This window comes from Copadichromis virginalis, linkage group LG13 (genome assembly GCF_057382275.1).
Source record: "Copadichromis virginalis isolate Kocher_CV1m ecotype Utaka linkage group LG13, C_Virginalis_male_GT1.1, whole genome shotgun sequence".
NCBI classification, from domain to species: domain Eukaryota; kingdom Metazoa; phylum Chordata; class Actinopteri; order Cichliformes; family Cichlidae; genus Copadichromis; species Copadichromis virginalis.
In genome coordinates, this window is record NC_140630.1 from 3,436,361 (window position 1) to 3,654,993 (window position 218,633).

The window sequence follows — 218,633 nt, forward strand, 5'->3', positions numbered from 1 at the left end:
TAAAATGTTACCCAACACCACGGGGCACATTACTATGCTGACTTTTAAAAATACATGAATCCACCTTGGAGGTGAATAAACCTGCAGTTCCTCTAATGTCCAGCAGAGGCTCCAGCAGTGAACCTGATTAGCCAAATCAGGGCTCGACTGTCTGCTATCTGCCTGCTGTAGGCTTCACCTTAATCACAGTGTTGGAGCTTTGGAGCATTTTTGTTTGTCTGACAAACAATATGTCTGCGTGATCTAGACTGTATCCAGCAACATCCGGTAGCACAAAACCGTCTTTTATTATTATTATTTTATTCTGTTTCCAGTTTCTTTTAGATTCAGTTAGATTCCAGATTTTTCTTTTCAGTTTAGGATTGATTGAAAATGTTTAGTTTGAGTTAATTAGTAATGATTAAGTCATGATTATTATTCTATAAAGGGCTTTGTTAGGAGTAAGGTTTAAAAGAAATCAGAATAGGTATTAAAATGCATACAGAAAACTGACTCAGACGTTCAAAATCTAATGAAAAAAACATAATAAAGTCTGACTGTGTCGATCAAACTGACAAAAACCAAAAACATTTCCTCTGTTTTACTTTGTTTCGTCACAAAATTCTTCCAAAAACTACTTTTTTAGTTTTATTTCAGTCAAATAAAATGTTCTATGTTCAATTCAAATTCAAATTCAAATTTGCAGCGAAATGCTTACACAACTGCTCGTGACCTAAAGAAAAAAAAAGGCTATGAATAAGGTAAATATGAAAATTAAAAAGGGTAAATTTAACTAGGAAAGAATAAAATAAAATATAAAAATTAAAGTTGAAAATAAAATAACTGTACAACAAAATACACAATACACAAATACACAGTATAGAAATATATAAGAATGTATGAAGAAATATAAATATATATACACAATAACAGCAGCTGTACAAGTATTAAATGGAAATGAAGAAATATAATGTCCAGTGTCCACATTTGTGTCTTGTGCAGTGCGAATATGCTTAAAGTGATTTAGTGATGAAGTGATTCGATTAGATGACCACGCATCTAATCGAATTAGTGTAAACAAAGTCCAGAAAGTCCAGTGTGTGTGTAAGAACTGTATGTGTGGGTCAGTACTGTGTGGTGGTGTGATTGAGAGACCGTATCGCCTGCGGGAAGAAGCTCCTCCTCAGTCTCTCTGTGTTGGTCTTCAGGGAGCGGAATCGCTTTCCTGACCTCAACAGAGAGAACAGTCTGTTGTTGGGATGGCTGAGGTCCTTCACGATCTTCCTGGCCTTGGTCCAGCACCGCCTGCTGTAGATTGAGTGCAGGTCAGGGAGCTCGGAGCGGATGGTGCGCTCAGCTGACCGCACAACCCTCTGTAGAGCTCGTCTGTCCTGCATGGTGCTGTTCCCGAACCAGGTTGAGATGAGTGAACATTAGCATATTAACTTTGCCTACACACACACACACACACACACACACACACACACACACACACACACACACACACACACACACGTTCAAGGGCACAAAATTACACAGACACTGAAGTAACAGCATATTTCACATATGTGAAACATGCTGTCACACACCTGCTGCCATAAAACTGTTTCACTCACACACACACACACACACACACACACACACACACACACACACACACACACACACACAGTGTCCTATGGATCTCTCATATAGAACATTCTCACTCTTTGTTCCAGTCCAAATAAATCCTTCACACACAAACACACAGAAATACACATGAAGCAGCGATTCAGAGCATGATGTCATCTTTCTATTTCAGAAAACCACCTGTGGTGAAGTCACCCTCCCACCACACACACACACACACACACACACACACACACACACACACACACACACACACACGTTAATATATAATATATATTTTCACAGAGAATCATCAGGAATCTTTTCAGCGCCGCACTGATACACTGATCGGCTGTAATGTCGTCTGACATTTGCTGGGCTCGTATTTACATTCAGTAAGTTATTTTTTAGTGGGTTTTTTTTTTTTACTTCAACTGGAGTCATTTTGTTGTGTTATATTCAGGTTTGACTTCACGTTTTATAGAATGTTATTCAGTAATTTTATTGGTCTATTTTAATTAATTCATATTTCATTCAATTGTTTTTGCTTGAATAATTTTACTTCATGTCAGGAAAATTGTAAAAAGAATTTCATTTGTGAAGTCGCTTTATTCTGAACATGTAAAAAAAACCCACAACAACAACAACAACAAAAAAAAAAAAAAGTATTTAATTTCACAACTACTCATCATTTTCCTTCCTGTTTATGCCCTATCCTATTATAAGTCCTCCCTCACTGTTTAGTACATGTTTTATAACCTCAGTAACATAGACATATTTACAGATATTTATACAGCAGGTAAAATTAGTATCCAACACGTCATCAACTTTCTAATACAACATATTTATAAATGTGCTGCTGACATGAAATTCTCACCAGATGTTGATAAAGACTCATCCGATCTGCTCATGCAAAGAAATCAAACCATAGATGTCCATCAATTCAGTCATGTGTAATAATGAGAAATGACACGGGGGCAAAGTATTGAACACATGAAGAAAGGGAGGTAGCAGCATATCAGCTGGTTCAGTCCTAAAGCCTGCCTCCTCCTCACACTGCTTCAGGTCCTCACTCAGTCTGTTTCACTCCACAAACAGAGAAGCAAAATCAGTGAATTTTAGAATTTTTGATTTTAAGATTAAAACATTTATTTGATCTCTGACTGGAGAATTATGCACGTCTGTGTTTCTCGTTTTGGCTGCTATAATAGAGGAAATTTCAAATTACGACGATAAATAAACCATCTTAATAATTTCAAACATCTAATATATTTAATCACATATTGGCCATCAACTGCGTGTCATCGCTCCCACTCTCTCTGTCCCTTCCTGTCATTCAGCTGTCTGATAAAAAGTCAATAAATATTAATGTTAGGTTGAATGGTTTTAAGTTTCCTGCATAAGCATCATCACTGTTTGTTGCTGTTATTTCATTTCTGTGCATTGCTTATGGTGACATTCACACTCACAGAGACTATATCAGTGTAATGCAATGCAAATAAGTTTCTGTTTGCCATCTGTGCCCCACTTTATTTAAATCCTCTCTTTTTCCTCTCTGGATATCCTCTCACACCGACCTCAGCAATAAATGCTTCTTTGTGCTGCCAGTATTTCTCTCAATGATGATCTGAAAAAAGAATTTCACCACACAAAATCTGCTTTAAAAATAAGATAATTTGAGCAAAGTTAACTAAACTATTCATGCAGAATAATAAATGTGGATAATATTACACGGGTAAAGTGCTTGACATCCCCCCCCGGGCTGCTGGTCCAGTATCAAATCAGCAGGTTCACAGGCCAGGCTCATTTACATTTTGCAAGGACAGCTCCTTATTGAAGCTGCCACAAGGGCCTTTATTCATACTTTAAACCCGCGAAGAGAGAGCAGCTCCTTCACCCTTAAATCATCCTGAACCCGCTCCCATTAGGCTGCAGCAGAATACACAGAGACACTTTTGCATAATTTATGTTCAGCAGTCAGGACAGAGAGAAAGTCCTGACCAAAAAACAACTTAAATGACATTACAGCAGCTAAATAAATAGATCTGACACACAGCAATAATTTTACAAAGACTGAACGTGAACGATTGTTTCAATTCACAGTTGAGTCTGTTGTGTAACGTTTGGAGTCTTTTCTTCGGAGTAACAGGACAAAACAAAAACTCGGTACACCAGGAGGGCCGATCGCTCCTGAATGAGTGACAGCTTTTCTGTTTTGGTGCCCCTGCAGGCGGGCTAACATACTGTACATTACACTTTGTTCACAGAGTATTTGCTGACATAAAAGGCACCAACGCAAACTTCCAACTGCATCATTTATCATATCATTTATTCGTACCCTGTAAAACAGGGCCGTCAAACTTAAATGAGCTGTGGGCCACTGCTGGCACTGTCATCCCACTGAAGGGCCACCTTAGTGTTCAAGTAGTCCCCAAAAACCCAAACAAACAAGAAAACACCCACAAATATTTTAGAAAATGTTTTAGTCGTTTTGTTAGTTTTCAAATATTGTATAACAAGACAAAACTGCAAATTGTTAACTAACTGAAGCCTTTCATTGATCTAACAAAAAAACACACTGATCGTCTCTTGCTGCCTGGACACGCGGCAGCACGTCTGACATCCTTAAATTTGTATTTAACAAAATCAAAATGCCGACATCAGTGCTCACATTAGTGTTTGACTCTCTCACTCAGCTGTCACAGCCAATCCCTCCACATGTTTGTACTCTCTGCTCATATTTCTTTCACATTAAATCATTTTTTGATTTTTAAAGAACAAATCCTCCCTAATAAAAAAAAGTCTCTTCAAGAGCCAAACTGCATTATATGTCTTCACGTCAATATAGCAAGTAGGAGTGATGTAGGCCGCAAGTGGTCCCCGGGCCACGAGTTTGAGTGTAGTGCTGGCAAGAAATGAAGCTGAAACTAAAAATATCTGACAATCCCAGCTTTGATGTGGGCGTGCTGGGCTAAAGGTATGATTAGATTTACTCACACATCTGAGCATTTTGTCATTTTGACTTTCTTTCTCCATCAGGTCAGTGTGGTTTCCCAGGAGACGTGTTTAAATGTTATTGGATGTGCTGGTCTGTCGTTTTACTTTTGGTATTTTTTGCTTAGTTGTTGAGACTTTGTTGTCTTCTGTATGTGTGTGCAAACTTTTTTACATACACTGAGTTTGAACATCTTGCTCTGCTTCCAAAGCGATTACTAAAATGACAGGCTTTCTTAAATGAGTAATTCAGAAATGTAATGCATTATTTAGAAAAAGTAAAGATTTAACTGAAGTGTCCTCCAGAAGTGTTAGAAAAACCTTGAAGATGTCTAGAAACTAGTCAGATACCCAAACCACCTTAGGTAACTCCTTTTGATCTGGAGAAATGGATGGCAGTATGTGAGTTAAGGTGGAATCTAGACACCAGAGTTTAAAGGTCATTTCCACAGCAGTGAACTTCAGTCACTACTCACAGCTGGTGGTCAAATGTTACGACAGTAATTTATTGCAAAACCTAAAAGAAAAATCCACCTAAATGCTGCGAGAACATTTTGCCAAATGTCTGCTATCCACCAGTCTGCAGGTCACTGATGAAACCCACTGCATTGGCGTGGAGTTAAAATAGCAGGATGGACTTGCTGCAGTTATTCGCCTCACCAGTACTGCAGCTTGTCTTATATCCACTGGGTCACTCTCCCTTTACGATGTTGCAATCATCACTGAGAGGGTCTGCAGCCTGGTGCTTTGCCCACGTGATTCACTGTGAGGTCATTAATCATGGCAAATTACATTTAACCAATAAACTCCACAGCAGTCTCTCTTTTTTGGAACCAGTGTACCAAAGGAAAATTTATTACAATCAAAATAGTTTTAGACTGAATAACAATCGAACACTATTTTGGGGCATTCTGGCCATACTTTGCTCCTTGAGGCAATAAAGTGATAAAATAAGAACAAATCCTCAGTACAAAATAAGCGAGCAGTTAGAAGTGAGTCAGCAGAGTCAGCTCGTCTTACAGTTTTCACCGTGACGCCTGGAGTGAGCCATCAGCAGCACCCAGACACCATTTACCTACATGACTGGTAAACTGAGCAGGTGGACTTGAATGTTCTCTGATCTGAAGCCTTGTTGACAAACCACACACTGAGTAACTGGAATAAAACAGTTTTGCTAATAATATCTCAGTGTGCTCGTATGTGTATGAGCCATAAAGAGAGAAAGCTCCTCTGACATAAACCAGTCCCTCTTGCTTCTTCATGAAGAGACATGTTTGAAAAATTAATTTAAAGGTGTCATTTTCATCTTTGTCATCAAGTTAAAGTTCTTACTGGCTGCTTCATGCACTCTGCATCTGTCACACTCAGTGCTATCAGAGACACACATGGCAGGCTCACTCATACGCTGTACACACCCCTCCTAAAACCCTCACGCCCTGTAAATCTGAATGACTTTTAACCTGCAGCCCCCTGCAGTCACACAGTCACTACTTTGGCATCCTAATGGGTCACCAGTATATCAGCATGACATTCCCTGAAATGAGCCATCAGCACGAAGCCATGCGCTGAGTGGACAGCAATGCATGTCATCATCATTACTGCTAACACTCTTAGTATGTCCAACAAGCCCTCAGAGGTAATGAAGTGACCATTTATAAAAGAGTAATATGTAGCTGAGTAAATGACAGATATGATTTTATTAGTTGGAAGAGATAAAATGACTTCTTACGGTTTAAAAATGGTTAATGGTTTTAAACACAAGCAGCTTATTCAGGGTCCCGGTTGCCAAAAGCCTGACATGTGTGGAGGACGGTGCTCCAGAATTGGCTCGGCCATATTTGAGCTGCTTCTTTCGGTCATCTTGCAACTAAAGCTGGCCTGAGCACTTTTAAGTGAGGCAGATTTCTACATGCTGATCGGCTCAGGTCTGAGGTTAGGGTCCAGATTTGGTGCCACAGCACAGCTGAAGTCATGATGCTTGACTCATATTACTCCTGCTTTTTAAGCCTGGAATTTAACCTTGTGAGGTCCGAGTCAGCATTGGTATTGACCTTAATCCTAACTTATCAGAATATGAACATGAACTTCTCCAAGGTCCTGGAAATCAGGGGATAAAGAAAGTAGTTGTAACAGAAACACATGAAAAAATATTAACGTTGTTTTATGTATTTATTTAATTTCATTTTATTTTTTGCCAGTCTTCAGAATTAAGGGGCAGGGCTTCATAGCAGCAGCTGTGGCTCTCACTGATGATGACTGAGACCTCAGAGGGTTAAAAGCAGCCCCAAAAACTAGGGCAGAGGTGAAGATGTAGATAACCGGGTTGTCGACCTGTAATTAACCTGCAGGCAGCGTAAAGATAAACTTCTCTGTCTGAAAAGTGAAGCCCAGAAGCACAAGAAGTCATTTACCTGGATTCTCCTTATTATCCACCAAGGAGCGATAACTGCGATTTTGCATTTTAGAAAGCAGTATTTTGTAGGAAATGCTGTGTAAACATGCAACTGACCTGAAAAACAAAATCCAACCAAATAACGCTCAGAGCCCATTCTGCTGGAGGGTCTTCCTGTTCAAAGGGAGGTTTTCCTTCCCACTGTGGCCAAAGTGCTTTTAGGGAGTCATCTGATTGTTGGGTTTTCTTTCTTAAATCAATATAATGCATCTTGATTTGACTTCATATTGATTATATTGAGGTCCTATATAAATACAACTGAATTAAGTTGAATTCTAATCTGTTTATCAGCCACCATTAAACAACAACAGAACAAGGTCACATTAAGGAAGAAGGACCAAAGACTACTACAACTGTCACGATGTATATAGCACGACTCCAAAAATACACAACGATGTGCTCCACCACAAACTGTGTCAGATAAAGTCAGGATGTCTCCCACAATAAGGAAGCAGTATCAACAAATAACTGCACTGCTTCAGCAAAAACAACAAACAACTTTTCCACCTTAGTCGAGTCACTGTTCAAGAACCTTAATTAAAATCAGTGGAATCAAAGGTTGTATTGGCTGCTTTGTGCGGCAGCGACTGCAGCTGCGTGTCTCTACATGTGACTCAGAGGAGGCGACGAAAGGCAGAAGGTGGAGCTGCTGCTTTAAATATTTCAACACATACGTTTATGACCTAAACACACATACGCAACATGCCTTACAGATGTAATCACACACACTCTGCAAACTCATGCACACGTAACATACTGGAGACTTACTCTAAACTTTAAACCAAGCTTAACCTTAAATTAACTTCACCGTAACGCGTAACCTTATCTCAAACCTGATGAAACCAGTGACCACAAAACTTTAGGCAGAGTCATGCTGTTTGGAAAAGCCTTTGTTTTACGTAACAGATGAAATCTTTATTTAATCTCACACACTTTCATGTTAGAGCGCCCAGTTTGACACCACAAATCAATACGTTTGACCTCTGCTGGTCTCTAACTCATGTTTGTAAAACTTACTCAGTGAAAGTAGTGTAAGGGAGAGGTATCAAACATATGGCCCTGGGGCCAAAAGTGGCCCGCCAAATGGTCCACTCTGACCCACTGGATGGCTTTAGAAAGTGAACTGATTAACTACTTAAACAGTTCAATGAAACTTACTGCTGTTCATTTTGTGGTGATGCCTCATTTCACAGATGTGAACATGGATGGAAAATGAATCTCGACTGAGACCAGTTTGAATGATAAAGATGTTCAGCTGAGAAAAGAAAAACTCTATATTTGAATGTTTTGTACGTTTCCACTGTGATCTGTAAATTGTAATGCACAATGACAGAATATGTTGGGGAAAAGTGAAACATGTCTTTAAACTTATCTCAGGTTTGTAAATGGATCACTCGTTTAAGAAGGATTAACAGCTTCTGCTGTCTGAAAATTTTACCGGACTCGAGATTTCAACTTATAAAATCTTTGCTAAACACGAAAAACACTCTGCCTGTCACTGTTCGGTGTGTAGTGGGGATTTAACTCCCCAAATTTACGTTTGGTGGCATAAATGTGTTTGATCATGTTAAGGTAAGTGATGAAAACTCCTTTTATGTTCTGCAGGAAGAGAAAGGAGAATGCAGTTACAGCAGGTGTCGTGAGATATGTGGGTAAAGGAAACTGTTCCACTGTTGCACAGTGTGAACATGTACTCTGATGCACATGCAGACCCTCTCAGCAGGGCTCTGCCGGCTGCTGTTTCTCTAAGCAGCCTCGACGTCAGCTCCACGCTCGCTGCAGGACGTCCCGCACCATCTGCTGTTTGACTTGGCCCAATCTTTGACACGTGGAAATCTGTGCCGGTCACTGATACTGAATGGTGGGATGGTATCAGGGTGAGGTAATATGCTGCATCCATGACACCTGAGGCTGATATCACTGGGTCACATTTCTTTCACTTCCCAAAAGGTTGATTCTGCTTTTGGTGGGAGAAACGTTTCGTGACTTCTTTATTCTTTACTTGAAAAGGTACAGACCATCTCTGAATCGATTCTGAATCTGGATTCAGGGTTTTAGAGTTCAAAGCAGTAGTGGCACATTAATTTTTGGCACCTCTAATGGACAAATGTGGAAGAAAGTGTGGAATGCCAAGTGTCCAGTTAATGCTAAGCAAGCAGAATAAGGAAGAGAAGAGAAGAAGAGGCGGGCGAACATCGATAGTTTCGATACCAACGCTGGTATTGGTATCGAAATGGTTTTGGCCCAATATGATCGATACTTTCAGTATGCAGCCCGCTGCAATGTGTTCATTACATTTTTGGAAATGAAAAACAATGAAAAGTGTCACGTCTATTTAATTTATAGCCACTAACACATTCGAAAAACAGAGTCGGACTCAAAGTGCCTTAAAACTCGTTTTTGTGAAAAGGAAAAATGACCTTAGTGGTGATTTAGTGGTAAATAATGTTCACAACTCGCTAACTGATGATTCATCCTATAAATCATGACACACTGCTCTGCCCCTATATAAGGTACTTTAAACGTGTTGGTATTGACAATCTGACACTGTATTTACTTGGTATCAAAACATTTCTTGAACTGCATAGATACAGATAGTAAATTAGATGAACTGTAAACCTCGAAATGAAAAATGCAACAAAAATACTCCAACAGCAACAACAGTTCTGTGAATGAAATTAGCCGGTGAGTCGTGATCACAGGTGTCAGTTAGTGAAAATGCAGTTAATGAGGCACATCTTCAAACCCAGCTTTAAATATTGCATTTGTTTTGCTTTGCTCCGAAACATAATGGCACAAAACGTAAATCTGCACTAAAACAGGGGATGAGAAACAAACTCGGTTTAATGTCTGCAGTTGATATTGATCCTTAATGAGCTGAGAGCAATAAACTCCCCTCACCTCAATAAAAAATTATTTTGTTTACAGAAATGTTCACGTGTCTGTCACATCACCTGACCTGAGCGTTTCCAATCCATTTGCCAAACCGATGCAGTGAGTCCAAAGAAGCACAATATTTACCTCATTATTTCCTCACTGAAGCTGTGTGTGCTGCATCCTGCACAAATCAGCACCTGGAAGCCAGTGGAAAACCTCGAACAGGTAAAAGAACTCGATGAGATCCGCAGAGAGAGAAGAACAGCAGGTATAAATCTTTTGAACTGTTTTTATAATAAGCTGGCAACAAACATTATAGAAGTCCATATTTTCATGTCTACAGATACACCACAGGCCTCACCGTCCATTCACGTATGATCCGATATTAAAATACATACACAATAAAAAGGCGTTCTCCTTTGAGAATAACCGTGAAATAACAGCAAACAGGTAAATTCAAATATGTCAAATAATCTCATTTTGTCAGACACTGCCTGCTTTTCTCCATTAGCTGGACTTTGCTGGTTGTGCCTTGATGGATGGCAATACTGACCAACAACAGGATAATGACCACAATAATGACACACAAAGACTCACAGAGTCTGTGGCCATGCCTCATGCTTTGTGTTTTAGACTAAGCTGCTGGTTGGTTATATTGAGCCATTTAAATCACATAGGTCTGGAGACTAGTTGGCAACCCCTGACAATCTCTTGTTGCTAGAGAAAAATGTGTGTTCTAGCTGAGTAGTTAAGATCAGTCAGTGACCCCTTGTAACCACTGGTCACCAGTTAGCAAGTAAATGTGGGAGGTTGCTGGAAGCAGATAGCATTAATGTGGTCACAACGACCACGGCAGACCCGATGGATAAACATGCTTTTCAGCAATCTTCTATCAACACTCACACACAGCTGCAGCTAACACACTGCCAGCTCAACACAACAACAACATTGTTAACCAAATCTCCAAACTTAAGCAGGCGAGGCGTGATTGCAGATGCCGCGCAGGTGTGTCAATCGCACTGCAGCAGCATCGTCAACCATGCCCCGCTGCAGGGGTACTTAGTGCTGGACTAATAACCTCCGTGGTGTCCTGGTCACCTGTAGCTTGGGTGTTTGTCTGCAAACACTTGCTAACTGCTAACCTTGCTCCAGGCTTTGAAATGCTAGTCTTTGCTCTGTGTTCCTCCCCTCCCTGAGCCTGGTTCTGCCGCATGTTTCTTCCTGTTGAAAGGGAGTTTTTCCTTCCCACTGTCGCCAAGTGCTTGCTCAAAGATGGTTGTCTGTTTGTGGGAGTTTTCTCAGTTTTATTTTGTATTCTTTATGTTACAATATAAAATTCCTTGAAGCGACTAAGTAAATAAAACTGAATTGAACTGAATTCAAACTAGAAACGGATATTCTTCACCTTCAGAGTAAAAGTTGCAGTGTGCTGGTTATGGCACTACGACCTTCACTTTAAAAGTGATTGCTCATCATAAGCAGTTTGCATCGCACCTCTTCAAGTTTCACTGCAGCTCAGAGAGTAAATGGAAAGTGTTTGCACACAAATCTGCATCTTTCATGCAACCTATGGGCACGACAATCATTTAGTGACCAAAGCAGTATTGGAAGCCAGAGGTTGCCAGATGTTGCCAACTGGTCTCTAGGGCTGTGTGTCCGAGACACTTAAAAACTGCCCGTTTAGGTTCAGGCTTGACTTGATGGTGGTCCTAAACAGAAAGTTACTGGTCACTTTAAACATGATGCATCATCCTTTTTGAATCTCTTTGGTTAAAAAAAAATACATTAAACAAGAAAAGAATCAGCCTCAAAAGCACATTCATCAGTCACACAGAGGCTTTTCAGTCTCATACAGTACCTGGAGTGCACTCTGTGGAGAGTGCTTGAAGGATAATATATTCTTAATAAAAGCAAAGAGTTTGCTTTCCAAGGTTGAACCTTTGGTGTGGCTGTCAGTGAGTCTAACCAGAGCTGTAGGTATACGAGACTCATCACAGTCTCATTCCAGACGCTGTTTACCTTCAATATCACTGATGTCACTACGTTTTTGTGTCCAGCGCACTGGCAGCGGTCCAGAGCTGAAGGACTCAGAGAAGGATGTCTGCAGAAAGTAGGCTGAATTCAATCTGAGGTATAATTCTATTGCAGTATATCAGTAAGGTTATTCACAGGTGAAGACGAAACTGATGTAATCAGCCTGTTCCTCTCATCACCTTCACATGATATTGTGTTATTCAAAGACAGACTTTGGTGCCTTTTCATCCTCATGTAAAATGCAAGAATCAAAACCACTTTTTCCTTTGTGAAGCTCTTCTCGTTTACTCATTTATAGCCGTGTATCACTAACTATTAAATGTGTTCATCGAGAAGGCTCTAGAGAAAATCATGCAAATCAAAAGTCATTTCAGTATTCATGTGAGACTTTGGGAAGGCGTCAGACAACATACTATTCTCAAACCACTCTTTAATTCTTGCTTCACCTCCACAGTATCTGTCAGTGCTGCATGACAAACTATAAGTGAAGTGATGTCATGATGCTGTAAAAACCCCGAGTGTTAACAACGCCCTGCTCTGCGTCATTGTTACGACTCCCTTTCCATTTTTTCACCCAGCCTGTTTGTTTTCGCCTTGACAGCCTGTAATGAATCTAACAGAGGAAGGAACTGAAACTCATTTGTCCTCCCACAGCGGTTTCGCTGAATTAGAACACAGGTTGTTCTCAGAAACTCTCCTTTTTTACTCAGCGGGGGAAAAATATATTACTTTCTCGCTCTTTGATTATCACTCTCTCCACCTACACAGATAAAAGAACTCACAGAGGAAACAAGTTCACACAGCCACTGCACTGCAGAGGCAGTCGAGTGGCATGCTGGGAGATGTAGGATCTGATTTAAGAAGAAAGAATGAAAAACAATTAAGAATTTCAAGTTATTTGATCAATTTAAGACAAATCCATGTAATCCAAATCACAGCACATTGTCTAAAAATAAAGTTTAGATCATGATTTCCAACTGGCTTAAAAAAATTAAATGCAACTTAACAAAATACAGATTTGGACCTTTATTCACAGCTATGATCGCAGAACGTCCTCTGAAAGTTGAAGCTAAATCCTGGTAAAGAGTCATAATGACTGCTGGGAATACAGAGAAAGACTTTAGGAAGATTTCTCAGGCAGAGGAGCAAACTGTGGGCAGATGAAGCATCGAGTGCACTACACTACACTCTGCCACCTATTTTTCAATATTCACAGTTTGGCAAAACTATCAAGTTCATCTATTTAAGCTTGAGTGAATCCAGTCACTCACACTTGTGACCTGCCCACAGTGTGGTTCCCTTCATGCCTACAGTCAGCTGGGACTGGTTCCCTGCAGCCCTGACACGGAGAAGTGCCTGAGAAAACTGATGGACGACTGAATCGACTCATCAGTAAAATACGCCTGCAAACAAGCCAACTGAATGGACTCTTTAGTCATACTGATATTGTGATGCAGATCTACAGCATATGAAAAAACGGCTTAAAACTTGTTGGCAGCTTTAAGTTTATTTTGAGCTGCACACACAATCTGCCGAGATGTGTGGAAATGCAAAACACACACACTTTGTTCAAATGCAGCAGGATGGTTGTGAATACAGACACTCTGACTGCGACTATAAATGTACAGAGAGGTGATCGGGGCAGAGAGGAGACACCCGGGAGACACAGCTGAACTAAATCACAATGCAGGGAAGTAAAACTGAAACACAGCTTCACAGACTTCTCCGAAAGTTGATTCTGTTCATCTGTTCGTAGCGTTTTCAGTGGGAGAAACGTTTCATCATCATCCAGGTGAAGTCTTCAGTCTCAGCTGACTGCAGGTTTCCCCAATCTTATAAACAGTACATTTGCACAGTGACTCAAACCAGCCCACTGAAGGAACAGTGGGCTGGGAGGTCAGTTCCTCCCGTCATCATCCTGACGTGATCGTCATCGCCAAAGCTACGCTTCGTCCATGGATTGAGAAAACTTTCCATGTACCCCTGTTTGTCACCTTGCCTGGTCTTTTAGCTGACCTGCGTCATCAGTAAGTGGGGAAATTTGATTGTTTTCCTCTTGTTTTTATGCTTCTCTGGAATTGAGCACACAAAATTCCCTGGGTGGAGTGCCCACTCCGGGTCAGGGACAAGTTCCTGCCCCAAGTGGAGGACTTTAAGTATCTCAGGGTCTTGTTCACGAGTGATGGGAGAAGGGAGCGGGAGATCGACAGACAGATTGGTGCTGTGGCCGCAGTGATGCGGAAATGGGCTTCCTCTGAAGGTCGGCTGGCCTCTCCCTTACGGATAGGATGAGAAGTTCGGCCTTTCGGGAGAGGCTCAGAGTAGAGCCGCTGGCTCACCCCCTTGGCGCTTCCTGGGCGAGGTTTCCCACCGGGAGGAGGCTGGATGCATGGATGGATGGATGGATGGATGGATGAATGGAATTGAGCACACAAAACTTCCAGCATCATCCCCTGAGCCGATGCAGATTCATGACTGAACTTTCCTCCACCTTCTCCTTTAGCCCGCTCTAACCTTATTTTCTTCTGTTTGCTAGTTTGTGCTGGTTGCTGGCGGTTGTGTTTTCCATTTTCACAGCACACTTTCAGTCTTGACACTTTGTTTGAGCTGACAGCTCTCGTGCTGGGGCCACACCTCCAAGTGCAACAGCTCTTTAATGTCTGACAACATTTGCAGATTTACATTTGTGCAGGTATTCGTCTTAGAAATTGTTGTTCGTTAAATTGCTCAGTTGGTCTGTTTTTGCTTGCTCTTTTTCAGATGCTAGTTAACACCTCCTCCCCGCCTCTTTGGGAGCTTATAAGGAGGCTTCCTTCCAAGATGACGCTCTCTCCTTTTCATGGCACCGATATTTGTTTTCTTACTCTTTTCCAGCTTTGCTTGTTTTGCAGCTATCTCTAATTTACGGCACACGTTGGTTATAGGTTAGCAGCTAGTTTTCTTTTGTTATCCCTTTTTGTGCATCTGTCTTCTTTGTTGTGTCCTGAATAAACCGGGTGTAACAAGGCGTTTCCATAGGTGTTTTTTTCCTCAACACTGAGTAATTGAGCAGCCGATTTGATAATTTTAGCCGAGGACTGTGTACGATTCCTTTTTCTCGTATAAAATAGTTTCAAAGAACTCTTAATAATCCAAAGATGAACTCTAAGCTGATCATTGGCGACCTGGTGGATGCCCAGAGGTTAAGCACCTGTATTCTTTTCAGTGTTATTAGTATTTGTTAGATACCAAGCATTCGCAGGTTTATACATTCTGTGTCAGCTCAGGTTTTTAGAGTTTCAGCTCGAGTTTGTCCAGCGCAGGTTTTTCATCTGCTCACCATTAATGCTGTTGCCTCCGATTCATCTTTCCTCATAAAGCTGAGGTTGATTACAGTGTTGGTGGGTCAGCAGCATCAATGTGAGTCATAAAAACCACAGGGACCTCTGGCCTACATAACTCTGACCTGAAAAAACAACTGCAAGGGCAAAGAGAAACAGCTGGAAGGGCGTGTGTGAGTGTAACTGCCAGGGAAGAAGAAGAAGAAGCCCTGTTGATGATTTCAGACACATTCATAAGGATGCAGGCCCACTCTGTAACTCTCTGTTTAGATGTTTTCATGAGGCATGTCTGTGCAATCACACAGATTCCTCTTTCTGTATGATTACAAGTTCAAATGCAGTTCATCAAACTGACTGTTTAGTAAGCAGCACATGGTTCGCGTGACCCTGACTACTGCAGGGCGTGTGTGCTGCCAATGATGAGCAATCAAGAAAGCATTTATGGTGAGGAAAGTCCTTCTAGCAGCAAACCTTGTCGCTTGGCAGGTATTCACTGCCTCTATATAAATGAATGAAAACAACATTAAATTCTTCGACGTAAAAAGCAGTATGAGGAGAATCTGATAACATCATGTAACAAAATAAACATGAAATTAAATTTGAAAAACCCTTCCTCTTATTTCAAAATAAAAAATTAAATCACTTTAATTTAATGCTTTTTTAATGCTGTGAAAATATGGCATTTTTATTTTATTTTGAAATTGGATTGCCTTGGAGTTCTTTAAATATTTAAGCCCATATGTATCCCCTCCAACAAACACCTCAGACATAAGAGCTCCTTTGCAAAAACAATTCAAAACATAAATTCTGATTTTGAACTAAGAAGCATCACTTCCCCTGAAAGGAATCCTCCTGTGAATCTTTGCTGTAAAATTACATAAAATTCAGAGTTTTATTAGAGTAACTGTGTCTCTGCTCATCACTAAGTGACAACATGGAAGAAAAATTCCACTTACCTGCAAGTTTATGATGGAAATGAGTAGAGAGACATGCCTGTCACAACATGGCTACATCTATGAGTGAAAGCTGATATGTTTCCTGTTTCAGGTATTGATTATCTCTCCCACAGATTTCTATCCCTGTTTCTTTGCGTGTCGCGTCTTTCTCTTTTATTATTTCTCTGTCATTGAGTGAAAAGTCAGAATCTGTAGGCAAAAGTAAGACCACCAGGAGCTTTCTGATCTGTGTTTATAGTCGCGAGTAGTCCTAATTGTACTGGTCCGTCTCACATCTGATCAAGCCTTGGTTTAATGCAGGTACACAGTCTATGTGGAGACTGCAGATATGCCAAGAAGTAGTCAAAGCAAACATGTGGTGAGATTATCCAAACCACTGTATTTAAAGGTCACAAGCAAACACGGTAGGTGACTTAAGTCCTGCAATTCTTGTAAAGTAAAGTTTATTTATAAAGGACTTGATAAAGATCTAACAACAATTTAAAGACAATATTAAAAGAGAACGGAAAAAATAACAAAAGAACTAATAAAAGAACGTCTGATTAAACCGAAAGTCTTTAACGGTGAACCGATAGATTTGGAGCTCGTGAGCAAAGACAGCGAGCAGCAGTGTGTTTAACAAGAAGCTGAGATAAGTGTGAGAATTTTAAAATGAATTCTAAAATCGGAGCCAATGCAAAGAGAATAAAACTGGGGTGATGAATTTTGTTTTGCTTGGAGGCGTGACAGAGACCATTTATAATCTGGTAAAAAAGGGCGTTGCAACAATCTAGGCTTGACCATTTCTCTAGTTCAGAGGAGAAGATTAGCTCGCAATTTAGAAATGTGCCTTTTATTAAAAAAAATCACATATGATAGATTTAATGTGTAAAACCTTTAAGTCCACGGAAGAATCAAAGGTTCAAGGAAGAAGCTCCTTCTCTCCATTCAGGCTCTGCTGGGATGTTTGGTCACGTTCAGATCCTAATGCATTTAAACCCAAACAGCTCTCAGTGTCTTTTTAAGACTTTAAAGGGAATTATTGTGCACATTTCCAGCAGAATTTCATAATTTTATTCTTGGACTCCACTCGGGTAGTCCACTCATATTACAGCCAACTAACCAAGCAGTTTTAGTTTCTTATCCTTTAGCCAAATCTCTTTGATGTCATGAAGGTTCTTCATCAAACTGTCAGAAACAGTGGATGCTACACAAGTTATGAGTTATTTATCTCATTTTAACTTCTCCCACCTCTTTGTAATTGTTGGACAAAAACAATGTGAACTGTAATAATCTGACTGACCTCGGTGGTTATTTAGGTTTTGTCTCCAGGAAGTGCTTTTTGCTCTTCTCTGTAACACTGGCTTGGGTTTCAGTGTTGGGGCTAAGATGAGAACATAAGACTTCAGAGGGTTACTGCAGTCTGAAACCTGAACTTTTGGCTCATGCGATTCACTTCTACTTACAGTGATCTCATTTCAAATTTTCACCATGTTTGTTATGGACACCGGCCACTGAAACAGAATATACAGGACAGAAAAGCACTGTAGTTCCACTTTAAATATCCTTCTGAAACAAGCGACGGTGCAGCTGTCCGCCTTCCTGTCACACTCTCATCCTGTAGGATGATCTCAGTTTCTTCATATTTGAGCTTGTAGCTAACACCTGTCTGTTGAGTGTAAATAATTAAAATATTTTTCCACAGAACTCCACTTAAGTGAGGTTTAAATTACTATGTGGTATATTTTCATTACATTAGTACCACGATGTTCCTGCATTTCTGCATTTATAGAAATAAAATAACAATTGAGAGCAAAAGGAAACATTGATGCTCTGAAAGGAAAAAGACCTTTCAAACAGAGCGGCTGTGCAAGCCACTTTGAACCCTACCTGGATTTGTGCAAATAAAGCAATTAAAAGTAGCATATCTACAGTAGTTTTTGGCTAGTCCTTCTTGCAAATTGATATATTTAATCACATAAAGGAGATAAAAAATAAGGCTGATAGATGGTTTTTATATCCTGAAAATGGTTAATTTTAGCTTGTTGCTATGTGGTTGCTAAGCATGTAGAATTGCACTTCTTGAGATGTTTTTGTCCAGAAATTAAACAAATAAGACATCTTTCATAGACGTTCAGTTTAGTTTGCTGTTAGGTGGTTGCCAGGTAACCACATAGCATCATAATACCTCAGTCATTAACTGAAGTTTTGCAGTTGTGGTGAAATAAAAATTATACCACTCTTTTTTGAGGTGTTATAGGTTCATGACTGCTAAAAACAAGGCGATAGCTGGAAAATATCATAAGATTATAATACCTGACACATATGTGAACCTCCCAGGGCCCAGGATGTGCCAAGTTTGGCTGCTCAGCTCCTGATCATGTAGGAGGAATTTTGGTGTGTTATAGTAAGATAAATAAAGCAGCCTTACAGCTTTAAAAATAGTAGTTTCAGTTGAATTTAGATGTAAATCCAACTGCAGATCTGGCGTACTGTTAAACCAGCAGCAGTGTGGTGAAAGCAAATAGATCTTATTAAAAAAGGGCCATTGTTCATTTCCATATTAATGCTGTATTTTTAATCAGAGTGACAGAGCACCACCGCATGTGGGTAACAGAGTTGCAGGTTCCGAGGTCTGCTCGACTTCCTTGTCATGCTTGCAAATGAAAATGTGTTTGTGAAAAGCATTTGAGTCCAGAAATAAGCTGAGCACTCGCTGAATCTGTCACGGCCTGGGGGTTCAGCTGGTCGCTGATCAGCTGTCTCCCCCTCTTTTTCTCTAGTCCTCTCTCTCTCTCTCTTCTCCGCTTTCTCGCCAGGGCTGAACTCATTATGGGTTCACGCCCTTGGCCCACGCCCTCGGAGGAAGAAACACCTGTGCCTTATCAGTGTGGTATTTAAGAGGGGAAGCAACGGCTGTTCTTCGCTGGATCGTTGCGAAAATCGCATTCCCTGGACTGTTCCCCGGGTGTGCGAGTGGATTCGTGTCTGGATTGTGTGGAGTAAGACGAGCGTGTTCCCCTGGATTTTCCCCGGAGCCCTGCCCCCTTCACCTTTTGTACATAGCACTGCCTCGCACCCCCTTGTAAATAGCACTGCCTCATATCTGTGTATATACTCTCTCTTTGGACATTGTTCTACAATAAATTTCCTTGTGTGCATCATCCCCGGAGTCCAGCGCGTGAGTCCACCCCGTACGCCGTGACAGTAACGATCCAGCCACACCATGGACTCAGCGGACTCAGCCACCCAGCAGCCGGTCATCTCCACGGAGGCTATCTTGGACCGCCAAGAACAAATGTTACTGCACATTAATCAGCAGCTGACAGCGCTAACTCAAGCCATCGCTCAACAGATACCGCTGGTAAGCCCGCCCACTACATCTCCGCCCGTTGTTCCACGGTTACCGGCTCACGAGCCCTCTGTGCCCGGGACCTCCGCTCCTCCACCGCCGGCCCATGCGGAGCCTCCAGAGCGGTCGCTGCCCGTACCGGAACCATTCTCTGGTGAGTTCCGCAAGACTGCGGGTTTTTTAACGCAAGTGACATTACAGTTCAACCAGCTACGGCGGACTTATGAGACGGATGCAGCTAAGATTGCTTTTTTTGTTCAGTTGCTACGTGGTCAAGCATTAAATTGGGCGCAGGCTGTATTAAGAACGGATCCTGAAATAACCTATGCCGATTTTCTCGCTAAGTTTAAGAATGTCTTTGAGAGAGGCACCGGGGCCGAAGCAGCGGCTCACCGACTGCTTAATTTGAAGCAGGGAAGACGGAGCATGGCCGACTACTCGATTGAGTTTTGGACTCTGGCAGAGGAGACCGGGTGGGGGCAGTCGGCACTGATAAGTACTCTGCTGAATAACCTGTGTGACGAGCTAAAACGGGAGCTGGTTATGAGGGAATTACCTGTTACTCTTCCTGATGTTATGACCCTTTGTGTGAAGGTGGATGACAACATACGAGCGCGACGCGGCACTAGAGACTACAACTCCCAGAAGCCCCTAGGACGAGAGGAGACGGCTTCCGGCGGAGGTACGGCGAGTGGAATGGGAGGATGGGACCGGAACTATGAAGACGAGGGTGAGCAACCCATGCAGATGGGGCGCTCCCGATTAACGCCGGAAGAGCGACAACGGCGTTGGAGGGCTGGTGAGTGCTTCTACTGCGGCCGTAAAGGTCATATGGCCGTTTCCTGTCCATACCAGCCAAAAGACCGCGCCCGCCAGTAGAGGGGAGAGTACGGGTGGGCGAGGTTTCCTGTTCACCATCTCCCCCTCGCTTGATGCTTGCGGCTAAGCTAATGGTTCGTTCGGTTTCTCATCCACTCCACGCACTAATCGATTCAGGCGCAGAGCAGAATTTCATTGACGAGTCCCTTGCTCGGGAATTAAAATTAAACACTGAACCGCTGCCTCACTCACTCCAAGTTACCGCCCTCAGTGGGCAGCGTCTCCCGGATATCACCCATATTACGGAGCCAATATCGTTAACCCTCTCTGGCAACCATTCCGAGACGTTGCAGCTGTTTGTGTTTAAGGCTCCTCTTACACCGCTGGTCTTAGGATTCCCCTGGTTACTTCTACACAACCCGGTCCTGGATTGGCGGAGGGAAAGCATTCTGGGGTGGGGAGAGGAATGTCACATGTCTTGTCTAAAAGCTGCAACTCCACCCGCGAACCCTCTGAGTAACCCCCCACCATCTGAGCCGCCCGATCTCTCGTCTGTACCCTCAGTCTATCACGATCTTGAGCAAGTTTTTTGTAAAGATAGAGCACGTTCTCTTCCCCCTCACCGGCCGTACGACTGCGGAATCGATCTCCTCCCAGGCGCCCCACTGCCTACCAGCCGCTTATACAGTCTCTCTCAGCCTGAACGGGATAGCATGGAGACGTACATTAACAAGTCACTCGCCGCAGGTCTGATCCGCCCATCATCCTCCCCTGTTGCGGCCGGGTTCTTTTTTGTTGCTAAGAAGGACAAGAGCCTACGGCCTTGTATTGATTATCGAGGTCTCAATAATATCACCATCAAGAACAAATACCCACTACCACTGCTAACTTCAGCCTATGACCTGCTCCAAGGGGCCACAGTTTTTACTAAGCTAGATCTGCGTAGCGCGTACCATCTGGTTAGGATACGAGAGGGGGACGAATGGAAGACGGCTTTTAACACACACTTGGGCCATTTCGAATACCTCGTCATGCCGTTTGGTTTAACCAATGCCCCAGCCGTGTTCCAGGCCTTTGTCAACGACGTGCTTCGGGACTTTCTTAACCACTTTGTGTTCGTCTACCTCGACGACATACTCATCTTTTCACGCTCCGTCTCTGAACATGAACGCCATGTCCGGCTGGTTTTGCAACGTCTTCTCGAGAACCGTCTCTTTGTGAAGGGCGAGAAGTGTGAATTTCATGTGACCACTGTTTCATTTTTGGGCTACATCATTGAACAAGGTAACCTCAGGCCCGACCCGGCTAAGGTCCAGGCGGTCGTAGATTGGCCCGTCCCGACAGACCGTAAGCAACTCCAAAGTTTCCTGGGCTTTGCTAATTTCTACAGACGCTTCATCCGTGACTACAGTAGGCTGGCTCTCCAACTAACTCGTCTCACGTCTCCTAAGGTTCCCTTCTGCTGGGAGGAGTCAGCACGAAAGGCTTTCAATCTCCTGAAGGATCGGTTCACCTCCGCACCCATCCTGGTTCATCCTGACCTCGGCCTGCAGTTTGTTGTGGAGGTGGATGCCTCGGACACTGGGGTGGGGGCCATTCTATCCCAGGAACAGAAAGGCAAGCTCCATCCCTGTGCCTTCTACTCTCGCCGTCTCTCGTCTGCCGAACAAAATTATGACGTTGGGGACAGGGAACTGTTGGCTATTAAGCTCGCCCTAGAGGAATGGCGTCATTGGCTGGAGGGCGCTGCCCAGCCGTTTGTAGTTTGGACAGACCACAAGAATTTGGAATATATCCGGTCAGCCAAATGGCTTAATGCTCGCCAAGCTAGGTGGGCCCTGTTTTTCACAAGGTTTCAGTTTACCATAACCTACAGGCCGGGTTCCCGCAACACCAAACCCGACGCTCTTTCTCGGCAGTTCGCTGCCTCCAAGGAGACCGCTCGGGACTCTCCCATCATTCCCCCCTCGTGTGTCATTGGGGTCCTGACGTGGGAGGCTGAATCGGCCATTAGGGAGGCCCAACGAACAGAACCGGACCCAAGAACGGGTCCCCCTGGACTACTCTTTGTGCCCTCCGCTGTCCGGTCACAGGTGATACATTGGGCGCACACAGCAAAATTCGCCTGCCACCCGGGGACCCTCCGCACCGTTTCACTCCTTCGGCACTTCGCTTGGTGGCCCTCCCTCATCAAGGATGTCCGGGAGTACGTAGCGGCCTGTTCAGTCTGTGCTCGGAACAAATGTGTCAATCAACCCCCCTCTGGTCTCCTTCAGCCCTTGCCTACGCCTGGCCGCCCCTGGTCCCACATAGCTGTCGATTTCGTCACAGGCTTGCCACGTTCGTCAGGTAACTCTGTCATTTTGACTATCGTTGACCGTTTTTCTAAAGCGGCTCATTTTGTCGCCCTCTCCAAGCTTCCCACGGCCCTGGAAACCGCCCGGCTCCTGACAAAGCACGTCTTCCGTCTCCATGGCATTCCGGTGGACATAGTCTCGGACAGGGGTTTGTGCGGGTCCTTCTCCGCACGGCTGAGCGGAACAAGCGCCTGGCGGACCGCCGCAGGACCCCGGCGCCTGTTTATGCGCCCGGACAGGAAGTTTGGCTGTCGACCCGATTCGTTCCGCTGTGGGCGGAGTCTAGGAAACTGTCCCCTACCTTTATCGGTCCCTTTGTGATTGACTCTCTGGTGAACCCGGTGTCGGTCCGCCTTAAGCTGCCCCGGACCATGCGGATCCATAATGTCTTTCATGTCTCTCAGGTGAAGCCCTGTCTTTCCAGCCCTCTGTGCCCTCCTTCCGGGCCCCCTCCACCCGCCCGGGTCGTTGATGGCCTTCCGGCCTTCTCCGTCTCGCGCATCATGGATGTCAGGCGCAGGGGGCGTGGTTTGCAGTACCTGGTTGATTGGGAGGGCTATGGCATTGAGGAGCGGTCTTGGGTCCCGCGTGCGGCCCTCCTGGACGGGGACATGGTGCGGGCGTTCCATGCCGCTCATCCTGGGAGGCCTGGGGGTCGCCGGGTGGCTCCCGTTGGGGGGGGGGTACTGTCACGGCCTGGGGGTTCAGCTGGTCGCTGATCAGCTGTCTCCCCCTCTTTTTCTCTAGTCCTCTCTCTCTCTCTCTTCTCCGCTTTCTCGCCAGGGCTGAACTCATTATGGGTTCATGCCCTTGGCCCACGCCCTCGGAGGAAGAAACACCTGTGCCTTATCAGTGTGGTATTTAAGAGGGGAAGCAACGGCTGTTCTTCGCTGGATCGTTGCGAGAATCGCATTCCCTGGACTGTTCCCCGGGTGTGCGAGTGGATTCGTGTCTGGATTGTGTGGAGTAAGACGAGCGTGTTCCCCTGGATTTTCCCCGGAGCCCTGCCCCCTTCACCTTTTGTACATAGCACTGCCTCGCACCCCCTTGTAAATAGCACTGCCTCATATCTGTGTATATACTCTCTCTTTGGACATTGTTCTACAATAAATTTCCTTGTGTGCATCATCCCCGGAGTCCAGCGCGTGAGTCCACCCCGTACGCCGTGACAGAATCTCTCTGTCGGATCAACAAAGGTTAGTTTAAAAAGGCTTTCCAAATGAGAGGCGGAGCTAAACTTAAAGGGTCACTAGTTAACTCGGTGCTGATACTTGTGTTTGAGCAAAGACCTCTTAGTGATACCCGGTATCAGCTCCATATGAACCATATGTACACACACGCTGACCGTTCTTTAACCACAAGCTGAGATAGTGAAGCAGTCAAACCGCAGATTCAGACAAACACAGCCGCCAGCAGTAGAAAATCAACATTTATTCTACAGTTAGAGTTAGACAGGCAAAGAGGAGATATGGTCATACTTCATTTCTGATCCGAACAGCTCTTTTAGGCACAGGGACATACATTTAAAAATATCATATATTATAGCATATATTATTCTATGTAGCATAAAAGCTCTTTAACATAACAACGTAAGCACTTCATCATTGGCTGTACAAAAATACATTTAAATTTCTCTCTTTTTCTGCATATGGTTGGCGTGTGTATGTGTGTGTGTGTGCGTGTGTGTGTATGTGTAGTTTATTCTTGGAAATGCAGATGTTCTTAATGTCTTGCTTGCTTTGTATGGATGACTGTGTGTGTGTGTGTGTGTGTGTGTGTGTGTGTGTGTGTGTGTGTGTGTGTGTGTGTGGTCCTCTTCTTGCACTCGTGGTTCAGCCAAAGTCGATGCGTGGCCGGTACTCGAGTACCATGGGATATGTCTGAAGGAGACAGAAACAAGAGAAACTGTTTCAGAGAGACACGATCGATGGTTTGTTCTTTACACTGTAAACTTAAGCACACTTCAGAGGACGATGCACACTGCTGCTGCTGCTGAACGAACAGGAATCATCGGAGAAACGGCGCTGCGAGGAGCTGCTTTGTGCCGGTTCATCTAGTGAACGCACCTTTACAGAGCTTTGTAAAAGGTGCAGGAACAGCAGTCACAACAATAACACATACTTTCACACTTGTTACAGGAATTAAATAAGAGGTGGTTTGAAACGCACACATGCACACACACACACACACCGCCTCTGAATGTAATGCAGTTTCTATTAAACTGTCCCGGATCCACCTGGCTGTGCTCTGCAGCGATGGAGGAAGCCTGAAGCAGAAGAACATGGTTCAAATCCAGTGTGTACTTTTGTGTCTTTCATATCTGTCGCAGGAGCATCCATGGAATTTGTTCAGGTTTTAAAAACAACATCGGCGCTTTAGGAACAGCAGATTTTTCTGTGACTTAAAAAGTCAAAAATACAAAGTGACTGTTTTCAGCAAGGATGCAAACCTGCTTGGTCGAGGTGCCGAGCAAAGACGAAAAGAAAGAACATGATATCGTGAATCCTGCCCTCAGGTGCATCATGATGTTACAGGAGAACTCAAATATTCAAATATCTGCAAACTGATGAAAAAATACTGCCAGCTCGCAGAATTTGAAACTCCTAGGTGACTTCCTTCTCGGGTTATCACATTCACGAGATTTTCTGAAAACTTGACCTCTGACCCTGAGGTCGGCGTCACTGAGAGTATTTGTAGATGCACCAGTGGTATCAACTTGAAAATCAATTATCGCGCTCACAAAGTTGGGTCATCCCGCCTCCCGCCCCGAGCCTTTCAGGTCGAGGGGTAAAAATGATGAGCGTGCCCACCTGACAGGCGAACTTAAGACACTTTATATGAAAACTGTTGGCTCGTCCCAAAGACCCAGTTTTCATCGCCAGCAAAGATCCTCCAGAGAAATTGATGTGATGAAGAGAACTGATCGGCCCGTTAGAGGGAAAAAGTTGTCGTTCTGCAGCTCCTCAATACATCAACATTTTACTAGAACTCACAACACTGCAGCACCAGAGAGACAGGACTTCTATGCCACCGGCAAAATAAGCAGATTAGATCCAATAGGTTTTGTTCTCTATGTGCAAACGCATCAACGAGTAGCAATCTCTGCAGCTTTAATCCCAGCTGGCCTCAGGGAAGCTGACCTCTCAGCCTCTTTATGGGCTTCTGGTCCATGTGCTATCCCTCCATCACTGAGGTTAAATAAGAAAGTTGTCATTCCTGACAGATACATACATTCCTGCCTCTTTCAGATGATGTGAGCTACCCTTTTCATGAAACATTCAAAAAGGAAAAAGTGTTTGTGTCTGAGCAGCTGCAAAGCGAAGAGGGAGTCTCCTGATTCTGGAGTCTGTCTCCTATTTTTGGCAGCTCGAGGCTGCTGGTGCAGCAGAGTGCAGCTCCTGTCATCTCCCTCTGCATTTTGCTGTATCATGCCTCAAAAAAAAAATAAAAAAATAAAAAAGAACACTGAAGCCAATCTAACAGCTCTGTCAGTGTGCATCTGCATCTGCATCTCTGACACTCTTTCACTCAGCATTTCTGTCCCCATACAGTGCAATTACACTGCAGAAATACATACGCTGTGCTGAGTCTGCGAGGTTGTTCCAGCCCGGTCTCACAGCTAATCATGAAATCATCACAATATAAATCCATCAATCTACATGTTGATCGATAAATTGCTTTCAGACGGTTTCTCCAGTGAGAAGCTCCCACTTGATTTTCATACATTGTGCTTGAAGCTGATGGCATGTCTGAAGATTCCTAATATTTAACATATTTAACATAACATATTTACCAGAAAGCTGTAATAATTTCATGTTATCTTGTTGTAGATACTTGTGTCTGAATGCAACCAGAGTGAAAAACCAGACAATATCCAGGATCCACATCATGTGTGGATCAAAGATAAGACCTTGTTAACCCAAAGATGGATGCTTGAGACCGACACTGTTATTTATTCAGGACAAAGACTGTAAATGTAAAACTGGCACTCAGACCTGGGGTCAGTCAAAGCTGAGTTCCACCGTACCATCCTGAAGCGTGTGAAGGTCATTCAGTGGAAACACCTGCCCTGCTCATCAGATTTGCCCCCCTGAGACTGAAATTCTGCTCTCAGACACACTGGAGAAGCTATCACATCACAGATCACAAAGGTTCATTCTCAGAGCTGAACTTCCAGGAAACAAAGTGACAACTGCAGACCTTCAAATTAAGGTCAGCAAAACATTAGGCAATAATCATTTGCTTTGCTAAATATTATAATCTTATTGTAACCTGATTACTCACTGGCATAGACACCATGACAGAACTTAACTCTTTTCCATCAGGGATTTCCTAAACCAGCCCAACACCAACCTTAACTCTGACAGGACAAGCAGCGTCTCCACTGTCAGAGGCAGTGATCACCCTAAGCCAGGGGTGGCGAACTCCAGTCCTCGAGGGCCGGTGTCCTGAAACTTTCACACGTGTCCCTGCTGCAACACACCTGAATAAAATGAGTAGGTCATTACCGAGACTTGACTACATGCTGAGGTGGCAACCCCCAACGCTACTCAAGTAAATATAAGCAAATGTAAGTGTTTGGAAAAATGTACTTCTAAAAGTACTTTTATTGCACCATGTTGATTATCTCATGAGCTGCTGTAACATGAATCAAATGGCTGAACTGCCATTGAGCTACTTGCTAATGAGCTACTAATTGTATTCAGGTGTGTTGCAGCAGGTTTCAGGACTTCGAGGCCTGGAGTTTGAACCTGTACCTCAGGCCACGGGTGTCAAACATAAGGCCCAGGGCTGAAGACAAGCTGGCGAAGACTCCAACCTGCACCTCTGGATGGCTTCGGAAAATGTGAAAGATGACATAAATTTTGGACTTTTTACAGTATTTTTGCTTTCCTGCTAATACAGATCTTCCACATGGTCATTCTTACTACAACAGAGTAATAGATTTCTATTACTTTTTTATACATACACTACTTACAATTGAAGCCTAAAGAGTTATGCTGATAGATTTTACTACAGCAATATTTCTTTATCATGTAGAAAACCTGAGACATGCTGAGAAACTGTTCTTTTCCTTATATTCCAGTCCAACCCACATAAGATCAAAGTAGGCTGCATGTGGATGTAAAAGAAGTTTGGGCAATTAGGCAAAATAATCTTTAATAATCATTCTTTGTGGAAGATCTTTTATGGAGGAGGTGCAGTATGTAACAATAAGAACAGCAAGAAACAAAAGATAATTGTTTTATTGGGAGTATTTTGTTTTCATAATCTTTAAAATCATATTGATAATTGGAATCTGAATATTTGCCCAGTTGGAGCTGAAGTGGGAAACGACCCAGTTTCAATCTAGGATGGTTTTTGTTTTTTGGGTTCGTGAACTTCACGATTGCATCTAATGTGGCTTCAAATGGGATGAAACAAGTTTCTTTAAATAGTTTAGAAACTCTTTGATTTATAATGTGTCAGCCGACCACTCTGCAGACCTACATCCCAACATTAGGATCATGACACTCAAAGGAACTACACATGGTGAAACTCACATGTGCTGCCATCGAACTACAGTTGTTTCTGTGTTGCTCCTCACTGTACCACATGGACAGTGTATTAAATACTAAGTAATAATGCTGTGTCTATTTTTAGGACATTTTGGTCCGATGCCTTCTTGTAATTGAATATACCAGGAGATTTATTTCTGCACTACTGCCCAGTAGGGCACCTCTGCAGTTTTATTTTAGGTGTAAGAGACTTTTCCAAGAATAAATTAAGTTCTTATCTCTGCTGTTCCGGTACAGATGCCTCCTCTGATCCAAGGTCTAAGACATCACAGGTGCTAACCCTAATCCTATATTTTGGAGAAGGCCCAAGCTCACTCTTTTTTGTTAATAGCTTTTAATGTGTGTTTGTTAGAATGACTATTTTCTTTTCTCCAAGACTTTAGAGAACAATTTCATGAGAAAACAAGATGACATATCCTCTGATTGCTCAGAATCGGAGTTACGGTTAGTGCTGGGTCATCACCGTCACCTCAGAGGGTTAATATCGTCCCACAACAACACAAAGTTGAGGCAGTCAGATTTCTTTCTGCTGTAAACTTTCTTTAGAGTCCAAACGGTGGGGGCTGTGAATAAGCTCAGCTTTTTCTGGATGTGGAAAACATGCATGAAGATGTTTGAGGAATACGTTTTGAGTTTCACACTTGAGTTCCATCATTCGGCCCGAATGCTTCCCTGCTTCTGCACGCACGGTGCCAGCTCTCGAAATGTGCTTTAACAAGGTGAATTGATTGCAGGAGAGATGGAACGTCTGCGTTGCAGCTTTAGTCTGTGACTCTACCCGACCCCAGAAACACATTTTGCGTTTGCTATTTTAAAAAAACGGCAAACACTTTTCTAAATATCAGAGCCAAATTCCAGATCTGGAGCAGCTGTGTTTAGTCATCATGACTCAGAGACTGGACGTCTGTTGTTTGGACACTTTATGTGGACAGTTCTTCGCCATCACCATCTGCCTCTCCCCGTCTTCTACTGTTAAGACTTTGATCACATGACACAACACACTGATTTTTGATTCTTGGCCAATTGTACACCACAGATGAGTTTTGCATACTTTTAGGTGCAGTTTAACATATTTTTCCAACTTTAAGATTCTAAGATTGGTAAATATGCAAAGTGCTTTAGATTAGCATGGTGCTTTTCATGGATTTAAAATCCTTTAATAAAGCGCTCTAATTCCTTGTAGCGCGCTGTGGATAAAGATTAGCCGTTGATTAATAGTGTGTGACTTGGTGCCTTCATATAGTCCAATCTGACTCATTTAAACAGAAATGAACCAGAGTAAGCAGAGATTTTAGTGCTTAGCAACATAATTAAATACCATTCGTTAATAACAGACATCAGTGCGTGTACATTAAGAGTATTTTTCGTAAACGTTTTTCAGTCCTGTGTTAAAAGGCACAGGTCACCACGGTGGCAGTCAGAAAGCGGTTTCCTGACTTAATGACATCCCGGGAGGTTACAGATTGATTTTCCTTTGCTCCCGTGTGAGCGGATCCGTCCTGACCGGCCTCTAAATCGGAGGGAGAAAATGAAGCCGAGCTGCAGAGTTGTCAGAAGGATGAGACTGATGAATGGCTCGTATCTTTTTTTCTGTCCGACTTCTGCCTCCATTCCCGACTCTGGCGCTTTGTATCCATCTATCTCGCTCTCGCTGTCATCCCTCTCCTTAACCAGACAGGGTTCAAACAGGATTCAAAAATAATTTCTGGCTGTTTATCCTCATGACTCACCAGCGAGGGCATAAATAATTCTGACGGACAGACTTCTGTCTGTTGTTGTGGAGCATCGGGGCGGTGGGCGGAGGTGAGATAGAAAATGTGGCTCCTGATGTCATGTGAGAGGTTTTCCCTCAACATGTTTTCTTTTTACATTTGGCTTGAATGCTTTCAATTTCTGAGCGCTGACCTGGAGTCAGTGTGTATTCTGGGGATACTCCAAGTGTTTTATTTCACTGTGGAATATTTTGAGCTCCACGTCTAAATGTTTTCAAAGAGATTAAATAGTCTGATTAAACCACTGATTAAAGCTGAGCTAAAAAGGACAAAAAGTGATTTGATTTAAAAAAAAACATTTTAAGAAGGAAAAACGTTATTTGAACTAAACTACGATCAGTGACAACAACCTAACTGATAACTGACACGTAGCCTGGTTTTTCACAGTCCTTACTAGGATGGGATACTGCGACTGAGTCATCTGAGGCCCATGTTATGCTCTCCCTGGTCTGTTCCCTACAATATGTATTTATGGATGGTAAGTCTATGAGAATTTAAACTGTAGTGTCCTCTTCCTTTTTCCACAGTTGCTTTGCCTCTCGTTGCTCTGTTTGTGTGTTTGTTTTATCAATCTTTAAAGTATCTTGATGCACGCTCAATCATCCAGGTAAGTAAATCTCCAAAAGTTGATTCTGTTCATCTGGACGTAGCGTTTTGTGGGAGAAACGTTTCATCCAAGTGACTTCTTCAGTGTCAGCTGACTGCAGGTTTCCAACCTTAGAAACAGTACATTTGCATAATGACTGAAACCAGCCCGCTGAGGAAACAAAGGGCTGGGAGGTCAGTTCCTTAATCTTAATTATGCAAATTCTCATGACCATTGATCAACAACCACTGATCAATGGCCATGAGTCCCATTCACAGAGAGTTGGGGAATGGCTGCACAGCATTGTAAGATGGTGACAGATGTACCCTTAGGCCCCCTCCTCGATTCAGAGATGGTCTTCCCCTGGCATCATCTCATCATCACCGTGCCTTATATAAACTTTAACTCATTTCTCCATGTGCATGACTTCTGTCATGGACCAACCAGCCTGCCTCTTGTCTTCCAGTTCCTTCGGTCTCCCTGCTTTGGACTGGCTTTCCAGATCCATTAACTCTATCAAATCCACACTTGGTCCCACTGCATCTAGCACTTTTACTCAGGACTCATGGGACGGACGACATTCACTTAGCTCTTGCTGCTGAAACGTTGCGTGCAGGCGGACATTTTTAAAGGGTGACGACATTTTAACCAAGCGGTGATCTTTTTCTAATCCTTCCAAGTGATTTTACTGCCTAAACCTGAGTGGGTTTAGTAAGAAGGTGTGAAGGAAATAAAAAAAAGTTAATTGGAGACATAATTTACGCTGCTGGCAAAGTACTCGTGCCTCTACATCCAGACTGTATCACACCTTATGACACATAGACACAAATCAATAAATATGAAAGCAATAGAATGAAAAACGGTGTTCAGGTAAGTGAGGGAGAACTTCACGTCCATGAGCATGAACCTTTTCTTCTTTTGGCTGCTCCCTTTAGGTGCCTCATCAAGTATCGTGAGGATGAGTTATGAAACGAGTCCTGCCAAAGTACTCAAAACCACCTTTGTGGCAGTTCCTGTATCACCGAGGCCACATTTACTACACAGAGACTCACAGTGGAGACAGAGGGGAGACCACCAAGTGCTTTGTGATGACTGGTAAATAAGCACTGGAACAGGACTGACCGAAGAGATTAAGTATCCTCACTCTTATCTGTGGTTTCAAGATGTTTTCAGTAAAAGTTTACGTAACAGAAAAATCTTTTTTGTTCTACTTGCACTCTCCAAAGCAGCACTCTTTTAATGATTTGTTTAATTGTCCTAAATCCTGTAATAACCATGTGTTCATAATCTGTGCGGATAATTCGCCATATGGGAAAAAGGCCCAGATGGAAAAAGACGTGACCTGCAATTCTGACAATCTGTGCACAATAAAACAGTCTGTAACATTAGTAAAGAAGACGGATGTCCAATCAAGCTGGATTAATAGGTTCAAAAAAGCTGCGTTGCTGGAAAATAAAGCAGCAGAGACGCCATCTTCCTCAGGGTTGGCATGTGCTGAGTTTAGACTGGATCCGAATTCTGCTGGGACTCATTTAAAGTTGACTCAATGCAACTTTGGCCTGCGTAGCTTTCCGGTCACAGTGCGACACGATTATATAATGAGAAGGAAAAATAATTCTGTTTTCTTTTCCGTCCTCTCTGACTAGTCAGTGAAACAGATCCAAAAAAGACATTTTAGCTCAGCGGCAGGCGGACTTTGTAGAGGACATGATGACACTCAGCTGGAGCTGAAAAGCTACACGCTTAATAAGTTTGTCATTTCATACTGACTTCCTTCCTGCTGCCTTTCCTTCTCAGTTCCACCTGACCCGGTATCTGAAGCGTCTTGCTGTGCCAGCTGCCTGCACTCATTAGTTACCATCCAGAAATGGACGGGAGCTTTCAGAAGCAGTAGAAGTTCATGCAAATACTCACCCGTGCAAACAAATACACAGCCACTCATGCACAAGTCAGCACAATTACTGTAGATCAAAGGCAGACACACTGGCTCGCTGAACCGTCACAGGACTGATGACCCTGAAGCCCAAGGCTGAGAGTACAAGCACGTTTCAGAGTGACAAGTCCTGCTTTGTGTGTGTGTGTGTGTGTGTGTGTGTGTGTGTGTGTGTGTGTGTGTGTGTGTGTGTGTGTGTGTGTGTGTGTGTGTGTCAGTTAATGTACATCATGACATCGGCTTTTTTGGAAGCATTTTAAAGCATTCCTATTTTCAAACTAAATAGTCAAAAAAAATCAATAAAACAAAGGCCTTAAAATTTGATTTTTTACATTTCCTGTAACTTTGCTGAACATATTTATGTTAAGCCAGGTATAAAAATAAGATTTACTTTTGGAAATCACCATCTATTTCTGCTTCATGTTACTTAATACATGCACCTCTAACCATAACCTGTGGCAATAAGAATATACAGGACTGTGCAAAAGTTTCAGGCAAGTGTGAAAAATGCTGTAAACAAAGAAAGCTTTCAGAAATATAAGTGATTGTTTATTAACCCCAAATGTATTCTGCAGCAGGACAACGACCCCAAACACACAGCCAAAGTCATTAAGAACTATCTTCAGCGAGGAAGAAGAAGAACAAGACGTACAAGAAGTGATGGTACGGCCCCCACAGAGCCCTGATCTCAACATCATGGAGTGTGTCTGGGACTACATGAAGAGACAGAAGGATATGAAGAAGCCTACATCCACAGAAGATCTGTGCTTAGTGCTCTGAGATGTTTGGAACAACCTACAAGACGAGTTCCTTCAAAAACTGTGTGTGTGCCTAGAAGAAGGCAAAGGGTGGTCCCAGCAAGTATAGATTTGATTTAGATTTCTCGTTTGTTCTTTTACTGCATTTTGTTGATTGATGAAAATAAATGATTAACATGTTTTTCTCACTTGCCTAAAACTTTTGCACAGTATAAATTTTGTTTTTAATGAAATTCTTCTTCCACACATCAGAAACTTCTTTCCTTCATTTTTGTCTTTCTCCAAAACATCAGAGGTTTGGCCTCACAGAGCTAATCTGCCTTTTTCAGCAATATTCACCTGGGAACTATCGAAACCACAAATCAACTCTAATGCCTTTTAGTGGATCTAAACTGACACAAAGCTTTTCCTTTGACACTGCGCTGTTTACGTCTAATCAAATCAATCCAGCATTTATTAAATAAGTGAATTATGGCTTTTAGCCACATGTTAAATAAGCCAAATTTCAAAAAGCAGATAATGTTACCTGTGTTATCAACATTATACAAGTCGTGTTATTTTGCATATAAGAGCTGCATTTTGGTGAGCCCTAACCTTAGAGAGGTCTCTGACATCCTGGTGGTAAGAACGTGACCTAAAAACAACCCCACTGTCTCCTCTTGTAGATATAAAAAAGGCTGTGAAGAAGAAATATACCTTCTTATGCACAAAATAAATGTGGTGCACAGAATCTCTTTTATCATCAGTAATGCGTTTCCTGTTTTGACTGTCATTACTAAGCATCTGTTAAACATGCAGATATGACTGACTTCACTTTGCAAAGTGACCTTAACAAAAACCAAACAGGATGCAGAGTAACCCCGAGCCTCTAAGAGGAGATGGACGTGGTTCAAATTTAGCAAACAGAGATAAAGATGAAATGTCGAAATGTTACATGAGAGGCGAATCTTTTATTCAAACCGGGCGTCTCTTGAACATCAGTATTCTGTACCAACACCATAAATTTATGTTGCAAAAAGTCTCGAGTTTCCTTTTTCACAATCTGACACCTTCTCTGAACAGAAATGCTCCTTTGGAAAAGCATTTCACACTGAATATACAAGTCATTCAACCAGGACCGCATGCTTTCACTAAAGTGCATGAATGCATAAGATTCACAGACGCACGCGTGCACGCAAACATTTCCTGCAGCGATGCATCTACACACGAAGATGCAAACACTCACACATGAACAGGAAGTGAACGTGACAGCCTTACATTCTCTCCATGTAGCCTCCATCGGGTCATGTAGATGAACTCGAGAGTGTGATCTCTGCCCATGATCTCTCCGTTACACAGAACATCCAGCTGCAAACAAAAGAAGGAAAATACATAAGAAGGACGCTTTGACAAGTCCAAAACAAACACAAACAGCTTTTAACGAAGCGGTTACAGTCACAAAGTTTTGCCCAAGCTGCCTCCCAGACAGAGAAGGTGACAAACGAAAACAAAAGCTGAGCTCTCACTTCTACGAGAGATGAAAGGAGAGGGGAAGTTCACTGTGGTGGTGAGTGGGAGGCTTCTCTGAATATGTGAGTGTGTAAATGAGAGTGTGTGATACCACTTTTAGCTCGGCCTGCTCCAAATGTGGAAGCTAACAGTTTCTTAATCCTTTGCTAAAGCTGGCAGATGATAGCATAGCTTGCATGGAATATTAATGAGCATCTGGCTACGAACTGTTAACCTGGTCAGAGTTTGGCTTCATATTTGACCACATGCTGTTTCTCTGCCGTTTTAATGCAATCCACTAAATCTTCATTATGTTGAACTGAACTCTCCAGCATTTTGCACTTTATATGTAACACAGTACAGCTGTTGGTTAAACAATTCAGAGTTATGCTACCAAATACATGCATCATTTTCCTTTTTATACAATGGAATTTCAGCATGTTGCAACTTTAACTTTTGTGCCTGCACTGCATTTTTTAATGATATCCAACCGTATTTTTATACAGTACTGAATCACAACAACAGTCGCCTCAAGGCGCTTTTTATTTTAAGGTAGACCCTACAACAATACAGAGAAAACCTCAAAAATCAGGTGACCCCCTATGAGCAAGAGCTTTGGTGACAGTGGGAAGGAAAAACTCCCTTTTAACAGGAAGAAACCTCCAGCAGATCCTCGTCAGAGACAGTCAGCCTCTGACAGTCAGACTTCACACCCTGAATGTGTGACAACACCTGTACCGTCAGGTCCCACTAACTGTAGTAGAACTGTAGTAGTTCAGAACTAAAACAGATCTGTGATGTGGCTGGAAAGCACCGCATTTCAGCATTTCTTTGAATTACAGTGGGCTGAGAAGAAGACATCCATGACTCTATGCACCACAGATCCAAAGAGTGGACCCTAGTCTCTCAGAGGGAAGCCATTTTTGTGGTAACTCTTGTGTTTATGTGTACAAAGAAAAAATGAAAATGTGCGTGAAGACTGTTTGAGCAAAGTAATAATGTGAGGTACAGTTAGGACAGACATCTCCTAAAAGGTTCCCTTAGATAAAGAGGTCCCTACACTCTAGTCAGCCCTCCCAAAGTAGTGAAGAAAGTAACTTCATTACATTATGAAGTAAGTTTAATCCTGTAAATATTCAAAGTGGAGTGATTTTTGCAACTCTGGCCATAAAGAAAAAAAACCCCATGATTTCATTTATTTTTTTCCAGGAAGCCAAATTAAGCCTCTAAAAGTGTCAGTTTGCCACTGTAACGTTTCTTTGCTCTGTTTGAGATCTATGGTGAAAGCTCAGAAACTCAAGTGCAGGTGGTCAGAATGGGACTGAGCACTTGCAGGAGTGCTGAAGGTGCTCCAGAAGTGCACGGGGAGATGACCCTGAAGGGGAGACCAGTCAAACTCAAACTCAAGTATGATTTTTGCCTTTTATGGGCAGAGCTGCAGAGCTTTATGACCATCACTGCTCAACATCCAACAATCAAGCCCCACGAAGGTAATCCTACCGATCAACCGAAAACTTGAAAGATAACTCTGAGTTTGTGTGGTTAAGTAAAGAAAAACATGCCTTTGAATCATGACACACATATTTTAATGAATGAAAACAGGAGGACAGAGTGTGCTCCATACCTCGTAGGAACTCGGCAGCTTTAGTTTAAGACTGAGAAACTTCTTAATTGTTCCCACGGTGACTCTACTGGAGCAGCGGATGAACCTCTTCATCAAATCCTAATTGGATGAGAGAATAACTCTTACACACTGATTTAATGAGGCATAATTGCAGGTTTTTAAAGGAAAAGACATGAAAACACAATTACATCTTTACAGGGGATTATGCACCAAGCACCCGTGAAGTTTGGAAACATTACCAACACATACAGCAGCAAAGAAATGGAATACCCTTTTACATCATAGAGAGGACCAAAACAAGGTGATATTGTGTTTCAATGCCTGTACAAGTATTTAATATTTCTTAATTAAAGGTTATATGTAAAATAACACACACCGTGACCGTGCTCTCCCCCGACGGTCCTGTGTTGCGTAAGCAGTCCAGGCAGATTGCGATCTGTGGGTCACTCCTGTGATAGTCGTCATCGCCGGCACCGTCCGCCTCATTGCCTCCACCATCACCAGCGTCGCCTCCAGCATCGGGGACCCCGAACCGTGGACACCTCAGGTTTTCTACAGGCAGGTTAAGGATGTTAGTTGTGGATAAGCTGCATCGCTAAAACTCTGGGCCAGATGATCAACCACAATATTCAAGTCTAGCCTTTGATCGGTTTTCAACTGTTCCAGTTATTACTTGTTACATTCCCACATGGAAAAGATATATATAAAAAAGATAGATATAAATCTTAGTTTGTATCTGTCTTGTGTGAAACTTGTATGAAAAGCATACAAGAGTGAAAACAGATATAAGATCCATTGAAAAATTATATAAATGAAACTTGTATGTTTTGGATACTTCCTAAAACAATATATGAAAGTAATGAGAAAGGGGCCGCTTTCACGAGTAAATCATATAAGCCTTCTGTGATTCACTATATGAATAGGCCACATCTTATGCAAGTCTTTTATAAGTTTTTACTATTTCTTTTCCATATGGGTTGTTTCTCTTTAACTTGAACCTGATGCATTGGTGCATTGGTCAATGTCTGTAAACACGAGCTCTGTTTGCACTGAAAAATGTGGTGAAGGGGGGTACGAAGTCTGACAAGAAAATTCCCTGCTGATGTATCAAAACTTGATAAAAAATTCCCCCCTTCTTTACAGAGCTTCTTCTCTAATAATGAAAGCAAGCGTGCAGACATTCTGAGTAAGATGCAACAACCACAACTGGCTTCCTTCCTCCATGGCATGGTTTTTTTTCCTTTTTGCCAGTTTTAAAGAAAAGGTGTGAGAGGCACAGAGGCGACGCAGCCACCCGTCCCCCTACATGGCAAATTCTTTACACTGCATATGACAGTGTTCCTATTTCAGTCATCTCCACCCACTCTAATACACGAGGTGAGAAATCTGTGACACAGTGGAAATCTCCTGTAATTTAATGGAATTCTAATGTGTTTTATTTGAAATGACAGCGTAATTATATTTACCTACTAATACTTACAGGTAGGTACAGTTCAAAAAGGGGGTAAGAAGTCAGGTTTTTATAAATAAAAAAACAAAGAAATAATTATACTGTAAGTCAATTTTAGTCACGTGTGTAAGTAATTTGAAGTAATGTGTCATTTTACATAAAGCATGATTAATTTTAAGTACAGCGTAATTGTAAGTAGTGTGTCATTTTGTGTAAAAACAAACAAAATTTCCCAGTCTTACATCATAGGCACACTGTACTTTTCAATATTTATATTTAATGAAATAAATAAGTAAATAATTATTCTAGAGTGCCTACTTTATGTATTTGTATAACTGCATTCAAATTTATAATAAAATTAATTTAATTACAGGGGAATTACACCCCTGGCTGCGGGCTTATTATGAAGTGTTACTGTTACTATATAAAGGGTTTTGTTGGGTCCAGCTTACCTTGGCCATTTTCTTTGGGCTGGTTCTTCCTCCAGAACTCGAGCTCTTGCTGTTCCTCTTCTAATTGACAGGAAAAAACAAAAGTAGAATGAAGTATGAAGCAATCATAGAGACCAAATCCATCAGAAGAGGATGGGTGATTCTAACATCGCGGTTACTGAATTCTGTCTACGCTGTGTTAAGAGTCTGGGATCAAACAGCTACATTTCTCCTGTACTAAATTTAGACTTTTGTTTTTCATAAAACTGATTCACTGAAGCTCCTAGGAGGAGTTTAACTAAGCTTACAAAACTATTTTACTTGCACAATAAAAGCTTTTCATAGCAGACAGTTGGCCTTTAACAGCAGGAAAAGCGGGTGTAATTAATAACAATAACAATGGATTGGTTATTCCAGCCATTCCAGTGATACAAGGACCTCCTCCAAAAAACAATGCAGCCTCTTTTCTATGCATGCTTTGACATGTCAGAAGGACTGCTGTGAAAAAGGTCAATATGCTGTCTTGCCATAAGAGAAAATGAGCCACTTGCACCAATTTTAAAGCTGCTAGAGAGAAGAAAAGCTGGGAATGTATTTATTTTAAGTCTCTGCGTTTCTCCTGGACACATCAAACCGAGCCCTGCTGTGATGTGCTCATAACTGCTATAATTAAAGTTAGCTGTCAGCCTCAAAGGGCCATTTTATCACTCAATTGAAGCGTATTCTAACATCTCAAACACCCTTCATTAAGGACAATTTGCTATATTGGCTCTTCCCACACCGGGAGTTGAACCCAGGCCGCCTGGTACCAGACAGTGGTCACTGTTGTGTTATCACCAAAATTTACAGGCACCCTCATATTCATATCTCCTCAAAACAGCCTGGAAGTCTTCTTCTAATTCCCTTTTGACAGCCCATTTGTCGCCTCTTAATCTGACGTGACACCTTCACTTTTTACGCTGGCCAACAGACCAGTTTTGCTGCCTCTGGTTTAAATCCAGATCCAGCAGATCCAGATCTGCTTTGATGTCTGCTGAGCGTTCTGAACATTAGCCAGACAATGCACTCGGGCCACCAGGGTGAAGAGCAGGTAGCATAATTGGAGACACTGGTAAACTTCACTTGTGCTTACGTTGTATCGCTAATTCTCGATGCTCTTTGTGACCTCTGGGATTTTTTTATGTCGAGTAGAATTTCCAGGCATGATTTCCAGCTTACTAGCAACAGGGACAACAAAACTCCTATCTTCTTCCTGTCTTTGTTGCACATTTAAGACGTCAGTGGGCCTGGAGACTTCATACTCAGAATCTCTTAACACCTAGACGGTAGTTCACCATCCGGATAGAACAGCATTGTAACGTAAAGCTCATTATTATTTACTGTGAACAGCAATGCTGTGCTTGTACCATCACCATCTACATGACCGATAAAAACCAAAACCCTTGTCTGCTGTCCACAGTCTTCTCTCTGTAGACCATACGAGAGGATTCATAGGACGCTGACTTTTACACCATTTGGCCGAGAGGCCCGAAAGCTACAAAAATATATGACGTTTGTTCCATCGTTCTGCTGCCAGAGTGCTCTATCAGCTGAGGTGAAGTTATGGAGCAATAAAATTATAGTGCCATCACCACTTTAGTTAGACATGTTGACTTGGCTTCCCGTTGGCCTTGCCACAGAGAGAAGGCTGTACATCTTCATCTAGTTTTAAACGTTTGAGCTTCCACCTCTCTGGAAATAATGTGATGCTGACAAATGATTGGTTTGTCCACATGCGACTGGCCGTAAAAGTGAACCTTAGGTCAAAAATGTCCAACTTTACAGCAGAAATGAACATGTTTACAGACTAAAGAGAATGAGTATTAGAGAAAAATCAAACTGAAAGGGGACAAAAGTAAGCAAGATATGTCTAAAACAATGACAGCGATAATTGCTGCTGCAAATTAAATTCTGAAAAGTTACAGTTTTAGTCTTTTGGAAGCATTTCTGATGGTGTACTGTAACTCTTTCCTTTTTTAAACTGCTTTCAATCCACCAAGACGCAGCATCATGTTTGCTAGAGTGCATGCTGGAGGCAATTTGTGCATTTCATTAAAACTGGTTGCAAGCCTTAGTCTTCCAGTGATTTGTGTGATGGGAGTGCTGTAAATTCTTTTCCCGACCTCCCATGAATAGTCACATAATTTAACACCGACTGCAAACTGAGGCGACAGATTGATGAAACCATCTGGCAAACTCACTTTCTCTGAGTCCGGGTACCAGCTTGAAAATGATCTCCTCCAGGGTGTTGTCTAACCTGAGAATATGACAGTGAGAAGGAGGTGGAGGGGATGATGCATTGGGGGATAACAAGAAATTAAAGTAGGCAATAGAAGTTAAATGGTGGAGGTGAAGGGAGCGATCAGGTGAGGTCAAGCAGGAATAAAAGTTTCCAAAGGAGAGAATAGAAGAGAGAAAATCAGTAGCTCGGGCTGTTGAAATACACACAAAAGCAAAATGTAGAAAAGTACAATTGAATAATGGAAACACAACAAGAAGTTCAGAGAAGAATGAAACTCTTAAAACTGTCATTTACAAAACTTTGCAGCTCTTTCAAGATTAAATAAAAAGAAATACAAAGTGTCCAACATGCGAATGACAGGAAAAAAAAACAGATAAAGTGAGAGAAGAAAAACATGTTATGTAGCCAAAGTTACCTGAGCATCTCCAGTGGGTTGGTCTCATGGACCTGAATGCCACATTTAGGACAGTCATTGCTCTCCTCAAAGTGCTGCACAATACAGCTCTTACAGACTGCAAAAGAAATATATTCAAAATGAGCTTCTGCTCTAGGTTAAGGCAGGTAAACCCATCTTTTAAAAGGTCATTCAGAATAAAAGAGAGAGAGGCAGAGAAATGAGCTGTTCATCTGTGAAACCATCATTTTGCCTTGTCATTGAGGTTTTTTTGGGGCAGCATGTTGGCTTGCCTTGTTTCGAGCTGATATTTCAGCTTTCTAAGCCACTGACAATCACCAGGTTGTCACGATCTGCTGCACACTCTCAAACCGCCCAAACTAGTCTCATGTTGAAAAAGGGGAAGCCTCCAAATCTCTCTATGAAAAAACTGAAATCCTGCAGTTTGAACTTCAGACTTTGTCGGCGTTTTAGTGCCGACATCGGTTCCGATGCTTCACAGCTCATTTGCCTCATTCACCTTGCTCTACAATTTCACATCCACTTCAAATAGTCTGTCAAAGTAGAATTTTACTGGAACTATGGTAGCTGTAATTCTGGGTTTGAAAAACAGGAACAGCAGGAAGTGACACTGTGTTTGAAGCTTCTAGCTTTCTGTAGGAGTCTCTGCTCTAACACTTGCAGCTGGGTACATTTGCTCGCATCAGTGGTAACTTACTTATTAATTAAGTCTGACATGAGCATGACACCAAGGCGGATCAACAGTTTGAACATCTGTACTTTTCTTCATTTCACACCTGTCATACACAGTAGCTGTACTTTGACTGAGCCCTGCCCTGCTTCTTTACGGCTCTTTAAAGTTTGGTCAGGGTTACGTGTAACCTTAGATCGGTCTGGGTTTGGTCCCACTACCTCGATGGATTTTCACCCCTACTGTCACCTCTGTGTGTTGCTGCGTGTTATTTTGACTCACATGTGTGCAGGCACTCGGTGACTGTGGTCGGTTTAATCAGGTAACCTCGACACAGGTAGCAGGTGATGAAATGGTTAAAGTCTCTGACCAAGTGCTTCCTTCCCGTACCGGACATGTTTGGAGGGCTTTCCCTGTTTTTGCCAACAGTGAGACACCAAACAGAAGATGGAAAATATCCCCTTCTAGCTTTAGAAGGCTCAGACGTCCATTTACAACAGTGAGAAAAGGAAGACTTTTCCAGTTACAGACAAATACTGCCTGCTGCACTTCAGATGTTTGTAGATGAATTGTGTGTAAAATCCACCGTGTCCAGGGTAGTACCTACAAGGTACCTACACCATCCACAACTGATATGAGATACGAGATCCTACTGTGTAAAATCCTGCTCCATTCTTGAATTTTGCAGTCAGTCCTTGTTTAGGAATAACTCCCACTGATATTTTATTCCATCTTCCATGAACCATATTACTCCAAATGAACAGAAAATAAAAAAAGCTCGTCCAGATGATGTGATCCTGTTTCAGGCACAGAACTCCCAAAGAGCGGGCGTCACGTCTTCCTCCCTGACTTTGGTAAAGTGACCTTTTTAATCCATGGAGCTTCCCAGGTGAGCTACAGAGAGTTCAGAGTCTTCTGCATAATCAGATTGTTCACCATTGGTGGCGTCGCTGTGGTCTTTACTCTTGACGCGGACAGCGTAATGATCCTTTAAGTCATGATGAAGTAACCTAAAGAAAATCAAAAACAAAAATTAATGTTGGGGGGGAAATGTGTCGATGGATTTGAAAATAGTGCTGTGCAAAAGTTTTAGGCAACTTTTTTAAATCATGCAAATTCAATCTGCAGAAGGACAGCGAGCCCGATTATGCAGTCAGAATCATGAAAAAGGACCTTCAGAGACTTCAAGAACCAGCAGTCCTGCAACGGATGGGACAGTGGAGCTCTGATTAGAAACCGGATTGACTTTAGGAAAGCCTAAAAGAAGAAGAACAGTTTTAGTGCTGTAAACTTTTCCAGAAATCTCCACCCATATACATCGTAAGAGGAAAGAGCTTGATGGCTTTAACAGACATCTTCAAAAATTCTAAACAAAATAAAGATAATATTAAAATAACCCAAATTAAATACTTTCAAAGGACGAATCTTCACACAAGATACAACGCAATACCTAAAGCGGTTGAAATAAAAGCAGCTGGACTTCTTTTTGGTTTGTGAAGACGCTCTACCTCTCATCCAAGAGTCCTTCCATCTTCACAAACACAAGAGAAGCGATGCTGCCTTTATCTTCATTTCAAGCCCTCAAGACTAATAAAGACCAGGATGACTGAGAACCTGCACAAACACAATAAAACGATGTATGAAAGGAACTGAGCAACTTGCGAAAGCTAGTTGCTAGGCCTTAAATCAGCCTTCAGTTATTCTACACACAGTTCCTAACTGTGAATTTAACCAGTTGGTTTCTCACCCACCAAAGGGTTAGGGTTTGGTCTAACCTTACATCTTATCCTGTGTTTTGAAGAAATTCAAAAGGAAAAATAGATTTCCTTTTTTCTATTTGATGGTTATGTTCACTTGACATACAGTTCTACCACATTACTCCTCCAGTTAACCCTGTGCAAGTGGTTTTTGGCCCTTGAGGGTCTGTTTACACTTTTCTTTTGTTGGTTTCCTCTGTCTGCCTCATTTGGTGTCAGGGCTCTGTGTGCGGCAGGCGGAGGTGAGGATCCAAAAGCAGGACTCGTGAAGCCAAATGTCAACAGAAAACCACAGCTTTATTGCTGGCAAAGCACAAAACATGAACAGAACACCGACCACTGAGAACCGGCAACACACAGGTATGACCTGATGGTACAACACGACAGAGAGCACAGGAACACACAGGGCTTATATACACAGGGAGGTAATCAGGGAATGAGAAACAGGAGGGAGACACAGCTGGGAGAAATTGGACTAATGAGACAGGGGAGCAGTAGAACTGAACACACTCACATGAGACACAGACCTTCACAATAAAACAGGAAACAAGAACCCACTAAACAAAGACGCAGACAGAATATAACACATGCAACTCAAACAATACATGAAACAACAAATCCTTAAACATGGATAAACAGAAACAAGAAACTAATAATATCTATCATCATCATCACCACCACAAGCACTACAAGAGAATAAGAAAACAATCCATAATGCAAAAACACACCAAAATAACTGAAACACAGATTCATCATAAAACCCAACAAAGCACCAGAGAAACATAAAGAACAATCCATCATTGAAAAAAAAACCCAAACCATAACAACTCAAAATGCTGGGTCAAACTGACCCAGAACCGTGACATTTGGTATTTAGAATTTACAATGCTCAGTATCTATGACATATGACACAAATGACACCTGACATTTGAGAAGCAGCCATCATTTGTTTTCAGTTCCTTCTATAGAAAATGAGAAGTTTTTTTTAATCTGGTAGCTACGAAGTTCCCCATACAGTAAACTAACCCCACTTTATTAGGGCTGAGTGTTTAAGAGAAGCCTGTCGTGTGTTGACTGTTGACGAAATATGTGACTCAAAATGTGGTGAAAACAAAAACCTCACCAAAGGTGAATAATCTTAAATTGGTTTTATGGGACTAATAGCTTCACCTTACTTTTGTCCTTGTGAGTCATTTCTCATTGGTCTTCAACGAGATGCGAGTCAGAAAAACACGATTAAGTCACAGTTTCTGATAAGTTCATAAATCAGTATTATAACGCTTGGGTACATACAGATATCAGTACAAGCAGTAACTTAAGTATTCCCACACTTTAACCTTTATAACTACCTCTAACCATAAACCTTGAAATGTTTCTTCTTTCGTCTGTACTTTGCCATAATCCCCTGAGGTTTAAGTCATCACTGATGATGATCATAACCCTTTGTAATAAGAATAGTATGTAACGATTCTCAAGTTATTCTCAAAGCTTGACATTGATGGGACAAATAGGGTTAGGGCTCGGGTTGGGGGCTAGGGGTTGGGTACCACCTGAAAGCTAGCCTAATGATTAACTCTAACTCTGACCCCTCATCTTCTCTGCCCTAACCAGCTTTCGATGAGGCTCATGTGGTGCTGCTTTTCAAACACCCACAGAGCCTGGAGTGGAGCTCTTCTGCCTCATCTGGATCTTTAATCAATGTTTCCTGTTTTCTGTTGTTTCTCCCTTGCACAACACCATGTAAGCAGCCTCGAGTGACCTGCTGGCCTCTACATGGCTGTTTCTTTATTACAAACTATTTTAAGTCAGTAGACTGAAAGAGGGACAGTCAGCAATATCCAGTCATTTCCAAACCATGTCTACAGTTGAGGATAGGTTCACATCTGGCTCTTTTGATAGATTTTGTCCCAATTTGCATATCCAAATGAGAAAGCTTATGATAGTAGAACTGTTAGGCTAAAATGCAAGCATGGGACTTTACTAGAAAAGCACAAACTTCTAGTTCAGCTGCCATCTTGTATTTGCACACTTAATAATGAATGTGGTTATCATTAACTAACAGTGACGTGATCATTCACCCAGCAGGACAGCTCTGACCTACATGCATCCATTTCTACTGCACTACCCCAACTATGAATAGCTAACCTCTCCAACTTGCCCCCATTCCATCCCCATTTTGATGGATCTGGCTGAATTTTGGCTTGCCTGCTTCAAATATAGACACCGAGCTGCATATTAATCATGTGGTGTCACCACAAAACCCACTCTGAAGTTTCATGTTTACTGTGGATACCCCCTTTTGTAAACAACTGATGGGTGTCAGTGCTGTGATTACAGTAAATGGCTGGTAAATCTCTCTGGATGTGAAATTAATCAGCATTTTCATGTCAGATTCATTCCCTTCGTTAACCACACAACAGCCACACAACATTTAAACAAAAATTATCATACAAATTACTGCATGAACTGTTTGCTTTGTGTGGGGAGGCTGTAGATATTTACCATATCCAGCACTCTTGTTCTTTCTGTGATGTTTGCCAAAAATTCACCTGATACATAATAACTGTCAGAGTTCAAGCGATTTTTGGTGAGGATAATAATGTTCAGGTGATGATTTGAGTTCAGACATAACTCCACGAAGGGTGGGATGGGTTTGTGCCAATTTAGAGGTATTACAGGAGACATGTGGCATATGAATGTGGCTGGAAAGCAAATGCTGATCAGCCACATTATTAAAACCATTCACTGGTTTTAATAATGTTGTTGTTGTTGTTTTACAGTACAAGGTTGGACGTCAACACCAACAATCCAGCAGCACCTGCTTCGCCTCACCTGGACCACGAGCACCGCCCCACACTGCAAAAAGCTGCTCAAAGTGCAATGAGCTAACCTTGCACTGAAACACTCCCACTCAGTATCCAGTAGTCAATAGAGCACTCGTGAGAGTCCCACACCAGAACCCGCGTGTCCCAAAGAACTCCAGGTTGAGAGTCCTGACAGGTCAGAGCTGTTTGGCGGTACTAGTGGGACCTGCACAGGATTAAACAGCTGGTTTTAATATCGTGACTGACTGCTCTGTGGGGTGGCTGTAGCTCAGGTGGTAGAGCAGGTCACCTACTAACCGGAAGGTTGGTGGTTTGAGCCCAGTCTGCATGCCAAATATCCTGGGGCAAGATACTAACCCCATGTTGGTCTCCGATGCATCCATCAGTGCGTGACTGTTAGATAGGAAGCACTTAGAAACAGCATAGGGAAAAAAAAGTGCTTGTGCAAATGGGTGAATGTACAAGTTGTGTGAAGTGCTTGTTGTGCTCAGAGTAGAAAAGCGTGATATAAGAACCAGCCCATTTACCATCTGCAATTATTGGCATAACACAATTATGCCACATTTGTGTACAAGCATAGACGATATGGATGCAGCTTACTGACCAAGCTGACACCTGAGCCAATCTCACCTTTGGCTCAAAGACGGACGCAGTGAGCGTTTGAGCGCAAACTTTGGGCCCACCACCTGCACACACCCGGCTGTATCACACGATGTTACATGCGGGCTGTGCTGCAGGGTCAGAACTGCAAAGAGAAACAACTGGACGACGTTTAGGGAGACGGTGACTCCTCGTCATCCCGGGTGCACTTTACCCTCACGCCGCTTCCTTCAGTTTGGAACCCGGACACACGGCTCAGGTGCTGCGTGTACGTCAGGTGTGCGTGCAGTGCTGGACTGAGGGAGCCCACTCGCTGCACGGACAAAGTCCACGGAGGAAACAGCGTGTACTCCACTCCACGCTCATCAGCGCGTCTCGCTTTTTGCTAGAAAAATCTCAAATGCGCAGCTTAGAAATCCACCCGACGAGATTAGGAGCGCGCGCACGCGCACAGAGACGCGCGAGCGTTATTTATTCACACACACACACAGAATCTGCTTATCTCATCGTTACGGCGCGTCACGGTCTACGTCACATTTGTCAAAACAACATCAATGGACGACACGCGCACATTGCAGCGACACAGTGGGACGTGTGACGCACGCGCGAACGCTCGCGCTCGCGCGTCGCAGCTTCTGCTCGGCGATTGCACACCTACGGTGCGCGGATCGCAGCGACGATAAAAGTTGCGGAGATTCGTGTCACGGCCTTAAACGAGGAGCGCCAGGCATACATTTGCGTGAACATACCGCGATCCCCGCATGTGTGCGCGACGCACTTTGCGTTAGTGGGGAGGGAGGGAGCAGGGGGGAGCAGGGGAGAGAAGGGGGAGGGAGGGACAGCCAGTAGCGTCAAAGTTTGGCTGAAACGTAACGCGACCGACGGCGGCTGATGGATTCTCCGTCCGCGCACAAATAATGAGCAGCAATAAGACATTACTCACCTCCGCGCTCACTTTCCCGTCGTCCCCGGAGTTACGGATGCCGCTGCTGGACAGGAATGTCCACCGTGACGCTGTCCGGTCCTCCGGTACGGTCTGCTCCGTAAACTGGGTGAGCAGAGAAACACGGAACTGGTCGGCTCGGATCTGCCCCAGTCCGCCCAGCAGAGAGGCAGGCAGGCAGCAGAGAGCAGCGGTGGGCGGGGAACCACCAGGCGAGCAGGCAGGGCTCGGAAACTGAAAGCAGTTGTGTAACTGAGTGGCTATTGGCCCACAACACGCACATGCACACACCGAGCCGCGGTGTGTAGCGATCAACGCCGCTACTCACTTTGTTCAGTTGGCCAGACCCGAGCGAGCGATGTGACTGCAGAGTTTATGCGTTAGAGAAAGAAACGTCCTGAAATCAGATCAGACACGTGCAGGTGTGTGCTGCCACAGAAAAACTGTTTGCTTCTTAAGGCAGCATTTCTCACAACTTAATTATAAACACGAGTAAGTGACGAAATCCCAGTTATTAATTAACTCGGGTTATACCATAGACTGTATAAAACAGATGGCCATATTCCCCTGTCAGGTTTTTTTAATGCTCAACAGTTCTGGCATTTTGTGATAACTTGTAGTTTGGTGTGTTCGGGCTTCATCAGCACTCTGTTCTGGAAAGATAATAAGTTTGGGTAAATATACAGTCTCGTTGAAGAAGGAACAGCTGTCATCTGAATCAAGCAGGGAGACTAGACTACAGTCTCATGGTGTCTGTTTGACATGTTGAGGAGCAATCGTTGAAGTGTAAAGGACACACATAAAACACACACACATATACACAGTGACATTTTATGCCTTCTCCAGCATACTGTATATGTTATGGCCACAAGTTTGCATCATGGTGCTGATCCAGAATTCTATTATTAGTATTATTATAGTTTATTATTATTATTATTATTATTATAGTATTTTTTATTCCTAGTTCTATAATAAAAAAGTAATAAATATTAAATAATAGATTTATGATGATTCAGTTTGTTTGTTTATCCATTCACCGCTCAGTTCGTTCTCGCTCTGTCGTCAAGGGCAAGCACTGGTTAATGGTCATTATCACTGACCAGCATCTTCAAGTGGCCAAGAACCTGCTGGTGCAGGATGTGCACTACTTTGTGGCTCAGAGTTATGCATTAAAAGAAGGCTTTTCATGATGTACAAATCCCTGTTACTTACTTCGGTCAACGAAAATAATTATTTGCCGTCCAAAGAAAAAATATTTAAACAACCAAGACTGCCACAGGCTGTGTGTTGCATTTGCAATAGGCCAAGATTATTTATGGTTAGTTATATGGAAAGCAGCCGGCACATTAAGCAAAGCATTTTCAGTGTTGATGCAGCTCAACTCAACAGGTTTAGAGGAAATGTGGGTCTGATTCCAAATTGTAGATTGTGGCTTATTCCAAAGAAGGGCATATCACATGTCACATACTGTGCAATTTTCCCATTCCAAAGTGGAGCAAAATAAACATTTCAGCTATAGAAAAACCATATTGCACCAAACAAGTTCTAAATTATGGATAAGGCCCTTGACTTATCATGACTATGTTGTCCAGCTCTTCTGGGGAGATACCAAAGTTTCCCCAGTGTAAGCACAGAGATATAATTGGTCCATCATCCCCTCGGTGTTAATTAGACATCCTGGTCAGACGCCCCAACCACGTGAACTGGCATGTTTGGACTGGGAGGAGCAACACTAAAAGCTAGTCACCCTTTGGAGGAAGCTCACTTCTTGTATTTGTATTGTATGCATTTGTTTGTTTTGGCAAATCAACCAGTTAATCGAGAACATCTTCTTTCACCAGAACAGACCAGCACAGCGTCTGCAGAACTGCATAAATGAGCAGGATGTATAAAAAGTTTTCTTCGTCTTTGACAGCTACTGTTTAAATCAGATGCTAAAAATGCTCTGACGACAGTCTGAACAATAATGCAGGTGTAAGTGTGTGTTTCCCACAGGATTTGATTCTGTTTTGGCAGCAGTGGGTGTGGGAGGAGCAGGGCATTCCCATGCAGGTGTATCCAAGTGCATGGATACATGTTTCCGTTCTTTACACATGGAGAAACGGCCTGACCCATCCATTTTCTGTTGTAGTCCTGATAAACTTGCCTTCTGCAGGCTCCAGTTAGAGTGGCCCTCCAGCGTACTACTGATCTCTGGAGCATAAAAAAATACATTAAGCAGCTGCAGTCCAAGATGGTGCAATTGAATTCCATCCCAACACGGGAGGAGAATCTCCCTGGAGAGCCACAACAGAGACTGGTACACCAGCTGCTGGGGAAACACAAAACAGGGCAGACCAGGGCCAGAATATGGGGCTAGAATAAAGAGGCTGTCCACCAATAAATCAATCAAAGTCATTCCTTTGGATAGGCAAAAAAAAAAAAAAAAAGTCAGCACTGATACCTGGGCTCACCCAGATGAAGTCTGTGTGTGGGGAAACTTTTAATGCTGCTAATTTTTACTATTCCAGGCAATCTTCAATAGCCATGATGCAGACAGGACCCAGGATGATGGAAACATATCAAAATTTGCAGGTATTTGTTAACTCATTCATTCAGCACAGTAAATATGGTGGTTACACAGAAAGAGTGAATAGAACACAAACTCTAAGATGTTTCCCAGGGTCACTGGTATAGGTTTAGCTAATGCCGAGAAAGAGCTTTGCAACCTCCCTACAAAATAGTCAGGTTTAAATGCAGTGGGTAAGTGTCATTCTTCAGTGTCCAAGTATAAGGTGAGGGAAAATGAATTTAATCAGTAAGTGAAAACCCAAATGGCTGACAAACCTTGCTCTAGGCTCTCGAGCTAATAAATACAGACCTCTGTAGTTTGATACTGCTGAAGCATCAGTGACAAAGACTTTGTTCAGATCTCTTAGAATGGCAGCATTTGAAACTAGTTTGAGAATGAATTGGATTGTGATATCTGCTACAGACACTTATGTCATTAATTCATCAGTGCTTCCTAACCTTCTTCATCTGAAGTACCCCCACAGGCCTGTTCAATAGACTCAAGTACTCCTTCAGCATTTCTACTTCCCGTACTCAAATATGTTCATTAGGATTGATGCTTAACTGAATCTTAGTCAAAGGAGCTTGCAAAGAAAAGCGTCTGGACTTCGCCTGAGCCAAGGTGTGAAACTGTTTCACACCCAGTTTCACACCTTGGCTCAGGCGATTAGAGGATCATCAGGGGGTCCTTTGTCCCTCTGTGGGGGGAAACTCCCACTAGGTTTAAATCTGGGACTCTCCACCATTTGACCTTAGAACTGAAGAAGCTTCTCGGATGAGAGGTGAAACGTCTTCAAGTAACTTAAAGAAGTCCAGACGCTTTTCTTTCCTGGATGACTGAGAACCTTCACAGACACTTAACTGAATCTTACTTAACATTATACAAAAGTGGAAACTGATAAAATGATTTTTCTCCAGCATAACAGTTTTTACCGCTCAGCTGTAAAAGGATGGTGGGGTCTTTAGGTGGTTGCCCGTATGTGTAAAAGCGATAACTCGATTCTGAGGCAATGTGTGAGCTTCAAATTGATATCATAGATGTATCTGCTAAAAATCTTGGACAAATTTGAATCTCAGTGACCTCGATCCAGGTAAGAGGTCAAATTTTCTGAAAGTTTTGGGGATGTGATAATTCAAAATGAATTAAATTAATACCATAGGTGCATCTACTAAAAACTTTCATCAAGACTAAACTAGTCATGTAGGAGGAGTTCAGGAACAAACATGCAATTCAATTCAATTCAATTTTATTTATATGGCGCCAAATCACAACAAAAGTCGCCTCAAGGCGCTTGCAGATATACATGTGCTACAATCATTATAGTTTGATGATACAAAATACTGATACAGTAAATCTGTTCATTGTTTTAGTGCAGTCATAAATATGGCTAACACAAAACACTCCAGGACACTCAAATTCACCTCAGGTACCCTCTGGGAACCACTGGCCTCAGGTTCTTTTTATTGACTCACACATGAGTAAGTTAGTGGACAGGCCATAATGTCAGTGTTTGATTTATGACTGCAAAATTAATCTTAAAAGAAGAAGAATATCTTAGATTTTCCCATGTTTGCTTTTAGTACACTTGTTGGTTCAGCACTGACTCACACAAGGGGCCGCAGGAGGGGAAACAAAAAGTCTTCAGTGACATCTCCCTGTGGGATATGACCTCCTGTTTTGGGAAGTGGAATGTATCACCATGGAAACAAAGTTCCCAGTCCTGCAGAGGGAGAGTTGTTGAGATGGTAAAATTCCAAAAATGAAAATGCTGCCTTTCCAGCCCCCCCTAAAAAAAGAGTGTTTCTCTTTCTTGCAGGAGATTGTTTTGGGAATCTCATCCCAGAGGTGGAGGCTGTTCTTATTAAAGTGCACCCAGACTTCATGCATTAGTTCCTGCCAGGACAGACCTGACAAAATGAAAATGACACATGAACAGCAAAGGCTTTCCAGCCTCTTGTTACTATAATGAGGCAACAATAAAACCAGCACCCCTATTAATGATCATCATGATTCTGGCTCCCAGAAGGCCGGTGAGTTACAAGACAGATAATGAAACTTGAGACAAGCAGCGTTTCAGTCGTGGGAAGTTAAAGCTGGAAATGTTGACTTAACTTTAAGGCTTCCATTAGACTGGAGTATACTGGAGGTTTGGGGATAAAGGTGAATAAAACAATATTCAGGGATTTAATTTATGTTTTAAATTGTGTTTTACGTCTTTTAAATGTTTCTAGTGCACAGTATAATAATACTAATGCAAATATATCAGAAGTATGTAAAACCCATGGTCCAGTGCAACTGATGGTAAAAAATTACATGCTCTCATTAGACCAATTATTGCCAAGTGTAAGAATGTGTGTGTTGAAGTTTATGTCAGTTCAAATTAGGGCAAAAGCTTGAACATAAGAAAGCGAGTAAGAGAGAGACAATTAAAGAGAAAACAGGAGGGAGACTGACAGGTCAGAAGAATAAGGTACAGAAGGAAAAAGATACAGGGATAAGAAACTGAGACAGCTGCAAACGAATAAAAGAGCTGGAGAAGATACAAAATGATGGAGATGGAAGAGAATGATTCTGTGGTGAATTTAAGATAACGAAAGAACAGAATGAGAAGCAGCAACGTGATTGAAGAATTGAGAGCATCTGTGAAATTAGGTGGGCTGAATACGTACAAGGAGTAGATGGATATCAGATGAGAAAAAGAAGACAAAATTAGAAGAACTAAGAATCAATAAAGAGCACGAGTGTATGTGGGGGAGAAAGAGAAGAAGCTGTTCTTAGGATGGCAACAGTTTCACCACTTTGTATTTTTATCTGTTTATTTAAATCCCTGAAAGTGTCACAGTTAATCTATTGTGTAACCCTGACACTACTCTACATAGAGACACAAGCTATATATATGCAATCATTTTTATAGATAGCGCTGCATCTGTCTTACAAATTGCTGACTCTTTTTTTAACCTCTCATAGTATTTGCTTCTTAAGTGGGTTTGCTATCATTTTGCAGGCTGTTTTTGACTAAACACAGACAATAACAGCCTGCTGATGCAGGCCTGTAATCCTTAGTTTTTTCCAGTGGCTTCTGTGTTTTCTTGCCTGGTTAAGTCTGATTACTTTCTCTTGTGCATTATTACCCCTTTCTCTCTGGTATGCATTTATGATCAGCTAATCAAATGTATTTGATTAGCCGATCTTCATCATCATCATCCTAATGGACTGAATGTGTAGGACATGAAAGGCATTATGGATTCTCATGTTTCACAGTAGATGGACAGAGTCAAGGTTACTTATAGTCTCAATTTCAAATGGCCCAGTAAAATCTGAAGACAGTTTTGACGTAGTGTGTAATGGAATATTTTTGGTTAAGAGCCAGACTTTCTGACCTGGTACGTCGGCTGGAGCAGGGGTCCGACTGTGATCGTGATGTGTTTATTCTTCTCTTTGGTTCTCATGGAGGGCAGGTTGAGTCTCATGCCAGAGTGTCCCGCAACAGCGCAGATGGTCTTAAACAGAAGGAACAGGACTCGTACCTTCAATGTTTGGTAAGAGAGGTGGTTGGTAACTCAAGGATGATTCAAACGGTGAAAGGCCGCTGGCAGATGAGGTCAGGGTCTCACTGTTTCCATACTCAGTCCAAGCAAGCTGAGATAGAGGACCACACATCGGACAGCTGCTTCCGGTTCTTGTTTAGTTCTCTCAGTCCGTCCATTGAGCTGAGGATAAATTACCAGAGGATAAACTAACCTGGGATGGAAGGAATGGGCCTGTCAGTTACTGACTGGACTTCACTTCTCAGTGATGCAACCTGGAAGGAAACTGTGTCAATTCACATTTCTCAGATTCTCAGAGATCATTTACCAGGGCTTGGAAGATGTTGCATTTAACTCAGTAGAATAATTAGACACACTTCTCTTAGCTTGACATTTTTAAAAAAGAGTTTATAAACTGCAGCTCAAGATTGGAGCCTTTTCAAAGACACTCCTGAACTTAGAGACAAACTCCACAAAGCCAGGGTAAGAGTTGAGCAGTGCGTGTCCACTTTGAGAAAAACAGTTTCAGCACTGTCAGATGAATAGGTGTGGCACTGCCGTCTGAAGGCCACAAAACACTGAGTGTTCCAGGGGTGGTGGAGGAAGCAGACCAGGTGTCTAGGACCGTGGAAGGAGAAGGAGTCGTACTGGGTTTAGTGTGATACCTCCAAACTGCATGACTCTTTGAAACATGGTGTCCTGTTTTCCAGAAATGATGCAGCATCTGTTTGGGCTTTTCTAACGGAGCTTCTTGTTGGGTGGGGAAACATAGAATTGGGTCTGAGTTCATAATTTCCCTCGGGATGAATAAAGTATTCTGATATACCTGACCTTATCATTCTGCCGCAGATAGTGCTGCAGGTGGACTCAAACAGGACTTTCAGAATCAGATTATTTACAGGAAAAAATACTTCAACAAACATTTTTCCATCTTGGGTCCATAAACAACAATCCAGCAAATATTGGCCTTCCACAAAAGATTCACCCTCACAAACCCCGTTTCCACAAACATGCCAGGGTTTCCTGGTAAGTTTCAGTCACGAATTCTAAATATAGCCAAAAGTACAAGGTGGGAAACCGACTGAACCAACGATGTCAGGTGCAGAATGAAGGTCTTCCCTGTGTTTAATATGCAGTGGAGTCAGATGATGATGCGCAGGTGCACTTATTACCTACAGGTGTGCTGGAGCAAAGGGCGGGAATGCCAGAAGGATTGCATCCCTGCAAATAGAGGTTTGGTTAACATGCACCCAACACAGACACAGGGAGAAAGAGAGCGGAAGGGACTGCAGAGCGGAAGCGAAACAAATTGGAGGACCATGATAACGTATCCGTTTGTCAACCTGTCTCATAGATACCATGGGAATCTGCCACATCCAGAAACCCCGTATCCTCACACAGCGACAGACACTGATTTAAATCATTTTTAAGATTAATAAATATTGCTTTTGCTGCCGGTATTCCAACTCAAATTCAATGGAAATGTGAAGTCAAGGGATCATCAGAGTAAGGACAAATCATCCCGGGGAGGACACGAATGTGTGCACCAGATTAATGTCAGCTCAGCCCACGGTTACTGAGTTCTTCCCCTAAAAGCAGAAGAAATCTCAACCTTAGCTTGTTGGATTGCCAGTCCTATTAAAATGATTCTCCTGGGGATCATAAATGTCTGTACAGAACATCTAGTGATCCATCAAATAGTGACTAATAAATTGACAAGCTGGTGGCCTGACAAAAGACGTTCTTATTGAGCCAAGCTACTGAAAACGTGACGCAATTTAACAATATGTGAAGAGTTCATATTAAAGGAGACTTCCTTGGTCCAAATGCTGTTAAAGGGAGTAGAAGGAGTAGCATCTGTCCTCCTTATTTCTCTGTCTTGGACAATCTCGGGGTGTTTCAGTGGCCTGCTTACACTACTCGCCACAATTGTTCTATATCCTCACTCTACAGGAATGTGGGCTGACTTCTGAACCCCCAATTACTGACCACTGCCTCATGAATGCTTCTCTTCCAGTCCTCTTTTTTCCAATCTGATCCACTCCGTTCTTTTCATTTTCACTGCCGCCTTTTCCTTTCTGGCACTTCAATGCATTTGATTTCTTTTGTGTTTTTCTCATTCTGACAATTCCTTTTCTTCTCCTGCTCCTCATCTCGCCCCGTCTATTCCTCTACCCCTCATCTTTATTTCCTGTCTCAAAGGCTCGTTCAATAGTTTCCCGGCTGACTGACTCATCCTCAGTTATCCTTTTACTTTGAATGACTCATTATTCTCCGGTTTACATCAGTCACATTCACAAAGACACTTCCACAGATGGATGGTTTTACATAGCCATGTGCAAAGTTTCTGTTAGTGAGCTGAAGAGAAACAAAGAAATCAGGCTTCAGCTTTTAGCTCCAAACTGCATTTTGCCATGTCACAGTCTGGCCTCTCATCCAGAGAGAAAGACTACTTCCTGCCCAGAGCATGCTGGGATGGATGGCAGCCCATTTTCTTTTTAAATTTAATTTTCAGTCCACAAGCGTATCTTTCCTATCAAATTCAACATATTAGTGGACATGCAGTGGTACAAGAAACTGTCCAAATGAGATTTGAGTGGGATTTGTTCCTCATCTTTCAAAGCTCTTCCTGTTAAAAAGGAGTTCTTCTCCCCAACGATCACCAAGTGCTCGCTCACCAGTGAGCATTTGTTGTTTTCAGTACTTTACCTCACATTAAAAACCCTTGTTGATAAGAAGTGGCACTAATTTTGTTAATCTTTTAAAATGTTGATGTCTTTACCCAAATTATCGTTGTGGTCGTACCAAGGAACGTTTGAGTCCCTTTGCTCCATCAGCACAAGCAATCCATCGTAGGCAGCCACATGTGTGGGCTGAGTGGCCATCCCTCTTGATGAAGCGTGCAGCAGCTGAACAGCAGCTGAGTCAGAAAATACCAAACTGGGATTAATATCAGGGTGTGATGGGTACTATTGCACGAAAATCCCTCTGCACTGCAGCTCTGACCACAGCTATGCTCCGGGCAGCAGGGCGGTAGTAAAAGAGGACCATGATTAATTACTTTTGAGTAATCAGTAAACGTTTACCACCTCCTGCTATTACTCCTATAATGTGATACTTGAATATTTCAGCCTGTGATTAAAAAAGAAAACAGACAAAAGTTGACTGAAGTGATAAAACACACCCCATTTCCCTAAAAGATGCTCAGCTGTTTTGTTGCTATACTACCCCACAGTCTGGTGAAGCTTATCAGGTCTAATGTTAGCTTTACTCAGACAACTGACAAATTGTCAGTTGTCTGAGTAAATGTTTCTGCTTTGTAACAATATTGCAATGAAAAACTTTATTCACCATATTTCTAGAAAGAAAAGTAAGAAAAATTATGTTTGAGGTTAATCTCGCCAGTATTAAATGCAATAAAAAACACAGCGAGAAGAAAAACTGCTCTCTACAGCTAGTTTAGGGAACTGGGAATTGGGCCGCTGTCTTTCTGCAGGTGTTGGGCTTCAGGAAGAGAAGCTCATCGGCTTTTTTGAGCTACCAGGTGCTGTGTCCACGAGCTGCTCCCCAAGCATGGCTCCAGGGTTGGACCCCAGTAACCCTGTGCCAGCAAGATATTGTTCATTGAGTTTGTTTTATCACACCTCCGTTTGCTTTGGGCACACCTGCACAAAGATAAATGCAGGTATTCTATTCTATTCTATTCTATTCTATTCTAAAAATCACCCCAACTGCTATCATGAGGTGGCAATCCACCTGGAAGCTCGAGGAAGACAGAAGTATAGACATCACTGCTTGCTTGCACCAAGTGGTAGGGGATAGATGGATGAATGGCCAGTAAAATAAAACATGTAGACATCAGTACGCCAAATAAGGATTTGTATAGATTTAACCAGTTATGAAACATCCATACACATTCGTATCTGCAAGCTCACTGTCTTCTTTATGAGGTTTTTCGAGAGATGTGGAAGAACTGCATGTGTCACACAAACAAAGCAACGGTGTTACTCTGTTGGGTGTCGTGCATGTCTGAGAGATGGATTATGGCAATTCAATGAACACAGAGGCTACACAGAGACAAGCCAACAGCGTAGTTTCAGTGTTGACCTGTAACTGGAAAGTCAACTACCATAGCCAAGTTCTCCACAAAGACGAAGAACTACAAGAGAGGACAGAGAACAAGGAAGTACGAGTAAAGAGAACGGGTAATGACTGCAGTGGACAGTTTCAGTTTTATTTAATACTCAGTTTCACAACTTGACAACAAAGTGTATCTCATGACTGCTGTTTACCACCATGACATTACCCACTGAGTAACATTGTCTGAGTCTGTGGGGATTGACTCACTTTTGGAGCCAACCTCATGTGGCCATTATGGGAACTGCAGTTACACAATTTGGCAGGAGGCAACTGAAACATGTTTGTGTGTATGAAACGATAACATTTTAATATTATCACTTAATATTATCTCAAGACTTTGTGTGTGTTTGGGAGGGGGTAATTCATATAGTTATTTGTTAATAAAAATTATTTGTATGAATCTACAAGCATTTTTTTTCTGTCTTAAAATAAAACAGACAATTTTTCTTAAGTAATTTGTTTGCTGAAATTTGGACAGGTCACTTAATACTGTGGGTTTCTTTCTGTGTGAGCCTTTTTATGAAGGGACTGAAAATAAAAGTCGAACTATATCACAATCATGGGTATAAGCACACACTGCAGAGGCTGTCACACAAGAAGCATTTTATTATTCTAATTATTAGCTCTCCCCTCCCTTCCTCCCGTCTTTAACCTTGAATTTGAGGACCAGCTCGGATTCCTCTGGAGCTGCTGTTCGCCGCCGGCGAGCCTCTCCTCCACACGGACCCATTCCAGCACCCGCTCCACCTGTTCATGGTGAGCAGTTGGCATTCTTCAGGATACGTATTCACGAAAACACACACCACGAGACTCACACAGCATACATGCCACAGGACTGTAGACTCACTGTCTGGTTTAGCTTCTGTGCCGTCCACAGCATGTAGAGCAAAGACTTAAAATAGAAACAAAGTTACATCTGAAGGGATTCTTTAAAAGGTAAAAAAAAGATTGTGTTTATAGCTCAAAATAAGAACCAGACATTTGCCTTATTCATCAGGCTTCTCTTATTTAGCAAAGGTTAATCTTGTAGTTTGGTCACTGGATCTCTTGAGGCTAACTCTCTAGCATTTTTGAACCCAAACCAAGTCCATCTCCTATGCCACCCACTCTGTGACAAGTTTAAGTCCATGTGTGGTCACCCTTGCAGCAGGTCAAGTATCTCATAATTATGAAGGGTTGAAATACTGAAGCAAGCTTTGGGACTTTCTCACCTTCCTTCAATGAAAACAGAACATCTGAGGCAATGTATGCCTCTGTCTCTCAGAACAGTTCATCGAGGCCTCCAAATATACAAAATCTTTTCATTGCTGACACAATCGTGAAATAGTACACAAAACTCAAGTTAGCACCGTGTAACACACTGGTCCAGATTGTCCCAAAGCTACTTAATCAGTTTGAGATAATGTGAAGATGAAAAGAACATTTTGCTGCAACTAATGTGAAGTGTGGTTAGTGGTGGGACTTGGTGATGGAGGACTGGTAACAGCACTGGTGGTGAAGCATCCACGCGAACATACAAATGGACTGAGTGTGCTGGGAAAGAGGGGAAAGCTGGAAATTCACCTTACACTTATCCAACAGAACACGAGTCTGTCGTTTCTTCTGTTTTTCTGCCAACAGAATCTATGAGCAGCTGCAGTGGGTTGACTGTGACGTCTGCTCCAACATGTTAATCATAATGATTACAATTTTATTATAGCGAAATTCATAGGAAACATGCATGAAAATGAAAATTAGAAACATTTCAATCCAGATGTTGTTGTTTTCCTTTTTACTTATTTATGTTATTTCTCTTTTGAGTAACTTCTCTCCATTGTGTCAGACTCTATCAGGCAGGAAGGAGATTAGAGGGGAATTATGAATTGTTTACCATCAGAGGTGTCACACAGAAATAGCTTGTATAGGGTGTTGTGTGTGTGTGTGTGTGTGTGTGTGTGTGTCTGTGTCTAACTACAGCAGGTGCTGGCTTTCTGAACTTGATCTTTGCCCCTGATTTTATGAGGATGATCACATGTGCACACTTGAAGTCACAGTCACCCCTTCAACCTGAGGAATGAATCTCTCTGATTTGCTGCTTTAGTGTTTGTCCATATATGCCTGCATACGCCAACATGCAGACCTGTGCAAGTATAACACCTGTGGATAATCTCGACACATCTCCACTCTCTTAAAGACCCTCATTACTGCCATCAAGCTCCCCGTGTCTAATAATACACACCAAGATGTTTCTCTTTAAGCTTTCACACGAAGTGTTTATGTGTGTTGCCGTGTGGTGGGGGTTACAGGGAGGTGGCGATGACAGGTCCTCACATCGCTTCAGACTCAAACAGCAACATCCAAGCTGACCTCACGGTCTTTGTTATCAGCTGTAGCAGAAAACAGTTGCTTCACAAACACACTGACATGCACTCTGCAATAACAAACACATGGTTATTTGTATTTTACAGGATTTTTAGTCCCACAGATGACTTCATATTCCAGGGAAAGTACCAAATTTGGCATGCAGATCATTTTTTTGGTAAAGCCCGGAAACCTTTATAAGTTTTAGATGACCAGTGACTCTTAACTAGGCAACTAGACTTGAGCATTTTCATATCATCTTTAATGGCATGTGCAGGTGATGACTTTAGAAAGCACTCCTCACTACCTGCCCAACTCTCACTTATGACTTTTAGAAGCTGCTCAGGAGACAGAGTGGCCAATTAACTAATTGGGATGTTGGCAGGTCAGTCTCCAGTGTTACACTGGACATGATACTGAACCCCATAGTCATAGTTTTCAGTCATGTGACCTACTTGCTACCCTGGCGGGCAAAGCATTACTCCATTATGATTGCTAATAGTGAACAGTCAGTAGTACTGCAGGAAAACAGTGTCATCTGTCCATGGAGCAAAAAGGAAGATATGGAGAGAACCTATAATTCTGGGGACTTGTGATCCATATTTTGACCCGGTAGTTTTATTTAAAAAATATGAAAGATGTCATTGGGGCTACAGTTCAATGACATCTATGTACCTAGTTGAAAATCCCTTAGCTCACACTACTGCCAGTATGAAAGCAAAGTATGAACAGCTACGTGTACAAGTCGCAGTAGCCCCTGTGGACGCCATCAGAGTCGAGGGCTTTGCTCTCTGTTATTGTAGCGTCTTTACTGCATAATATAAAACTCCCTGAGGCGATTGTTGTTGTGATTTGGTGCTATATAAATAAAACTAAATTGAATTGATCTGGTGATTGAAATTCTGTAGTAATGGACATTTAGGTAAATATTTGTGGTCATTTTGAAAATTCGTATCATCTTACTGACCGCAGAGGGACCAGCCACAGATTTTGGTGCCTGTATTCACTTTGCTGTTGCACTTTTTTGTTAATTTTCTTGAAGCGTTAAAGAGAAATCTGTAGTGAATGAATCCAAACGTCTTACAGACTGTGAGGTGCATGACTAATGCAGCGAGCTATCACATTTGATAATATAGAGAAGAAAAACATGAAGTGATAAAGCTGATTACATTTCTGTGTCAGACTACCTCGGGGAGCAGCGTGAATGTGATGTTTACATTCTGAATCTGTAGACAGGTGTCACAGACCCTAACAACACCTGGCTGTGACGAGACGTGACACGAAATGTGTTGCACACTTTGGGAGAGTTTCCCCTCAGAGACACTCAGGATGTTTCACTGAGCTGTAAACATGGAAAACGACAGAAGTGATGTGTGAGGAATGAAATAAGAAAGGTTAACAGATAAATACGATGGCTGTTCACGCTGCTTGCTTTGGGTGCCTCTCTCCTGATTCACATCTCAAAATAGTCCCTGTTTATCTCATACTGGACCTTTGTCCTGCCCCAAGTTCATCCACTGAAAAAAACAAAAACAAAACAACAGTTTTAGCCAAGTTTTTCATGATTGGCTGCCTCTAACAAACAGAAGGTTTGGACATGGACAACAGAAGGGGGCGGGGCTTCTGTACTTAAAGGCAGAACTCTTCTTCTTAGATTACAAAAGACAGTAAAAACTAAAAAAATTGAGTATTTAGAATAGTTTGAAATCAGATTGGAATCAGAATTTTTCTCTTACTGTAATTACTTACATAATATATATATATGTTGACGTAATTATTGGAAATTTTAACTGTAGCATATATCACTGTAAAAGTATTCCTATATAATCAATTGCTGGGTTTAACTATGCTCAGAGGTTTTTGTTTAGTTGAGCTCATTAACTGTTAAATGTGTGTGGCTGGGGTGTGGTCTCTGTCCTGCTGCAGGTCCCAATCACAGCAGCAAATCTCCAACAAAACGTCCGAAAAAGAAAACTATCAAGGTGCTGCAGTGGTCCAGTTAAAGTCCAGACCTGAACCTGACTGAGACACTGTGGTGCATAAGGGACACAGTTTCACATGACTGTACAAACACATGGTTGCCATTGTTGCCAAGCAGTCACCTGTGGACATGTCTTTTCCTGCATAGGCTAAAAATACAGTGCTAATTGAACCTTTGAGGCCAGATAGCTAATATGCCCGTCAGCTGCTGCACACTGGACAGCTACAAAAACAAACACCTGTAGATCTAACAGTACACATTCACAGGACAGGAAGAGTTTTGTACCCTCAACAATTTTCTTGTAAGTAAATGAAGTAAAGTAAAAACTACTAAGAATAAACTGGAAACTCCTTTAATGCGAACTCTTTCCTTTGTCTCATCTCATCATTGTTAGTCTTCACAGTGGTCCAGCTTCTCTCTGTTTTTCTGTGAGGCTGCAGCTTCTCCGTGTCCTCTCGACCCGATGATGAACATGTTAATAAGTGTGAATCATGAACTGAAACAGTTTACGCCCCTCACTGCGGACCTCTCAGTTTTTCTCAACGTCTCCAAGCACAGCCAATGAGATAATGTTGCTGGGCAACTAATAAGTTATTTTCCAGTAAACTACATTTTGGACGATGCTGCCTAGCAACAAACTTTATTTCCATAAGTAATTTCCTGGAGGGAACACCTGAACCAGTATGTCGAGGAGCATCGGTGCTGTGGGTGGACGAGCTCTCGCTGCAGCTTCACACTGTTATGAGTCTTCAAGATCACAGACTGTAAATAAAAAATGAACATAGCTTCCAGGTCACTCTTAAATCCAGATTTAAGAGTGAATGGCTTCACTCTTAAATCTGGATTCTTCCTGATGGCCTGCAGCACAGAAACGCCCGGTTGTGCAGAAAACCATGAAAAGTAAAAAACATGGTAGTTTGATGCTGGATGTTCTTCGTCACATGACCCCAAAGGGAATTTGTGTCTCTGGCTGAAAATAAATGAGCCATTAGATTCAAATCTAACTGAATAAAAAATTATGTTTATTGTGTAGTTTGTGGTCTCTCGAGAGTTGAAAATGAGAGCAGGGCTTAGGCCTGCTTCATGACCAGTTGCTACTATATGAGCCACCAAAACACTAAGATAGCGATGGAAGCAAATCCTCTGCTTTAGGCCTCAGGTGGCCAGTCCACATCAACAGTCATCTCTTTATCTTTTTAAGGCTCTTTGGAGGGTGAGAGGAGAGAGAAGAAATAACAGAGGGACATACATACAGTTCAGCAACCATGAATCACAAACAGGACAGAACAGAGTAGACAGGAATGAATAGCATGCAAATATGGTGTATAAATGCATGTGGAGGGAAACATGGGGAGTGGAGAAGAAGCACTCAGTGTGTCATGGAAAGTCCCCCAGCAGCTCAAGCCTGTAATAGTAAAATTATGATTATAATGTGCTCAGTATTTTAAATACTACAGCTGAAGTTGATCTGTTCCTGAGCACCATCGACAGGTTGGAATGATTAAGTAGTCCTGCCTTTGTGATGCCAGCGAAGACACCCGCAAAGCTGAGGTTGGAGCGGTCAGCACACACTGGACACAACATCACAGAGAGGAAGGAAGGAAGAGGAAGTGACTCCAGCCTTCAGCAACAACTAAGTGTTGAATCATTTGCAGAAATACCCAAACTTATATCTGAAATCACACAAATTACTTCATCCCTGTCAGAGTTACGGCTCCGTCAGGCTGACGGAGGACGGTTGGGGGCTGCGCAGGCTGCAGCCACTTGTCAGAAGGCCAACAGTGCTGTGAATTACAACCGGACGGTTCGTCTCTCTGACTGAAGGATTATCTTCATACGATGACACACTCGTAAACAGTGCCGAGGAGCGGCCATCCATCTCACAGATGCAGCGCCCGCCCCCCCTCGAATGAGGATACCGGGTGAGATGAGGATTTACGTGGCTAATAATAAACTAGATATATTTCCAGAGAAGGAATTCTGCACAGGGTCTATTTATAATTACTGAATCCTATGATGTATCCCCCTGGGGTTCAACGCTCAGACTGCCGGCACGGGAACTGACACATACAGTATACAGACCTGTGATCTTCACACTCTCCTTTAGACTGCTGACATATAAATAAATAACATACATACAGACATATATAGGAGGAGGATATAAAATGGGTGTTTAGAAGAGGGAGTGGCAGTTTAAATAGGCACGAGGGGCTTTATTTTGGTGGGCTGCACCTTTTTTCAGTCAACATCAGCGTTGGTGTTGAAGCGGTGAGATACTCCTGTTCGCGCTCGAGCCATGGAGCTGTCAGCAAGGCGGTCACAGACTTCATCACAGAACAGAAATAACTGAGTGAGACGTTGTTGCTCACGCCTGTTCACAGCTTCTGGTCAGAGCTGCTGCTTCCAGAAAAGGATCCTCAGGAAATCCATCCGATGGCTGCGATTCTGTGTTGGTATCAAACACAAATATAAGTCAGTTCACAGATATGACACAGAACTTTGTGCGTCTATTTAGACAGAAGAGTTGAGCTTGAATTGCAAACTTTCAGCTTTATTTCAAGGGTTTCACAAAAGTGTTGTATTAACTGTTTTTATACACGGTTCCATATTTTAGAGGCAGAAAACTAATCGGACAAATGCACACAACTGTACATATAAAGACTTGTCATGGTCTGTGCTGCGGCAGGCAGGATGTAGGACCCAAAAGCAAAGGAATGAAACAAGGGAGGCAGCTTTATTTAAAACAACACAGAGCAGTGATGCAATGACACAACAAAGGACAGAGGAAAACACCGGGCTTACATACACCAGGGAGTAAGGAGGGAATGGGAAACACAGCTGTGACTAATCACACATAACGAGACGGAAAGGAAGCAAAACTGAAAACATTAACAAAGGACGTGAGACTAAGTAAAACAGGAAACATAAGACGGGCACGAGACGCGGATTTGACAAGGAGACACGGCTGACAGGGCGAACGGAGACAAGAGCCACTAACTGAGACAGGAACACGGCGGCTCAAAAAGGTGAAACACGGGAAGACACAGAAACCTAAGGACAAAAACTATCGCACAAACCCATAAAGAGGATCAAGACCCTGAATAACAACAAATCAAAGAATATTCATTCAAAACCTGAAACACAAATATTGTGTCGCAGATCCAGTACCGTGACAAGACTTTTGACTCTTGGGTGAAAAATAACCATTTGCCATCAGTGAAGCGTTGCATCCACGGACATCAGTGCGAGTGCTGTCTCTACCAACCTTTATTACCTTCAGCTGCTGCTTTTTTGTGGAAATACTGAACCCAGAGAGGTGACAGTCATCTTTAAAGAGCTATAAGTCTGCATCTGGAGGAGGGATGAGTGGTGGAGGTATAAGAGCCATTTGTTAGTGTGCTTGTCTTAGTTTTTACTTTGGATTTTTTTGCTTGATTAGTTTTGAGCCCACCCTTTACTCCCCACTAAGATCAAACTACACATTTGTGGTTCAGCAGCAAACCTTGCTTGTCGATGACCCTAAAGCACGGGGGAACTCCTCACCAGAGGAGGTGCACGCAGACATACAGGAAAACAAGGAGCACAGGAGGGAAAGAAGCTGCAAAGACTCCCACACTGAGCCCAAAACATAAGAGTGTACACAGATAACAGAGACCACGACTTGCTTAAGTTCGTTGTGTCTGAAACTTGGGCTGTCACGAGTCGAAAAACGTAGATACTTAGACAACTCTGACTGAAAGTGAACTAAGCAAGTCGCAGAGTCTCAGCTGATTAAACCAGACTGCTCTTTAATCAGGAACGAGCTCTTTGACCAACATAAACACTGTGCACACAACATGTGGATACAAAATTCCCAGCTGAACATTATCCAGTTAACAGGATACCTCAGCTGTGAAGCTTTTAGTGTGTTTAGTAACTGCTTATACAGCATTGATCCGCAAGCTCTTCATTGGACTCCTGCTTTCCTTCAGCCTCTCCTTCATGCAGTTCTCTCTGTAATCTGTAGGCGGTGCAGTAACTGTGAAGGTCTCCATTCAAAAAGATTTCCCCCTTTTGCCATCTATTTCAGTCACAAGGTCAGTTTTAGAAATAGCCCACAGCTAGGTTTTGCACTTTCAGAGGAACTGAGGGGTCGGAACAGCACAGAGCAAATATGAGTGACAGCCCAGTTTGATGGGAAGGGTCAAAAAAGAGCCAGAAGAAAGTCAGTGATTATTTAAGTTTGTATTTGTCTTTGTAATTTTTAGATTATGCACTTTATGGTATACATTACGAATATTGTACTTCATAATATTATACTACATATTGCATATCTCTATTTCCTCGTAATCAAAAATAAGGGACACACAGCCACCTGCAAATAGAAATCCTTCAGTACTTGAGACCCCCTCTGAAAACACTTATACCTGCCTGTTTTAATAGTTGAAACACCAAATATACCTTAAACTATCATCCTAAACACTTCCAGTCATCTTACAACAGGTCTGTCTTGAAGGTCTCGAGATATTTCACAGCCATGTCTGCTGATGCCTGTTCCTCAGCAAAGATACACACTCTTTTAAATCATAAAAAATGTCTGTAATCATGAAAATAAAATCGAAGTAACTTGCAAATATATTCGATATGCTTCATAAAAATCCACAAATAGATGAAATTTCATGACAGCTAATGCTTTGTTTCATGAATCTTTGCACAGAAGTGTAGGTTAAACCAGAGTCCAGAGTTTGGAGTTAACAACCAAAATCCACAGAGTGCATGTTCATGACTGATCGGTGCGACAACTCTGATTTATTTGGCAGTCAGAATCTTGAAGCCTCAGCATTTATCATTCATCAAAGAATTTAAATTTATTTATTTTTCTTATTTTCACTTCCCCTAATTCACCTGGCTGTCTGTGACCCAGCAGTGTGGCTCGCCCCACAGTTTGAGAACCAGTAACATATGAGTGACTGAGGTACCCGAGGTCATCACAGTGCATCGCTGTAAACAACGTGACGGTAATTTCATTTACTCTTCAAGTTGTTTCCCAACATCAAAGAACGTCTGTGTCTAAACATTAGGATACTGCATATAAGCTTTAAACGAGCAATTTATTAAGTGTCACATACTGAGCGGTCTTTGCCTCTGCGAATGATCTTTCATTTTACTCTCCTGTTCCTCTTCTTACATCTTTCTCCATCTCTGAGTCGAGTTTTCACACATAACATGAACTTTTTCTTTTTTCCTTAGAATTACAGCGTCTCATAGCTCCTCAGTTTGCAGACACACTGTGTGCTTGCTGATCTTCGCTCAGCTGTTTGAAATGACCACTTTAATCAAAGTTACTTGATTTATGCTCTTTCCCATTTAGGAGCACCAGCTTGGTGACTGTGCTTCAGATCTGTGAGGTGAACTGACATCTGCGCCATAACTGCATCAGAGAGGGGAAACAGGAGGATGTAAACGGGACTGTAGAATGACATCATTTCTAATGTGTTAGACAAATTTCTTCATGCAGAAAAATTAACATCCATCTGTCCTTCCTGTTCTGCTGATCCAATTCAGCATCCCAGCTGCCGTAGGGCGAGTGGCGGGGACAGGTACACCCTGGACAGGTGTCCAGTCTGTCAGGACTGACGCAGACACCCACTCTCACTCGTGTTCACACCTGGTCAATTTACAGTTATCAATTAAGCAAACCCCACTAAGGGTAGTTGGTGGGAGAAATTAACATGCTTTGTATTATTATGTTGGTAAACACTATCAGCTTTAATTATTCAGATCATTCTGGGCCACTCCATCCCTGGCCTAAGCTTTTCATTCAAAGCAACTACACCTGTAACTGTGTGACATCAGGATGGATTCATTAAAAAAAGTATCGCCTACAGTATTCTTTTATTTTGGTTATTTTGAACAGGGACAGTGTTCATGAATAAACACTGCTGGAGCAGAGTTAACCAGAGGCTAATGTTCAGCCACAGTCATGGCCAGAGCTTAAAAACAACCTAAAAAGAAAACAGCTTCTAACATCAGCATCATAACGGAAAATAAAAGGTAAAGAAATTAATTAATATTCTTTGATTTAATGTTTTTCATGTTCTCCTTGTGTTCTATGCTTAGTTTGTAGTCTCTAGTTTTCCGTCACTGTGCCTTCCCTTCATGTTCACCTTGTCAGTCATGTCTCTGCGTCTTTGTGAAAGCTTCATGTTTCCTGTTTTATTTTGACAGTTCCTTTTCCTATGTTCAGTGCAATCAGTTTTGCTTCCTCCCCATCTCGTTATTAGTCCCAGGTGTGCATGACTCCTGTTTCCAATTCCCTCGTTATTCCCTTGTGTATTTGATCCCTGTGTATTCCTGTCTGTTGTTGAGTTGTACTCCCTCATTGCTGTGGGTTGTCTCTGTGGCGCCTGAAAACATCTAGCTCTGTGTCTTCTAGTTTCCGTCACAGCAAATAAAACTGCCTTTTCCAGTTCAAGCTTTTTGTTTGAGTCCTAATCCTGCCTGCCAGCCGTAACAAGACAATTGATGTGTTTAAGAACATTTTCAAAACAAAGTCAGTAATTCTTCTGTAAAATTTAGCAACGAACAAAGTAACAAAGCCTTTTATCAAGTTCAGTTATATAAAGACTGTAATGGTTGACCATTTAGTGACACAATAATTAGTATGAGAAAAAAAATCATGAAATACATGATTGCATAACAGACATATTATTCTATATGCATTTAAAGTTATGAAGAACAATTTTAACTAACAACAGTGTAGATGTTAAGATGGTAGAATAGTGGGCACTTTATTATTCTTAATAGACTCAACAGCAGTTTGAGTTTAAATAAAAGCAGGTGAGCACCACATCATTTAATATTTAATTGTTACTCGGCTTCTTCTTCAGAAATTTAAATGTCAGCACTGAAATGAAATCCTTTAGACAAGCTGTCGATGGTTTCAGTGACTTTTACTTTTGGGTTTCTTGTTTCATGCGTTACTTCTCATGACGTCTTCATTTTCTGGCTTCTGATTGGTGGACTGTGATCTCATGCAGCATGCAGTCAGATGAGGTGTCATCACTGCCATAGCATGTACTGTACGTCGCTCTGTGCAATATGTGTACTATGCAACTTGACCGCATTTACCAGCAAGTCAAAGAACACCTGACATGATGTTACCCGTCGCCGACTGTCAGTCAATCTGTTGACCTTTGACTTTGATGCCTGATTGGCTGAGCTACAGTGAGAAGATGATTGAAAGTGTGACTATTTATTCCCCATCCACAGTGAACCTGTCTCCTCGCGGTGATGTCACTGCATTTCTATGACCACAGGCCCAGCCAGATACTGTCAAAGATCATCTGTGGTCGAGAGGATGAATCACTCAGCATTTAACTTTTTATACTAACAGACAAACAGAACAATACATTTTAAACCTTTATATACCTGTTTTATTAGCCCTGCAGAGGTTAAAGGACATTAAAGGTTTACATTTTAGAAAGTTTCAGCTCACACGTTTTGGTCACTTGAAAGATTGAAGGAAATAGTAAAATTTATACCTTGTATTTTGGCACAAAATAGCAAAAGTTTATACAACTTTCAGAGGATCATGAGGCAGTTTTAATATGTCTGTGTGCTGCGATCAGACTCACCTGCAGAACAGGAAACATATCAGTCTGTATCAGCAGGAAGGACACAGAGACTCAGTCAGAGGATAAGGTCACAATATCTGTTTTAAAAAGGAGGAGACGAAGGCGAGGTCAAGATCAAAAGTACCAAAGAGCAGACAGCAGGTCAAAGGCCAAACATGCAAAGAGCTTGTATTTATTCCCAGACTGCCTGACGCTGCTGTTTCCTCAAAGCATCCAAGAGAGTTTGGGCTCTTTGGCATTTGTTCCATGATACACCGGGTTACTGCCACAGTGAGACGCATGGATTCTCACCGTAGCGGGGTAACACTGCGCAGAGACTCATTCCAGCCTGAACTTCAACTTTTTAGGAGCTAATTATGTTAATGAGGGCTCATCTGCTAAACACAAAGGCAGGACGTGAAGTTGCTGAAAAGAATGTAGATGTATGAAGACAAATCAGGGATAACTGATAGAAAACAAGGAAAGATTCAAGCAAAGAGCAGGAGGGGGTGATAAAGACTTTGCACTTTCAAGATTTCAGAGTCTTATATCTTTATGTTTACAAGAATGCATGTGACTGGTTCAAGCAATTTTCAGAACACTCAGCATCAGCATTTGGTGCAGAGTAACTCCTCAAAGCTCATCTCCATCTTTGCTCGGTGACACAGACGTGCCAGGATCAGCCCAAAGTGGGCAGCACTCGGGGTGGGACGGGTTGAGTATGGATATGAGGGTGGAGGAGGGGAGGGGGGCAGCGCTGATAACTCTGAGAATGCCACATGAGCACATGAGGACAGTGATGTAATCTGAGCTCAGTGACGGACCGGCAGTTTAGCAAAGCTATATAAGAGGCCGAGGCTCCAGCTGCAGGCAAAGAGACAGACAGACGGACATACTGAGCATCAGACCAGAGGATCTGTGGACTAAAATCCACCTCCAGGTACCCACGGCACAGTGAAACCATCAAGGAGAAGAATGGGACTGCTCAGTGTTGAAGAACTGGTAAGATGTGCTGATGTGTGCAACTGTAACAGAGAGAAGCAGTGCGAGGAAAGAACAGGCAAGAAACTTCATTTGAAAATGAGAAATCAAATAGACTTTTGTTCCTTATTGTCACATTTCTTTAATTAATTCCTAAATATTATTTAAATTAAACCATTTTTGTATGGAATGGAACCAAAAAGAAGTGATTTTGAATGCACAAAAGTAAAGAGTATAAATATCTGTTGTTGTGTGCAGCAAGAGTTAAAAACAAGAAGCCAGTCAACCTGAAGCAAAATACTAGAACCTGGACCGCGGTTGTAGCATCTTTAATTTCCCATGTAAGGCTCTTAGATTGTGATTTTGCACAATGCAAGGGCCTCGATTTGGTTTTGGCGTTGCCCAGTTTTTTTTTCTTTTTTTGCTTCTTCATAACAAAAGGAGAAATATACTTGCCTACATATGCTATTCTACCTGCTTTTAAACCGTTTAAAATTACAATTCATAGTTTTACATGTGAAATATATAATGTTAAATTACTATTAAACAAATGACTGACTAAGTATTTTAGGCTTTAGTTTACTTCAGTCATATTCCATATAAATCAGGTATCATACAAAAATAGCTTCAAATACAGTCGTGACAATAAAAGAATATGACTTTCAGGACTCAACAAAGTTTACTCAGCTACATTCTCGCCTAAAAATATGTTAAAAGTTAGCATAGTCTGTAACGTTATTATGACGGACACATTATATGAGTGAACTTGACTTTAAGTGAGTTACAGGTTTCTTTGAAAAATACTTTCTTACATCCAGGTTCTTCCTCTTTGCTGCCGTCCTCCTCGCAGCGCAGGGTTGCCGCTGCTAAAACTAAACAGAGCTCCCTGAAAGGCACAGCCAATCACATTGGCCATATTTGTCACATGACGGAGGACTCCAGTAGAGAACGTGATTTAACTCTTTCTGCACCACTGCACCAAATTATTGGCGGGGACATGTCCCTTCCGTCCATGCCACATCTACGCCCTTGGCACAATGTAAATACAAGCTGTATTAAAACATGGCCGTCAGATTCACTTTATTTGTAGTCAAGATTGAGATCAGTAAAAAAAATGCTTGTAGCAAAGAAAGTACAAGTAAATATTCATTTTTAATTCAGTTACAAACCAGATGATGAAGCAGCTAAAATGTCTTAAAACGTATTTTCAACAATGAATCTGAAACGTCTCTAATTGCACGTGTATTGGAGGTTTCCTTCACATCTGTGACAGCATATCACCATTAACAGTTATTGAAGTATATATAAAAACAAAGAAGACATGAATGCGATTTTCTCAATTCTGTGCTCTGCACTTGTTTGACTAAAGCAGTTTAAAATGTGATGAATTGTCTCTGCACACAACCTGACTGCCTTTAACTCCAAACGCAGGATTTAACTTTTAAATCCATTAAATTCACTCAGTATACTTTCCAAGATGAAAGCACACTGGAGGTAAAAGTGGTTTAATGATGAGGTACCAGAGAGGTTAGCTCAGTCTCAGCCGTGTTTGTTGCTGTGCATTAGACTTGAACATCCCTTTGTTTCCTTCAGCAGTCATTGTTAGAGTGATGCATGGACTACAAGCTGTGTAAATGACTACATGAGTGATTTGAATGGAACAGTTGTGGCTCATTAAAGAGCTGAGTGAGCGTGTGTTAATGCGTTGACACTGTGGTGTGTTTAGCTGTGCTGAGGGGTGCATGCGTTTGACTCTGCAGCAGCAAAGCCAAAGCTCAGTGCATCAGTCTGTGCTTCACACTGCAAATCTATTCATCAGGAAGGTTTTCTTGGTGTTTTTCTGCAAAAGGCACCATTCAGACTTTGGCCTTTCAGCTGTTGGATATATAACAGTTATCAAAATACCACAAAACCACCTCACGACGTCTCCACCTCTCCTTCTTCCTGCAGGTGACCGGTAAGAGGTCAGAGGGCATAGAGGCAGATGACTTTCAGGGGGGTGTGTACGAGGCGGCCGTCAATCAAGAGAAGCGGGATGATCTCAGATCCCACGGGGAGCTGGGGGTCGGCGGGCGTCTGTCGGAGGAGAGTGACAGCGGCAGCGAACAGGAGGAAGTCAGCGTGGCAGCTCTCAATGTAAGAGCAGCAGCTACAGTGCAATGACAGGTTACACTGAGAAGTATTATTTTACTGACAGCTGTACATAAACATGTCAATATGATTATGTTACACCAGCTGTGACTCTGCAGGTGCAATCACCACCTGCAGCAGCAATGATAGTTACAGGAAAGTCTCATTACTTAAAATAAAATAGGAGTGACAATAATGCATCAAATACAATGAGTACATCACAATATTCAAGTGTTATCAGATACATGTGTGGATAACCAGCGTGAGAATGAATACAATTCTTTTTTTGTGCTAATTCAATAAAATGTGACATTATTTAAACTTGATATTTTTAAACAGAAGAACTTACTCATCTCTAGGTAAAAACTACTTAAATATGTCAGTTTTAGAGTTGTGTATCATGTGTAATACGTACTTTTAGTCGTATTTGCGGTTAAAGTAATGGTGACAAATTTCAGTTTAAATTCAGGCGTTTCCTTTTTGCCACAGCAGAGAGAATTACAGGTTCAGGATTATGTAATAAGTTAGAGTGACGTCACTTAAATCTGGTAAATGATCTCATCCAAGCACAGAGGTGAAGGAATTTTGAAGCCATCTAACTGGTTTTCTCCTCATCTGTGCTGCCACCTGGAGGCATTCAGGAGTATGACAACTTATAACTGCTCATGTTGGCATTTGATTATCATTCAGTGAATAAACAGACCAGTAGAAGTTGAATAATAAATGAAGTCTGTGGTTTTTACTGTTGCGTGCTGACGGCCTCTGTCTTATTTCCACCTGTCAGACGGATAGGAGCGGCAGACTGAAGCTGGAGACGGTGGACGACCTGTTCAACATCCTGCAGCTGAGGAAGAAACGGAGAGAGAGGAAGAGCCCGGTCCTGAAGAAAGATGAGCCAGAGCCTGAGACTGTGGTAAGGTTTTTGACTTTCATGAATTCCCAAATTTTGATTTAATTTAATATTATTAATTTGCATTTGACCAGAAATACTTTAAACCTTGATGACAAGAAAGGGTGCAGTGTAAATAAAATCTATCATTGCATAAATGTGTGCTGATGCTGAATGACATGAACCAAAGGTCAACTCTTTTATGTATAGAAGTTAACATTGATAAAGCTTCTAAAGTATTACCATGGGCTCCAGGTCACCAATGATATGAGGTATAAAACAGATTTTATTGGACAATAAGTCGATGCATGAAAGTCTGCAATAGAGCTGCAACAGCAGCAGCTTCTCTTGCCGCATGCTCCGAGGCGTACCTTTCTTTTTTCTCTGTTTCTTAATTAAAGTCTCTCTGCACACATTTTCCAGCCGGAGACAGTAGACGAGGAGCTGTTCCTCACAGCAGTCATGGAGAACAAACTGGCTGTGGTGGAGAAGTACCTGTCTGACGGAGGAAGCCCCGATGCAAGCGACAATGTGAGTGTGGCACAGCGATGTCTGCCTGCAGCACGTCAAAATCTCAAAAATTAGCATGTTGAAGTCATGTACAGTAATTACACTTATGAAGCTTATTTTTCTGTATAACGTCCAGTTCCAGAGAACAGCTCTGCACAAAGCCTCTTTCAAAGGACACGTGGAGGTCATGCAAAGACTTCTGGAGGCCGGAGCGGCTATGGAGAAAAAAGACAAGGTGAGCATTTTAAATATGTCACACCTTCTCTTTTACCCCCTTTATTAGTGATGTTTCCTCCACACACACGCAGAATTGTTCTAACACGTGTGTGTGTTTTCAGCTGGAGGCCACAGCGGTCCACTGGGCCTGCAGGGGAGGCAGCCTGCCGGCCTTGCAGCTCCTCCTGGATCGAGGAGCCAAGTTCACCTCCAGAGACAAGGTTGGTGGAGGACTTGCGAGGAAGGGTTACTCGAGGTCACAACAGCTGCAGCCGGTTCTTTATTTTGAAAATTACTTTGGCTCCATCTAGTGGTGTGAGCAGCACTCGCCCAGATACTTTCATAAAATACTCTACTTTAGTATTTTCATGACATTTGATTTTCAGAATTTCTTCGTGCATGAACATAAACTCCTCTTCTTCTCCTCCTCATCCTCTTCCTCAGCTGCACAGCACTCCTCTGCACGTGGCTGTGAGGACAGGACACTGCGATTGTGCCGAGCACCTCATTCACTGTGGAGCAGACCTGAACGCCAAAGACAGAGTAAGCACGAAAGTACAAGCAACAGGACTTCAGCAAACAGAGGGTGATGTCACAGCGGCTTCATCCATCCTTTATATACAGTCTATGAAATAATAAAGCCAATTCAGCTTCAGGCACTCCTGCAGAGCGTTATATGGGTAACTCATTGTAAAAGAATTTGTGTTTGTTTGGAGCTGGATGTTTAGCGTTGCATTTTTCTAAAACGTAGAGTTTTAGTTTGTTTCTCGGCTGCTGGATTCTTGTTCCTTGTGGTCTATTTCACCCTGAATTTGGGGCACATTAATAAGTTAAGCACTCGTGTCCTGACACCAGCGATCCATAATTACACAAACCAAAAGATGATGATCGTGATAAATGATAAAAATAGGTGTTCAGTTTATTCTCTGCTGAAATGTGGGTTTTCCTCCTCGGCTGTAGGACGGAGACACACCCATGCACGATGCTGTGAGAATAAACCGATTCAAAATGATCAAGCTGTTGATGATGTACGGGGCCAGTCTCAACACAAAAAACTCTGTAAGTACACAACGCCTCCTCCAGAGAGCCAACTGGGTTTTTGAAACTACACACAATATGTCGTACTCCATGTGTTGTCACACCTGTATTGTTTACACTGATTTGAAAAGCGTAACACAAGCCTTGCATGTGACGTTTTCTACCATTAGGATCACACAGTCACAAGAAGGGACCTAATTTTGTACGCAGGGATATTCAGAGGTGTGATTCTGTTCTGGCATCTTCGTGCTCTTTAATCTGCCTCAAAGCCGGAGGCACCGAGAGCAGCAGTGAGAGTCTGGCCCCTTTAAGAACAGCCATCAGTGACTTTAAATCAGACACAACCTGAAGGAAAGAACTGGGTTGCATTTGAGCAACAGCTTACCTACCTCCCTGCATTCCTTATGAGTTTCAGCAGCTGGAGGGCGTATCAGCCGAGTCATTAGCTGGGGTACGCTGACTGATTTCCTGGTTTGGGTCCCACCTGAACTAATGCTTCATATCAAGCCCCTCAAAACTTCACTCAAAAAGCTTTGTGTCTTTGTGCATAGTTAAAGTAGACTGATGTCGACAAAACCTCTGCTTTTCTTAAAAAAATATTATGTTGAATAATCTGTTTGTTTAGTGAGAACATGTGCTGTCTCTGCGTTCATCCTGTCTGCAGGGCCAGTACCAGAAAAGGAACATTCAAAGTTTCTTTGTTTCTTTTTGCCTTGCAGGACGGGAAAACTCCAATGGAGACATTGTATTCATGGCAGAATGGAGCCAAGAGCCTCCTGTGCAACTTCAGCGAGGAGAAGCTGGATCAGTAAAAGCCAAGAGAGTTCAGTAAAAACAGGAAGTCAAACTGAAAATCAGCCACAGGATCTCCTGGCCACACTAAGGTCCGCCAAGTGCACACTGCAGTTTATCCCGAGAAGCTTTCCAGAGTGTGGATGCTGTTTTTTCCTACTCACAGATATCGTGTTCCTCAGGAAATGGGCTGATGGACGTTATATGGATGTCATCCTAGTTCAGCGACTTTTCTTTGACCTGCTGAGGTTTTTTTTCCTCTTGTAATATTAATGTATCATATGTACGGTCACCATGGAGACCAGAGTGAAGGAGACAATGTGAATTCTAATCAGGATGATGTCATTATTAGCGCTGATAGATTCACTGATCGCCAAATATTGCTGGACAATGTCTCGGATGACAGTACGTGCTTTCTCCTTAAAGCTGAGTTAAAGTCAGCGAGAAGGTGAATTATTTATTAATGACAATTCAGTATCAGGTTCATTAGCTTCGATTGTTTGATTCGATACGTTTAACAACTGAGTGACTGAGTTATGTTGCAGTTGGTTTGTTGATTTTAACGGTCAGAGTAACTAATTATATGTTGTGAGTCTATTAGGAAGCAACAAATATAACTTGACTGTTTTAGTTTTTGCAAATGTGCTTGTAGTTCAGCTGGATGAGCTGTGTGCAGATTTAAGGTGAAGCGTGCACCGTGTAAAAACACTGCAGCTCAGTGAGCATCATCGTTTCTACGATGATGTGTGTCTCACAGGTTCTTTGGTCTTATGTGTTTGCAGATGAGAGATAAGGCAGGATAAAGTGAGCTTTGGTCAGGTTGATGAAGAGCTCTCCACTTACATTTGATTTCTGTTGAATTCGGACGTCTTTATGTGGTTTTAAAACGTGGATGTGGCCACTGTGCAGTGTCCAGCGGTTTGTGAATGACCACTTCAAACTCCCGGCTAAAGTTTTGGCCTTGCACACTTTGGGTTTTTGAAAGCACTAAAGCGTATCCTTCTTTGTTTAATATACTTTAAACGGGACCATAGTTTCCAAAATGAACGTCGTGTTGTATTCCCTCGAACTGAAGCCAGAAACTCATCGCTGAGGTAATAAATCAACTGACTTCTATACACAGCCAAGGAATCGCCACCTACTGGCCATTAAAATACAGTTTAAGGGACACTGACATACGTTTAGCTCATTTTATGTTCGTATTTTTCCCCTTTTCTTTTTTAATAAAAAGTTCTGTTTGGGGTTTAAAAAAGGTAATGTTTTAGACTTTGGTCCCTTTTCTGATTTCAGTTGGTTTCTTCTATTTCTTAAAAAATATACAACTGTGAGAGAGAAGCAGTCACTGTTGGTTAAGAGGAAGTTTTTACGTTTGTGCTTAAAGATGAAATTAACTTTTTTTTCTCTGTTGTTTGATGTAATGAATAAAAGACTGATTTTTAATGTAATTTGCTGCTTATTGAAGGATGCAGTAAATATAACCTGTGCATTACTTTAACAGGCTGCATGTCTGTACAGGTGTATGTGTATAAAAATAACTGTTTACATTTGAAAAGAAAATGTATTTATTTTTTTTCTTCCCATTTTTCCCATTTTGAGGCTATTATGGGGTTTTATTGGTGATTTCAGGAACAATTCTACATTTTTAATGACAACATCATTACTCAAAAAAACAATGCTTCCCATTACTTTCGATTTGACACATCAGCTGAGAGGAGAGAGCTGAATCCACCGTGAGGCGTTCATTGCACCAACATTTGTAAACGGTTTTGTTTGCATACCAATTTTCTTTCTTTTCCTGCATTTCCAAAATATTTTGCTTCTCCTTCTCTCTGCCTAAATCAAGCCACCTGTCCTACAGTCAGTCACACTGTCGATGGGGTGCTGTCATCCTTAATGCAGCAGCACAAAGATGCCACCAGCTTGTCAGTGAACCAGTCACACATGAAAACGAAAAGAATCAAGTCCGCAAAAGGACTGAGCAGAAATAAGGCCATAATAACATCTGTGGTATGTGTTATAATGTATTGAATGTGATCTAACATGTAAGATCTGATGTGAAAAATCAAAACGATCATTGGAGAGATCATCACGAAGTAGTTAAGGAACAGTAGAACTACTGCTCCCACAATTCTTCGTTTTTCCTTAACAGGCACTGAGGTGGCAGCAGGCAGACACTTGAGGGTCCCTGCTAAGCAGAGGATGTACAGTGGAGCAAGGAGTATGGCCAGAATACAAACAATAAATAGTTTTTCTGCAGCAACGGAGATGGTAATAATGCAAATGACCCAGATCACAGCGCAAGCCAGCATAGAAATCATAGTTTGTCTGATGCTGTCCAACTGTCTGAAGACGATGATAAAAGATCTGCAACACAATACAAAGAGATAATATCATTATTAGAGTACAGAAGTTCATATATCTGGCCATAAGGATGTTTCACTGAGTAATAGAATGGAAGTACAAACAAAGACACGTACCCTTCTAGAGAAATGCATATTTTGAAGCCAAGATTAGCCATCATACTGAAGGCATAACAAGAAACGGAGGAGGAGTTGTACTGAAATTGGTTTGAGTTTGCCACCAAAGCGATCATTGTGAACAGCTGGAGGAGAGTGGTGATGAGGAGGTTTGTGTAGTAGATGACAGGAACCTGCCCGCGTTTTATCTGCAGGAAGTATGAAAGTCACATTAAAGCAGTAATAAGCATGACACATCGTCTCAAGATCTCTACAAGAAATCATGATGTGATGATGTGCTCGGTTCAGTTCAGTCTCTCTACAGTTACAGTGTTCACTTTCAGGGAAATACATGAGTATGACCAGTAATGTGTAGGACACACAAACAGCTTTGGGATTGCATCAGGACGGTTAACTGGTGTGATCGGGCAAATCAAAGCTGCAGTGCTATCCTGCTTTGGTGACCACTTGTGAATAAGGAGAAGCTAAAAGTGATTTTATTTCGGTTACCTGCAGACTGCAACAAGAAATTACCTTTTATAAGTTGCTAAACACTAAAAACAGAGAGGTGCAGGACTGTGCAAAACGTTTGAGCCACACATGATATATTTGGTTTCCAAGGAACCAGACTTTGACAATTTTTTTACAGGCTCTGCCTCCCATTTGACTTTTAAATGGCCGCCCACAAGAAAGCCTGCAGGCTGAGAGCAGATGTTAAACAAATATGCAGGACTGCTTTATTTCATTTGCACAACATCTCTAAAATTAGAAATATCCTGTTGGCTTCCTGTTAAATCCAGAATTCAAAATCCTGCTCCTCACATACAAGGTCTTAAATAATCAGGCCCCATCTTATCTTAATGACCTTGTAGTACCATATCACCCTATTAGAGCGCTTCGCTCTCGCTCTGCAGGCCTACTTGTTGTTCCTAGAGTATTTAAAAGTAGAATGGGAGGCAGAGCCTTCAGTTTTCAGGCCCCTCTTCTGTGGAACCAGCTTCCAGTTTGGATTCAGGAGACAGACACTATCTCTACTTTTAAGATCAGGCTTCAAACTTTCCTTTTTGCTAAAGCATATAGTTAGGGCTGGACCAGGTGACCCTGAATCCTCCCTTAGTTAGGTGTAAGCTGCTGGGGGATTCCCATGATCAATTTCACCTTACAAATTCAAAGTGCTTTGAGGTGACTGCTATTGTGATTTCGGCTCTCTCTCTCTCTCTCTCACACACACACACACACACACACACACACACACACACAAAGAAATGTTTTATGCCTAAAAGCTGCATGGTGTGATCGACGAACTAACTGCATTTCTACAGGCTGTCAAGCAAACGGACAGACGACAAACAGACAGTAATGTTATTTTTTACTTACAGCACAACATGAAAGCACGAGGAGAAGAATAGTCACAGGAAGGCAGACACATGTGTCAACTAGGAACATCACATCAGCATGAGATGCCATCTCTGAGCGACTGTCTTCACGGTGGAGGTAATGCAGAGGTAAAGTCCACACTTTTCTTCAGCAAACAACCTTCAGTGTGGAATAGCCGATCTTTGCTTCTTCAAAAGAGAAAAAGAAAAAGACGCTGAACTGAACAGTTTGTCTTAAATCGTTTTTCATAAAATGATGCTACCACATGCCAAGAGCTTTACCTTTTTCTGTTTGACTATTTCCTGCCAAAGTTTTTTATGTTTCACAGAAAACCACAGAAAGATCTCTTCTCATACCTCCCACATGCATGTTATTATTCTTCTTATTGGGGGCCCATTGGGAGAGAGTTTCCTTACAACTATTCTACTTTCGCTGAACATAATATGCTAATAATATATATGTTTTTTCCTTATGTATTTTTTTCCCATTTTTTAAGTCTGACAAAAAGAAATTGTGGTTTTCTTTAGTGTCGCCTCTGTGCAAATGCACACAGAGTGTGGTTAGTAAGTGCTTCAGTGGAAGGAAGTCAGTGTAAACTGGAAATATTAGTCATTCATCTGGTGAAAAACAGCCCGTACACCCTTTGGCAGATTATGGCCATTTTCTAATGTATGCATTATTCAGTGAGGTCATATCTCATCTTACAAAAAAAACAAACAAAAAACAAAACGCTACTGTGTCCAATATAAGATGTATTATTGTTTTTTGTCTTTTTTGAAATATCACGGTGGGAATAATAGTTTTTATGTGGGTTTTGTTACTGGGTGCACTGCATTTGCAGTAATACATGATAGATATCTACTACTTATTTAATATTGTGATATTCTGGCGTACAGTTATAGCTGACAGTAGAGCAGGGCGATATGACCAAAAATATTTATCACGATATACATTTGAAAATTTGCGATAATGATATAACTGACGATATAATTGACACTAGACAAAATACTTTACAACTCCACAACTTTATTGTGCAAAAAATAAAACATCACTGTATTTTCACTTAAACAAGCAGCTGTTTTTATGTGCATTAAAGTTATATAGGTTAAATAGGACAAACAGATTCAGGGATAGCTTCTTTCCCAGAGCTATCACCGTAGTAAATAAGCACAAAAACAATTGAACCTGCTTAGCTATACCATACCGTCACTGCCATTATATTAATGCTGCTATCCTGTTTAATATATCGTACTTACTATTGTTTGAGTAGGGGAGAGCGGGGTAAGTTGTCACACTCTTCACACTGACTAACTTTTACTGAGCACCATACATCACAACGTAATAAATGTTTCACCAAATGAAAGACGGAAGTCTCGGGCACATATGATGTATTCATTACATTTTCATATCTTATCTCATTACGGAGTTGTAGACTGTTGAATAGAGAATGTGTACTTGTGACAATTTGCCCCATCGGCAGGTAAGTTGTCACACTAGATTATCTTAAAATATGAACACAAATACTTAATTATGATTATTGATTTTAATTGTTAAATTCAAACCAAAACTGGAAATTTGAACAATTATGCCAAGAGAATTTGGAAAAAAACAATTATTTCAATCCAATACACATTTTAATCAAAACATTAAGTAGAAAGAAAACTTTAGTTTGAACTTTAAACTCAAATGTTCTCTGGCTTGCACATAAATCCATCATAACTGAATGGAATGCTGCAAATAACTTGCTTTACTTAACATGTTTATCCTCTGAACAAAACAGATGCCCTATTTCTGATTAATCAGACTCAACTTCATAGTCACAATTCTGGCACACATAAATTGCCTGGCCTGAGGTGCAAGCATCATGGGCCCATTTGTTGCATTTTACGCATTTTACCCAGGTCTCTTTTGGACGACTGTTTGAAAATGGCTCCACACAGACAAGGCAGAAGCACTCTTCATCATCTGATGATGACTCTTGAATTATTTTTCTTCTTTTAGCTGCGTTGTTCTTCATAGGTCCAGATGTTTTCCCCCCTCGCGTCCCTCTCTTTTGAAACAGCTTTTGCTAGATTCAGCCTTATTCTTTTCTTTTTCTAGTTGCTGCTTCACTGGCGTGTCGGTTAGAATTGCTGATTTGCGTCGTTTTCTTCCTTTGCTGGATGGTTTTCGGCGGCCAGCTTTTGGATATGGCTGGATGTCCTCTGGAGTTGGTAGTCCGCTGTCAGTAATTGCAGTGCGGTAATTTATGTCAAAATCCTTTGCTGTACTTGTGATTGATTTGTTCTGCATCTTTACCTGCCTGACTGCCTTTAACATAATGTCAGGTGGTGTTCTGCCACGCTCTGTCTTTCGTTGATAATTTCGAACCATCTTACTTTCTTCCTTCCTTCCTTAATTCCTGCCTCTCCTTCCTTTCTTCAAAAACCTTATTACAAATACAAATGAATTACAATATCACAATTTTTTGGAGCATTTATTTGTACTGGGGCAAGTTGTCACATGTGACGACTTGCCCCAAAGTTAATGAGACAACTTGCCCCAAACTGACATTTATGCTAATTTTGGCTAAATGTCAGGGTTAGCTCAACATAGCACATCAGCTGAAGTATCAAAAGACACGTTAATGTCTCCTCTATTTTGTGTAAAATAATAATCTGTAACATCTATACCTAACAAAGTTGTACTGAAGAAAACTTAAAGTGATTTATTTTTCCTTTTAGGTCAAAAAAATAAAAAAGATGTGCTCACCTCAGATTAGAGCAGTCTTGACCACATGTGAACAGGAGGTTGACTATAGAAGAAGAAGTCACACAAAGTGGCTATTTCATTTTTGAGATAGAGCCTCTAGTGTTGGAGTTATGAACAGTGTGACAACTTACCCGTGTGACAACTTACCCCGCTCTCCCCTACTTACGATTGTTTTTTTTGTACTTTTTATATTTTACATTTATATTTATTATTGAATCTTGCACCAAGGGAGTGGCACTCCAATTTCGTTGTACTCGGTACAATGACAATAAAGGCTATTCTATTCTATTCTATTCTATATAAAAATTTATCAGTGCAAATGTATATTCTTTGCTGACAGTTTAACCAAAAGGCATTTCCAGTGGAAATTGGCCGACACATCCTCAGCATAACCATGTATAATATCCACAGAACTTAAAAAGAGCGTATACACACACACAATACGGTAATATTATGTTGAAGCACAGCACGTATCACTTCGTGAGGCTCCTGCCTACGACAGCCGTAATGCTCCGACAATCCATCAAGCGGTGCGGCTTCGATGCTTAGCAAAGTCGCACTAAAACATTTGACAGATTTTCGAGCGCCGTGCACATAAAATCGTTTTGAGGTCAGTAAACACAACCAGAGTTCATACATAAGGCGCACGGGATTATAAGGGGCACTGTCGACTTTCAGAAAAATCAAAGGATTGATTTTAAGTGCGCCGTATTTTCCAAACAACACGGTAATGACGACGGCCCGCTGCTACCAAAAATAGTGCTTTGTTGTGTATCTGACGGACGAAAGCTAAAGCAGTTCCACACCACTGAAGTTGCAGCATTTTTACAAACCAGTTTAGGTTCATCGTTTCATTCAACGATCTGCTTTCGCCCTTCTCATTCTCAGTCGCCGCCGTGCTTTTTCGGCCATGTGCGTATGAAAACAAAGGCACTGCGCATGCGCGTTTTACCCATATTCTATCGCCATATTTCATTTTCTTATTGTTGCCCAACATTATACCGGTTTTACCGTGAACGGTATGATATGGCCCAGCCCAAGCTGGCATGAGGGCTCCATTTGTGTTTTGTGGAAGGATCGAGGTGTGTAATTAGTCCTAAACAGATTCAGCTGATGTGTATCCGGGACACTGTGCTGTCTCTGATTGGTGAATGGAGGGAAACTTCACTAACGTAAATATAAGAAATTAAAATTCTGCTTTTCACTTTTTGTGCTTTTGATTTCCTTCCACTCCCCAGCTGCCCGTGTTGCGTCCACTATTTAAATTATTCAAACTGTGGTCAAAGCGAGCCACCAGACAGCAACATTAGCCAGAGTAGCAGTCATAGGGTTAGCCTGTGTCAGTTAATGAGATCATGTGTTTCAGCTTAGGGGACACTAACCACAACACTGATGTTTTATTTAGCTTCTTTTAACTGCAAATGACACGCTGCTGTTTTTCAGTGCAGGATGTCAAAACAAAAAAAAATTAACGTTTTTCTCTATTTGTGTGTCGGGTTTTTTGCCACAAAGCAGGAAACAGAAGCACTAAAACAACATCAAATGAGTCATTTCCTAATGCGGCTAATCTTTTCCTTTGGCTGATTAAAATGGAGTTGTTGTTGACCTGCTGTTGGTCATCAGTTCATCTGAGCAGCACTTAATCTTCTCTCAGTATATTACCAAAAATATTAGCTTGTCTGCGTTCACATGCATATGAACTTGAGTGGCATCTCATTTTTAATCCATAGGGTTTGTTATGATGTCGGCCGCCCTGTTGCTTATATAAAAGACTCTCCACAAGGTTTGGGAGTGTGTTTAATCTTCCAGAATGCCATCTGTAAAGGTGGTGTTAAGATTCAAAATTGAGGAAGGAGAGTACACACCACCCATGATCCAGAAGGTCTTGGTCAAACAATGATTTTAATGAACACACGTGTGGGAAGACACTCTGTACGCAGACAGCCAGTAGTCCTCGACTTAATCAAAGCATGAACAGATATTTTATAGCATCAGTGTTTGAATTACTGACGCCCCTTCATACGTCACAGACAGGATATATACATACGTCAAATCAAAACCACAATGACCTTTTAACACAGTTTAAAAGAACATCGTCTTCCATCTTCATAATAGGTGCATCCTGTCACTGCCGGATGCTCGCTTGTCATCTTGACACCTCAAGTGTGTGTGTGTGTGCGTCTGTGTGCTAACCACAATTGCACCCTGTTTCACCTCGCGACTAGCTCCTGACCCCTCACCAGACAGAGAGACAGAAACCACTCTCGTATATGTAATAATCGAACTGAAACTATGGATATGACTTTTACTAAATAAATGTTTTAATCAAGAACCTCTACTAAACATAATAACTGTGTGCATAAGCATCTTAAGGCCTTCTTCCTGTGACTTTTAGCCTTTCTGAAAGACACACACTGTTCAACCCCTGAATGCAATATAAACTCCAGATTATATTATTAATGCAATGGTAATAATGACAATTATTTAACAATAGCAGTAAAATAATTTCCCTGCTCCACAGTGGGAACTAACAAAGCACAAATACTTTGTTGATGTATTTTAGTAGAATTTTCACGTATCTGTACTGATTTGAGCTTAAACTGTAACACATGAAAGGAAATCTATCAGTATACCAGTCCATTTTATGGCATACAAAGAGAGGAAACTATATCATTTATGGATAATTCACAGCTCTATAGTCAGGGGTTAAGGAGGACCATTAATTTTGTTGTTCATATGCTGTGGTTGTGGTCACTCAGCATCTAGCTAGCTCTACAGAAGAGGAGCAGCATAAAGGTAAAAACATTTTGTCAGGTAATTTCAAATGCAGCGTTTTTAAATCAGCTCAACAAACATCAGCAAACACACAAACTGTTTGTGTGCAGTTTGTCTCACAGTGTGTTGCAGCTCAAAGTCCAGCTGTTTATTTCACAGAAAGAGAAAAGTAAGAGAGCTAACTTCACTCAGAGATGGAGAAAGCTAAGAAAGAAAGACAGGACGGGAGGGGAAGAAGGGAGGTTAGATTTAAAGGTGTATAGGAATTTATTTTATTTATGTATTAATCACATTATTTTATTGTATAATGCTTTGGTGCCACTGGATTTTAACATGTCTCACACTCATACAGTAAGACAAATGGTGGAGGTCTAGTAAGGAAGTTGGGGGAAGCAGACAACTCCACAGGAAGAGTCTTTTCGCTACGTTCACACTGCAGGCGAAAGCGCATCAAATCGGATTTTTTTTTTTTGACCCTATGCGACCCATATCCGATCATGGTGTGACAGTGTGAACGGCACAAATCCGATATTTTCAAATCCGATCTGGGTCACTTTCGTATGTTGTACTGAATCCGATACATATCCGATGTTTTAGAAAGCGACTGCTGTTTGATGGTCATGTTGCATTAAATCCGTCTTTTACGTCACTGACACAAGACAGACGGCAATTATCAGCGCCAGAGAAGACATCGTGAACGCTTCCTGTCCATCCAGTGTAGATGTTAGTGAAACTGTTGGTAAGACAACGTTGGAGAAACGTGAACATTTTATTTGTACTGTATAATCTGCAGATTCTGACAGAAATCTGCAGCTATCCTTTGAAGCAGTGCTCCTCTAAAACAGCAATAAGGATCATTATTAGGTTATTTACATTATTATGTAAATAACAAAATAACTTAAAGCAAAAATTGGGAAACGTAAAGTCCAAAGTCTTTATATTAAGGCCATCAGTCAAACAATATTATTTGCTCTGGGTCTAAACAGAGCGCGTTGTGTGTGACGTCTCGTTTTGCGCATGCGGCCGCTTTGAGCGTTCACACTAGAGCGCGTTTGCTGTCGCATTTTATTTGTAGTGTGAACGAGCAGACAAAAACATCGGATTTGATCAAAAAATCTGAATTTATCATTAAGACCTGCAGTGTGAACGTAGCCTTTGTCTCTTCGAGGACTCTGGGAGGTAGCAAGGGAGTGTGAACCTTAAGGTGCGAAACAGCTGTGTACTGCCTTTTGTTCCTGAAGGTCTTTAACTGAGAGCCATGCTAGGCTCAGGGAGACTCTGCTGACCGTCTGCCCCGCGGTCATGCAGGCTTTCCACCAACTTGGTTGTCTGTTCTTTGTGTTTTGATTAAAGAATGTTAGCTACCTCTCACCGCTCGTCTGCAGGCTTTATTTAAATGGAAAACTTCCGCAACAAAGGGAAGGACTGCTCAGTGGGATTTGATAAACTGGAAATCTAAAGCTTATTTGTAAGTCCTCATTTTTAATAGATAGATATGGGATCCATGCTCTCCCATGAAGCCCATTCTATGATGATCTCTATACTGTTCTTGAGCTAATACGATGGCCACATGAAGTTTGGAGGTGAAAGTTAGCAAACTGTGCCTCAGTATCTGCTGACCCCACTCTGTGATTTCACACGGCCTCCCACGTTCATGCTGAGCTGCTGAGAGCGACCTATTCTTCTACAAATGTTTGTAGAAGCAGTCTGAATGCCTAGGTGCTTGATTTTATACACCTGTGGGCATGCAAGTGATTGGAACACCTGAACTCAATGATTCGGATGGGCGAGTCAATATTTCAGGCAAAACAGTGTGTCTACTTCTTATTTTAAGTCAGGGGATGAAGAGTGCCAAATTAAATCAGTATAACTAACATTATCAGACATATGGCAAACAGGTTGACACGGTATATGCTTCAAAAAGCTCCTGAGTAATGATCAGGATCTAATTAGTAGATGTTTCTCCAAAAGTGGCCACACCCACCGCACTGACTCAAGGTGAGTCATGATTTGACTTTGGGCCACATCTATTCCACACAACACGAAGGCTGTATCCCAATTCAGGGTCTGCAGCCTTAACGGTCCACAAGGGCCGCGTACTCAAAGACCACTAAGGTCGGAAGTGCGAGGCTTGTGAAATGGGACCGTCTAGCCTCTGTCGCGCTTGCCCAGGTTGCCTAGCAACCATGATACTAACAGCTGGAAACGTTTCATACAGCTGTGTTTGACAGAAATGAAGGAGAAAATCTTTTGTTCATGTGTTTGTTTGTTTCTACATGAGCTTCGATTTGATAAGTATCTGAAGCTGAGACCACGGGACTGTGAACCATGATTGTTGGGCTTCATTTCTGTGCTGAACAGTCATTTAAGATTAGCTAGTAAATAACAATTAGCTCATGTTGTTCATGAGACTAAAGTCATCTCACTGTGGTAATGTAAATATAATATGGCCAATATTAAAGTTATAATTTCAATCATTATTAGTTATTACAGCAGTGAATGACTGTTTCAAATACTGAGCTTCAGTAAAGATTCAAGCTGCATTTATTTATATTTCCTGTCACCTTAAATCTTCACTCAAAGAAAGGTTCATTTGACACTGTGTATATATAAATGTATTATATATAAGAGACAAATATTGAATATGTTGGCATTACTAAATTTGTCTCAGTGCTTACTTTAAATATCCATGAAATCATCACATTCTCTGTAAGATTAAGGTCAACTATTGAACGGCGTATATTTTAAAGGCTTTAAAACCAAGTTAGTACAAACGCCACTAATGTCACATAACTTTGCTGACATGTGACCAACAGTAATGTTTTAATGTTCTAAGTTATTAAACATTTGCACATGTTTACTCTTCGGGCGCCCCTTTTCCACCGTTTTTTTTCCCGCAAAATCATCCACACGTCATGAAATCAATATCCTTAGTATCCTTATTTTCCTATTATATTGTTTTATGTACTTTAATAATGAAGGCTTGTAGAGCAAGGCCACTTTTGACTCACAAAGTGCTCAGCCAGACTGAAAAACAGGAAGTTTTAGTGCACAGATATATTAATAGATAAGACACAGAACGGAGGAACTTTCCATATAAGCCATGTTTGAAACTGTGTGACGTGTAACGTACCAAAATAAAACCTATATGAGGCACAGTTTATGATTCTAATGTTAGAGCTCTTGCAGCTGGCGTTTGAGCTGTGCAGGGGTCTCTCTCTTCCGGAAGATGATTGAATAAAAAGAAATATAAATGTTTTAACACACTATGAGTCGGTTTTCTCTGTTCTGTCATGGGGACAAAAAAATCGGGGTTAAATAACACCACCGCCGCGCTATGCATTCTGGGATTTGTTGGGCCATCCTTAAAATTCAGGGAAGTAAAAGACGCCTTTGAGGCCTGCATTTCTATGGAGCAGCCTTTGAATTGGGACAGCCTTCGTCGCGTCGCTGTGATGTAATCGGCCTTAAAATGCGGCCTTTAAGGCTGCAGACCCTGAATTGGGATATAGCCTTATTCTGACCTATTGTCAAGCCCAGTTCTTGATTTGGGCCATGTCAGGCACTTTTTAGTCCCATAACTTAGGACCAAAGACAGTTAGGTCCATATATGTTTGCACAGTGACACAAGTTTTGTTTTTTATATAACGGACATGAAAATATTGTGTTGACTCTCAGCTTTCATTTGAGGGTGTCCACACTCGAACTGGATGAATGGTTTAGGAGTTTCAGCTCCTTAAAATGTGCCGTCCTCTTTTAAATGGACCAAAAGTAATTGGACCATGACTCAAAGTGTTCTTTGTGTTTTGATTAAAGAATGCTAGCTACTGCTCACCGCTCGTCTGCAGGCTTTATTTAAATGGAAAACTTCCACAACACTTGCATTGGCTTCCCATTGAATTTAGGGTTCGTTTTAAAGTCCTTTTATTGGTTTTGAAAACTTTAAATGGTCTGGCTCCTGTCTACTTATCTGATTTACCGAAGCCACATGTTCCTCCTCGCATGCTTCGTTCAGCTGAGCAGCTGCTGCCGTCGGTCCCTAAGTCGCAGCTGAAATGCAGAGGAGACCGAGCGTTTTCAATTCCAGCTCCGATGCTCTGGAATCACCTTCCCCTCCAAATTAAACAAGCATCATCAGTGCAGGTCTTTAAGTCCATATTGAAAACTTATTTTTATTCCCTGGCTTTTAACTCTGTAGGAAACTGACACCTTTCTTATTTATTTAATTTTTTTATGATTTTATGGTATTTTTAATTTGTTAGTTTTTTTGATCTGTGTTGTTCAGCACTTTGGTCTGCCTGGTGTGTTCTTAAAGTGCTATACAAATAAACAATGATGATGATGATGATGAAAATCTACACTTTTGTACATCCTGAGAAAGCAAGACAGCATTGTGAACTCAGCAAAACAAAAGGAACGTCCATATCAATATCCAAGTCTACCATAAAGAGAAGACTACATAAAAGTAAATACAGAGGATTCACTGCAAAGTCCAAGCCACTCATAAGCCTCAACAATAGAAAAAAAAAATCGAAATAAGACAGAACAGTTCTGGAAAAATATTCTTTTCACACATGACACCAAGATCAACGAATGCCAGAATGATGGCAACAAAACCGGCATGGAACACAATATGATCAAAAACAGCATGGTGGAGCCAGTGTGATGGCTTGGGTGTGGCACTGAGACACTAGTGTTTACTGATGATGTGACAGAAGGCATTTTGACCAAGTATTTTTATTTTTATTTTTTACTTTCAGTTATTTAATTTGTCCAATTACTTTTGAGCTGCTGAAATGAAGGGAATGTGTTCAAATCTTCTAGTTCCTCAATAGTTTTTAATGCAATCTTTTTGTTCAGCCCACTGAATTAAAGCTGGAAGTCTGCACTTCAACTGCATCTGAGTTGTTTCATTTAAAATTTAAAATTCACTGTGGGAACGTACAGAACCAAAATTAAACAGAAAAAAAAGTCAGAATATTTATGGACCTAACTGTGTGTCTGCTATCTGTACAAATTCCTGTATGTGAGGAGGATACAGTAATAAACAGTGGGACACAGGGATCGCTTCACTTTATTGTTTGTGATTATTACACAGTAAAAATAAATACGAATGTCAGCATTATAAAACTGTCCTGTTACCACTACTGCTCACTAAAGTCTAAAGGCTCCTACAGCTGTGTCACAGGTAAAACACACAATAATAAAAATAGCATGTTTGTTATCCACGTGAACACTTTTACAATGTTAAGTACAAACAGGAGAAATTATCACACTAACTTATGAGGAATGATGTAAATGGTAAGAATATTGTGTACAAGTCTGTGTGGCTTTTTTAAACTGTGCTTGGTGCTTATGGCGTAGAGGGCTTTGTTAACAAAGAAAAAAAAACCATTCTGTGTCAGAGTTATAAATATTTAGGACATTTGTCCATTAAGGTAAAAATCACTGAGGATGTCATCCAAAGGAAGTTTGGAGATGCCCGTTTCCTGGATCCCAGTCACATTATTCAGTATAAAAACCAGTTTAGAAGATCTTCATGCAGCAGCACAGGGCCCAGAAGCTCTTCTTGGCTCATTTGTTTTTGTAGTATTATTTTATTTTTAATATACTTAATAGGGTGATTTGGGATGTAGTCTTGGTAAGTAATATGTTAGATTCCTATGTCCTCAACTGGAAGTGTTTTCATTCACATCTTAGGTCTCTTCTTTTAATTTCAGTTTTGATTCAGTCTTTGACTTCTTCTATGATTGCCCTCCTGTCATTCATCACCATCATCATCCCTTCTTCATCATCTCCACAGCGTGCCTCTGGCCCTGGACTTGGAGGGAGCAGCTCTGCATCTTTTGAGCTGCTTGTGCTAGCAGCTCTGGCAATCCTGGTGAGGGTCTGTTCATACGGAGAGGGCAGATAGACCATGAGGAATACGCCGTCTGTCACGTCCTGCTCGGAGCTTGAGCTGGGAAGTGGACCTCTGTTGCTGCGGAGGGAGGACAGCAGCTCGCAGTTCCTCTCTGGGTCCTGTAGGTCCTCCAAGGCGATCACGTTAGCCAATCCCAGCTTTCCATTGAAGCTGAAGCCCCTCCTTCGGCGGCAGACCACGAAGCCGAGGATGCTAATGAAGAGGACGAGGAAGGAGATGCTTGCTATGACGATATAGGTGACTGATCCACCGCTGAAGATGGCCTCATCAAAACTCTGGTTCTGTGAGTCAGACACAAGATGTTGTTATTATTATTATTATTAGTAGTAGTAGTTAAGGAATATAAAGTGCAGAAGTCACAGATTTAACAGAGGTCATTTAGGCGCCATAAAAACTTTGTCCAGCAGAGGGAGCTGTCCGTGCCGAACTTCTGCTGATCTCCTCTTTGCACATGTGAATGTGTAGCATTGTGAGGGTGGACTTATGCCAGAAGGATGGACAAAGAACGATAAATACTTGTTTAATATTTTACTGGCAGCAGGCAAGAAAGCCATCACAAAAAAAAGTCTTTCTTCAGAGAGCCCAACTATGAACATGTGGATGAACATCACAATGGACATTTACAGAACGGAGAAAATGACAGCAGATGTGAACTACAAGAGGGAGCTGTTGGTATCACGATGGAAGAAATGGATGGACTACATAAAAAACGCAGGCCAGTTTTTGCTTTGGCTCTAGATTTTGACTTTGTTAACTACTAGAAGACTAGAGGAAATATTAGTTATATTAATGGAAACAAAAACACACTCCCTACATTTTTTTCTTTCATTTTTCTTTTTCCTTATGTATCTTTTATTTATTTATTTATTGTTTCCTGTTTTGCTTCTTTTTTCTTTCTTCTTTCATTCTTTTTGTATGGATATTTTAGTTGTTTAAATATAGAAAAAAAATATATGTAGTGACAAATTGCTGAAGTTGATGGTATTGTATAGTGATTCCAAAATGTCCATTTAAAAAAAAAAAAAAAAAAGTATTGTGAGGCTGAGCACACCGCCTCCTGATGTTATTTTTATTTGGAGCATATGTGCACTGTAAAAGCTAAGAATGAAGAGTAAACATGAGATGGGAGACGTTGTCTTTTACCAGACAGCAGTTTTAATAAATGACTTGTTGTTAAATAAATGTTAAAACATCCAAAATTTATTGAAATAAAGCTGATGTTGTTACATATTGTTGTTGGAAAGTAACTGAAAGAAGTCTTTAAAGGATGTCTTCCAGTTCTACACATCTGCATTTTTTCCAATCTGGATTTTAGGCAGTGTGATTAAAAACACATTAAGATCAGATAAAACTAATGAAATAAAACTGGATTCAAGTATCAATGCAAAATTTTATTTCTGCCGTCTCATCGAATGCCAAGAATCGTGTCTTCATAGCTTCATATAAGTAACATTTCTAAAAGCTAGAAGTATAACTCTGCAGAGAATCTTTGAAGTGACACGTTTTTGTTGTGCAAGCTTTGTAACATCTCTCCATCAGTTCGACAATTATTAATATTTAATTTTATTACGTGGACGCTCACATTTGTGTCACTGCATTTAATTTTTCAAATGACATATTTTCAGATTAAATTATGAACTGATGAAAAAAAACCCACTGACAGCATGTTTAATAATAAAAATAAAATCATCGACGTCTGCGCGAACTCACCGGTGCCTGTCTGTCAGTGGAAGGCAGAGCCGAGGGTCCGGATGACCAGTCTAGAGAGTCCCGGCCAGCGGGTCCAAACTTCCTCCAGCTGCTCTCCAGCAGAGACCGCATGGTGGAAAGTTTCAGGATCCGAAGCCGACGGGTCTGTTGACAGCTCAGAGGGTTAGCACCGACTGCACCGCTGAAGTGATCAGCCTTAAATATATCTGGGAGGGGGAGGAGGGAGGGACAGCAGAGAAATGAGGGCAGCAGACAGTCCAGCAGAGAACAGACACATCACTGGTCCCAGTGGGTCACAGCAGAGGGTGTTTCCAGGATTTTTCTTTTTTTAAAAACTATGGTGTGTTTTTATTGGGGGCAGAGAGATCGCGTGCTTCCAAAAATATGCATTAGGAGACGTTACAAATCTGTGTTGAAGGATAAGATGTATAAACTAATAGGAAAAAACTGCATTTACGGTTCCAAACACAATTAAGTAAATAAGCAAAGTAGATGAGTTAGAGAACAGTAGACAGTAAGCACTCTATTTTTTTGCATCTATAATTAACTCACAAGCATTCATTACATATTATTTGAATATTTAACGCTCGCTGACACACTGACAAAGAAATTTCAGTCAGTGAGAGCAACGAGGAGCCATCAGAAGCTAAAATCAACACTTTGAATGATTTTTACATGTAGTAAGATTGTTGCTGTTTAACAGTAATGACTGTGTCGATTGTTTGAAAGGTCCAGATAAGCAATAACAAAGAAAATCTGACATAATGTGTCTCACTGGGTGTGTAGTGGATACATTCAAATGATCGGTGTAAAGAGTGAGACAATCAGGAAGCTTTAACTCCAGTGGATGACTCTCTGTCACTCAGAGTGCTCGGGGGAATCACTTTTTCTGTGAATATCAAGAAGACCAAAAGTGAAAAATCTTTGTGATCTGATGAAACTTTTCTCAACATTTCTGGGATATAAAGTAAGTCTGAGAAAGGTTTTACACACTTTGAGACAATTTACAAGTCATTTAAAAGTGTGGAAGAGGAAAGTATATCACGGGTTTACAGGTTTGGTAAAAACTGTACAATAAATCGCTGCCAATAGTCCATCCATCCTCTTCGCTTATCCCTGTCAGGGTCGCGGGGGGGCTGGAGCCTATCCCCGCTAGCACAGGACAAGAGACAGGGTACACTCTGGACAGGTCGCCAGTCTGTCACAGGGCTGCTGCCAATAGTCATAGCACGCCATTCTCAACTAAGTTCCACATTTCCATACAACTTTTGTTCAGGTTTTCTTAAAACTGCAGGATTATTTTGGAACTGAAACTCTTAGGAAAGAAGAAAAAGAGGAGAAGCAAGATGAATAGTTAAAGTTTTCAATTGAGACATTAAACAATTTATTGTGGTATAAAATGCTGTTATTTATGTTTCTGTCCATGGTTAAATTGGTAGGACTACACTTTTTTTTTTGGGGGGGGGGGGGGGGGGGGGCAACTTCTTCACACAACACAGTTGTGTATGTGGCTGTGTTGTATTCAAAGTAAATGGGTCTAAAAGGGGACCAATACAGTCTCAGCCTTACAAAATAAAGAAATAAAGCACCTTGAGGCAAGTGTAGAGATTTGGCGCTATATAAACTGAATGAAAGTAACTTTTGGATGGATTTATGTGACTCTGTAACTTTGGAAACTGTCTTTTAATGATGGGGTATCATCTGTTTTCTTCTAAATACCAGGCAGAAAATACGCTTTCACATGCAAAATGAATGAATGAATGAATATTTCATTTTCAGTAAAACAAAGGTTTAGGAGAATTGAAGTCACAACCACAACAACTACAGCAAGAAGGCAAACCACCTGGTTATGGTATGACCGTCTCAGGCAAAAGACACATGCTTTCATATGGTCAGCCAGTATTAGTTCCAATTAATATTACTCTTAGAAAGGTAAAAGAGGCACATTTATAATCCTCACAAATACACTATATTGGCAAAAGTCTTGACTTGCCCATTCACATCATTGAATTCAGTTGTTCCAATCACTTCCGTGAGCAGAGGTGTATAAAACACCTCTGCATGCAGACTGCTGAGTGAATTTCAGCATGGTGCCGTAATAGGATGCCACCTGTGCAACAAGTCGAGTCGTGACATTTCCTCATTCCTACATATTCCACAGTCAGTTGTCAGTGGTGTTATAACAAAGTGGAAGCGATTGGTCCTGCTGCCAGCGGATTCCAGAGCAGTGGAGACATGTTCTCCGGAATCACAAATCTGTTTGCCAATCTGAGTCGGGGTTTGGGTTTGCCAGAAAAAAAGTGGGGTTTTTTTTAATACTTCAGCTTATCAAGACATCTTGGACATTTTCATGCTCCCAACTTTGTGGGAACAGTTTGGGGATGGCTCCTTGTTGTTCCAACATGACTGCGCACCAGTGCACAAAAGCAGGTCCATAAAGACATGGATAAGCGAGCGTGGTGTGGCTGAACTTGACTGGCCTGCGCAGAGTCCTGACCTCAACCTGATACAAGCCAGGCCTTCTCGTCCAACATCAGTGTCTGAACTCACAAATGCACTTCTGGAAGAATGGTGAAAAATTCCCATAAACATTCCCAAACCTTCCATTAAACTCTATGGGTTAAGAATGGGATGTCAGTCAAGTTCATATGTGTTTGAAGGCAGACGAGTGAATGCTTCTGGCATATAACTTAAACATACAGCGTATATATAAACAGGTTTCACTAATTTGTGAGCCTTGTTCTATAAATCTCCAACCGTTTTGATCTTTTGGCAAGGACAGCTCTAATACCACTTTCATGTATTCAGCAAATCGCAGTGTGTCAGCTCGGCTTAGCACACAGACTCCAACAATGTGCAAATGGAACCAAAGCCAAACCGTCAGCAATAACAAAATCAAAAAATCCCCCTAAGCTCCGTAACTAAAACATTACAGCTGGTTTTGTTTATTCTGCACAAAAATCCTTTTTACTGTTAAAATCATCACTTTCAGATTGGATGGAAGACATCCAAACTTTGGAGTGCATTTGATCATCATCATCAGATATAAAACACAATGCCAAACATTTGGGGCAAACTGCTTTTAATTTGCAACACAGAGCAGACAAGCCTGCAGAGAAAGCACTTTACAACTTACAGCACTTACACAGCTGCGCTCGGGACAGAAGAGAGAAGCCAGAGCAGGTTAGAAACACCAGGAGAAAATCTTACAGCTGCTGTTTTTTAATATCAAAAGCAGAAAAAAATGCACTTTTAGAAATCACAGTCACGACATTAGCAGAGCCGGCGCTCACAGGTCGGGCAGCAGAGCATCTGAGGTCAGTGAAGGAAGCAAACGGACAAAACAACCTGAGTGAATGAGCAGAGAGCCTGAAGTCACATCGTAAAGACTCTGCACCTTCACCTGCAGGGACACCCACGGTTGTGTTTTATATTTGTACCATCAGTCAAACAAAGACTTTTACCATTTTCTCTGGTGGTGATTGTTTACTTTGTAAGCATTTATAGACAGTAGCCATAACTGATCTTCAGTGAGAGAAAGAAAATATATGTAGACCACCTGGTCTCTGGAACACAGGATATGAAATCAAACACCAACCATTTGGTTAATGTCAGAGTCAAATGATAAGATCAACACAAGTTTACACAGTAGATCCACTTTTTCTGACAGCTTCAAGTTTGTTGATGCCAACATCTGGTTCAGTTTAACCTCTTTTCCATCAGTGTAGAAGAAACTGCAAACATTTTCACAGGAAATATCACAGCGGCAAGACTGCACACTTCAACGGCCAATGACTGGTTAAATGAAGCACCAGAAACCATATTAGTGGCTTCGTCTTTGTGAGCAGTAATTATGTTTTTCTTCCTTCTGATCATCTCCTGATTACTCCTCAAACAGCATAAATAGCACACAGTGTCAGATTTGTCAGTTGAATGTGTTATCTACACCCACATCTGCTGCATATCTGCAAGCTGCTTTGGAACCCACTCTACCCCAGCTCCTCCTGATTGATCAAGTCTGATGTTACAGACACTCTGGCTTTCTGTCTATGCACACAGAAGAGTGAGGAGGTCCCAGGACAGAGCAATGAAACCAAATAAAAACAAACGCAGAGGAAAATAACAAATCTCATTTCTGCTCTAATGGCCGGGACTTAAAGACAAATTTATGCTGTCTTCTTTACCATCATCTCGGCCCCAAAAACCTGATAAAGCCTGACTTTGCATTTTTAAAAAAAAATGCAAACACATAACCCAAATCTTTTCCCACGATTGTCCATCAAAAATTAAAAACTAATCAAATTCAAACATTTACCGACACAATATTTCTGCAAAGTACACGTCTAAGAACTTTTATTTGATTATTCTTTTATATTTTTCTGTTTCTGTATGTTCTCATGACTTCCTCTGTCATATGACCTTTCACTGTGGAAACTGTGTCAGATGTCTGGGTCGCGTAGAAACTTTGTCCATCCGTGTCAGACAAAATGACAGAATAGTCAAAGCTGCTTTTACTCCTACGCTCTCAGTCAATCACCCAGATGCCCTGAAAGCTCAAGCCTTAGATATGTGTACATTTCTCAGACCAACAAGGGAGTCGGTCTTTAAACTGTCAGCCAAATCACTCAGACGTATACTGAGTTCTCCAAACAATGTTTTCTCTTTTTTTTTGTCTCAATCTGATCTCTGGAAAGTGAATGCAGTAAGGCACTGCCTCTTCCATCAGTAATCCCTCAATAAAGTCACCAATGTGTTGATTTTACTGTAAATCAATAGTAGAAACAATATTACAAATTCCCAGGAATTGGAGAGAAGAAGGAGCTGTCAGTATCTTGAATCAGAAAGCAATAAGAGCTTAGAATCAAACAAAGACTCGTGGAACACGTAGACGGATTTGCAGCTTCTTGTCAGCAGCGAGTTTACCCAAGAGCATCAAATCTGCTTAGAGTGCAGATAAAGTTTGTTGTGGCGATGAGCTGCACTGAGCAGCAGCCACAGCGACTGTGGTTCAAGCCCTCTTAATCTCAGCTCAACATTTCAAATGTACGTTGGCTGTAAAAGTAAAAAACGCAGACAAAAGATTAATCTCTGGACTCGGCGTTACAAATAATGTCGTGGGCAAAGTGAAAGCAGAGAACCAATCAGAGCAAACACCTAGAGGAGCACGGGCGCCATCAGCACAAACTGCTGGTGCGGTGTCGTTGCATGACGCTGACACATCAGCTGATGGAAACACTGTCACAGCTTTAACACCCACTAAATCCTTTCCCTTCACTATTGCTGATCACACTGATGGCCCACAACATCTGTCCAGTTGCTGCTCGCCCTCGAACAACAGGGACAAATGGGGACGGGTCAGGGACACCGGGAGGGGCTGAGGGACAGCAAAGTCAGCTGAGACACAACAGAGTGGCGAGACGTGCTAATGCTGCAACGTAGCAGCCCCACAAGAAGGAGGCCGGAATTAGAGCACGACCTTCCAACCGATGCTGTCGATATTCTGCATTCTGATGCAGGGCTCGGGTTAAAGACAAAGAATAAAACTGAATTTTGTTTAATGTTTTCTTGTTTCTCATGGATGAGCTGAGGTCCATAAATACACAATCACATCAACAATACGTGTAAAAAAAATTGACTTAGCCACCTCATTTAAAACGTGCAAACTCACATTCTGAAGCCTCAAACCAAGCATCGTAGCAGTCTCTGTGCAGGTGGAGCCAGAAGTGCAGAAGTGCATACACTAGTGTGCTTGATTAACAAGGTGCACCTGTAGTGGACTCTGCACCTCACAGGCAAGGAGGATGGGAGATTTTTAACTGGAGGAGACTCTTGGCAGGACTTTTAAGATTAAAAGCTGTACAGCTAAGTCCTATTTTTTTTTTCACTGGAAATTCTTTGAAAGACACCAACAGCACAGGCGAGAGGTCTGGCTCAGTGACTCCCAATTACTGGAAGTGAAACCAGCATCAAAGCGGTCGAGTCCTTAATTATCCCCAAATAACGGTTAAGTCTTCACCCCATGCAGAGCAGCTCTCGGGGAGGGAACCAAACAAGAGACAAGACAGTCTTTTGTGGCAGGCTTTAAACATCTGCTGTTAAGTGGGCCATTTAATCACAGTCTGCAAGGACTCAGAAGAAGAACTGCAGCATTGGCTTCATTTTTCATCTGCGGAGGTTTTGTGTGTGTGTGATAGGGTGGCAAAAATCAACCATGAAGCACCCAGGGGGTTGTCTTGATGCACGCTCCATCATCCAGGTGAGTAAATCCCAAAAAGCTGATTCTGTTCATCTGGACGTCTTTAGTGGGAGAGACATTTCGTCATCATCCAGGTGACTTCTTCAGTCTCAGCTGACTGCAGGTTTCCTTAATCCTATATTTGTGTAATGACTGAAACTAGCAGCACTATGTCCAAAAGAACATAATCAACTGTTTGGGACTCCCAGACGGTTGCTTGTATATGTATAACTTGAGTCTAAGGTAAAAAGGATTCCAATAGGAAGAGTCTGTCTGGTTGTAGCATTAGTTGTCCACAATAATGCAGCACCACGTGCTGGGGTGGATTATAGTCTTTGAGCTTCACCTACGTTAAAGAGATGAGTTCACTGTAGCAGAGGCCGACTGACAGGCACAAACATCTCCTTCACAGGGGATGAAAGGTTATAGTTCCTGTAGCTGGGGGTAAGAATAGAAAGTTGAGAGTATGCGTGCCCGTGTGGTTGTGGCTCCTACAGTATCACTAGCCTAACAGGCTGTCCCATAAGAGGGACAAAACGTATACAACCACACCCAGCAGCTGTTCCCTTTTCTCTCCCTGGAGTTAAGAAATTCACGTCTCAATAAAATGTAAAATGAGTTCTTCAACAAGAATTCTTTGGCATCACTTTGGTTTTAGAGTTGTCCGGTTCCTCGACGCCTCGTCTGTGGCAACAAAAGCTAATGAAGCCACATGACATAAATATTAAACACATGTTAAAGCAAAGCAACAGAAACAGCAGTCGTTTAATCTGATTGATCTCAGTGACTGGTTCCAGCCTGTATTAAATAAAGACGGTGAGCTTTAAAACTCTGTTGTTGATTTAAGATTTTCCGGCTTCTAAAGCAGGAAAAGCTGATGACTTTAAAGCATCAAATTAGGACCCAGCTTGGCACTGACTGCTTGCTTTTTTGGAGCATCCAGTGGAAGCATTGCTGCCAGGGAGGAGGTGACAGCTGGCACAAAGGAGAGAATGAGGCGACCGACAAAGTGAGGAAGCAAGTGAAGAGAGAGCAAATAACACTGAAAGAGTCTCCGCTGTAGACAAAGTGGGTGAAAAAAGGAGAGTAAATCTTCTTAGGAGCATCAGATGCTGCCGCCCTCCCCGCCCCACCCGCCTGTCCTCGATACGGGCCGAGCCGCTGAAGTTAGCGTCAGTTCAGCACTCTCTTCATTCATTCATTCATAATCTGTCCTGAAATGCACATGAATGGAGGTCAGCAGAGTTACAGCTCATCGAGGCAAACTGGACTAGTGAAAGTGAGATAATGCACGTTCATTCAGTTTGCTGACTCCGTGCTCGGAGTACGTTTCTTTCTCCGTGATCTAAACGCACCTGATGGCAAAACTTTCATCCATCTGTTGGTTTCCAGGTGAGAGATGTGGCATTATTCTTGGAAATGACTGATGATAAGAGGGTAATAATGATAAGACTGTTATTTAAATATCATAGACAGTAAGGAGCTGAAAGGACAGGTGTTGATTATTATTGAACTTTTCTTGTATTGTTTTAGATGCAGGACAAAAACATTCACTTTAACCTGAAAGTTATCGGCGCACATATATAACCACACTGAGACACGTTACATGGAGACAAACAGAATATGAAGACTGAAAGTCATGTGAAGGCACCGCCATACAAAAGACATCGTGAATCCTCCGTTTGGCGATTGGAATTCTTTGGTCACTTAAAAATGAGTTACTGATGATGTTAAACACGATGCTCTCATTAAGCGGCTTTGTCACCAACCCCCTGCTCTCTATTAGCAACAATGTTGGAAAAGCTTAAGGATACAGGTTTCCCCTGTGGGGTGGGGGGTGAAACACTGACAGTGGGGTCAGACTCAGGGTTTCCCCTTCAGTCACAGCCAATAGGCTCCAAGCACATATATGCAAAAAAATATTATCAACACAGTATATATTTCAAATAAATATTTGCATAAATAGATGATATGAAAAAGGACATGCGGCTGGCATGAAACATCAAAACACACACCGAGCGCCGTCTTTGATTAAAATAATTAATACTCATGTCAGAAGGCTTAAACAGACCTCTGAGCCACATGTGATCAGGATCAATGAGCACTCGCTCCGAACTCTGAGAAGGAAAACAGGATAAAAATAAAGTTCTAAGCTGAACCTTTGTGATCTCCAGGATTTCACTGGCTTGTTTATGGTCCCGTCTTCAGCACTGTGGAGATTTTCAGAAACCTGCTGAGCTGAGACATGGGCTTTATTCAGACAGCAGGCAAATCAGATTTGTTTCTCAAATAGGACCTTTAGGACTGCGCTGTTATTTGCAAGTGATCAGATGGGATTTGTGTGCCCAGACATCACCAGACCATCTGTAAGAGTCGCTGCAGCAACAGCGCAGGCGTCACTGAATACATCGCTACCATTTGTCTTCTAGCTCCCTACACGCCCCCTCCCAAAGAGCCAGCAGGCAGTTTTCTCATCATCTAATCTCATCTGGATACAATGTGGGTTTGTGGAAAAGGGAGTGAAAAATGAGCTGGAAGTAAATTTGCAGCAGGTTGTAAAAAGGATTAAAGCATCCAAACGGGCACCGGGGAGAGCTGTTTGGACCACCTGTGGCGCTACGGAGCAATACAACGTGTATGTGGTGACAGAGTATGACAGAGGTTATAGAGACGAGCGTATGAAGAGATGCAACAATGCAAAGAATGTAAACATGGCTGCTTCTTCATGGGTGTTAAAAACCCCTGGAAGTCACTGACACGAATGAAGCACGAGGGTGAGGAAATATTATCAAAAGCCTCTGTGATTGTCGTGTTGAGACTTTATGACAATGCTGGACCAAAATTAGGATTCGGCCAATCAGTCTTCAAAAACTGAGAACTCATAGATGACATTTAAGAGCTCCGTGTTTGTTTCTTTGCACTGTTCAGGGTTCAGGAAACAGTTCAACCAGTTCAAACATTTCAAATAACATAGAGAAGCCTGTTACATTTTTATTCCTCATACCGTATCCTTCATCAGGAAACAAATCCTTCATACTGATGTCACTTAATGACTGCCTGACAACAAAATGTTGGCGAGGACCATCGATCATTCATCAGCTCCTAAAATCTACGGCAGCATTTCTGATTTCATCTGTTTATGTCCCTCACTGACCGACACTTTGCAGCCTCCGGCCGCTGCTTTTGCATTTCATCGCTGCGACATCACAGAATGATGTCATAGAGTCTGCCGACCCGGCCCAGCCATTCGCGCAGGGCCTGGCGAACGCGGGCGTCGGTCACGTGGCAGGAGAGCTGGCTGAGGCAGGGGTAGAGCGCCGGCTGGAGCGCCAGGAATGAGGAGTCAGACAGTAGGAGGACCTGGTTCAGGAGGGTCAGGACCATGTTGGTCCAGGCCTGCAGAGGGAGGAACACAGACATCAGTTCACAAGCAGATGCAGACCTCACTTTTACCCAACTTTCTTTATACGAGAGGGTTTAAACAGGGGACCTTCAAACTTGTGGGGACAAGGATTTTGGTCCACATGAGGCTGTTGGTCCCCACAAAGATATGAATACACACACACACACACACACACACACACACACACACACACACACACACACTCGCCTGTATCTGAGCCTCAGAGTCTCTCAGCGAGATGCTGTGGGAGCTGATGGTGGACCCCGACCGCGGCCTTTTCTCCTGCCTCAGCACCTCCGGCCCCGCACTAACCGAGTGCCTCAGAGAGGGCCCCTGCTGGTCCACCAGCTGCTGAGGCCTCTGCGGGGGCCTCTGCGGCTCTACTGGGCCCCTCCTCTCCCCGATGCCGCCTCCTCCTGCCGCCGCCCGGCCCTGCTCTTTCATGAACAGGTTGACGTGGCTTTGCTGCGGCTGCTGCTGCTGATGTTTCCTGCGTTTATACTCCATCATCAGCTTGCTGATCGTTCTGTCCGTGGCAATGGTGTATAGCTTGTTTCCAGCACTTTCCCACCATTCCTTTCTCCTTCCCGGGCCAGCGCTGCCAGGAATCCCTCCAACCGAGCTGCTTGTTATGTTGGAGTCCCTCCGTTCGCATCCAGTCCGGAACTGACTGGACAGACTGCCTGTGCAGCTGTGGGGAGAGGAGAGCGGCAGCTTTTATATGACGGGTGACTAAACAGCCTTCACAAAGCACACATTAATATGCGTGATCTCCAACCTGAATCCTGGACTTGGCGTCGGTGTGTCCCCCGGTGACGCTGAGCTCACGTCTGTCGTCTGACACCTGTACCCGCCTTCCTCTGAGGGCGTCTCCCTCGCTGAAAGCCCGCCTGCTGAGGTCGGGGTCGAAGTCTCGGACTGGAAGAGAGGCAGGAAGAACACATGGTCTCCTCCTGCACTTCCCCTCAGCAGAGCAGTCTCCTCCAGCATGCTCTCCAGGTCGCGGTGCATCTGAATGTAGCTGTTGCACAGATCCACGCACAGCTTGTAGAGCCGCTTGACCAGCCAGGCCCAGTCGGCGCTGCCCACCGGCTGCACGCTGAGTGAAGGGACTGGAGCTCGCCACGGGTGACGCTTATCCCGGCCGCGAGGGGGGCTGACCTGCCAGATAAGACACAAATATTACGAGGAGGGTCAAAAGTTTAGAAAAGCCTCTGAGGATTGAAGAGAAAAAATGAATAATGGATGAAAAGAGCAGCAGCACGACTAATCCAAGGCCGCTGCTTTAATTCTAGATTGAGGTCACCTGTCAGCCCCTCTGAGTGGCCTCTCATCACATTTGAATGTTTCACAATTCTTTACAGTAACGCTGCCAATCAGAAGCTGTGTGTATGTGTGTGTGTGTACCTGTTTACACATCTTTGTGGGGACCAACAGTCACCTGTGAGGACAAAAGTGTCCCCACGAGTTTGAAGGCATTTTTGAGACTCAAGATGTGATTTTAGCGTCAGGGTTACAGTTGGGTTATCGTTAGGTTTAGGCTCAGGGTTAGGCATTCATTTTTGATGGTTAGGGAAAGAATTATGTCAATTAGATGTCCCCACAAGATATGAATACCCAACATGTGTGTGTGCATGTGTTACCTGTGCGGTTTCTTCAAATATGTCTTCATCCTCCGAGGAGGCGGAACCAGGATGAGAGGAGTCTGAGCTCCCCTCCTCTTCCTCGTACAGGATCCTCTTTACCTGAACACGGCGACAGGTTCAGATGTCAAACAGATAACTAGTGACGAGCTCGTCTGTTAGCGGTGACGACGGTTATCACCAGTGATTCTGTGTCTGCTGAGAGGTTAATATGACTGCTGTGTCTGGTTGGTAAAATATGCATTAGAATAAAAAATAATAAATGAAATGAAAATGTTATTTTTGTGAACATCGTTCCTCCAGACATATCAAATACCTGCTCCGCGCTTCTTTCATTCGACCTACCAAATACACAAAAGTGCATTTTAAATCTGGAGCTGTACATTTAAATAATCCCAGCAAAAGAAAATCATAGAAATCAAGAAACATCGTATATGTGAAGATGTTTTCCTGCACAGTGAAAAATCGTTTCATGAACATTCGTCCAAGACATGTTTGAAAAAAAGTTCCAAAATAAAAGCTGGGCAGGCGTCCAGCTCACTGCCTGCTCAGCTCCGTTCCTCCCATGCAGCGCGCCATGACACAGATTTTAAATTCAGCTCTACATCAGTGGTTTAAATGTTATTTACAGGTCATGGTTACAAAATGTGTTTATGAAATGACTGTCAGCGAATCAAAAACTTGTGCATTTGGCTCCTTTAGAAGTGATATGATCAACAGGGCGGCCTGGCTGGTGTTGGTCGTTTTGCTGGGCGTGCGTCTGAACCTTCTGGTCCAACTTTTCACCAGTTACCTTCTAACTGTGTGCGTTTGGTGCTAAGCAGCAGCACGAGGTGGGATAATGAAAAGCAGTTTCCAGCAGTGAGAGTGAACTGGAACAGTGAACTGAGCTGTGAAACGATAAGCTCAAATAAGTGATAAGGCTTTGTAGAGCTGAGTGGAAGTGACCACTCGGGTGATAACTCTCTGTGGCTTTTACGATAACAAAATTTTGTCCCAAATCATCTGAACGCATTAGCGATGCTCTAGAAGTGACAGCAGGTCCCTGTGAAACTATAAAAGAGCTGCAGTGTGGTTGCTAATTGTTGGCTACTTCTAAGCTACAAAAGCCTGGAACAATGTTTGTGCCCCTCAGTGTGTGGATCTGGATGCGCTGTATTAGCAGCGTGACAAAAACATACAAGAACATTATTAACTTGACTGGTTTCCACCTGCTGTGCAGTCATGCTGTCTGCCTGGCTCAGTATGGCACACAGCAGGGCCTGGAAGTACAGGCTGAAGCTCATGGCTGACTGGCGGTAAAGATTGGCTGCTCCACAAACACCCGACACCTTCATCAGCAGGTACTTCAGACCCGGCCGAGTGTCAAAGTCCCGCGCCGTCCTGCACACAACAGATTTTTCAGCTGCATTTGAAGCTGATTGACATTATTATAAAAAGCATGAATATAAAAATAACTTGTTTTGTTTCTATGTTTGGAAACTAGCAGGATTCAGTATCAACACTACACTGCCATCTGCATATGTGACATGTTTTGCTGCAGTAACCTGTACGAGTCCAGCAGCAGATCCAGAATTATGGCTAAATTCGTCATAGAGATGTAGCGCAGGAAGCCTGCCGTGGGTTTACTGGGGTCAGAGGTCACAGGTGTGACCCTTTCGTGACCTTCAGGCTGCTTAACAAACTCTTCCAGCAGGATGTCAGAGAGGTTTTGGAGCAGAACCTGGTGGGACAGCAGGCTCACCACGATGGTCCTGAATGGGATCCTGCACATCAGTCGAATCACATACATTCAGTTACTTATTTAAAAAAGAATCCTTCATAATAAAGAAAGATTTCACTGAACACATTGATGCATTTCCAGTCATGGTTCATTTATCTGTTGTAGCATCACTGTAATGTTAAACAAATGAATAAAGAGGATAAAGGATAAAGATGCAGGTGCAACATGTAAATGACAGAGCTGCACAATATGGCTGCGGTGTAACGTGAAGAAGTGCAAATGTACAAGGAGAGCTTCTTCTTCTTCTTAAACTTGTATCGTTGATGCAGCTGCAAGCGAGAAGCTGACTGAGTGCTGATGGTTGAGTGCTGCATTAATTACAACTTTATTTTTGGTTTACATCTAATCAGCCATTGCATACTTGTCTGTGCATCGTGCAGCTCATTTAAGATTAACACTGGCGATCATGCTGTCCATGCCTCGTGTGGGCATTTGTCACACTTTTAAATGGTTGTTGATGAACACACAGAGAACAGCCTTACCCAATTTTCCTTTAACACAGCAGCAGAAAGACAAGCACAAAGAGTTAGTGGACTTCAGAGAGCACATTTCCCCCACAGTCACTGACAGAGCACACATAAGAGGACAGACCACAGAAGGAGGCACATTTAAACCTAAATCTAACTGAAAACATGCGGCACCTTCAGAGCCTCGTTAAGAAATGTAAACCAATCAGACGAGTAATAAACCACCCATGTGATCAGAGCTTTGATGTGCACCTCTTCTGAGCGTGTCCATTGGACTGCTGGTCAGACGGCAGCTCGATGATGAGGACGCAAGACTGAGCGTGCTCAAAGCCTTCCTTGTTGTTGGGTGTCTTAGGGGAGCACTGAGTGTCCAACATAAAGACCTGGGATAGAAACGGGACATGCGGACAAGCTCAGGTCAGACAGTTAAAACCACAGGTCAGGCTTAAAGAAAGATTACCCATACACGTGTGTTTATATTCATTTACCACGATGGATCTCTGTAAGTATTAAGTGATAAAATACAAGTTTATGTACAACTTCAACTTCAGGATCTGACATTTCAAACTCCAGGATGATGGGAGATTTTTTTTCCTGTCTAGACTCTCGATTGGAGGTCGAAGCCACAGCGAAGCCACGTGAAGTGACACTGACCTGCTGGGCCATAGCTTTGATCCTCCAGTACTCGGCCTCGGCTGACGGTGAATGAGAAGGAGCCGCCACCTTCACCTCGCAGGCGTCTCCAGAAAAGCTGTCCGAGCCGCTGTGAAAACACGCCAGAAGGTTCTGCAGAGAGAAAACAGGGAAGACTGGTGTGGGTTAAATGGGAAACACAGACTTTTGCGATCTAAAAGCTGTCACGCTGAAGGACCCTCTGGCTCCTTGGAAGTGAAATCTGCTGAATCAGGTTTGAAACCAGAAGAAGATCCGTCAGAAAATTCATTCTTCCACTGGAATACTGTGGAAGAGACTACAGCCCATTATTCCTGAAACTCTGGCTGAATGAGGATGAACCTTTCAGTCTGTGTGTTTAATCAAGGAGCACAGCTTCTATTGTTTATAGGAAATATCATACTGTTTCCTTCATACACCAGTCAGGTTTTGTGTTATATGGTATATTTCAGGTGACAGTCGGCCTCTGAATGACATGTATGGCCAGCGTTTATTACATTACATCAGCTGTGACCTGAATGCTTTTTAACAAAAGCAGCTTTTCTATAAAGCCAGTCAAAGGCCACGTGTTCATATGTCTGAGAGCAGAAGCTACACATTAAGGACCGATGTCTACATAGCATAAGCTGCCTGTTACCAACTGTCCTACAGACATATTACGATTCTATGCATTTTTCAGGATTTCATTTACAGTCACATATCATTTATTAACATGTCTGAAATTTCTCTGCTCTTCCTTCAATATTTCTGTAAGATGGGACGGAAATGAAAGAAGTTTTAACTGAGGTTAGAAACAACGTTGAGAAGCAAAGTGCGTATTTTACAAAGACGTGGAGCCCTCTGCTTGTTTCAGAGCTAATGATTAGTATGAATCTGAGCGAACGAGATGCACTTGTTTTCAGTGTGCTGTTATACGTGGGATATAGAGCTGGGCGATAGTATGATAACGATATGTATCGCGATATAACTTTTACTCGATAGAGAAATTAAGCTATCGCGATAGACCTCGCCGCTCTTGTCCTCCTAAAAAAAAAAAAAAAAAAAAAGGTCAGCCAATCCAAACTAAGTAGCGCAGAGCCGAACCAATCACAGCCGCAGCGTCACGTCGCGTGACTTGTTACGTACAGCACAAGTGCCAAGCCGCACGTGTGTTTGTTTGGGAAGCAGCCAGCGGGTAATGGAGGAAATGAGTGTGCCGACTAGAAAAATCAACCGAGTGTGACCGAAGAGAAAACAGATGATGGTTCCAATGCCGGAGAGATTGTCGAACGGAAGAGCCATAGAAGTTCCGTAGTGTGAAGGTATTTCGGCTATTTCAAGTCTGACAAAAAACAGAGTAGCGCGCACTGTAAATTGTGCCGAAAGCAAGTCTGGAAATACAATAAACTGGTGCATGCGTCACACTGTGCGCCACGTTATTGTTTCGGTGAAATGAATTTCTACAATACTGTTACTGTTAATTCTACTCTCTGCAGTGTTTAAATGCTTACACATACACACAGTTACTGTCCCTCCACACATACGACTCGGTTCTGCTTCTATGCCCCAGCTTTGTTTACTTTTTCCCACCGAGGCTTCTAGACTTCTGATTGGCCAACATTTCTGCACGGTTAGGAATCTAGCGCCACCTGCTGCTTTGGCATGTTCATAGCAGCGTTTTCCTTCATTTCTGCCTTTATGTGTGGACGGGATTATTTTTTAAAACGAAAACGGAAAATCTCCGTTTTCAAAAACACCCGTGTACGTGTGGACGTAGCCTGAGTCTCTGACTGGAAGCGCTAATTCGTCATTCGGCTTTTGTCAGACTAAAGTAACTGTTAAAACTGTTTGAAAAGCTCAGCTATACAACAAGGAGAGATTGAGAATTTCCTTTTAGTTCTCAGTTTATTTGATATTGACAAAAGTTAGTCAGTTTTGTCTGTTCTTCTGTAAAACAAACTAAGATTTATTTTTAGAATTAATATTTTGTTTCTAAGTGGAATTGACAGTTTAGTCTGTTTCGTTTGTTCTATTTTGAAACTTAAACGCTTTAGCGGCTGCCTTTTGTGTAGTTTGCAATATTTGCCTTTATTTATCTGAAAAAGTCTCATGTTCCTTAAGTACATCTACCCTGTTGAACTTATTATGGGAAATAAATATTTAAATAAAAACAAGCTGCTGATTATTTCACATTTTACTTGTGAGCAACGGCACATTTAAATCTTACAAATATAGTTATTTGGCTTATATCGTGATAGATATCGTTATCGCCTGAAATGAAAAAAACATATCGTGATATGAAAAAATCTCATATCGCCCAGCTCTAGTGGGATATCATGTAAAAAATTTTATTTTTATTTTTTACACTGGATTTCAAGTCAAACAGATGAATAAAATGTGAACCTGTCAGTTCAATCATATTTAAGGGCTTAAACAAACGTATTGCATCAGGAATTATAGACACCGAAGTATTTCAGGAGGTCACAGCTCCATGTGTGACATTAGCAACATGCTTTAAGATGCCTCTGCTTCAGCAAATATTGTTATATAAAGGGCTATTAGACCTAAATACACAAAGCGCATTGCTCAGCATGATAATGTTAAACCCCCTCACAAAGAGTCAATCAGATCTGTTTCTATCCATCCTCTCATTTTCGACTGTTGAGACCTCGCTCTCCCGGCCCAGTTGGACCATTTTTATTTTACTATCTTGTATTTTCTAGAAAACTACTTCCTCTTACAGTTGCTCCCTTTAAGCGCCACCACAGCAGATCTCTGCCTCCATCTCCCCCTCCAGCATCCTCCCCTGTCACACCAACCCTCTGCATGTCCTCCGTCACTGCATCCCTGAATCTTCCCTCATGACTTTTTCTTTTCCTCCTGTTTGGCACATTCAACAACCTTTGTCCAGTATATCCACTCCACACCATCTCAGCCTGACTGACACACACACACACACACACACACACACACACACACACACACACACACACACACACACACACACACACACGTCGGGTATTGATATCTTTTGGGGACATCTAAATGACATAATGCTTTCCTTAGCCCCTTACCCTAACCTAACCACAACCTAACTGTAACTCTGTCACTAAAAACACATTTTGAGTCTCATAAATGGCTTTAAAACTTTTGGGGACCAGGATTTTGGTCCCCATAAATATAGTAAATTTCCATTTTTAGTCTCCACAAAGATATGAATACAGGCTCGCACGCACACACAGACAGATGTGGCTCTAATCTTTAAAGCTGCTTAGCAGATGTCAGGCAGGCAGCTGGCTCAGAACTGCAGGAACACGACATCCAATAACAAAGTGCTCGTCCATGTCACCTCTGCTGAACACTCACGCACACTCTGGGTTAGCGGCGGTTCCCTTGGTAAGTGAAAGGGAACAGCAGGAGTCGGCTCCCCGCTGAGGCTCTAAATCTGCAGGCTCACACATGCACTCAGCAGGTACTGAACCATCGTCAACAAATTAACACAAATTTTTCATTAAAGCTGAGCGGGCTGGCAGATCGTCTCAAACAGACCACTGCATGTTCTGGTAGAACATTTAACGAGCGAAAGGAGGAAACTGATTGTGAGACAAACATCGAGCTCGCATTCAGCTTTCAGTCGATTCTTCTTCTGTTTAGTTTTGCGCACTGGCTATTTTTGGAGAGATGACGTAGACTACACAGACCAAACAGGACTGCTATGACTCAAGGAGCGCCTACTGAGCAGGTGAAAGAAGCCATATCGTTCCAACAAAGGGAACTCGTATCAATAATAGAAGCTAGAACGAGCAGAGACATGTTGCATTATTAGAAAGTGAAACAGAAAAGACTGTTAAAAAGGAACCATTATTCTCTGTCATATTTCTACCTGATATTTAAACGTTTCAAATAATAAGATCAGTGCAGGTACGAGTAATCACTGAAAGCAAAAACCTCAGGTTTAGACTGGTCCAAACACCCAGTCTCACACTCAGCTCGATGTGTAAAGAAGCACAGAAATCACTAATGTGGTGAGCTCAGGTCCAAAGCTGTGGCTCTGAGAGCAGCAGCCTCACTCACCCGCAGGAGAAAGACGACTTAAAGGTAAGAGGAAGGAAGCTAAATCAGCTGATTTCAGACAGAAGATGAACCAAGGCGCTGCACCGAGCCCCAGCATGAGATCGATAAGGATTAGGTTTCGTTCGCAGAAGTCAACGCTTAAAAAAAGGATTTATATTGCACATAAAAGCCACACTGTACTTAATTCTAATTATAAGTAAAATTAGTCTTAAAAAGAAAATAAAAGAACATTTAGAAAGAAATCAGTTCTGACTATATTCATCCATGAAAGCTGGGAACGATTGTGGTTTGAATGGTGCCTCACTGTGCGGTACTGATAAAGAAGAACAGCTACAAGTGACGGATCCAAATAAAACACTACATTTGAGGTAATTCAGACAACAGAGATGCAGAATCCAAAATAATAATATCTAACTGAACCTCTCAGTCAAGGATGGTTGACACCAAAAAGGAAAGGAGAGCAGTTTCCTTCCTGCTGCGAGGAGACAAAGAGTGATCGCTCACAGCTGCAGGACTGTGATGGCGAGTATATAATGCACACCGCAGGTTAAATGGGGTTACTGGAATCCCAGCACTGTGATGGTATTAACTGCTTTCAGATTACTTCTGTCTGGACAAGCGGCTTCAAACTGGGGATGGATTATGTGGTTTACTGCAGCGGGCTGTCCAGGTCACTTGTATCCAGGTGCTGTACCACCTGACATCTGCATTTCATCACGTACCTTGACCGGCTCTAACGTGGCAGAGAACGCGTCCTGCAGAGCGCAGCAGGCCAACCTCCACATTTCTTCTGTGAACACTGGACCCACTGTGACCAACACGTACCTGGAGAGAGACGCAGAACAACCGTGGACTGATCACACAGAAAATAAACTAAGCTATATCTTTTAATACCTTTTAAATCAATTTCTAAAGTGCTACAAAACACACCTGACATTGTTTGATTTGACAATTCTGTTGCTGCGAATAAACCGCTCGAGTAGCAAAACTAACAAAGTCTTAGTGTCTAATGCAGTCCTTGAAAGTTTGCAAACCTTTTATGTTTGTTTCTGCGTAATCAAGACATAAAACGAGAGAGACTCACACAAGTCCAAATGTGTGAGTCTGTAAAAACGTCATATTTGTGATTAGTATGGAAACCTCGAGGATTTGAGTAAATGTGAAGATAAAAGTAGAGTAAGTCGGCTCGAACACTGACAGATGAAAAACAATAATAATGAGAAGAAAAGAGCCACTATCGATTTCCTCACACAACCTTGGAAAGCGTACAAAACTGTGTGTGAGTCTGTATCAGTGATGTAAAGCAGTTGTCTCGTGTATGGCAGGTGTTGCATGTGCAAAAGTGCCCTAACAAAACAAAACAAACAGGGTGGCATGCCCCAGAGACGGTGTAGACATCGTCACAGGAGTAGAGGCAGGATTTAAAAAAACACTGGCCTGCTGCATTATTGTGCAAAATTTGCAAAGAAACAGCATGTGCTTCAAAATAAACGATTTCCAACAGTGAAATTTAAGTTCTAAGCCTCCCAGAAACGACACAGAAAGGCATAAAGTCAAACACGACTTTGAAAAACACCAGGAAACCTTTGAAAGGCCCTGATAGAAACTACATCTCCCACAAAAATGGCGTCACTTCCGGTTTTCAATGGTAATGGCGGACATGCGATAATCCGCAGAGCCATATGTGGAAGGAAACCACGAGCTGGGACAAGCTGAATGCATGTGATGTAAGTACAACTCATCTGGTTCCAAATGCAATAAAATGATTGCGCTAGCTTATGTGGTTGCAGTTCTACCAGGATTTAAAAATAGTTCCACGAATCGTCCACCTTTCTTCTAGCTGCACCTCATTTTTAGAAACGTCATCCTTGTTTAGGACGAGCGTCCACCACTGAAGCGCTCACTCAGCCAACAATCCACCCAAAACAGAGAAAGACAACCTGAATTGAAAAGAGGTTTCACACTTGATTTCACTGTGGCGACAGGTGTGTAACTGCCAGATGTGTGGTCACCTGATGCAGGAACAGCCCACTCTGGAGATGGTCTCTGCAGGTTCAGACACGCAAGCCACCAGCAGCTTGAAGAGGTCCTTCAGCATCTGGTTGATCAGTGACTCGTAACCAATATCTGCAGGAAGTGACGGCAGAAACACACACACGTGCACACACACACACACAAACACCACAACAGAGCCTGTGAGCACACAGGGTGGGGGTGCAGTTTAATCTGACTAAAGAGGAGGACAGTGGAACAACACGGTATCACTTCTGCTCCATTTCACTTCAGAGAACAAGCACATTATACGCCAGAGAAACAATAACAGTCCATCAGATCTGTGACAGCGCACCTGACTGTGCTAATGCACCACGGGTCAAATCTTTCAGTGAATATTTACATGAAAGCTTAGAAATGCAAAGTTCCCAGAATGCTTTGCTCTTAGCTTGAAGACGATTAAAGAAGACGAAACGCGCGAGGTCACAGAGGGAAACGCACACCACCAACCTGAGTGTATGAAACTGTTGACGTGCTCCACCACCAGCTCGCAGGATAGGCCGATTGCGTGTTTGAAATTCGCTGCCGCCACATCCCAATAAGAGTGGTCACCGTGGCTACGCTGCAGCCACAGTGACATCACAGGAAGCAGCAGCTGGATGACAGCGAAGATGCCAAACCCTGGACCTGGAGAGGCGAGATCAGGTTACATCCCGGCTGTTTGTAGGGTTTGTCTTCTTCTTCTTTGGATTGTGTTTAAGTTTATCACCTGGCACTGCGGTGACTTCTCTGAGCAAAGTGAAGAGCAGCTCCAGCGTTGGAGGCTGGTGCTGTCGAGGGCAGTTTGACACGGCTGCAGTGAGCTGCTCCAGTAACAAAATCCACACCTGGATCAGACCTGCAGGACATGAGACAACAAAAATGCACTGACGAGAGAGAAAGGAGGAGGAGTCTTAGACAAAGACCGTGAAGCACAGAGAGGAGCAAAGCGAAACCTGTGTCGTCATCGAACTCCTGGAGGACACAGTCCATGCCGTCCTCGCTGCTGATCGAGCGTTCCTGCGATCTCATCGGCAGGCTGGCGAGCCGCGCACCCAGGAACACCGGCTTAGACGGCATCTTGTAAATCTTTGCCAGCAGCTGTCAATCAAATGCAAAACACGGTTTCTTTTTTATAATAGCGAAAAATCTTAAAAATATGCTCTCACTTTATATCTGTGGAGCTTCCACCTGCGAGCATTTGCGGAGGTAGTCGAGAGCAGGCAGGCAGAGGTCTGTGGAGCTGTAACCTGACGCGTGAACGCAGTCGCCAATCTCTTTGTAGTCCACCTCTCCTGCACGGAAAAGCATAAAAGTTCTCCGGAGTTTGAAAGGTCAGCTTTAAAAAACACTTGGATGACACTGTAGTTGTTTCGAGTCATTCAGAGAGAACGTGTCTCTGAGAAACACAGGATCGCTTTTTCTGCGGTGCTGTTTTCTTGTTTTTGTCACTGACTCGCTGCTCGCCTCCCACTCACTGTCATCAGCACCGTGTTTGCTCCTTTCTCCTTCTGTGAGGTTTTAAAGCTTTTGATGGTGACGATTTTTCTAAAAACCATGAAGTATCTTTCTAAAAGAAAAATTGCTTCCCAGTCATTGTTTAGGAATTATGAATAACTGGGATTTTAAAAACATAAAAGTAGCTTTTGTGTCTTGTGTGTCCTCTTGGTGCTTTTTTGTAAAACATTTTAATGATGTACAGGAACATATTTATGCATGAGTACTTCCCGTGCATTTGTGCATTTGGCCTTTTTTGATAAATAAAAGAAATAATAATAGCACATATCAACATAAATTCTCAAATCTTAAATTTCTGCAGAAAACTGAAGCACTCAGCATCTGCAGATGCATAAATCCGCTCTCCTGATGTATTAAACTGTGACATAAATACAAAATGTACTTGCATGTTATGAGCTTCTAATAAAGAGATAAATACATAGCCTGATCCCGGGAAAAGTAAAATCCCAAAAGGCTTGAAAAGTAATATCTTGAAATGAAAAATAGCACGCACACATTAGTGAGACAAACCTAATCCTTTGACAAACTTCATGAGACACATGATGTAGTCTGTGGCAGCGTTGGCAAAAACTTGGATGTTGTCTGTGTTTATGAACGCCTCAAAGACGTCGAACACCGGCGCCTGAGACTTCCCTGGAGGAAGACAATAAGACGAGAGCAGGAAACTCAGATTTACAGTAAAAATCTTTCTGCTGATAAACTTTGGAAAAAAGTTTGTTAGACATACCCATGGAGTATTCACCCAGCAGGTAGTCTTTGGTGTCAGTCTTGCTACCGTGCACCGTCCTGAGGGCGCTGAACAGAGGCCTCCACCCTGACAGGATCTGAGGAGAGCACATCTCCACCAGCTCTCCAATCGATGTTATTACCTGCAGGGAGACAAACCCAAGAAAAACTGTTTGGCAAACTGAACGCACAGCCCGGAACAACGCTGGCTGATTTGGTTGTTTTGAGGAACTGAGATCCGACTCCACCTGGTCCTGAACGTCCTCGTCGCAGAGCTCCAGCTGCATGATGTGCTCGAAAGGCCTGAACAGTGCCTCGTTAAAGTGGAAGTGTGGAAGCTCCGCCCAGCTCGTCAGCACCTCTGTGAGAACATCGTGGATAAAGGAAACGGCCTTCTGGGATACGTGGCGCTCTTTGTGACACGCAGCCTGTGATGACGACAAAAACTTTGTGTTTAAAGAGCCTCAGATCAAAGCTTTTATTCTCTCAGTGCCTGAAGTGTACCGAGCTAAAAAAAAGGAAAACCACTGTGCGAGATAGAAGGTGGTCTACACAGATGTTACACAACTTCATTTCAGAGCCGCTACAATCCAAAGAAGATTCATTTCTGTGTGCAGTCACAGTTTTCTGGGAGCCCTTCACTCTTCCATGTGCATACATAGAAAGAATAACAGCAGCAGTAAGACACAGCACGGAACAAGCAGACATTAGTGATAACAGATTTGACACTGATCAGGTTAGAGACACCTTTAAACAGGGGTCTTGAACTCCAGGCCTCGAGGGCCAGTGTCTTGCAGGTTTTAGATGTGTCTTTGATCCAACACAGCTGATTTAAATGGCTAAATGACCTCCTCAACATGTCTTGAGTTCTCCAGAGGCCTGGTAATGAACTAATCACTTGATTCAGGTGTGTTGACCCAGGGTGAGATCTAAAACCTGCAGGACACCGGTTTTTAAGGCCTGGAGTTCGAGACCCCTGTCTTAAAAGGAGGAGCTGGGCTGGAGGTGGGTTGCAAAGTGGCTTGGAGATACACAGGCAGGCATGTAGGCAGCCTGAGGTGCAGTAAGACCCAAACTCAGAAGACTGAGACCTGCCTGAACTACTGCGATGCTGCTGCTGTGAAGTAAATCTCCATAAAAGGAGAAGATTGATTAACCCATATTTCACATGTGGCAGAATGGATAAACTGTTGGCTTTGTTTGTCTTTTAAACACGTTGACTTTGTCTGTAGTTCCAACTCGTGTGAGAGCAGCAATTAGAACTTCTGTAGTTACACAACTGCGCAACTGAGAGGTTGAGAAGTTAACAGAAGGAGAGAAATAAAACACTGTTTACAAGGTGGTAATATCCTACCTCCACCAGATGAGGCGCCACCACGCTCCAGGCCCTCATCATGTGGAGAAGGGGTCGGTTCTTATTCCGGACGATTCGCAGCATGGCCTCACCCAGACGAAAGAGATGGAGGGCGCTGCGCCGGTCCAACGTTGACTTGGCTTCTCCTACAGACACGCAGAGGACACAAAAAAGGCCTCGGAGCTTTACTCCTGTCTGTACTTCATCTTTAATTAACCACACGAGGGAAACTAATTAAGAAAGAGAACAAGGTATGCCCAGCATGGTTCACAATTATGCAGACCCTTGGGTCAGTGGCCAAGGCCTGAGATCGAGAAGGGCACAGGAAGGGACCGAGGATGTTTAAAGGATGCAAATTCTATGGGGTTTTTTTGGATAATTTTCTTTTGTGTGTCTGAAAAAAGTGTGTCAATAATTAAATAAATGTAACAGAATTTGTTTTAGGTGTGTTTAATAAAAGCAGAAAATGTAGCTATTAAATAAAAATGGATGTCTGTGGTTTATTTGTGTTGAAGTGAAGCCAAAATCTTTGTGAAGAGAAGCCAGTTTTTAACTTGGCCAATTTCACCTGCTATTAAAGCAAACACAGTTTCGACTGTTGAACATGTTTCACTGGGTCACTCATCTGCACCTCTGCACTCACGCTCCTGGTGCCTTCTGAAAGATTTCTGAATGCAAATATCTGACAAAGAATAATTGCTCTCACGCAGCCCATCCAAAAAACTCCAGTTTGATGATTAAAATGTAATAATGATTTTTTAAAAATCTGTTACTTTAATCAGTGAGCAGGTATTTGTGTCTGTGTGATGCACCTGTACACTTTATGGATGCAGCTTGCTAACCAATCTAATGCAATTATTGGCTGATAGCTTAGCATCCCAGCCTTTTATCCAGATACTACGTGACGGCAGCTCGTCACGTTTCAGAACGTAGAGCCCAAAACCAATTGGTGGCATCTCCTTGAGTATGTCCATCTTTTTTATACAGTCTATGGTCAGCCCATGCATGGAGTAAGGGGTGGGGTGGGGCCTTTTGCCCAGAGTGCTCACATGCATTTACTGAAGCATTATGTGTGTGTGTGTGTGTTTTGATGTCAGAGTAAAGTCAGCCAGTCAATATAATGTGCACTGAATGAATGCAAAGTGTGTACCTGGCATTGCCAGTGAATAGTCTCCAGTCTCGGTGGGAGAGTCAAACAGCTGAGACTGAGAAGCTTTTCTGAGCTGCTGCAGGAAACCAACCAGACCAACCAGGTTTAGTTTGGTGGCCCCTTCTTCAAATAACCTGAAACACACAGAAAGCATTTCATACACTCACATGAACGTCTACAGTGCAAAAGCAACGCTGCCATGCAAGTTTACATCCTACACTGAAATACTTGCAAAGCCTCCCTGTTCACTGCCCTCTAAGCACATATAGGCCACCCCTGTGCAGCAGTATTTACTATGGTTGTCGCCACTTTGAGCTTGTAAATGTGTTCAGTCCATCTGTTCCAAAAGATCAGGGGAATTTTTTTTTAATATACGCTCCTAAAAGCAGCCCAGATAACTGGTTATGTAAGAGATGATCCTTGGAATGAACACGCAAACAAGTCCACAGTTACTGCGGCCGTGTGCGAGCCGTAACAAGTGGCACGCGCACATATGCATACATGTTTGTACACGTGTGAGGACATCAGTCTCACTCTAATCCTGAGTGTCGGTCCAGTAACAACAAGCACAAAACAATGTTCTCACTTTTACATTTAGGGTCCAAATACCAAATGACTCATCAAAGAAAGTGTGTCATAGCACACACACACACACACACACACACACACAGCAGTAGCTCCACTACTGCCATCTTTTGGCTATGAAACCAACCTCGGGAACACTTGCTGAGCACCAAATGTCGGTGAAACGTGGATTTGGAAGATAAAGTCATTAAGAGCCTCGGTCATGCTGGCTGTTAATGGAACACGGTGCTAACACAGCTGCTGCACTTCAGTTAGAAACTAAACCCACTGTGAAACTTGTTAGTCTGCTTCTATTTCCACCGTCTTGTTGCCCGTGGTGACATTATGGCCGAGCTTTTAGAGGTCAGCCTTATTAGTTATGGCTGCGCAGTTCATCATAGTTTAATTTCTAACAATAATTAAAATTAAATAATAGAGATAAAATGAATATTGCACCACATAATTCTCTTGTTTTGCCTTTCATCGCGTACATTACTTTATTTCCTCTTGTCAGGATGTGATGTCTGCAGAAAGCACGGCAGGAAAGATCTGAGAGTCTGAAAGATAACTGTGACCTCATCAGAGTTAAAGTGGACAAAAGAGAGAACTGAGTCTTTTCAACGCTGTCAGAGTGCAAGTATAAATAAAACTGAACCCCTCTTCTGTTAGTCTTTAGCAAGATTAAATACCTATAAAATGAAAAAGATATAAAAAACATAAAGCAACTCAGTATCCAAGTCTCTGAAGTTGCACCTCAGTGCAGCGACTCTCTGAAATAATGACTACCACCAGGATACGGACAGGGGCCACTCTGATCCGACTGTCAAAGGAAATCTAATCGCTGAATTTCTCATTTACTGTTTCTTAAACTTGGAGCACGTGCAGTTATTGGGTTTTAATAAAACAAAATCAAAACACAACTAACAGCACTGGTGCAACACCTGGAACATCACATGTAGAAAGTGTCTGGATTGCCATCCAGTCTATCATGTTGCTGTGGTATTTGTTCAGTCTCTACCTGTCGGCCTGTGTTGACAGCGTGCACACGGCCTTGGCGGCGCTGGTGCCGGTCATCAGGCTGCCGCTCTTCAGGTCCAGGCCTCGGCCCCCTCTGCCGCTCTCCTTCAGCAGCTCCTGGATGGAAAGCGGCTGGATGACCGGCTGGCTCAGGCTCAGGTCCGAGGCCTCGGGGCTGGGTTCGCAGCTCAACTCCAGCCCGAGGTCGATGCCAGCCATCTGCTGGCTCTGCTGGGTGATTGTGGTCAGAGAGGACGGCTGGGCAGAGCCGTCACTGAAGTGGGTGTGCTCCAGTGAGCTGATGTACTCGGTCACCCTGAAAGTGATTTGAAGTTCTAGAACATATTTTTGAAGTTTCATCCCTTATGAACCACTATAGCTTCACATACTACCATTTCCGAGCTTGATATATATGATATATGAAGTATATTTTACAGGATAAACAAACGTACCTGAACACATGAGGCCAGCAGTCATGGTTGTGGCTGCCCATCTCCAGGCCAACGTTCAGGATGGCGTCCATGCACAACACATGAGCTGTGTGGAGGCGAACTCCCTGAGGACGGCCGATCTGCTCCAGACGCTGCTCAACACGCTGTTTCACTGGAGACACACACACACACACACACACACACACACACACACAGTAAAGTGTATTTTAAATATCACAGACGCCCTGAACATTGTGCTTGAACTGATTTGAGATGAGCTTTAACAAAACTCCACTCTCAGGTTGTGGAAATATATAAACATTAATGTTGCATCCCAGTAAATGCTGCCAGCAGTTTGTAGCAGCTGTCACTAGATGTCACTAGTTCCCATATCTTGTTTTTATCATTGCTTTTGTCTCCAGTAGAAATGATTCCAAGTTTAGGCTGTGGCCGAAAAAAGGAATTGGCCCGTTATTCCAAACAGATAAACGCTCCTGGAAGCACCGATCACAACCACAACAGACATAAGCTTTGTTTTTGGCAAAGAAATGTTGAGCATTTTGCAGTAAAGTGCATGCTTCAGACTTTGTAAATCATGTCTATGTTACTCATTTAAATATTTTCTTCTTGAAAGGGAAGCTCCTACAAATGTATATGCCACAAGGCCACCTGGAAAAATACCCAAGACTGTGACGTTCAGTCACCGTGAGCTCCTTAGCAAATCCAGCTGCTGCGTACTGTTAGCAAAGCAAGGTGCAGTACGTACGATGTTTTGTAGTCCACATTTACACACTGTAGTTTCAGTTCAGCATGTTAAGCAGGTTAGTGTCAGGTCATTCAGATTCTCAGCACACAGTTCTTTTCTCGAGCCCTTATCAATATTCCTAACACCCTCTTTTCCTTGAACTCATGACAATTTCATCAAGGTCAAGGACACAAGGTTTAGTGAAGGAAAAGGGGGGTGCTTTTTACTCCCATCGGCACAGGTACATAACATTAAGCACCTAGCCATGCAGTCGGTCTTTGCAAACGTTTGTGAAAGAAGAGGTCGTTCTGAAGATCTGACTGAACTCCAGCCTGGTTCTGTAACTGGACGCCGCCGCTGCAGCAAGTCAGTTCTTCCCTCCGTGATATTCCACAATCAACGGTCCTGACCTGCTGCTCAGCCGGGAGGTCAGGACGCATCAAGTTACAGAGCAGAAGTGCTGAGGCACACAGCAGCTTCCAAGCTCCTCTGTGCTGGGAGCGTCACGGCATGGGTTACCATGCCGAGCAGCTCCTGCAGGTCAAGGTGGCCCAGAATGTTTCTGCTTATAGTGTAAAAAGTTTATAATAATAACTTTTTTTTAAAAAGAGACAAAAGCAAAAACAGAAGATGGAAAATACTCAGTTAAAGGTACTTAAGGAAATAATAATACAAGTAATAAATAAATATTAATACAAGTCTCAATATCTCATGTTGAGATATAAGTGGGGCCTTATTAAGTGTACAAATGTGTTTACTGTGGGTTCTTTGTATGTATGATTATGAACGGTCAAGATTTCCTTTATCTGGGTTTTATAACTAGGAAAACACAAATTAGCACTAATTTGAGGTTTTACCCCTTGATTGTGTGTGACAACGATGAGCTTGATTCAAATTTAAGGTTTTTGTGTGTCTGTTACATGCAAACGTCCGAACAAGTGTGTGTTTGTGTTTCTGTGAAAATACCTTGCGCGATAGCGTCTCCCGTCTCCCCCACCTCCTTCTCCTCCTTCTCTTCCTGCACACAGGAGGCTGCAGCCATCTGGGCTAAAGCTGAAGCACAGTTGGCAGCCACACCTGACAGACGCACACACACACACACACACACACACACACACACACACACACACACACACACACACACAGTAAAGACGTGCCGTTTCATTCATCCACAAAACATCATCCCTGCACATTAAAAATGCAACATTTCAGCCATCATCCATATTCAGAATCTACCAATGAGACATTTTCACAGATTTCTGGGATTTCCACTGTACATGTTTAAAATTTTAACTGGAGACACACAAACTGTAACGTGCCAACTGCAAACACAGAGGAGGTCGTACGCCATGTGTTCATTCATATTCATTAGTCCTTCTGCACTAATTTCAATCTGATTTGCTCCCATGCAGGCCCCGGGGATGTGCCACTGCCCTTTAATGCTAGTGATACTCACAGACATCTGACAGCGGTTGATAAGTAAACTGCATTTCCCCTGACATCCTCTGTAATACTTGCATTTAACATTTTGGAAGTAAAACTCGCAGTTAACCTCCAGAGGAGCTGCACAGCGTCGAACAGGTGCTGGCTGCTATTGGGCACCTGCCACTGGTGTCAAATTTGATTAATGTGATACATAATCAAGCTGACAAGGAAAATCAGAACTCAGCAAAACCTTCCCCGTGTGAGTACGAGTCAAAGCTCAAAGTATGGCAGAAACATTAAAAGCCTACAGTACCATGAGGGGATTTTTAGGCACTATGAAATGCCCAGTAAATGCTTTACTGATAATTTCTGTTTTTACATTTAAATGTATACGTTTGAAGCATGGTACAGTACAGATGATCAACAGCAGATTCATCTCCCTCTATGGTTTAAACGTGCTTATTAGAAAGATCATTTAAAGCCCTCATGGACTCAAGTTATCAAGAGAACGTGAAGAAACAACTGACATGACTTAAATCAAAAAGGCGTGCACGCTGTGTTGAAACGATGTCAAAGTATGAAGTAAAACTGGGCATGACGTGGCCTCCAGTCTGCACTTCCAGCACGAAGAGAAAAGTTAGACCAGCAAGAGAGGAGAGTCATCGTCTTTGCTGCATTCAGTGTGTAAAATGAACTGAGACCAGATGAAATGTAAAATGAGCCTAAAACTGGAGCGTTTTAAGGAAGCACCTGTGTCTCATATTTTTATGGTTGACAGCTTCGCCCAGTGTTCACGTTTGAACACTAATCTGCACTCAGCACACTGGTGTTATTCTGGTGTCCCTTTTCAGTGACAGCCAAACGTCGAGGTGGAAACGAAAGGATCCCCGAGCTAAAAACATGGGACAGAGCTTTAAGGCAGGCCAGCCACAAGGCCGCTGGCACTTGGTTCAGACGACTATTCAGGTTCAATGAATGTCCAGGACTTCTAACGGGAAAGTTTAAAGTGCTTAATCGCTTAAAAAGTCACGTGTCAAGCGGTTTTCATTAGTGTGACTGCATTTCCCTGTGACCCCATAAGCTTCCAAAACATGTTTAATATCAATTAAAAGCTGTGTAAACCCTCAGTTCTCAATTATTCTGTGTAAGTAGACCTGTGCTGTGGCGGGAGCTGAGAGGGTCTGAGCTCACACGAGGGCAGTAAACTCCATGTTAGAATTAGAATAACAGCGTTTTGTCTGCCTCTGACAGCCTCTACAGTCTGAACCTTTTTCACTCTGACTTCCTTTGTGCAGTCATGTGAGGGCATTTGCCATCCTGACAGTTACTGTGGCTAAAAGTGAACAATAAAGCCATCTGACAGCAAGTCCTCCCCGGTGCTCTCTCGTGCTTATTCTGCTGACTGGAAGAAGAAAACAAAGACATTTCAGTTCAGTCTTTCTACTTCTGAAGGTTGTGGCCAAATAACTTGCAGCTCATTGTTCTATCTTATTACATCAAGACCTTATTTCTGTATTTCTTCCACCAAATTCATACTGAACCGTATCTCAAAGGTTTCACCGTCTGTGCCGGAGTCTTTGTGTCCATTTGCTTTTTCCTGCGGTGTCCCACACGGCTCAACTCTAGGGCCCCTGTTATTTAGTTTTAATTACATCAAGCTTTGAAACCTCAGGACGTTTATAAGTTATCTATGCTAACTGTCTTAATGCTAAACCAGTGATGGAAAATGTTTTACAGCTAAATACCAAACAAAGAAAGAGAGGTTGTAACTGCTGCAGAAAATAATCTGAAGTAGAAATATTTTAGCACAATGTTTCGTATCTTTAGCATGTTATCTCCTATCTTATAACATATTACTACTGTGACACAAATCACGTGAAGAAGAAATCACACTGGCCAAGTCAAAACATCTGTGTGTGCATGCTGTGATATAAGTGTAATATTTGAATCCACAGTACAGATATATTTGGATTAAGCGTTTACAACATGTTTCACACTGCACTTCTTCAGGCCCCTAAATAAATCAGTCCTCGAGTTTAGTGAGCTGCGACAGGACGTGCTGATTAAAAACAGTGCTGAGTGGCTGCTGAGCTGCTAATAGAAATTACTGTTCATACTGTACATACCTAGAATCTGCTCCAGCTGTAGGACAGATGTCTAGTGAATAATCCTGACCTTTGCCTGTGCTATAGGGAGGGAGCACAAATCCTCCCCCACAGGGATGAGAGAAGATGATATGCATTTGTCTTATTAATACAGGCACATGAAACATGCTTCACACACCCAGGGCGCAGCTGAGCGCAGCAGCTTTACGCAGGCCGTCTAAACTCAGGCAGATGGTGTCTCTCTCCCTCTGGCTCTGCTCTTTGACCCCCTCTGCCCCCAGGATGAAGGCCAGGCCCTTGGAGCTGCCCGCCATGCGACCGGTCAGCGGTGTGGACAGAACATCGATCAGGTTTTTCCAAACACCGGTGAGGATGAAGCGTGAGAACACAGCTCCTGAAAAACACAGAGCAAAAAAAAAAGGGTCGGTTTTTTAAATGGTGACACACACAAAACACACAAGATGAGCATAAATGTCAGGGGTGAGTCAGCCAGCAGCAGTTAGAGTCTGGCTTAATCCTGCAGGAAACAGCACAGGTGCTCACTGCCCTCTTTCTACCCAGCTACCCTTTTTTCCCCAGCTTGTCTCATCTTTCGTTTGCAATGCAGCTTCTTGCTCTTTCAGTTACAGCAGGTCAAATCCAAACACACAACATCACTGAAGCATGATTATATTTAAAACCTGCAGGTTTCCTATCAACGTTCCTGCAGACCGACTCTGCAGCAGGACATGAAACTTACAAATGTTCATCTGTTATGTTTTGCAATCATTAATGCACCAGTAAATACAAAATCTTTAAAAAACCTGCATGTCTTGACCATGCAGCTCTGCTCTGAGATACTTCTGCTAATGTTGTGGTTTCTACTGATTACCAGCGCAGCACTTTAGTAGCAATTACGGGCTCAGCGAACTCGAGTAAAGCTCCCCAGAAATATAATCCAAACATGAAAACCCTGTGAATGAAGAGCTGCTGACTGAGGAGAATTAAATGTTAACTACGTTCTCAGTAAGTGCTACTGACCTGCCATCACAGCGTCACTGCACGGCTTTTCACAGCCGAGCGGCGCGTGGCTCGACGCTCTCCTGATCAGCTGACCTCCGATTGCACTGCTGCCCAAGCCGTCAATGTCTAAGAGACGAGGAACAGAGAAGTCACAACATGTCAAGTATTTGAATTTATACCCTCTACATATAATAAATCCCAAAGTCTGTCTGAGCAAACTGGGGTTCAGTATCTTCACTGTATCTTCTACACTGCCGTGCAGACTGGAGCAGCAAGGGCTCGAACCACCAACCTTTCAATTAGCAGATGACCTGCTCTACCTTTTGTGCTGCAGGCAGCCCTGAGGAAACTATCCAAACTCAGACACAGATTTAGGAGGTCTATGGATTAACATACAGAGCCTTTAGGTCCCTGCTAATAGAAAAGCTCAGTAACTGAACAGATAAAAAGTTGCCCGTGGAGAGGATGTGAGCAATTATAGGCATTACTATAAATACCAGAATTTAGCCAGGTCCCTGTTTGCAGGAACAAATAATTTATTTGGAGATGATACAGTCAAGGATAGCAAAAGATATTTTTAACTGGGACTTTTTGTTAAGTAAAATGAAACTGATGGTGTGGCGTGAACTACAAGCTGAATTTAAGGGTAGGTTTATGTGGGCTACTGTGTGAATACTATGTTGGGTTTTTTCTGTCTGTGTCATTTTGTCCTACACCTAAACTGATCATAATAATCTGGATGATGGGCACCAAGTACGACTGAGGATGAGCTGGAGGTAGTTTGGTGTTGGGGACAGAGGAGGGCAGGGCGGTGCGCTCAGCTGGTGAGGCCTGTAGGGGGAGCTCTCTGTCAGTCATCTGAAGCCACCTGGACAGTGTAGCATAAGGGGCTCTCTCAGTGGCTAAGACACACACACACTCTTTTGCACCTTTCATAATAAATACTGTTGCTTCATTTATCTCTTAATCAATATTTTTCCCTTGTTATGGAGAGGCCTTTTGAGCCAGTGTGTGGAGACTAGCTGAGCACGTAGAAACTGTACAGGTGTGTGTGTGTACCTGTCAGCATGGTGATAAGCGGCAGTGTGTGGTCCTCTGAAGAACCCGAGAACCCAGACTCAGCCAGCAGGTTGCGCTCCAGCACCTGGTGGTAAAGCTCCTCGATCCAGGCCTGAGACAGAACCACGAGGACGCCGCTGCTCTGGATCAGACGCACAAACTCCTTCTGCACAACAGAACAAACGTCCACCCATTCAGTGTGACTGCATCCAATTCAGTGCTGTTATATTCAGGGCGGGAAGTTTTTTTTAATTTTCTTGTACTTTTGATGATAAAGTTGAAGTAGCTTAAATGTCTAAGTAGAGCTGATTCAGTATTTAGTTGGGTGGTTGTGTGGCTAGAGGAACACAAAGATACATCTATACCTTTAAATAAGCAATGCTGCACAAAGAGGATTCTTTGAAACTACAGGATGTAGTTGCATTGGTTTGGTTTTACTTCTTATCTTTGAATCTTTGTCTTTAAACACCGGAGAAAACTGATCAGAGGAAACGAATCTCGCTCTCACCAGGCTGAGGACGGGCGTGAGCGTTCGCCGCTTGTAGTAGCCGCAGCAGCAGAGTTTGAGATTGAGCAGCAGAGCGTAGTAAGACACCAGGTAAAGGCCGTCTGCGTTCATCAGAGACTGGCAGCTCAGAGTGTCGCCTGTCTCGAAACCTGGGGAGTGAATGCCGCCTGCAGGGACACAGATTTAGGATTACAAGTTACATCTGTAGAGGACGTGTCGGTGTTCTCAGAGGTCAAATGTGACGGATTATATATGAATTAATAACACCTACAGCACAAGTGAAAAAGAAAGAAAACTGAGACAGTGAGAGAGCCAATGAAAGGGAGTGTGCAGGTGAGAGCAGGCAGCGAGATACAATCTGTTGGCTGAAGGCGACTGAAGTGTTTTAATCAAAAACCTGCTCTGGGGATTTAAAGTCCAAACTATTTCATTAAGTCAGCTGAGCGTAACATTTCATTTAAGTCATAATTTTGCTCTGCTGATGTAAAAACTCCCAGCAGGCTTGCTGCTCTTAGCGATGGATGTCATGACTGTAAGGCAAAAAGTTTTCTTTAATAACTGTAAGAAAATAAACATACTGCATTTAAACTACACACCGATGACAAATAACAGGAAAAAGCAAAATCCATGCCAGCAAAACCCTGACGTCAGCGACCTGTGCATACAAGAGGGTCTTTGTTACCGCACCGCAGTCAGAACAGAAATTTGTACTGATAATAAACTGATGCTCTTATAAAAAAGTACAAAAAACTAATCTGAAGTACCGCCTGCCAAATCTGTTGCAAAAGAAACATTACACAACAATGTTACGGGGATTTTAATCACATATTCGAGACATTTAGAGGTTTTAAAAACAAGCATGGAACAAGACCAGAGAGTTTATGAAAGAACAACAACACCCACGACCCACACAGGACACCGCCACAGAGAGGAAGCCCAATCTGCACCAGAAACCGAAAGTGAACTCATTTAAGCTCCTGAATATTTTACCAGGTTTCCTCAAAGCAGCGCACACATACAGAAAACCGCATCTGAAGCTTGATGTTTTCTTCCACTACACAGTTATGCTGTTTATTTGAGATGCAATATTTTCTGCTACAGCTGATTTTTACTGAAACTTCAAAGAAAAGAGCGTTGCATCCATTCAGGTACCCCGACTGTCACTATTATCTATTAGAAGGAACAACCAGAGTTAACTTCTGAAGGTGTGAAGAACAGAAACATCTTCTTTAACTTTTATTGTTTTAATTATAAGGAGGTAAAAACACAGATGGGCTTGAAAGAAATTAGAAAAAAATAAGACAAGGCAGGCTGGAAGTTCTCTGGCAGTTCCCCGACCCCACAGGTAATGGTCTTGATTTCTAAATCATCAAATTTAGAGTGATTTAGAAAATGCATATATATTGTACATTAATTTAAAAAAGCATTTGTGTCCAAAAAACTCTTTAAGACTCTTTTCTCAATCTCATGTATTTATGGAGGAGCTCAGGAGAACCTTCAACAGTGAGAAGCTACAGACCTGTCAGTCAAGACACAGGAAACAGGCTTATAGAGGAGCTAGCATTAGCTAAAAGCTAAGTAGTGTTAGCTAAAAAGCTGGAAAAGCTAGCTGTTTATGCAAACGGCTAGAAAATGACTGTTTGCACTAACAGTGATTCAGCAAAGAATGAACTTCTCAATAGCGTCCAACAAAGCAAGATTTTTATTACCTCGCTCAGTTACAAAAAATAATCACCTTTGAGGTCAAATAAAATGAAAAGAAATGTAAATAAATATAAAATGCAGTAACAGAGCCACTCACAGAGCAGAAAAAACTGCATTAGCATGAGAACCTGTGCATTGTGACGTCACTAACTCTGCTAATTGGTTGAATGAATGTGCAGCCAAGGTGTTCATTAGTCAGACTAATCTCAGCAGTCTTCTGATTGGACGATGGGATAAGGAGATGGGGCTCATTTGCCTGATTGATGGGTTGACAGACTGAAACATGATATCATAAATGTTCCAGGAGTGTGCGAGGCAGTGTGGCATTTCCACGTAATTTTTCTTCTGAAGAGTTTTTATCCCCAAAGCACCCACCCTCCGTCAGCTGTGCAGACATGTTCTGCATTACGACTGCTGTGAAATCACAGCAGCTGTTCGTGAGCGTGAGGAAATCTTATTAATCAGACCAACTAAAGGTGTGTTAGGACTGGGAAGGGACCTTTGGAAAATGTAATTTAACCATGACCACAAAAATGTTGAGAACCTCAGCATTTAGATCATCTACTGTAGAAAAAAAGAAACAATAAATGTTATTCTTTAAACTGATTTTTAGCGTGTCTCCTTGTCATTGAGTTCTTGCAGTAGTAGAGATTTGTCTTGTCTTTGCACTCTGATATTCCCAGCGCATGCCTGCAGTGTAATATATTTACTTAAACAGGGAGAACCACCTCCTCCCTGAGCAAATATGTGTGTGTTTGAGTAGCAAACTCATGCAGATCGCAGAACAGGAATCACTCCACTGCAGTAAATCTAACCTCCCTCCCTTCTCCCCTCACTCACCAGCCTGCAGTCCAGAGCAGAAGGTGGAAGAGAAGTTCTGCAGCGACATGTCCACCTCCGTGGCAGTGGACATCCCCAGCAGGCGGGGCAACTGTCCAGCCAGAGACTGCACGAACAGTCTGGCGCTTTGCTGGTCAGCCTCTTGGTTGCGGAGCAGTTTGAGGGACAGGGCGGCAGTGCGCAGGGAGCGGTGACCTGGGAAGTCGCGGGACAACTGCTGGTCCTCGTCAGCCAGCGACATGTTGTCGGACCCGATGTCGGAGACGTCAGAGCGCCCCGAGTCTTTCTCGGCAGCCATGGAGTACTGATCGCACGAGTCAAACTCTGTCCGTGACAGGTCCTGCTCCTCCATGCTGGTGGGCAGCAGGAAGAAGCATGAGATTGTTTTTATTATTTATATATTCTTTCTTTACTTAATTACTATTTATCATAATTTCAATTCAGCAACTAGAGAAACAGCAGTACCTGAAGTTGCTCTCGCTGTATCGTGACCCTCCTCCGTGGTGCGACCGAGACCTGGATTCCACAGACAGGAAGTTCGTGATGTCGGGGTAGACGAGGGCGTGACTCCTTTGCACCACATCTGGAGGAACTGCACCTCCTCTCTCTCCGCCTCCACCTCTTTCTTTCTCTCCTCTTCCCTCCACCTCCCCTGTGGGCACCCCTCCTTCCTCCTTCTGGCCTCCCTGGTTGGGCACGGGGATCGGCTCGTGTTTGGTTTCCTCCTGATCGCCACAGAAAGAAGGCGAAGGGAGACGAGCGTCCTCTCCACACTCCTCCGGACTGGTGTGGCCCACAGCGAGGCCGAGCTCTCCCACCTCTAAATCCAGGGTGGTTTGGCCCGTTTCCGTGGTGATCCTGATGCTGATGTCAGGGCTACGCTCAGTGGTGCCGGTGGTGGCCACATTGGAGGAAGAAGAGCTGGGGTCCCACGGAGGCTGCTCTGAGGACAGGATGTGTCTCTGCCACCTGAAGTCAGCCTCGTTGATCTCCATGGACTCACGTGTCGACTCGGTTCCATCTTTCAGATCGTCCAGTCGTCTGAGGAGAAGCCGAGCCTGGAGAGCGCAGCTATGTTACCGTTTTATACGTAATCAACACCAGAGCCCATATTATGCTGATTCAGAGACCCAAGAGCTGTCACTTGTTAACAAAATCCCACAAACATTTTAATGATGGACGGCCACCGAGAGAGCTGCTCATTCATTGGTTGAGGGCTGTCAAACTAACTGCTAGGAATGCATTAAGTATCACTGGGTTACACAGTGACATAGAGACCTTCTTTTGGCCTGAACACTAAATCCAAACCCTTTGCATGCACAAAAGTGCTACTTAAATAAGTAATACGTTAAACCCCAGAATGGCCCTTTAATGCTGTGGTTCCGTGTGTTGTCTGCATACCTGCTCAGGCTGGATGCCACGGCCCTGTGACAGCTCATCCAGTGCGCTGAGAAGGGCACAGGCACAAGACACGGAGGAGTAACACGCCTCGATGCCTCCTTTCATACAAGCCTCTGTCATCCCATCCATCACTCTGCCACGGGAAGCAGAAACAAACAGCTCAGTATAGGATTGATCGCCAAATGACGTGAGCGAACACATTACTTTGATTTCTACTTTAATTTGGACCGAGTGACGATTGAAACAATGTGCAGCAAAACAAAGAGTACGGACAAACATCCCTGGGTGACAGATTTCAGGTTGTTAAATTTCAGAAACAGAGCAAACACCAAGTGAACAAAGTTAAGAGTTACTAACAGTCTGAGCAGGTCCAGGTGGGACTTCCTCTTTGAGAATGATCGCTTCCTGGTCTCAGGCTCAGCCATGCAGGGACCGGCGAGGTCATACAGCCGCTGGGGGCTGCCCAGAATCTGCCACAGACGAAAGCATTAAAGCTTTTGCTGACATGGTTCTAAAAACATATGCAGGCAGGTTATCCCAAATGTCAAACTGTTACTGGACCCCTTCGAGTGCATGATCCTCGGAGGTACTTGTGAAAACTTTGCTGAATAAAGATTAGCAAAAGGCTGCCTGTCAGTGAAAAATGATATTATAAACGTAGAGAAATGTCTTTGTCCCACCTCCTTCATGATGCGGATGGCCTCGGTGCGGTGCTGAGGAGGAGGGTAGAGGAGGATCCTGTGGTAGAGCGACTGGAGCACCGGTTTCATTGACTCGACGCAGCTCACCAGACGCACCAGCTCTGCTGCAATGTAGCAAACTGTGCGCACTACCGGTGCAATCCTGGCAGGGGCGCTAGAGGAGCAGCCAGAACCTCTGCCCTGATCGGACAGTCCTCCGCAGGAGGAGTCCACCTCCTGGCCCATTCCTGGGAGAACAAAACAAAGAGGGGCATGAAGCTGAACCCATGAAATCATGCTGATAGAAAGCTTCCTCCTATAAGAACTCATGTCTCCTTAAACTCCTGCAGCAGTGAGTGGAAACCAACACTTTTCACACTGTTAGCTTCAGTCGTGATCTTCATAGCTGCATCAGGCTCCGTTTATGAGCGATCAGTAATTAGGTATTGATTTTCCCCCCTTTCTTGGCGCTTGAATTCCTGATAGAGATTAATTTCCACTGATATTCGCTTACAAATTGTTGCAAAAAAACAGACAAACTCCTACAGCGGATTCTTTAGTAAATTCAGTTACCTAAACTGAGTCTCTCTGAGAGGCGGTCTCGGTCTGATGCCGCTGAGTAGCCGTGGTGGGAAGCAATAGTTTTGTCATTGACGGGATTGCCCATGATTGCCACCAGGGATGGGCACAGCTGCTTCCTGGGAAGAGGAACATTAGCGATTTTTATTGATTACATCGGACTACGATCAACTCCAATTAGGACAACAGTGAGGGACCAGTTGATGAAATTTTACTCAGTGAGTCTTACCACACGAGGTCTGTGAAACCTCTGAAGAGGTGCATTGTGGGAGGGCAGCTGCTGAGCATAGAAAGGATGCACTCCAGGTAGAGTAGCTGCAGGAGCTGGTTATCACTGGGAGATTAAAATAAAGAAATGGTTACTGTATTAAACTAGGAAGCTTCCAGGAAGAAACCATAGAAGTGCAGAGGAAACATGCAAACACTGTTTAATGTGGTAAAGCTGACATTTAAAACGAAACCACACGAATGAGCTAAACAGCAGCTAAACTATGTGCAGTTTTTCAACCTTTTCCTGGGCGCCTTCATGTTTGTTCTCATTACTTACACTGAAAGGAGATGAAACACTAATGAAAGCAGAGTGATTATCAGTGACGTCGGCCCATCCTTTGCTCCAAAATCATATATCTGTGTTTTTGTTTCTGTGTTTGGATCAGTCTGACTGAATTATCACCTCCATATCGAGACAAGAGAAATATAACAGAATATTAGTGAGTCAATGAGAATCTGCAGCGTTACCTGTCCACTGACTCCAGCTTTTCACAGAAAACGGTCAGAACCGTGACCACATCTTCACACAGAGCTTGGCTGGTGGGAGAAATATCTGCAAAAAGCCACCCCCCCCCACACGCACCATAAAAAGGTTAATTTGTGGTTCCTGCTTTATCATTCGCCACTATGTACATGAAGTGATAAAAAATCATTGCTTTCCCAATTTCCTCTCTCTCAGTTTCCCCTCTAAGAAGCAGAATAAATCAGTTCCCTCACTGGAACCTGTTTGGCTCTCTGCCTGCAGAGGCATCTATCGAAACAGTGCATTTGACTGTTTATGGTATCATAAAAGCAGCCCTGCCAGTCTCTCTCCGAAGTTGCTTCTTACTACCAGGAGATTGGTGATTACAGTGGCTTTATAACAGCTACAAAACAGTTGGAGCTGCACACTAAACATGACAAAGAGCCCACAGCCACCAGTGGCTCGCAAGCTTTAATGCTGAACTCACACAAGAAACTAAACTTGGACATTTTCACCATTGCTGGGCCAAACTAGTGTCTCTATGCCTCCACCAACCAGTGATGCTTTAACTTTCACATGCCACTCATAAAATGGGCAATAATGTCCCCAGTCCAGCATTCAGAAAGCACTTGGTGATAGTGGGGAAGAAGAACTCCCTTTTAACATGAAGAGACCTTCAAGAAAACCAGGCTCAGGGAGGAGCAGCCATCTGCTTTGACCAGAACAAAAACGTTTTATTGTGTGTACTGCAGGGGCCAATTCAGCGTGAACATGAGCGGGACTGGCAATCAGGGAGCTTCCTGTTAGGTCAGAGTGATCTTAAGGCTTTTATTTAGTCTCTGCTGGACACTCATACCCTACAATGGTCCTGTCTGCAGCATTCATAGTAAGATATTAGGCAGTGAAATGCTGTGCTCATATGCAATATTACATATTAGGAGGTGAGAAGTAAATCCCTACAGCTGACAAAGGAAGCTGCAGAGGTGAGAGAAACCCCTGGCAGTGATGTACCTCGTCTCTGCAGCGGCGGTGCAGTCACCTCGTCTCCATCTGCACCCTGGAGAGGAACACACACAGGAGGCATGCTTACTGTCACTTCAGTGTCAAAACAAATGCGGTACTGTACGTTATGCTTTTATCTACCTGTAATTTTCTACTAGTTAATGTGTGCACATACAGTGGGGCAAAAAAGTATTTAGTCAGCCACCGATTGTGCAAGTTCCCCCACTTAAAATGATGACAGAGGTCAGTAATTTGCACCAGAGGTACACTTCAACTGTGAGAGACAGAATGTGAAAAAAAATCCATGAATCCACATGGTAGGATTTGTAAAGAATTTATTGGTAAATCAGGGTGGAAAATAAGTATTTGGTCACCTCAAACAAGGAAAATCTCTGGCTCTCACAGACCTGTAACGTCTTCTGTAAGAAGCTTTTCTGTCCCCCACTCGTTACCTGTATGAATGGCACCTGTTTGAACTCATCATCTGTATAAAAGACACCTGTCCACAGCCTCAAACAGTCAGACTCCAAACTCCGCCATGGCCAAGACCAAAGAGCTTTCGAAGGACACCAGGAAAAGTATTGTAGACCTGCACCAGACTGGGAAGAGTGAATCTACAATAGGCAAGCAGCTTGGTGTGAAAAAATCAACTGTGGGAGCAATCATCAGAAAATGGAAGACATACAAGACCACTGATAATCTCCCTCGATCTGGGGCTCCACGCAAGATCTCATCCCGTGGGGTCAAAATGATCATGAGAACGGTGAGCAAAGATCCCAGAACCACACGGGGGGACCTGGTGAATGACCTGCAGAGAGCTGGGACCAAAGTAACAAAGGTCACCATCAGTAACACACTACAACGGCAGGGAATCAAATCCCGCAGTGCCAGACGTGTTCCGCTGCTGAAGCCAGTGCATGTCCAGGCCCGTCTGAAGTTTGCCAGAGAGCACATGGATGATACAGCAGAGGATTGGGAGAATGTCATGTGGTCAGATGAAACCAAAGTAGAACTTTTTGGTATAAACTCAACTCGTCGTGTTTGGAGGAAGAAGAATACTGAGTTGCATCCCAAGAACACCATACCTACTGTGAAGCATGGGGGTGGAAACATCATGCTATGGGGCTGTTTTTCTGCCAAGGGGACAGGACGACTGATCCGTGTTAAGGACAGAATGAATGGGGCCATGTATCGTGAGATTTTGAGCCAAAACCTCCTTCCATCAGTGAGAACTTTGAAGATGAAACCAGGCTGGGTCTTCCAACATGACAATGATCCAAAACACACCGCCCGGGCAACAAAGGAGTGGCTCCGTAAGAAGCATTTGAAAGTCCTGGAGTGGCCTAGCCAGTCTCCAGACCTCAACCCCATAGAAAATCTGTGGCGGGAGTTGAAAGTCCGTGTTGCTCGGCGACAGCCCCAAAACATCACTGCTCTCGAGAAGATCTGCATGGAGGAATGGGCCAAAATACCAGCTACTGTGTGTGCAAACCTGGTAAAGACCTATAGTAAACGTCTGACCTCTGTTATTGCCAACAAAGGTTATGTTACAAAGTATTGAGTTGTATTTTTGTTATTGACCAAATACTTATTTTCCACCCTGATTTACGAATAAATTCTTTACAAATCCTACCATGTGGATTCATGGATTTTTTTTTTTCACATTCTGTCTCTCACAGTTGAAGTGTACCTCTGGTGCAAATTACTGACCTCTGTCATCATTTTAGGTGGGGGAACTTGCACAATCGGTGGCTGACTAAATACTTTTTTGCCCCACTGTATACATCTGTATAATATATCTGTGTGTATATAATTAAAGTATTGTGTGACCTCCTGTCTGTGGCGGAGCTGTAGCGTCAGGTCTCCCAATATCTGGCTCAGCGTGGCTCTCACCGCCGTGTTGATGCTGCGCTGGTGACAGCTGGACATGTAGGTCTCGATGCACACCTACACACACACACACACACACACACGAACATCTGTCAGTGTGTGGTCTTTCTTATGTCACTAAACCAGAAAAACCATGACGCACTGTGCCAAGAAACCATCACAGACAGACACCGAACTGTTGGACAGATTCATAGGAGCTTTCCATGGCGTCACTGGTTACTATGGTAACCAGACAAGAGAGCAGCAGGGGCAAGGGGATGTATTGTCAGTGTCAGACATCTTTCAGGCAGATTAGAAGGTTACAGAGTAAACACTGTGCATCTGTGGAAGGTAAGACAGACGTTAGCTAGTAGCTGAGCACACACACACATCGGGTATTCATCTAATTGACATAACGCTTTCCCTAGCCACCCACCCTAACCATGAAAAATGAATGCCTAACCCTAACTCAATTGTAACCCTGACACTAAAACCACATTTTGACATTTTCACTTGTGGGAACTGGGATATTGGTCCCCACAAGTATAGTAAACGTACAATCTTTGGTCCCCACAAAGATATGAATACATGCTCACACACACAAACACACAGCCATTTATAACACATGCTTTCCCGCTTTGCTTTTTGCATTTAAAATCAACTATACCGTATTCTCGCGCTTATTCTACATGAAATTAAAAACAGACATTATGAATACAATTATTTCATATAGAATTAAGGAGGGAATTTCAAGTATTTTGTTTTCTGTAGCATTTTTGCTAAATATTGTCTGTCACATCTGGGCACCTTAGAAACAATGGAGATCTTAATTCACATAACAATTCTTTTTTTTTCTTTTTTTTCACATGAAAAAAACAAAAACAGCAAAAAAACAAACATAATACGCACTGACAATAACATAATGGCACAGTGAAACCGTCAGACCAGCCCGGTCTGGGGGAGCTCCCCTCCACCTCTTTACAGGTCCCATGTCGTCAGGTTTTTGCTACTGTCCACGCAGCACTTTACAGTCCATCCCTGATGATATTCGGAAGGCTATTTCCAGTCTCTTTTATGACCTGCCTTCTAAAAAACAGTGACCACGTCCTTAGCAGGCCTTCCTTCTTACAGTAGTTGTGTGAAAATACTTAGTTAAGCTCTGGTTATATAACCCACCACCCATCATCCCACATTACCACCTACAACAAATCTCTCCCACTTCCTCCAGATTTTAAGAAATTGGTCCATTTTGTGGTTCAAAGAAAATGTAAGTTTTTCCATTCTATGTATTTCCTCCATTATTCCTATCCTATCTTTCTTTGTTGGGGGCTCTTTCTCCAGCCACCTCCTGGTAAGTGCTTTTTTGCCCGCTCCCAACAGAATATTTATCAAATATTTGTCCCTTAAGGAGGCTGCTGATGGGATATCGCCCTAATACACAGTACAGAAATCCAAATCACATAACAATTCTTAATCCAAGAGTGGGGTTTAATGGAAGAGCTACAGAGCTTGTTGATAACAAAATGTGTAAGCCAAGATTTATTTGACCAATTATCAAATTTCTGTTCCATCCTGTGAGCTCAGAGGGGCTGAGAACTACCAGGGCCAACCTCACGTAGAGCCTAAACAAAGACCACATTTGCTAATTACATTTGAAATCTTGGCAGCTTCAGGGATGTTTTACACCACCTGCTCCCAATCAATAAAAAACCCAATACATCCTGCACAATAAGGCACTCACAGATGGGATGAATATGCATGTGAGAGGGACAAGAGAGCAAGGAACAACCTCAAGGTACCTCTTGAATTAAGAGTTGCTCCGGCTCCTTCAATTTTAATGCTCACACTTCCTGCAAGCAATCGATACTCCACCTTGTCTTTTAAAGCGCTGCCAGTTAGTGTAAGTACAAACATGTCTGAGGGTTATATTAGAACCTACATAATGTGGGGTTCATATAGTACATGCACAGGGTACATTTATTTATACAACGTTTAAAAGCTAAAAGCTTGTGTTGTACAGCCACAAACAAGAAGAAAACAACAGATCAATAAAGCTCCTCGGTAACAAAATACTCATATTCCTATTTTGCCTCTAGGTAGCACTGGTCAGTTGCTACAAAACAACCTACTGAATATAAAAGATGGGGGGAAACACCGCGATGTATTAGTATTAGCACTTTGAAACTAAAGTGACCATATTTTTGACGAGGGGATAAAGTGCTATGCTACAGGCTAACACAAGTAAGCGGCACCTATAAATTATACAGGTGCGACAGCGACAGAGGCTGCACGAACTAACAAGTAACAGTATGGTGGCTACATCCATTTTTTATTTACAGTCTCTGAGTCTGAGAATGACTAAACTGTTGCCACCTGTTCAACCTGTAGTCAGGTTTCAATTTTCAGCTTTATTTGTGGCAAATCCCCCCAACAGTCACCTCAAGGCATTTTATATTGTAATGTAAAGACCCTACAATAACACAACCCTAACAATCAGATGACCCCCAATGAGCAAGCGCTTGGTACCAGTGGGGAAGAGCTGGGGAAGGGAGACAGGACAAAAAACACACAACCTGTGGTCTACTGAACATTAATGAGTTAGTCTGTTTGATGTAAGAGTCAAATGTTTGGGAACAAGAAAATTATTTACAGTTAAAATAAGGATATCCATCCATCCATCCATCCATCCATCCATCCATCCATCCCCTTCAGGGCCACAGCTGGGTTGGATTCATAGGGCATGAAGTTGGGTACACCAGTCTATCGGAGGGTTAACACACTAATACATCTGAAGTGTCTATAGTTGTATGGCAGGTTACATTTCATGTAACTGATGACCACATTAGAGAGATGGAGCGTAAGCCTTGAGCTCTCCGTGTTTGACAATGCATGAATCTCTCAGCACTGCCAATCCCTCCATTAAAATAAATAAATACATTAGAAAAAAACTGTCCTGGCCCTATTTGCCTAGATGTTTTGATAATGGAGTGTTGCTGACAGCCTTTCCAGCCACCCTGAGTTATGCCCCAATGCAAATACAATACACTCACACACCAGATGGCCAGCCCTGACAGCACAGAGCCCATTAACACGCCATGGTGACTGGGTTTTTACGAGCTGTTAATGGACGTCAAACATCACTTAGCTGCAGGAGATGTTGCTTCTGCTGCTGGGGGAAGTGACGTGACAGAAAACATTTGACATAAAACACTCGACCACGCTACGATCAGGTGGTCTGAACATTAATGACTAGCATGACGTTTCTGCTCAGTATAAACAGTAGAACTGTAGAACACTGTGTGTTCTGAAACGTCTTTCTTAGAACCAAACGTCCCATTGTACAGTAAGCTGTCAGCGTAAAGTCTAATCTTTGCATTGAACTGATTAGTGTCTTGAGATGATTTGACACCGTTCTTTTATTCATGACTCCAAATCAGTTTTACCTAATATAAACCAAACTGAATGAGGCATCCATTATGAAACAGCCCAAGGAGCAAGTTACGAACCTGAGCTATCGAGAAACGGGGGATTACTTTTTTATGTTCTATAAAGACCAAAAGGGAGGCTGAGTCTAAGAATGACTCAGGGCAAAAAAACTAAAGTTTCTGAATTTTATTTTCAATTCAATTCAATTCAATTTTATTTATATAGCGCCAAATCACAACAAAAGTCGCCTCAAGGCGCTTCATAGATACAGAGAAAAACCCAACAATCATATGACCCCCTATGAGCAAGCACTTTGGCGACAGTGGGAAGGAAAAACTCCCTTTTAACAGGAAGAAACCTCCGGCAGAACCAGGCTCAGGGAGGGGCGGCCATCTGCTGCGACCGGTTGGGGTGAGAGAAGGAAGACAGGATAAAGACATGCTGTGGAAGAGAGACAGAGGTTAATAACAGATATGATTCAATGCAGAGAGGTCTATTAATACATAGTGAGTGAGAAAGGTGACTGGAAAGGAAAAACTCAATGCATCATGGGAATCCCCCGGCAGCCTACATCTATTGCAGCATAACAAAGGGAGGATTCAGGGTCACCTGGTCCAGCCCTAACTATATGCTTTAGAAAAAAGGAAAGTTTTAAGCCTAATCTTAAAAGTAGAGATAGTGTCTGTCTCCCGAATCCAAACTGGAAGCTGGTTCCACAGAAGAGGGGCCTGAAAACTGAAGGCTCTCCCTCCCATTCTACTTTTAAATACTCTAGGAACAACAAGTAGGCCTGCAGAGCGAGAGCGGAGCGCTCTAATAGGGTGATATGGTACTACAAGGTCATTAAGATAAGATGGGGCCTGATTATTTAAGACCTTGTATGTGAGGAGCAGGATTTTGAATTCAATTCTGGATTTAACAGGAAGCCAATGAAGGGAAGCCAAAACAGGAGAAATATGCTCTCTCTTTCTAGTCCCTGTCAGGACTCTTGCTGCAGCATTTTGGATTAGCTGAAGGCTTTTCAGTGAGTTTTTTGGACATCCTGATAATAATGAATTACAGTAGTCCAGCCTGGAAGTAATAAATGCATGAACTAGTTTTTCAGCGTCACTCTGAGACAGGATATTTCTAATTTTAGAGATGTTGCGCAAATGGAAGAAAGCAGTCTTACATATTTGTTTAATATGTGCGTTGAAGGACATGTCCTGGTCAAAAATGACTCCAAGGTTCCTCACCGCGTTACTGGAGGCCAAGGTAATGCCATCCAGAGTAAGAATCTGATTAGATACCATATTTCTAAGATTTTCAGGGCCGAGTACAATAACCTCAGTTTTATCTGAATTAAGAAGCAGAAAGTTAGCGGCCATCCAGGTCTTTATGTCTTTAAGACATTCCTGCAGTTTAACTAATTGGTGTGTGTTATCTGGCTTCATGGACAGATAGAGCTGGGTGTCATCTGCATAGCAGTGAAAATGTATGCTATGTCTTCTAATGATACTGCCTAAGGGAAGCATGTATAATGTAAACAGAATTGGTCCTAGCACTGAACCCTGTGGAACTCCATAATTAACCTCAGTGTGTGAAGAGGACTCTCCATTTACATGCACGAATTGGAGTCTATTAGATAGATATGATACAAACCACTGCAGCGCAGTACTTGTAATACCTACAGCATGTTCTAATCGCTCTAATAGGATATTATGATCAACAGTATCGAACGCTGCACTGAGGTCTAGCAGGACAAGCACAGAGATGAGTCCACTGTCAGAGGCCATAAGAAGATCATTTGTAACCTTCACTAAAGCTGTTTCTGTGCTGTGCTGAGCTCTGAAACCTGACTGAAACTCTTCAAATAAACCATTCCTCTGCAGATGATCTGTTAGCTGTTTGACAACTACTCTTTCAAGGATTTTTGATATGAAAGGAAGGTTGGAGATTGGCCTATAATTAGCTAAGACTGCTGGGTCTAGAGATGGCTTTTTGAGTAAAGGTTTAACTACAGCCAGCTTGAAGGCCTGTGGTACATAGCCGATTATTAGAGATAGGTTGATCATATTTAAGATCGAAGAATTAATTAATGGCAGGACTTCTTTGAGCAGTTTTGTAGGAATGGGGTCTAAAAGACACGTTGATGGTTTGGAGGAAGTAATTATTGAAGTTAACTCAGAAAGATCAATTGGAGAAAAAGAGTCTAACTTAATATCAATGGTACTAAGAGTAGCTGTAGATAATATTACATCTGTGGGATGATTATTGGTAATTTTTTCTCTAATGATAAAAATTTTATTTGTGAAGAAGTTCATGAAGTCATTACTAGTTAACGTTAAAGGGATGGTTGGCTCAAAAGAGCTCTGACTTTTTGTCAGCCTGGCTACAGTGCTGAAGAGAAACCTAGGGTTGTTCTTATTTTCTTCAATCAGTGATGAATAGTAAGATGTTCTGGCTTTGCGGAGGGCTTTCTTATAAAGCAGCAAACTATTTCTCCAGGCTAAATGATGATCCTCTAGATTTGTGACACGCCATTTCCTCTCCAGATTACGAGTCATCTGCTTTAGGGTACGTGTTTCAGAATTATACCACGGAGTCAGGTACTTCTGATTTGAGGCCTTAGTTTTCACAGGAGCTACAGTATCCAGAGTCGTACGTAGTGAGGAGGTGAAATTATTAACAAGATAATCGACCTCTGTTGGGGTAGCGTTCAGATAGCTGCTTTGCTCTGTGTTGGTACAGGGCATTGGAGATGATAACAGTGGGTGGATTATATTCTTAAACTTAGTTACAGTGCTTTCAGAAAGACATCTACTTTGATAAAGTCTACTCTTCACCGCTGTGTAATCAATTATTGTAAAAGTAAATGTTATCAGGAAATGATCAGACAGGAGAGGGTTTTCAGGAAACACTGTTAAATGTTCAGGTTCGATGCCATATGTTAAAACAAGATCTAGGGTGTGATTAAAGTGGTGGGTGGGTTCTTTTACATTTTGAGAGAAACCAATTGAGTCTAATAACAGATTAAATGCCATGTTGAGGCTGTCATTTTTAGCATCTACATGGATGTTAAAATCACCCACAATAATTATTTTATCTGAGCTCAGAACTAAATTAGATATAAAGTCTGAGAAATCAGACAGAAACTCTGTGTAAGGCCCAGGTGGACGATAGATGATAACAAGTAAGACTGGTTTCTGAGTTTCACAGCTGGGGTGGACAATGTTAAGCATCAGGCTTTCAAATGAATTAAAAGTCTGTCTGGGTCTTTGGTTGATTAACAGGCTGGTGTGAAAAATTGCTGCCACACCGCCCCCTCGGCCTGTGCTTCGAGATTTCTGGTAGTTAGAATGGCTCGGGGGTGTTGATTCATTTAAACTAACATAATCATCCTGCTGCAACCAGGTTTCTGTAAGGCAGAGTAAATCAATTTGTTGATCAATTATTAAGTCATGTACTAACAGAGACTTGGAGGAGAGAGACCTAATATTTAATAATCCACATTTCACTGTTTTACTCTTTGGTTCAGATGTGGATACTGTATTGTTCTTTCTTTGTGATTGTTTATGTTTAAGTTGTTTGTTGCTGGTTTTTAGTTTGTTTTTTGTCTTTTTGGAAGCTGACACAGTCTCTATGGAGATGGGTTTTTGGGGGGGTAGCAGGAGGAGAGAAGCTGCAGAGAGGCGTGTAAGACTGCAACTCTGCTTCCTGGTCCCAACTCTGGATACTCATATTTTGGGGGGTTTAATAAATTTGTCCATATTTCTAGAAATGAGAGCTGCTCCATCCAAAGTGGGATGGATGCCGTCTCTCCTAACAAGACCAGGTTTCCTCCAGAAGGTTTGCCAATTATCTATGAAGCCCACATCGTTTCTGGGACACCACTCAGACAGCCAGCAATTTAAGGAGAACATGCGGCTAAACATGTCACTCCTGGTCTGATTGGGGAGGGGACCAGAGAAAACTACAGAGTCCGACATTGTTTTGGCAAAGTTGCACACCGATTCAATATTGATTTTAGTGACCTCCGATTGGCGTAACCGGGTGTCATTACTGCCGACGTGAATTATGATTTTACTGAATTTACGTTTACCCTTAGCCAGCAGTTTTAAATTTCCTTCAATGTCGCCTGCTCTGGCCCCTGGAAGACAATTGACTATGGTTGCCGGTGTCTCTAACTTCACATGTCTGAGAACAGAATCGCCAATTACCAGAGTTTGACCCCCGGCGGGTGTGTCGCCGAGTGGGGAAAAACGGTTAGACACATGAACGGGTTGGTGGTGTACCTGGGTGTAGGGTAATTTCCAATAAACCAAGTTCAAAAAAGGGGAGTCTATGGCTGACGCGTGTTCCTGGTTTCCAAAAGAAATGCTTCCAGTTGCATTATGGTTTGAAGACTGTTTTATTTATTACAAACTGAGGATGTAACAATGAACTCCTTCCAAAAAAAAGGCATGAAAATTCCAAAAAATAGCAGTTATCCAATACTAGCTGTGCACACGGTCAGAAAACCGTGAGACTCCTAACCTCTCTGTCCATGCTCCTCCCCTTCCCTCTCACGCAGGGTTTCATGCTACTACTGCACTTATGTAATGAATCTATGAATAATAAAACAAACATGAACTCAATCGTAAATAAAATATAAAGCAGACGTCTGGCGCTTACATTACCGGCCCCTAATTGTTCTAATAATGTATTGCCTTAGAACAATTACCACATTTTTTAACTTTACAAACTTAATATGAACCACGTTTAGACATATCCAATGTTTAAACACATGACAAAATATTATTTATAGACAAATGAATTGTCCAATACTTTGCCAATCAGCTTTGCAAAGTATATTAAGGCTGGTTTCTGTCCATTTCCAAAGAACAGGTGAAAAAGAATAAGAAAGAAAAGAAGGAAAGAGAGAAAGAAGGAAAGAGCCAGAGGTTGCTAGCACATGGCTCATCGTAGGGGCTTAGTCTTTACCACTAGCCCATTCAGATTCCACAAGCAGACAAATCTTGGTGATGGGTCTGTCCAAAACATTAGTCTTTGTCTTTATCCGTACTCGGCGAACGAGACCCTTCTTGTCTGGAACTGTTTTGATGATCTTTCCCATAATCCATGAATTTCGTGGTGCACAGTCGTCCACAAGAAGAACAACATCTCCTTCTGCAAAGTTTCTTGATGCTGTGGCCCACCGCTGACGTTCCTGAAGTTGAGGTAGGTATTCTTTAGTCCATCTCTTCCAAAATAGATTGGACATATATTGCACCTGTTTCCATCTACGTCGTGAGTAGAGGTCATTCTGGTCAAACAATCCTGGAGGCAATGAAGATTTTGTTTTCAACAACAAAAGATGATTAGGTGTCAGAGCCTCCAAATCATTTGGGTCGCTTGATGCCCTGGTGATTGGTCGGCTGTTGATGATCGACTCTGCCTCGCATAAGACTGTATGAAGGCATTCTTCTTCCAGAACTTGTTCTCTCACAGTAGAATTCAGCACTTTTCGTATTGATCTTATCAACCTCTCCCATGCTCCGCCATGATGTGAAGCAGTGGGAGGGTTAAATGTCCACTTAATTCCATGCTGTTGAAATAGATGCTGAAACGGTGAAGTGTTCCAGTCAGCGATTGCTTCCTTCAGCTCACGATTGGCAGCAACAAAATTTGTCCCATTATCTGAGCGAATCGCCCTCACTTGTCCTCTCCGTGCTATGAAGCGCCGGATTGCATTTATGCATGAATCTGTGTCTAATGATGAGGCCAGCTCTATGTGTACTGCACGAACCGCTAAACAAGTGAATATAACACCGTATCTTTTTAAGATGGTTCTTCCACGTCTTACTTCGAATGGGCCAAAGTAGTCTACACCAACCCGGGTGAAGGGTGGATCATCTGGCAACACTCGCTCTTGTGGAAGATCAGCCATCAGTTGTTTCCCAACTCTCCCATGCAGGCGACGACATGTCACACACTTTGCGATGATCTTTCTAATGGCTGTGTTGGCACTTGGGATCCAAAACTTCTGTCGCAATTCAGAGAGCATGTGATTGCGCCCTCCATGCCCAGTTTCTTCATGTATCTGTTGGAGGACTAAGTCAGAAATGTGAAAGTCTCTAGACAGGATAATAGGCTGCTTAGCGATTTCCGGCATAGCTGCCCAGCTCAATCTTCCACCAACTCTCAACAGATCTTCCTGTAGTACAGGGTTCAGTTTGTATAAGTGGCTGTTGCGCTTCACACTTTGTCCCTTGTGAAGAGCTGAAACCTCTTCCGAGAATTTCTCCTTTTGGCAAAATCTGATTATATCGAGCTCTGCTTGATTCAGGTCTTCCACTGAAATTTGTGTAGGCTTAAAGCTTGTCCTGAAACTGTCAATCTGACTTTGCCTCAGCTGTCGATCATTGTCAAAGCTATTCTCCACACTGGTTACGCATAGCGCTTTACGTTTTTGACAGAGACTCCAAAGTAAGGCTTTAAGTTTCAGGAACCACTTTGGAGTGGTTTTCAACTTTGTCCATGATGAGAAGTAATTTATCAGTCTCTTGAATGGAGCAACATTTTCTTCCACCTCTATTTTGTTTACTGTGGCCTTCTTGATCTCAGGATCACCAGAAGTGATTTCCGGACAATTCAATGGAGTGTTAGGCCAGAACTCTACTGGACTGCGAAGAAAATCTGGCCCAGACACCCACGTTCTGTTCTTCATAAATTCATCTACTCTTTGCCCTCTTGAGGCACAGTCAGCAGGATTCTTGTCTGTGCTGATGTGTTTCCACTGTTCCACATCAGAGCCTTTCAGAATAGCTGCAACTCTGTTTGCCACAAACGTACGAAAACGCGTGGTCTCATTCCGGAGATACTGGAGCACCACCGTACTGTCTGTCCAAAAAACTGATTCTGCAAGGTTCAGTTGTAGCTCTCTTCTCAGGACACTATCCATCCTAATGGCTACTGTAGCAGCAGTCAATTCCAGACGGGGTATGGTAGGAGGCCTGAGAGGCGCCACTCTGGACTTGCCCATCATAAATGCACATTGTGTCTCATTGCTCGTGTTACGCATGAGTAGGTAGCTGACTGAGCCATATGCATCCTCACTTGCATCTGCAAAGTGATGTAGTTGTGCAAATACATCATTTCCAAAATCTTTGGGCTTGAAACATCTTGCAACTGAGAAGTGTTCCAAAGCAGGAAGGCTGGTTAACCAGTCAGTCCACCGCCTCTTTATGTGCTCAGGTAAGTCGTCATCCCACCCGATCTTCAATCTGCACAATTCCTGCAGGATAATCTTTGCTGGCAAGACTGCTGGCGCCAAAATGCCTAATGGGTCATACACTGATCCAATGACAGAAAGAAGTCCTCTTCTTGTGAATGGGCGATCTTTGATGTTGATCTTAAATCTGAATGTGTCTGACTCAACACACCAATTGAGACCAAGGGCCCTCTCAAGTGGAAGTTTGCCATGATCCAGGTCCAGGCTTTTCATTTCTGCTGCCAGTTCAGACTTTGGGATGGAGTCAAGCACCTTCCTTCGGTTGCTCACCCATTTGTTGAGACGGAAGCCTCCGTTGGCACAGATTTTCATTAGATCTTGACACATTGATATAGCTGCCTCCTCCGTAGCGACAGACTTGAGACAGTCATCAACGTAAAAGTTCTGCAATACTGTTTGAACAACTTCAGCTCTGAACTGCCTACTCTGGTCTTCAGCACACTTCCTCAAAGCGAAATTGGCACAACTGGGTGAGGATGTGGCCCCAAACAAATGCACAGTCATCTTGTGCTCAGTCAAAGCTTGATTGCAGTCGCCACCTGTCCACCAGAGGAACCTAAGTAAGTCAGAGTCACCGTCAGGCACCTTCACCTGGTGAAACATTGCTTCAACGTCTGCCATAATTGCAACAGGTTCCTGTCTAAATCGTATGACAACACCAATGAGACTGCTGGTCAAATCTGGACCCTGAAGAAGATGATCATTCAGGGATGTGCCCTGATAGGACGCTGCACAGTCGAACACAACTCTTAATTTCTGCTTCACAGGGTGGTACACGGCGTGATGGGGTATATACCACACTTTTCCTTCTTTGTGCGCCAGTTCATCATTTGACAGTTGTACTGCATAGCCCTTTTTAAGAAGGTCTTCCATGAAGTCTGTGTACTCTTGTCGGAAGCAGTCATTCCTGAGAAATTTAAGCCTCAAGTTACGTGCTCGTTGTTCAGCGACTGAGCGATTATTTGGCATGTTGACCAATCTGTTCTTCAGAGGTAGACATATTGTATAGTGGCCATCCATCAGTTTTGCAGATTCCATGGCCATGTCCATAAACTGATGGTCCTCTCTTGACATTTCCACTTCATCATGTTTTCTTCCCTCTGGAAAATCCACCATGAACTGTTGAAGCCACAGGTTCTCTAAACGGCTCACTGATATGCGGTTTGCATTAGCCTTGGCTGGGTTTCTCTTGTCTGCATGACAGCCAGTTTCTCTCAAAGGTCCATTCACAGTCCAACCTAGCTTGGTTCTTACAGCATACGGTCCATTACCTACACTGCTTACAACCTCCCATGGCTCCATTGCTTTAGGTACATTTGCTCCTATAAGCAATCCAATGTCAGTCTCAATTCGAGGCAGTTTTACTTCTTTAAGGTAAGGCCACTTTTCGAGATCTTTCTGTAGGGGTATGTTTTCTTTTCCTACAGGTATTGTCCTTTGTGTGAAGACATCTGGCAGATCAATAAAGTCGTCACCAGATAAACTACTGACCTCCAAGCCTGACACTACATGAGTACAGACAGGTTTCTCTTCATTCATAGTTTTCAGTAGTATGTCAGTTTTCCTTCCAGTGATCTTCAATTTGTCCATTAATGTCTCTGTACAGAATGTGGCAGAGCTTCCTGGGTCCAAGAAGGCGTAAGTCTGCACTACTACACTTCCCTTTTTGGCCTTGACCTGTACAGGAACTATTGCAAGTGTGCAGTCATCTTCCCCGGCCCCAGTTGGCCCACAATCCTCAGACTCTGCACAGACAAAGGCACTTAAGATTGTTTGACTTTCACTGTTCTTAGTTTTCTTCTCTATGTCAGCGTCTGTGTCCCTTTTCTTGATATGCAACAATGTATGATGAGCAAGAGAACATACCTCACAGCTCACCTTTCTCTTACAAAGTTTGCTCATGTGACCTTGCTTCAAACAGCTAAAACACAGTCCTTTGCCTTTCAAAAATTCCAACTTTTCGTTGTGTGGCTTGCCCTTAAACTTACCACACAGGTCTATGATGTGCCCACCGTTACAGAACAGACATGCCTGTGGAGTGGGTTTCACATAATTTGTGTTTTCCATTGTCTTTGTGTCTTTCTCCTGAATGTCCAATGGTATGGCACTGGTGGTGAATGACTTCTTCATTACAACCCTTTTCTGATCCTTGTTACTGTTTTGTTTAATGGTGAATGGTTTAGCAGTGGTGCTATCCTTTATGTCACCAAAAACAGGGTGAAGTGCAATTTTGGCTTGTTTATTAATAAACTCCACCAAATCATTGAACTTGACTCGTCTGTCGCCTCGCTCTTGCATACCACACACAACAGATCTCCACCTTTCACGTAACTTGTATGGAAGTTTTGCTACAATGGCTTTCAGGCTTGCGACGTTATCAAGTTCCTCCATGTAACTCACTTCAGCCATGGTGTTACAGCAAGCTGTCAGAAAGAGTGAAAACGCATTTAAAGCTTCTGCATCTTCTGGCTTGATAGGTGCCCAGTTTGAGACCTTGTTCATGTAGGCTACAGCAACTTTGTAGTCATTTCCGAAATGCTCTTTGAGGAGCTGTTTAGCCTTGTGATAGCCTACATCTGGCTTCATATGAAGGCAGCTCTTTATTAGCTCTTTCGGCTGTCCATTAGTGAACTGCTCTAAGAAGTAGAGGCGATCCTTAGGACTTTCAGTGCGAGACTCTACTCAGTGCTCAAAGGCGCTTACAAATGTATTGTAATCTAGAGGATCACCACTGAAGGTAGGGATGTCTAAAGGTGGCAATGTCATCATTTTTTGTTGTTTCACCATCAGCTCTGTTATATTATTCTGACGTGTCATAACAGTACAGAGTGTTTCAACTGCTTGTTCATCTGCTGCAAAATCCACTCTAGACTGCTGCGTACCAATAGGGTGATTTTGTAAAGGCATGAATTCCCCATATCCATTTTCTGTGTTGGTGACTGGAGTTTGACTTACAGGTAATGGTATGAATCCAGAATCAATAGTCGTTGGGTATGCAGGACTCACATGTGACGAGCGCTCATTTTCAAAATTCTCTAATACCTTTATTTTAGCATCAGAGGCGGCAATAGCAGTTTGCAGATCTAGCTGCTCTCTTTTTGCTTTCAACTCAGTTTCCTGTCGTTCAAGCTCTTGTTTTTGTTTGAGAGCAGTTGCTTGTGCAAGCAATGTGGCTCTCTCCATTTCAGCTTTGAGGCGTACTGAGGAAGCAGTGGACACTTGGCTCCCAACGGCTGACCTGCGCCTCCTGCTTTTACTGCTTAATGCAGCGGACATCACAGAAACACTGTCAGAAGGCTGGATGTCTGCATCACACTGTCTAGCTTGTTCTGTGCGCTCCTCAGCTGCTTTAACCCACGTTTCCACATGTTGCATAAATCCACGAATACGACTAGCATTAGGTTCATACCAAGAACTTTGGTCCTTTTCAAATTCTTCCTCATGCATTAATACTCTCAAACTATCATTTATCTTACACAGTTCTCCAAATGAATCTTGGTAGTCTAAACGCAATTTCTGCTTAACAGCATTCACGTTAGCATCATCTTCCATTAGCCGTTCGAGCTGATTAGCTTGGCTAGTTAGGTGGCCTAGCTTAGCCTTTCTAGACTGGGTCAACCTGTGCAGCTTTTCCTCGACAGCCTTTTCTGTCATTTTTGGTTCTCTTTTTCCACACACTAGTTCTTCATCACTCTCATGCATTATGACAAATTTCCACAGTAGCAAAGCTTGTTTTCACTGCTTACCGTGATTCTTCCTCCAAGTAGGCTATTGCCTTCAATCCACAGTGCACGGTGTTGCTAAACATGATCCTTTTCAGTATTCCTTTTCCCAAAAAAGGAGCAAGAAGGTTTTCTGACTAAATGTAGGGTAATTTCCAATAAACCAAGTTCAAAAAAGGGGAGTCTATGGCTGACGCGTGTTCCTGGTTTCCAAAAGAAATGCTTCCAGTTGCATTATGGTTTGAAGACTGTTTTATTTATTACAAACTGAGCATGTAACAATGAACTCCTTCCAAAAAAAAGGCATGAAAATTCCAAAAAATAGCAGTTATCCAATACTAGCTGTGCACACGGTCAGAAAACCGTGAGACTCCTAACCTCTCTGTCCATGCTCCTCCCCTTCCCTCTCACGCAGGGTTTCATGCTACTACTGCACTTATGTAATGAATCTATGAATAATAAAACAAACATGAACTCAATCGTAAATAAAATATAAAGCAGACGTCTGGCGCTTACACTGGGGCTTCTGTTTAGGACTATGCTTCCTCCTCACCGTGACCCAGCCGCCCTGATTCCCCAGCTGCTTGGGACCTGCCGGGGAACAGCTAGCGGGGCCTACGCTATTTTCGGCTGCACCAGCTACAGGGGCCTGGCTAGCTGCGGGTGAATGAAGGGTGCGAAGCCGAGTCTCCAATTCAGTAATCCTGGCCTCCAGCGCTGCAAATATGCTACATTTGTTACAGATATCATTACTGCTAAAGGAGGCCGAGGAGTAACTAAACATCTGACACAATGAGCAAGAAAGTGCAGGAGGGACATTTTATTCATCAGTGTTTTTACTGCTGGTGGCTGTACAACGCGGACAACCCAGTTTAAACGTTTGTGAATGAAACTGTCTCCTTGAGCACTTCTGGACTGCTTCCAGCACAGCTGCTATTTTAAAAGCATTTCCTGGGAGTCCCAAACCTTGCAGACTGCACCAGTTCCACACAGAGCAAACATTAACTTCAGTGTCAGCTTGACCCAAGTTTAATTTCAGGGATCATCACTACCCACGGGAGCTGAGACTCCAGCTACATCTCAAAGACCAGGCTGCAGGTCTGCAGCACATCCCTGTTTTTTCTCCTTACATTGAGAACATTGAGCACTACTTTTACTACGGTTACTTTAACTATCATTACTATTAATATCATTATTATCATTATCATCTGGTGCAGTGCCACCCAAGGAGACGACCTTGAAGGGGTTGATGTGTCATATTTGAATTTGCGATTTTAAGCCAGTTGTGATCACACCTCCTAATAAAAACAAGATGCTATCTGTTCTCTTGAACCCCATTCACTGTGAACCCAGCAAAACAGAAGAGCTTAATCTATAATCTATCTTAATCTATAGTTTAATACAGAACTGAACCTGCTGACCTTCAAGGCCGGGGCACCGCCTGACGTGTGCAGTATGTCATCAGGCAGGCAGTGCTGGACATTTATCCAGTCTCTTCAGCTATACGTTCTCATGCTCATTATAAGTACACTGTTCAGCAGAAATCAAAGCAAGCTGAGGCTTGAACTGGGAACAGATGTTCTTGATTACAGCAAAACTGATGATGATTACACAGACGTGTTCCAGTAATATGATGATAATACAGCCTTAAAAACCTTGAGTAAGAAGCTTTGTACAGATTGCTAAGCCAGTGAACCTGGTGCAGACCTTGGTACTTCCAGCACGTCACGGTTTTATTGGTTTTATTGGCAAATATTTTCATCTGCACAGCCCTGCCTCTTTGTTTGTGTGTCTGTAGGAAAACTCATCTCACTTTTCTGAATAATTGATGAGATTACAGTATGAGATGAGGCTTGAGGGCAAGTGAGGACAGAGAAACGCTTCACCTTTTAAAAAAAAGATCCATGTTCAGCTCGCTGTGCTAACAGTTCACTTTCCTTAAAAAAAAATGCAACGCCCTCTATCATCGGTTCAGTCTGAGACAGCCTATTCAAAGCTGGTACTATGAAAAAAAGTCTGCGTCATGAGGCAACAAGCAGGAACAAGCTAAACAGAAAATGATGCAAATTCTTTTTAACATGTTTGAATTTTCCTTTGTAAAGCTCGTTTGGCCGTCCAGTCCAAGTTTAGTCCGGCCCATAAAAGTCTGTCTAATCATTTCAGAATAATTCCAGGCGACAGCAATACAGAAAAAGTCTAAAACTTAATGTAAGAGCTGGAAAAAGAATCCAGGAAAGAAATTTCTGCACAGTGATGAAGTCTGTGAATGTATTTGTTTATGCATTTATTTATTGCCAAGTAAAAGCTCATGTATCTGATTATGAAGATGAGTCGCATCAGTCTCAGGCTGCCCTACCTCAGCAATCCGGAGGATGGAGTCTCCATTAATGTCAAAGTTTGGTGAGTAGGTGATACAGAGCAGGACCTGCACACAGGAGAAACACACTCTTAATAAGCAGGGATATTGCATTTCATCATTTCGAGCTGACTGGAGACCAGAACAGCCAATCCGATTTTTTTGCATCCAAGTCTGTGATTGGCTGGTTGTCTGGCACAAATATAACGGTGTAGAGAAAGAGTTGAGCGCGCACGGGCAGAAATGTTGAGAGTGCGAGCAACACATTGCGAGCGAGCGCAAATGCAAAGACTGAGCGAGAGGGGCTGCTATTGTGTGTGTGAATAACAGCAAACACTGAAATACATTTTTTGCACGCAGCAATGAATTTTGTTCACTCAAATTCAGCTTTTCTTCGCTCAAAGAAAAATTTCTCCTCAAAATACAACACTTGCACCTGCAAATTTTTTTACGTGCGCTCAGAATAGTGGCACAAAAATAACGGCATACTAAACTGCTTTATTTTCATATTAACTATGCCCAAAGCTGCAAACAAAGTTAATGTATATATAATTAATAGCTGTGAGCCAAAAGCTCAGGTTGCTCTAAAAACTGTGCTTCATGCTGTTTGTTCAACTCTTGGCTCGATGATTCTATTTACAAGGGCCAATCAGAAGAAAGCTGGTCAGTAACAGCAAAAGGGGGAGGAGCTAAACCAGCTTATTTCAGGCAAAGGATGACATGGGAGCTGTACAAAGACCAAATAAGATACTTATTTATAATAAGTAATCATGCATTAAATAATACAATAATAATGCAATAAGTAATCATGCAATCATGCAAACCTACTCCAGTAGAGTCCAAGAATAAAATATGGAGGTGGAAATCGCTACCATAGCAGGTTCACTTTACATAGGCTAAGTGCACTAAGGAGCGTGCTCCAGGAAAATACAGTCAATGTTAGAAAATAACATCAGTTTTGGGGTCTAAATGATTAGAAATTGACACTATTTTAAGTGTGTTCACATTAAGTGTAGCTACATGATGAGCAGTGTGGGCACTCAGAACTGTAGACTTCTTTCAGTCCAGTTTCACAGAACAATTTTCAGCACCAAGGACAGCACCGGCTGCACCACCACGCAAGCCTGGAAGTTTCATGCATGACACAAGTACAACCATCTGTCATCATTTCAGCCCCAAAAACACATTCCCAGGTCTTACTTTCATAACTTCCACCTGCAAGTCTTCATGGAGAGATGGGGTAACTCTGATAGCCTCCAACATCTGGCTGAGCAGCTGTTTCTCCAGTGCCTCCACCTCCACACTAGCTCCACCCACAAACCTGTCCTCACACAGGAGTTTCTGTGTAGAGAAAAGCTACAGCTTCAGTTTGTACCTTCCACTTTAAGCTGGTGTCAGAGTTCAATCAGAAAGGTTTAAATAAAGACGAATAAAATCCAAATAAATAAATAAAACCTTTATTTATACATTTGTGTCTTCCAGTACCTGCATGCCAGTAAGTGCAGTCTGTCCCAGTTTGGTGTTTTTTGACTCCAGAGCCATCTGTAGAGGCAGCAGACAGCGCTCTCTGGAAGCAAACACAACATAGTAATGCAGGCAGTGCAATCACAGCTCTCTACAATCTCTGAAGATTAGCTGACACGATCACAGGCAGTCAGGGATTGGTGTCAATAAAGTGAGCGAACACAGACTTTGGAACAGAAAAAAATGCTAAATATGGAGTGAATAAATCTTGGAGTGGAAGTTAATAAATTAAGCTTTAATAAATGAGTTCTCATCAATGATTAGTGGTTGAAAATGGTTATGTTGCATAGGCGGAATATCTCTTAAAGGCTGTGAAACTGTGTGTGCAGTACTTCAGAGATGTGAGAAGAAAACAGATCAGCAGATTATCAGAACGTCTCCTTTTTCACCTCCATCATAAATCTGTGCCCTCCTCCAAAACCGAAGCATTATAGTTTACAATCGTTACAGTAACAAGTCAGGAGGAGCAATTTACTTGAGCTTCTCTTGTCTGGCAAAAGTCTTCATTGGCCAACCCGTCTGATGGGTGAGGGGAGCGTAAGTCATAAAGTTGAACTACATTCTAGTTCTTGTGTCCTTAGAGCTGCATATAAGCAACATTTGTAATAAACATCAAACCTGGGCTGGAGGTGGGTTGCAAAGCATCTTGCAGAAGTGCCACACTGTTTTCTTGCTAAGGTCATGCTCAATTAACCTCTTTCCTGATGAGTTTACTGCTGGTTTCAAGTCACTCTGTGCAACATGGTGTCTGTTTTATAAATTGTGGCCCACAATAACATCCAGAAGGATATAAAGCAAAGTATGCGTCAGGGTGGGCCTACCTCATGGCTGATTAATATCCCATATCATATCACACCACATGAGCTCACAATGTCAGCTGGTTTCTCAGTCAGATCCGCCCGTCACACGAGCAAAATGCTAAGCTTAAAACTTTGCACAGGGAACCCAAATAATCTCAGCAACCACATCCTTTGCTAAATAAGCTTTTCACGGTAGCTTCACGCAGATATCTTTATGTAAACCAGCTACTGTGTTGCTTCTCCCGCCGTTTCTTCCAACTCTCTTTCCACTCGCTCGCCCTCCATCTCCCTCTTGTTATTTGTGGTTGGTTGAGTCACCACGCTCTGCTGCTGATTACAGGATACTGAGCTTCATCTCTGCGCTCTCAGGCTGCTCTGAGCTGCCACAACTCGACCACTCAAGCAGGCTGTGAGGAGCCACAGTTTGCACGGCAGTTACCCACAACCAGACCATTTATGAGCAACAAACAACACAGACAACAAAGTCAAAAGACAAAAAGGCAAACATTTGGGTGAAAAACATTGAGAATTTGTCATTTAAACACCAAACTCAGTCACTTTTGAATTTGATTATTTATAATTAAATACATTATAAATTAATCTTCCATCAGTCTGTCAATCAAGTCTGTTCTTTAGCATCTCTCCTTCAGAGATAACAGGCATGAAGTCTTATCTGTAGAGCCAGAAGAACACACTAGTAGAGAAATCATGGCACTATATTACAAAGACATTATCATCAATATTTAATCTAATACGCTCTAATAAAACAACACAGATTATCACGTGAATAATTCATGCCGTGTTGGGAATTTACGGGACCATCACGAGCTGCTGGCCACCAGCAGCAGCAGCTCCATCCACTTTACACTTTACTGAGTTTTACTCACAGAAACAGTCACAGATTCCTAGATTTCAAACTCACTACAGCAACTGCAAGAATCAGACAGATCATATTATTGCATCCCCTCTAATTAAAAAACTCCACCAAGAGATCACTGAACTCTAAAAATGTCCAACTGGGTTTTTTGGAATGATTTAAAAGGTGATTAGCACAAAAGCACTTGGACTCAGTAGCACAAACTCCCCTCACATTAGAGAGCTCAGGTGTTATCAACACTGCTTTTTCTCTCAGCTCTTTTAGTTTGTGGTGCTCTCGTACTCATTTAAATAATAGAAATACTGAAAACTGAGTTAAACTGTACGATAACAAGAAAAATACTGCAGCTGTACCTATCATTGCTTTTATTCTGATGGGGACCAAACTCACAAAATAAATATAACACTGTGTTAAATAAGATTTGAAAATAGTGAACGTGTTTACTGAGGTCAAGGGTCAAATGGGAAATACGGCCTTTTTAACCAGAGGAGTCGCCCCCTGCTGGCCAGCTGATTTGTTTACTGAGTCAACTGCTTTGAAAAATTCATGTTTTTATTTTAACACCTGTAGTGATGTACCTAAATCTCTATACAATAATCACGCAAAAAAGAAAATAAAATAAAAATAGGCATTTTCAAACAATTTAAACTAAATTGAATAAAAAGCAAAAACTCAAGAAGCAATACAAATACAAACTACATAGAAAATGTAATATATCCATCTATCTATCTATCTGTAAATAGTCTATGATCACAGTGTATATCTGACAGCCCAAAAAAGGATCCTGCTTGTCAAAGTAGCCTCAGATACACATAATAATAATAATAATAATAATAATAATAATAATAATAATACATTTTATTTAAAAGTACCTTTCAAGATACCCAAGGACACTTAACAATAGAATAAAACAAAATAGAAGAATGACAATAAAGAACAACACATAAACAAGAGCACAAGATAAAATAAACAATGAGTTCATAGTGAAGATGCAGATTTGAACAGATGAGTTTTAGCTGTCAGTGTGTCCAGGCTACTGCAGTTTAAACTGATCACTTCTCTGACAATCAAACGTCCAAACTGAAGCAATGCTGAGCTCAGAGCTCGCGCTCAGTATTTGCATTATCAACTCAGAAATGACTCCTCTGTCATTTTAATCTATTCAAATCAGGCAGCTTTGAGAAAACTGATGTTTTAAGCCACAAAGTTCTTAGCAGTTTAAATTTCAGTATTCAGTTGTCGGTGACAGATTAGCGATTTGTCCAGGGTGTACCCGGCCTCTCACCCCATAATAGCTGGGACAGGCTCCAGCCCCGATAAGGATAAGCAGAAGAGAATGAATGAACACTATCAGGTTAGCTAAAGGCAGGAACATTTCACACTGTCGAAGACGCCTCCTTCAAAACAAACCACAGGCTGTCAGCAGGTTCTAATTACACATTTTAATTTCACACTTTCGAGAAGAAAATCTGTCATGTTCAACTTACCGAAGCTGTGAAGGGGAAATCTTTGCTGATCCATTCTGAGACTGAAGCATTTCTATTGGAACAAAGAAACAGACAGAGTGGTTAAGTCACATTTTCATTCATAGAGAATCCATGAATGAAAAGCTGCATTTAATTCAGCACAGACATGCGAAACAGTTGAAGAAATATTCTGCATTGAATATGTTCTCATGTCAACAACCTCCAACCTCTGAAGCCAGCGAGCCACTGAGTGACACTACTTTCATTACCATGAACACAAACACTGCACTTTACTTTGACTCAGTCCCACAGACACAAATACTCACTACAGCACCAAATGCAGATTGATTTACTGCTGAAAAAAGAAAAGGCAGGATTGGATCTTATTTACGTGACACCTGACTGAAAGATACGGGGCTAGCTGACTCATTTCTGTTAAAATTACAGATTCAGCATGAATGCCTGAAACAGGATGCCCCAAATCAAATGTGAGCTTGTACTTTAAGAATATCTGTACAGTCACATTATGTTCAAAGCCGGCCGACATTCACAGCGCACACTGCATCCTCCTCCTAACGTGACCTCGGTGAGCTCAGAGAGAAATTTTCACCTCTTCTTTAGACTTCCAACCAACTCTGACTGCGTACCACGTTTTTCCAGCTATAAGGTGAAATATGAGACTTGCTGACATCTCTAAAATCTGCCATAAATCTCTGCACGTGCTTTCATACTTTGTCTGCCAAGACTTAGTGAACAGCAGCTTTGTCCCTGCACTAAACTCTCTCACATATGTTCTCTGCATCTGCATCAGGCTGTTCAGCATCCTTTACATCCGGAGACGGCCATGACCTGCAGTGACTGATGCTGTGGGCATGTTTCTATTCATGCGAGCGGTCTGTGAAGAAAAGAGCAAACAGAACTGATATATGATATCATCTTTTTTGGAAAGTCACAGTTCAGGCCTTTTGTGCATGTGTGTATATGCAAGCATGTGCCTGGAAAGGGCCTGCAGCTTTCTTTGGACATACCCAAATAGGTGTGTGTGTGTGTGTGTGTGTGTGTGTGTGTGTGTGTACGATTACACAATGACCCCTTCTTCAGCGCAACCTGAACTCATTCTCTCCTTGCTGTCTCAATGAGTTCCACCTGCCACTAAAAGGTCACGCTGACCCGTTTAATGCTAACAGTCTCCTCGCTGACGTCAGTGGAAATCGTTTTTCACCGTGTGCTTATATATTCTGGCTTCTGTGGCACGTTCTCATTGTTGTCACAAAGCACTGAAAGTCACATGATTTGTGTTCGGCCGCATGATTCGTTTGTAAAAGGTCATTGCCAGTTTCTAGCATGCTGGATTAAGTGTAACAAAGCTCAGAGGATTATTTGACAGAATTCAAACCGAGCTCTAACTTGATGACCCTCCGTATCCGTATCCGTACCGGTACGCCATCAGCTTTATTCCAAAAACTCATCCTGCAGAACTGAAAGATAACACAGTGATGCAGAAGTGCTAAAAACTGCAGTTCCACTAACGTCCACTTGAGGCTGGCACCGCAGAGGATTCAATCCCCATTTACTTTCTTGTTAAAAGGCCCAATTTTACAGCAAAAACAATCAGATTTGCAGCCTGGAGCATTAAACTCTTTTAGCTTCATGTGATAATTGGGTTTTTCATAACAACTCTGAGAATTTCTGTCATAATTCATCCACCTGGATAATGAAGCGATGTTGGCTGGAGTCCCAATCAGACTTTGCTACTCATTATTATTACTATTATTATAATAACTATAATAATAATAATTCCAAAACAGTGTGGGAGCTTGGACACCATGGTGTGTCCGTTTTTGTTATTGCTTGATGTGATGTGTGTGTGAACTCTTCAGTGCATAAATATTATTAAGACATTTTAAACCATATTAACTACATTTTATTTAATAAAGAAACCAGAGGAGGACTCCTCTACTTCTATATTTCCCTCCACAGTGAAGCTCGTGTCTCGCGCTGAGGCGAGAACTCGTGAAAGGTACTGAACTGTGCAGACAAACTAATGAGACAGGTAAGAGTTTCTGCTCAGAGTCTGGAAACCTCTGAAGAAGCTCCTTCATGCTTTCTTCGTCTCTGTCAAATACTCCCAAGTTATTGCAGTAATGAATCAGCAAATATTTGCCTTGTGTATTTTTCTATAACGATCCAATCTAATTGTCTAAAGCCTGACTGGAGCATTTACCGTATTTCTTTAAGAGAGGCTGACATTTGGCATTAGAAAACAGGTGCGGAGCTCAGCACAGGGGCATGGCAGCCATATGGCACCGTGGCTGCTCAGATTATGGTCCTAAAGATTTCCTGGCTTCTTGCTCAGCCTTCACAGCCTCTGGGCTGAGTGCAGGAGCTGCTCTCGGGTTCCTAAAAGCTAAAAGCAGGTGAGAAGTCGCAGGTTCCCCTCATCCCTGCTCTCCCTCCGCCTCCTGTTGACAAAGAGCCCGGAGGGGCTGCCGTGCACTCACCGCAGGCGTAGACGCAGGCATCGCGGATGCCTTTGTATTTGTGGCCGGACGCGTCTTTCTGCAGCTTCCTCAAGAGTTCCTCCATGCTGATTTCAAAGACGAGACGGCTTTAAAACAGCAGAGCGCAGAGGGTGGGTCTGCGTGTCCGAGGGATTTTATGGGTGCTATGACAGCGACAGCATCCCCGAACCCCCCCGGGGAAGGCGATGATTCATTCCTAACTGCCAGCCAATGATGTCAGGCCAGCCGCCGATCCTGCGAAGGTGGAAGGAGGAAGCGCGTGTGCGTATTTTCCCAAATCCGAGGCTTCGGCCTTCAGAAAGAGCAGCGCCGATCAGCTGACGTGCGACAAATAGTCGTGTCAGCCTGCTGCCCGTCCAGCCGCGGACACACGCAGGAAACAAACGCGCTTCGCTCGTGTCCGTGGCTCGTTTATCCCTCCGCGCTGCCGCGTTGGGAAAGTCCGTTCCAGCGGATACTTGCGCTCTTCGCGGAAACCAGATCCGGTTTTTCTTATCTTCGCATCAAGCTGCCTGCATGGCAGGAGCACGCGCACAGCTCTGCACGGTGAGCGCCATCCGCTATAAGGTGGATTCCTGTCCAACCTGGCAACACAGTATTTACACGCTCTCCCCGCGGGGACGTTTGAAACTGCGGCAGCGACGCTGGAGTCACTGGAATGGGATTTCCTGCGGTCTCAGCCGGTGACAGGTGGAGGAAGCTCGGGCACAGCTGATAAGGCGATTCTGCTTTCAGAGTAAAGCACAAATTCTAAAATAATTCATATCAGTGCGTCATAGTTTCATTTTTGCCCCAAAAAGGCTCAGCTCAAAGCTCAAAAGCTCAACCTCAGGGATATGAAGTAATATGAAGTCAGTGGGCTTCAGTGTGTGTTTCAGACCGTCCAGAACTGCAATTCCATTAACGGCCACTTGAGGCAGATTGTAAAAGAGCGTCAGTCAATGTGGAAGTCCTTTAAAGCAGTGGTTCCCAAACTTTTTTTTGCTAGGTCCCCCCTTTGTTTTAAAAAGAAAAATGCCCCCCCCCCAAACACATCCTCCAGCCACAGCCACACACACCTATATTTTGCTCCGTTGCATTTATTTCACACCTCAAACATTTAGTAAACAATTCAGCAAATACAAGTAATCTGCAATAAATTACAGGTAGTGATAAAATAAACTACTAACTCTTTTACGCTGCTTCCGCACCTACACGGGTATTTTTGAAAACGCAGCTGTTTCGTCCACGTAAACGGCGTTTCGAATCACTGAAAACTGAGATTTTCTAAAACTCCTTTTTTGCGTTTACGTGTGGACGAGGAATACAGAGTTCGTCACAGCGTCAAAGGTATGTGCCTTTTTTCACGTCACGCTGTGCGCCACGTTATTGTTCACAGGAGATGAATTGCAGAATGGCAGATAGAGACAAAATACTGTTAATCTGACTATCTGCAGGTTTGCATGCAGTAACATGCAGTTACTGTCCCTCCATTTACAAAGGCAGAGGCGTCACGGTGTGATTATTTTACGTGTAGTTGTTTTTTTTCCTGTGTAATAATATTCAACATTGCTGTCAATACATTTTTCAAAAAATCTCTCTGTGCAAAATAGGTTTAAAAACATAAACAGCTGTGGGATCCTGTTTGTCTGTGATTTGGAGAGCCCAGCATGCTCCCCGCAGGGAAAACTAATTCTGTCACAGAGACCTACCTCGGCACTTGTGCAGGTGAAGCCAAAGGAAGATATGCTTCACCGTATTTTCTAGTCTTTGGCTTGAAAGGAAGTTGGTTTGGAAACATATTTGGCTATGCTTCATCTCCTGCTTTGTGTTTGTGTGGGCGCCCCGTCAAAAACCTGTCAATTATGCTAGCAGTGTCCAAGCATTCTTCTTTTTTTTTTCATACCCCCCCTGCAATGGCTCTGCGCGGGCCCCGCACTTTGGGAAGCTCTGCTTTAAAGAGACATTGTTTCTGAAAGGCCACTGAGCAGTGAGAGCTGTGGGTGCAAAAGCATTTCAGTTCCTGTTGAAGGTAATGACATCCCTCTGATGGCACCCAGTGAATTTATCCTCATTTTCTAGTCATTCTGTATAAAATATGAAGGTCATTTAATCCATAAGTGTCAGAAGGAGGATTATTCTGGATATGCTCACTGGTTAACGCGTTGACTATCCCTCCCTGAGGCAACTATTGCTGTGATTGGGTGTTGCCCCACAGCTTTCCATATTAAAATACCAAACTTCAAAGGAGAGACAGCATAGAGACTATAAAAGATGGATGAAGTAACAGTGACATCATCACCCACTAGTTTCCAATCCTGCATTTTGAAGCTTTGGTGTTTGCGTTTGGACACCAAAGAAGTTTTCATATTTTTAACGAGAGGCTGGAACATGAAGTTATAAGCTAATGCTAGCTAGCTTGATTAGCAAGCTACAGCGATAAATTGTAAGAGCACAACACACAGACACATTACTGCTAATAATAATAATAATAATAATAAAGGACCAATGAAATATCATTTCAGAGTTCAAGTATCTCGGGGTCTTGTTCGCGAGTGATGGGAGAAGGGAGCCGGAGATCGACAGACGGATTGGGGCTGCAGCTGCAGTAATGCGGACGCTGCACCGGTCCGTCGTGGTGAAGAGGGAGCTGAGTGTAAAAGCGAAGCTCTCAATTTACCGGTCGATCTACGTCCCTACCCTCACCTATGGCCACGAGCTGTGGGTAGTGACCGAAAGAACGAGATCGCGGATACAAGCGGCAGAAATGAGCTTCCTCCGAAGGGTGGCTGGCCTCTCCCTTAGAGATAGGGTGAGAAGTTCGGCCATCCAGGAGGGGCTCAGAGTAGAGCAGCTGCTGCTCCACATCGAAAGGAGCCAGCTGAGGTGGTTCGGGCATCTGACAAGGATGCCCCCTGGGCGCCTCCTGGGTGAGGTGTTCCAGGCATGTCCCACGGGGCAGACCCAGGACACGCTGGAGAGATTATATCTCTCGGCTGGCCTGGGAACGCCTTGGTATTCCCCCGGATAAGCTGGAGGAGGTGGCTGGGGAGAGGGAGGTCTGGGCCTCTTTGCTTAGGCTGCTGCCCCCGCGACCCGGCCCCGGACAAAGCGGATGAGGATGGATGAAATATCAGAAAAAATGAGGCATCCAGGACTAGTTGATTTCACTGTGACTACACTCATCTTTTATATACAGTCTGTGCTTAAGGCCAAAGCCCTTTTAGAAGCATGTCTTGCCAGTCTGCAGCCATCGTGAAAACCCAGCTGGACTCATTGTCATTATTCTATATTAATAACATAACAATGGTCACTGAGACATAACAACTGCAGGTTTAAAATCATTAATCAATCATTAATCATTAATCAAATCTACTTTCTTTCAGTTTTATATCACTCAAAGAAAACTGGCAGAACCACTACTGCATATTTAGCAAGCTAGCATCCAATAAAATTCCTCTTCAGCATGCTGGGCATTAGTTTATATCTAATTACATAAAGAAGTTATAGATTTTAGGCCTGGCTACCATTTTCCTCATCAGGGTACTGAGCCAGAACAAAGACTGAAGCATCAAGTAAAAGTTAGCCAGTGTTTCCATGATATTTGAGAAATCATCTGCCTTGTAAGTGCAAGCAGCAATCTGCATTATGACATACATTTAGAACATTCACGAGCTGTTGCTTACTGTGTCTGCGTGGTTATTTCAGCATCAATCTCAACTGAACTGAAAAGTGCTGCTGTGATGAGTGGACTGTCTGACAAGGTGATCTCCAAATCAATGGTAAAATGATACCTGTAACATGAGCTGTGCTCTCCACAATGACTTCACCTTAGTTTACTGGTGCCCCCTACAGCCACTGATAACTGACATTATTAAAAATCTAATAGTGATCACAAGAATGAATCTACTGAATGTCAGTAAAGAACAAACTCTGAATAAAGAAACTGGAGACAAACGTATGTACTCGCAACACGTTCTGATACTGGGCAGGGATAGCTCAGTAGGTAGAGTGGTGGCCCCATGATCGGAAGGTCGGGGGTTCGACTCCACTGAACGGCTACCCTGAGGTACCCGTGAGCAAGGTACCGTCCCTACACACTGCTCCCCGGGCGCTGCACAGGTGGCTGCCCACTGCTTCACTGGGTGAATGGGTTAAATGCAGAGGAACTATTTCCCTATGGGGACTAACACATGCACATTACATTATTACATTACATTACATGCATGTAATAACTTTCAAGTGTTTTTCAGTGTTGGTACTTAATACTTTCTTAATGTACTTGTTTGCTTGACCATTCAATAGTTTTGTGACTCTGTGACTTCCAATACGCTGAAGCAACAACGTGACCTTTCTAAACAGAACTCGACTGCACTCGACAAATATTCTGCATTGATCCGATTTATCCACTTCAGAGGCACCTTAGAATAAAAGCGCAGACAACCAAGAGGAGACATGATAGTAAAATGAATATACAATCATGGATTATGGGTGAAAAATAGGAATTAAAATGACTTTAGATCGAACCTCAACCACTGTATAAAAACAAACAATGGCAATAACATGATTATAGGCCTGTAAGTCACACAGTCTGTTGTGCAATGATGACTTTAATCATGAAATGAGGCAGCACATTAGGGAGGACAAATCTCACTTATGAACGTTTTAAAAAGCTATTCTAGATTCTCGTCTAAAACTTCCCCCAATTACAAAATGACTCAACATTCATCGTCAGTGTGATGCCAGTTAAAGGGATGTTTAAGGTGTCGAGGCGAAGAGACTCATTCGTCTGTTTCTGTTAATGGGAGCTCTTAATGTGCTTAATCTGCTCTCAGCAGATGATAGCTCTCTAACAGATGTTATTATTATATGGTGGCCTATGTTTGGTGAGCTCCTTGAAATCTGGTGTTGATGCAGTTTGGGTTTTTTTTTTGATAGCCAATAGCACTGAGAGAGAAGCTGCAGGAAATGTCAGCAAACATTTCCACCATCTCAGGGATCAGCGACTGCCTGACAGACAGGCCGCAGGACATGACACTGAGCTCTGTCTGATTTGCTCATGTGCATTAGAGGAGCTCCACAGGAGACCGTGCTGTCTCCAGTCCATTTACCATGAACACCTGAGACTTTCAGTCCAACTCCGAGTCATGCCACCTGCAGAAATACTCAGAAAGTTTGGATGCATTAGTGACGGGTTGGTGAGCACGAGTGGATGGTTTTATTTGAGTAGTCTTGGAGAAATGATCTGCTTCTTAATGTGAAAAAGACCAGAGAGATGTCATAAGAGCGAGAATGGCTACAACACCCGTGTCTATCCTGGGATGTTGATGTGTTGGAGGAGTACCTGGACATTCACATCAACAACAGGCTGAACTGGAAACTCAACACAGATGCTGGATACAAAAAGCTCCGTTTCATAAGGAAGCTGAGATCCTTCAATGTGTGGAGCAAACATGATGAGACACACGCATGATCACCCTCACAGTAACACAAGATGTCTGTCTGACAGAGAGGCATATAGCAGTTATGTTTTATTTGATTTCATTCTATTAATTAATTTCATTTCATCATCATTTTAACGGCTGCACAAGAATTTCCCAAATTTGGAAAAGAAGTATTTATCACCTCTTAATGGTAAACCTAATTTTTCTTTCGATGCATTAAATGTTTAAAAAAAATTTTTTGTAATTTTTCTTTGGCAGAGATAAAAACAGTAGATCCATTCTGGCCATATCTGATAATTAAACCTGACATTATAAAACTCTGGACATAAATCTGCTGCTTTACCAGCCTCTGGTTTCAGGCTCTCCACAAGAACCAGCATTACAGTAATGAGGTTGGCTACTAATTTCAGGTTGTTTGAATCGTATGCCAGTTCATTTATTTGAAAATGCTGAATGGAGATGAGGTCAGGAAGCCTGCAAAATCTTCTGACTTCCCAAACTTTAACAGCACGGGCAGTACGATGGACAAGTTTATTAACTAAAGCTTCAGAAATGCAAGTCAGACAGAAAATGTACTTACTGTAAGGGTCTGATTGTTCCACAACCAGGCTGAGATGAGGAGCAGGAGCAGGATTCTGGAAGGTCGAGCTAAGTGTATTTATTTACAGTGAACACCAGTGTAATGTAATATATCAACCCGTTCTCACTCCCAAAGCGTAACATTTTACGCTAGGTGACAAATCGTCACCATATTACGTTTTCGGCTACCCACCACGTTCCTAAATGACGACCTCGGAAAAAGAGGAAATATGAGAACCGTCTGGACTGAACCTACACATGTTCGCTCTTCTTCTTCAAATCGCTTAGAAACACGCTATTTAACATCATTAAAGTCCTGGTTAAGGTCAGGAATAAGGTTATGGTCAGGGCTAGGGATAAGGTTAGGTTTAGGGCTGGAACGTCTACTACCGCGGGAGCGTCATTGCACTGGATTCCAGCAATAACCCGCCGCGTACCATAAGAACGCCGAAGGTCTCCTTTCGCGTTCCTCAGGAACGCCGCGGGACGTGACAAAACGTCGACATGTTACGCCTCGGGAGTGAGAACGCACACACACATACATGTATACATACATATACACACACACACATACATGTATACATACATATACACACATACATGTATACATACATATACACACATACATGTATACATACATATACACACACATACATGTATACATACATATACATATACATGTATACATACATATACATATATATATATATACACATGTATACATGTATACATACATGTATACATGTATACATACATATACATACGTATACATACATATACACATACATATATATACATATACACATACATATATATACACATACATATACACATACATATATATACATATACACATACATATATATACACATACATACATACATATACACATATACATATACATATATACATACATACATATACACATATACATACATACATACACATATATACATACATACATACACATATACACATACATACATACATACACATATACATATATATATATATATATATATATATACACATATATATATATATATATATATATATATATATATATATATATATATATATATATATATATATATATATATATATATATATATATAGGGGTTAAAATACTAAAAGGATCAATATCTGTGGTGCCTACTGATACAGAAAAAGTAAAACCAAAAACCAAAACCATCGACAGCCGCAGCAGTCAGTCTGTCGGCTTACACCAGTTTAAAACAAATTAAAACACACTGATGTGTCGGGTCCTTTGCCCGCAGCCAGAAATCCACCTGGCAAAGCAGCAGCTCGGTACTCTGTGAATAAAAGACAGGAGATCACTAGCTGGACAATAAAACACAGGAATATTCCTCCACTGAATTGGTTTTGTTACCTGTCCGCAAGTTCGTGTCACACCCTAATAAATGTGGGTCAGTGGCGATGAAGTCCACTATACCGTTCTCACGGGAGCAATGTTTCCCACCTACAAGGGTGCAAATAACTGTAAACCTCTGCCAACAGCCAGAGCTCAAGTGGTACATTTTTGTGTAACCTACCGTTCTAACAGAAGTTTAGGGGAAGGACGCGTATCAGACTTTCATAGTTAAGAAACACCAACTTGCCCAACTCGGACCAAGCACTCGCAGCTTCAGGTTTGCAAAGGAATACCCAATTGCCCACACCTGCGCTTATGAAAGGAGCGAAGACCAGCTCCGCCCACCAGGGGCGGTCCCAAATCTCCAGGTCTCACCTGTCACATTCTCCCCCCTGGTTTTTGCATTGGCGACCCGACAATGAAACCTTAAAGCCACGGTCTATAAAAAGCTGTAACTGAATGTACACTAGGTGGCCTGGCTTCAGCTGATTGGGGCAGATGGTGTGGATTGGAATGGTGGCCAGCTGTTGAGCGTGTCGTTCTTCTAACTGTACCACTTTCAGCTAATGGAGTGGGGACACTACACTGTGGAGTCAGGGTACCAGGATTAGTCCTTCTGGACTGCGGCCTCATTACTATAGCCAGGTCCTCTGGGAGTTGTTGGGGACAAGGTGCAGAATCAGTTTGTACACTTTGGGGGTCACCTCTTGGGGACTCCCTTCGTTGCCACACATAAAAGTCTCCCTCATTCTCAGACGGGGGTAACCGGTCAGGTGAACTTCTAGGGTTAGCAGTTTGCTGGAGCTCTGCCCTTATTTTCTCACAGATATCAGCAGGGATCGGCTTGATAAATTGTCTATTAACCTGTCTTTTCTGTTCTGGATCATTGAGTGGGGCCACTGTATACACAGGACCAGCATCAGCAGGGGCACGGACAATACAATACGGTGTAACACCCCAAAAATCTTGGATTTTATTCCGTCCCCGAATGCTATGATCTCTCAAATACACTAACTGATGCAATGGCAAGGGGTCAGAAGCTGGGGCAGGTTGACGATCTGCACGCAGCGTCGCTGCTGCTTTGGTGCGGTTACTCACACCTTTATAAGCTACATCTAGACGTTTCTGATGCTCTTGGACCCAAGTGTGTACCGGGCCGTGGGTGGGTTCCTCCACTCTGCCTAACAGGAAGTCAACTGGGAGCTGGGGCTCTTGGCCAAACATAAGAAAATAGGGTGACTCACCCGTAGTTTGATGGATTGTGGTATTGTAAGAAAAGGTGAGCTGCTGTAAATACATGGGCCAATGACGCTTTTGCTCAGGGGGCAGGGTTCTCAACAGATCATGCAGAGTCCGATTAAAACGCTCACACTGGCCATTACCTTGTGGGTGGTAAGGAGTGGTGCGAGTCTTTTCCACACCATATAACTGGCATAGCTGCTGAACTAATGCTCCTTCAAAACTCCTCCCCTGATCGGAGTGGATCCTAGAGGGAACACCAAAGCGATAAAACCACTCATAAACCAAAACACTGGCCACAGTAGTTGCCTTTTGATCCTTAGTAGAAATGGCCTGAGTGAACTTTGAAAACACATCAGTAAGAATCAATACATTTTCACGGCCATCAACGGAGGGTTCAAGGCATGTGAAATCAATTGCCAGAATCTGATTGGGCCTCGCAGCCATGAGGTGACCCATGGTTGTTTTAGGTTTGGGATAAACTGCTTTAGCCTGCGCACAACGTTCACATTGCTGACAGTAATCCTGAACCTCCTTAGACATACCTGGCCAATAACACCTCTTGCGTATCAAGTCTGCAGTCCTGTCAGTTCCCTGATGACCATGGTCATTATGCAAGCCATGTAAAACCTCATTCTTGAGACTCTGAGGGACCACTAATTGGCACACTGGTTCCCCCCCATCTGGCTGAAAAATCTGCCGATAAAGGACGCCCTCCTTTTCTACCAGTTTCCTCCACTGGCGCAACATTTCCAGCACTGCTGCTGGCAAATCTCTTCTCTCCTGGCGAGTAGGGCCAGTTCCTCTGCGCCAAAACTTCAAAAAACCACTAATCGTGGGGTCCTCCCTCTGCAAAGTAGCAAGGTCTGCAAGTGAATGAGAGGGTAAAACCGAAATCATAGATTGGATTACTTGCTGGGGTGGTAAAACTGTTTGCACTAAAGAGTCTGGAAAGGAAGTACCAGGAAGCAGTGTTTCTAAAGACACAGTTTGATCGGATGGCTGACACTGTCGAGACAAAGCATCTGCATTGCCATTTGTACGACCCGGACGATACTTAATTGAAAAATCAAAAGAAGAGAGCTGAGCCGCCCAGCGCTGTTCCAAAGCTCCAAGCTTTGCTGTAGTCAGATGGCTCAAGGGGTTGTTGTCTGTATAGACAACACACCTGTTACCCAGCAAATATTCTCTGAATTTTTCAGTCATAGCCCATTTCAAGGCTAGGAATTCAAGTTTCATGGAGCTGTAATTGGACATGTTACGTTCCGTGGGCTTTAGCCCTCGACTAGCATAAGCTATAGGACGCACCTTGCCATCAGCTTGCTGTTGTGAAAGCACTGCCCCCAGACCCCAGTGGCTGGCATCAACCTCCAAGATAAAAGGTTGTGAAAAATTAGCATAAGCCAATACGGGGGAATGCACCAACCGAGCTTTCAACTCTTGAAAGCTATTTTCACACTGCTCGGTCCAGACTTCCTGCAATGCACGCTTGGAGGGGCGTTTGTGCTTAGTCCCAGCCAGTTCGGCCACCAGCTGGTGGAGCAGAGCAGCTAGGGATGCAAAACCTGGAACAAAGCGGCGATAGTAACTAGCAAACCCTAAGAATGATCTCAATTCAGCAACAGAGCTAGGAGTTTGCCAATTAGACACCGCAGATATTTTGTCTGGGTCCGTGGCTACCCCGTCCTTGGAGATCACATGCCCAAGGTACTTTACCTCTGTCTGCAGAAAACAGCATTTTTCCAACTTGGCCTTCAAGTTTTGTACCCGCAAGGTCTCCAGTACTGCTCCTAGGCGCTGAATATGCTCATCTACTGTGGTAGAGAAGACAATCACATCATCCAAGTACAACAACAAAGACTGGTGATTCTGGGAACCAAACATTCGCTCCATCAATCTCTGAAAGGTGCTTGGTGCATTACAGAGGCCAAACGGCATGCGGTTGAACTCAAATAACCCAAAAGGAGTACAGAAAGCAGTTTTCTTTTTGTCTGGCTCAGCAACAGGGACCTGATTGTAGCCACTAGCCAAGTCCAAGGTAGAGAACCAACATGCACCTGACAACACATCCAAGGACTCCTCAATTCGGGGCAAGGGAAAAGCATCCTTCCTAGTCCTTGAGTTCAGCAGACGGTAATCCACACAAAGCCTAATACTGGAGTCCTTCTTTCGTACTACCACGATTGGGGATGCAAAAGGGCTACAACTTTCTCTGATCACCTGACTCTCCAACAGGTGTTGAATATGGGCCTTAACGCTCTCATACTCTGAAGGTGGAATCCGTCGATACCGCTGGCGGACCGGAGTCTCATCTAAAAGTGGGATCTCATGAGTCATTAAATTGGTACACCCTAAGTCACCATCATGTGAAGAAAAAACAGATTGGTAGTCACGCAAAAGGGCCCTTACCCTGTCCTGATCCTGTACAGTGAGGGCTGAGAGATCAATTGCATTAATTGCAGTTTTCAGAGGGTTGGATTCCACACTCTGGGTTGCCATGGTAACACGTTTTTCCTCTCCCAGATCTTCCAAGAGCCTGGTCGAGCCATCCGATTGGCTGACAATTTCAACTTGGCACAAGGTGCCAAGCTGACTGCGAGGTGGCAAAATGGCCTCAGTTAATCCCACATTGGTAACTGGGATAAATGCAGTGCCACTGACCACCTGGACCAAAGCTGGAGAAGAAAGGAGACCATGAGGCAAACCGGCATCTAATGGTTCGAAAAGCGCTGTTCCAGTGTGTGCTGAAGGGACTTTCCGACATGTAGTTGGTACAAACTTCATTGTGCCTGCGGGGATGCAAATTTTTCTCCTACCCTTAACTCTCACTGGGCCACTAACTTGTGCTTCAGGCTGTAGCTGCGCTGTATGGCAACGCTGCAAAGCCTGCTGCCAAGGATCCTCCTGCACTAAAGGAAGGTCAAAAAGAGCAGAGCCATGTTCCAAAAACAGCTCCCTATAACACTCACGGATCACATTCATGCCGAGTACTCCACATATTTCTGAGTTGGGGCTGGGCTCCAAAGGATCTCTAACAACTAACACACCACGTTTCGGTATTTGCCTCCCTAACACTTGGCAATCAAGCTCCAGGTAGCCAACATAGGGAATATCTAGCCCATTAGCTGCCCGTAACCGCAGCCAATGGCATGCTTTCAGTTTCTCTGGACCCCAGTTCTTAAAATGTTTGGCAAAAAAACTCTCCGTGATGGTAGTGACCATGGATCCAGTGTCTAATAAACAGGAGACATCTACCCCTCCCATATTAATGGTAACCTTTGGACAGGAGCCTACCAACTTGGGTGGGGGACCAGACATTTGAGCATTACAACTGTTGGAGCCAGTTATGTCCCCATCTGATATGTGGCTCAGCATAACAGAGGGTGCTAGTTTTCCGCCTGCATGGAAAACGTACCCTGCCCAGATGAGCTCCTGCTAGGGGCTGTAGATTCAAAGGCTACTACCCTCTCATTATCACAGTCTTTAGCAAAATGGCCAGGCTTCTGACACCGTCTGCAAATAACCTGCCTTCCTCTCTGCGTGAACCTAGACTTACTTGATGTATGGGCAACTCTCAACTCATGTGTAAGCTGATCAATCTGGGCCTGCTGCCGTTTTAACATTTCCTTAACCTCTGCTAATTCTGACCCAATAGTATCCCTTGGCCCCTTTGTTTGTCCTGTATGCTGAATGCTGTAGACTGCTGGGACAGAATAAGTCCTGAACCGGCCGGGTTCTACTCCTACTCTGCCTTCCCGCTCCCACCTGAGGCCTTCATCTCTTAAAGTATGGAGGTCATAATCTGGATGTTCGCGAACAATCCTTTTAAGCTCGCGGCTCAAATTTCCATCCCGGACACCCTCTACAAACTGATCAGAAAGCAGTCTAGCAGCCTCAGGAATTCGCCTCTCTGGACAACTTTGGATCATTTTGTCCATGAGAGAAAACAATGCATGTGAGAATTCCCTCAATGACTCTCCTTCTTGCTGCCTTCTTGCATAAAAAGCTTCCTTAACAGCAATAAAGGACATGGGGCAACCATACTGGCTAAGGAGAATATCAAAAATGCGGTCTGGATCTTCTCTTACTTGCTGGGACCTATATTTTATTTCCTCACGAGCATCACCAGTCAAATGATCATAGATATAATGGGCTCTATCAACAGGGGCAAGTCTACGAGTGCGCATCACAGATTTTATTTCCTCCACCCAACTTTGGACACTAATTTCCCCAGTTCCACTAAACAGGGGGCACGACCTCTCTCTAGGGATATAAACCAGCCTCTCTTGGAGAGAGCCCTCCATAGGGGTAGAGTCATGAGGTCTACAGGGGCTAGAAATGCCTGATTGGGACTCCATAATAAAAAATAAAAACCCTCAACAGTAAGTGCCTACTGTGTTTAAATGCAGATTACACTTTGTTACCACCAGGATTTACCAGCTGCTGCTTTGCCTAAAAAAATAAATACAAATATAAAACAGTTTAAAACACACACCCATAAAAATAAAAATTTTACACAAACCAACTGACTAATCGCTGTGCACACCTAGAGGCTCGTCCTGTCCGACAACGCCAGTTTGTGACCCGTGGTAGGTACCTATTTAAAATAGGACAGAGCCGTAGGCGCACAGTCAGTTTAAAAGAGTTTAATTTTTTAATACAAAATAAAAGAAACAGTGTAACAGCGGCACCTCAAACCAATTAAAAACGTTACCTTATTAGAGACGATAAAACTGTGCGATTGCCCGTGAGACGGGACAAGCGCTGCGGGGAACCGTTTAAAAACAAATCGACATAGCACACAGGTTAAACATGGACGGCAACTCACACATGACCCCAAATGGGTAAAACACTATAGAAAAAAAGTCAAATCTTCAGTGCCGTCTTCACTCGGGCCCCCCGCTGTGCATGCAAAAGCGGGGAGACAAAAAAAAAGGATTTGTTTTCCCTGCAGCGCCTTCACCGTCTGCGACAATATATATATATATATATATATATATATATATATATATATATAAAACATATATATATATATATAAAACATATATATATATATATATGTTTTATATATATATATATATATGTTTTATATATATATATATATATATATATATATATATATATATATATATATATATATATATATATATATATATATATATGGCAGGAGAACAATGGAGCTCAAGGGAGGAGAGGGTCCAGATATCCAAAAACAGTCTGAACACTCCACACTCACTCAGCTCAGCTGAGTGACGAGCAGGGACGAGCTGTACAAAGGAGAAACACAATGAGACAGGCCGCAAGGAGAAGAAACAAGGGCTGTACTTTCCAACTAGGGAGCCAGAAGTTTACTAACTGCATAGTTTAATGTTCCAGTGAGGAATGTTAGCCAGCCGCTACCCAAAGTAGTGATCTCAGATGAGATCATTGTAGGCAGGTGTGCAGCTTCAGAGGCGGAAAGCCCGAATGGGTCCCGCTCATGGACATTAACAGCAAGCAAACAAAAAACAAACTCTGGTGGAGTCAGTCAGGGATGACTGAGGAACCGTGACATATATATTGAAACCAATAAAAGTTTATGTGACCTTCGTGAATGTTTAAAGTTTCTTTACACTTCTTTTATTTAGCGATGTGCCGATCAGGAATCAACCTATCGACCTATTTTAAGAGTGTTGGGGATAAAAACAATCAAATCAGACCAGGATAGAAGTTATGAATGAAGACCAGAGTTTGCTGTAAGCTTTTGGGGGGGGGGGGGGGGGGGGGGGATCACCTGCTACTAACTCAGTCATTGGATCGTGCTCCTGAAGTTGTAACTGGCATGAGTGTATTTTGGCTGCTGTGCCAGCAGAGTGTGAGTCGCAGTGTGCAGTTTTACTGCTGTCGCCTCACAGCAAGAAGGTCCTGGGTTTGAGTCCAGCTCCTGTGTGTGGACTTTGAATGTTCTCCCAACATCTGTGTGGGCACTCTGGCTGCCTCCCACCAAAAACAAGCCCCTGCCTCCATTCTGAACTGGATAAGTGGGAAAAGTTGAATTGATTGACAGGTTTATTGTAAGTCTTTTAAGCAGTCAAAGAGGAAAATTCACATTGACTAATCTGTCATAAAACAAGGTGATGATTAAGTGATTCAGATTGAGGTGTTTGGGGATCGTTTAGGATACTTTAGACGACCAGCAGTGAAATTCCAGCCTGTGGTGATCTCTCCAGGGCCCTAAAGTGAGAAACCACAGCTTCACCTGTGAAAGAAAAACATGAAATTATTTCAAATTAAACTAACATTAAAGCATTGAGAGTATAAACGTTTTATCGCGCGATGCTTGGTGTAAAACCAAGAAAGAAATCCAGCATTGTCTTCACGAGCAGCATGCAGTGGACGATTTTGATCACTTGGGGGAGGTAGTAACCAAGCCTACCTACTGCATTAGTATCACAGCCACGTATAAACTTATCTTTTCCAAAATTGCACTTAGATTAGAGAATGATGAAAAGACGTCGGGAGCACTTTGTGTTCCTGTTCTCAACTCCAGCAACACAAATCTAATAGTTTTAGAAGTGAGATGGAGGCAGATTGTCCTAACACTCAAAATGTGACTCATGCAGGCTAAACAGAAAAATGATTCAAGGTAAAAATTAAAGGAAATCCTTTTCAGCTCCTTCACTTCGATCAGATGAGGGATAAACAACTTTAAAATGAAACCACAAAAAGTATTTCCCCACAAATATGTAATTATAAGACCTCACTTCTATCCCCCAAAAGGATGACATGATGTTTTCTTAAAATTTTCTTAAAACCTCAGATTACATCATTAAAACTTCGATAAATACGAATTTATCTCCCTTTGTTTTTTTGTTGTGTGTAAATTAATGACATTAATGAACATTTATCCTTTCTGCGTAATTACGCACATGGGCACGGGTTTCCAGTTCCAGCAGAACGAACACCAAAAAGCACAGTGCGTGTTATTTGTGTAAATGTAGCCTATAGGCTATCCAACTTGGGTTTTGACGTCACGCGTCAACTTTTGTGATATTTACGCGTAGGGCTGCGTTTAAGTTTTGTCTTCCAGCACATCGGAGTGAAAGCGTGACGTGCAGTCCGTCAGGCCGAGGACAAAAAGAAAATAAAATCCCGTTTTGTAGGTCAGGTATTTTGGGAATATGCCCGCTGCGCGCCACGTGCGTAATGACGAGTGCGCCTGTAAATAGATGAAATAAGGCGTCGATACTTTGGAATGAAAGAGGGCACACCAGCGTAGTGTCTCCTGACGGGGGTTAGGGAAAGGAATTAATCATTTCACGCACCAACACCGGCACTTCAGTGCGCGTCTGTGCCACCTCCGGACGGCTCTCCAAGTCCATGGATAAAAAGGAACACGAGGCGGCAGAATGGTTGTTGCAGGAGCGAGTAACGGGACTTTCGGCAGTGGCAACATGAGGTCGTCGTTCATGATAGAGGACATAGTCGGTGGCGGAGATCCCGGGGGCTCCACTAACATGATGATCTCCGAGGCTCTTGCTCTTCGGCTACTAAAGGCTGCGCAAGGCGCCGCAGATGCAGCAGCAGCAGCGGCAGCAGCCACTTCTCCGTCCACCTCCAGTCAGCCGCAGGTCATGGAGACGAACGGGACCCGCTGCGGGGAGCAGATCCTGAGCTACGGCCGGGTGGAGAAAGTTCTGATCGGCGCGGTGCTCACTATGCTCACGCTGTCCACGATCTGCGGGAACTTGCTCGTGGTCATCTCCGTCTGTTTTGTCAAGAAGCTGCGCCAGCCGTCCAACTATCTCATCGTTTCTCTGGCCTTGGCCGACCTTTCGGTGGCTCTGGCCGTGATGCCGTTCGTCAGTATCACGGACCTTATCGGCGGTCAGTGGATATTCGGTCAGTTCTTCTGTAACGTTTTTATCGCCATGGATGTGATGTGCTGCACCGCGTCCATCATGACTCTGTGCGTAATCAGCATTGACAGGTAAGATAAACTTCTCCAGCTTTAAAACTGTGTCAGTCTTTTTTCATGAAGCTAAGATAGAAAGTTTTTTTTAACAGAGTTTAATTAAACGTCTCCTGTCTTTAGTATTTGTTACCCGAGTCTCCAAAAATACATTTAAACAGGTCACGTTCTTATTTCACAGATGTAGAAAAAATGCCTTCTGTAGTCTAACTCCAGATTTTGTCGCTCGGGGCTCTGCGACACTGGATCGCTGGGTTTCTGTGAGGCTTCTTGCGCCTCGGGGTCTTGTTCTGGGGCGCTTACTTAAAATGAAACGCTGCAGGACAAAGTGTGACCTCTCTGCCCACGACATTCCTGTTCTGACCGCTGAATCAATTTACAGATTCAGAGACTCTGAAACGACCCCGAGTTTAAAATTCAACCGCTGCCTTTGTTTTTCCATTTCCTTAAAACGTTTTCACCACTTTAATCAAATGATAAAATGTTTTTATGCTTATTTGTTTTTGAAAGCCACACATGCCTGCCAATGCCCTGTGTGTTGGAAATTTTGTAGCCTGGTTTGCTGAACATTTATGGTCTTTCCCAGCATCGCCAAGCTTCTCTTTCATAATGTAACCCAGCTCTCATTTGGGGGCTGAGTGTGGCAGGCAGAGATCTTAGTTTTGCTCAAGGGCACCTTGTCCAGGGTGGGGAGAGTGTCACCTGATTAGGGTAATGTAAAGCAATAAAAATAGAGTTACACTAGACACATTTTAGGGTTGTATTCATTTGGCTGTGTTTTTCTCTGTGTAGGTATTTGGGTATCACTAAGCCTCTGACTTATCCTGTCCGGCAAAACGGCTGCTGCATGGCCAAGATGATCCTGTCGGTGTGGCTCCTCTCTGCTTCCATCACCCTCCCCCCTCTGTTCGGCTGGGCGCAGAACGTTAATGACGGCAGGGTCTGTCTCATCAGCCAGGACTTTGGATACACTGTCTACTCTACAGCCGTGGCCTTCTACATCCCTATGTCGGTGATGCTGATCATGTACTACAGGATCTACCGAGCGGCCAAGCTCAGCGCAGCCAAGCACACCATCACTGGCTTCCCCAGGGAAGGGGAGCACCGAGCCGTGGTGACTCTTCGCGGGGGGAGAGGAGGGCATCAGCCAGCAGAGTCAGGAGAGACGGGAAGTGTCGAGGGGACGGAGGTCGAACAGGTGGAGGAAGCCGAGGAAGAGGAGAGCTTGGACTGCGTGGCAGCGGCGCTGAAGCTCCAGCGTGAGGTGGAGGAGGAGTGCAGCACGCGTGTCTCCCGCCTTCTCAAAACTGGCGAGCACCACCAACGGCGCAAGAGGAAAAACCAGTCCATCTTCAAACGGGAGCAGAAGGCTGCAGCCACTCTGGGCATTGTAGTTGGTGCCTTCACCTTCTGCTGGCTGCCGTTCTTCCTGGTGTCCACTGCCAGGCCGTTCGTCTGTGGCGTGCAGTGCAGCTGTGTGCCCCTCTGGCTGGAAAGAACTCTGTTGTGGCTTGGCTACGCCAACTCCCTCATTAATCCTTTCATTTATGCATTCTTCAACCGTGATCTGAGAACCACCTACAGCAACCTCCTGCGCTGCCGCTACAGGAACATCAATCGGAAGTTGTCGGCGGCTGGCATGCACGAGGCTCTAAAACTGGTGGAGAAACCAGACGCTGATGCGTAAAGCTGTAGGTCTGCCAATCAGCAAGGCTGCAGAGACCAGTATGGAAAATAATCAACTGGGGCTCAGACTGTGGCACAAGGCTATTGTGCTGACAGACCTTTTTACCCTCCAGATTTCATGAGGATTGCCAATGCGAGAGGAGGAAAGATGCTGCGATTAAGTGGATGTAGAGGAAGCCTAAGTGTTTCACTCTGGAGAAAACTGAGAGAAAACAGAGCTCAGTGGTGTTGAATTCATACTGTTTAATTAGCTGAATCTGTTGCAATGACTCTGAAGCCCACGAGGAAGGGCTACCTTGGTGGATTTAAAACTGGCTGCTATGTTGCTCAGAAGCCTTTTGAACATGACATTGATGCAAAAGCAGGAGCTACACACCCAGACTTTGATCTCAGCTCCTGTCATGGATGGAAATGATCTTACGCAGTAGCCAGTGACTTACATTTCCATTTCTGACCCAAGGAAAACTAACAATGAGAAAATAACGAACGACTCGGAGCTCAACCGCTACCAAATGTGTTTACTTTGCATCGTAGTTATCACTTTTCTAAAACGTAGAGTGTTTTATTGGTGAACAGGCGTAACAAGTGGACACGGTAATGATTAAAAAGTATGTAAAAATTTATGTACACAAGTCAATAGCCACGCTGTTTTTGTAACAAATGGTTCTGATCTGTTGTAACCTAATAAGTTGATATCATTTGAAGATGAGCCAAAACGTGCTCCCTTTCCTTCTACTCGTGTCATGACCACCTGTTTATTGAAACTATTTGCTGATCATTTATTTCTGTAATATGGCAGCTAATTAACGAGCAAGCAAGGACTCTTAGGGACGAGAAAATGACGTGAAAATGCAGAACACGATGATGTCGACACGGAGCTGAAGGTGGAGTAGAGGGAAACAACATCATTGAGGACGCTTTCTGAATGTGCCTGTGCCTTTTTCTGCTTTGTCGGTTAAGGTTTGGTTGCAGCACACAAGAGTCTCGCTTTACATTGTGTTAGAAAGTTGAGACAATGTGCAACTTTAGCCTTGTTGTGCATTACATAACAAAAGAAATGGCCAATAAAATGGGCAGTATCCTCTCAAACAGAGATGAATGATGGTCAGACAGGATCTAATCTTTTGACATGACACGCACCAAAAAATTATTTTCACAGTTAATTTAACAATTGACTAGTTTTAGGGCTAAAGTTCGGTCTCAAGTGGGTCTAAAAACAGTAAAATCACAGTTTCATATTCAATCTACAGTCATCAAAAAAAAATACCCCATGTACCAGTTTCATTTTGATAAATTATGTTTACATTCTTTATAATATATAAAAATCTTAACATTAATATATTATATGGACATTTTTTTAGGACAAATCCAGGATCAGGATTTGTCCTGCTGCTGGGAAACACCCCTGACCCATAACTGGCGTCTCCTTTGAAGTCAAATATTGCTTAACTCCAGCTGATGCTCAAAACTCGAAGAGGTCATATTTTTCCAACTGGGCTCAGCTGGAAATTAGGAGATCTCACGTCACAGATGTAATTCATCCAGCTGAACAGCAGGGGGCCCCAGTGAGACAATCCTCAATGAGCAGCAGTGAATGGAGCTAAACAATTAAAATCATGATTTATGTTTGCTTCCAGGGAATAAAATACATAAACTGATTCTGTTTCCTGTTTGAAGTAAAACGACAGTTATGTAAAATTTTTTTCTAACATAGAGGTCAAGTTAGCTTATAAATGCTAGCATCCCACTAATCAGTGCCATTAGTTGATTAGGAATTTTACCATGGGACCAGTACACCCTTACTGGCACCTTTGTCCAAATGATAACTTCACATTAGACGTTAAACCGCCACAGCAGTTTCAGTGTGTGTGTGTGGGAAGCAGCTGGTTGTGGCGGCTGAAGGCGATGCTAGGAGCCTGCTGCCTGCAACAAGTCACACAAAATGATTTTATGACGATGAAAACTTATGGTCTTAACCTTTTCTATATAACGATGTTGGAATTTCCACGTAGCCCTGTCCATTCTGGATTCGATTATTCAAATTCAATCGAGTTATCGTCGTCAAAGCTGACAAAAGCATGGGCAAAGCGTAAATACGGCTTTTTTTTTTCTAAAGATTTGTTAGATGTGATCATTTATTAGGATCTGTACCACCAGTGTTAATTAAATGACCTCCAATATGTTGGGCTGCCATGCTGTTAATCTTCTCACCTCTTGTTCTTCTGGAGTTTTATGTGATCACAGACACTAATTACGCAGCCATCTTTCCCGTGTAGCTCTGTCTCAGGCTACAGGGCGACGCCCCGGGAGGAAATCCGATGTGGATGTTAAAGGAGAGAGAGCAGATCACAGCCGCTGTTTCGTTGGTGTGTTTAATCTCCCCCGGAGATCGAGAGCCTGTCTGCTTGGAGTTTAATTTAAAGTTAAAAGTACAAGTTTAGCTCAGGGGGAGTGATAAAGTGACAGAGCTTTTGTATGTGCACAAGTTTTAGTGCAGCATCCTGCATGCACCAAGCAGCTGCAACATCATGTTGACAATAGGAACTCTGGAAACTGCTTGCTTGGTTTCTTTCTGGCAACATTATTTTCTTTGTGTTCTTTTTAATATGCACTGACACGAGTAGGAGAAACGTGTTACCTCTTATTCCACACGGACTGCAGTAATGTTTTTTAATCCTTTGAGGAGACTTTGTGTTTTACAAGTATTAGTACACTCTGTGCTGCTGAGAATTTGTCCTCGTTAACTTGAAATTGTACAACAGCTAACTTAGAAGGAGCAACAGAGGGCACTCAGTCAGTTTTACCAAAATCTCTTTTTACTAAAGAAGTGTGAACACTGCAATTACCGCCTTTATTCTCTTTATTCTCTCGTTAATTAAAGCTGCTCTCCACAAGATTATTTTTAAATTTAAAAAATGCGCTAAGCTACTGAGCCTTAATTACCGAGTTAGCATGGCAGCAGAGATGATACAGAGAAGCCAGCAGGACGTCTGGTTCATGTGACAAACTCTGCTGTCTGCCCGACAACAGAAAGTTCACTCAGAGTAAAACGGGACTCGAGCACTTCTCTAGATTCTAGATTTTAGATTTTATTTCAAGTATCAAGTGTGAATAAACATCATAATGAAACACAGGAGTGGGCGATATATATTTTCCCAAGGGTCACAACGGAAACCAGAACCAGTGAGCTTATAAAGAGATAAAATGAATATTGAGCAGAATTGACTTCACCTTTTTCTGCAGCCCTCCACAACAGTCCAATATGGAAAAATGAATTGCCTGCACCTGGTATAGAACATCAGCTATAATAGGTAAATCCATCTTTTTCAGTCACACTTCAGGGTTCTGCCCAGTCACGCCTTTGCCATGTGACTAAGGGAATTAGTTATTTGGGGGGAGGTGAGCTGAAAAGGTTGAGAACCACTGAACTGTACTCTTCTGGGCTCAGTGCCGCCGTGGCATGGCTCCATTTCCTGTCATAGAATAGATGGAGAATGGTTGCCAGGAGCACAGGAGCACATTTTTCCTGAAGAGCATCCAAAAACTCTGAAGAGCAGAATGTTATCATTCACATGCAACACTCAAACTATCTGGGAAGCGAAGCTGTTGTTATCTTGACAACATCTCGTGAAAATATTCTCAGTGGCGTATCAACACATTGGTGCGAGATAGGAAGGGAACGACTGCACAGCAGGCTGAAAAAAATTCTTTGTATGACATCCAGAGGAGAGAGGAGACACGCTAAAAGGTAAATGGAAGGTAGAGGCACACCCTGGCATTCAGTGGCTGTCGCCTGCATCTCAGAATGTGACTGAATGCTCGCCTCTTTCATCAAACTAGTCATCTTCCCGCATGAGAGCGCTGCACTGAACCGGAGCTAATTTTAAAGAAATTGAGAGCCTGCGTCACAACAAGTAGATTTATGGATTTTTTTCAGTGAGGGAACGCGAACCCTCAAACTAAGCGTGCACCAGCAGTTCCCACAATAGTCAAAAAATGACTCTTGGCTCGGCGTGGTCACATGGTTTCTAAAGAATCTATGAAAAGATGGGGAATGTGGAGATATCAGCTGCAGCTAAATTTACACATCAACCAAAGATGTGATTGTTTAAAGGCAGATGTTTTATTCCCATGTACTCCTCATTTGAGTCAAAGTACACTGAAAACACTCTGAGAAAATGACTGTTAACTCTAAATGCAGAGAAACTGTGACACTTCAGTAAGGATAATAAATAGAGAGATCAACATTTAAGGCATATGGCTGGAGGTGACTTAAATTACCTGCTGTCTCTTGCTAATAGCTGCTTTAGAAGCCAGATGTTTGGAAATGTTCAGCTAACAGTTGCTTATCCTTGTGAGAATGTCCTCATCACAAGCTGTTTTTGAACAGGGAGGCTCAGCTCCATATTAGATATAAAGTGTGCTGTTCATAGCATTCAGTCTTTAGTCTGCACCGCTTTCCATTTGCGTGAATGGATGTGTGTCGGTTTGTCCTGTTTTGAGAGTCAAACATCTTTGTTTGACTCTCGTGGATGCTGAAAGCCAGCGCTGCCCATTTGAAACATCTGCACAGTGACAACACTCTACTGAGACGACTCCATTAATCTGTCACTGATTGGCTGTGTGTTAATCCTCCCACGGCACTCATTGGACCAATTGTTTTTTAATTTTCAACCTGCTGTTTCATCTCAAAATGCTAGATGAACGAGTCAGCTCTGTGGACTGGAGACATTCAAAGCTCTGGACTCTGGCCTACCATTACCGGACAAATGCACAAACAAGGATTTGTTCGGGAAAGGCTATTTCAAATGATCTTTGGAGGTCATCAACGGGCAAATAGCACAGGAGTCAGTCAGAAAAATAAAACATATGTGATGGCATACGGTAAAAATATCCCATCCAGTTGTGTTGTTTCTGGCACAACAGAGGGAGATCATTCCAAACCATCTTGGTTAATGAGAAACCTCAACGGCGCTCCTTTGAGTTATCGTCATCAAAACTGCTCCACATCAGATAAAAGGTAGAGCTGGTGGACTAACAAGGTCAGAATAGCAAGAGGGCCAAACGCATCCTTTCGGGACAAATAAAGCTCTCAGATTGGTTCCTGGGCCACATTCAAACACTTTTTTCAATTAGTTTTCATACCACAGCCAATGTTGTTCACTGGGACTATATGGGACCTTGTTCTGTCAGCATTATCAAAGTACAAAGAACAGCTCTCGTGGGATAGTATTGCTTTTATATGCTGTTTAGCACTGTGTGAAACTCCTGTGTATATATTAAGACTAAAAAGAGAAAAAAGGAAAGCGCGATGGCTCCATGGCCCCTGGTGACCATAACAGCTGGGCTTAGCGACCCATAAAGCACAGCAGGAGAGTCTCTATGGCACTTCTCGGCACAGATGCGATGTGTATTTGACCAATCTAATTGCTGAAATTCCTTGTATATGAGTCCAAAACCATTCACGTGGAAAAGACTGTAAGATATGTTGTTATTGTCAGAGTGAAACCTTGTTGGTTCCAGTTAATCAGCCTCGTTTTTGACCCGATCTGTAAGATTATTTTCAATCATGGCTCTTCATACTGAAACGACATCAGCAGCAGTGTCATCGAGCTATTTAACAACCAGCCACGATGGAGATTTCCAGTTAAAACTCTTTAGACTTGTTTTAGATGCCTCCCCCCACCGCAGGGAAAAGGGAAACACCACCTGGGTCTGGGTGCAGTTCCCCCCTCCAGGGGCGGGGGCACCTAGACCCGGTTTGTAGAGTACGCTTGGGGAGTGTGATCGTGTGTACAGCGTCTCTTTATGTCTGTCTCCACGTTGGTTGAGTGTGGAGTGAGTGCATATGAGAGCATGAGGGTGGGAATGGATGTTTGTATCTGTGTGTGCCTGTATTTCTGTGTCTATATGTCAGGTTGGGTGTCAGGCGCCACCTCTCTGGGGACATCTCAGGCCCTCCAAGGTTTGGAGGCCTATCTCCCCCTACCACCACTTTACCTGCCAGTGGCGGACCCCCTCAGACATCGGTGCGTTGGTGGTTCTTTGTGTCCGGGGATGGGCGTCCAGGTACACACCGGCTCACTCCTTGGCGGCCGCTTATCGGGGCCTGGAGCCTGGGGCTCGCTCGGGCCACTTCGGAGGTGGGGTGCCCCCGGCCTCTCGGCCTGGGGCTCGGTCACTCAGGCGCAGCTGGCTGCCGGCGGAGCTCACGGGCGCGTCACTGCAACTCCCCCTGGCTTCTGCTCCGCGGCTGCTGAGTGAGCCCTCATCTGGGACTCTCCTCAGCTCTTTCCGGGACAGTGGCGCAGCTGCCCCTCTGTTGGTCTTCCTTGGTCTCTTGTGTTCTGGGGGCCTCTGGATGTCTGGAGTTTTGATCTCCTCCACACCTGCTTCACGCCCTGGAGGACGGGGCTGTGGCCCCCCCACACCCTCTAGCAGATCATTACATGAAGGAACCTTTTAAAAAACAAAAAACAAGCACATCCATGCTCACAGGTGTACACACTGGTGATCACACCCACAAACTACACCCTTTTTGGCTCCTACCTCAAAGCACACTGTGTTCTGTTGATCTTATGTGCTGCACAATAATGTTTAATATTTAGTATTTACTGTCATATTCCCATATATCATTGTGATGTTGTTTATTCTATTACTCTTGTTCTCTTCTGCTTGCTTTCTTTTTTCTTTCTCAGCAGGTGATCCAGGTGATCGATATATGCATTTTTTTTTCTCTGCCCATTCTGTTGGTTTTTGTCTTTTGCCCTTCTCCCCCGTCCCTCTTCTCAGCTGTTTCTCTTTCCCTCTTTCTTTCTCCCCTTCTTTCCCCCAGTCAAGTCTGTCCCGTATTCAGTAAGTGAAAATAAAATAAACAATAAAAGGTGAATCAAATGGACCATTATGGCAAGGCTGGGATGGTCAGTTTGGTAAAGTAAATCCGTTGGGCATCTTTCTTTGCCTTTAGACAACAATTCTGATGCAAAAGAGCCAAACGGGACAGGCCAAAAAAAAAAAGAAAAAGAAAAAAAAAAAAAAAAAAGACTTGTTTTAGATGTAATCTATATTTTACAGTCTGCTTGTGGTTTTGCCCACAATTAAAATGCTGGTTGGTCCAAAAATAACTCTTGAAAAGAGCTTTTTTTTTCTATTTAACTGTACTAAGTTTCAAGAAAAAAGCAAAGAAAAAAAAAAACACTGCTCAAGGTTGTTTTCAGCCATGCTAAAAATATAAGCCAAAGGATGAAAAACCTCGTATCTCCAGTGTACTGGAACATTTGCCACACTTTAAAGGTGGTGATACTGATTTCCTGTCAGGACGGTCAGGATGATGCAGACACTGTTCCACAGACAGTTCATTTGACATCATACAAGATGCTGTCACTGTAACTGATGAGAGTTAAGTGGGCTATTATCAGCTCTGACTGAAACGATGAGTGGCAGACTCGGTGCGTTTAAACATTAAAAATGCATTCAAACATCAGTCACATTAGTCAGCAATAAAAATCAGAGGCAACGTGGAGAACACATGATGGAGATGTGTCTTTGTTTATGACAAAAAGATAGAAAGATTATATGGAGGGTTTTGCTAGACTACTATTTGCAAACAGAGCAGGAGTCAGTAAAAGATGCTAAAAGAAATAAGCCTCCGCATCTTTTTAAATAGTCCTTTACAGTGTTTAAACTGAGACTGTGTCCTAGTTATATATGATATTTTTAATAAATTGTACTGTTGTTCTGTTAATGTTCTAACTAGCTTGTTAAAAACTATTTAATTGTAGCTATAAACACTGCGACCCAGTGTTTTTGAGTCTGTACAATTATTGACCTGTGATTTCATCATGACTCTTAGTGTTCGGGTTCCTGTGCCCCTCGTGTTTAGTGGAGGCTTCGTTCTGTCGTGTTTGTTTTCTTGCTCCGCAGTCAGTCGCCTCTCATGTTGCCGTTTGTTATTCTGGTCTCTGTGCTTCATGTGTCCTCTGTTCCCAGGCCCTGTCATGTTTCCATGTCTACTCTTTGTGAACTGTTTCCTGTTTTACTTTGGTAGTCCTTGTCCTTTGTTAATGTTTTCAGTTTTGCTTCCCCTTGGTCTCGTCATGTTTGATTGCTCCCAGCTGTGCTCTCCTCCTGTGTGTCATTCCCTCGTTATCCCTCTGGATATTCAAGCCCTGCATTTTCCTTGCTCTAAACTGCATTGTGCCCTCGTTCCCCGCTGTGTGATCGCCCTGCCTGTTTAGTTACATGTATCTTCCAAGTTTAGTTAGTGTCGTAGTTTCTGATGTTCAGCGATAAAGCTGCCTTTTGAGTTTACCTTTTGTGTTTGTTTCTGAGCTTCGGTCCTCTCCTGCCTGCTTCACATGGCCGGCACATGACAGTAAGACCTACTTATCTAGCATTACAATGAAAGAATGCAGTTTAATATTGGAATACAGAACAATTCCCCAAAAAGCTGGGATGCTGGGTCAAAGGTCAATAAAAACAGAGTACTATGGTCTTTTACAGGCACCGAAACAAATCACAGAGGAAAGTGAAATGTTGTACAATCTCACTCTGGAGCCTTTCTAAGCTGTCAGAGGTCCAGAGCCAACATAATCTGTCGCAGGGCTGACACACTGAGTCAGACACCTGCAGCCAGTTTAGCATGACCAGTTAACTTAACTCCATGCATGGCTCTGGACTGTTGGAGGAAGTACCCAATCAAATGTGTCATTTTAAGAACAATATGTGCTCATTTGGAGTTAATGTCAGCAACACGTCTTTACGAAGTTGGACCATGTTTCCTCTTTTCTTTTAACAACAGTCCGTAGATGTCAGTGATCCGAGGAAAGCAGCTGCTGAACTTTTGGGAGGGGAATATCGTCCCATTCTTGTCTGCTCAGCAGTCCTGGCTCTCCTGTGTCATAGATGCTTTTTCATGATGTTCCAGATGTTCTCGGTTGTTAAAACGTCTGGACTGCAGGCAGGCCGGTTCAGCACCTGGACTCTTCAGAAGCCATGCTGTTGTAATAGATGCAGTTTGTTGTTTAGCATCATTCTGCTAAAATATTCGAGGCCTCGCCTGAAAACAAAACTTTGTTTGAATGGGGTATATTTTCTTAGACCTGTGTATTCCTGAGCACTGATAACAAGCCGAATAGTCTCACTTGCTGTTAGTCTGGAGGATGTGGCGCCCATGTTTCCCAAAAAGAATTTCAAATTTAAATTCATGTGACCGCAGAAGAGCTCTGCACGTTGCCTCCATTTTAAACAAGCTTTGGTCCAGAGAGGACTGCAGCATTTCTGGATCATTTTCATATTCACTGTGCCTTCTTCTCTGCACAATAGAACTTTAAACTTTACATCTGTGGACAGCACCGTGAGCCGTGGTCACAGACCGTGATTTCTGGAAGTGTTCCTGAGCAAATTCACTGATTACCAAAAGAGGATGCTGAGGACCTGACGGTCATGGGCGTGTCCACTGATTTTAACCTCGTCCCTTGTGAATCTTTTGATGGTAATATAAACTGCAGAGGGCGAGATGTTTACTGTCCTCACATCTTTACAAAGGTGGCATTATTCTGAAATTCTTCCACAGTTTGCAGATGTGTGAACCACTTCCCAGCTGTACCACTGCTCCATAAGATGCTCGTCTTATATCCAGTCTGTGGCCATTTGCAGAAAGAATGGGAAGAGAAACTTAGAGAGCCAACATAGATGCTGATGTGCCGTTATTTTAAAGTCATGTGCAATCAGCATTTACTTTATGAGTTAAAGGAAAAACTTCTTGCAGGTTTCAGTGAGCCTTGACGCCAGCTTCCACTCTAAAAAACGAAGCGGGAAGTTCTTCCCGCTGCAGTTAGAGAGATTATTTCCACACTCACTGTTGTCTTATCTGAAACTCGTATCTCACTGAGGTGTGTTTGCACTGATTAATGCTCTGCCGTCTTATTAGTTTCTGTAAATTCAGGAATGTAGAACAGCAGGTTGTTGATCTACAGCAAATATTTGTGAGGAAGCTCAATAATGAAGAACAGGGATGCTGATATTCTGTTACCTCAGTCTGCGGCACACCGACACTCCTCTGTAATTACATCAGCATGTTTTTGTCAGTATGTGCTTGCCAGTAGTGACAGGACAATCATCTATTCATCAGCTCCATATTTAATGACTTTTAACAAATAGAAAAGTTGAAGATGAAGTAGAGATTGATTAATATGCAAAGAAAAGTTTCCTTCTTGCTATATAGGGAGTGCAGAATTATTAGGCAAGTTGTATTTTTGAGGAATAATTTCATTATTGAACAACAACCATGTTCTCAATGAACCCAAAAAACTCATTAATATCAAAGCTGAATGTTTTTGGAAGTAGTTTTTAGTTTGTTTTTAGTTTTAGCTATTTTAGGGGGATATCTGTGTGTGCAGGTGACTATTACTGTGCATAATTATTAGGCAACTTAACAAAAAACAAATATATACCCATTTCAATTATTTATTTTTACCAGTGAAACCAATATAACATCTCCACATTCACAAATATACATTTCTGACATTCAAAAACAAAACAAAAACAAATCAGCGACCAATATAGCCACCTTTCTTTGCAAGGACACTCAAAAGCCTGCCATCCATGGATTCTGTCAGTGTTTTAAGATAAGATAAGATAAGATAACCTTTATTAGTCCCACACGTGGGAAATTTGTTTTGTCACAGCAGGAAGTGGACAGTGCAAAAGTTATGAGGCAAAAATTAGAATACAATAAGAATAAATACAGTACACAACTGTACAGAATAGAATAAAATAAAATACTATATACAGTAGAATAAAATAAAATAAATATACAATAAGATAAAAATAGAATACAAATACAAATACTATATACAACTGAGTAAAAATACAACGATGACAGAAAGGATTATTGCACTTAGTGTTATTGCATATGTATGGATGTGTGTGCTTGATCAGTTAAAGTCTTTATTATGGAGTCTGACAGCAGTGGGGAGGAAAGACCTGCGAAATCTCTCCGTCCCACACCGTGGGTGCCGCAGTCTCCCACTGAAGGAGCTGCTCAGTGCTGTCACAGTCTGCTGCATGGGGTGGGAGATGTTGTCCATCAGGGATGACAGCTTAGCCGCCGTTCTCCTGTCACTCACCACCTCCACTGGGTCCAGAGGGCATCCTAGAACAGAGCTGGCCCTTCGGATCACCCTGTTCAGTCTCTTCCTGTCCCCAGCAGAGACAGTTTTGATCTGTTCACCATCAACATTGCGTGCAGCAGCAACCACAGCCTCCCAGACACTGTTCAGAGAGGTGTACTGTTTTCCCTCCTTGTAAATCTCACATTTGATGATGGACCACAGGTTCTCAATGGGGTTCAGATCAGGTGAACAAGGAGGCCATGTCATTAGTTTTTCTTCTTTTATACCCTTTCTTGCCAGCCACGCTGTGGAGTACTTGGACGCGTGTGATGGAGCATTGTCCTGCATGAAAATCATGTTTTTCTTGAAGGATGCAGACTTCTTCCTGTACCACTGCTTGAAGAAGGTGTCTTCCAGAAACTGGCAGTAGGACTGGGAGTTGAGCTTGACTCCATCCTCAACCCGAAAAGGCCCCACAAGCTTTGATGATACCAGCCCAAACCAGTACTCCACCTCCACCTTGCTGGCGTCTGAGTCAGACTGGAGCTCTCTGCCCTTTACCAATCCAGCCACGGGCCCATCAAGACTCACTCTCATTTCATCAGTCCATAAAACCTTAGAAAAACCAGTCTTGAGATATTTCTTGGCCCAGTCTTGACGTTTCAGCTTGTGTGTCTTGTTCAGTGGTGGTCGTCTTTCAGCCTTTCTTACCTTGCCCATGTCTCTGAGTATTGCACACCTTGTGCTTTTGGGCACTCCAGTGATGTTGCAGCTCTGAAATATGGCCAAACTGGTGGCCATACTGTCAAGTCCTTCTTTTGACCCATTTTGCCAAAGGAAAGGACGTTGCCTAATAATTATGCACACCTGATATAGGGTGTTGATGTCATTAGACCACACCCCTTCTCATTACAGAGATGCACATCACCTAATATGCTTAATTGGTAGTAGGCTTTCGAGCCTATACAGCTTGGAGTAAGACAACATGCATGATGAGGATGATGTGGACAAAATACTCATTTGCCTAATAATTCTGCACTCCCTGTATTATTGTTTGTTTGCTTATTATTGTTGAAAAAATGTGTCTGTGTGGTTTTGTCGATAAAATAAAATTATGGAATAAGAAAAAAACAAAAGTGTTTATTCTGTATCTTACAAACCAAATAAAATTGTCATCAGACTTAACGAGCGATCATTGTGAGTCAGTTACAGACAAACTGTATTGTTTAAGACTCTGACAGCAGAGACATAATAAAACCGAATCCCATCCAGAATCACATTCAGACATCTCTGAAAGAACTAATGAGTCACCTCTTGGAAGTAGAAATGCACAAAAACTAATTACATTTGCGTAATAATTAAATGAGATTAGTTTAAAAATGTGTATTTTTTGGAGAAGCACCAAAACGATTCATAAAGAGAACAAGAGAGAAAACGAGGAGCGCGAGAAAGTGACAGACAGGAAGGCAGAACGCTGATTCACTGCTGTGTGTTCAGCTCATTATATTTAACATTTTTAATAATTAACTGAGACATGAGATCATGTCCATAATCTACATCATTTTTCACCCAAACTTTTAAATGAAGTGATGCAGTTTATCCCAGTATGGGCCCAGTCCAGCCATCACATTGAACTGGTGTTGTTACCCTCTACAGTGCAAGACTCCGAGTCCACTAAAGGGTCTTCTTCACAAAGCCTCCCATCCTATAAACACTCAGCTTCTTACCTGAAACTTGAAATGAATGAAAACACTCCAGTTCCCTTCTAAATGTAATAGAGCTGTTAAAATGCCCATAATGCTAAAGCATCATTAAACATAATAGTTTCTGACAAACACACAGTGCAGGACACGTCTTCAAAGAATGATTATCTCCAAACAAGCTCATGTCATTTCATTACATTTGTCATGGTCTTCAGAATCATTCATTTCACTGATTACTTCATTAATCTTACATCTCTTTACCTTGATCAGCGTTTTTCCACCTCTCGTACGTCTGGGAGTCCTATGATTGGTGAAAGAGACGCATTACTGATTATCTCCTGCTCCTCTGAGCCTTCTGATCCAGCGCTGATCAGGTTACGGTGCCGGTTTGACCGCAGCTTTATCAAACAAACCTGCAGCAGCAGCTAAATTACTTTTGCTTCTTTGTGGTAACTTATGTGAGTTTTTATCTAGCTGACTGCTTACAACATATAATGTTTCAGTGCTCTGTCTTTTCAATTTTGACCATTAGATTGTTTCAAATCTTGCAAAAGTCAGAGTCAGCTAGCAAAAACGACACACCAGTGATCAGCCTCAGTTTGTTGCACTGAGCTGCACAGAGCTGTGACCTCAGCCCCATCAGTAACTTTGGAGCGATGTGTAGTGCCAGCTTTGAGCCAGATGCTGTCACTAAAAATCACTGCTGGAGCTCATGATGCTCTTAAGGCTGTGTGGGAGTGGATTCAAACAACCAGGCTCCAACATCTGGCTGGTGAGCCTGAATCCACAGACGGTATGAAAGATGGCCATACCCGCTGCAACATCACTCACTGTTCATCAGAGTTCTTAATGACACCTCAAACTAAGCATTTCTGCCATTGCCATCTTCCCTTAAAACCAGATGTGTATCGTAGATCTGATCGTGAAACTGCACACTCACTGGCTAACAACTCCACAATCACAAGTTACTGGTCAGTGAGGATATCCTGGATAATCATCGTTTTTACGTCTTTGAATGAAAAAAAGAAAAGAAAACAGGGTTAGTGTTTTATTAACGTGACCTGAAATGAACGACTGAACTCATAAAACCATCAGGACTGCCCACAGTCTGTGCGCGTGCAGACTGTGGCCCATTCATCTCTTTAGAGCTAAACTGAAATCATTGTGAGCGCTAACTCAGCCAACTCTTTTGCACTTCTGTGACTGTGGCTACACAGACGGTTGTTGTGATGTTGTTTAAAGCAGATTCGATTTTGATGCGTACTCTGCACTCTTGTTGAAAAAATAATACATTTATATTTAAATCAAGTCTCAAAATTGTGATTAAATCTCTAAAAACTTTGTAAGGTTTCAGTGGAAAGGTACTACTGTGACCTCTAATGTTTTTGTAGATACACACACACACACACACACACACACACACACACACACACACACACACACACACACACACACACACACACACACACACACACACAGAACTGCAGGATCCCAGCATCAAAGACAAAGAAGAACGCACTTTTGGATTGAAGCACTTCAGTGGAGCTGCAGGATGAAGAATATTTTCCCAGCTTCAGAAACCAGCTGTAGCTCCCAGCTGCAGCTTCTCTGTGACATGTAGATGAGCAAAGACGCAACAGCCTCCCCCAGCAGAGTGAAGGATAATAACACAGTTTTATATCCACCAAACGTTGCAGTAAAAACAGAGTTTTGTTGTTTTGTTGTGCCTGAAAAGTCCATAGATTTTGTGTTTCTATCGATCACTTGGATTGATGCGCACCATGACGCAGTTTTCTGTTTGACTCATTTATTTAGCCGCCAAGGGCAGCGTTTACATGAGCGGCTGCTATTGATTCAGCCTTCCCACATTCACACTCAGAAATATCATAAAGAGTGATTTCTACTTTCTTCCAAACAGAGTGGACAGCAGGGGAGCAGCTCAAACTGAAGGACAACTTCACACCTACTGTACTGTACTTTTACACAAAAGAAGAAGGAGATGGGGGATTCTGTGAGTGTTTTTTTTTTATTTTTATACTTTTCTCGGTACAGTTTTCTGCTGAGATTTGGCTTTGTGAGCTACTAAGTGAGAAGTTTGCAATCCCCGAGTCAGCCAGCGTCTTGCCTGTCGAGATGGGAGACGAGGAGGAGTGAGAAAGAGCGAAGGAGGGCTGGACGGAGTGAAAGAAACTGAGATGTGAAGAGAAAGCGAGGAAGAAGTGAAAAAGAGAGTGGGAGGGAGGAAGAGGAGGAGAGGTGCTTTCAGAAGGTGGTTAAAGAGGAGAGAAAGGGACACTAACTGGTGAGGGGAGGGGAGGGGAAGTGGGGGGTGCAAATGAATGAAGGATAAAAAGATGAAGAGGGAAATGCTGCACTTGGACGACGGGCTGTCGAAGTCATTTAACACTGAACCATCGGCTTTTAGTGTTATTATTGTGACGTAAGCTAACTAGCCACGTTAATATGGTGAGTCAAAGACATGTTGATTACGATGAGTCAGTGCGATTACGATGAGTCAGTGCGAGGAGGCGGAAGAAAAATAGCGGTGACTTCATCTGGACACTGATTTTGTCCTTAAGCCTGTGGAGGAGAGACGGAGGCTCTTTAATGTTTCGTCCTCGTTGGTGCAAAGACTGACCCCGTCTGTTCTCTGTCTGCTGTGCCTTTATGATGTTAGCTAACAGGCAGCAGGTGAGCCCCATTTTGTGTCCTCACCACTGTCTTGTTAAGGCTGAGTTAAGTTTGAGCGTCTAAATCTAACCTGCATGAGCTCAGAAAAAATGTCAATAATGACGTTTGAACTGTGCTGGTATAAAAACAACCAAGCTATGCACCAAGACATCCGCCCTGAGCTGCTCTCTTTTAACTTTTGCAATGCTACAGCAACATCTTCCCACCTTCACTTTGAGAAACAACAGCGTGCATGTGCGCACACAAGAGCATGCTTAATGCTTGAAGTGCTGATGCTCTCGCTGTTACTGAAAATGGGAATCTGACAAAAGTTGCTTTTCTATCTTTTCGAGTTAAAGCCAGCCCGAAACCTGTTTTCTCACATCTAAACTGGGCTTCTTCTACACCCATAAATATGATAATCTCCCACATCTCTGGATTGCTGCCATGGTTTGACTTCAAGTGGACTCGAGGAGCAGATTCAGCTGCAGGTTCAAAAGGTTTATTGAAATCCTGGTGAATTTTTGAAAAGAGGACACTAGGTATTTCATGCGACAGCAACCAGAAACACAGATGATCTCAACAACTGCTCAGGTGAGTTGAACAAAATATAGCTGAGGATGAATAAAATGTGCTTCCACTGGCGAGCAGGGAACCTGGCAGGTGGGTATCTGTGACCGATGAGTGGGTGCAGGTGTAGCAAAGGTAAGGCTTTCCTTGGCTGGGAGCTGGAGAAACAGACTGGACTGGTTAGATGTGGCTATGTCTGCGGCCTATCCGCAGCTCGGACACAAGCATTTCACTACATGTTGTACTCTGTATAACTGTGTATGTGACAAATAAAGGTTGTTTGTTTGAGGAGTCAATCATGGATGAATCAACAACACAGAGCCAGCCGGACAGCTCCACCTGAGACGAGAGAGAAAGGGTTGGAAGTGGGGGAGGGAGAAGAAACCCAAACCTATGTCTTTCTTTTAGATCATCTTCAATCTTAAACTTGGAGAGACAAAAAAATCCACATCTGTGTCAAACTACCCCAATGTTTACTGTTGCTGATCATTATTGGCGGTTCCTGGACCAAAACCCTGACACCAAACAACACATTTTCCAGACATTTATGGAGTTATGAACCACGACATCGTCCCCCCAGGTGACACTATCAGTGCTGGATTCTATAATGTCCTGAGGCGTCTCGGGGAGAAAATACAGGAGAAATAACATGAAATGTACAATGTTAATGTGGACAGGCTTTTTAAAATTATCTTAATCAACTGGCCTGAGAGCATGTCCTCTTTAAAGTGAAATTCAAGTTGTAGAGCTGGCCTTTATAGACAATCAAGGATATCCAGTGTACATGACAGACACTGGCCAAAGAGCAAGTCTTCGGTACTGGAGGCAGTGCAGCGCCGCACAAAGAGACGATCAATAGTTCAGCTACAAGAATTTTAAAAGATGGACCTGAGTGCAAACAAAATAAACACACATTTCTTTTTGCAGGTTTGGCCAATATCACATCACACACAATATCATCAGACTTGTGTGTCTGTCAGTCTGTATTGTTCACTGTGAGACGCACAGATTCAGATCACTACGCGTAATTGCAGAAATCCTTTTCTTTTAAATTCAAATTCAAATTCAAATTTTATTTGTCACACACACACAACCATACACAGTATGACATGGGGGTGAAATGCTTGTAGCTGTACAATGCCCGACCATTAAATGACAGAAGAAAAGTTTTACAATATTTACAATTTACTACAAAAATTTACAAATTAACTTAGGAATTTACAGTAAAGAATGTGCAAATAGCAGAAAAGATTATAAAGATTATAAATTATAGGAATTATAGGATTATAGGAAATGTGTGGTGACGTGTGTGAGAGTCCAGTCTTATAGTGACGTGTTTGGGAGAGTCCAGTCCTACACCTGGTTCAGGCCCCGAATAGCCTGGGGGAAGAAGCTCCTCTTCATTCTCTCTGTTTTGGCCTTAAGGGAGCGGAAGCGCTTCCCAGACCTCAACAGTGAGAAGAGTCCATTGTTGGGATGGGAGAGGTCCATCATAATCTTCCTAGCTTTGGACTTGCACCGCTTGGTGTAGATGGACAGCAGGTCAGGGAGCTCTGATTGAATGATGCGTTCTGCCGAGCGCACCACCCTTTGCAGATCTCGTCTGTCCTGCTTGGTGCTGTTCCCAAACCAGGTGCAGATGTTTGACGTCAGGACGCTCTCGATGGTGCAGGAGTAGAAGTTCTTGAGCACCTTCAGTGGCAGATGGAAGTCTCTAAGTCTTCTGAGGAAGAAGAGACGCTGACGGGCTTTCTTAACCAGGGTGTTGATGTGACAGGACCATGACAGGTCCTGAGTGATGTGGACACCCAGGTATCGGAAACTGTCCACTCTCTCCACTGGCGTGCCACTGATGATGAGGGGTTTGTAATTCCTCGCCTGCTTTGTAGTGAAGTCCAGGATCAGCTCCTTAGTCTTGCTGATGTTTAGGAGGAGGTTATTCTCCTGGCACCAGGTCTCCAGGTTCCTAATCTCCTCCAGGTAGGCCGTCTCGATGTTGTCGGAGATCAGACCCACAACAGCAGTGTCGTCAGCAAACTTGACAATGGAGGTGGTGTCGGATGTGGCTACACAGTCATAAGTGTACAGTGAGTACAGCAGGGGGCTTAAAACACAGCCCTGAGGCACTCCAGTGCTGAGTGAGATGGAGGGGGAGACTTGTTTTCCCACCCTCACTGATTGGGGTCTGTCTGTGAGGAAGTTGAGGATCCACTGACACAGTGATGAGCTGAGTCCTAGATCCGTCAACTTGGTGAAAAGCTTAGAGGGAATTATTGTGTTGAATGCTGAACTGTAGTCCACGAACAGCATCCTAACATAATTCCCTCTGCCAGTGTCCAGGTGACTCAGGGATGTGTGGAGCAGGTGAGATATGGCGTCGTCTGTGGAACGATTAGTCCGGTAAGCAAACTGAAGTGAGTCGATGGTGGGAGGAAGTGAAGAAGTGATGTGATCTCTCATCAGTCTTTCAAAACACTTCATCACAATTGAAGTCAGTGCTACTGGACGGTAGTCATTGTGGCAAGCGGGCTGTTGTTTCTTTGGAACAGGGACAATAATGGACCGTTTGAAGCATGTGGGAACCACAGCTTGGGCCAGGGAGAGGTTGAAGATCTCCGTGAACACCGGTGCTAGTTGATCAGCGCAGGCTCTAAGGACCTTTAATGTAGAGATTTAAAAAATAGCCTAAATAGATAAAGAACGATGTCAGGAACACAACAATGATGAATGTTCTCTACTGCATGTGTAAATAGTAAAATTGTTTCTTATAATAAATGGCATAAAAACTATATAAATTGATAATATATCCTTGTGTTTGACAGACTCCCTAAAAAAACAGGTTCATGCATTTTAAAGGGCGGCTATTTGGAGCCCAATTAAAGATGCAATGAACACATTTGAGGCCACTTTAATATATTTAAAAACCTCTTTACATCCTCAACTCCAGCCAAACAGTTTACGCACACGCGTTACATAAGGCCCCCGTGAAAGCTTTCAGGATGCCCCCCACTTTATATCTCAAGAGCCATTTACTCCATCATTACATTTTCTCTCTCACTCCCTCCCTGACACACACACACACACACACACACACACACACACACACACACACACACACACACACACACACACACACACACACACACACATGCGCACAGTAAGTACATAATGTAGTGCAAGTATGGAAATGTGTGTTAATAATGAAAGATTTTCATCCACTTTACACACATGACGCAGGGCTATGATGCATGAGTGTAATTTAGAATTTTGATGGTTTTTAAACTGGGGAAAAATTGCAGTCAGAGTCTGTGTTTGCTTTCTAGGATCAACCAGCCGGCCTCGGGTACATGACGTATACTTTTACACATGCTCGTTATTACCGTCACTTTTTCTTACCAGGAAAACATTTTTACATTGACCAGATGTTCATGTAACAAAGCCTCTACTATTACACAACAGCCCCAACTTTAACCATGTCAACAGCTATCTGTGGGTGGCACTTGCATTGTTTTGTTAAGCTGCAACCTGTGTGCATGTGCAGCATAATTACAAGCAGACTTCCTGGTCTTTTCTTATGTGGCTGACTCCTTTTCAGAGCCCCTCTTGGCTTTGTCTATGTTCGGTATCTTCTGTCTGATTCAAATTTGGCTTCCTTTTCTGATTCTCGGTCTGTGTCGCTTTCACATCTATCGTTTCAGCTTTTGATTCACCCTCTTCTGTCTCTGCACCGCTGTCATTGTTTGCCTTTTTCTATTTTCCTTCCTCTTTATTCAGCAACAGCGCTCGCTTTCACAGCGTATGGCTTCCTTTCATTCCTTCAATCCAGGCCTCTGCTTCCCTCCCTGTTTTTCAGAGTCATTCACAACGTCTGGCTTCTCGTTGGCAGCTTTATCCTGCTCTGTCTCAGGGTCATCCTTTCATTCACACTTTCAGCCTTTTTTTTCTCCATCATTCACGAGCACCGATGCTCGTTTAGCACGTCTGTGTGAAATCCATCCCCTGTTCCTTTGTTTCTAGTTTCCATACATGAGCGTGCCAGTTTTTAATCCCAACATTAGGTTTCCGCTTTCTGTATATGCTCATTGCTACTTCCTCATCACATGCAGTGGCTGCAGCTGGTGTTGCGCTAAGCAAAGAGGACATTGTTAAAAAAATGATATGGTGGGTTTCAGTCAGACTAATCCCATTAACTGCTGAGGAAAAAGAAGCAGAATGCTCCGAGAAAGAGTCGTCGTCCTGATAAACTGTACTGTGCCACAGAGCAGGAGGGACAGGGACACTTTTACTGTTGTGGGCACGCTCTGTCATTTTCCAAAAATACTTCAGAAAGATGAAATATGTAAGGATGAATGAATAAATAAATAAATTTTAAGCACGTTAATAGCAGAGTCCGGCCTTTTCCTCGAGAAGGGTTTTTAAGACGCGAGAGTGAGAGGGGAGCAAGAAGGAGTATTAGCAGTTTGACACAGATAATCCCTAAATAAATATGCTTTTGGCCGTGGCCTGAGAAATATTACACTCCAGAACTGCTTAGGAAGCAGCTAGCATCTTCAAAGTACTCTGCAACCCCAAATTTCCAATTAAGAGGCAAAATTCCTTTCATGTACTTTTTCCTCACTCTCGATTCAAGCCGCTGCAGAATGATGTGAAGTTGAAAGAGCTCCTCTCTGTTAGTGAGTTTAGGCTGATAATGAATGAGGAGCTCACTCCGAATTTATATAGGCCTGCACACACACACACACAAACACACAGATTTGGAAATGTCTGTATCAAACTGGACTAAAGGAAAGTGCAGATTATGCGATGTTTCCTGAAAGAACGCAGCAGTCATGTAACAGAGAAAAGTGGAAACCAACCGAGACTAAACTGAGAACAGAACTAAGGAAACACAATAAAATGATTAACAAGACTTCAGTAACAAGAAATAAACAAGACAGCCATCATCTAAACAGCAGACAGACTAAGACTATAAAACGAACACTCGGGTCCAACAGCCGGGACCATAACACACTTGTACTTCACCTCAGGTGAAGCCTGCTGGATCTCCTCCACCATGTTGAAACAATGACCCCAAAATATGATTTTAATTTTGTAAAACTGTAAAAAAAGAAAAAACCCTGCATGGATGTAAATCTTACCAGGGGCACAAGTACTGAAGCTCTGTTCTCCCAAAAAGCCCTCAGCATGTTACAGTGGAACATGTCAATAACAGTGTCACACAGGTGCCCGGCTGTCACCACACAGACGTCAGGCCACTTTGAAGCAGTAGCTAATCCCTGAGCCGATTCATCCTGGGATCTCTAAAACAGGGCTGCCACATGACACAAGATCAAAAGATCAGCTGATGTGCACGATTCATATTTTCACTCCTTATGTCATCCAGATATAACTGTGCTGATGTTATATTTAATGAAGTATTGTCATCGTCTGCCACTGGTCTGCGTGTTCTTACTCTCTGAGCCAGGATAGGTTGAGAGGTCCTCTCCTCTTTGGGTGGATTTGCTGCTGATGAGGTTGATGAGATCCAGCTGATTCTGCTGGGGAGCAGAAAAGCTCCAGTCTCCATCCAGTGTCTGTCAGATCATCTGCCTTCAAACCAGAGGACCTCCTCACAAAGATACGAGTAAGCAGCCTGGCTAAATCCTCTCTCTGCGGACAATCAAAATAAAATCTAGGACTAACTTGTGTCTCCCGGCTGTAGCCTGGACCTCCTCTAGATCTGAGTGCTTTCCAGCCACACTCAGGTAATTTATTTGAAAGTGCATTGTGTCTCCTTTTAAGGGTTGATATCGAAAGACTGCAAAATCAGGGAAAGGCTTACTCTGCATCTGCGGCAGGAAACAAAAACGTGGGCGTGTGCATCACACTGGTGTAATGCCACACCTGCTGCTGTTTCTCATCTTCATGTCAGATCAGATTAGCTACGGTGACCAAGTGTGAAAAATGTTTCCAATATAGTTTTTTTGTGCTGATGTATTTGTTAGTTTGAAAAGGAAACATTAACTCCTGAATTCCAACAAGGCATCACGAGCTCAGCTGGCTGGCAGATATACTACCTTCTGATTCTGAGCTGTAATACGTTTGTCATAACATGGCTATTTTGTCACCTTATGTAGTATTAATATTTTTTCTAAACAAGAAAGTAGCTCTTTAGATTTGGACTTGTGGATATTTTTGTAATTCCCTCTGTCACTGAGTGATCTGAATAAACTCTGGATGGCACAACGTTCCCTCTCTGTGCTCTGAATCGCATATGTGTCATTTCAGTACAAATCGCAATATGCTCGAGTTGCCGGGTGGCCTTTACATACATATATATGGCCTATTGAAAAAGAGTTAAAGTGCATCGTGTAATTATCAGACCCGGACTGAGCTGCTGGTGTCAGCAGGAACACTGGCGTTCCAATTACAAATCCCATTCTCAGGTCTCCGGAGTCTCGAGTTGACTTGCCAAGTTCAAGCTCCTCAACTACTGACTGGAGCGTGCACGGCTGCACTGAGAGGCCCATCATCACAATTTATAGTCACTCTCAGCCTCAGCTTTCATTTTTATATTTACAGCGTTACTGTCCAATTATATAGTATTATGAAAAATTTTCATTACTGTCCTTTCTCTATAGGCCCCAATCAGATAATGGGGCAGCTTTAGAAATGCATGGTTCCTGTGGTGATGTTATAGCAAAGATCAGTACTTGGATGGGTTAAATTAGGGCGGGGCTCTCCTGGACCGGTCTGGCTCCCACATACTGCAGGTCGGTGATTAGTTAATCAGCTGCAGAGATCCAGCTGGAATGGGTGAACAGTCACACCTCTAGGCATCATCACAAGCAGAAGGACATGTGCATATACACAGAGGAACAGGGGGAGCCTTTCACTCATACCGTTAGGTCTAATGACTCTGGACTGATTGCAGCTGTGGGGTGCTAGACAGCTTCTTTTATAAGAACGTCAGAACTGACACGGAGACCTCGTATGATTTTAACACACCGTCTGAGCAACAGAAGCGACACTGTGGTTTGGAAGAACACGTTTCCTGGTTGAAACATTATTAACGTTTGTCTATATTTTGATATTCTTGAATATTAATTGTAGACTTGTGAGTAAAAAGTGATGTAACCACGATGTTGTCACCCTGAAGCCTCAAGCGGAGTTTTTAAACAGGACGTGATGATCTAACAGAAAAAACAGTCATGTGCTGCTTTTTGACTCTAACTGCAAACATAAAGTGAACATCATGCTTTATTCAACATGACTGGAAACTACACATTTATGTTATAAACTAGTTATGAGAGTGCAGACTTAGGTTATAGACAAAAGTAGGATGGATTTTATTTTCCAGTCGGAGGAGCCACCACCCGCTGGCCTTTAGATGTGCATGTTTAAGGCTAGGTGGAAGCTGCTTCACTCTTAGATACAAATTCATGTCTATGATGTAAATTAATTCCCTTCCAATGCAGTGACTGAATCAATATGACTACAACAATTCAGTTATTAATGTGATCAATCATCACCAACTGGTTGGTTTACACAGAGCTTTGTTGTAGCACATTCACTGTGTGTCAGATCACATCAGTCCTCAGCCTGTTCTTAAATTTCTATAACTGATTCCATTGTTTCACTGCCAGGATTTCAGTATCTTGATCAATTTGAACCACTAAAGTAAATTATCAGACAGTTGAGGTGGTTCAGCCAGCAGACCCATTAGCACCTCCAGATGAAGTGTTTCAGGGAGGTCCACTTGGGAAAACGGAGCTTGAACTTCTCTGCCTGGACTGCACTCCAGACCTGGCTGGATGGCTGGATTGATGTAAAACAATCGAGGTAGGTGTAAATGGTGGATTAAAGCCCTACAGCAAATATTAGCTCCTGTCCCTCAAACACCTGGACAAGAAATCAAAGGAACGCCAGGAGCAGCCGAAGTCGTTGAGCACAATCAGGAAGGCTTCCAATTAATTGACCGGGTGCTTGAAGCAGTTGGGAATAGGTCACGATCGGCTAACTAAAACCTCCATCAAATCCATCCATCCTCGAATAGAAAATGGTTTAAAATTTAAGGGGCTCTTTTAAACTGCATAAGATGCCATTTAGTGCTGAATGAATCAACTTATGCAGTAAAAAGCCTCAGAATGGCTTCCTGGCTGAAAACTACACCCCCAGCATGTTTGAGCCCTGCAGACTGTCAGTTTCTCCTTCCTTTCCTAAAACGCTCATTTACATATGAATAGACCATCAAACACGTTCAAACAAATCACATGTGATTACCTGCCTCTCTGCTGGATGAAAGCTTCTGCAAAGCAGTTCATGACGAGGAGAAGGAGTTCATAATGATCATGTTTCATGTTTTCTTTTGTAAAGCTCTCAGGGGCTCATTAGTGGCAATATTCAAAATATGAAACTCACCCGCAGTTCAACTACGTGATGTGCAGACAAAGACCAAAATATTACACAGCTGATGAGATACCAAATAACCTGTGGAGTCTGCTGAGTGTGTAATGCACAGCCAGAACAAATACTGACATCGAGTCAAAGTTCATGTACTTTAGTTTGTTTTTTTCTGGGTTATTTGTCATGCTTTGATCCTCCACTTCTGACCTCTGAGTATATTTGACAACTTCTAAAGGTAAAATTGTTTGTAGCTGTTCCTCATAATCACAAACCAAAGTTGAGCCAAGGCCTCCACCAGCTCTGCATGTCCAGCGTCTCTGTGAGAACTCAGTCTGTGTCCTGCATGAATCCAGAGAGAAGAGCAAACACTGCTTTACTCTGAAAGCTTTGCACACTCAGCCAGCTGGGTCCATAGAGTGGATGTGATTGATTGTTTCCTTCACAAAAAAAGACAACAGCCACAAGTTAGTTGTTCATGGAGGTGTAACAGGACAGTTACAGTTTTGCGAGTACTGCTCCTACTCTGCATGTTACATAGACGTTTCTCAAAATGTGATAACATAAGTATAAAGTAGAAACTCCAACTGTGATTAGCCACAGTGTCATTTCTAAAGACACAATTATAGAAACGTGAGAAATGAGCTCCTTTCAGAATCAGATGCCAAACAACAGTTTCCTTATTATCTCGTCACAGTTTCCGTCACATGGAAAAATTTAAACACACTTCTAGATGTGTGTCAGCTTTTGTGCGACACGTTTTCATGTAAAAATGTGTCAGGATTAGGGATTAAAGTTTAAGGCCTTGACATAGCACAAGGATGAAATTCATTAATGCAGCGATTCACACCGTAATTTCATAGGACAAATTTGTGTCACTTATTTTTGTATCGTGCTCGATTTTTTTCAGATTTTTCACACGTGAATAAACAGATCTCAAAATCAGACTCTAGCAACACGGTGCTCATAGTTCAGCATGTGGACCAGTGCTGAATATAAAATGATAGAAAAATTATAAAATAATCCAATTTAACCTCAAACGCACAACTAGCTGCTGCTCCGGGTCAGTCAGCCGTCTGGAATGATTTATCTTCTTCAGAAAAATCAGGGAAACTTTTTATTTTTTTAAGGATGAATTCTTCACACACACACACAAAAACTGTTACACGACAAGTTTGGGTTGGAAAAATGTTGAATTTCGTGTTGTGTTCTTTGCAACATGCTCAGGGCTGGGGTTCGGGTAGGGTTACACAGACCTGAGAGGTTACATAATCTTTATATCTACACCCCTGAAAGGCCAGTGGCATGCACCATGATACAACCCAGAAATCAAACGTTCAAGCAGTGTGGTAAATTCACCTCCACATCATAACAAAGTGGGAGAACTACCGAGGGACGGTGAACAGACCCGAAGACCAAGTAGTGCACCAGCCAGCATGACCTGGGAATTTCTTTTGGAAATACTGAAACCAGATGGAGCGACCGTGATCCGGCCCACTGAGCTATGCTCATCAATCCGCAGCCTCAGCAGTGTGATGTTCAACCAAGCAAACTTTCTGATGTTAGAGTTTTGAATCCCTGCTTTGATGTTTTTATCACTGAGCCTTTAATGTTATTGTGCTATTTGACTTCCTGTTTAGTTCCATGAAGTTCAGGAAGCTTGTTAAAATGGCTTTACCCTTCTAGCATTTACTTTTAAATACTTGTTTTTGTTTAGCTTTGGTTCCTATTCTGAGTAAGTCATTTCTTCCTCCTCATCTCCTTCAGTGTTTCCTTGTCTCTGTCATCATGTTTAATTAGTTTTCTTTCTTTGATCCTCTGTGTCAGGAAGTTAAATCATTTCCTGTTTTATTTCCCATGTTTGTTTTTAATCTGTAACAGTGTTAAGCTTCCTAAAAGTCTGTTAGTTTTCGCTCCTTTGTGACTGAACGCCTGGCTGATTAGTCTCACTTGGTTTGTTCTTCAGATTTGATTCCTAGCAGTCAGTCACCCTCTCTGGTGTATGGACTTCCTGCCTTGCACTCCCTGCTTGCCAGATCTTCTTGTATTCTTTGTAGTCAAGCCTTCCAGTGATTCTTATGTTGTTTTCCTGATGTTTGGCTTCTCTGGATTGTTTCTTTGCCTTTTGCCTGCTCCCTCCGTTTTTGAAAAGTTTGCCATGTTGCCTGATCTCCTGTTGATGACCTTGTATCCTGTAACATTGTGTAGGAGACATGTTTCAGACTCCAAAACAGAACTCAAGATTCAGGAGTCGAACAAAAATCAAAGCTTTATTGCTGGCTATTCAAACCAAGTTCAAAATCATCTCCTGGAAACACGAACAAGGGAAAATGTACTTCTAGGAAACATAGGAAATACCAGAAGACATGAAGCAAGGGAACACAGCTCAGAGCAGAGGAGGGGGCAATAAATACGAGATAACAAGAGGAGAGGAAACAAGTGGAAACAGCTGAAACTCATTGGAGAGAAAACACAAGGGAAGAAAAAGTAAACACAGTGCACACAAGACTAAAGACTGACAACACAAAACAGGAAGTAACTCATAACTAGGGCTGGAACACTAATAACATTAACTGAGAATTAAATTCAGATAACTACATATAAAAAGGCCTGAGACTAAAAACACTAAGTGTAGATAGAACGCTAAAGACAGCAATAACGAAGAAACACAGAGGAATTATAAGTAACTTGACACAAAGGGATACAAGACAAAACACAGAGACTAGACCAGACCTGGAAACGTAACATAAAACTGAAACCAAGAACAGAAATCGATGTGAAACCACAACCTGGAAATGTAAAAGGAAAAAAACGGGAAATCAGACAAAACTCAAAGCTCTGGATTTTAGACTCAGGGACCATAACTGACTGCGTGGGATATTTGAGCTCTCATCGTTGAAGTTTGAGTGTTTCAGTAAGACGACACAAACTCACACAATACCTGCGATCCTCAGACAAGACAGAAAGACATCCCTGCAGACGGTATTTGTAAAGGGTTTCCACGTGATTCTCAGCCCGACCGCAGGCTCTGCATTCTTTGCCCAAATATATCTCACTGAACTCGCCTTGCCCTCGGTAAGGATCACACCTCCAGGATATTTAAGCTGCACAGAGAAGCCTTTTGAACCGAGGAGTCAAGATTTAGTTTTTTCCACCTGAGCAAAAACTTCTTTCATCATGTGCATGTATCATATATACACATAGACTCCATATATAAACCCTTGCTCACCTCTGTGGGATCTGGAGGGCCTCAGTTATTTATGAGAGAATTTATTATGCTGCTACGTGTCTTCTCATCCATAATAAATGTGCCACAGTTTGAGTCTGTAATTCTTCTTATTAAATCAGGCAAAACAAAGAAGGGAACGTACAAACACCACAGGAGTTGAACTCTTATTTCTGTGTGTGAGTACATCTGATGTCATGTTTCCCACTGCATGCAAAGACTCCTTCACACACCTCAGCATCATTTATCATTAAACAGTTGGGCGCCTGCGAGCGATGATGATAGCTGCCTGTCAAATAATCCGACAGGCATTAAAAGCACATTTAAAAATTGATTTGAAAGCACATATTTGTGAAATGATCGAGCGTATTCTCAACTATATTTAGAGACACTGTTTTCCTTTTTCCACTGTCAGCTGTAAGTGAGCACTCGTGAAAAAAAAATGCACATTCCCATCACTGCCACAATAATCTTTTGTTATGAATTAATAATTTTCTTAAAAATTAAACATATTTCCATGCTTCGGGATTTTCTATTTTATATATTTTTATGATCCTTTATATTATAATATCTTTTCCAAGAGATGCCTGGCTTACGATCTTACGTGCTGCACAATAATGTTAAATATTTAGTATTTACTGTTATATTCCCATATATCATCATGATGTTGTTTATTGTGTTGCTCTCGTTTTCTTCTGCTTGTTTTCTTTTTTCTTTCTCAACAGGTGATCAGGTGATCGATAGATGTATCTTTTTGTCTGCTTATTTAGTTGGTTTTTGGGTTTTTTGCCCTTTACCCCCGTCCCTCTTCTCCGCTGTTTTTTCCCCCTCTTCCTTTCTCCCTTTTCTTTTCCTCATTCAAGTCTGTCCCGTATCTAGCAAGTGAAAATAAAAAATAAATAAAATAAACAATAAAAGGTGAATCAAATAGACCATTGCGACGAGGCTGGGATGGTCAGTTTGGTAAAGTAAATCCGTTGGGCATCTTTCTTCGCCTTTAGACAATAATTCTGATGGCAAAAGAGCCAAACGGAACAGGCAAAATAATAATAATAATAATAATAATTTCATGAAAACCAATCCCAGTTAAGGACCTCATTATATTTATAGTCCACACATACCTCTGACAGTAAACGGCACTTTTTATTATTTAGGGATTACTTTGAGGGTTCCTAATTGTTGTCACAGGCTCCAGGGATTTAGAGAGCCTTGCTGTTTTGTGGTGACTTGCAGAACATGAAATTGAACTGCAGAAGCAGCCATTGTTCATTTCGTTGCCCCTCACTGAAGCGGCTGTTTGTGTATTTAGTGCTACAACATTTAGAATCACAAAATTAACACTGAGATGTCATTTTAAGATAAGGGGAATGAATTTGTCTGAACTAGAATGGTTTAAGGCAGGTGTGTCGAACTCCAGGCCTCGAGGGCCGGTGTCCTGCGGGTTTTAGATCTAACCCTGGGTCAACACACCTGAATCAAATGATCAGTTCATTACCAGGCTTCTGGAGAACTTCAAGACATGTTGAAGAGGTAATTTAGTCATTTAAATCAGCTGTGTTGGATCAAGGACACATCTAAAACCTGCAGGATATCGGCCCTCGAGGCCTGGAGTTCGACACTTGTGGTTTAAGGGGAAAGCCCAGGCCCAGGTGTTGAACTGGCACTTACATGCCTTTGATTTGCCTTCACGGGACCTTAATATCTTCTGTTTTCTGTTTCTATGATAGTGATGCTGTCATGTGTGGTGCTGTGGCAGAGAGGATGTAGGACACAAGTGCAGGACTCAAATGAAGAGAGTTAACTGAGAGAGGCAGCTTTAGTTAGGAAGTGGTGTGCTGGGAAGGTGGGTGACACTGATAAATGCCACCATAAGTGAGCCACACTGGCAGCTTTGACAGGATGTCATTGTTTGTTTTGTTTTTCTTACATCCTGGGAAAGAAGAAGAAGAAGAACGGCTCAGTCGGATCTTGACTTTTTCAACAGTCAATGTTAACCTACTTTATAATTTAAAAACGAGCTGAAAAATACTCCCCAAAGGGCCAATTCTTCCATGTCTTTGTTCCACATGGCCATGGTAGAAAATTAGACTATGCCAAAAAGCCAGCAATAACTTCCTGAGGACAGACACTGTCCACAGCTGTCTAAGATGGACACATTTAGGACATGAAGGATTGGCAAAAGACAAAACTGTGGTCATGGCTTTCAGAAACAAAGAAATTATATGAATCATCTGGTTCTAGTTCTTTGTAGACTTTATACCATCTATTTTTAGGCCACAACTAAGCCCAGTAGCACATTAACCTACAGTAACATGCACAATTCTGGTTTTCCTCCCTCATTTCAAAGTCACGGCTTGTGAGGAAATTTCCACCAGACCAGAGGCTTCAAGCTCAGAAACTTGGTGCTGTGAGGCGAGAGTACTAACCACCTGATTTTGTCTAGTACTCGCTAATCTGGAATCCAATAAGGGTGGGCACAGAAACAATTTACACTTCAACACTCTCACATTTTCACTTCCTTCCTCCGGACATGTTGTGTCTGTTGTTTCTCAGTTTGTTATTCTTTCAATGAGTTCATTTTCATTTACAGGTGATCAAAAGACAATCTGAAACCAACCAGACAGGTCGTTTGTTGAATTGCATAAATGTCGCTGCCGGTGTGAATGTGTCACACATGGCTTGCATTTCCACACGAATCAGTCACGGACTGTCACGTACCTAAGATGACAAGTCATCAGATCTAACAGCACATTAAATAAGATGATGCACATCGTCGAGTCGTGAAACCTTTGACCATTCAAATCTTTGGAGGTTTTTTTATTTTTGACAATGCTTTTAAACTTGATAAACAAATCAGCTCTGTAGTTAAGGGATCTTTTTATCATTTGCGGATTTTAGCCAAAGTCAAGTCTTACCTTTGCAGGAACGATCTAGAAAGAGTGGTCCATGCTTTTATTACTTCACGGCTAGACTACTGCAATTCCCTCTATGCTGGCCTAGATCGTTCCTGTCTACATCGCCTTCAACTGGTGCAGAACGCTGCCGCTCGCCTGTTGACCGGTTCAAAAAAAAGAGATCACATCACTCCGGTTCTCTGCTCTCTCCACTGGCTCCCAGTTGCCTTTAGGATTGATTTTAAAATCTTATTGCTGGCTTTTAAGGTTTTAAATGGCACTGCACCTTCTTACCTGTCAGAACTCCTTAGTACTTATCGCCCCAGGAGATCTTTGAGGTCAGCCGACCTGATGCTTTTAGATGTTCCCAGGTATAAATTAAAGACAAAGGGAGAGAGGGCGTTTGCTGTGGCTGCACCCAGACTGTGGAACAGTTTACCTCCTCACGTCAGACTCTCCAAAAGCCTAGAAACTTTTAAAACCGCTCTTAAAACTCACCTCTTTTCATTGGCTTTTAGAAAGGTTTAATTTATTTGTTTTATATATTTTTATTTTATTTTTATCAGCGAGGTGTTATTACGAAATTGTGTTCTATTGTATTTTTATCTGTATTTACTGTACAGCACTTTGGTCAGCCTTGGTTGTTTTTAAATGTGCTCTATAAATAAACTTGACTTGACTTGACTTTTTTTGCCTGACACAGACCAAAGTTGTCGCGTCGCTCCTGAGCTGAGAAGCGTCCGGCATCTTGCTCCTCACAATAAACCACAGGAGAGGTCGAGGGCCTCGGGCTGTGCTGTGAATCTTTTCTCTGACTGGAAATATAAGGGAAGGGAAATAGAAAAACAACTTTCAACAAAGAAAGTTGTTTGAAATGGAATTTCAAAAGAAAACCCCTGAAAAGCCAGATTTTCATTCAATAAAGCACAGCAGCTCAGACACTTCGCACTTCATGACAGGTTGTGCTTAGCAGCTCTGAGGCGTAAACGTAGTGGAGAGAGAGAAGTCATTGCTCTGTGAGCTTTCACTGAGACCAGAAACAACAACAACAGGAAGGTTTAAAAACAAACATTTAACAAATTAAAATGTTATTATTCACTATAATAAAGACTAAATATTGGAAATGACTATCTATGAATCTTTCTTTCTTCCTTCTTCAAAATTAGTTAATTTAGATAAAGAAAAAAATCACTGATAGCTTTCTCTCTGCTCGCACCCTCTAATTCTACACTATTCATAACCAACACAATGCATTCATAATCTTCTTGATTCTACTTTTTGTGAATAAAACAGCTAATCTGAATGAGAGGGTTTCCTTCTGAAACTGAAATGGGGAAAAAAGCTTGTTTGAGCTACTGTGATCTGATCCTTTGTCACCAAAAAGAGACCTAAAGCTGCTCTCAAGCACAAGTTACAAAGTCCAGAAAGGCAGGAGCAGTCACACTAAAGCCCTGCTGTTGATTTCCCCACGCAGCGCAAATGAGCTGGAGCAAAGCAAACCCAGGGTTTTTCTCTCCTTGGAGCCTCTGCAGTCGTGAAGCTGAAGATTTTTATTGTGAGGTTATGGGTGCATTAAAATATTCTTCATGCAGCACAAATGTGATGATTCTGTGGTTTTTCATTTTTATTTATTTTTTGTGTCCTTGCAAGATTAGACCAGATGTGTCAAAATGTAAAATGTAAAAACCGCAGAGACGAAATCCCAGAAAGTTGATTCTGTTCATGTGAATTTTACATTTCCACTGAAAACGCTACGTCCAGATGAACCGAATTAACTTTCTGGGGTTTCCTTACCTGGATGAGTGATCGTGCATCAAGACATCTGGAGAAGCAGGGCTTTAAGAGCAGTTCAAGGAAAAACGAGAACAGTGGTACAAGTGATACATTTTCATTCAAGCCAGGACTCTGAACCATCAGACACAGACGTTACAGATGAATGAGAAGTAATAGGTTGATGGAAGGACGTGTGTTGACATAATTATTGGATTTACCATAGCAGCATTTCTTTGTAATGGCAGCAGAGTGAATGTGGAAATCATTGAGGTTCTTAATATGGTGTTTGGACACTAAAGGAAATATTAAAAATTGACTGTGTTTATTACACAGTTATTACACTGGTAAAGACCACTTGAGCTGCTTGCACTGAACAGCAGAATGATTAGGAATCAGAGTTTAATAAATGCAGGAGAGAGGCTCAGAAAAAATTCAAACTTTTGTCGTTCACAGAGGCAGGCAGTGAGGAAAAGGTCCATATGGTGAACAGCCAAAATGCCAAGTCTATGAAATAATCTATAAAAAGGATTAAAAATACACAAAAAGCTTTAAAAAAAGGAAAAAAGAAGAATAACTGTGAAAATAACAAAGAGACAAAGAGAAATGCTGAACAGCTTGGACTAAATGAACAAGACGACCTGACGGAGAACAAAGGAAGCTGCGGAGTCCATACAGCACATCCTGCTGAGTGATTAACTGATTGTACACACACACTGTGAAATCTAATCAGTTCCCAGAACATTAAAAAACAAACTTATTGCCTCAAAAAACGTATTAAAGCTTCCTTAGGACATCTAAGTTAGTCCATCGTATTCATTATGCGAGCATGGGACGGAGGAAAGGTGTGACAACAACACAGATAACCAAAAGCAGGAAATCAAACTAACAGGAACAGAACGAATGAGAGCAGGAACCAATGATTAGATAATGAAACAGGAGATAACCAACATGAATATTCATTCCAAGCACTTATCCGTCTGTCGGCTGAGGGCACGCGATGCATATTTTCTTGGGACTTCTTGTGACTGTCACATTAACATGTTTCCCTTAGATTAGTTTCAGAAATCCACATTCACTACAAGAACAAAAAACCATCACCAACATAGCCTGTGTATTAATGTATCATATTTACAGATTAGCAGAGCGCCATCATTTCATCCTTTACGTCACAGCTGGGATTGTTTTTCATTGTAGTGCATCTTTGGGAACCTTTGTCTTTTCTTTGTATGATCTTTGGACCTTTTTTGAAACGGTCTAAAACGATACCACAGTCGAGTCCATGTTTGGAGGTGGACATGCCATTTGTGGTGGGGAATGGTGCTGGAATGTGAGCACAGGTGCAGCTAGAGGACTTCAGGACCTCATGCCACCCTCACAGAGTCTGAAACATGAGTGATCAACTGGAGGTCATTTCATGGGACTCTGGTAATGTTCGTTAATCCAGCTGATCGTGTTGAATCACTCGTACAGGTACTGTCTCATAGAAGGGACAAGGATAACAGCAAAAAGCACAACTGGAGAAACAGCTGAGCTACATCTGCTGCCAGCTGTAGGACTGAAACTGTTTATTCTCGAGGTGTCTGCAGTAGGGTTGTGAGCCTAGTGTACCCTTAGTTTAGGTACTAGTTTTTTTAAAAGTAGTCTTTAATTTTATTACGGTGGCTTCTTAAACGCCTTTAGAAATTGTACACAATTTTAAGTCTTGTATTAAAAAATGTGCAGCTGCTTTGTGTAACTGTTTATGTGTTAACAGGATTTAAATGTCGACCAGAGGAACTAACTGTGCCTTTACTGTTAGAGTTGTAAAGCTAAACGTCACTCTGTAGTTTGGCCTCTGACACTGTGGTTAAATGACACACATATTTTTTAAATCTCCTTTATTTAATATAAAATATAACTCTAAATAAACAACACAAAAAAGCTCATCTGAATTTAAAGGAAGAAAGATTTTTTTCTGACACCGCAGCTCCCAGAATATTCCTTTTTATGCAGGAATATGAAGCTGTTGTAGTGATTAATTACAAATCCTATATATTCATATGTTCTTTGAACTCTTATCTAAATGTCACACACATTCACACAGCTGGCTGGAGGGTCTGCTGAGGACAGGGGTAGAGAAGTGGAGGAGCTTATTTTATCTCAATTTGAAAAGAGAATAAAGCCACTCTGTGTAATGTAATACAACAGCTGTCCTCTTCTCATTCTCCATTGGCAAACACAACACAGCTTTTGGTAGCATGATGAAGTGTCTACGATTGCACTAGTCTCTCATAAAGAGCTCTTACTGTTGATGTTTCCTGTTGCACAAAGAAACATGCAGCCAAATGTGAAGTCATTCACTGGTTTAAATTAAGCTCATTTAAACCAATGAAACAAAAAAACAAAAGATTTTTTTTGGTGTAGAAAAGTAGAGAAAAGATTTCTGTTTTTTTTTTGGCTATTCTGCTTTTATTCAGGAGGATTTGGGCCAGATTTCCCATTGTTGTTGCTGTGCTCGTCTTTTCTTCCCACTGTCTTGTTGTAGGGAACATTTCCACTTCAAAGCAACAGGGACGTGTACATTAGGAGGTGGGATTGTGGTAATGCATACACATCTAACTTTCAGCCAGGGTAACGGAGAAATGACACCGTTTATTTTGCCAGCTTTGCTTGTTATTTGGCTCCACGTTAGATTAAAGCCCTCAGACTGTAGCCTGGCCTAAAAAATATTAGAGACCTTTACAATCATAACACATATGACAAAATTCATTTTTTTCCCATTGTTTCTCTCATCTAAAGGTGACATTTATTCACACGACCACTGGAAGTCAATAAAATTTAAAGCAGCTCAGACAAATGAGAGAAGTCTCATTTATGTGAGCACAGCAGACGTGACAATGATTCCAGGAACTTGAAGTGGTTTCTTGGGCACTGATTTTATTTCTGTCTGTGTTTGGTTTTTTTAGCGCTTCACAATCGACTGAGATGTTTGAGCCAAATCCCTCCTGACACAGACGGCTCTCTGGTCCATGTGATATCTTTGCATACAGTGGAAAACAAAAGCACAGCATGAATATAATAAAGGAACCTTTGAATTCTGGAGTATTGCCGCCTCCATATTGCATTTTTCCAGCATTTGCCTTGCAGTCTGTCCAGCAGCCTCCATCTTTTCTCCAAGCTCTCTTCGTCTCTTCTCTCCCCATCCATCTCCTCCTTCACTTCCAGCATCACTCCCTGTTCTTACGTAATCAACTGAACCGCATGTTTTGGCTTAGCTCCTTTATGTCCCCAGTGGCCAGCTTCTTTGAAGTGCACAGACACACAAACGCATGAATGTGCAAATACAGACGTTCCCAAACAAATACAGACACGTGGAGCTGCAGCACAAAGTAATCAATGCAATGAATTCACACACATGCATTCCCTGCAGAGCGGCCAGCTGTCCGGCGCCATTGCACCCGACACTTCTCGCCTGTGCTGTCAGGTCACGTGACCACTGGCCATCGGTAAGGGATGTAAAACACAGCATCCTCCGTGAATTAATTACAGCCAAAAATAGCAGAAGGCTGTGTTGTTGCAGACGGTCTGTCTGGCTGTGCACGTACGTGCGTGTGGAGAGGGATGCAAAGAGGTGACTACACAACAAAAAGTGACTGAGCTGACAGAGGACCCTCGACACTGTCACGTCTTAGGTTGGTTCACTCAGTGTCACATAAATGTTTCAGTGACACTGCTGTGGTCTCCAGCCAGACAGTGAGCGGCAACACAGATGTTCACAATGACAACGGCTGTACAAAAAGATGAATTGGTTTTAAAGAAAAGCTTCAAAATGTTCTATATTTATTCATTTAAAGACACACGGACACACCCACATGGAGGCCAAAACCAACAACAAACTAGAGGATAAAGCAGGTCCTCTGCCAGTCAGGAGGTCGTGGTTCAATCCCTGGTTGCTTGTGTTTCCAGTCTGAATTCTTAAGTGTCCTTAGGCAAGATTCTGAACCTATATGTTGATTACTGATTTTCTGGATTAAAATGTGAAATAGAGCATATTTTTAATGGGATATATGCTACAAAGAACTTTTTAAAATTCAACAAGGAAAAAAGTCTACTTCTTCTGTGTTTCAGCCTCCATAACATCTGCTGCAATATTTACATCTCTTATCAAAGTGTTAGCTTTATTTTGATACCAAGATTGTTTACACAGAGTTTGTAACTGCAGAGAAAATCTCCATTCACTTTGGATATGCCATTTTCAAGCAGGAAGCTCAGAAAGCTCTTTGGGTAGGAACAGGTTAAGTGCACCACAGTCAGTCACTGTTTTCTGTAGTGTGACTGTAGCATTACTGTGCTGACGTGGCAACAGCTTGCAGACAACAATTGACAGTCTAGAGAATTTTGGAAAGCACTACCTCTTTATTGCTCTCCTGACCTCAATATATGGAACTTTGGCCATGTTTGTTATTATCCACCTTCTGTAACAGCAGAGAGTAAGTAGAAGGAGAATACAAAGATCTCATTTCACAGAGATTTCGTTTATGGATGTCGCTGATTTTTTCCCTTAAGATGCTAAGTAAAGCTAAAAAACTCAGCTTTTTAAGGTGTCTAATGCTGAAAAAACAAGAATAAATCCCTCTATTCTTTCATTTTTGTATCTGTGAATGATGTGAATGTTGTTTCCTGTTGTAAAACTTGCCTTTAGATCATCCTCGGGGGTTTTACTGGCCTCAGAAACAGCAGTGTTGCTGGTCTGAGTTTCGTTTTGGCTTTTTTCTGTTTTCAGGTGGAGGAATGTTCTGCACCTTTGGTTTTATTTATCACAGGCCCACATTTCTCCCTGCAGTTTCTGCCTCCTTTGTTCTCAGTTTGCTTCATTTGCATGTAAAACACATTTGCTTTCTTTTGATAAGTAAATGCTACGAAACATGGCCCTGAATCTTGGCCTTTTTATGTAATATTGTTAATGATGCAGGTAATATGGAACAAATCCAGCAGTGGTTGGTTGGCTGATACTTTAAAGAGATTTTACCACCAATTTCCTGGAATTTACTCCTGAAGCATCACATCAGCTTCATTTTGAGCATTTGGTGATTTCATTTCATTTTGGTGTATTTGGAAAATGTATTTTTTAAATAAACTGGAGATTTGTTTATTAATTGGAAGCTCAAGAATCTGTTTTTTCTGTGGCTTAAAAGCAACACTTAATTACTGCTGCCATTATTCTTCGTCAATGAATCACTGTGAAAAAGGTGTATTGTTTTTAATTATACAGCCAGGCACAAATGCAATGGCCCTTTTTTGTGAATAACACAATTATTAGTTTTTTTATAAGCTATATGTAAATTGTGTTTCTGAATAACAAGAGAAGATATGTGAAAACATTTGCCTTGTAAACTAAGTTACAGAGTCAAATAGGTTATGAGCATCCAAAAGGTGGTCATAACCACAGGCAGACTGGTCTGGGTCTGACTACCCCACACAATGAAACGTGAACACTGTTTGGAGTTTTTACACATTAGTAAAAATGAGCTCAGTGCTATCGTCCACTCTATCTTTCACACAGGAAAAAGCAATGATGCAGCACTTGGTGGTCATGAGATGTAAAGGAAATTGCCCGCCTCCTATCTCACATGATGAAGCTGATCATTAAATTATATAGAAAGGCTGGGAAAAATCAGCAGTGACAATTTACTCAGCCTAAGTGAAAAATCCGGCTGATTCACTTTGTTCATATTAGGTGTTAAATTTATCAACACTGCAAACAAAACTATAGGATCCATTAGTGTGGGTACCTGTGCAGCTATTTCTCTGTAAGCCAACGTGGTTCACAATTTATTCAACAGAGATGTACACATGTTAATATCCATGACACCACCAGACAAAACAGAGTTATTATATGACTGGGTCCCAGTTTCACTGTGCTTTCTGCCAAAAAAAGAAAAGAAAAAAACAACAACAGGCTTTTAAAAAATAGTAAGTGTTGTACCAACATATTAATACTTTGGTGCAATAAAATTTTGTGTTGTTAAAAATAGTAAACTGTGTCACCACTCTGTTCATTTGTATTATTTGTCCAACGAGTTATCCCAGGATATAGAGTGTGTTTTTTTTTTAAATATGCCGAAGGAAGGAAACATTTTGTCCTTTTTTTGCTACACCGAGGAAAAGGTTTAGAGGGACACCGAGCCCTCTGCGTCCTGTAAATAATACATGCAGCCTCTGTTGTTTGCTCCTAATCGACGGCCTGAAGACAACGTTCATTAATTCTCCGCGTCCACAGCAACATAGTTGTTATACAGCTCACATATTTTGGAAAAGTGTATGTGGTCAGAGGTAAACATTAGGAGTTTAGCTAACAGCATTTCATTTGATAAAATGCAGTGGAGGTAGAGAACGTATAGGTCAAAGGGCAGAACACATCTTCCCCCCACGATAACAAGTTTTTACCACAAGTTATGTTTTAATGGTACGGATTTTATGAAGAGCCCTCTTTATGTTATTGCCACGTAGGACATTCTCAGCTGCAACATAAGAAAATTTATCATTTTTAATATAAGAAACACTCACTGATTTGTGCTGCACCATTTAAAATTTTCATTAATATACATTCTGCTGATTTATGAACCAAATAGAATGGTGATGAACTTTTCAACAACACTCAACAGTATCTGTTTCTTCTAGATCTGATGTCATTTTCAGGATCTGCTGCAGCCACTCGCCCCCCTCTAAACAGAAAATGTGTACAGTCAGAGGTTAAAGTGGAATTCAGCAGGTGGAGAAACCCTAGAATTGATCAAAATGGCTCAGCATAGGGAAAATTACCACAGTAATTTCTACTAAGAGCTCCAGTAGATTTTCTTAATGTACAGACTGTGATCAGCTGATCTGTGGTATATAGTTGGCATTAAGGTGGAGTTCAGTATATAAATCTAACCAACACCAGCTTAAATGCAAATTCATCTCTGCAACACTTGATGTAACCTAACTGTGACCATGACACTGCAGCCACTGTGCAGCAGTCACACACTGTTCTTTACTTTAAATCCATCACAGTGCAGCAAACTAACCTGTTTATCCTGCACTAACCTGCAGAGGATTTCATGCTGCCTTTAAATAACACAGTTAGTCTGCCTCAGTTGGTTTTGCAGCATGTTTCACAATGTGAAAAAACAGAATGTCACATGTACAGACTAATATGTGATTTTAAAACATGAGGACTTACATGTAAGCTTTAAATGAGGAGTCCTTCCCTTTCTTCCTCTCCTCTCCTGTCTTTCTTTTCTTTCTCCATCTCTGAGTGAAGTTAGCTGTTTCTTTTCTCTCCCTGTGAAACAGCAGCTGGGCCTATAGCCAGCAACAACACACTGTGAGACGAACTGCACACAGACAGTTTGTGTGTTTGTTGATGTTTGTTGAGCTAATAGAAATGTAACATTTGAAATTAGCTGCCACAACATGTTACACCTTTTTGCTCACTCTTCTTCTTTTGTATGGCTAGCTAGATGCTGAAGTACTGCGACCGCAAGTTATGAACTCCTGCAGCTGATCTGGTGTTGTACCAAAAACCCCAAAACAAAACAAGAGACTGTAACACCTGACTATGGCACGTGGTTTTGAAATACCAAGATACCAAGCATACCACGTATTTCTCCAGTTTCTCATGTTCCTTCTTCCTGATGTTGCTGTCATTGCTATTAAGCTATCATGCTACAACTATCACTACACCTGTCTTCCTCTGCTTATCCACCACTATGTTTGGTTAGTTAGGCATCACCAGTGTGTCTGTCTGTATCTGGACTTATATAACATGAAATCCCTAAAGCATACATGCATGAGAGACTGTCTTTGATAAACTTTATTTATTGTGCAGAGCGGATTCATTCAACAGATTCATACCTGCATTAAATTTGCATCCGTCTCTCTTGGTT

General features: G+C 42.5%; 6 protein-coding genes across 8 annotated transcripts; 2 read left to right on the plus strand and 4 right to left on the minus strand.

Annotated features, from left to right (window-relative positions):
- Window positions 1–24,137: 24,137 nt before the first annotated feature.
- On the minus strand, window positions 24,138–48,122 carry pcgf5b (polycomb group ring finger 5b). 3 transcript variants are annotated; one of them, XM_085476958.1, is made up of 10 exons: window positions 47,819–48,122; window positions 42,867–42,950; window positions 41,976–42,703; window positions 41,024–41,120; window positions 40,568–40,623; window positions 38,349–38,408; window positions 36,823–36,998; window positions 36,447–36,545; window positions 34,592–34,681; window positions 24,138–24,607 (listed from the first exon to the last, which is right to left on the minus strand). In XM_085476958.1, exons 3-10 carry the CDS (start codon window positions 42,088–42,090, stop codon window positions 24,560–24,562), a joined length of 741 nt encoding a protein of 246 aa, XP_085333084.1. In that variant the 5' UTR covers window positions 42,091–42,703; window positions 42,867–42,950; window positions 47,819–48,122; the 3' UTR covers window positions 24,138–24,559. The 3 variants fall into 3 exon arrangements, with proteins under 3 accessions (XP_085333084.1, XP_085333086.1, XP_085333085.1); XM_085476960.1 differs by lacking the exon at window positions 47,819–48,122 and adding an exon at window positions 46,906–47,773; XM_085476959.1 differs by lacking the exon at window positions 42,867–42,950.
- Window positions 48,123–70,827: 22,705 nt separating this feature from the next.
- LOC146695045 (ankyrin repeat domain-containing protein 1-like) lies at window positions 70,828–77,953 on the plus strand. The gene is made up of 9 exons (XM_085476961.1): window positions 70,828–70,954; window positions 72,884–73,069; window positions 73,848–73,976; window positions 74,376–74,483; window positions 74,599–74,697; window positions 74,801–74,899; window positions 75,123–75,221; window positions 75,639–75,737; window positions 76,436–77,953. Exons 1-9 carry the CDS (start codon window positions 70,928–70,930, stop codon window positions 76,526–76,528), a joined length of 939 nt encoding a protein of 312 aa, XP_085333087.1. The 5' UTR covers window positions 70,828–70,927; the 3' UTR covers window positions 76,529–77,953.
- Window positions 77,954–78,058: 105 nt separating this feature from the next.
- Window positions 78,059–80,641, minus strand: LOC146695046 (uncharacterized). The gene is made up of 3 exons (XM_085476963.1): window positions 80,342–80,641; window positions 78,986–79,173; window positions 78,059–78,872 (listed from the first exon to the last, which is right to left on the minus strand). The coding sequence occupies exons 1-3, from the start codon at window positions 80,429–80,431 to the stop codon at window positions 78,371–78,373; spliced, it is 780 nt and encodes a 259-aa protein (XP_085333089.1). The 5' UTR covers window positions 80,432–80,641; the 3' UTR covers window positions 78,059–78,370.
- A 10,282-nt stretch (window positions 80,642–90,923) lies between these two features.
- On the minus strand, window positions 90,924–94,972 carry smim28 (small integral membrane protein 28). The gene is made up of 2 exons (XM_085476964.1): window positions 93,501–94,972; window positions 90,924–92,071 (listed from the first exon to the last, which is right to left on the minus strand). Exons 1-2 carry the CDS (start codon window positions 93,609–93,611, stop codon window positions 91,595–91,597), a joined length of 588 nt encoding a protein of 195 aa, XP_085333090.1. The 5' UTR covers window positions 93,612–94,972; the 3' UTR covers window positions 90,924–91,594.
- A 6,261-nt stretch (window positions 94,973–101,233) lies between these two features.
- Window positions 101,234–160,775, minus strand: arfgef3 (ARFGEF family member 3). Its single transcript, XM_085476965.1, has 41 exons — window positions 160,124–160,775; window positions 157,644–157,695; window positions 154,441–154,522; window positions 154,156–154,296; window positions 152,956–153,024; window positions 136,161–136,277; window positions 134,340–134,385; window positions 133,334–133,418; window positions 132,825–132,929; window positions 132,590–132,714; window positions 132,017–132,264; window positions 131,694–131,806; window positions 131,337–131,469; window positions 130,401–130,993; window positions 129,936–130,288; window positions 127,392–127,558; window positions 126,884–127,049; window positions 125,843–125,950; window positions 125,001–125,216; window positions 122,259–122,369; window positions 120,569–120,719; window positions 120,118–120,432; window positions 118,536–118,669; window positions 117,386–117,531; window positions 116,280–116,459; window positions 116,033–116,174; window positions 115,816–115,938; window positions 114,979–115,082; window positions 114,744–114,888; window positions 114,518–114,646; window positions 114,259–114,435; window positions 113,769–113,883; window positions 112,479–112,581; window positions 107,686–107,817; window positions 107,284–107,414; window positions 106,329–106,547; window positions 105,993–106,164; window positions 104,782–104,883; window positions 103,917–104,299; window positions 103,346–103,829; window positions 101,234–103,131 (listed from the first exon to the last, which is right to left on the minus strand). The coding sequence occupies exons 1-41, from the start codon at window positions 160,206–160,208 to the stop codon at window positions 102,940–102,942; spliced, it is 6,894 nt and encodes a 2,297-aa protein (XP_085333091.1). The 5' UTR covers window positions 160,209–160,775; the 3' UTR covers window positions 101,234–102,939.
- Window positions 160,776–174,557: 13,782 nt separating this feature from the next.
- On the plus strand, window positions 174,558–184,413 carry htr7 (5-hydroxytryptamine receptor 7). The gene is made up of 2 exons (XM_085476966.1): window positions 174,558–176,726; window positions 177,501–184,413. The coding sequence occupies exons 1-2, from the start codon at window positions 176,146–176,148 to the stop codon at window positions 178,393–178,395; spliced, it is 1,476 nt and encodes a 491-aa protein (XP_085333092.1). The 5' UTR covers window positions 174,558–176,145; the 3' UTR covers window positions 178,396–184,413.
- The last annotated feature ends 34,220 nt before the right edge of the window (window positions 184,414–218,633 follow it).

Excerpts from the sequence above, each read along its gene's own strand:
- arfgef3 (XM_085476965.1), bottom strand. The coding sequence starts at position 160,208 with ATGGAGGAACTCTTGAGGAAGCTGCAGAAAGACGCGTCCGGCCACAAA. Across the intron at positions 133,419-134,339 it reads ACCGCCGCTGCAGAGACGAG|ATATTTCTCCCACCAGCCAA; the intron begins GTACATCACTGC and ends GGCTTTTTGCAG. Across the intron at positions 131,807-132,016 it reads CCATCCGCATCATGAAGGAG|ATTCTGGGCAGCCCCCAGCG; the intron begins GTGGGACAAAGA and ends CGTCTGTGGCAG.
- htr7 (XM_085476966.1), top strand. The coding sequence starts at position 176,146 with ATGGTTGTTGCAGGAGCGAGTAACGGGACTTTCGGCAGTGGCAACATG. Across the intron at positions 176,727-177,500 it reads TGCGTAATCAGCATTGACAG|GTATTTGGGTATCACTAAGC; the intron begins GTAAGATAAACT and ends TTCTCTGTGTAG.
- LOC146695046 (XM_085476963.1), bottom strand. The coding sequence starts at position 80,431 with ATGGCATCTCATGCTGATGTGATGTTCCTAGTTGACACATGTGTCTGC. Across the intron at positions 79,174-80,341 it reads TCGTGCTTTCATGTTGTGCT|ATAAAACGCGGGCAGGTTCC; the intron begins GTAAGTAAAAAA and ends TACTTCCTGCAG. Across the intron at positions 78,873-78,985 it reads ATATGCATTTCTCTAGAAGG|ATCTTTTATCATCGTCTTCA; the intron begins GTACGTGTCTTT and ends ATTGTGTTGCAG.
- LOC146695045 (XM_085476961.1), top strand. The coding sequence starts at position 70,928 with ATGGGACTGCTCAGTGTTGAAGAACTG. Across the intron at positions 74,698-74,800 it reads CTATGGAGAAAAAAGACAAG|CTGGAGGCCACAGCGGTCCA; the intron begins GTGAGCATTTTA and ends GTGTGTTTTCAG. Across the intron at positions 75,222-75,638 it reads ACCTGAACGCCAAAGACAGA|GACGGAGACACACCCATGCA; the intron begins GTAAGCACGAAA and ends CCTCGGCTGTAG.
- smim28 (XM_085476964.1), bottom strand. The coding sequence starts at position 93,611 with ATGCGGTCTCTGCTGGAGAGCAGCTGGAGGAAGTTTGGACCCGCTGGC. Across the intron at positions 92,072-93,500 it reads CCACTGACAGACAGGCACCG|AACCAGAGTTTTGATGAGGC; the intron begins GTGAGTTCGCGC and ends TCTGACTCACAG.
- pcgf5b (XM_085476959.1), bottom strand. The coding sequence starts at position 42,090 with ATGTCCGGTACGGGAAGGAAGCACTTGGTCAGAGACTTTAACCATTTC. Across the intron at positions 40,624-41,023 it reads AACCCACTGGAGATGCTCAG|GTTAGACAACACCCTGGAGG; the intron begins GTAACTTTGGCT and ends TCATATTCTCAG. Across the intron at positions 36,999-38,348 it reads GCCCAAAGAAAATGGCCAAG|AAAACCTGAGGTGTCCACGG; the intron begins GTAAGCTGGACC and ends ACCTGCCTGTAG.